General features: G+C 37.6%; 2 protein-coding genes and 1 pseudogene across 24 annotated transcripts in view; all 3 read right to left on the reverse strand.

The window, feature by feature from the left end:
* The window catches only part of DYNLT5 (dynein light chain Tctex-type family member 5), a 25,060-nt gene extending 11,670 nt beyond the window's left edge, over positions 1 to 13,390 (reverse strand). The window contains exons 1-2 of one of the 2 annotated variants that reach the window (XM_037826966.1): positions 13,068 to 13,390; positions 11,007 to 11,138 (exon numbers count right to left, since the gene is read on the reverse strand). In XM_037826966.1, coding sequence (XP_037682894.1) covers positions 11,007 to 11,119 — 113 coding nt within the window. In that variant the 5' untranslated portion in view covers positions 11,120 to 11,138; positions 13,068 to 13,390. Of the gene's footprint in view, positions 1 to 11,006; positions 11,139 to 12,705; positions 12,835 to 13,067 lie in introns of those variants that run through there. The other variant, XM_037826967.1, reaches the window with a different exon arrangement.
* An 8,374-nt stretch (positions 13,391 to 21,764) lies between these two features.
* On the reverse strand, positions 21,765 to 242,662 carry SGIP1 (SH3GL interacting endocytic adaptor 1). Of its 22 annotated transcripts, none has more exons than XM_037826970.1 (26): positions 242,551 to 242,662; positions 241,623 to 241,745; positions 135,492 to 135,555; positions 129,281 to 129,305; positions 128,180 to 128,263; positions 122,502 to 122,558; positions 118,548 to 118,602; positions 117,642 to 117,817; positions 103,583 to 103,594; positions 98,455 to 98,466; positions 95,161 to 95,185; positions 94,182 to 94,233; positions 92,781 to 92,866; positions 89,859 to 89,951; positions 86,490 to 86,564; positions 83,844 to 84,341; positions 77,165 to 77,292; positions 76,115 to 76,241; positions 69,463 to 69,522; positions 46,770 to 46,881; positions 34,043 to 34,198; positions 29,677 to 29,809; positions 26,443 to 26,645; positions 25,262 to 25,326; positions 24,509 to 24,673; positions 21,765 to 22,960 (listed from the first exon to the last, which is right to left on the reverse strand). In XM_037826970.1, exons 2-26 carry the CDS (start codon positions 241,630 to 241,632, stop codon positions 22,938 to 22,940), a joined length of 2,496 nt encoding a protein of 831 aa, XP_037682898.1. In that variant the 5' UTR covers positions 241,633 to 241,745; positions 242,551 to 242,662; the 3' UTR covers positions 21,765 to 22,937. The 22 variants fall into 22 exon arrangements, with proteins under 22 accessions (XP_037682898.1, XP_037682897.1, XP_037682899.1 ...); XM_037826969.1 differs by lacking the exon at positions 242,551 to 242,662 and adding an exon at positions 242,051 to 242,069; XM_037826971.1 differs by lacking the exon at positions 242,551 to 242,662 and adding an exon at positions 241,865 to 241,882.
* Positions 219,502 to 221,406, reverse strand: LOC119528174 (annotated as a pseudogene).
* Positions 242,663 to 243,793: the final 1,131 nt, after the last annotated feature.

Below are 243,793 nucleotides of genomic sequence, written 5' to 3' on the forward strand. Positions count from 1 at the left end.
ATTTGGCTTATGAGTCAATGAGGTAAGTGGAAGTGTTGGGTGGAAATTCTGAGAGGGCTTCCTAAAAAGAACTAATTCAACCAAGAAGAGCCAGTTTTGGTTTTTGTTGTTGTTGTTGTTATTTTTTGTTTTTTGCCCTCTTGGATACCTGGAAAATTGATATGATGGCAAGACATCAGCAGCTATCTTGGCTCTTACGATGACCCTGCGGACTGCAGATTAAAAAGACAGAAGCCTAGGTTCCTGAACTACCTCTTTCCAGACTTCTTTTACTTTAAATGTATGAGAGGAACATACATTGCTTAAGCCACTATTGTTTTTGTTTTTAAATTACTATTATTATAAGAAGCATTTGATAAAATTGATATAAATCCAATTGATACAGAGTTTGCTACTTTGAAGTGAGAAGCTGAAGTAACAGAACATGAAACATGGAGTTAGTTTTGTAGAAGAGATGGAGCTTTGGGGAGTTAAGTTTTCAGATATTCTGTGCTTTAAATCTGGTGACTCATCATGCAAAGGGAAAATATTTGGTTAGTCTGTTGCATTCTGTACCTTGGAATGCTGACCATGTATTCCGGTTTGCTCAAGCTGCTATTATGCAAAATACCAGAAATGGATTGACTTATGTAAAGGGGATTTATTAGGTTACAAGTTTACAGTTCCAAGGCCATAAAAGTGTCCAAACTAAGGCATCTACAAGAGGATACCTTAACTGAAGAAAGGCCAATGGCATCCAGAACACCTCTGTCAGCCGGAAAGGCACATAACTGGTGTGTGCTGGCCCTTTGCTCCCAGGTTCTGGTTTCAAAATGGCCTTCTCCAAAATGTCTCTGGGCTTCTGTCTCTTTTAGCTTCTCTCAGCTCTCTGCTTGGTTCTCCTGGGGCATTTCTAAGCATCTGGGAGTCCTGTCTTAGCTTCTCCAGGGCAAATTCTAGGCTTCATCTCCTAGCTTGGCATTTCCAAACGTCTTCATGTCTGAATCGCCAAGCATCTGGGTCTGTGTTGGCTCTTAGCTTCTCTCCAAAATGTCTCTCTCAGCTTCTCTGGGGTTTTTTTGTCTTCTCTGCTCTCTGTGTGAGCCCCCTTTAAAGAACTGCAGTGATCTAATTAAGACACATCCTGAATGGGTGGGTCATACCTCCATGGAAATGATTTAATCACAATGTCTTACCTACAGTTGGGAGGCTCACATCTCCATGGAAAAACCTAATCAAAAAGTCCACCCTAATCAAAAAACTAATAAGTCTGCCCTCACAAGATTGCATTCAAGAACATGGCTATTGTGGGGGACATAATATATCCAAACCAGCACACCATGTATCATCCAAGGCTGTGACTTCCTGAAAAATGGTAGGAAAATTTTACTTTTTAAAAATTTTGTTGATGGTATTTTGTTTTTTTGCAATACATTATTTTAAACTGAGATCTGATACTTCTCCCATTAGAATGTTATGGCTTGGAAAAAGGGAGAGAGAGAGAGGAGTAAAGAATATGCTGAAAAGAAAAGATAAGATATTTATTACTTGAGAAAAGACAAGAAAAAAGATGAACAATTTAGGCTAGGCTAGATTTCTTACAATCTAGACAATTAACATCAAACCACAAAATGGGCTTGGTAAACTTCTAGAAACAAAAATAGGTTCTAGATTTTAAAATTGGGAATGACAATATCTTTTCAGAATACTGGTTTAGAAAAACCTGGACCTAGTTTCTATTGATAAAAAGTTTCATACAAATTCACTGAAATCTTAAGAAAAAATAAAGATGCTCAAAAAGTACATTTATCATTTTAATTACTAGTGCTCTGTACATGGCACAATATATTTATTGGATGCATGTCACAACATTACAAGTGGATGAGCTGCAGTTTTTAGGAAAGATTTTTCCCTAGTTTACAATGATAACCCTTCTAGACATATGATCTTCTTGCAAAGTTGATGCTGTGATTGATTTTATATTTTAAATGTGAAAAATACTCTTGCTGTCTATGTGCAACATTAGCTTGTTGACATTTATGAAGAAGCAAATTTCAGTTGGCAGAATATATATGAGATTTATAAAGTTTTAGTAAGGAAGGTAGGTGTAGATTAAAAATAATGTGGGAGCGGAGGCGAGGGGAGAGGTAACAGACTGGCATAAACTGCTGGTGAAAACACTAAACAAATCAACCCATATTTTTCTAGGGAGAAAAGTAACAACTTGTAACCTGATGCACAGGTTAGTTAATACTTGAAATCACCATGTTCTATTGCTGAGGACAGATTTAGGTCAGCAAAATTCCTATGCACTGGATGCAGAAATAGCTGCATGAAATTGATCCAAAATAACAAGAACCCCCTGATATTGTATCTGGTTATCTGATAACCCAGTAGCCTATTCCCAATTATGTATAAAAGAAGCAAAAAAAAAAAAAATATGTTAGATAAGGAGTTGGGATATGTTTATTGTTTCATTAAATTCAGTTTTCCTAACAGTTTGCAAATTTGCTTGCTGAATAATACATGAATTACACAGTATTAATACAAGGCATGTTCTATTCTTATAACTGTTAGAAAACAGTAACATTAATTTCAATTAAATCTCACCAGCCACAACACCATCTAATAATTGTTGAGTACTTATTTCCAGTCATTTTGACACTCTGGTAAGAGCTAATATTTGAATGTACATCTGGCCTTGGTGACGTTAAAGTAGTAGATTAAGGAAGTCAGAATATCATCTCTTCCTTCTACTTCTAATCACGAAATGCCTGGAACTAGCCGGTATCATTTAACACAGTTTTTTTTTTTTTTGGAGGGCTGATAGTAAAGCAATGTGCTGCCTCCTAGTGGAAATAGTTCAGGAAAAAGAAGTCTTCAGGGTATAAACTGGCATATTTGTTCTTTCTTTCTTCTTTCAACAAACATTTACTGCCCTCAATATGAGAGGCAAAGTGGAAAACACTTGTAATACAGAAAAATAATAGAAAGAGCCTCGGTGCTCCAGAAACATGATGCAGCATATAAGATAAAAGAGGCACAGATACTCTCTTACTTAGGAACCTACCACCAAAGAACTTCCAAGGATATTTTTATGAATGCTTAAGAGCAAAAGCACACCAACTCTTCCCACCAGTATATGGTATTAGTTGTCTGGTAAGGTAATTTAGCTTTATGGTCATTACGTTTACAGCAGGTTTGCTGGATCTTCATGTAGTCTGAAGGTATTTTACTCATTTGGCTCTATCTTGTTAGTTAGAGGAAGGTTATAATGGAAACAGAAGTCAAGAAAATTCTCAAAAATGAAAAAGGCAAGAAAATGACAAATGATATGTGTTCTTGTGGTACATGTTTTCAAGCGTAGGTGTTTTCTGACGGATATACAATGAACCATGAAATCTGTGAAAAGTGCAGCTCTGATGTAACTGAAGATAACTGAGGAAAAGGTGACTGACAAAAAAAGAAAAGTTTTGAGTGTGTGGAATCTGAGTTAGTGTCTGATGCCTATCGAGCTAATGTTCATCCAGGAGAAGTGAGGTCATTGGTCAAGGTCAGCGCCTGGATGTTTCTCCATTGACTGCACCAAACATCAGAGGGGGAGGCTGCGAGTCAGGGTGTCACAGTTACCTCCACAAACCAGTGGAGAGCACCGAGAAGGGGCGAGACCTAGCCCAACAGATTTTCAACACAAATGAAAGTGTTCTTTTCAGAAACAGATGCACAGTAGAATGTCTCAGACAAAAAGTTCTTTGTTTTAAAAACCTGAAGAAGCACTTTTGTATTTACTGTAAACGTGTCTTAGAGTCTATAAGATGAAACGCTTTAGTCACTCTTGACTTAATGGATGCCTAGACTTGTTTGTGAAAAAAAGAACTTGGTTTGTTCAGGAATTAGCACAGGAAAATAATTATGCTTTCAATAGTTAAAACAACAACAACAACAACATTTATGATGGAGTGACTAGTATGAGCCGGAAACTCTTCTTGGTCCTTGGGATACAATAGTAAAAACAAAATAAAACAAAACTAAGGTCTCTGCTTTCATGGAACTTATATTCTAGCAAGGAGAGAGAGTCAAGAGATAATAAATTACTAAGCAAAAACTATATATTATATTAGAAGGTGATAAATGCTATGTGAAAAAGTAAAAGTAGAACTGGCTAAGGGATCTTGGAGTTGTGGGGCGGGCAGGGTGTTGTTTGCAATTTTAAATATTGTTGGTCAAGATAGGCATGAGAAAAGAATTGAAGGAGATCAAGGAGTGAGCCATGTGGATCTGAGGGAAAAACAAGCAAAGGAGAGAAGATTTGAATTAATGGAGAGATAATCCATGGATGAAACTACTTAACACAATAAGGATGTCAATGCTTCTCCAATTAATCTACAAATTCAATGCATTTTAATCAAAATCAATATGTATTTATTGAGGAACTTGACAAATTCTAAAATTTATAAAGAAGATTTCCAAGTACACTGAGCTAGCTTTGAAAATTGAGCATAGTGGTGGTACTTACTCTATAGATATTAAAATATACAGCAAATAGAAGTAAATACCTGAAACTATCAAACTCCAACCCAGTAGTCTGGACTCCTGAAGTAACAATGTAGATTACAAGGGGTGACAGTGTGATTGTGAAAACCTTGTGGATCACACTCGCTTTATCTAGTGTATGGATGAATGAGTAGAAAAATGGGGACAAAAACTAAATGAAAAATAGGGTGGGATGAGGGGGATGATTTGGGTGTTCTTTTTTACTTTTATTTTTTATTCTTATTCTGATTCTGATGTAAGGAAAATGTTCAAAAATAGATTGTGGTGACGAATGCATAACTATATGATCATACAGTGAACAGTTGATTGCACACCATCGATGATTGTATGGTATGTGAATATATTTCAATAAAACTGAATTTAATTAAAAAAACAAAAAAATATACAGCAAAGCTACAGTAAATAAAATGACAAATTTGATTTTCTGTAGCTTTGCTGTACTAACTGGCACAGGAATGGACAAATAGACCAATGGAACAGACAGAAACTTCAGAAATAGATGAACCAGTAAATGGATACATAATATATGATGAGAGTGAGCAATGAAGAAGTGAAGGATTTTTCGATAAATTGTGTTGGAGAAAACTGGCTCACTAGTTGGAGGAAAATAAAGCTAGATTCTTACCTTATACTATTTGCATAGGTAGGCTCCAGATGGGAGACTGAAATGTGGAAAGCTGTAAAGCTTATAGAAGGATATCTTTTTGTTCTAGGGGTAGGAAAAGATTTCTTAAATACAATATTGTATGTGAAATGGCTTAATAACCAATAAATACTAATACTAATACAATGTTGGTTATTATAATTTAATTTGGGAACATGACTATTTCCGTTTTCCCAAGTTTCTGTCTTTTTTTTTTTTTTGGTGGTGGTGGTTGTAGGGGTGCTCTATCTTAGCCAGATCTTGTTGGAGCTTTACTTTGCTTTAGGTGAAAGCACAGCTTACAACCTGGCTGTGAACTTCTAACCTCTTGCCTTATTGCTCAGGTAGAGAAATGATGGAACAGGCCTGGCAAAGTCATTTTTAACTGCACTTAAGTAGCTAACAATGGTACAGGTTGGAATAATAGAATAAATACATCACATTCAGAATTACTTGTTCTCTGTTTTTCTGACCAGATTAAAAATTCTGAGAGCAGGGATTGTTTCTGAGTAGTTCACCATCTTGCATAGTACCTAGAATGGAATCATTCTCAATAAATATTTTAAATGAAGCAATGAATGCAATCCTTTCAATTTTGATTACTCTTACTGAAAAGGCCTAGTTTACTCCCAGAAAAGTTACTGGGTGGTTCTTAGTTTATTTGAAAAATGAGCTTCTCCAGGTTAGAACCTGGGAGTTATTCAACTTCATATGCCTAATGTAGTACCATAATTGGCACATAGTAGAAGCTCAATAAATGCCAAATAAATGAATAAATTGAGTAAATGAATGAATGAAGTGCATACAGCATGGCATAACTATTTTGTTAGATGCCAATAGCAGGTTAAAATGGAGAACTGTGGGACCCACACTGAAAGTTCTGGCAACAGTGACACCACACTGTCATGCCAGTTTGAGGCCAAAGAGGGACTCTTCAATACCAACATTAGGCCTGACCTACTAGTTGAACTGCTGGCCTCAGAGATTATAAATCTGGATATCATGTCACATTATCCCAGGAAAGTAACTTAACCTTGCAGCTTCTGTTTCCATTTCAAAAACATAAGCATAGCACATCTGTTCAAACACCATTCAATATCTGCTAAAGGCTGAGCCTCCAGCAAGAAAGAGGTCATTGTACATTCCTGCTCTTGCCCCATGGTTGGGAGACTGAAGCTTCTGGTGAATGAACAGAGTAGTTTCATTAATGCAGTTACAAGGGGATTACCAATTTTTGTGGAATGAGAATACTTGATAATAAACAAAAGCTTGGTTTCACAACTTGTTAATTCTATAGCTTTGGGGCCTCAACCTCTCTAAGCTTCTGTTACTTTATTTGTAAAATGGGGAACAACAATAATAGTGTCTATTTTATAGAGCAGGGGTCGGTAAACTTTTTCAGAAATGGGCCAAACAGCAAATAATTTTGACTTTCTGGGACATATGATCTCAATTGCAACTGTTCAACTTTACCACTGTGAAAGCAGCCATAAATTATAAATAATGACATTTGAATTTCATATAATTATTACATGTCACAAAATATTATTCTCCTTTTGATTTTTCCCCAACTATGTAAAAACCATACTCAGCTTGCAGGCTGTACAGAAAGTTGGCCCGTGGGCCAAAGTCCTCCAGCCCCCATTATAGAGTTTCTGTTAAGATAAAATGAGGTCAATAGTAAGGGTTCAATAAATATTAGCCATTACTACTGCCCTTATTATTATAAATTATTTAAGTAAAAGAAACAAAATTCAAAATTACAGATGAAATATACTGGCTATACAGGTATAGAAACAAATATATCAACATGCTAACAGTTATGATATTAGAATAAGATCCAGCTTAAGATGTTTCTTTCTAAAACTATTTTAAAAATGTTTCTGTAATAAAACATTAAAATTACATCATGATGAAAACATAAATTAAATAAAAAGACCCAATATTGAAAACTGTTAACAATAATTAGACTGAATATAAACTTAATCTTCTTTTCACAATTCAAAAGACACTTCAGATATTCATTATGCTGGGGGGAGTCACTGTGAGACATTCATCACTACTGTAGCAATTCAGAATATAATGCAAAAGATTAGAAACAAGACTGTAGGACTGAAGCTATGCTGATGCTGGACCCCACCCAAGAAGATGCTTTTAAAGTAGATCTACCTCCTATTATCAACTTATTGACTTCTCTAAAGACAAGTAAGTTCACGATCTATTGGGAGAGACAGATTAGAAAATAGTGACATACAGTAGCAAGTAGAAAGGAAAAGCAGCCAAAGCAGAAAGGAAGAATGTCCAACCCAGGATGGAGGTAAAGATGGGAGTAATGGGGGTGGGGGTTGGGGGTAGTTCGAGCTTCCTGAGAGGTGAAGGTAGAGCTAAATTCTGGAGAAGGAAGCCAGGAGAAGAGTGTGGGAAGAGCATTCCAGGCAGGACTGGCAGCATTGGTAATGGCTGGAGGTAAGACAGAGCACTGAGGGATTATCAATGTGGCAGTTGAGTATGGCAAGAGGATAGGATGCAAGCAGGGTAGTGGGGAAGATGGTGCTATAGGCAGGGGTCTGTGGACGCTGTATGCCACATTAATGCTTTGGGACTGTATCTGAGTGATTAAATCAAGTTACTTAACCTGTGAGCCTCAATTTTCTCATAGTAAAATGATAAGAATGATGTCTACCTAGAAGGGTTCATGCTGGAAAATTAAATGAGTTCTTGTGTTAGGTTCTCAATACCTTTCATATACATGCTTTAAACTATTGAGATTTTTATCTTTTCAAAAAATTGTTTGAAATGCTTTTGAAGTGAAAGGTATACATTCTTTATCATAAAACCCTGCGATTTCAAAATAATTTCTGCATTTGATAACCACTAAGATTTCAGAATTTATTGATGAGTTTAAGATGCATTTCATGGAGAACACCTGTGCAGTCTGATTCCAGATGGTGAAGAAAACAATGGAAAGCAAGAATGAGTTAAAGTTGGGAAGGCAGCTCCCTAAATATCCTCTGCATCACAAGGGTATTGGGAATCTGGTTCATTTTTTTTATTTTTTATTTTTTATTTTTTATTTTTATATTTTATTTTCATTTTTTTATTTAAGAAAATAAAGTGCAAGCAAAGCGTTCATTCTGAATGTTTGGTTTGAGAGCCCAAATTGCTAACTTTGAAATAATATCAAAATAACTATTATATAAATGCATTTGTTAGTGAAAAATCTGTCCTAGTATATTGGTAAAAACTATTTTTGTATTTTTGTTATTTTAAATTTGTATTTATACTTCATCAATAATGGGTTGAAAAAGAGTTATCTCCTATTCTTCAAATGTGGCCAAGCTCTGATCCTATATGACTTCCTAATTTATTTTTGAAAGGGAGGAGATAAATGAAAATCATGCAAATAGTTTAGTCTTGGATGAGACCATTTGTTAAAAGAATAATAGGAAGATGATTCAGGTTCGATTCATTGTTATAAATATTTTCCTGAAAAAAGTAACTTGACTTTAAGCTAGCAATTATTTTTAAATAGTTTTAAGCAGAATTATTACTTTAACTATTGGAAACAGCAGCCGGATGGCTTAGGGTCAGAAGCAAAATTTATAGAGCTAATTATTCTCCCAGTTTTACTTGTGACATACATTGGGATTGGGAGGGAAACTCTGTAAAAGGGAGATTTTATTTGCAATCCATATACTTCAAGGTCAGAGAGGGGAATTGTTAAGTGCATTAATATACTCTGGGAGTAAAAAGAGTTTGGTTTTGGGATTCTAGTATATTTTTTATCCTAGTTCTTTTAGTTTCTGTTCCATAGGCAATGTCAGCTTCTGCTTCCCAATCATGGGAATTAAGAGGCCACATCCTTCACTCCCTTGGAAACTCTTAGGAAGTAAAATCTACCATATATGTAATTGACCTCTGCATTAGATAATTTGCTTTGTTTTCTTCCCAATGGCAGTGAAAAGAAATGCCATGAAAGTATTAAAACTTGATTATCTCTTTAGAAGAACAGATACAACATGTAGTAAGAGCCAAAAAATGTATTTATTCCCAACGACCCCTTATTTATACTTCTGGGAAGCAAACAAGTAGAGACTTACTACATAATGAAAAAGAAAAAAAATTGAAACAAATGTCCAATAATTAGAGAATGCTTAACTAGCTCATGAACTACAAGTTGACAAAATATTAGAGTTTAAAAGGATATGGGCATTCTCCAGAGAAGACTGGCTTTGGCTTTGGCTTTGGTGTGCTGAGAGTTATTTCTGCCCCCAATAATATCTACTACCTGCTCGACAGATCTTGCAGACCTACAACAGAAACATGAATTCAGACACCCTGCAAGTGTTTCAGAATGAACTCACCTGCTCCATCTGTGTGAACTATTTCATAGTCCCCTGTCACCTTAGACTGTGGTCACAGCTTTTACAGACCCTGTCTCTGCCTCTGCTGCAAGGACACCTGAGCTCCTATCCACTGCCCTGAGTGCAGGGAAACATCCCAGGAGCGAGACATCAAAACCAACATTGTCCTGAGGAAGCTGGCTGTCCTTGCCAGAAACACCAGACCTGGCCACGGTCTGAGGTGCAGATTTGTGGGCACATAAGGAGGCAAAGGAGCTTTCTGTGAGGTTGACAAGAACCTGCTCTGTGGGCTCTGTTCTGAGTTCCCAGAGCACACGGGTCACAGCCACAGACCAGAGGAATGGGCTGCTCAGGAATACAGGGAGAAACTTTTAAAGAAAACGGAATCTTTATGGAACATGAGTCAGAAGACCCAAACAAATCTAACTAAGGAAACGAGCAAAACCAAGGAAGTAGAGGATTATATGGTCTTAAAGAAGGTGATGATCAAGGCTCATCTACGGGGAGGAACACCTCCATTTGGAGAGACTGGACAGGGAAACAGGGACAATTTTTCAACACCTCAAGGATAGTGAAGCCAAAACGACCAAGCAAATAGAAAGCCTGAGAGAAATGTGCAGAGAGCTGACTCAGACCTGCAACAAGCCTGATGCGGAGCTGCTCCAGGACTTGGGAAACATACCGGAAACGGCTGAGCTAGTGCAGATAGAGGAGCCCCAGCTGGTGCAACCCAGCCTCTCTACACAGCACATCCCAGGGATCCTCGAGATGCTGATGGGCTTCAGAGTGTTTTCAGGTCAATCCCCAAACTACTGACAGGTGAGAGAACCTTGAAGAAGGCCCAGCTCTGTTAGACCCACACTTAGAGCAGGGCTGACCGACAGAGAGCCAGAACCACCAGAACTGGACTGAATCTAATATCTGAGCAGAAAATGTAAAGCCAGACTGTCGTCTCAGGAAATTTCTTAACTGCATATTTGGATTTCCCATTAATTGTTTGATGTTGAAAATGTACATAAGTCAATAAACCCTATATCATAAAAAAAGGATATGGGCAAAGGATATGAAAATACATTACAAAATTTGTATAAAATAATGTCAAATGCATTGTATGTGTAGAAATGATTACAAAAATGCAAATATTATGTGTTTATATAATATTGAGGAGAAAAATTAAGAAAAATGTAAGAAACAGCTGGTTTACATTGCATACAATGCTTCTTCTGTGTAGATTGTTTTGGGGTGGGTGTAAATTCTCTGAAATAGTAAAAATGCTACTTGGATCAACATATCACGTAAGTTTTCTCACTCTCTTTCTGCTTTAATATGGCACCATTGCCCCAAAAGATGATCTGGATTTTGTACTTGCCCATTTTCTCCCCTTTTATGTTGTTTTTTTCCACAACATATTATGAAACTGTTTCTTCAGTAATTGAATTTAAATCATCAGACATTCAGTTACTCACTCCTTGGTGCGCCCATGAGGTTCCTTTCGCTGGAATTCGTGAATACTTGGAGAAGACATACTGCCCAATTTCTTCAGTGAATGAACTGCTCTGTCTTTAGAAATGTCTGACATCGTTGTAATCTAAGGAAGACTTTGGTCAAACAGCAGAAGAAAGATATGAAAACATTTTAGTTAGCGTAACAGAGGCTCATTTCCAAATAAAGTACACAGATACTTTTCTACCATTTTTGAATGTGGAGGTTTTGATGGTTTCCTCAAGAGTAATTTATAGTATATGTTGTTACTTTAGCCAGTATAACTGAAAATACAACTCTAATAAATTTTATTTATGCAATAATATACTTAATTCACATAGGCAGATATAAAGTTGTGGCAAAAATGCCTAATTGGATGAGTGTGAAAGTCACTGAGAAAAGATAGCCATGCATAGAAGAAAGATGTTATCCCACACCAAAAACCAAGGTTTTTATCACCCCCACCCCATATTTGGGCATTATAAAAAGTTTGCTAATATCTGTTTGTTGTTGTTGCTGTTCTTTTAAAAATTAAAATTAAGTGTCTTCTTCAAAGGGTATTTACTACCCCACCTCCCCAAGCAACAGTGATTTACTTGATAAAGAGCAAATAGGACTTACTTTTTAACAAATTAATTGGAAAACCTGCCTCCTTCTCACAAATACTTATTAAAGTGTTTATAGTAGGTATGGATTTGCTAGAACTTAGACTATAACTCTAACACTCTTAATGCATATATATAAATTTAGGTATTCATATAGATTATTTTACAATCAGTGAATCTGTGATCCTTAACAAGGAAATGCTGTGCTAGACACTAAAACACAGAACTGAAACACAGAGACCCTACCCTCAAGGAACTGCCAGTTGAATATTGGCTGGGGCAGATAAGAACAGAACCTAAAAAGCCAGTGTGATCAGTGTGAGGGCAGCGATAGGCAAAGGGTACTGTAGGGCACACAAATGGGGCAGATGCTATTGTGTATTGAGGAGGGGAACAGTGTGGTATTTTTGGGTGAGTGTATGTATGTGAGTGTGCACATGTGTCTGTGTATGTGATCACTTCTGTGTGTGTGCCTGTGTGTATGAGTCAGTGTCTGTGTATGCGATTATGAATGCATGCCTATGAATGTGTGTCTGTGTGTGAGCATATCTGTGCAAGTGTGTGCTTGTATGCATGAGTATATCTGTGTACATGAGCGTGTGTGCCTGTGTGAATGTTTGTCTTTGTGTGTGCCTATATGTATGAGTGTGTGCCTGTGAATGTGTGTGTGTCTGTCTGTGTCTCTGTGTTTGAGAATGTCTGTGAATGTGAATGTGAAAGTGTACCTGAGTGCGTACCTGGGTGTGCAAGGTCTCTGTGTGAGTTTGTGCCAGTATATATGATGTGAATGTCAGTGTGTGGGAGCGCCTGTGAGAATCTGTATGAGTGTGTGCCTATGTGTGTGAATGTGTGTTTGCGTGTCTGTGTGCCTGTGTCTGTGTGCCTGCGTGATGAGGGAGGGTCTATGTGCGAGAGTGTGTTTATTTGTGTGCAGCTACCTGGTTGATCGAGGGAACGGAGAGAGACACAATAAGCCTGATTAAGTGGGTCATTCAAGTTTCACCTCCTTTGCTGGTTCCAAAGCAGTCCCACAACTCCTCCGCCCCCTGTCCTGAGTAAGAAAGGCCAAAGTTGGAACCTGGGGGGCCCAAGGGGATGCGGCCATCCCACGTCAGCCGCACGGCGGAAAGACTGCTTGGGACTCGGGCTGCTGCAGCTTCCAGAGCAGACCGGGCTGGCCAGCTCTGCGCTCGGCATCATCCTCGCAGCGCAGACGCGAAGGCTTGGGGGGTGGGGGTGGGGGGCGTGGGGGTCCAAAGGCCATGGTCCACTTCCAGTTCCCGAATTTATTGTAGGGAGAAGACCGCGGAGAGGTTCGGGTCACTACAGACCATCTCAGCGCAAGGTCGCTCCCTCCCCAGAACCCGCGAACCCAAACTTCCACGATCTCTCTCTCCTGTCTCCTCCGACCGCGACTAGCAGCGGAGAGGGCGCACTTACGGCAGGGCTTCGGTCTCGTCCCCTGCGGGGCACACGCGCAGGACGCGTCTCCCGCCTCTCCAGGCCTGTCTCTGCGCGCGGCCGCCGGCGCACGCCTTCTCGGCTCCGCGGCTTGTCTCCAGGGTGACCTCCTCAAACAGCACCCTGGGTCCGCCCGGGCCTGCCTGGTTCTCTGAGCAACCCCCAGGATGTAATTTCTTCACTACGGCCGGAGAGGCCTGTCTCTAAGCCCCGCTGCGCCCTCTTGTGCCCGTGAACTGGAGAGGAGTCGTTTCATCCGATAGCAAGGAGGACACCCGGGACTCGAGGCAGCTCCGAGGGTCCCCCATTCTGTCTCTTTTCCTGCAGATGTTGGGGACAGGAGTGAAATGCTGCGGTTTTCCAGAACGGGAAATCCGAGGCACAGAGAGGCACGAAAGCAACACCTTATCTTTTTCCGATCCCTATCGCTGCCTTCCGACGTCGCCTTCCAAGGCACAGATAACTGATAATAGGAATAACTCAGAGAACTTGCACGTGCTAAAAACAGTTTTAGTTTTTAGTCCTCCCATCAACTCACGAAATAATTGTTCTCCCTTTGCTTGTAGAAAATTGAGGTTCTATGAAGTTAAATAATATTTCAGGGTCTCGTGGCACTCCAGGTCTTAATTCCGGTGCATTACAATTGGGGTTCGCTCGCTACTTTCCTTAACAGAGACTCTTCCCAGGTCTTCAAAGTTTAGGAAGCTGCGAAGTGCAGGCAGTTGGTGGCTGGAGACCTACCTGCCTTACCTGGATAGGCCTCTCCTTCTGCATAGAAACTCTCCCCCTCCCGATTGCATAACCCTTCCCCAACCAAGTAAAACTAAACTCTGTAGGGACCTTCCTCTGTGATGGGCATTCATTGGGAGTAGAAATAGATAATGCCTCTCAGCACTTAGCCTGGTGTATGGCTCATGATGAGTGCTCAGTGAAGTTAGCATTAGCTAACAATAATACCACACTAGGATTACAGTGCAGCATGTTAGGATAGCGTCTTACCAACCCTCAGAAAGGACCATAAGTTTTGTTTTTGTTTTTGTTGTTGTTTTTTTTTTTTTTTCAGAATGAACATATAATTTATTCATTTATCAATGAGGGGGTTGATAAATTGGCAATGCATCTTGAGGAACTGGATTTTTTGATAACTAAAGAGGAATGTTAAAATAAGATTACTCAGTTAGATACAAAACTGGTTAATGTCCTACAGGGAGATGGAAATTATAACTTTTTTAAAATTAATTTTTAAGATATATTCACATACTATGCAGCCATACAAAGCGTACATTCAGTTGTTCACAGTACCATTATATACCTGTGCGTTCACCACCAAAATTAACTTTTGAACATTTTCATTACCACACACACAAAAATAATAAGAATAAAAAAGTGGAAAAGATCAAAGTAAAACAGAAAACTGGGTGCCTTTTTTTTTCTGCCACCATTTTTCTACTCATTCATCCATGCACTGGACAAAGGGGAGTGTGGTCCATATGGCTTTCCCAATCACATTGTCACCCCTCATAAGCTACATTTTTATACAATCGTCTTCAAGATTGATGGGTTCTGGGTTGTAGTTCGATAGTTTCAGGTATTTACTGCTAGCTATTCCAATTCATTAGAACCTAAAAGGGGTTTTTTGTTTTTTGTTTGTTTTTTAAGACCATAAGGTTTTCTTACAAAAACCTATTCACAGGAGCAGAAAAGGATTGTTTATTGAGTATCTACTATTGTACTAGGTAGGAATTGTTAGGTGACTGATGAATATTGCCTCATTTAATCTGTTCAGTGACCTTATGATATAGGGGACATTAACTTCATTTTTTTTTTAGATAATGAAATGGAGAATCATTGAGTAACATGCTCAGCTCTATAGTTAAATAATGGAGCTGTAATTTCTCTGACACTAAAGCCCCTGTATTGTGCCACACCTTTTTGTCCACCATCCCCACCCTAAACATGTAATTAAGTTTTTCAGAAACACACATAAAATTTTAAGAGATCAGCAATAAAAGAGGTTCACAACTCAATGTATTTTTATATATTTTTTCATTTATTTTCCAGAAAAAAAAAATCACATTTAAATAACAACTTACTTGGATATTTCATCAACAGTATAGAATATTTCATAAACAGTATAGAATTACACTGTTCTGAAACAGAAACCCTAGTTGCAGTAATGTGTCATGATAAATAATTGCATATTCAGGATTTTATGAAATGGGTCACTGGGAAAATTATGATGAAAAAAACATTTATAAAAATCATTATGTACAAAAAATTGACATCCACACCTTTTCTAAACTATAAGGCAAGTAACGTTAAAATGTTCTCATGATTATCTTCAACAAGTCAATACTACACATTCATATCACCATTGCTCAGAAGAGGGCTTTGCTGCAGTCTGTGAAGGCAACAAGCCTTTGCTTCTTTTGCTGGTTTTCTCTTGAGCACAGTAGAGAAGCAGTAAAGCTTTCACCACAGATTATGCAGTAACTGCTATCAGAATAAAGTTATACTCTGTTGAATTGCACATGTAGGAATAAAGGCCAGGCTTTGACATTTTGACTAAATTTTTAAAAATATACTTGAGTATCTTAATCCACAATTCCTTTTATAAATATTATATACCCAAGGTATTTTGTGAAATTATATAACCAGTACAAGATCATAAAGAAATCCAGACTGCTTTTTCTACACAGAACACGGAGAACTCTAAGTAAAGGCTACTACCAACTCAAACAAAAGTATACACTAATGATACTTTTCTTAAAAGACATTTGACTCCATGTCAATACCTTTAGAAACACAGCAAAATTTCTCTCAGAAATTCTTTTTCTAGCTTTTCTTATCATTAAAATACAAGTTAAAAAATCAATGCCTTACATTGCTACTTATTTGGGATGAAAATTAAAATTGGCATTTCATTCATACAGACCTTTTTCCTATACAAAGTAAAAAACAAAAAAATTCTTTTAAATTGAAACAACAATGTTCAAATAGCTTACAAAACTAGTACTATAAATTACTGCTTGGCCTGTAGTGAAGCCCTGTTCATTCATAAAATTAGCACATAACCACACCAAACTAGGCTTTTTCAAGACAAATTATTCAGCAGCAATTTTTCAACTCCCTTAGAATAACAGAGAATAGAGAGAGAGAAAGAGAAGGAGAGATATGAACAGACAGAAGTCAATCTCGTTCATGCATATCCGTTTAACAAAGCAAGAACTAAATACTGAACTGCAAATCAATACAGCTGTAAGAATTAGCCTAGAAACTCATAAGTAAAAGAAAAATCTAGCTTTGGACCTTGGGACAGTGACCCCCATGATAGTCATTTGGTATATTATTTAAAATAGTTCGAAATGATGAAGTATGAATAATAGTAAGGATTTGCTTTGCAAAAAAGTAAATGAAAGTGTCAATGGGGTTATATAAAATTTACTGAGTAAGATGAAATTAACATTTGCATGACCTCATTCAATGGAACACTTTTAAATTATAAATGGCTTGTGTCTATCAGGATGATTCAAAATTTGAATGAATTAAAAATTAAACTTTATTCAGACAAATGTAAAGTGATTCTGCTTTACTCTCTTTTAACTGATAACAGGTAATTCACCCAGGAACTTTTCAAAGAGACTTTGTCGATTTTGTGTAAAACAACTGATTTGCAAAATAAAGCAAAACCAAAAGAATTGTGAAATGCTGAGTGTAGAGTCCTGCAAAATCTGTTAAATTTTGCATTCCTCTTAGATTTAACTAAAATGTTTTTCATACAATTTCTAACAAGCTTATTTTATATTACTGTCAGCACTGCTCTAACATGATTCAGTTTCTTAAAGCTGTTTAATAAAATACTACCAAAGATTGTTCACTAGCATTAATTTTACATTGCAAAGAATTTGGAACATTTTCAACAGTTGGAGGCCTAATGTGCTGTTTGTAGGTTCAGGTTTTAAAATAATAATTAAAAGAAACTAAAAGAATTTCATAGTTTTGTTTTGAATACTTTAGGCATTTAAATCCGTTAATAGATACTAATGAATTTTAAAATAGATACCTACTCACTTGGAATGGCAGAAAGTCACATAAAGTTAAAAAAAAATCCAAAAGCATCTCTTCAAAGCATTCCTGGTTTTATCCTTTGCAGTTGTTAAAAGGTATGTTGAAAGAAAAAAGAAAGCTTTTCCCAAGTTTTTTCAAAGTGTGCTGAGGTAAAAAAAAGTTTTTCCTAATCCAATAACTTTCTCAAGTTTCTAAAACACTTGTATTTATAGTCAATATTCAAGGAGGGGGGACTATGGTGTAGGGCCATTTGTTCTCAGACCACAAGGAACATTTACCAACTAGTAAACTTGAACCCAATTTGAGAAATACTAGAATATAGGTTCATGGAGTCAAAGGATCTTTTTTTCCTTTTCTTTTAGCATTAAATGACATTTAAAAATATATTTGCCTTTTCACTGAAACATCTTTCTCTTAAAGTTGAAAGATATATTTAGGACAGGTAATGTACTAATGCTAAAGACAGAAGGGATCAATGAGAAATACTGTAAATCAAAGGAAAAATAACTTTAGAAGTTAAATTAGAGGAAAAATTATTATAACCAGAGTGTATGTAAACAAAGAGGTGCCTTTCTCTTGTAGGATTACTAATTTAAGGTGGGAATCAGATATTGAACATGAGGCACAATCAAGAGGTCTAATCATGGTCAACTCCATAGACTCTATAATTTGACATCCTTCAAGAATATTTATCTTTCAATTAGATATTAAAAATACAGCTCTAGCTTGTAGAAGATGACAGAACATCAAAGCAATGATGAGTAAGGCAACTTTTTTTTTAATAATTGGAAACTTAAGCAATGGGCTTCTATTGCATTTGTCTTCCATACATTCCATGAACAAAAAAATAATCTAATGTTAGTCAGGTTTAATTCACGAGTGGGAGAATGGCATTTTAATCTGTTTGCCAAATGAAAAAAAACTGAAAGAGCAGGAAGAATACAATAAAGCCTCAAGAGAGAAGTATACAATAAATGGGGATGATGTGGGCATCAGCACAGTCTCTTTAATCGATGCGACTTGCATTGATTTGTTCATTCATATCAACAAACAATTTAATCTGACTCATTTCAAGAAGACACCATATTTATTTATATTAACATTCTAAGGCTATATCTAGAGGTCACCCTTTCATTTTGATATTAAAAAGAAATCATGCTTCTTCCATCTTTTAAAATTGCTGATCAGGAAACCTTGAAGCAAAATGAGTACATTTGAATTGAATGGGATTTTGCTCAAATTGCATTACTCTTTCAGGAAAGGAAAAGCTTAAAAAAAAAAACAAAACCATACAAACTCATATCTTTAGTAGATATATGCATATTTTATGTGTCATTCACTTTGACAGCCATAATTATTTTGTAAAAAAATGCAAAAATAAAAGTGATTGGTGAAACTCTTTGGAATAGGGGCTAGTCCAAGCTTATAAAGCAACCAATTCAAAAGCCTACAAAATAAACACGGTCAACTCTTAAGTTAGAGGTTTAAGTGTCCCTTGCAAAGAAGAAATCATTTATTAGGACTTGTATTTGGAGTGAGCAACAACTTGCAACCTCTCTACTTGCTTCAAGTCTTTTAAGACATTGAAAAATGAAGGGAGTGTGAAAGTGAGAGTTTGCATTTCAGGCCTTTGAGACTGACTTTGAGACTGAGTGTAACAGGAGAACTCCAAAATAAGATAGGGATTTTCCTAGAAAAGCACCTGCATCTTTTTTTTCTTAAGTTTGGAGGAAGTTAAGTGGACTGTAAAACACTTAGAACAACTGACTAGAAAAATGACATTCGACTTAGAATTTAATGCTTAAATCTGATATAATGTCAGAACCGAGAAGGACCTTAGAGATCTACTAGTGCTATGATTCTCGAATTTTGGGTGCTTGTCAAAATACATATTTCCAAGCCCCATCCCCAGAGATTTATGCATTCAATAAAAATTTACTGATGCCTACTGCCTTTCTAGGTGCTGAGGATATAGTGGTGCTTAAGACAAAATCATTGCTCTCTTTTAATAAGGGATGATACAAGTGGTCCACAGTTGGGAAACACTGATTCTTTTTCAACAACTCTGTTAAAGAAATTATCCTTATTTGGATATTAATTTTTCAAAGTGCCTTTAACCCTGGTATTTAAACGGAGTATATATAGTAAAATAGAACAGTTTATTTCCCCGTAATGGACAAGGCAAAAATGGTCCAGGGGCTCCCTCTGCAGTTAAGATAACTAGGATACTTTTGATTGAGTCATTGCCATCATTTGTTAAAAAAAAAAAAAGGGAATTAAAAAGACTACCTACAACTTTTGGGTTGGTAAACAAGCTAATACCTGAAGTGACTTGTACATGATAAGCACTCAGGTAAATAACAATTTTTATTCTGTATCAATCACTGTGATCATCCAAGTTTCTTTATAAAGTCACCCAAGTGGATTTATCTGAGTGAAGTAGAAGTGGATGAAACTCTACAGATCATTTATGTGTTATGGTGTTTTTTAAGCAGAGCTCTGGGCGTCTAGATTTAAACTGCTGGAGGAACTTCTTCATTGCTTTAATTTGTTTTGCCTAATATGATTCATGTGCAATTTTATTAGAGAAAACACTGCTGTTAAGAAAAGCTCGGAAACCACTGGCAATCCCAGTGCTTCATTCTAAAGATGAGAAACTAAAGGGCAATGACTTACCCAAGGTCACACAGCAAGAGCTAGCTGTAGAGCTAATACAAAGTTATAGGCTTTTTTGAAAAGAAGGCTTAGAGATGGAAATAGTATAATCATGGCTTCAAATACTTTGCAGATTGAGATAGATAGTGCAAAAATACATAAAAACCAAAACAAAATATCTGCAGTTTGACTTTTTTAGGATTTCCTATCTGTTCACTCAAAACCATTTGAAAAATGGACATAGACATTCTTTCTTTACAGGTGAAATACCTTGTAGTGAGTTTTCTTTTTGGCTATAGGCATAAAGAAGAAAGAGCTTTAAAAATAATTAAAAATTTAATTCTTAGTAATTATAAATACCAATTATGATAAAATTCAGAGTAATTTTAAACAAGAATTTACTTTTAAAAAAACTTCATGAAAATGTGGACTTTATTTGAAAGGAAAAACACACTTCCCATGTTGCCAAAAAGAGCAATTTCATTCATATGTTCTATTTTGCTAGAGTATAACTCTTAAAAATCAAAATGCTCAGGAAATGATGTTTTGTATAACTAGAACCCTCTCTTTTGATTTTAACTCCTGATGTGAAAAATCATCTTCATATAGACTAGCCCATTTCATCATTATTTAGGAACTAACAGTGAAACTGACTTAATATTCCTTTGATAATAGACCCTTGCATTATCTAGGATCATTTTTCTGAACATGAATTCTCATTGTACAGTACTGTGGATAGAAATGTGACAGAAGATTATAATTTGGAAGTTCTAAAAAAAAACACTACAAATTCTAAATCCCTGATATGAGCTTATTGTGTCATTACCTGACTTATTTTCTGAAAGGAGAAGGAATATGTTCTCTACCGAGATTTGGGTTATTCAAGGTTTAATAGTTTGTGAAATCACTGACTCTCATTCTGTTTTTCATAAAGACCAATGAGGGGATCGTAAGATATCTTCCTAATTTCAAATTTAGTTCTCAGAAATATTTGAATAGTGTTAGGAATTACTGTGATCTATGTTTTATATTACATTTTATAATATTAGCAAAATTATTATTAAAATCACCTTTTGTTTAATGACTAATTCATTCTAGAACTATATATAATAAAACAAAACATAAAGAGCAAGACAAGAGAACCATTAATATTTACACAAATTTTAATTTGCTTTAATATTCAATTAGTTTTTTCATGAATTGATTATTTAAAAACATTCTTATAATTATTTGCTGGATAATTCTCAGTTTTCTGTTGTTCACTTTCCATTGGTTTTGATACTCTAAATTTCCCCATGTTTCATGGGATTTAAAAGTTTAGTTCTATTTTGGTTTCAAGATTGAATTGAACGTCTTTGCTAAAAATGAGTACATTAATATGTTTGTTCAATAAATTTCTACACCAGACTGCTTTGGGAAGCCAATTGAGAGTACGTTTGAATAGTAAGAATTCTTTCAAATTAAAACAGATCGCTTTGAGCATTGTATTGGTAACAAGAACTGATTGAGGAGTACAAATATTAATTTAAAAAGTTCCATTGTAAACTATTGCCAGTCATAGCCTTATTTTAAAAGACTCATAATACTGAATTTGATTTTAAAATTTAAAGGGGCTAAAGGTTCTTTTTTAAATATGAGTGAATGTAAAATATAATTTAGCAACTAATGATAGATATAACAACTTGATAATTACAATTATTTAACAGTATAACCTAGAATAGGAATTGGCTTATGTTTAAAATAAGTTCTATAATTTAGAGGAAGACTAATGTTTCCAGTGTCACAACTGGGACCCATTGAGATGTGCTTCTTCTCTCTGAACTTCTACATTGTGAGATGGGACTGAGTGAATACAATTTTTATTATGTCTTTAAACACTGAAATCATGACAATTTTTTTGATAACTCTCTTCTTGATTCCCCAAGAATGGCAAAGATTTACAGTTTTATACAATTAATCTTAATAAAGAATATTTTATTCATCCAATAGGAAATTTATTGCACAGTACATACGGAGAGAAGTTAATTTATAAAGTTTATTTGGTCCTTCCCAAATGATATAAATGATGACAATCAAAAATTCTCCTTCTGGATTTAAAGGGACTGAAATCTTTTCCCAAGACTCTCCAATCCCAACATTTTGATGCCTGTGGGGAAAGAAGGAGACAAGAGACACCATTCCTCCATGCTAGATGGGAGAGATGATTTGTTCAGAGTAATTGTGCAAAAGTTGTTCACCAATTCAACTATGGAAAGTCCTGAGACCCTAAAATCACAATTTTGGTTTTAGTCTGTCTGATTATTCACCAATCTCCACATTTGCTAAACTGTAGAGAGAGGGGGAAGTAGCTAAGACTTCTGTGTCTTCTTTACTCTTGATTATAATTTCATATACTTAAACTTTAAATATGAATTGCTTTCCCTTTTTACACAAGTTATAAAAATAAGAGGCCCTGTTTACAGAGTTTGCATTTTTATGAAATTTGCAGTTTGAAAAAAAAGCTTTTTAAAAAGTGGTAATGCTTTTCTTCGAATATGCTGTAACCTTAGAATATTTTCTGAAATAGTTTCTGAATTTAAACCCACTAAACATTTGAAGATAGATTTAGCACTAGAGTAAGACATACTAAGGACTGAAGAAAAGTAAGTTTTTTTCTGTTCTGGTTCCACTTAATTTTCTTTGTATGTGGCACCCCCTTTATGATAGCTATCAGTATTATATTTGAATTTTATATATTGACATAATGTGACCTATCTCTGTAAGCATTGTGCCATTCAATAGTACTACTATTAAATTTACATACCACAGTTTAAATTACATCCATTTCAGGAATGGTAAAATGCTAAAACTCAAGTGTCTAACTGCCTTACTGGAGTGAGTACAATTTACAAATACAATAATTACATTTTAAAACCATTAACAATAGTACACCTAGAAGTAAATACTGTAGGACTGGTCATAGTGGTATTGAATGTGGGAAATCATTGCTGAAAGTCATTGACATCTCCAGCAGATATACCCCAAGTGCTGATTTTGGTTTGTTTTCATCAAACCAAAATTAAAACCTGTTTCTCATAAAACAGTCCTCCATTATGTGAATTCTCCAAATTCTTGCATGAGATTTTATTAGTTATCCGCCAAGTATTTTCCTGCAAAACAAAGTGGCATATCAACAGGTTACCTCCTGGTTCAATAACTTGATTATTACATGAGTGGAATTTCTATTCCTCCCTTCCTATCCCTAGGATCTAAATAGCCTACTTGAGGGATACAACAGTAATATAAAATATATAAAGTTTATTAAGCTCTTCATTTTCCAGACCAGCTAGTTGCTGCCTTTTCTCATTTTCATATATGAACAATTTGCAGAGGTCTGGGTTTTTGACCAGAAGAGGCTGGGTGTGAAAATCCAACTTGTTATAGGAAGGGTAACCATATAATTTATATTCTAACCTGGGTCATTTTTGAGAGTGAAAGAGGCGTTATTAATAATCACATCAGTACAGTGGGCATAAGAACCAGGACTTAACCCAGCAAATCACCAAGTATAGTCACCCTAGTTCCAGGGAATCTGGGGGAATGTGGATTTGTTCTTGATTTTTTTCCAGAGACAGATCACTAAATGTTGGGCCCTGAATGACTCCAAATTTGGAGGTGTGCTGGAAACATACCTGATTTCCTAGAGGGGTGGTTCTCAAAAGGTGGTCCCTGGACCAGAAGCATCAGCATCACCTGGGAACTTGTTAGACATGCAGATTCTTTGGCTTCATCCCAGAACTAACTGCTGAATCAGAAACTCCACAGGTCATGTCCAGCAATCTGAGTTTTAACAAGTCCACCAGGTGACTCTGACACATTCTAAATTTTCAGCAACACTGCCCTAGGATCTCAGATGAATAAAAGCAGGTCAGGTGAGGCTTGTAGTGAAAAGGAGGTGTAAGCCTGGCTTTAATGAGGTATGTGGCTATTAAGCTAGCTAGCTTTTTCTGTCCCTTCCTTCCTTCCTTCCTTCCTTCCTTCCTTCCTTCCTTCCTTCCTTCCTTCCTTCCTACCTTCCTTCCTTCCTTCTTTCCTTCTTCCTTTCTTTCCTTCTTTCTTTCTTTTTTTTTTTTCAAAAAAAGCAAGACATTTGTTGCCAGATCTTCTGTTTTTCACTAAATGCTGGAAATCAATAAAACTTGTCTCATGGCCACACTCAGCTCATGGACCCAACAGTTCTGAGGTCTGGTCAAGACACTTTAAGGTTGCTATTAAAGTGAAAAATAGACCTTCCCAGATCTCAGCTAAGCCTGAGAAGTCTCAAATCCATGAAGCCCTGCTGGAGAACAAAGCCTTTTCAGGTGGAGAGAAATTCAAAAGCAAAACTGTTCTTGTTTGTCAATATAACAAAAGTCGGATTTACTCCAGTAACCTCAGTAAACACATCTATATAATGGGAACTATACTAGCCAGTCCCACACAAGAATGACAGCCAGGAGAGGTAGTCAGAGCCCTCCTGATTTCTGGCTTCCAGTTCACTGTCCTGTTTTACCTTACTCAACAATTGGTTGGCTTTCTAATTGGGATGAGAAATCAGGGTTGGAAGTGGGGAGGAGGAGAAGGAAGATAAGAAAATCACAACCTCTTCCTTCTTAAGGAAGGTAGCTCAGGCAACATTATTTTCACAAATGAAACTCACAGATTCCTTACCCACTTACCTGCAGCAAACCTTTTCTTGATGAGTGAAAATCGATACCCTGCTCCAACAAGTTCAATGTCACAGCCAGAAAGGGTGCTTCCTTCACTTGTGAACTGCACAACCAATGGGGAAGGTTTGCTGGGGCCTTCAGATAATTGGAATCTTGCCAATAAAGAACCCACCCCTGGAAAAGAGTATTAATACAAAATTACAGTTAATACAACATTCTGGAAAAAAAATTGGATATTGTATTTAAAAGTCAACATACAAAATCTGACTTCAAACTAAAATAGTACATACTTCAGTGACAAAAACAGTGATGAGTAAAACTTAGCATTAAATACATTTTTGCACATTGGTAAAAGTGTAAGTCAGCAAAATGCTGCTTTAAATTTGGGCATGCTACTTGGAAGACCATGTATTTTCCTACTAAAGATTAATATCAAGGGAAAGCAAAAAATTGTCTAACCTATCAGTGAGTATAGTGTTGTTACAGGATAAAAAACATGCCTCATGAAAAACTCTTCTCTGCCTATGGGATGATCTGTTTGATATGGGGTCCTGATAAGAAAGGAAGAAAATGAAGAGGGTATTTGGATTTGGAGATTCATAGAAGAATTATTTGCTTTTATTGATTGAAATAAAGAAATGCAAAAATTCAGTGAAATATTCTGGTTTTAGTGCTAAGTGTATTTTGGTTAACAGTTGGCTAACACCTAAAAGTTATTTCAGTTTTATTTATTAAATAAAAATAAGTCTGTGATAACATTACCTCCATTTTCTGACTTCTGAGAGATATCAGGAATCTTCCATAATATTCTTTGTTGTTCAGCATTCCTAAAAATAAAATAGGTAAAAGGCTTTGGTATATATGCAAGGGTTTTTGTTTAATGGGTGTCATATTTTTTCTAGATAACATTTATTTTTATAAATGGATCTTTAAAATTTTAGCTACAATTTAAAATTTATAATTATTTATATATGTATATATGTGTGTGTGTATATATGTATGTATATGCTTTTCCTTCCCTATCCTTATTGTAACTAGCCACAATACTGTCAGATAAACATGTAGAGGACAAGGCAGAATTAAAAAAATTTTGGACACATCTACTATAACAATAAATGGAAGTGTTAGTTAATAAATTAATTCAAGTAATTTAAGTTGGAGCTGTCAAAATGCTGACATTCATTTTTTAAAAATGTTCTACCTTTCGCTTTTGATAATCATGGAAAAGCTGTAGTGTTCTCTCTAGAAGAACAAGTTCTTTTAAATGGATGTTATTGGCACTAAGTATCTGTCCAGTATCTATACCCATACCTTTTCTCTAGAGTGCCTTCTTATAGTCCAGAGGCTAGAAAACTAAATACTACACTTTCCAGGATCCCTTGTAGTTAGGGTCTTAGATGCAAATTAGATTTCACGAATTACATGCACTGCTTGAGATTTGGAAGATAAATGGGAGGCAGAGGCCATTCTCCTGCTGCTGTCCCTACAACAGTGCCCTAGTCCACTCTAGAGTTTTGTGGGTATTGAGGAGCAGTTAAGGAGGTGCTGGCAGGAGTTTTCTGATCCTTGGATCACAGTTACGGTGGTGGGTTCTTGAACTCAGCAGTTCTGCTGTCAGCTTTCTAATTCTCTCCTTCTCAGTTACGGTAGAAGCAGCAGCTCCTCTGGTGGGCTAGTTCTGTAGTGTTGTGGGAAATGTTCTTGGAGATCCTGCCTACAGCCTGTTCCTCTAGCACTTCTACCATTTTGTAAGCATCGATAGCCCTGTGTTAAACCATTTTTCTGCTTAAGATAGCCACATTGTTTTCCGTTTCCTGTCCTGAACCCTGACACACAGTCCTCATATGCTCTCCTCCTGTAGGAAACACAAATGCTAAGAAGCTCTGTGATCCCTACACCGAAGGAGCCTTTGGTGAAGGCAAAGGGGACTGGTGGCTTCTTACCAGACAGCTGGTGGGAGCACAGCCTGGAGCCTGGATACCCCCCCATCTATGGGGACCAGGAACTGCACGTTGTTGAGGGCCACGGCGGTGGTCATTGCATCCGTGTTGTACTTGTAATCTATGCGCAGGTCAGTGCTGGCAGGCTCACACCGCCAATTCACTGCCAGGTTCAGAGGCGTGGACTGAATGCCCTGGGCAGAAACCTTGCCAAACGACAAGAAGAGAAGGTTTGAGTTTCAACCATTAATCTAAAACAAAACCAGAAGCTATAATTGTCTCTCACAGAAATGTTCTTAGATAACCAAATTTCATAATGTTGTTTGTGGTGCTTACAAATGAAAATCACGGTAAGGGATACCATGTGAGGGGGAGCTGGGTGCTTTAGGTAGGCTGTTAACAGATTAAAAACTTAAAATCAAAAACTAAAATCTCTAAAGCATGTTAGAGTTTGTAAAGCACTTTACGTCTCTTAGGGAGGTGGTTTTGCACACTGGTTAGGAGTTGAAGCCAAGGAGCAAGGCAGTCCTGGTTTTGAATTCTGGTTTTGTCACTTACAGGCTGAGTGATCTTGGACAAGTTACCAAACTTTGCTGAACTCAGTAATTTCCTCATCTGCCAAATGTGAAGAACAATCATATTTACCCAGAGGGTTATCAGGAAGACTGAAGGAGATGTTTTATGTAAACCACTCATTACAGTGCCTAGCACTTAGTAAGGAAGTAATGTTTTAATAGATGTTATCTACTGATATTCTTATTGCTTTTCCTCTTCATGACTAACTAGTGAGTTAGACAAAGCAGGTTATCATTGCTACTTTGCAGTTTGCCAAAGTAAGGACTTAAAACTCAGATCCTCCAACTGGAAGTGTTACAGTCTACTGCTTAATGTTGATTCTAGATAAAATTAACTAACTATAAGTTTGACCAAGGAAAAGCCAAATTTGGAGACTCAAAAATTTATCTTATATACAGACAATAATATCAGATTGAATTCTCCGATGCACAGTGAAAATTTCACAATGTTATAATTTCTCCATTGCTAACTGTGACTGTGAATAGATCTCTAGCGGAGTGTCCTTATACAAGCAAATGCACACAGCAGGGATTGTGTGGGCAGCATTTATGACCTTGCATTTTTATTCACCAGTATGAGTTTTGCTGATTTTGAAGAAAAGCAACTATCTATTGGACTAGAAATGCCTCCAAGTATGGACACAATGGGGAAGGGTCACGAAGGTGGGTTGAGCTCATAAGGCTGGGGAAGTGCTGCAAAAATAAGCCCAGAAATAAAATGTTCTTTCATGAAATATCAAAAATGGCTTTTGATGACAATTTTAGCTATTTAACTATTGTTTTTGAACTTTTCAAAATAGTTTTCAAACTTTATTTTTAGCAGCACAATCTTTTCTGCAAATTAACTTTTATTTAGAAATCTCTAATTAAAATAGGTCAAGAGCAGAGCAGACCCCTTCCCCTTTTTCCTGTCTTCTGTCTGTCCTCAGCAGTAGTTCTCAACCTGATAGTAGTTCCTCTAGCCAGGGAGGTGCTGTTTGGATCCGTGAGACTGTGTTTTTGAATGTCCCGATTCCTGGCGGATACTATTGGTGGCCAGAGACTAAACATGCTGCAATTTGAGGGCAATCCCACAAAATGCTAAGTTGTGCCTCACCAACCCAATTCCTTGCGTTGTTGAAAAACAATGACAAAAAAATCTAACAAAAAAAACACACAAAAAACAATGCAACATAACAATAACAAAAGGGATTCCTTGAAGCACAGTTTGAAAACCACAGGTCTAGGGCTATTTACATTTCACAAAGTACTTTGACATATGTTAGGCTATTAGCTCTTCTCACAAGCTATGAAATAAATATTTAGGTATGTATGATTATTATAATTATTTGCAGGTGAGAAAATAGCGGTTCAGGGAAAATAAACAAGGTGCCCAAGGTCACATAGTGTGTAGGAAGCAGAGCTAATTCCAGAATTCAGTCTCTTGCTTATACCTTAATACTTTACACCAAGCTCATATTGCAATAACAGGTGAATTATGTCTACCTTCTAGTTGACTTAATAATGAACACGGAGATTTTAAAAACCCCACATTTCAAACATTTTTTAAAATCTAAGGTTTAAAGTATTTTAAAATCTGAAGTGAAAACATAGATTCAGTGTTTGTAATCAGAGTTCATGAAGAGTAACAACTACAGTTTTATTTTCACTCTTCAGGGGACGAAAACCACTCTGAAATTCAACTTCTCATTCAGGGATAAAGTATACTGGAGTTTCCCTGTTTTTCTCATTTCTCTTGGAAATGAACAGTCACTGAGCAGGTTTAAATGTTTTGAAAAAATAAAGTTAAATAAAGTGCGTTATCTGTTAGATATTAATTATAAAAGTTGTGAATTTCTGTATCTTATATTTGTTAGTATTATCTATAATGCCCAAAGCTTAGGTGACACCACTCTCACAAGGAAAACATTATATTTGTTTGCACTTTTGTAGAAAGTATCATCATATAGATACTTCACGTTCAGTTGTTTCCTTACAGTGATTTAAATAAATGGTTTTTAACCCACAGAATGCATTACAATCACCTGTAAAGCTTAAAAAATACAGATACTTGGGTATCATACTAAACCAATTAACTCAGAATTTGGTGTCAGCCATATATATGTTTCTAGCACCAGTTCAGAACCAGCATTTGTTTACCAGTTCCCTGGTGATTGTAAAGTGGAATAAGGACTGAGATACACTGATTTTCATTAAACTATGATGGTGTTGTTTCAAATATTATTTTAACGCTACATTATTTCTTAGCACAAGTTTTATTAGAACTGTTCCATGGGACTATCACACTAGAAAAAAAATCAGATTTCTTGCACCTAATCATTACAAATGAGATTAGTACCACGAACTCCTTAACAAAGCTCAGTGATCTAGTTTATCAATGCTTACAATCTTAATTGCTGTCATTTTCTGCAACTTCATTTTTGTGGCATGTTTCTCTAATTTTTCAATAAAACATTGTACTTGTAAGTTTAAACTAATAAGGATATGCATAAATATTACCATCATTAGTCCTCAAATAGTCTTCTACAATATTTTATTTTCTTATAAATTATAGATTTTAAATAAGATTAAAAGAATTGTTAGTTTACTTTTATTTAGTATTAAGTAGTTTAGAATAATAAATTTATATGAAATTGACATATGACCATGTAAATAGGCTTACCTGATATTTGAGCATGTCCACATTATAATATGTAGCCTGGGGTTTTTGTTCTGACACTTTCTTTAGGTGAGTCATCAAATTTGGCATGTTTACCCAGAATTCCTTGGTATTGGCATCATTTTGGGTATTATCGCTATTCAATTGGGAAGAACAAATGAGTAGTACCTTATAACAAATATAAACCACCCAACAAGCATCTTAGCAAATTCTTCTCTGCTTTCTATATCCATCTTTGACAATTCTTAGAAATTATATTAACAGTGGTGCGGTTTTCATACAAATGCAGTTCTGGATGGTCATATGTTAATAGATTAATACCCATAGGGAGGAGCTATTGTAATTGCTATAAATTTCATTGAGTACCAGTAATATGAAACAACTGTGATGATAACTGGTTGTGAAGAGTGAATTATTTATTAACCCAAACTTAATAGCTTTTTCTACTTCACCATAGTTTCCTCTTAATGCAACCAAGGAGCTGAGTATATTCATTATCTTTTTAACTGAGTTGACCAGAAGTTGCTCAGAAATTACTGAGTTAAGTATTTTGATCAAATGTAAACACTATCTTTATCACCGAGGAGAAAAGGACAATATTAAAATCATCATGCTATCTTTTCAGCATTCACAATATTTCATCCAAGAGCAACTAAATAAAAAAAAATCACTTCACTTAGAAAATAATCCTGGAGTTTAAATGAGAAGAATCATGGTAGTGACAGAGTAATAGAGTGTAGTCCTGATGAACTAAGGAGTTTTATATCCCTATGAGAGTCATCAGCTTTGCTCAAAGGCCTGTCCGTAGACCATTCACCCAACCCAACTTGCAAATGCTTGTCCTTCATGACAAAAAGAATCAGCGTGAAAAGCATCTGCCTCATTTCCCTTAGCAAGGAAACTGAGGTCCCAAGTGATTAGTAAGTTGGCACACTACTCGTTTACTGATGTTTCACTTTCAGAATATCCTGTATCATACAATAGTAGTTACAATTTCTTGAGCACCGATTATGCACTAGATACTAGATGTATTATCAACTAACTCATTAAAATTTACCCTGCAAAGGAAGAATTATTATCCTCATTTTTAAAGATGAGCAAAATCATTATAGAAAGAAGATTAGCGATTGAGAAGAGAAGGGTGATAAAGTGGAAGGCAGGTTTTTTAAAAGTAAATTGCTATGACAGCCTCTGGAAGTCAAATGAATCAAGAAAGCTGAGTCAAAAAATAGCAGGGCTTGAAAACTGCTCTGGTCTGTTAGGAGGGAGTGGCTTTGGGAGTGGGCCAAGTCTTAGCAGTACCCACTTGGTTCTGCTGTGCCCTGATGTAAGGTTACTGAAGACAGAGTAAAGCTCTATGACGTTGGGTATGTAGGAAGGGGTGGGGGCAACAGACTCCTGGCTGCTGAGACTTTGCTCTTGAGTCAATCTGAGCTGCTGATAAGAGCCATCCAGGCATTTTTTTTTTTTTTTTTAACATCAAAAAACATCCAAGTTACCTCAAGCTTCCAGAGTTGTGGCTACACAAGGAGACAGGAGATAACCAAAATTAAGTAATTTGCTTAAGGTCACATAGCTAATAAGTAACAGCCCATCAGTCTTCCTTTCCCACTATACCAAAACAGAGATGCAGAATTAATATCCAGCAATGTGTCTTCAATTTATATTGACTAGGTCTAAATTATGGGGGAAATATCAATTATACTATTTTTAAAAGAAATGCATCTGCTAAGTTTAATAACAAAATAAGCTAAGTCATATGTCGGTAACTCCTCAGAGGGACCTACTTTAATAAACATTTAAGACAGCTTTGCCAATCAAATGCTTACATAGACAGGCAATTCTTAAATGTTTGAGATATCTTGAGAATTCTTTAGTCTCATAACTGGTTCAACAATTGTTCTGGAGTATCCTTTACACTGTTAAACAGACCCTTTCATAAGGAAAAGTAGAAGTAAACATGTTGGCTGCTCACAGAGTTTGCAAACTCAGTGTCTCTAGGGGACATGCTGCTAATACAAATAAAGTCTTTCAGTAAACATAAATGGGATCATTGGCTGGGTGTAAGACAATAGATGCTAAAAGGCTTTGATTGCAATGGAGAATAATGCTTTGTTACATTGCCTTTAAATACTAGGGTGGTAGTGGTGGTGGTGGAGGGGTAATGTATAACAAAATCAAGTAGGCTATATGCTAAAGGGTAACCAATCACAATCCTATCACAATAATCAAGTATTTAGCATTAACAAGGTTCAAATTAATGAAGTTTTGTCTTTTTGTTTTCATTTTTTGAAAATAATTTAAGGGTCTATATGTTTTTGTCAAGCAAACATTTCTCAGAAAGATATTTAATTCAATTCACAAAACTGACAGAAAGATGTATGTGTACAACTCTTGCATACGCCTAAGAAATAGGCAACAGAAACTGAGTGCATAAGAAACTGTAATACCAATTATATTCATAAACCAACTGATGAGATGGTGGAGCACAATTTCTGATTTGAGATGGAGGACCTTGAAAAGTATAATTAGCTGACTAAATGTGCATATCAAAAAGACTGAGGGAATCTGAAGTAAAAATTTGCTGATTTCCGATCTCTATTATTTCACATTTATTCTTCATCGTAATGGGTGGTCATTTTTATTCTTTATACTTTTGAACCTGGAATCAGGTTTGCCAATTAAGCCATGGCAAGGGCCACAGAGGAGAAGGTGAGCATCATAATTTCCTGAAAGTCCTGTGATGAGTTTTTCACCACTGCAATTAAGAAATCTCATTGAGGTAAGAATGTGAATGATCATATTGGTCTTCAAAGTCCAAATACCAACAACCTTTAGTTATTTCTACATAACCATATGGTTTGACTGAATTCTTTAAAATATGGTTGAGTTTTTCATTCATCCAACAAATATAACTGTTTATTAGATGCCAGACATGATGGAAAGCACTGAGGATATGATGGCGAACTAATAGCTGGGTTCCATTTCCTCGTGGATCTTACAGTTTAGTGGGGAAGATGGATGAATGAAGAAACTCAAATTATATATATATACATATATATACTTACTAATTGTAGTAAGTGCTACAAAGGAAGAGAATAGGGTACCTTGAGAGAACGGAAATGGCATTGGGGGGATAGGGTGGGGAGTGGGACCGTCAGGAAAGGTCCAGTGAAATTGAGATTTGAAGATCAGCAGGAGTCACGTTGAAGAAGGGCAGGAAGATTATTCTTTAGGCAGAAGGAACAGGCACAAAAAACCATGATATGGGAAACAACTGAGCCTCTTTCTGAGATTGGCAGATCTTGCGTGAGCTATAGGGCTTTAGGGCAGAATGGTGAGAGATGGGGACAAAGAGGCAGGCAAGGGTAGACAGCTCAGAACCTCAGAGGCAAGGCTAACATGTTTAGATTCCAGAGCAGGTGAAATGTGAAGCCACTGGAGAATTATGTGTGAGGATGGACTGATCTACCCTATAAGGGATAGTTCTGGCTGTTGTGTGAAGATGTAACTGAGTGCGGCAAGATTGGATGCAGGGAGGTAAGAAGGGAAGTAATTGCAGTGGTCCCACAGAGTGATAGTAGTCTCTTAGACAAGGGAGGTTGCACTAAAGGAAAAAAGTGGCCACTTTAGAGACAGATTTTTAAATGTAATATCAACACTTGATAATGGAGAGGAAAACGTCAGGAATGACTCCTTTCGTCTCATCCATTGCAAATAATTAACTTGTTATAATTAATTCTTTTTAATAGCACATGCATGTGTATGTTTGTGTGAATGTGCTCTTGTGTATGTATGATAAAGACCTCATACTCAAGTTTAATACTTAGAAAATGTGAAAAAGTATATTCATATAAAAAAATTCACATAAACTTCTTTGATGTCACACATGTAAAGTTCTACCAAAACAATTTTACAGTGGAACTACACATAGGTTACAAAAAAGTTTTTCAAGCTCATGTGAAGAATACCTCATAATTCAAACACATTGGATTTATAAAGATGCTAATACAACAAAAGGGTTTTGTTCTTGTTATTGGGCTCATTTCTCAGCATCCTCATCCATTGTCTACTGATAATAAATAAAACAATGAATAAATTGTCTTTAATGTAGATTTCATTACTCTAAATGTCTCTTAATCCACTTGAGATAGGTGGCCATTAAAATATTATAAGCAGTAACACATGCCCACACAACCACTCACAGAAACTTTGACAGCTGCTTAAAGTTGTGTTTGAATCTGCAAGCATATCTGAGCAGTGATAATTTCTCTACAATGCTACTCTATTGCCAAGGTTTATCCCTCATCTAGGTACAAAGTGCTAAGCCACATAACATCTCTAAAAATTTGTGGAAAATCATATTTACCAGCAGAGAAGTTGAGGATTTGGCAGTACGTGTTCTAACCTGCTGAAATTTATCACCCGAAAAGTTAGAGCAGCTGGGGATGGGTTGTTGGCAAAGTGTCTGGTGATGCCGGCAGGAAAGGACAAAACCATTTCTCCAGTGATCTTGACAATACACCTGGCGTATCAAAGCACATGAGAGGAAAGAAAGGGAATCCCAGGTCAAAATGCTGTGAATCAAAGTAGTTATGAGAAAGATCGGTTTTACATAACAATATTAAACAGCTGAAGAGATGAAAGGTAGGCACTTATAATTCCATCATTTCTAACTAATCTGAGGAATCAATGGTTTGTTTCAACACTTACCAAAAAAAGTAGTTATTTTATTGAATGCGTTTTGAATAATAAGAAGAAAAGTGCAGGTTCTTTCTAAAATCTATATATTCACCTCATGAATAGAATTCTCTACTCCGGTGGTTTTCTCTCACTTTGATTTCTGAATTTTTGGCAGCACATTTGAAGATATTAACTTGCATGATGTTATCACACTATTCACAGTAATATACTTCAGTTTTTGTGCCTTGAACATGTTCTCTTATGTACTTGTAAAGTTCTTGTGTCCTGCTTAACTAGTACTTCATTCCATTAACTTGTCTATTTAGTTGAAATGGTCAAATCAGTCACAGAAGTAAATGTTGGGATGACAGTTCGGAAAGATTTTTTTTTTTTAATAACTTTATTGAGGTATAATTGACATACCATAAACTGCACTTATTTATACTGTAAAGTTCCATAATTTTTTTTATCTAATATACATCTGTGGAAACATCACACAATCAAGACAATGAACATATATCTCATCCCTCAAAGTTTCCTCATGCCTTTTTATATTCCTTCTCTTCTATCTTCCTCATCCTTTGACTCCTCTGCCCCAGGCAATTGCTAGTATTCTTTTTATCATTATACATTACTTTACATTCCCTAGAATTTTATATAAATAGAATCATAAGGTATTTTTTTTTTTTGGAGGGATGGGGGAGTTCTTGCTTCTTTCACTCAGCATTAATTATTTTGAGATTCATCCATGTTGTTATGTGTCAATAGTTAATTCTTTTTTTATTGCTGAATAGTGTTCCATTGTATAGATATACCACAGTTTGTTTCTCCATGAACCTGCTGAAAAACATTTGGGTTGTTTCCAGTTTTTGAATACAATGAACAAAGCTGCAATGAAAATTTGAGTACAAATCTTTGTATGGACAGATGATTTCATTTCTCTTGGATAAGTACGTAGGAGTGAGATCATCAGATCACACTGTAAGTGAACCTTTAACTTTTTGAGAAACTGCCAACTGTTTTCCAAGTGGAAAATACAGCTGTGTCTAAGTTTTGGCTCTTCCACATCCTTATCAATACTAGGATAATCAGTCTTTTTATTTTTAAGTCAGCCTACTAGGTGTATAGTGGTATCTTATTGTTGTTCTAATTTGCATTTTCCTAGTGGCTCATGATGGTAAGCATATTTTCATGTGTTATTTGTCATCAGTTATCTCTTTTGTTGAAATGTTTGCTCAAATCCTTTGCCAAGTTTTGAAATTGGCTTTTATTTTTTTGTCCTTTTATTACTGAATTTTGAGAGCTCTTCATATAGTCTGGTCACAAGTCATTTGTAAGATATATGCTTTGCAAAGATTTTTTTTTGCCCAGTATGTGGTTTGTTTTTTCTTTCTTTTAAGAGTATCCTTTGAAGAGCAGAAGTTTTTAATTTTGGTGAAGTCCAATTCATTGATTTATTCTTTTAAGAGTTGTATCTAATCAATTATTCTTCTTGTGTCCTAAGAAATCTTCACCAAATCCAAACTCACAAATGTTTTCTTGTTTTGTTTTGTTTTTAGATTCCAACAGGTTTTCTTCTTAGACAATCATGTCGTCTCTGAATAAGGACAGTTTTACTTCATTTCCAATCTGGATGCCTTTTAGGTTCTTTTGCTTGCCTTATATTCAGTGGTTAGAATTTCCTGTACAACATTGAAAAGGAATGATGAAAATGGACATCCTTGTCTTGTTCCTAATCTTAGGGGGAAACAATTCAGTCTTTATCTATTATTTATGTTAATTTAGCTATAGGGTTTTTGAAGATGCCATTCATGAAGTTGAAGGAATTCCCTCTATATCTAGTTTTCTAATTTTTTTTTTTATAAAATCAGGAATGAATGTTGAATTTTGTCAATGCTTTCTCTATATTTCCTGAGATGATTCTATGGTTTTACTTTTTAAGTGTAATATGGTAATTACAGTGATTGACTTTTAAATATTAAGCTATTCCTGCATTTCTGTGATAAATCCCATTTTGTCACGATTTAATAACAATTTTATATATTGTTGGATTCAATTTTATCAAATTTTGTTTAAAATTTTTGTAAAAAAGTTCATGAGGGTTATTGGTTTTTAGGGTTATTGGTTTTTTTTTTTGTGATATCTTTGTCTAGTTTTGATATCAAGGTAATGCTGGCCTCAAAGAATGAGCTGGGAAGCATTCCTTTCTCTTCAATATTCTGGAAGAATTTGAATAGAATTAGTATTATTTCTTCCTTAAATGTTTAGTAGACCTTGGTAGAGCTCACCAGTGAGGGCATTTGGGTATGGCATTTTCTTTGTGAGAAGTTTTTAATTATAAATTCAAATTCTTTAATAGATAAAAGGCTATTCTGGTTATCCATATCTTCTTGAGTGAACTTCAGTAGTTTGTGTCTTTCAAGGAATTTATTCATTTTACCTAAGTTTTCAAATTCATTGGCACAAAGTTGTTCATAATATTTCCTTGTTATCTTTTTACTATCAGTAGAATGGATAGAGAGGTCACCTCCCTCATTCCTGATATTGGCACTTTGTATCTGCTCTCTTTTATTTTTCTTTATCAGTCTTGCTAGAGATTCTCCAATTTTATTGATCTTTTAAAAATAAAACAGCTTCTTGCTCCATTGATATTCTCTATTGTTTTTGTTTGTTTGTTTTCTAGTTCCTTGTTTTCTGCTTTGACTTTTATTTCCTTTCTTCTATTTACTTTGATTTAATTTGCTCTTCTTTTTAAACTTTCTTAAGGCAGAATTGAAGTCATTGATTTGAGACCCTTTTTCTTTTTCTAATATAGGCCTTGAATGCTATAAAATACTACCTAATTATTTCTTTACAACTTTCGATGTGTCCCATTTTCATTTTCATTCAGTTGAAAATACTTCCTAATTTCACCTTTGATCTTTTTGACCTGAGTACTATTCAGAAGTATGATATTTAGTTTCCAAATACTTAGGTATTTTCCAGAGATTTCTATAGTACTGATTTCTAAATTAATTCCATTGTGGTCAAAGAATGTATTTTGAATGACTTGAATGATTTTAAATTTCTTGAGACTTGTTTTATGGTCCAGAATATGTCTATTTAGTGACTATTCTATGTATAAATGAAAGGAATGTGTTTACCGCATTGTTGGATAAAAGGTTCTATAAGTATGAATTAGGTCAAGTTGGTTGATAGTGATTTTAGTTTGCTAAAGCTGATGAAATGCAATACACCATTGGCTTTTACAATGGGGATTTATTAACTTAAAAGTTTACATTTCTGAGGCCATGAACATGTGCTAATCAAGGCATCAACAAGACGGTACCTTCTTCCTGAGGACAGGCTGCTTGTGATCCAGGACTCCTCTGTCACATGGCCAGGCACATGGTGGCATCTGCCAGTGTCTCCCTTCTCTCCCGGGTTGTGTTGCTTCCAGCTTCTTGCTTCAGAGGCTCCTCTCTGTTTTCTGTGTGTCCTCTCAAGCCTCTCAGACTTTATTCTCCGAGCTTCTCTGTGACTTTTTTTCTGTCAGCTTCTCTGGGGCTTTTTTCTGTGTCTTCTCTTTGTCTTTTATCCTCTTATAAATTTCTCTAGTCCTGAATGAGGTGAGTCACATCTCAGCTTAAATTAAAATGCCACTCACCCAAAGATCCTACTTATAATTGGTTCACACCCACAGGAATGGATTAGCTTTAGGAACTTGATCTTTTCTGAGGTACATAAAACTTCAAACCATCACAGTAGTATTAAGTCTTCTATATAATTAAAGATGTATGTCTTTTGTTCTATCAATTATTGAGAAAGAGATATTGAAATTTCCAACCCTAATTATGGATATGTCTATGTCTCTTGACAATTCTACTAGTTTTCATTTCATGGATTTTAAAGCAAAACTCTGTATTAGGTGCATAAACATTTAAGATTGTTACATTGCCTTGATGAAGTCCTGTTTTATCATTATGAAATGACCTCTTCTTTATTCCTGCTAATATACTTTGCTCTGAAATGTACTTTTTCTGATATTAATATTGCCACTTTAGCTTTCTTTTGGTTAGCATTAGCAAGGTATATATTTTCATCTGTTTACTTTTAACCTATATGGTTCCTTGTATTTGAAGTGCATTTTTTCTTTGTAGGCAGCATATACTTAGCCCTAGCTTTATTATCTAGTCTGATAACTTCTGCGTTCTAATTGTTGATATTGGTATGTTAAATCTATCATCTTGCTATTTGTTTTTTATTGGTCCCATCTAGTCTCTGTTCTTCTTCATCTTTTTATGCCTTCTTTTAAATATATATATATATATATATATATTTTTTTTTTTTCTTTGTCAACAGACACAATGTTAAGAGCTTCTAGCAGAGCTTGCTGGAGAGACATAGTGTGCTTGCTAGGCAAGCTCGTGCAGTGCACCTTGTTCCTGCAGTGCAGGAGTCTTCTTCAGTGTTGGGCTCTTATAGTGCATGCGTCCTTAGTGCCTGGCTATTGCAGCATGTGTGGCTTTGCCCAGTAGCATGGGCAACTTCCCTAGCACCTGAGTCCTGTGGTGCACTTAAGCTTCCCCAGCTACTCCATGGCTTCTAGCATGCCAGCTACTAGCTACCCCTGGGAAGCTCTTCATCCAATTTTGCAGTGGAGACACCTCCCCATGAACAGCTTTCTCTGGGAAAAATAGGATGCATTTCCAGCAAGATCTGGTGAGTGGATTTCCAGCCAGTTCCCTGAGGGCATCAGCACAGAGATTTCTCTACCATCCTGTGGGACACAGCTGTGTCTCCCCCCAACAAGCTCTGGCTCTCAACCAGGAGGGGAGAGGAGGAGGTTCTTCCTTGGGCTTCTATCTCAGCCCTAGGAATAGAGGCCACTCCTTATGTCTCCTATTCATATATTCTTTAGAGTTCTCTTTAGGTCTTCTTACTTCAATCCCCTGTTATAGTTAATAGTTTTTATATTAAACTTGCCCTGTTTGAATTACTGTGGGGTTTCTCCATCCTGATGAGAATTTGACTGATTCATCTCCTGTGTTAGCTTATTAGCCATAACTCTTTGTTTTATTTTAGTGGTTGCTTTAAGGTTTATGGTAAACACCTTTAACTTATAAACAGTCTATCTTTAATACATATTATATTATTTCACATATATTATAAGAAGCTTTTCTTCCGCCAACCTTTGTGCTATCTTTGCCATACATTTTCCTTTTACATATCTTATAAAGCCTACCCTATATCATTACTACTTTTGTTTAAAGAGTCATTTACCTTTTAAAGAGATTTAAATAAGAAAAACATATATTTATTCATGTAGTTATAATTTACAGTGTTCTTCATTCCTTTATGTAGAGCCATGTTCTCATATGTTATAATTTTCCTTCTGTCTGAAGGAATTTCTGTAACTTTTTTTTGCAGTGTGGGTCTGCTGATGATGGTGATGTTGTCTTTCAGCTTTTGTATGTCTGAAAATATCTTTATTTCATCTTCCTTCTTGAAAGATATTTTCTCTGGGTATAGAATTCTAGGATGACAACTTTTTAAAGATGTTGCTTGATTTTTTTTTCTACTTGCACTGTTTCCAAGAAACCTGTCTAATTTCCTGTGTGTGTAACATATCTTTTTTTCCTCTGGCTGCTCTTTGTCATTGCTTTTGAGCAATATGCTTATGTGTGCTTTGATGTAATTTTCTTCATATTTCATTCTCTGAACTTCTTGGACAAACAGGTTTATTGTTTACATCAAATCTGGGAAAAAATTTTGACCATTAATTCTTCAAATATTTGTCTGTTCCCCTCTGCTCTTTTCCTTGGGGACTCAAAACTACACATATACTAGACTGAAGTTATCCCACAGCCCACTGATGTTATGTTCTTTTTTCACTCTTTGCTTCAACTTGGACTGTTTCTGTTTCTATGTTTTCAAGTTCATTCATCTTTCTTTCTGCAGTGTCCAATCTGCCATTGCCCTCATCTGCTGTAGTTTTCATCTCATACATTGTAGTTTCCATCTCTAGAAACTTGATAAGGGTCTTTTAAAAAATATCTTCCATGTTTCTTTTTAATATTTTGAACATATGGAATGTAGTTGTAATGATTGCTTTAATATATCTGCTAATTGTAACATCTATGTCAGTTCTGGGTCGATTTTGATGGATTATTTTTCTTCATTATGGTTCATATTTTTCTACATTTTTCAGCTCGCCTGGTAATCTTTGACTGCATGCCAGGCATTATGAATTTTACCTTTTTGGGTGCTGGATATTTTTGCATTTCTATAAATATTCTTGAGCTTTGTTTTGGGACTTAGTTAAGTATTTGGGAATAGTTTGATACTTTCAGATCTTGTTTTTAAGATTTGTTTGGCAGGACCAGCACAGCACTTAGCCTGGGGATAATTATGCCTTATTACCAAAGCAAGAACCTCCTGTGTACCCTTCCAAAAGTCCATGACTCTTGAGGCTTTCCAGTGGGGATGGTGGGAACAGGCACAATTCCTGGCCCTGTGTGAATTTTGGGGGCTACTACTTTTAATCCTTTCATGTTCTTTTCTCGGCCTTGGGTATTTTTTTCACTCACATGTACAAATCAATACTCTGCTGAATACTTCAGGGGAATCTCTACAGGTCTCCAGAGTTTTCTTTCTGTGTGTTGTCTGGTGCTCTGTCCTGAGCAGCCCAGACTCTCAGTTCTGTCTCCTCAATTCATAGTCTACAGGGTTCTGACTGGGTTACCCCATCCCATGCTGTGGCCTGGAAACTCTCTCAAGGAAGTAAGTTGGGGCAATCATATGGCACACCTCATTTATTTCCCTCCTCTCATGGATCACTGTCCTTCACCTGATGTCCAGTGTCTTGAAAATTGTTTCATAGATTTGGTCCATTTTTATATTGTTTCACATGGCAGGGTAAATCCATCCTGTCACTTCATCTTGGGCAGAAGCAGAAATCTCAAAGGATTATTCTTTGGGAAAAAGTAAATACTTAAATTGAGTATTGATAACTGATCCTTGTGCCAGTTCTGCAGTTCTAAGTTCAGGAGTGTACTTTCTAGGGAAATCTAGGTTAACAAATGAAAACTTGGCTCATATATATGGGCCCCATAGTCACCTTGTATACCATGTAACCCTGAGATTGATGAGACAAACAAGACTCAGGTGAAGTGGTCCCTGATAGGCATCCAAAATTGCTTATGTAAAGAATTACTATAGCTTTATAGGTATATGCTAGGTTTGGGGTAGAGGTGGGGGCAGATGAGCTTCCTGAAATTGTCATATGGTCCTCCCTCATGCAAATGTTATCATCTATAACTTTATACTGTTGTGGATGAGAATTTTTGGTTTTTGGAAGTTTGCCTCTCCATCTCTTCTGTACAATATTGCTGATCTCTCAGTTTAAGTGCCAATGCTGCTGTCTTCTTTTCCCATCATTTAGATCCGTAAGCTTTCCTTAATTTACCCAATTGGTGCTGAGTCTGGACTTCCCCTCAAACTGAATTTTACTCTTGACATTTGTCAATACATGGACAGTCAGAATATTACTTGGAAACTTCAGGAGAAAACAATAACTAGCCAGAGTTTTTGTTAAATTAGGTTTCAGCACCTACCATCCCTCAGTACTTTCTTGTTTGCAGTGGTGGCACAAATGTCACTCAACTGGTAAGGAATCTGCTTGGTTTCCTTTCCAGGTTGCTTGAAATAAGATCTAAGTGGTGTTTTGGTGGGGGATAAAGTTTCTGTTTTGAAAGCAAGTCAGTGGAGGGGAGGAGGCAGCACTTATTAAGTCAACAAACATTTATTGTGTCTTAACTATGTAAGTTTTTTGTGAGTAAGGTGGCATTTAAAAATAAGCAAAACAGCACCTGACATCAAAGAGCTTACAGGGTCAGGTGGAAGGTAGGAGAAAGGCAGATGCCAATACAAGAAGCACCTCAAATGCATTACATTTCAATACTGCATCTCAGTTGTCAGAGCCAGACTTTTGCTGACATTAATCCATCCAGTGTCTAAGGTGATCTGAAATTTTCCACATACAAATTAGTATTTTCCAACTATACTCACTAAAGGAAAATCCTACCAGCATGCAGTACAGCTACATTTCATGTGAGTTTGAATTAGGTAATTTTTAAATAGTGTGAAAAGTAAGTATTAATCAACTTCTACTTTATGAATAAAATTTGAAATCATTTGAATCTCCACAAATGAGATATTTATCAAAACCAGAAAAATTTCAAAGTCAGCTGGCCAAGTGACTTAAAAAATGAGTTCTCCCTATTGCTAAGGGCAGCACCATATTAGTTGGCCATTTGAATGATCTGTGTCATCAGGAGTGCAGGAGTCACAGAAAATGTGACTTTTGCTTACTGTCTTGATAACCAGTCCCATGGGTTTCTTTTCAAGCATGCTCTGTGTACATGCAGTGTTCTTTATTTGTGATCCCCTTTCACTGACTCATCTAGTAGGCAAATCCTTTCAATATTTGAAGACTCAGTTAAAAGGAAGCCTTTCTGAAGGCCTCCTTAAAAATTCTCTCCATCCAGCCTTCTGTAGTTTTTCCTTTCCCTAGGTTCCCAGAGAAACATGTATAGATCTGTTTTGGAAAATTGTTCTGTAGTTTCTTGCACAAACATTACCTACTATTGTGAAGGCAAGAATTACATCCTAGGTTCTATTTCTGGAGATGAAAGGTGCAAAACACAGAACCTAATACAGAGTGGAACTCAACAGAATGTCTTCATATAAATTCATACATTTAACAATTATAGATCGGATGCCTATACAATGTACCAGGCACTGGAACTGGCATTGGCAGTGAGAAAGAAGACAAACATGATCCTGCCCAAACTTCCAGTTTAAGTAGGAGGACAGGCACTGAATAAATAATTAAAAGGATGATGATAAGGAAAGGAAAAGATATAGCTGAAAAAGTTTTTCTCAGGGATTAAACAATTAATCCCTGACCCTTATTTATCAGGACAGGGTCATTCAAACAGCAGTTCCGTAGCTTAGAACAGGAGACGTTTCCTCACCTAGTAGCAAGGATCAAGGAGTTCTCTGCCTATGAACTACTGAGAAAGACTCATGTCAAGAATATCTGTTCAGGTACTCTGAATACTCAGGGAAAGAGTGTAACCATATCTGAATAGATTGTATATCATAGTATATAATAATCAAAGTAGTAGAATTTGGTTTCCTGTGTATGGTCTGAAAACAAATGGGGAAAGCTTTGATGCAGGATGAGAGGGAACCATTAGGCAAAAGCAAATCCAAATGCCTTTTCTACATTGTTCCTCTTTTTGTGCTGTGGTTGGCTCTTTTTCCACTTGGTAATCAAACTTGAGCTGTTCCCTTGAAAACGAATCACAAAGGAAAAGCAATTAAGATGATTCATTGCCTACAGATGAAATTGAATCTAGAAAAATGTCAGTTCATGATCTGTTCATAAATTTCAGAACACATGATTTCAATGAAATATAGTGGCTCTCCCATCTACCAATGTACAGGATATTCTACAATTATTTATGGCAATATAATTGAAAACAGACTCACTATATACAGGCATCCATAAATCAAAGGCTCACAGTTAACTTGGAAGGGCATAACAAAAGCACTAATATTAATTTGGCTCAAGTGCCCTATTGTTGGAGTGTAAAGATCATGGACACCAGGCTGACTGGTGTAGACCTCCCCACATATCTGTCTTAGTGTTTTGGGGAAATCAAAACAGAATGAGGAACTTCATGTGTATAGCAACAGGCCCAACAGACTGACAGGCTGTTACACCACTTCTTGTGATTTTTATTTTTTTGAATTATTAAGGACATTTCAACTTCCTTTTCACCATATCTACGCCTTTCCTATGGCTGATTTCAGATTATATTTATGCACATCTTACTTTCCATATCAACCATTTAAATCATTATGTCCAGCATAATGTCAGACACATAGCAGCCAGTCTGTCAAGATTAGGTGAGTAATTAAACTCAACTCATTCAGCAAATATGCACTGAATCCTCCATTCCAGATACTGTTTTAGGTGCTGAGTATACAGCAGTGGACAAAACAGACAAAATCCCAGGTCACACGGAGCTTAAATTCTGGTGGAGGAAGAGACAGACAATGGACAACTGAATAAATATGTAACATGCTAAGTAGAAAGAAAAGATACGGAGAAAGAGGAAGGAAGTGTTGATTGGGGTGGGGAAGAATGTTGCCAATTTATGTAGGGTGGGCAGGGAAGTTCTTTTCAATAAATTTCCTGAATTATCATGAAGGAAGTGAGGGGATAAGTCACTCAGATATCTGGGAGATTTCACCAAGCCAGCAGGAGCAACAAGTGAAAGGATCCTGAAGTGCAGACAGGATTAGGCTAATGGAAAATAAAGAGCCAGGAGGCCAGCGTGGCTAGAGTGGAGTGAATGAGGTATGTGATAGAGACAAGTTCAGCGATAAAGAAGGGAGTGGGGGTGATAAGATCAGTGGGGTGGCAACTGGGGGTGGGGATTGGAGGGATCATAAAGGGCCTTGTAAACCATTATAAAGCATTTGGTTTTTACTTTGAACTATACAGGAGGGTTGTGAGCAGAGGAGTGACATCATATGTTGAGAATAGACTTTAGCGGGGCAAAAGTAGAAGAAGAGAGACCAATGAGGTCTTCCTGAATAATTTGGGGAATGAATGAATGAATGAAAGTCAATGAGTAAGCAGACGAAATTCCTTCCTTCCTTCTTGTGTGTTTCCCAAGGTTTTTCACTCAGGGATATACTCTTCACATATCTGACTGTTCTTTTTTTTTTTTAAAGTGTGTTTCTGCCCACTTTTCTCAATTAAAGCCAGGCTGAATTTCTAAGTTATAGGTCAGTCAGTAATAAGTAGTGCTTAGAACTGATATGGCAGAAAGTTATGAAAATTCTTTGTTCAAATAAGATTCTATGGAACAAAAATGTCTTTATGAAGTCTACATAGAACTCATGGTGTTTACTTGCACTAACAGTTCAAATGCGTGCTCTGTATGCGGCAATTTCTCTTGATACCTGGATGAGGCAAATGGTGTTTGTGTTTTGAAGATGAAAGAGAAAGGACATGGGGAGAAACCAGACTTCACAGTGTTTGCTTCTCTACAATATCTGGGTCTGGAATAAAACCCAGATGTCGTATAGGTACATGACAGGGAGGTTGACAGATCCCAGTGGCTGGATAGGGCACTTAAAGGTAGAGTTCTTAATTATATTAGTTTCCCAGCGTAATATTATTAGATTTAGACTTTAAAAATCTAGTTGTTTCTGAAGTGTAAGATGATCTACAATTAGTTATACAGATTCTGATTTAAAATATATGTGGAAATCCAAGATCTAATTATACTTATCACTGTTCTGAAAATTAATTTTTTTTCTGTCTTTCTTATTGCCATAGGTTTTCCAAACCATTTTCCTTATAAGTAAAAAAATGAAGAGCAATTCTTCCCTCACCTATGTGTGTCCTTTGATTATCCCTCAAATTCAGACTTGGAATTGTATTGACACACTTAGAAATCAAAACCAGTTTGGTTTAGGTGTTTAGTTTTCAGTGTATACCAGTAATCACTCTTAAGATATTTTCATTTTTTTGAATCATGAACCCCTTTGTGAAATCGATGAATGCTATAGACCTTCTGAATGGAAAAATGCATATGCGCACACACATACAAGATACGTGTGCATATCTTGTGTCAGGAAAACCTAGTTTCAGGGATACAACCTAGTCCACAGACTTCCCAAATCCTGTGCCTGGAACTTCTTACAGAGAGGTAAAATATTCAATTATATCACATATGCACTCAGGTCAAGTCCAAAAGGCAAATGGGTTCAATGACTGCTACTGAATCAGGCTTATGTAAATAAAGTGTAGTGCATGTTTCCCTAGAATTTTTACTTTGTTGTGATTACAATGCTTTGTTGACAGTTTTTTTCCTTAGAGTAAAGGTAGCATATAACTTTTCTCTTGCTAACCTGGATGTTTGAGGAAAGTTTTTGTTTTTTTCCTCCCAGCTTCTCATTCCATTACACCCTTGTTCAATTTAAATGTGGGTAATTCCCATCGAGGAATAATTAAGACACTAAAAGGTATGATCTGGGCTTTCACTTTTGTGAGATAATAAGTTTTCTCATTGTTGACAAAATTGTGTTAGGGTTTTCTGTTGCTCACAGCCAAAGCTGAATTAAAGATCTCTGTACAGTAAGATACTAGATTACTGGAGATTTAGACACATTTTTAGAAATCTGAATTTATCTTCCTAATTAAATTTTCTTCTTTATTCTAGGAGTGCCACCTGTTATTGTTAACTGGGTTTTGTTTTAGTTTTAAGACAAGGAATGAAATTTTTAGTATGGCCCCCACTGGATAAGATAGAGCTTGGAGAATACTGTGGACCAAGCCCCAGGCTTACTTGCTTGGATCTGCTCCTTTGAAGTAGGCATTGACTGTTTCTGTAAATGCTGCTGCAACAGGAAGGGTGTCCTGGGCTCCCATGGTTAGGGGACTGGGTCCCCTGGAAGAACCTGTATGAAATGAAAAACTTTCATTTATTATGGGTACAGGAGTCATCTTAGTATATCTGGAACCAAAAGCCCATTAAAGGGTTAAAAGATGGAATCTATTTTTGAAAAAAAAATGTAATGTACTAAGAACAATAAGTCTTAATATTCAACATGGAGCTCAAGTATTTAAAAGGAAATATTTGGCTGGTTTACAGACACAGAGACGTGAAATTAATTCAATTATGTATTTTGTTCCAGAAAAAATCCAAGCAGAACAACATCATAGGGATTTTCAGATGTTTTTCACAAAGCACAAGGCAGTATTTGCATGACAGTTTGTACAGCAGGTGGTTTATAAAGAAAGTCATAAAGCTTTCGGTGTGGGCATTCAGCCTATGCAATCGACCATACTCAAAACTATTTGTGTTTCTTGGTTTTGAAGAGATACACTTGACTAAGTGGTTTCATGTGACGCATTGTCCTTTTCTGGGTTCTTTCAATTTCAAGAACCCCAGTTACTCTCAGATTAAGTAAACTCAAGTTTACATGTCCCAAAAGATACCCAACCAATATCTACTCCACTGACTCAGCACAAACACATAAATGTACCAATTCATAATGTTACAAATAATAGCAGCTCTCAGGTTGATTGAACACCTACATACAGGCACTGCACTAGGTGCCTTACATGAATTATCCCTCAAGCCCCACGTCAGCCCTGTGGGACAGGCATTATTATGACCATTTTACTGAAGCTTAAACAGGCAAGTGACTTGCCCAAGATCATGGGGTTAGTTAAAGGCAAAACAAAAATTCAAACCAAGATTTGCCTAATCCAAAGCTCATGTTTTTAACACTGTACTATACCATACAGCGTGTCTAAATGGACCATTTTCCTGAATTGTTTGGATATAACTTGTAGCTTCCAAAAGGAGCAAAGTTTAGAATTATTGTCTCTGTTATTAATCTCTAGGCATGTACCAAAGTAAAATTTTAGTAACTCCAAGGTATTTAATTATGCCACACTCTCATGGATTCCTTTCCTTACCAAACAAAACTCATTTACTCCTCTCCATACCAGGCATAGACTACCTACTCTGATGTGATGCTTGTTTTCTTTTGCCTTCAGTAACCTTTGTCTTCTTCTTTAACTATTAAAAATCTACCTTTGAATACCTCCACCCTCAGTGATGTTTTCCTTGAATTCTAGCCCATGCTAGTCTCTCTCCGTGTTCTCTCTTCCCTTGTCTTTTAATACCTGGGAATTGATAATTGATCATTTATTTAACAAACATGTTTGATATCTACTGTACGCCAGGCCACTGTCGTAGGTGCTGGGAATTCAAAGATAAATTGTACATGGTTCTTGTCTTCAAGGAATTACAGTTCAATGTGCTAGAATCATTGTTAACAACATCAATCATGATCATCATCGTCACCATCCACTACAAGCAATACTTCCACCCGTTTTAGTTTCCCAGTTGCCAAAACAAATACCATGCAATGAGTTGGCTTAAACAATGAGACTTTATTGGCTGATGGTTTTGAGGCTAAATGAAGTACAAAATTAAGTTGTCATCAAGGCAATGCTTTCTCTCAGAAGACTGTGGCATTGTGGGCTGTCTGCTGATGATCTGCGGTCTTTGGTTTTTCGGTTACAGGGCACTAGGTGCCTTACATGAATTATCTTTTAAGCCCCATGTCAGCCCTGTGGGACAGGCATTATTATTACCATTTTACTGAAGAAGAAACTGAAGCTTAAAGAGGCAAGTGACTTGCCCAAGATCATGGGGTTAGTAACCTGATTTATTTGGGCCACACCTTAACTGAAGTAATATCTTGAAGAAAGCTTATTTACAATGGATCCAACCCACAGGAATGGATTAAGTTTAAGAACATATGTTTCTGGGATACATAGCTCCAAGTCACCAGAATTCATATTATTTGTTACATATTTGTGATGCATTTTACATATATACATACATTTATGAAGTAAGCGTTATCTTCATTTTGTAGTTGATGCAACCAAGGCTCAAAGAGTTTGTATAACTTGCTCATTATTGCATAGCTGGTGTGCAGAGAAGTGAAGATTGGCACTGGGGTATATATCAGTTCAAAGTTGAGGCTCTGAGCATCGTATTGCTTTGCTTCCTTAGCAGAGGACAAGCTAACAATTACAGTACCATGGGTCTTATAGTGAGTCTCATGGTGACTGTTAAGAGTATCCATGTCTATGTCTTTGCTGCCCACAAGACTGTAAATTTCTAGAAGGAAGGAACCATGACATGGGCTGCTTTTTCCACAGTCCCTAAAACAGAACCAGGATTATGCTGACCTTTCATTGAAAAAATGTTAAATTATCCATTATTGTACCTAAGAAAGGTAAAGTTTATGACCAGTTAGAAATGAAGAAAGCACACTAAACAGAAGTCATTATTTTGTAGTAGTGTTGCTAGAATTAGTTGCTCAATTATTAGTTCAATTATTTATTGAGTGACTAGTAGGTACTGGAGAAGAATGGTTTCCCCAACCACTGGTTAATGTTGGGCCTGGGTGCTGAGAGAACTGGAGTCCCACCATATAAAAAGGTCATAGCCACCATATGAAGAGGTAGGTAGATCTGCAATCAAATAATGAGTGATTTAATAAATGTTTTACCATAAGAGTGGCATGAGCAAAGCTTTATGAAAGCTCACAGGAAGAAGCATTGAATGCTGCTTGGAAAGAAAGATCAGGAAAGATTTCACTGAGAAGGTGACACTGGAGCTGAGGTTTGAGGAAGACTAGGATCTCACAAGCAGGAGAAGGAAGAAGGTTCAGCATGTGAGTAGGTATGGAATTGAGCAAACACATGGAATTTTGAGAAATCACAGAAGTGTGCTATTGTTTGTGTGCTTGTGAGTATTGGGGGGTAAGACATGGAGACACGGCTTTGCTGATAGGAATTACAACATAAAGCACCTTGTATAAATATTTCAGAAAGATTATCTTTATAAGTGATTTATAGGCATTAAAATCAGTTACTTTTTGGTAATCTAATACAAATCTATGGATACTTTTCAGAGTAAAGTGTACATGTAAACAACATATTATATATAATTTGAAGTAGAGTCATAAAGTTCTTCAAGTTCTTGGGGGTCCTAGGACTAAAGTTAAGAACATCTACCATAGAAGATGGGAGGTCTCTGAAGTATTTGAAACAGGGTGCCTCCAATGGGGGTTGAATTTTAGAACACTCCAGGATGTATTAGTGAGGAAGACAATAATGTAGGTGAGGAAACTCTAAGAAAGAAAAAAGATAAAAGTGATGAGAAATGAGGCTGTTAGTAGATAAAGGGAAAGCCACGGGTATAGTATTTTTCAGTTCTCCAAAACATTTAATAAAGTCTTCCAGGACAATCTTGTGAATAAAATGGTGAAAGCTGAGTGGATAATAGTCTTGCCAAGTGAATTGATAGATGAATCACAGTATCCCATGAGCATAAGTAGGTGGTATCAGTGGTTCTATGTTGTTGGAGATTGAATTATACCCTCCACAAAAAACATGTTCAAGTCTAATCTACATTCTTGGGGGTATAAATAGGCCCTGTGAAAATGCTGTCATTAGTTAAGTTGTGGACTCATTTGTGATTAGGGTCTTCAAAGATCCTATTTAAATGAGGCCAATTTGAATCAGAGTGGGCCTTAATCCATATGACTGGACTTTTTTAAGGCACAGGAAATTTGGGTGCAGTCAGTCAACAGAAGCCAGAAGTAAGGAGAAGCCAGATAATGGAGCAGATCGCCATGTGACGGAGGTAGAGTTGCAAGTCAAGGAACCTCAAGGATTGTGCAAGCCAACACCAGAAAACTACAGACTGTGAGAAAGTTTGGCTTTGTGGAGACCTTGATTTTGGACTTCTAGCCTCTAAAACTGAGACAATAAATTCCTGTTGCTTAAGCCAACAAACGTGTGGTATGTGTCATAGAAGCCCTGACAAACTAAGACATATGTCCACTGGGAAGTCTCTAGTGGAATGCCCCAGAGATTAGTCCTTAGTCCAGTCTCTTCAGTGCCTTGGATAAAGTCAGAAAAGATGCTGAGAGATGGCACACTATAACGGACAAGAGCATGATATTTGGTATCAGACGTCGCTGTATAGTCTTGTCCCTGCCACTTGTTAACTATATGATTTTTGGCAGGGATGATGAAATAATACCTACTTCATAGACCTGTTCTGAATATGAAACATGGTAAAGAACTTAGCACAGTGTATGGTCCATGTCAGTACTCAGTAATCATTAGATAGTTTTATGTTTGTTATCACATTTTCAGATAACACAAAAGTTATCTTAAATAATGACAGACTCATTGAAAGTACTCCGTTATCTCACAGTTTAGAACACTGAGCTGAAACTGATCAGAAAAAATATCAGTAAGAACAAATGTGAGATTCTTATATATCAAGATAAAACATTAATCAAACAATTGTGTTTTGGGGGACACTGACTTGGTAGAAGAACATGTGGAAAAGTATTGGGGTTTTAGTTGGTCATCAACTTTCTATTGTTGGATTCTGGACATTTCACCTAACTTGGGCTGCATCAGTGGATGAGGAATAGACAGCTCACTAGAAATGATGGTTTTGCTGCTTTTTGTTTTTGTTTGTATACTTTGTTTTGAAGTGCATCAGATGCCAACAGAACACTTATCACAAGCTAAAGTCCAAACTCTTCAGTGTAATTATGTATAAGGCCATCTATGGCCTGATCCAGATCTATCCTTCATGACTTGCCTCATTCTACTTCCTCCAGCAACCCCATGGTCTATCTATGATCACCTCTGGGCGCTGTAATACTTCCTTTAGATTTAATCAACAATGCCAGGGAAGGCGAAACACATCAAAATAACAAAAGTTACAAAGAATATTTTTACCTTAAAGGGATCTCTATTTACAAATCCAATTCCTTTACATTCCTATGCATTGCAATTTATATTCCCTTTTGCATTTTACTTTTTTCACTTACTTCATGATTTTCCTTACTGCTAAATGGTCTACATATTTATCATTTTCAACAACTGTATTTTATTCTACAAACATTCTCCGATGTTTGGGCTATTTCTGTAATAATTTTTCTAAATCTATCTTTGTACAAATTGACATTGTTTTCCTTTTTAATTATTTCCTTATGATATAATTTCATTCCTACAAAGTGAGATGACCAAACAAAAGGGTAGATCAATTTCTGATTGCTAAGAATGTCAGATGATTTTACATAAATATTCTACTCAATTAGAATGCTACTAGAAATTAATGAAAGCTGGTTTCCCACAATATGTTAGAATCTATTTAATGGGATTATTGGAAAACAGCACTAAACCCAGACAAGTGACCAAGATGGTGAGAAATTTGAACATCATGGCTTAAGAAAACTAAGGAGGCCTGGAAATTGTTTCCAAATACATGAAATAATATTACCAGACAGTAACTCAGAAAACCAGGGTTCAAGGCCACGGATCTGTAAGTTAATAGTTCCGTGACCTTGGGCCAATCAATTAATCTTAGGCCTCTCAATCATAAAGTAAAGTAAAGGAAACAGAAAACACAATCTTTATATTTTAGGATCCCATGATTTTAAGTTTAGAGAAATAAAAACATTTTTAAACAGGAGGAACAACTTCCTAACAGGGAAATAAGCTGCCTTGAAAACAGTATCTCTTCCCTTAGGGTTTGGGGGATTGCTCCTATTACATGCAAGATAAGGGTAGGACATAAGAAAGTAAACTTTCAGGAAATAAGACAAACATCTGGAAAACCAAATAACAACGTAAAGTTATGTAAACAAGAGCTTAAGACAATAGTTCAAATGTCAGCGTTATGATGTGATTTTACTGCAAGATCAAATCCCAAATGAGTGGCTTAGGTGTTGCTGTTATATGATTTACTGAAAGGAAGCCTGGGCTCGGGGATCATATAGACTTGGGTGTGAATCCTGCCTCCTCCACTTACAAGCTGTATGATAATGGGCAAGCTATTTAATCTCTCCGTGACTTAATTTTCTCAAATTTAAAATGAGGATAATAATAGTTTCCACCTCAAAGGCTTGTGGTGAACTTCAAATAGGGATGACATTTGTAAAGTCTTCACATAATTATTGTTTTGTACTGTTAGCTGTCAGAGTGTGTTTTACTGAGGTTGTTGTGTTAGAGTTGGTTCCTTGAGACTGAATAGACTTTTAAACAGAAAACAAAGAGAGATGATACCACATATGTATTCTTCACTGAGCATGGAGATAGACTAGATTTTTCCCATCCCTTCCATCATCACTAAAATTGTGTCATCATAAGAACAATATATTCTATGCATGCATTCCTGATTTTTCAGGTTATCACATAGGTGGTTACTATATCTATTTAAATTGCTGGATACAGTACTTGGATCAATCGGAGATAAAATTTGCTTCAATACATATTTGTTTTTTGATTCACTCAAATGTGAGTTTATGGCTATGATCTGGCACTGTGTCAGGTGCTGAGGGATACACTGAATGCATGACACACATCTCTTTACAGAGCTGATAGTTCAGAAGGGAAATATAATCCTAACTACAAAGAAATATAAGACTATGTAAAGTCAGAAAAGAGTTTAAGATTATCCTTATTATAATATTCTTGTTAATAATCTTCTATAAAAACTTCAAGGTATTTGAAGAGATAGTATATATTCTTGTGGCTCTTGTTTGTCCTCCAATAATATCAAATATCAAACACTAATGTGACATTATGTTTTTCATACACTGAAGGGATAAATGGGTTCAGCATAATAATCTCTATTTCACTAGCCCAAGGTCACTCTGTTAGTAAGTGGCGATCCTAGGTCTCCTGCCTCTAAAAGCAGCAGCAGAAGCAGCAACTAAAACTTCTATAATTATTGCTACGTACTGGGAATGATTCAAGATGCTATACTTAGATTAACTCTTAATCCTGGTAATAACTCTATGTGGTAAGCACCATTATTATCTCTGTTTTACAGATGGGAAAATTGAGGTTCTGAGTCATTCATTAGCCTTGCTCACAGGCACCCACCTAATAAGGAGTAACAGAACTGGGATGCAAACCTAGGACTGCCTGACTTGTACCCCAAATTCCTACCTACCCTGCTCTAGGAGCACAAAACAAAACTGCATGAGGAATCAGGGGGCCCATTCATGGTACCCCCCAAAAAGAAGACTTGCTGCTGTTAGTTTGTGTACTTTTGACAAAAAAGCAATTCCCAAGTCCTGGAAAGCAATTGTGCACAATTTCTTATGAGGAAAAAGGCACGCACACAGAGTCATCAATGTGTGATGGTATGTTTTCTGAAAGGCAGTTTTCTGTGACTCTCATTACCAAGCAAGGTCACACAAACCCTCACACACAATCTGAGGCTAAAAATTTAAAACCTTACTAACAGTATGACATCTTTAAAAGTAAAGATCCTTAATTCATGGAAGCACTTCATAAGCAGTCAACTAAAATACAAATGTGGGCAGGGAGTACGGACCATTTGTATATGTAAAAATTGTCCAAAGGAGAAAGAGAGAGAGAGGGGTGTTTTAGAAGAAAAGAAAAGGAAGAAATGGAAAAAAAAAAAAAAAAAAAAAAAAGAGGTAGGATATTAAAAAAAAAGTAAAATACTCAGGTACAGAGATTGAATAAGAGAAAAGGAAGTTGACTTAACCAATAAATGAATGTTTGTATCCTGAGTTCAACAGAGATGCCTCATCTCACACCATTGCTACTCAGATCTGTGCATGTAATCAGGATGTGCCTGAAGGAAGCTGGGGACTGGGTAAGGCCTGGCCTCCAGCCTAGGACTGCATCAGAGGGTATGGTCTTCATTTGGTCTTGACTCTGCTTAATCAATACATGACCTTGGACAAGTCAGTCAGTCTAGTTGCACCTGCATTAAGTTTGAACAAAAATATCAGTGATACCAATCTTATCAGACTGTATGGAGGATCTGTACTTAACTAATGAAAGGTGTCAAAGAGCTGCATTTTTTGCCTCTTTTCATCTGAGTTTGGAAACAGTCACCCTGAAAGCACAACCTGGAGTATGAAAGCAGGAGACAGAGGTCTTGTATTTTAAAGGACCATTCCCACTCTTGCAGACTATCACCCAAACAGCTGCCCCATCCACCAAGGCAAACAGCCAGGCCTGCTATAGGCAAGAAGCAAATGGCTCTCATGTCTAGGGATAAGAATGTTCCATCTGGAGTTGAGCCAGCCATAGAATGGTATCATGAAGAATACAAATAATGATATAAAGAGCTAATTTTATGTAGAACACTTAGATGTGGCTGCCACTGTACTGAAGAGTTTAAATGTATAATCTGTTCTATTCTCAAAACATTTCTTTGAAGCACATGCCATTATTATTTACATTTCACCATTGAGGAAATTGAGGTTTAGTGAAATTAAATAACTTGCTTATGGTAACATGCTCTACAGAAATCAGAGGGGCTGGGCCAATTGTCCTCTTAAACCCTACTCTGTATTTCTGAAGTTTGCCCCATTTGCATTAGTAAGCTTTGTTCTGAGGTTAAACTAGATCTATGGCATGCCTTCTCAACGGAAGGCAGTACTGCTGCAAAGGGAGGGAAATTGTTTCTTGGTGGGGGTGAAAAAAATCTTAATTTTTCTATAGACAAAGCACTGCAATACCTTATAGTACATAAACAAATTTACAGTATATATGTGATATAAAAATTGTATTGGGTGGGTGATTATGAGGAAAAAAAGTATAAAAAGCCTCTCTGGGTGGATTGGGGGTCGATGAGTGGAGAATGAAAAAAGGTTGAGAAGCACTGAATTACAGATTTACAATGGCCAAAGATGTGACTGTTCCAGCACAACTCATCAACTCTCTTGGAAAAGACTTTGAGACACTTTTTTTGAAGGTTGATAGTTTCCTTCTTTCTTTAAACTTACACTGAGTGAATAATATCTATGGTGCCATAATTGTCTGTGGTCTTATCAAGGTCCCTGAAAAAAAATCGAGTGAGGATCACACAAAGGGACAGTGTACAGGAAATGGAGGCTTGAGGACTTGGTGAAGCCAGGAGAGGTCTTCTGTCATGAGCAGTTTTGGGGGTCCCCGAGCCCAGACAGGAAATATAGTCAGGAAATTAAAAAGTGAGAAGCTGGAGAGAACCTGGGTCAGGCTTCAAACCAACAGGAGCAAGGCCAGAATACAGTGGTCAGTAGACAGTGACATGAGCCCAGGAGCACCAAGAGAAGGGGCGAGGAGGCAGTTACTGAAGAGGGAGGATTAGATGTTCTAGAAACCACGTCCAAGAATGTTGGGTGGGAGGAGTGTGTTCTTTCGTGGAGAGTCTGGTATGCATTTTCAGACAATGGTGGCTACTCCTCGGGGTTGGCAACACTAGCACATTATCAGCTCATTAGTGTCTTTCTCAAATAAAAGTGAGAAACATGAAGATTAAAAAAAGGGATGAAAATATTCACTAAAGAACCATAAATGGTCTTTAGATTCACCAATAATCAAAGATATGTTAAGGGAAAAAATATTTTATTTATCTTTTTCAGATTAGAAAAGATCTGGAAAAACTAATAATCCATGCTTGTGACAGAAAAATGTACTTTCATATAATGTTGGTGGGAGCAAAATTGGTATTACCTTTCTAGAAAACTGTTTTGCAATGTGTACCATGAACCTTTAAATGTTCATAATTTTAGCCCACAATTCCAATTTTATAATATATACTAAGGAAATATCTCAAGGCCAAAGAATTATATGCAAAGATGTTCATTTCATTGGAAAACAATTTAAATGCCTAATAATCAAAGTGTGTTAAATAAATCATGATATGATTACAGAATGGAATATTATGCAGATATTTAAGTTTTTAGTAATTAAAGAAACACAGCTTTAAATGCACTTTTTACCTATTAGATTGGGAAGGGTGAAAAATACTGACATAACCCAGTGCTGGTGAGGGCATAGAAAAATTGTTAATTATAATGCTGGGATGAACCTTTTGGAGGAATGTTTGGCAATATGTGGTAATATCTAAAATGTGCATATCCTTTAAAACAGAAATTCCATTTTTAGGAATTTTTCTTTAGGACATAGCCAGACAAGTAGAGAAGAATGTAGTTTCAAGGCTGCTTATTGAACATTTTGCAAATAGCAGAGAAAGAAAAAGGAAAAAACCCCACTAAATATCCATTAATAAAGGATAGATATATACATATAATACTATGGAACCATTAAAATTATTATATAGATCTGTATGTATATATATCTACACACAACACATACATATAAACATATATACATGTATATACATATGCACATACAAAAGCCCTCTACACAGTAAATGTAAATGACTACTATTGAGTGAAGGTTACAGAGCAGATTGTATATTCTATTTATATAAAATTGTACATAACATATTTCCTTGATTCTAAGAAACATGTTTTTGAAAACATTTTAACATTTTTGAAATTGAGATGCATCTTGCCATTGATGTCAAAGAAACCTGGCAGCTGCTAACAGAGCAGGCCCCACAGTTACCTTAGCTATATTTGTGGGAATGTAACCATAAATAGACGTTATCAGCTCATCTCCTAAATTTTTCATTTGAGTCGTTACTTGAACTGATAGCACCTCATATGATTGAACTTTTGCTACATTTGGATTCCTAATTTCCCTTAATTTATTCTTTCTTGAGATTCCTCTCTGAAGCATCCATAGAGTGGTAAGTTATTTGTATACAGAAGATTAACAGACATATATCAAGCTATGGAACTGCAGACAGGAGAAACTGCCAATTTCTTGAAATCTATGCCATAGAATTTTGAAAGATGAGACAATTAAGCCACAACTAACTCATGCATCATGAAAGAATATATAACTCAGGTGCTGAAAGGAGGTCAAAAACTTCCATCTGACTTTGAAGAAAGTTTTCAACTTTGTGGCAATATAGAAATAAGTTCAGGAAAATAAATGCAGATAAAATCCTGGAATTGTTTGTGTGTCTCAAAATTAAACTATCCATGCAAAAGGGGATAGAGAGGTCGATATTATGAACATAGGGGAAAAAAAGCATTAAGTCAATGTAATAGGAAACAACCACTGATGGCAAGAAGTGATTTACATATACCTATAGATTCTGAATATGAAATAGGTTTAGACTCAAATTCTGGTTGTTATACTGATGATAATGGCTTGCATTTTGTCTGTTACTGTTTGTTAAAGAAAAAAAAAGTTTTTCTACTTTTTATTTAGTTTATTTTGCACCTGAAAAGTTATAAAGTGAATGGAGCATATCCCAATGGGTTGCTTCTTGGTATCAAATAAATATAATACATGTGTGTGTGTGTGTATAGATACATACGGAGAGAGTTTTATTTAAGAATTTTCACTAAAACATTAATAATGTTATCTCTAATAATCCCCGAAGAGTGTGATTTTGGGATGACATTTACTTTTTTATTTATTCTTTTTCATAGCATTTGAATTTTAAAAAGTAATGTGCTTAAATCAGTATCATGACAAGATAAAGCAAACTCTGAGCGATTTTCAAATCCTTTAAATGGCATGGGAACAGTATCGTAAATTCTCTATGATAATACAAATTACACACATGAATATACAGACACATAGCCATGAGAAACTCAGAACTGAAATACACCCAAATGGTAGCAGTGGTTAGCTCCAGTTATTGGACTTTCAACTATTTTATTTTCTTTATACTCTTCTGTTTTCCCAAATGAAATATATATTATTTTTATATTGTGGCAAAAATTATCATAGGAATTGAGAATTATATTGGGATTTTAAAAAACATTGAGTTTTCTAAGTTTCTCCTTTACTTATTTCTTGAAAAGTTCTTGTTCTTATAGTTAAAAGGTGGATGCTGACAATTTTGAATACAACTGTACACTATTCCCCTCACCTAGGGGGCTGATGTTTATGAAAGGAGAAGCATGGTCTGACTACCTGAAAGCCTGCAATTTGGGCTACCAGTTTCATGGAATTTGGACTGTGAGCAGTCTTAAAAAGGCAAAAATCTTCCTGGCCTCACCCTCCACAATGATGACTGGAACTCTTTGAGAGTCACCAAAACAACCTTGAAAAAGAAACATCTCCCCTGCTCCCTAATGAAACTTCTCCAGAAATATGTTTCCTCAGAGGCATAGTCCATGTCTTTAAATAAGACCTTGCGGGAAGCCATTCTGTAATTACTCTGAATATAAGACAAAGAAACACAATTGCAACTAGCACACAGTGCCTGCGTCAGTTGGTGTCAACAGAAAAAGGAAATTCCAAGGCCATATTTACTCGCACCCTGGGGACTTAGTATGGTAGAGCCAGTAGAGGAGAGGAACAAGCCCATGAAAACTCCTGTCTGCCAAAGGTCGATGCTCCAGCAGAAACACACAGGCTGCAAAATAGTTGAAGATATAAACGGGTTAAAACCTTAAGAAGGGCAATGACTTATCTTAAAGCCCCCAAGTCAACCTTTGATTTAATAAATGAAGCAAAATGCAAAGTTCTTTGCACATGCTTAACATACATTAAGCATTCATTCAATGTTAATTATAATTTTAAGAAATGATGACGCTGTATGTTGTTTTACAGTTTACAAAGGACTTTCACAAGCAACTTTCTAAATTTTGTTAGGGATACATGCGATGTTAATATATACTCATTTGAGACAAAGGGGATTAGAAATGGGAGTGTCCCAGTCTTGGCATCACCTCTTTGAATTATTATTAGACCTTCTTCATTCATTTATGGCAGCTCTCCCCCCTGGGGGTAGTCAGAAGTTCATAAATAAAAGAGTGCAATGGGGTGGTCGGCCTAAATCTGTGGATAGCTTTTCTTGGAAGGCACATACTAGAAACAAAATTGATAGAGGTCATCAGCCAGTTACTGCTTGATGGAGGCTCACCATCATCCAAAGGCAAAGCAGTTCCCCTTGAGGATTCTCAGCTTCTCCATCCTTTTCTCAGCGAGTTTGAAATTGCTTGTCATATTTGCTGAAATTCCATGATTTACAAATCGTTTCATAAAAGAGATGGTAACAGATTTCCTTCCATGTCTCCTATTAGCATTAACACAGAACCCTGAGGACTGAACCACCAGGCAGATCATCAGTCTCAACAGTCAGCTTTAATGATGGATTCTGGTGGAGGCAGGGGTTTACAGCAGGGAGGCAGCTTTATGCTTCCAAATCATTCTCTTGTTCCACAAGCAGCAGAAAAAAGATTGCTCCTTGTTCCCGCTGACAAGGAGGTAGGCAATGTAGCAACTCAGAGCAGATCAAGTTGCCAGATGTTTGTATGGGGGAAAAGACTAGAATGTTACAACTCAAACTGCTCCAAAGCAAGGAGGAACCAAATCAAACACAGCCGAGGTATAAGCAAAGGATGTGTGAAATTGGACAATAAAGTAACAGCTAATATTTACTGAGCATTTCACAAGCAATCCACTCAGTACTTGATTATTTAATTTGACAATGACTCTATGAAATAGGTGCTATTGCTACAGAGGAGGAAACTAAGACTTAGAGAGGTTAAGTGATTCATCTGAAGTCACACATTTAGTGCCAAGACCATAATTTAAACACACACACACACACGCACACAACACACGTTTCTCTCTATATATTCCACATCTTTTTTCCTTTTATATCTATATTAGCCAGAGTAAGCTGATATAAATTAATTAGGGATCCTTTTTCTATTTATCATGCTAGGATAATACCCACTACACCTTTAAGTTGGTACATTCTCTGCAAGATTTTATATAACTCTAACTCAGCAACATTTTCATGTTTACTCAAAGCAAAGACTCTTGTGTAGACTCTTAAATTGTCACTCCCATCCTTTCCTCTGGAATCTCTTCCTAACTTCTAGGCCAAGTTAAGTCCCTCAGTTGGGACTCAATAGGTCCAAAGCACCCTATTCTTAATTATAACATTCTTTACACATTATCATAACTGCTTATTTAATGTTTGGCTTCTATGCTCCATGAAGGCAGGGACACATCTTTCTTGTTAACTGCTATAACCCCATACCTAACATAGAACAATGCACATAGTATGTACTCAATAAATACTTGCTCATTGAATGAATACAGTCATAACAGTATCTGTCCCTATAGCAATATTATCAAAGGCCTAACTTCATAAATTGGTTCACCATTTTCCCAATTGCAGAATTAGTGAACATGGAAAATCTTAGCATTCTGCTGTGTATCCATCACAATCAATTTTGTACACCTACATATAAACATACAACAACAATCCTGGCTCTCACTAAAGAATATTAAACATGAGCCTGCATAGGCATAACTAGGCCACCATGAGGAATATTTCAAGTAAAACTCCATAATATCTTAACAGAAAAACTAATCCCCTTCTTTTGAATGTGATATATTCCCTACTGCACAGGTATTAACTTAAAAATTTTTTCTCAAGACCTCCTATTACATGGAAAAATAAAAATGAAGTGTCATTAAAAAAGCAATTTTCCTGCTATTCATAACAAAAGAAATATATAATTCATGACTCAGTTATTTTGAAAGTTTATATGTCATACTTTTTATTTGAAGCAGAGAGCAAATATTAAAAATTCCCTAAGTCTTATATCATGTTCAATTTTGAGTGTGCATTTTGTCTTTGTGTTAGGTGGAAGGAAAAGGAGAAAGAGAACAAAGACTGCAAGACAGAGGGACACAAACACACACACACCCCCAAGAGAGGACAAAGCCTTTGATGGGTAGCAGGCAGGGAAAACAGCATATCATCTTTATGTTAACTTCATTTGCAATACTAGCCATCTAGAAGCTGGTACTTTTTCCTGTAGCCATGATGTCTGCAATCAGGTTAACCGTCAGACTCAGAGTGCAAACAGTTCAACAGTTCATTACAGCAGGAATAGCTGAGAGACCACAGTCAGCAAAATATCTGGGCAATTAGTATACTTCACACAACTAAAACCACAAAAATTCCATGCATTCAAAATTAATGACTAATATTTCAATGCCTATTTAAAGAAAAGACACAAAGGAGCAAGTTCCAAGTTACAATGAGCTCTTTTTCCAATATGGTTCCTGAATACATTCATTCCCCAAGGTTAAATCCTCATCTCCATGGATTCAACCCTTATCTATAAGCAGATGATTCCCAAATTTACACAGACTGTTGACTCCTGGACTCATTCTATATGGATGCTGTGCATGAACGTCAAACCTGAAAGGTCTCAAATGAAACTCATTATCTTCCTGACCAAATCCACTACTCTTGGACCTCCTTTCTCCTGGTTAACAACAGCACTCTTTTCCCTGTGTTCAGGATGGAAACTTTGGAGTCAGCTTTAACTCCTTCCTACATCCTATTAGCGTCAATTGTTTCTACCTCAGCGGTGTTTTTCAAATATCTTGGTGACAACAGTCTTTTATTACTGCTTCAGTGTATGCCCCAATTTTTCCCTGCCTTTAAGCCTAAAAATCAAAGGAAGATCATACCACTTCCTTTCCAAAAAAATTCTCAAGATTCCACATTGCACAGGGCTTTAAAGCCCTTTAGAATATGGTCTCTACTTACCTTTCAGGAACATCTCTTTAGTGTTCGCCTCTCCCAGTGTTTACCATCCTTGAATATATTCTAGACACTACTGACAATGCTTTTGCTCAAGTTATACCTTCCAACTGGATCACTCTTAGCTGTCTGAAGTCTTCCCTGTCATTTCATGCCAGCCAGTTCATGTCCCTTTTCCTCCAAGAAGTTATCCCCAATTCTCCCAGTTAAAAATCTATCATTCATACTTTCCCAGCACATTTTTACAATTCTATTCTGGCATTTAGCACTGTATGCCTTTTATAGAAATTACCTATCTAGTTTGCTTTTGTGAGTTCCTAGAAGGCATAAGACATATCATTTTACCTCCATAATTCCTACCCAAGGGCTTGCAGAGAGGAAGGGATCAAGGAATATTTGTGAACCATGGAAAGAAGGAATATTCCTTAACTTTTGTAGTCTATCAATCACTGATTCTAATTTCCTTTCCCTGCTCTAGAGAACTATCTAACTTATGCTTCAGGTTTCAAAAACCTACGCTTAGCAACCCTTCTCTTCAGGGCTTAAGGCTTTATGCTGTTCTTGGTAGTTCCCATTTGATAACTACAATCAGACAGAGAAATGCTGCTTTATAAAATCTACTTATGGGCCCAGGCAAGTGTGACTCAGGATGCATTTCCTCCTCTTCTGGCAAATGAAAGCCTTCAATCTTAAGCAAAGCAAAGATTGCCCAATCCTTATATATTTTAAAGCTATTGAATTGTGTCCCTTTTCTTTAGAGGGGGTGTATTCAGAAACAACTGTGTACTTTGTACAGTCGAGGACATAAGAGGAAGAGAATACACAGTCAGTGAGTCTGGTGGAGAGATAAGAAGCTCCAGGACTTAGTCAACACAAGAGACTTAAGGGGCCGTTTTATAGACCAGGAAAATACCAGAAATAAGAAAAACACATGGGTTGGGCACAGTACCATCTTGGTCCCTTTGCTTAGTTCTCCTCATTCAGTTTGAATGCAACCTCAAAGTATGAATAATAAAAACCTTTCACACTGTCTAGACATTAATAAAAAATCTATCTTACATGATTTTCCTAATTGTTCTGCCAGGTTGGAATTATACTTTTCCGTTTAAAGATGATAAAAGAGGACTCAGAGACAATAACCATTCAAAATAGCATAGCTATTGACTGGCACTGTTTGAGTATTTAAATATTGTTCAGGTTAGGAACATGGGTTTTAGGACTTAATACTAACTCCTCCCACTGATTTACCTACTGACTAGCTGTGTTATCTTTGGAAAGTTGCCTAAACTCTCAGAGCCTCTATTTAGTTATCTGTAAAATGTGAATAATACCAGTGCCTGCTTCATATGTTGGTTGTGTGGATAACCTGAGCTTGTGGACAGGAAACGATTAGCAAAGCATGTGGTCCATGGTACATGCTCATCGATGGTCACACAGCAAGAGCAGCTCCTCTGATATTCTGAATCCAAATAAGATGATCTTTTTACTAACCAGGGAACCTTTGCATGATGAAGTGATGAGGATAGAAACTGCCACCTTACTATTAAGCTTTCCCACAAGTATTTAATTGGATAGAATTTTGATATGAATTCTGTACATCCATGTCCTCCCTGGCATCCTATTCACACAATTTGGCCCAGACATCAGGCTAGGAACAGGGGGACTCTTTGCTGGCTTTCTATCTTATCACCAGCACTACTGTTATCGCACACTAAACATGAGTGAGGCAGGGTAACTGCCTCAGACAGCAGGAAACCATATGAAACATTAGCATGTAGGTTAATCCCAGAGATTTTCAAAACTGGGCAACTAATTTATTATAGAGAGGCAAAGGGAAAGTGGAAACCCTGATCTCCCTGGCATACCATTTTGCAGGTTCAGCTCTACCTCAATCTTCCTATCAGGTTTAGGATATATTACAAACTCTCTATGACCTTCAGTCATTTTAATAGAAAGGATTTTACATCTCATGTTTACAATACAGTTGACATGTAAAAAGTCAGAATAGCTACGGAGCGTGATTTCAGTGATTTTAATGAAGACAATATGGTCCTGTATCACTACTTTTTGTGTTTCTGTCTTGTTTTCCCAATCTGGTTGTACTCCATGCTGTGATTGGCAGAGTTGGTATCAATAATTTTATCGTATTATTGACAATAAAAGGCCTGCAGCGAGATAGGTATAATCCGTGGACACCTCCCATTGGAAGACTATTGAGAATTCAGCAAAATATTTGCTTCCAAGATAACTGGTCACACCTTCCAATTTTCCTCCTCTAGTGACTCAGGTGAAAAAGTTAGTATACCTCTGGCCACATGTGAAGAATTTTATCTGTTTTCCTTTTATAGGATGTATTACTGTATCATGGTAAGGAAAGTCAGATGGTCCACCACCATGACAGTGACTTACCAATTACTAAGTCATGATATTTAATAACCTGCTTAAGGAGGTCAGAAATTCAGTATACTCAAATGTTTATTTTTTTCACATAGGCAACATAATTCCGAAAAGGAAAATGTAGCTCCTGTTATATGGATCATTTAGGGAGCTTATGGAAGCATATTTTTCCTCTCTGGAGTCTACTCTGGATAGAGAAAAGAAATTGAATATAATGCTAGGTTGAGGGATTGAGTGAGAACAGAATGGCCATGAGACCAGAGGCCTCAGAGAAGTCAAAGGTAACTACAGAGCTGAAAGGTTAGGGGAGTAGTGTAGAGTGGACACCGTGCCAGTCTCGAGCCAGGCAGCTAGGTTTTAATGCCTATTCTGCCTCTTCCTGGCTGCAAAGTTACTTATGTTCCCTGAATCTCAATTTCTTTATCAGTACGTTATGCAGATGAAAGGAGACAACAGATGGAAAGGACTTTGCACATGGTATATGCTCAGCTATTAGTTATTATTATTTTTATTACCCTTATTTAAAATTGCAACCCTAACAAACTCCATTCTCCTTCCCTATTTTATTTTATTTTTTTAAGGCTTATTATCATGTACATGTTATATACTTTACTTATTTATCTTTTTATATTTGACCCTCCACTTTGGAATGTAAGCTCCTTGAGGACAGGAATTTTTTCAGTTTTGTTCAGTACTATACCCTAGTTTCTAGGACAGTGCTAGCACATAGTAGGCACTCAATAAATATTTATTGAATGAAAGTATCATTGCTTAATATAGTCCCTCATGTACAGGAAGGGTGACAAGTTGTTAGTGATGAAATTACCAAAACAACACTTGCCACATGGAAGATGTCCAAGGTTTGGCCATAGGTGTGGGTTGCTAAGTGGAGTAGAAGGAAAGTTTGTCGGAATTGAAGAAGTCAGACACCCTGGAGCCAATGCACTGGATGAGTCATCCACATAGAATTTATGTCAGCATGATGACAGGAAGTGAGATAAAGAGTTTGAAAAGGAAGCTGCCAGCATCTCTAGGCGTACAGATAAATGTAGAGGAATTCTCTGCAGGTCAGGAGTTGAGAGCAATGCAAAGTGGTAGAGAGTGGAATGATCAGTTAGCTGCTCTTCAGAATGGGGGAGGTTTTGGAAATGTTAATGGGAAGCTGGGAGAATTCAAAACACTGTCTCCTAGTCTCACACCATATGGACCACAGAAGACTGAAGACTTTTCCCTGGAAGGTGCTACAGGAGAAGTGATGGTTCCTGGAGAGAACTGGGCTTCAGTTAAGGAAGTGGGTGAGCTCAGCAGAGACTGAGAATACAGTGAAAGGTGTTGCTAAGGGTGGAACATTGCTTAAGACATGTTGGGAGAAAGAAGAGTGAACAGGAGCCTAGAACAGTCTAAGAGAGTAAGTAAGAGGCTGCACGAACAGATGATATAGATGATATTCAGACACAAGGGCACTCAAGAACAACTTATGGCTTTTTTTTTTTCACATATGAGATGATTTTATAGTTAAATAAAGATGAAATATAAATAAGCTACCTGAGGAGAGGGACTACACATTTCTGGAAACATTTTGATGTTAAAATGCTCTAGGGAATTGTTCAAATCTCTAATAGTCATATCTTTTACTTGTCATGGAAATACCTTTCCTTCTCTTGATAGCTTCAATAAGATATATATTCTTGGTATTCTTGGATGAATTTAAAATGTCATTATCATTATCATTTGTCACCTTTTTCTTTTTTTATCCCAACTTAAAATAAACAGGTTAAGAGAATCAGTGAGGCTATTTATAAAAGTAAAACACTTAAGAAAAGCTTTAGAACTCTTGTGAGTTAGAATCACTCCTAGTACTTTTCTATGTCTCTTGTTAAATTAAATTTGGAAGTTTGAAGCACCTCACGTCATCTCCAAATAAACTAATAAGCCAAATGTTTATTAGACAGGTGATTAGATGGTCAGGGACTCAAACATTTACTGAAGGACTACAATGTCTAAATCACTGGGAGAACAAAATAATGAATAATACAGGCTAAAATTTGATAACTATAAAATATTATTTTGAAGTTAATAAATAATAATTTAAAAGCTATTTAAACAGGTGAATATTTGGACATAGGAATCTTTCTTCCTCTTTTACCTTCCCTGCGCAAAGAAATGCAGATAGTAAAAACTAATATTAATAATAATAAATGTGGGTAAAACCTGTGTGCCCTAGAAGAATATGCTAGAAGTGCTATTCAACAAACATGTTGAATAACAGTCTTTTTGAAGTATAAAAATTTGGGTGGGAGGGCACTATTCTCAAGGTAATTTGAAACATTACCACTTCTATATTATTTTATCATCACCACAGAAAATAAAAACCCTTCCAGGTTGCATTGGCTAAAAATTTCAGAAATTAATGCAAACAAACTTGAAGCCAATTTTCTCCATTCTTAAGACGTAGCCATTTTCACCCAGGTGGTGTGGCATGGTGTCATTTTTAGTTTTTCTTACAGCTGCCCCTGAAGTTTATTTTAATGCACTTTCATCGGCTTAAACATGTTCTTGTTGAGACCAGCTGGGACAGAATTGTGATACGGCTGCTCCTGTAGCCCTAGGGATGACTGATCTATGCTTCCCAAACCGGAGCCAAGTCCAAGGTGAAGATAAAACACCACTAGCATTTCCGATGAATTTCTATTAAAACTTTTTGAATGAACTTCTCTTGGCTCAAATTGAGATGCTTATAGGTATTCAGATCTTACTATCAGAATGGCAATGTTACCAACTTTAAGTACCCCCCAAATATACTAACAAATAAATAATTTATTAAATTAAAATTTTGATTTACATGATATGTTATTCAACACATTTATTAAACACTTATATTTGATAGATAACATATATTTAAAAAACAAGCCAACAACCCAAATTGTCTTTAGGTTGTTTTCTTCAAAAAAAGGTCTAGCTCTTTCTGGAAAAAGGGATCCATCCTAAAACACAAATAAATGAACAAACACTCCAGATCTAAAACAAACAGTAATAACAAAAATGTCCAGAATTGCTTTTTTGGAGCCTCAGACAATTACTTGAGGGTTTCCTGAGTGTGTTGATTAATTACCTGGTTAGAACAGAGTAAACTACTGCTTCTGCTGTGGCCAGAATGAATCAGGCCTTTACATACACAACTGTTTGCTTTACTTCAGGATTACCAACCTATTCAACTGTGGCTTCTCCTTTTGAGATATGCTGATCAGTAAAAAGACACCAGGGTACTTTATAATTCCATCTGATACACTGAGAAAGTTTAGTGGAGTTTGTGGAGTTTACATCTTGGTTATTACAAAATTAATATCCTGAGGCAATGCAATGGCGAGTTCGACATCATGTTGATAACATATATCCTCGCCTGAGGACTGCCTATCCACTTGTCCTACTCAAGTCAGGTGAAGACCTCAAAAGATTTGGAATGTTTTAAATCAGATCATCTTTCCTGCTGCTATTCAAGCCACCCCAAGCTAAGGGCTTCCATCTCTGGGATCATCTTATAAACAAAATTCACTGTTGAGATTAAAAAACCAAACTTGTACAGACTACTTAAATATATATATATAAATATATATATACATATACATTTGATATATATATATAAATCAATCATTCTGCTATTTTTTTAAATTGCATTAAAATATATACCCAAGATATATATTTCATCACGAAATACAAAGTTCAATATTTAAATTCAATTATAGGGTAGAATCTTTTTTGTCCAACATTTGATTTCAAAATCAGTTTAGCTATTTAAAATCTTGGAAAGTAGAGGTTTAAGTGACAAATCATTATCTGTAAGATGGCTCATTAATTAAGTTAAATTACATAATTTTCCCTGTAGCATTACTTTAAATGGGCCATTTTATCATATACTTATTTAAATGATTCAGAATTTAAACATAAAACAGAAGAATGCTAATCCTTAAGGCAGAATATAACATTATTAAACACTGAGTTTAGATATTTAACAATATATTTATGTATATTTTCTTTAATCTTCTAGAATGGCAAGTCCAGCAATAGTTGTCCATTTTACTGCAGTCATTTGCAATCCAGTTTCAGGGGTTTACTAAAATACTATCTTTTTGTTTTCCATTTTTTCTCTGGTCTCCTATGCAGTATTTCTTGTTATGAGAATATATATACATAGATATATTTTACAATAATGGATGCTGTATGTGAAAGATTAATTATCCAAAACAAAGTCAAATGGCAATACCAACCACAAATGTCTTTATATTTGTTGCATCACATTTGCAGAAGAATTAGGAAAGAGCCCTGGTTGACAGAGTTAAGTTCCTTGGCCAAAAAAAGATGTTTTTTTTAATTAACCAGAGTTAATTAAGTAACCAATGTTAACTGCAAATTAGCTTTATTTTTTTAAGATGAAAAATTGAAGATCACATACATGTTTAATATTTTCTAAGTAGCCATAGCATTTTTTTTTTTTTTTTTAATAAAAAGTGAGACTAAGTCTTTTGAAGAAAACTGGGATTTCAAAATGCAGATGGAGAAAAAAGGATGAGGGGAGTAAAAGTTAGAATCTGGTATGCTATGTACTACTTACCTTCAAAAGTCAAATAGAACTTTCCTCTGTCAAACCAAACGAGGGAAGGCTGTTCATTCTCTGTATGGCCAGGAGTTGAAGCGGGATGGGAAGGGTTAAGGAGAGGGAGAGAGAAGGACACAGTATGAGTTACAAAGCAGGTCATTAATCTCACTATGGGGTAGGGTGGAAGCACTGCATGCCATTAACGTGCAGGAGACAGGGAAGGTTGGCAATCTATGTTTTGTTTTAGTTCAGGAAACAAAAAGCAAAAGCAAAGCTATGGAGGCCTAAAGGAATGGGCACATGTTGTTGGCGGCTTGATAGCTGGTGCTTGTATGCAAGGAGCAGAAGACGTCCTGGCCATGCAGGGGCGCCAGCATATTTTAACTGCACTTGTTTGGGCCAACTGTCATTCAGCAATTGCTGTATCCATTTCATCTTCAACATCATCCCCTTCTAAGTTTTCATGAAAAGATAAACTTGGAGTTTAAACTTGGGCTGTGTGTAACAACAGCTTAAGTTTTAAATGACAACAACATTGCATATCAATTTAAAGCTCGTGGAAGATGCTACGTATCTTCAATCCCCTCCCCTGGAATCACCTTAGGCATCCAGTCACAATACACCCTTTACCTACATACCAAGAAGAAAACAAGATTACTAACGGTGCTCTGTCATGTTTTAAATTAAAAAGTGGTCACTGGACATGAAATTCTGAGCAGTTAAACTATTTCTTCCTTTGTAAATTCACAAAGCTATAGCATCTCACCTTTTTCGAACCTTCTCACTGAGAAACTGTCATGCAACCTGCTGCTTTGTAAAATGTTTATTTTCAAAAAATTTCACTGGCAATGAGTTCCACAATGAACAATGAATACACAGGTGTGTCTGAGAGGCACTGGACACTCATGGAGCAGGTCCATGAAGTCTGTAGCATTCAGATGGCATAATGGCTTGGGTTTTTGAAGTCTCCATATCTAAACATCACTCGGCTAGCACCATACCTGCAGGCGTTTCACAGCGCCTTTCAAACGAGGGCAGTTTGTCATAAAAAACACCATCTTCTGACACTATGAACCAAAGAAACATAAAGGAATGGAAAACAAAAACACAAATACAAATCTTAAATGAAATCCAGCAGCACACTTTACTAATTAAAACACAAGGAATGGTTTTAATGAAGAAAAGAAACAGATGGAGTCACTCAGATGAAGATTAGGATACAGAAAAAAAAAATGACATGCTTATTTTATGATGATTCTATGAGAAGAAATTAAAATTTAAAAAAGCCAGGTTTTAGTATCTGTGAATTTGGCTGAAGTCAGCCCCATGGCAGAAGTCATGTTCCACCTATTCTGGGAGTTGTTAAAGGCACTATCATTAATAACTGACTTGTGCAAGTACGTTTCACTCGGACACAATTCTCAAGTGGCCAGACAGACGTCCATTAACAAGAACCTCCTGACAGAACACAGACAAGTCAACAGATCACCCAGCATGCACCTTTTCCCCATGGAGAAAGAGAAGCTTTTACCTTAACTATAAAAAAAACCAATAGTATAAATTTGAGGTCCCTGCATAAGCTCTTCCATTTCAGCCCCATCAATATCCAAATATAATTTGCCTTGCACCTGCTGTTGGTAGTTATGGCCTGTTAATTTTGAACAGCATTATTGTAATTCCCTCTTTAGCTATGGAATCCACGTGGCCAAATGTCTTTGTAAATTGGTCACAACAGCAAAAATAGATGCTCTGGACCTCAGCCTTTCCAGTTCTTTGCCTACTGTCTCTCTCATTACCAACTAACAAACATAGACAATTGGGGTCTGTCTTCTACATTATTAAAAAAAAAAAGTACTCAGTGCCACAGGTTCTAAGGGTGTTATTACAAATATAATAGAAAATTGAATAAAATCCGGACAAAAGCAGTAAGAGAAAATCCTATCTACAACGTAGAGAAGTAAGAGAAGGAAATAGAGGAAGATAGTAAAATCATTCCATAAACAATAATGTTCCTTGTAAAATATTCTAATGGCTTGCTTTCTAGACTCGCTTGCTTCCCAGACTTAGGGAGTAAGGCAGGAAACTACTTCATTGTCAGTTCTTAAGATCTCATGATATCACTTGTCAATTAAAGTTTTTATTGTACACATGACTTTCTTGGTAGCTAGAACAAGTGCAACTCCTATAATATCTACAGCAGAGGAACAGGACATAAAGAACTGGCACTAAGGACATGTGACAATGTCTTCAGAAAAGAGGAAGCGAAACAGTTATATTGGTGGTAGCTAAATATAAAAGTGCCTCTTCCTACCTAATAGTGGATGTCTTTTGAAGAACTGATTTCCTATTTAAAATCTTAAAATGAGGACCCTCCACACTGTCATTTGTTCTTTGAGCTGAAATTACAATAGAATAGTTTCAAAAAGGGTTGAACAGCATGTTTATGATTTTTTATGATGGTTAGGGACATAGAAGGATTAGAAGAAAATATCCTAAATAAATGAGAAAACTTTAAAAAAATGAGTCATTGTGCTCGGATTAAATAAAGGCAACACCCAAATTAAATGCAGAGGAAAAGGTTTCCTTAAAAACTAACCATAGAAATTGCCTCAAATCAGTCTGGGATGGCAAAACCAGCCCTGGAGACAAGCTTTTCCAAAAGAATAGCTAAGGGGCAAAAAAAAGCTAAAAGCACATGTGGGAATTTTTGATTGGGACCAGGAATATCCACCTCCAGAGACCTTTCATTTTGTGCAGGATAATTGGCAGTTAATAAAGGTATTTGTTTAGAAAGCACATTCAATTCAGAATTGCTACCCAGCTTGTAGAAATAAAGGCTTGGAGGAAATATTTCAAGTTTTAGATGCTGTAGATAATATTCCATTACTGAACAGAATTCACTTCTGTTCAAAGTCCATCTGACGTTTCCTTTGGTGCCCATAAATGATCACTTTGCATTCATTAAAAATTCCTGGGATGTAAAGATGCAATTTGAAATTCATAATTAATAGTGAAATGAATTTAACAGTGAAGAAAAATTGCCTTTATGGTGGTCTTTTTGCAGTGGGGTCCTGAAAAGAGATGTTGCAAACATCTGGAAAAAACTATTTACTTCACCCAAAGAAATAAGAAATAAGAAACGAAAGTGGATCTTTACAAGTTAACTCCTTATTAAGAACAGGGAGTTAAATGTTCAGGAGTTTGCTTCTCATCACAGAATAGTTTGAAGTATTTTTTCTCTTCCCACAAGGTTAATTGAATTTTTCTCAAAAGCAAATAGCACAAGCCCTGTGAGCTTTTTAAGAGAGCAAAAGGAGTTTACTGTACCTTGTTGAACTTCAGATGTGCATTTTTTTTCACATTAAAACCTCCCAGAAGTTGTGATGGATTTTGTAATCAATGTGATAAACAAGCACTGCATTTTAGCTCAATTGGGAGTTTTTTTCTTTCTTAATCCTATATAAGGTAATGGTACATCTTCTAATTGATAATTGAGGGTGTCTTAAATTCAATAAAATACAGTTGCAAAGGAGCTCTTCATTATTTGAGTGTGACTTTTTGCAAAAAATCCTGTTTTCAGATTTACTGCTTCATAATCACAGCTCTCATGAAAGATTTTATGCCAGAAGTCCTTTAGAGGCATTTTCTTACATGAAGTGTTGCGTAGGAAGGCTGATTAGACTTGCTCTTAAAATTTTAGTCCTTTAATTTCATTAAGCTTTGGTTCCCAACACCATCTGCCCCGATTTTGGCTCAAGTGTCATAGGATAAGTCAGAAAAGAATTGTGATGGTGGAAGGGAAATGTTGAGCTATCAACTTGAGGGAATTTCCTGCTGAAATTCTCTACCTTACCCAAGCCACCTGACTACATTAAATAGTCATTCCAAGTCAGTCGTGAATAGGCCTCTTGGTGCTGAACAGCCAAAGCACATCCTCTCCAGAAAGAAACCGCAATACACAAGAAGCTGTTGGGCAGGTAGTCATTTGACTATGTATTTACTTCAGAGAGAAGTGGCTGTAGGTGACCCGCAGCGGGAGGAAATAAAGAACAGGAGGGTGAGGAATGCAGTGGGAAGAAGAAAACCAAATAAAAATAACAGAACCAAATAGATCAAATCAGAATGCTCCTCAGAAATGAAATAATGTGACCATCCTCTCATGTGGTTATTTTTTTCAATCCCTCTGAGGTTCATCTTGAAAGAAAATATATTAGATGTGTTAAGAATCAAAGTAACTGGTCGAGATTTGAGATTGCTGCAGAAGGGAGTATAGAAACACATTGCACAAAACATTGACAAAGTTCAAATTTCCTGCATGTGCAATTTTCTCCAAGAATCTTAAGGAGTTGAAAGAACATATTAGATGGTTCATCTGAGGTCACTTGGGGCCAGCTTTCTGAACCACATTTCATTCTTCTTTCTTTCTTCTCTGACCAATAAGGCAAATTATGTGGAATGGGCAGAAAAAATAATCTTGGGAGAAAAGAAACAGATCCGGAGTAGGGGAAATGGCTGTAGTAATCATGAGTATTAAAGAGATAGAGTTAAAAAAATAAGGCTGGCTATAAAAAAAGGAATGAAGTTCTGATACATGCTGTAAAATGGATGAACCTAGAAGACATTATGTTGAGTGAAATAAGCCAGACACAAAAGGACAAATATTTTATGATTTTACTTACATGAAATAATTAGAATATGCAAATTCATAGCGTTAGAAACTGTACGACCATTTAGCAAGGATGGTGGTTAGGGTATGGGATGTTAATGCTTAAATGGAATAGAGTTTCTGCTTGAGGTGATAGAAAAATTCTGGCAATGGATGATAGCACAGTATTGTGAATGTACTTAACACCACTGAATTGTTATTTGAAAGTGGTTAAAATGGGAAATTTTAAGTTGTATATATGTTACCATAAAAATAAAAAACAAACATAGAACCGTTCAACACAAAGAGTAAATGCTAATGTAAACTACAGACTATAGTTAATGGTATAATTATAATAATAGTTTCATCAACTGTAACAAAGGTACCATACCAATGCAAAATAATGATGAGGAAAACAGTGTGTGCGAGGGGTGGGGATGTGGAAACTGTGTATTTCCTGCATGTTCTTTCTGTAACTTATAACTACTCTAATTGCAAAAAAAAGGAGGAAAAAAAAGAAACCAGGGTTTCTTAGAGCAAGGGTTGGCAAACCATGGCCCACTGTCTGTTGTTGTTTGCTCCTGTAAGCTAGCATTGGTTTTTACATTTTTAAATGATTGAAAAAATTAAAATAATATTTCATGACACATGAAAATTACATGATATTCAATTTCAGTGACCATAAATCAAGTTTTATAGGAACACATATATGCAAAAATAAGGCTGAGATGTCAAAGGAAAACAAAACATAACAAAAAAGAGATAAGCTAATAGGCATCTAAAAATAGGAAACTCAAGTTGCCTCAATTGATAATGCCAACAAAGAACAGACATGGCTATACAAATCATGTTAAATATCTGCAGTTAATGAACCATACAAATCTGGATAGATGGTATTTTCAGCAAATTTGAAGGGTATTTTTGGAATGATCTGATTCAAAATGCAGAACTTCCAACAGAGTTGAAATTCTCCTTGGGGACCCTAAAAGTCACACATTAAAGAGAGAGGCAGTTCTTCAGAAGAAGAACTCAGGTTGTGATCAAGCTACACCCCACACAGGCAGCTCTGCGGTGTACTCTTTGTAAGTAGCAGCAGGAATTTATTTAACTTTGGTTAACGATTCTCCCAAGCAATGCTGGGTAAGTATGCTGGCTTATGATGCAGAAGTCGGGAGGGTTGTTACAGACAGCAAAGAAAGACAATGGGGAATGGAGGGCATTTGGGAAAGATGGAATGGGAAATCCCATTATCAGACAAGAGAAACACCATGCAAAAACGAGAGGCAGCAGGAGTCTATGGAGGGTGGTGAAATGGTGTCGAGAGAGCCCTCGGGAAGAAGGAAGATGCTCCAGGCTAAATCAGTCATTTAAACCTGGGAAAATCATTCAGCTGAGCAGCCAATCTCAACTCTTCACTTTTATCACACCATAAGGAAAGAGGCATAAAGTCATTTACTGAAAATGCCAACAAAGACATTTCTCTGGGAAAACTGATTGCACACCACTGAAAAGCACTGGAAAAATGTCAAAAAGTTTGCTCAATTCCCACAATGCCAATGTTTATACCATTTGTCAACATAAGGACAACCAAAAATGAGGACATGAAAGATTTCAGGAAAATAAAAGTTCTAAATTTTGTGATTTCTGATGTGGTATACTGTTAGACTTGAACCCAACGTCCCCCCTCGAAGAAGATTCCTTTTATTTATTAGACACAACATCTAAAGTACAAGACCTGATTTGGATGATTTCTTCTTTGCTTTTATGAATAACTCCATAGGTAATAGCATAAGAAAATTCCCGCAAAACACAGGTGTTAATGTTCCTTTATTTCTTTACTTTGTTAAAGCACATTGCCTCCTTTGCTGAGAAGGTGCTTTTAAAAGAAGAGTCAGGTGATAGTATAGCAAAACACACAGCAAAACAATCTTGACCAGAAACATAGGGCCTGGGACATTTCAGATCATATAAAATAGCCAGTCAAAACCACAAACGGATTAAAAGAGAGGAGATCATTTTTACCAACTGTGGGAGTGGTGGCTGCACTCAGGGAATTGGTGGACGATATTGAAGAAGTGCTTTCAGCCCGGGCTAGGGGTGCTATCGGAGGAGGGCTGGAAGAGTGAATGGGAGGACTAAAAGGTCTGGACTGCAGGGAGAAGAAAAGAGAGGAAAAGTTAGATACACAAGTCAATGCACTTTCATTCCATGTTTTTAATGTCTCTTAGCCCCAGATATGACAACTTGGGGTCTTAAAGGAGTAAAGTGAGACCCTTTTTATACGGAAATTAACTATATAGAAGAGCCTGTGGAATGCAGTTAGAGGAACCATAAACCAAAAACATGCCCAACTCAATAGGTACAGGTAGGCTGAGAGAAACTGGAGTATGAGATGTGGTCAGAGGTTTGTTTCAGGACTATGAACTCACACATCCTTAGGGACTAGGCAGTTAATATAATGTAAGGGTTCACACTCATCTAAAGGTATGCAAATACAAAATGCTGTTCTGGGCTAACCAACCTCAACACTAGGAATATCATCAATTTGTGACACCTGTGTGGAGATGCAAAAGAAATTTGTCTCTTATTGTTCAAACAGAATGTTTTCCCATCCTCAGCTTTAAAATACAAAGCAAGAAACCTCTAGAACAAACACATCAGGCCAGTGTTCTCCTCTTTCTGTTCACATAGTGTGCCTACCACCAATAACTTTCCTGTTGTCTGGGATCAGAAATCATGCCTGGCCCTCTCTTCAAGTCTTCCAAAATCAGATAAATATTCTGAAAGGAAAAACCTCCCTTTCTAAAGGATTTAGCACAATTGCGCATCACTATCTTAATTTGCATCAAACCCCACTGTAGCAGTGTCCTATTCTTACCATTTTAGATCTTGGCTTGAAAGTCTGAGAGATGGTTGAGAATTGAGAAGGGTTGAAATGTACACCCCTATGCAACAAACGACTTTAAGGGCCATTATCTCAAAGGGCCTCTTTGCTTAGACCTGAAGTTGTGAGTTTCTGTTTGCTGTTCTCACCGTTTGTTTCTGAGCAAGCCAGGGCAGAGAGGAACATACCACATCTCCCACTCCAGGCTTTCCGGGAGGTAGCTTTGGCCGAGATGGAGGTCGGGGAGGAGGTGGAGGGGGGGTGGTGCTGCTGCTTGGAGCCAAGGGGGTGGCTGGTCGGGCAGGTGAGGATGCACCTGGAAAACAAAGCTGATATTAAAAAACGGCTAGAAACACCAGGGGACGGCCAAAGCACTGTCCTCACTTATCTTGATCCCACCTTTTCCTTTCCTATGGCAGCGACCTTGGTCCTGCTTTTCTTCAAGTCAGCAGTTACTACACAACCACTGTAGCATGAAGTTTTTTTGTTTTAAGGAAAAAAAAATCACTTGGTTGAACTATGGTTGATGGCAGAAGCTGAAGCTCATTGTTTTGTCATGTGACACCAGTGAAAGGTAAATCCTTTTATTGCTTTATCTGTGACAGAAACTGAATTCTTAAGACCTTTTTGGCCGGGTGGTGGGAAACTTTTATTTTGACCACACATACGCCAAACATGATAAAATTTCTTGTTTTTTTAAAATATACATTTAGAATTTATTTATGCCGAAGATGAAGGAAGTCAGAACTTGACAGAAGGTGAATGATTTGTCCACATTCGTTTTTTTTTTTTCCTTTTTAAACATGTGTAAGAGAATAATCCATTTTACTGTGCTTCAAAACAGATCTAACCTGGTAAATTTACCCAAGCACTTGATGGTAAGCAAATGACAAGATATCAAAAAGCAAATTAGATGTTGCATGAGTACTTTGTGTCTAAAATCTTAATAATACAAAGAGATTGGATTTAGAATTTTTTTTATTTTTGAGGGAGGTTGCTTAGGAATCTATGTAGACTTGGCCCATGATGATTTTAGTGATGGTTTTCCTAAAAGCCTCTTGGATTTATCTTTCTGGCTGTCAATGACAAGCATACGAAACAAAGGGACACGCAGAAGCTAGCATGCACACCGACCAGCACGCCTGTTGCATCTTTGGACTCAGGCCTGCCTACATGCAGACACACGTCTGAGATACCTGGAACTCTACTTGGCTTAAAACCTTAAGAAAATCAAATCAATATTCAAACGGTTCTTGTTCAGAAAAGTTCCAACTACCCCTGAGGTTTTGTCACTTTGGTTAGAAACACAAGCATCAAATCATACCAAGAAAATTCTAAGAAATCGTGCCCCAGGAAAATAACTCTCCAGCTCCCCAAAGATACACACAAAACTGCTCTCTGGAGAGTCTTAGTCCAACAACTCAAGCTCTAGGTTTTCAGACTTTCAAAGAGCTTTGAAGGTGAGCATCAAAACCCATCATCACAGAATCTACTTTCTTCTTAGGAGAGTCCCTGGGGGCGGGATTGTGGGTGGGGGAGTGTTAAACCTTGCTCCTCTTATTTAAACAATCTGAAATCTTGGGTGTGTTTCTCTGATATTTATTCCAAGTGTAACCACATTAACGTGAAACCCTACTAATTATCACCGCCACACATCTCCACCGCCATCTCCTCTCCGTGATCATCAACTTCTTACTGCATTCTTACTTTTCATTTTATTGGGCCATGATCTATGCTAGGAACTTTTTTAAAAAAAATCTTATTTAATCTCCACAATAAGCTTCTGAGGTAGGTACTGTTTTATCTCAATGTTAGGCAAGAAAATTGAAGCTCAACGATCTTCAGTAATTTGTGCAAGGTCACACAGCTCAAACTCCAAAGCTCAAGTTCTCAAATGCAATTTCCTATAGCTCTAGATGGACTGTGGTGTCCCACATTTTGCATGAAGCCTATTCTTATTTTTGCATGATCTGCTTGCACATCTGTCTTAATAGAAATATTTACTTAGTCTTCAGCTAGTCATCTTCTAAGAAAATAAATAAGATATATTTTCCCAGGTGCCACTACTAAATTTTCTTTTGAAAATATATGTTAGTAGCTTTATAGCCAGATGTTTTTGGAAGACAGAAGTGACAAAATAGATATGGGAAATGAACATTTAAATAGCAAAGTCTTTGTGAGGAAGTTTCGGAAGGGTTTTGGGAGGTTCTATTTTGCTTTAGGAGAATCATGTCATAGGAATGGTCCAAGATTTCTAGCCATGGGTCTATTTCCAAGAAATAACCTCAGAAATAGGTCAGTTGCTTATCATTTTCGTAACTGTTCTAGGAGGGCAGGAGGAGAGAGAAATTTACACTAACACGTGGGAAAGCACAAAGCATCAAAGCAATGTGGAATATTGGAGAAACACTGGATGAAGAATCAGATGATCTGAATCTTAGCCCTGCCCACCTCTCATTAGCTGTGAGATCTGAAGAAGGTCAAATAACCTCTCTGAACCACAGCTCATTTGTTTTAAAAAATGAGACATCATTTTTGCCTTACAAGGTAGTTGTAACAATCAAAATTTAGAATGCTTATGAAGCATTTACTAAATTAAAAAGTTCTAAACAAACGTAAGGAAAAAATGATGATGGTAAAGATTTTCTGTCTTTTGATACAGATACAATTACAAGTAAAAACAAAATATGTGGTTGGTTAATTGTTTTCCTTTTCCTTTATGGAAACCTTATTAGGCTCATTTTTTCTTCACTGAATTGGTTTAATTGATTTGTTGTGCAGTCGAGAGCATACTAAGATTATATTTAAGAAGCAAAAGGACACTCCAGTTAACATCCTGCTTGACAGAACCCTAAAGTTCGGTAGAGGATATTCAAGTCCCGAGGGGATATTTCAAAACTGAACCAAGGCTTCAGATGCTTTTGTGAGATTACTCAACTGCCTCATATTTTAAGAGTGTAGATGGTTATAATTTGTACATCTTAGCCTAACTCTTCTATCTTCAATTTGGCTTTCATTTCCCCCCTCAGGCAGTGTTTATTCCCAAGGACAATGCTGGAAGATAAATTGGACAACATCACTTTTTAAGTTCAACTTGAAAAAAATAAAATCAAACATTCATTATTTGAGTTACATGAGTTCAAAAAAGTTGGCACCCAGTGATATGCTCTCAATTCATCAGTCTGAGGTTCCAACATAGTTTCTTTGGCAACCCCTGAGAGCCACATAGCTATAGTTTTAACTTTCACCTCTCACTTTTTACATATGTGTGTGTGTGGCAGGGCTGTTAGAGTGCAGTGGAGACTGCAGAGGAGAAATGGTAAAGACACAGGCTTTAAAACTCAACAGATCTGAGGGGGCAGAGCCTGGCTCTGCTACTTATTAGCTTTGTGACTATGGCTCAAGTTTCCTTATCTCCAAAATGAGGTTAATATGCCACAAGGTTGTTGGGAGAATCAAGTGAATTGAAATACATTTACTTCAAACTATGTAAAGAACTAAAATGCCTCTCCCAAACTGTGTGCCTTAGAACACAATCACACTGTTTCTTTGAAAAAAGTATCAAACATGCTATATCCCTTTCTGGTGATCACAGCAATAAAAACTCTAAAATAGCACTGTCCTTTAGAGCTTTCTGCAATGGAAACATTCTAGAACTGCACTGTCCCTTAAGATAGTCACTAGCCACACGTGGTCACTGAATACTTAATTGTGGCAACTCTGAATGAAGAAGTTAATTTTTACTTTTGTTTAATTTTAATTAATTACGATTACTATTAAAATAGTCCCATGTGCTAGTGGCTACCATTTTGGGCAGAGCAGCTTTAAAAGGACTTGTAGATAGAAAATATATTTGTTTAATTCAACCTCAGATAGCTTCAACTTATCTCTTTATGGATTATGTGTGTGTTTGTGTATAACATCTATTAATATTGCTTTAGTTTCCCAAATTGGAAAATGTTGCACTGAACATTCTCTCTCTATTAATACCTCTCTTTTCCTGGCCCCCAAACTTGTTGCAGGCCAATAAAATTCTCCTTCCCACCTCTAGCACATAACCCACAAGGGAGAAGTGGCAGCTTTTGCCAAGAATCAGCATCTGCATTCCAGTAAAGCAATGTTCTGGCCAAAGTAGGTATTTATAACTTTTGCCATAAGGCAATTAAAGTTCTTGGGGGGCAAATTCATAACTTCCCACCATCTTTGAGCAACAGCTACCTTTCCTGATTCACAGTGCTGCAGGTACTGTCTATATTTGGTCAGAAATGATCACCTTGCTGTGAATGAAATTTTAAAAATAAGCAAATCAGTATCCAATTAAATACATTTGAAAAGCCCAGGAAATTTGGTCCCATCAAGCTAAGTGTTATAAAAAAGCAGGTAGTGAAAGGCATTGCCAATGTTTAAAACATGAAGCCATATCTCAGTATTTTAATCCTAAATTTACATTTCTGCCAGTCTGTGTATGTTCCACCAATAAAAGATTAAGCAGTAAATAAAATGGGACTTAATTAAGGAGATAATGGTGCAAAGTTTTATTTATTCATGGGCTTCATTCAATATTTCACTTAGAAATTCAATCCGTTAATACCAGCAAAATATAACTTTCCCTAGCTCAATTATTAAGAATCAGTGGTCCTCAATGAAAACATTTAAAAATATTTTCATATAAGAATATGCAAGCTAAATATTTAACAAGAAAACAAAATTTTCAAAGATTCCACCAAGAAAGCCAAAACTCTTTTCTTTACTTAATAGATCAGGGGTCACTTCAGTTAAACAAACATCTGCTAGAGCAGGAGGAGGAGGAGGATATGGAAGAACCAAAGAACAGCAAAGCTGCCCTGTCCTCTTGCCCCGACTGAAGAGGTTCACTCTGAGGACAGCACAGTGACCAACGCTGGAGGAGGCTGGGTATTCCTAGGAAAGTCCTTCCAGAAAACCGAGGGTCTTGGCCCCAGAGGAAACATAAGAATATATTTCTCTTGATTAACCCGGAAACTAGCTTCTTTCGATTTCTTTTCTAAAGTAGGGTAGAAAACCTGAGGTCTGAAGGCTTCAAATAGGATCCTTTATTATCTTTACAGGTCATTAAGTACCCTTGTGTCCCCCTCCAAAATACCTAAAATAACAACAGGCACTAGACATGGGTGCTCTAACCTCTAGAATTACAGTCAGCATCACAGAGGAGTACATTTTAAGAGAAGAATTTTGGTGGCTCTTGTGGATGACACTTAGGCAGTGTATGTGGGCATTAGTGGTCTAATAAGTTTGGGACAATCTGTAACTAAACCTTACAAAGGTGCCTGGAGAGGTGGAGATAGACCGGAGTGTGAATCTCAAATCTGTCACCTTCTAGCTGTGGAAACATGGATAAATACTTGACATCTCTGAGCCTCGATTTTCCCAGCTATAAAATGGGGACAATAAGAGTATCAACTACATGGGGTTGTTGTGAGGATGAAATCATGTGTTTAAAGCACTTAGCACAATGCCCAGGAAAAGACACTATAGCTGTTGTTATTACTGACAAAATAAAGACTCTGTGAGGTCTTATGGTAAAGAAACTTAATGATTTTGTTTAACTTAATAATACCCAAACTTACTTGAATATTCAATAGCTTTGGGGGAGGAAAGGGAACATGACATAGGGGACACATCTAATGATATAAAACACTGGTTTTGCCTGTGGTACAGGTGAATCCCCATCCCTCTCCTTGATCAGCTTGGATGCTCTGACGTTAAAGCACAGAGGAATTTGCAAACACAGAGCAAACACAGAAAGACACATTGAAAGAGGCAGCAGCGATGACTGAATATCAGATGAGGGGCAAATGTCTTTCCTTTCTGTCTCTTATTGGATCAAAATAACTTGAACCTGTTTGTCTCTTTCAAAGCAAATGAAAAATAAATAGCACATGGAACCTCCTGGAAGGAAGCATTTTAACAGAATGAACCTTATTGAATCCACATGCACAGAAGGAAAGGGGCTGTAGGAGCTAGCCAGACAAACTTGAGCAACAGTGGAATAAATGATATGGAAAAAGATGCGCTAGGAAAACTCTTGCTATTTCTATGGCATGCATGGCAAGTGTTCCCATTCTTTCATAATTAGAAAACACACAAAAAAAGCTTAAATTAAATAAGGAAAACCAAAAACTCAAATCCAATGTTAAATTTTCATATGGAATCCCAAAGAGTACATTTGTGATAGCCTTTTCCATCATGTGTCACTGTATTTAGAGTTGACATCACATACTGATGAACATGTCAAATGGTGAAATCAGAGAACAGTTTTGTCTTCAGTGACAGCTTGATTAGGTTGGGCATCAATAAGGCATCCTCTTTTTTTGCTGTTTCCTAAAGTCCCCTTTTCAAACTCTGCTTTCTTTCTGGAAAAAGTACAGGGGTCAACATGATCCGCCCCTCACCAAAAGCAAAAATAACCAAAAAACTTAAGAGCATTGACCTACAGAGAGCTAAGGTCCCTGTGAAGGCATCTGACAAAGAAATCAGACATTTAACACGAGACCCATTAATCATGAAATCCAGCTTTCTGGAATGTTCTTGAGTTTCAGACAATAGCATCACAGCTTTCTTTAAAAATATATGCTTCCTAATTGCAGGGTGGAAAGCAGGGGGCACTCCTAAGGACTGGGAGTGAGGCAGAAGACATCCACACACTTGGACTATGACGGTGAGCATTCGATGGACGAGAACATGCCACGGGGCCACAGGACACCCAAACCAAAGGAGGAATAGCTGAAGCTCTAAAGCCATCTGCAAGGCACGAGAAAGTGTTGCTCACACCGCATCAGCCATGGCCATTCCCTGTCACACGAAGCACACTCAAACAGTAAGACGTACCACTGGCGGTCCCCGTACTGCCGGAGCCAGGTCCGGGGGACGAGACCACAGTCCTGTAGGTGGGTGGTGGCGGGGGAGGCGGAGTTGCTCTCTGTCCCAACCCAAAATCTTTAGGAGATGAGATTGTTTCTAAGTAATCGTCTTTAATGAAGGTCTGCTCAGCAACTTTCTTCTGGACTTCTTCTAAATTGAGTGGCGATGGCACATGGCGAGGAGGACCAGGAGGACCTGAGGGGCCTGGGAGGGGTGGGGGGCCAGCAGGGCCTGGAGCAGGGGAATCTGCTGGGCTGTCGGATGCAGCGGGTGGGGATACCACCTTTTCCCTTGGAGTCAACTCTGGAGTAGGATGTTCCGGGGATGTGTCAGAAAAATGGACCCACTTTTCTTCAGCATTAACAGCAACAGATTTGGGGGACAAGACTGGGCCAAAAATGCTGTCCAAGTCATTGATTGATGGTAGTTTTTCAATTTTGGCCTCTGTGGCTGACTGGTCACTTCCTGTGGTTAAAGTAGTTGATTTTAAATTTTACTGACTTCGTCAATAGTGTTTGTATTATGGGTGTGTGATAGCTACAAGCATGAGGCAAAGACTAGTAAATATATTGCCCTGCAAGGTGCCTTAGTGGGTATATTTTATGATGTAAAAATATCTGCAGGGATTAAGAGCTGAAGATAGGTGGAAAGTTCCCTGCCTCCATCATGGGAGCATCATCTTTCTATACTATTATATATTCTTTGCAAGACGCCCACAGTTAGATACCTTTACCAGCATTTAGAGTGCAAAGCATGATATAGCTCTCACGGGCACTCACAAGTGTAAAAGTGTGATCATTTTGGGAAGGCAGTGTTAGGTTCATAGCTCTGGAACTGCAAATTCCAGAAAGGAGATTGCTTTTGAAAATCTGGCCTACTGAAATACATACAACACTATAAAAATAATTGATAACTGAAAATTACCTGTACATTTTATTAAGATTGTCTTCTCTAGTATACTAAATGAAAAATGTTTGATGAAACTAAGTATAGTATCTGTCAATTTTAAAAAAAATTATCACATCATAATGAGTTGTGTAACTTAAATATACCAGAAACACAGTACAAAGATCATTTAAACAGAATGTCATACATACATTTACAAACACATACCTACACAAACCACACACAACACACATATAAGTTATTGAGAAGGCATTTGATACGTATTAGAACTGTTTAACTGGAAGAAAATTATAAAAACATTTTTAGAAATTCTTTTCTCATCAAGTCGAACCTGTTAAGATTATAGGTCTGGCTGTAATGTGTATCTATCTGAAGTCAATGAAACAGAAAAGTCTCTGTTTTGCATAAACATTAGGGTCAGGTATTATTTTATAATTCATCTCAGTAATAAGAGAAAAAAATTAGAACTATTTTCTACAGCTTGGCATGAAATATTTGATAACTGTAATGTGAGGAACTGTACTTTATTTTTAAACTGGGGTTATTCAAATTACAAATGGTTCCCCAAATATCTGGAAGGCATGGGCAGCTGTTTTAAGGAATGGAAGCTACTTTACCACGAAATAAACTTTGGGCTATAAGAACTGGCTTATTACTTTCATATTTCCAGTTTGAGAAGAATTAACGTTCAAGGTTCCAAGCCTGCAGATAAATTGGGTAGCATTTTGCATGACCCATACCATTTACAATTTTGTCACTAGAAGATTTATTTATATCTAACATAGTTTATGAGACTACAAGGGCTGAAAAGGCTTGAACTTGCAAACACCATCCTTATCTGACTGCAATGCTTCTCTATTGGGCTTGATTTGTTATAAATTTCTTAAATGACTATGTCTTGCATTGCTCTTGTAGCTAAATACCCCACTTGGTAAGCTATCAAACTCACCAGGCTGCTTAAATTGCAAAGGATGAGGCTGCAATAGAATTCCAAAGGTGATAAAGAACCACATTCTTAAGAGTCCAGTCACATAAAATTACTACTACTACTTTTGACTTGCTAGTCCAATAAGACTAGGTAGATTATAAATTGTATGAATACATGGTATTGATTTTAATAGAAGTTAAAGATGTGCCCTAGACAGAAATTCTCTGTCTAACAGCATGCAGCAATTCTTGGCCATATTTAATAACCTTTACCCAACCTCTTTGCCATGAGATAATAAATACTTTAATGATTACTGGGAAAAAATTCCCCACCACACAAAGCTTACCAGGATGCTGCATATCCTGAGAACCATTTTACGTTCTCTATACACCAGACAGTATTAATTCTAGCAAAACTTTTATTGGAAACATTCAACTTGTGCCTTGAAATTTCATTAGTCTGTAAACCATTAAAATGAGATCCAACAAGGTAAGAAGGATCTTACTTCATATTGAAATTTTTTTCTTTCATTTTACAAGTAAATGTGGTCCTTATTCAAAAAACTAAGAGGAAAATTAATTGAGAAAGTGACCCTTTTGTGAAATGTGGGAGTGGTGCTTTAAAACCCTGCACAGTGAATTTTAATGGAAGTAAAACTAAATTCAACCATTTGAATGTTTAGTCCAGCCTACAGTTTCTGAGGCATCAGGAACAGATTGAGGTCTGGGACCTGTGTTCTGATTACCACACAACACCAGAGCAGAAAACACTAAACTTACCTGGTCCAACTGTTAACGGGGAGCCCGTTCGGGGTGGGGTAGCTGGTACATTTTTAGGAGGCAGTGGTGGAGGTGCTGCAAAGAGATGACAAATCAAGTATTATCGCTTATATGCTTATACTATTACAAAACACACTTTAGATGAGCAAGATTTGGGTTTTCATTTGTCTGCCTGTTAAATGGAATAGCCAGTAATGGCCTAAATGTCTTAAGTTCAAAGGCAAGGGACTGAAACAAGACACATTTGAATTCTGCTTCATGGCATGAGAATTTGTCAAAAGAATGTCAGGTAATAACAATAATAATATCACTATTTTATTCATTCATTCATTTATTCATTTATCCATTTATTTTACAAACCTCAAGTACCAGCTAAATCCCATGTTCTATACTAGGAACAAGGGACATAGGGTTGAATAAAAAGAGTCTCTGCCCTCAAGGAACTTATTATTGGCTGAATGAACATCATGTAAAAAGATAAATACAATCTAGGATGCGGCAAAGGAAAAGACAATAGTTTGGGTGGGAGCTCATGTGAAGGTTTTTATTGCTGGGATTGACTCTGGAAGGATTTCTCAAAGTTTTATTTCTTAAATTTTACTATATATTTGTGAGTCTGAAGCAAAATGATTTGAGTCAAGGAAGAGCTTCCTCTGGTAAAAACTACAGCCAAAACAAAATTCTGAGATGGAAAAATTATTGCATTATGGTCCCCACCAAAACATTCACGCTTGTCACTTTGTAGGCAAAGTTTGCAATTTACTGGGTCAACAGGTACATTTTTTTTTTTCTTATTCTTTCTTTAAATCTATGATTTCTTGTCACTAGATATATTTGGTAGATTCAAAAAATTCACACTGATCTCATAAGGCACCCCAAAGTTCAGGTGTGAACCCAATGTGGCTCAATCTTTCATAACCTAAAAGCAGAGTGAGTCAGGTGGGCAGATAGCTGGAGAATTATTTCCAGTACCCTCTACCTGCATGCAAAGAAGATCCCTTTTCTGTCATCCTCCCTCACGTCTTCTTTTTTTTTTTTAGGCTTCCAAAGAGGCCTTTATTTATCTAGTGCAAAGTATACACTATCACAATCTTCTTACTCCTTTTACTAAATAGTTCAAATCAATGTTTATACCACACTATCAGTAAGTTCTGTTTCTTTTTCTCTCCCCAAATCAAAGTGATTCAAAAGAAGGTAGAAATGGGCATAAGAGGCTAAGGGGCCACAGGCTGCTACAGAGCCTGGGGTGGGGGTAGGATTAGCTCCAGTTTTCAACTCAGTCACATTCTACAGAAAATAGAGCACAGCCACCAGGGCCCGGGACAGCGGCCGGCCTGGCCAGCCCATACCCAGGAAGCAGCACAAATACTTCTCCCCACATTATGAAAAACATACAACCCTACTGCTCTGCAGTCATGCATTTAGTTTGCTTCTTAAAAAAAAAAAATGGTATGTATTCTGTTTCCTATCAAATTTCAAGAAAAAAAATGAAAGGTCACTTTTTCCTCTTTGAACACTGATGTATAGCTAAGAATTTTTGTATCAAAGTGTGCCACCCTAAAATATGTGCATAGCAGATTCTGATTCCAGGATGGATGTGGCCACCTGGGGTGGGGCTGGAAGGGTGACACACATCACAGTGAGAACTGAAGACAAAGGATGACGTCCCTCCCTTCATTTCTATTTATTTATTTATTGAAAGCACCCTGTCCATCCACACAACAGACACGACAAATGGCTTTCATCCTAAAATACAGAAAAACATGGCTCCTAATCTTAGTTGTGAACTTCTGATAACTACAACTTAAAATGGATCACATTTTCCCAAGGAAGTTAAGAGTCAATTAGGGGCTCTGTCTCAATTAAGGATCTTTGCAAAAAATTAATCAAGATCGTTGTCAACAAAATAACACAAAAGTGCATCAAAAGCTATAAAAGTCTAATAGTTTAAAATAGTAAAGTTATCCTATCCTGCTTCAAGTGTGCAGTGAGTAAAATTATATAATGCACATCAGTTATACACCAGCCTCTGCTGTACTAGGTGTAACTGCAGCACTAAGTGTAAAACTCTAAGATACCAATAGCTGTATTTAAAACCAATACATTGTCTATATAAACATTTCATTTGTTCACTTTTTTGGCATTTAGGAAGATTTTTTTTTTTTTTTAGGAATTATTTGGATAGCCCGGATCTCTAAAAAAAGCTTTTCAAGGAAATTAGACCTGTTGATTTCTTTTTCGCTGGCTTTGTTTCCCAGTAACAATGAGACCCATTCAAAATCACACCAACTGGGTTACAAGTCCCTTCAAAACTCTCACTTGAAAGGTCAGAACTTTAAAAAGATTGTTGTTGGTGCTGTTTCTCCTAGCCTGCTTTCTGAGGGAAATACTCCTGGAAATGCTAGATCACATGGTTTTATAGAAATAATATTCCCAACAAATAACCTCTTGGTCTTTGGTTATGAATCCCCTTGGCTAATTCCTATGATCATTTTCAGGTACCAAAGGGCAGAGACCGGGGCTGATGACTTGGAGAGAGTATTAACTGGTCTGTATGTGGGCCTCACTGAGTGAAAATATTCTCTGCCCCCAAGCACCTTTCTCCAAGATCCAGATGCTTCCATGGGCATTTTAGGGAGTGTCTTCCTTGTGCAAATCTGCTTCAGCTGGTTTACTGGAATAGGAATTTAATAAATCCAGCTAACAGGTGGTTTGATTGAATGCAACAATTCATTCAGTCCAAATAGTCCAACCCACTGCACGTGAAGGATTATAAAAATCTTCAGGACCTCTTTCCCCAGCCCCCTGGAGGGTGAACAGCCCTGCATGGAGATAGATGGCCATGCTCTCCTGTCTGTGCTTCTCTCCATCATAAAGCTTTGTTTCTCTTGCTCTCAAATTATCCCTTTTTCATCTCAATGTATCCTTTCTAGCCTACATGACCTCAGTCATTCTGCAGAACTGGCAGTCGTCGTATACGACTTGCCCACTTCTGTGTTGTGTGATAGACTAGTCCTTTGAACCGAGTAGGTTCTTTAGTTCACTTGCTTCTCACTCTCAACCTATACATATAGAATGAATGAATGAATGAATGAATGACCTATCAGATATGGGGCATATGGGATGTCAGAAGAGGCCATGATTCAAAGTGAAGAATTTTATTTTACATTATATTTTTATTCTTGACTCAATAACCTGTCCTGAGCCCCTTTAACTCTAAAGCATGTTAGAATAATAACATATCTTCTTAATATTATACAATTCAAATGCTGCTTATGTAGACTTTCTAAGAGTTGCCTAATCCCACCATGCAGACAGACAGTAAAATGAGTCACTTGTTTTTCCAGACAGAACAGACACATAACTTACTTCCAGTGGGAAAAGGCCTTGTTAACTTTGGCGACTCGATGCTTGGATTAATTGGTTGGCCTGAACCCCATATCTCAGGCTGATCTAAAAGAACTGGAAACATAAAAAGAAAATTTCCCAGGATGAGTTAAACAACACAAAACAAAACAACAAAAACAACAAAGCCCTGGGTTTTGGAATTTAAAATTTTAAGTGTGTGTGTGTGTGTATGTGTGTGGCGGGGTGGGGTGGAGGGTTCTTCTCTGTGGTGTACATATAGCTAAATAAAAACTTTTCAGAGTTTTTGCATTTTCTTCCTGATTGTTGAGTTTAGGACATTCTGAATGTCAGTACCTAGCTGAATGTCAGAGCTAGGTGAGTTCTGGCACCCATCTGGAAATCCAGGTATTAATCCCATTGCATTTGTTTTGTTGTAAATTGGTTTATTTAAAGTTTGCATTGAATATGCAGCAAAAATGAAAGTGACTGGATTTTGAATCCTTAAAGAGTCTTACAGGCTCTTTAAATAAGTCTTTTCAGCACCATAAAGAGAAATAAAATTATTCTAAAAATGCTTGGCTCTTAAGAGAATCAGAAAAATTAACAAGTGCTTAGACATTTAAAATAAATCAGGGTATGCATAAAGGTAATTAGGTATTGGCCTAGAGAGGTTGAATTTAACTTTCTCCTCTTTCTTTTCTCTCCTTGTTCTGATTTATTTATTGCTGTGGTAACAATGTAAACAACCAGTTATTCTCAGCATCTACTCCATACCAGATACTAAGCAAGTCTTCTTTTTAATTAATTATGGTGTAGAGCACACGCTGGAAAGTCTGTTGGATGTGGATTTGAATCCAGACTCTACCCTTACTACAGGAACTTGGGGAAGTTATTTAACCTCTCTCAGTTTTTGTTCCTTCAGGTGTAAAATGGAGATAACACGAGCAAATCTCACAGTTACTGGGAGGAATAAAGGAGGCAATGTATGTAAATAGAATGCAAAAATATATATACATATATGTACAAATATATATACATATATACAAATATATACATATATACAAATATATATATACAGTCTAATCCTCACTATGCCACCATGTGATTAATATTAGTACAGTTTTCTGGAGAGGATACAGAGGATTAGAGTGGTTAACAAACTTGTCCATGGCAGTACCTGGTGAAAGCAGAGGGGCTAAGAGCTGATTTCCAGGTATACCTGATTCCAGAATACATAAGCCCTTCCCCCAGGGCTTTTAAACTAGTAGTAAAAGAATCAGTCAAAGGAAGTAACAATAGGTTGTTAAGAAAGGGAAGCGTGGATAATGGAAGAGCTAGTGTGGTTGTTGCAAATATTGGAACTCAGAACTTCAGGAGCTGAAACCACAGAAAAACCAATCAAGCCAAGCTCACTAATAAGTCTAGGTGTGTATCTCCTCTCTCTCACAAACCTCAAAGACGGAACTAGCTCTATTTTGTTTTAACATGAAATCAAATACTTTCCAAAGAGGAGGAGCAGCAATTTTTTTTCATGGATTTGATGTGGGATACTGCCTTGACTTTTAGGATTTGCTTACTATTTTGTATGTTAGGTATTTGTAAAATTATGGAATGCCTTAAATGGGCAGATTCACATGCAACAAACCAAACCCCACCTCCAGTCTCTGCACAAGTATGTCAGTAAAAGCGTGATCACAGTTGAGCTTATAAGGCAGGTAAAGGCCTCGCAAGCAAGGACACCTTTACATAGGGGTTCCAACTTGTAGACCTTTAAACCCCTGAAGGAGTATTTAGAGATGTTTATTTTCCTAACTAAACATTCAAAATATTTCAGTTGTAGCTGACTTCTAGCTTTTCCCCTGAATCCATTCTCCAATTCTTCTATAATAAAAGTGTTTTAGTTGATCATATGACTCTAAATTATCTTCAGTGGGCTCTGATTGGAACTGATGTGGATCTCTTCCAGATTTTGCCCTTTATAGGAAATGACAGTGAGCTCCATTAGTCCTTTTTCCTCTTTCTTCTCTCCAGGAGATGATGAGAGCGTGAGCACCAAATTGAACCCAGAGATGAAGACCATGTGTTAAGGATCACAGAGCCACCCTACCAGTCCTATATTGCTTACTTCTAGACCAGTTACATGAAGCAGAAATAAAATTCTATCCTGTTTAATTCACTCTACTTTGGGTCTCTTTGTTACTGTGGCTTAACCTACTCACTATGCTTCTTACATAATGACTCATTAAGTATTGTTGCTGTAATACTTAAATATAATTTTCTTCACCAAGGGTCCTGGAAAAATAACATTTTATTACACATATACTATAGTGCTCTTCAGTCAAATGATATTATAGAAACATTCTCTATTACAAAACACAGCGATAAGAGACATGTGCATTGGACATAAACACATTGTAGGAATAGATTAGATCCCTTTTAAAGCAAGTTTTTTTTTTTTTTTTTTAGATTAGGAAGGTATACATCATGCACAGTCATTTAAAAAAGATGAAATTTAACCCTGTAAGTGAATATTTGATAGGTAAGCACAACAATCATGGCAGAAATGAAGGTATTTCTCCCACAATATTTTACTTTTAAGTTGCTAAATGAGTCAAGGTCTTGGGCCTGCAAACAATATCTGTTTTGAGCAGTCCAACTGACACTGCCGTTGATGAGCTGGAGGAATGGAGAGTAAATGTGATAATTCTTACTGACCTCTTTATTAGCTATTAGATATTTCTAGAAGTCAAGTTTCAAATCCTAAAGTACTAGATGTTTGCAAACTAAACCCCTGTGCTTGATAGCACACGTAAATCAGAACTTTTCTTTCACCTGAGGATCTGATGATACATTAAAAATATGCCTAAAAACACATATATTTACTCTAAGTTACACGCCAATGAAAAGAAAAACAAATCCTTTGATATATAGGGTTTTTCCTACCTTCTGTCTTCTGTTCTTCAAAAGCTGATTCTAGTGGTGGGCCAAAGAGAGGAGCAAGGGCCATAGTGTCATCTGGTGGTTTTTTGCTAAATCATACACATTAAACCAAAGCACAGAGAAAGGGAATATTAATGATAAGATATACACGTTTTCAATTATATCTATTGGCGAGACATGTGTGTGTGTGAACTTGCATGTGTATGCACGCATGCAGGCAGGCATGTGTATACATAGCTAGAAAGTGTCATATAAAGATGTCAAATACATTATGGGACAAAAGAAGTGGTCGGAGGTAAGATTCCTGTTTCTCAATGATGGTCCAGGGTACTGTTCAAAAGAAATAAGTTGCAAGGAAAGAAACTCTTCCAAAGCATGACAACTTTCGATACCTAGAAGAGATAACACTAGGGATAACTATTTATTGCAAAGCACCTTTCTTCTGCAAGATCTTAAAAACCATTCACATATGACTTCACTACATCTCTGTGTTGTAGTTAATGCAGCTTATGATTGATAAAAATTAGGCATAGGAACATTAAGTGACAAGCCACCCAGGAAGTCAGTATATGTGTTTGAATAAGAAACTGGGTCTCCCAGTTTTAATTCCATCCCCTACCACCAACCCATCCAATAGACTAGTTATAACTTCCTGGTACTCTAAAATAGAACATCTCAGAAAGGGAGGCAAAATATTGAGAAATTAAGGGGAACAGGAGGATAATATTTTTAAACTCTCGTTATTTCTCCTAATTATTACTCTAGATTGATTATTAACAAAGGTCTGCATAATCTCCACAACCTCTCCAGACCTGATTTATTGATCCTAGTAAGTTCTATATATGCGTGTGTGGTGAGAGTTGATGAGGTGAAGAGGCGGGGAAAGGTTAGGTAAGGAGGGAAAAGGATTAAAAATGTCTGGCTTTTAAAAAGGAATAACAGTCTTTTGGAAGACAATGCCCATTTGCACTATACTTACCTAGTGCAAAGAATGCACATTGTAAAATACAATGTTTTACCAAAAACCAAACCAAAATCTAAGAAGATTTCTTCGGTGTGTGGCAGGTGGAATGTATCATAAAACTGTATACAACTAAATAGGCTTCTTTCCACAACGCAATATATTTCAAATCAGCATTCCAGATACCAAAAGACTTCTTCATACAGACCTTTAGCTTTTCATTAGTGAGTGGGATACACATTTTGATGGAAGGTTACTTTAGATAACTGTCCCCCCTGGAGCTGCCCTTGTAAGAAATAAAATACTTGGATCATGCTATGGAATTGCACATATGGGCAGGCCCTTTTTTAACAGGCAGATGAGAATTGAGCCCTGAGATTTGCTTAATTGCTGACAGTGCATGATGCCTTGCCAAGACCACAGCTAATGTCTTTCATACTCACCTTACAAGTTCTGGAGTTGGTGTGGAACGTCTAGGTCGTGCCACTTCTTCACCTGATGCATAGGACAAAGGAATTTTTAGGCCTATTTTTTCCCATTCCCCTATGAAATCTGTTATGAGCTATGTTTGGAAACTCTTAGAGATTTAAATCTCATCAATAAGCAACTCAATATAAAAACTTTGCAAAATAAACCCAGAAAACAAACCCTCTCTCCTGGCAAAGCAACAGCTGTATGTTAAGCATATGTAGTGGCTTTGTCTCTAGCACTTGTAAAACCTCGTTAACCAAGGAACTACCCTGATAAGCCATCAACTAGATCTGTATACAGCAGAACTTAGTGGAATATCATACTGTTCTTTGAATGTCTGCTGTGTTGATCAGTTGAGCTTCACAAGTACCATAAGAGACTAGTAATCTGGCCATATGGACACAGTACATGAATCCAGCATTCTTCACCCATTCTTTTCTTGAAATGCCAAGAAAATGTCATACTTTTAAGTATGCACCATGAATTTAGAATTTCTGGGAATGTGTTTATGTAGCAGAGGAAAATTGTGTCCTACGGATATTATGACCTGTATCACGTCACTTTTCGAATCAAAATACACAAGAACAGGTAATTTGCATCTACCTTCAGTTCCTTCTGCCCTCCTCCTCTCCCTACCCCCATCAACAGACACACATTTGATTACATTCATTTCTAAAGTTAAATGATACAGCAAAAGTTGACAAATACAGGAAGGAAACAGCAATGTTTTTCCAAACACATGTTCATTTTCAGAATTTAAACAGAAATCACTGAAAACACACAGGGTCCCTCTGTCATTACAAGATTTCTTAGCTGTAAAAGTAAAAAAATTGTACACCTTAAAAATTAAGCCCAAGAGTGTATAATTCAAATGTATATATCCTCCAAGATCCAAGAAACTATTCCTCCTTTTCAATTGTATTCTATTTCTGATAGCTAAGTTATACTTACTGGATAAGTTCCTTTTAATTGCACCCTAGAATTAGAAATAGACACTATAAGGTTTAAGACCACATATATGTTATATACAATATGTATATCTCTGTCATTGAAATTAAACTGAACTCAAAGAAATGCAGATGGGGGTAAATGGAATTTTTCTCAAAACCACATTCAAATTGGGAATTGTAAGCACACATATGTAAATCAGTTTTTCATTTGATTCAAAGATTAGAAAGAGCAAGGGAAGATTAATCATAAGTCTTCTAATCAAGAAAACCCCTTACCTAGGTGGATTTGATAAGTTAAAGACAAATAACAAATGGTCAATTTCAAACAAAAAATAAATGAAAAAAACATCCGGGAATCTAGCAGCCAAGAAAGTAAATCCAAGGTCAACATAATCCATTAGGCAGTTTGATATTTGAAAATTACGGAATGTATTAGGAGTACTGTCTGCTCTTAGTCAGGTGGGGTCCACAAGTTGCTAATAGAAAGACCCATTAGTTTACTAATGAAATTTTTAAAGATATAAGTGGCAAGTGTTAAAGGCAAGGGAAATGGAGGCATTGCTGAGCGGTTTGCTTTATTTAGGGAGCTGGGGAATTCCAGCCTGCCTTCCTTCCCCAATTTTTTCCCAACTGCCTGGGAAAGTGTCCACCAATCCACAAATTAGCTCAGCGCACTGTGATCCCACTGGAATACAAGTAATTGTGGCCAGGATTATCTGAGAAAGTCATTTCTTTTTCTAGGTTTTATAACACCTTAGCATAAATTCATTTAGATAATAGAAGTATTGGTCAGATAAAAAGTTTTGATTCCAAACCAGAAACAGTAAAATCTGCAAGCATTGAGCAAGGCGTGGTATGGCTGGCTTTGGGAGAAGGACAAGGGTGGTTTTGGGGGGCTGGTGGTAGGAGTGGAGGTATCAGAAAGTATTCCAAGGAATAAGACCACAAATGACTGTTTGGCAGGTGGCCACCAAAGAGACTACGTTCTAACGCTGGTGAAGGTTCAACCTGGTGGTCACAGTTATGTTTTCTTCTAATCATAACATAAACTACTCAGCACAAGGTTTAACATTCTGTAACAGACCTGTAAGAAGCTTCTTTCACTCTTCCCTATCCCATTTTCCATCCCATTTTGAACTCAGTTAGGATAGAGAAACAGTTTGAATATGAACAAGGGTCCATTACATGTTATTCTTTAGTTGAGAAGTATTATTCCTTCTCCTAAAGCAGATGGCTCAATCTTTCAAACTTTATTTTCTGGCCTGTCTTGCCTAATAATGCAATGTTTCCCTCTACTATGGGAGCCACATAGAGAATTATTATAATATTAGCAGAAACCTTAAAATAAATTTGGTCATTTAAATCTGTTGTCATGGGGGTTTGGATAAAGGTTTGCTTATGGGAAAATAAGTCTCTGTGGATGGAAATAATCAGACAAACAAACTTTAAATGGAGTTAAAAAGTTTTTCTGGGTTATGAAGCCAGAGAGAGTCATATTTTATTAATAAGATCTGAAAGAAAAGATAGAGGGGTTTAATTCCTAAAAACCAGCCACAAGGCTCATAAGCTGGCTTGAGGGAACAGGGTGCACTCAGCTCTGTTAAACCTGAAATCCAAAAATTAGGGCCCTCAGGGTCTGTAATGAAGACCTGTCCTACTTATTTTATTAAAAATATAATAATTTATTAAATTTATTAAAAATAAATAAAATTTATAAATAAATAAAAATAGATGGATAAAATATATAAAATTTATTTATGAATAAAAATTTAATTCATAAATAAATTAAATAAATAAAATTTATTAAAAATTTAATACCCATGAAACCAAGAAAGGTACAAAACTTCTTTTGTACTCATTAGTTACCAAGTGTATCAACTAATTCAGCAGGTATTTATTGTTGAGAGTCACTAAAGGAGAAAACCCTGTAACATTGTTATTACATAGTCCACTAGGAATAGCAATCACCAGTTAAGTGCAAGCAAGACATGGCAGAAATATGCAAGAAAACCCTGTTGTTTAGAAATTAGGAGGAATAAAAACAAGATCAATTTAGAAAGGAGCAGATATTCACATGATCAGCAGTGAGCTGGAAGCAACAGAAAAGACTCGTACTCAGTGGATCAGGCACACGTATCTTTGGTGGCCTTGATGTCGCTGGCATGACAAAGTTAGAACGAGGTTGAGGCCATGTCCATCACACACACTGCATTCAGGAAAAAAGCCCACTGAATACAAAGACCTTCTCCTCTTCACAGTGCGACCATATTTTCCTCTTTTCAACGTTTGTGTTACATGTAATCTGAGGTATTCACCTAACCACTGGGTTGGAATCTTCCACCACTTGAACAGCAACCCCTGTGAACATTAGCTTTGAATACCAGCTATGTAGTTTAAACAGAGAACCACCAACTTGTGAGCTGGGGCACACTTGCTTCGAATAATAACTGATTAATCAAATTGACACAGGCCTAAGGATATTCCAGAGGGTGTTTGCAGTTCCCGTTCCTCTTTCAAGCGACTGATCAGGTAGATGGGGGTCGTTTCAAACATGGCAAGGATGCTTCTTTTTGTTGCTTTAAATTCATAACACTCTTTAACCTGTAGAAAATTACTGAGATTTTGCTTTGGACAAATGTAAACTGACACTGATTTACCCTCTCAAAGTCTGTCTTCGGGGATGAAATTTAGAATCAAGTGACAGCTTAGGTATATTGCCTTGAAAACATGCCTCTTCCTCCCAAGTCAGAAATTATGATTATATAACAGTGTATAGCAACCCATGTAAGTTATGGTCCATGGACATACTTTGAATTTACGCTTAAAAACGTGGCTTAAAAATTGCTTCTTTACTTTTTTAACTACAGTTTTTTATTCTTTATGATCACTTAGCATCAACTTCTATGGTGCTTTCTGGCCAGTCTCCAGGCCCTGCATGTGTACACACACACACACACACACACACACACACACAGGGGCCAATCTGTCTTCAGGCCCTGCAGGTATACATACACACACACATACATACACATACAACTCAACTCATTTTTTAGATTTAGCTCTGGGAGTTGGGATTCCTGAGTATTAATTTAGTTTATTATGGAAAAGTGCTCTGACAATCCTAAAATCTGCCCCAGACTTTCACAGGACCAGAGGATTCCAACCAGTAAACCTAATTCATCTGCCTCATTCACATTGTGTTATCATAAATTTATTGGAAAATCAACCCGGCCACCTTGCCTTGGCAACGATTTTCTCTACATATGTTTAAGGTAAAAATGTTGAGAGTTCTTACCGGGCTGCGCCTCTGTGATCAGCAAAAAGGAAGAGAGAACAGACACCTAGTCAGAGAATGATGGATCAGTCAATAGGCTTGGGCAACAGAAGACGTCATAAACAGCTAACCAAATGGGCACTCCAAACAATCAGACTGAAGGAAGACAGGCAGTCTTTGTGTCGGGGGCTTATTTAAACCATAAGGAAGCTCTGGAGATCATTAAAGAAAGACTATCCATCATATAACATAGCTTTGTAAATGAAGGTATACTGTTTTAAGTAACAAAAACACAAGAACAAGAAAACTTAACTGACAGTTTTTAATGTTTTGTTATAAGGAGTTTCTCTCCAGATTATTTGGGGCAGGAAGAAATGTTAGAGAACAGGAAATATAAGGCAAGATGTTTTTCCAAAGCAACAAGGTGTTAAATATCATAGACATAATGTGCTTTCCCTGTGATTAGGAGCTAAAGGGAACCCTAAGAAAATCAGAGAGCAGGATTTAAAGAAACTTATTTGGCTCTTCTTTTGAGCATTCCGTGGTCATTTTTTGAAGATACTTTTTCTTGGTCTGGTGATTTGCGTAGCCTCTACCAATGGGTAGGAATGTGTAGGGAAGATGAGTAACCACAGGCAAACACAGTGGGGAATAATGGAAACTGATGGGCAACAATAGAATATGGTAGACCAGATGTTGCCTGGAAAAATAAAACAAGCTAACATTCTACTTTTCTTTCTTTCACTCCTCAAACCTTGATTACGGTTGCTATCAATTGGCCCCAACAATCTCTGATTGCTCTCCCTTTTTAGGATCCTTCTGCTATAACAAGAGTGACTAGGATGTGAGTGAGGAAAAAGATGCTAGCCAGAATTTAACTTTCAGGATATGGGCTAACCCATGAACTCACCAGAGACTACTTGGGACCCAGTATTGGCCAAATCCCAAAACTCTGGCCAGGAGCACAAACACAAAAATTGCTAGGAGGTTGCTCAAATGAGGAGGATGTTTCCACTCTCCAGAAGAGAGACAGGAAACAAAAACCTATAGCCTTTTATAACTGGGAGTGACCTCTATGGCTATCTAGTCCAACAACCTTTATGACAGACGAAAAGTGAGGCTTTGGCACGCAGCTAGTAATTGGGCAGAAACAAGACAGAATTTAGATCCATCTAAAGCAGACAGCATGACTTTGTTGGAGGAATCCCAAAGCAGAGAGAGATTGCGGCTAAAGTTCAGGAATTGTGAAATAGACTAGTTTTAAAAGTAGTTAGGACTCTAGACATATTTACTCTAGTCAATTTTATTTGTAATATTTTAGACATTATTATTCATCGTATTTTTCAGTCACTGCACCATTTGGATCTCAACTTTCTCAAAAATCTGTTTATATGCATTCATGCAATTTAAATAAAATCAGAAATAAAGGGCATTTTATAAGTGTATTTATAAATACTTTATAAGTATTTACAACATTTATAAATATGTGTTTCTAGGCTTAAATCCTTTTATTTACTAATCCATACTGTGTTGTGAGAGAAATTCAGACACTTTCATGTGACTATTTAGACTCTACTTTTCTTTAATGCCCAGTCTAAAGTTACTCTCCAAAGAAGAATTCATGGGAAATTATGGCTTCTGATGCAATTTCATGGGAAACAATTCCTTTTTAAAAGAAGCATAAAACACAGCAAAAAGGTGATTAAAAGTGAAATACTAAGATGAAAGTTTGAAAAAATAATACAAAATAAATGCAGACTGCATCTATTTAGAGGCAGAATTTTAAAATCAAAATAATTTATTAATTTAAGATTATAGACTAAAAACACTTTTCAAAATAATTTCAATTATGTTAATTCCCATATTAAGTCATATATTAATTTCCAGTTAATTGAAAACCTAGGTTTTTAAAATCAATAGTTCATGTTTGTACTTTTCTAATAAAAGACATCCTTATAGAAGAACATTTTGGAAATTGCATTTGCAAAATGCCATCATTACTACAATCTTTTGAGGGAACAGCTGTTCAAATTCATGTAGTCATAGCTTGATTAACCAGAATCCCTAAGACCCAGCTAGGAACTGTGCAAAGTGCAGCCCCAGAAGACCTCAAGTCTATAATTAAAACCTATCTGAAACATTAAAAAGAAAAAGAACTCTTGAAGTCAATTTGAAGGGCTTTATATATGTTAATTACCTCCATTAAGGAGTCCAAAGCAGCTGTAGGCACTGCTGGACAAGGACAGCAAAATCATTATTGAAGCGTCTTTGCCTGTTAAAAGTTTTATTTAATCCTTTTCCCTGTCATTTCCCAAGACCTTCGAAGCCTTTAGCATTCTATTTTTGTTTTGCCAGTATATAGAATTTGCTTCAAAGGTGGAAGGAAATTGATTCGGTGTCTGGTCTTGATACAGTCTATAAGCTAAAGATACAAACCCAAATGCTTATAAGTGTAAGGGGCAGGGGGTGCTGCGTGTAAGGGCAGGTGCGAGTAGCTCAGGCCCTCCCCAAGACTGCTGTGCAGGAATATGGACCTCGTACTGCCAGTTCTTCAGAGTTGTTGAGAGAAGATGCACATCCAGATTTTTAAATTTGAAATCTGGTTTTAAAATGTGGGTTAAAATAAAATTGTTTTTAACGGCACAACCAAACAAAACACCTGTGCAGTTGTTCAAAATCTGCAGGTGGCCAATTTGTCTCTGATTGCAAGCATTTGTATTGCACATAATAAGCTCTCAGTAAATTTTACCTGCTGTTATTATTACTCTATTTCTAAACCCGCTTACTCTAACAGTAGTTTCCAATTAGTCTACTCGTTTTCTGAACAAACTTCTCACATCCCTAATTAAACATTAATTGTTCAATTCCTAATTTCTTTTGGTCTTCTGATGCATCCTGGAGAAGCTTTTGGAAAACATTTTATTTTCCTCCTCTACTTTTATTTTGGTGTTCAACTTAAGAGATAGATTATCCTTACTTTGTATTTTCAAGCAATTTTCAAAGTAGGTGAACACTGCTAATTTATGATTTGGTCACCAGAATGAAGATTTTGGTAAGAACATGTTATATATCCATAATTTAAATAACTTGCAATATGGATATGTCTCCCTGAAATACTGCAACCTAATGTTCTTATAGTCTCGACAGTGTCCTTATGCTACACCACAGTTTTGTCTTGCTGTGTTATGTTTTGCATAAAAGGATTAACTTAAATTCACTAGGATACCTTAGTTTTAGACAATGTGGGTCAGGTGTTTTAAGATATTTATAAAAGAAAGTAATCAACCTTTACCTCTCTTACGTGTCAAATTTGCTAAACAACCAGCCTTAGCTTTTAAAGTTTTACATTCTCATTGGCTAATTCCAGTGCTTTGGGGGAAGGTGAAGAAAATGCTTGATAAGCTTCAAAACACTAAACAAATATTATTTTTATATAGTCTATTCATGACAAATTCAGTGATTCAGTTTAGAAATTTTCCAGGAAAGAATTAGAATGAATATATGATTATTATGTTAATTATTATGATCTAACCCAATATTCCCATTTGTTTTTAAATGCTTTAGGATGAAGACAGATAAACTATGTGGCAAGCATCTGTGTCCCATTATAGTAGGTGTTGGTCTATATTCAAACTTGTTCCTGTATGACTTACAAGTCAGATTACAGCAAATACCCATCATTTCCAATAGGACATGGTTGAGATGATCTTTCAAAATTCCATTTGGGAAGAGAAACAAAGAACCAGTCACTGACCATGCTGTCATTAGAAGTTGACCAGGGTGAGGAAATCAACAAGGTGGACAAAGGAAAATGAAGCAAGGAAGAAGGGGGAAGACATCCTTAAAGGCACAACAACTAAAAATAAAAAGGTGTAATTGTAATTAAAGTTGCTGTAAGGAGGACAAGAAAAAAAGCAATGAGGAACAGAGAATTTTGAAGGCACCACAGCCAAACTTCAGGTCACGCTGTCCTGCCAATATTTAAAATGACCAAATTGGCCAAATTTGGATAATTCAGTGAAAGGAGAACAAACAAAATTGGTAAAATTAAGGAATAGCTACTAAAGTGAACCAACAATATTTACTGCCACCTGGAATGCAATACACAGACAACTCTCAATTACTTAGAAGTGGGCCATTTAGTTTAAGAGCAATAATAGTAATAAATTCTTGTTTTATTTTTGCAGTAAAAAGACCTGGGACCCACATTTTGATAAACTGTAATATTTTGATTCCACTTTTTTTTTTTCCTTCTGTGCCTGCTGCTCCTTCTTCCTTCTGTCATATAGCTTTTCTTTGTGTCCAGTGTCTGGCATGTGGTACAGAGACTGCCAGATTTGGGTCAATAGGTGCAGGGTAAGAGATTATAGCAGTTATTGCAGCATCCACTTAGATGAGTTATGCAGAACCAACCAACCACTTCCCAGTCCTGTTAACACAGAAGCACAATATTTTCATATTTTCCATGGAGAGGTCACCTGTGTCAGGCCATGCATCAGCATCCTAGGAACATGCTCCAAATAAACTAGGCTGAGAAGGGAACACTAATCTTTAATAGATCTGTTTCAGTGTTGCTCAAAAGTAAAAAAAAAAAAAGATGTAGGTACATCATACCAGGTTTTTGCTGCCACTAAAAATCACCCACTAATACTAAAAAGTAATGTGCAGGAGGTGATTTACAGTTGATAAAGATCTTCTTGTTCAGTTCTGACAATGCCAGGATGGAATATCTCAAAAATCAGCAAAGCCAACAAACAAAACACCCCTCTCTTAGGGCATTCACTTAAAAATTTTTGGCCTAGCTCATGGTATGCATATGTAGCTTGACTAATTCAAATGGAAGCTGCAATAAATGAAATTTAGTACCTAAAATATTTGATCATTTGCCTGTGATTGAGGCAGAGGTGAATCTTTACAAAATTGCCTCATGGTCCTTAATAACAGGGTTGGAAAATCACTTAGCAACCTACTTCCTTTTTTTCCCCATGCGGCATAATTAGACCTTGCCCTGGTTCACAAAGGTTTGTTTTTAAAATTCAAAATCTTGTTTAGGTGTTAAACACAGTCAGTCATTAGATACACAGATGGTGAAAATGAACAGAATAAATAATGCTTGGCCAAAACGCGGAAAGAACTTATTACTTCTTACCGGACTTTTCCTCTAAGAGCGTAGGCATGGGGAGGAAAAATAAAGAAAAAATAGATGAAATATGTTCTCAAGAAGAATCAGCTCAAAGCTCAGAATAATTTTAAGACAACTCTCTAAGGCACTGCTATTCTAAAGGTTTCTTATCAGTGTCTCATACAGTCATTTCAAGCTATATAGGGTATGGGTGTGGCCTCCATCCGAGCACATTCTGAGCTTCCTTTTGAATGGTTTACATTTGTCAAATGGATTTCTGCCTTGAAAGCAGAAAATTAGGCCTCGTGATATTGAAAGAGTTGGACACTGCCATTAGCACATTGCAGCCAGGATGGTCAAGAAACCAAAGCATGAGATTTTACAGCAAGTCCATTCTCACTAGGACCTTGTACCTGTCTTCTTCTTTCAAGACTCCTTGGCTAGAACCATCAGCTCTTCTTTGAGCCTACTCTTTCATTTCCCCCCAAACCCCATAAGCAATTAGTTGACAAATTCTTTCCCTGATGATGGGTCTTGGGTTCCTCAGAATGTTCTTTGTTTTCTTCAGCAACTGTCTTAGTGAAGGCTTCATCATCTCTTGCTGACAGTACTCCACAAGCCTCCTAGGTTCAGGTCGATAGTCCTATTTCCAGTTTAATTTCCTAAATCCATCCATGCACTATGCCTGGAATTATTTTCCAAACATGGTGATGTGAATATATTACTGTGTCCTCCAAAAACTCCCTATTATTCAGAAAATAGAATTCAAACTTCATTCTATGGTATTTAATGCCTTCTTGATGGACTCCAGCTTACCTTCATGCCCTCATCTTCCACTCTTGTCTTTCTATGAAACCTGCTCCTAGCTGCAGACCCTCCTTGATATTCCCTGAATATGAAGTGCACTCATGCTTCTCTGCCTTCTGCTCAAGCTGCTTCTTCAGCCTTTGCTTCCTTCTCCCTCTCTCCCAAAATCCTATTCATTTTTCAAGGACAATAACATTGCTTCTAAAAGGCCTTCTACAAGCTCCCCAGTCAGAATAAATTGTTTCCTTCTCTTGTTTGATCACAGCACATTCCTTTTGTTCAAAATAATAAACAAATACTGAAGACCTTCTATTTGCCTAGCATTTATTGGCCTCAGGGAAAATAAAGGAACACATTGCTAGTATATTTATTGCAGTCCTTATTGTGTTCTGTATTATTTAGATACTTGTCTCCAGTTGATTATTAGTTTATAATAATGGTTATGTATGGACTCCCTCTAGCCCCAAACATAGAGCTAGGCACAGAGTGGGCATTCAAAACATGTTCATGAATTCCTTTTTCAGGGGTCATTAAAGCATTATACAAATGTTTGAAGCACAATATCTTTTGAAATATGGAAATTCATTTCCTCTCTGAAATAATGCTGAATTGTATATGGCCCAATGGATGTGGCCTTCAACCAGTTCCTACTTATAGCTTAACTCCTACTTAACTGTTGATCTCTGCCCATTAGTGACTTCAAGTGCTAACACAGGTTACAAAGACTCCAAGGAAGTGGCACAGCTTTGCACACACATTAGTTTAGATTTGTCTGATCAGATCTTTAGGATGGAATTTTCTCCTACTGCAAGAAACTAATGCTTCAGATTCACTGAGGAAGATGATAGTGGCCATATCCTTGGTACTACTTTCAGATCCAGACCCTTGAGTAAGTAGCACAGAGAAGTTGAAAATTATTAACAAGGTTCTGGTTCTCAGTCTACAGACAAAAAAAAAAAAAAAAAAAAAAATATTTTCAGGTTAAAATCAAGAAGTTTTAAAAGGGTGGAAGGAAGAGCATGGGTTTTTTACATGTTCAAATTGGCTCAACTTCTTATTTTCTGTTTGACTTTGGACAAGTTACACTGTGTCTCAATTCCATAATTTGTAAAGCAGGGATAATCACTACCTGGTAGGACTGTTGTATAAGTATTAAAAGCCTAAGATTTATTGAACACTTATTTTACCTTATGAGGTTGGGGTCATTATTATCTCTAATTTACTCAAGAGGAAATGGAGGCTCAGATCAGTTCCAAGTTTACATGGTTACTAAGGAACAAAGCCAGGACTGGATCCCAGCTTGTCTAACTCCAGAAACCCTGGGCAGCGGTGGGCTCCTGGCAGACCCCAAGTTCCCTAAACAGAGTGAACCCACTTTCAGGACCTTGTCAGCATTGGAATCTAGAAACCAAGGAGATAAATGTACACAGATCACAGAACCTGGAAAATAATCTTGGATCTTTCCAGTGGAAAGAGTTAAATAGATCATGTCTGTCTACCATAGCAGTCTAGAGACTGAGCTTCTCAGAGTGAGTGAGTGTTTCTAGACATGCTTGAGTCCTTGGAATTAAACTCTGATAACAAGGCAAATTTCTTAAACTTTTTCTAGAATCAAATGCATTTTATTTAATTAAAATCAGAAGGATAAAGTTGAACACACAAATGATAAGGTTTACTCTTTTCTTCCTCCCTACATTTTCCCACCCCAGGGTATATGATTATTACAAAACCATCCTTATTAAATATGCTGCTCTGCTTTAATTGTTCGCAGCTATCAATACCTAGACAATGGCATCTTGGCTTAAGAGTTGCTTCAGATGTTAAAAACAAAAGAAAACAAAACACTACCACAAACAAGGCAACTCTCTTGAGGGGAAAAAACAAAGATATTTCTTGATTTAAAATGAGCTAATAGCTTCCTTGTTGATTTTTAATTACGGAAAAGAGAAACAAAAGGATTGGAAAAGAGATATAAGGCATACCTCAGGGCTTACTTGTAAATAGAAATAGAATGAGTGAATTTGTGGATTGGGCAGAACATACACCTAAAATATAACCACTGTATGCCCCCTAAGTATTGGAATTTTTATGTTCCATGGCCTGAGAAAACTCATTTCTCTAACTTAAAGCCTCTCTGAAAGGCAGCTCATCTTATTATCAATAGCTTTCAAGGAACCCACAGACCCCTGCCCCCTGCAAATGGAGAATCTCTCTGGCTGTTATTAGCCCAAATCACTTTGGAATGCAAGTGACCATTCAAGTCAGGCCTTGCTGAAGCCTGCATTTCCGCACGAGGGGCTGGAAATCAGTAACACTTGAAATCAAATTCTGTTTAAGACCCTGAGCCAAAGCTAACAGAGGTGAATGGAGAAAATAAACACCAGAGTTTCAGTTATCCTTAGATGGAAGTTTTGTGCTCTGAAAACACCCCTGCCTACTTAATAAGGAACTGTTAATTTCTGGCATCAAGCTTCATGTGGTAGAATCAAGAAACAAAAGTCAGGTCTAATTTTTAAGTCTTTTAAGAGTTTAAATTGCTTGACCTTAAATATAGTATGGCTGTACTCTGAATCTTTATATTTTAACCAATGGAGTTCTCTTATAAACACAACCACTTCCTATCAGTTAGTTACTACTCAGATATTCATAAGGAGCGAAAGGATTATTTATTTATTTATTCAAATCTCAACATTTTGAACATCTAAATAAATACCAGATTATTCTAGGCATTTGGGATACATTAGCAAACAAAACAATGAAAACAACAGACCAGAAAAAGCTCCACAGAGCTTATATTTTTTTTAGGGGAGGGGATAGACAATAAATAATAAATATAATAAGCAAAATATGTATTATTTTAGAAGGGAATAAATGCAGTTTTTTTTTAAAAAAGCAAAGGGGCTCAGGAACACTGGGGAAGAGTGTTTTGTGATTTTAAATAAGGTGATAAGGGAGGCCTCATTGAGAAGGCGACCTGAGGGAGCTCACCATGCAGCTATTTGGGGGAAGAGGGTGCCAGGGAGGAGAAGAAAGGGAAAGACGAGTGGTAGGTGTTAGTCTGAGGATGGTGAAGGGCTGACTATGAAAGCCTTAAAGGCCACTGTAAGACTTTGGCTTCACTCTGTTCCAGTGCAGCTTACTCTTGTTACATACCAGGGATTCTTAGATGTGGATGTTTGGTAATTGGTTCCTGAGATGAGGCATAGATGAAACAGATGAAACAATGGCAGAGAAAGCCTGGGTGTGACATAGGCTTTCCACTTCTATCTGGAAACTCAGTTTGATTCCCCCCGTGCCATGTTAAAAAAAAAAAAAATGTGGTGGTGGGGAGTAGGCGGTTGTTCCACTTAGGTTAGGAAGTGGAAAGGGAGTTTCAATTAGGCAAAACAGAGTGCGGTCAGTCCATTTTGCCGTCCCTCTCTATTGCTCACATCAAGACAAGCTGCTCAGGCTGGCGTGCACAGTTACCCACCCCTGCTGCATCGGTAGCTGCCTCACAGCGATAGGTCCTAAGTCCATGGGCAGTTCGTGGCCAACCTCTCAACATACATATGAGAGAGAAAGAAATCTCATCTTCATTTTCTTTAGAAATGAGATTTCTCCACGTTTCTGGAGAAACAGTTTCTGAAATACTTGATCATTACGTGGGTGATTCATATAAGATTTTTTTCTAAAACAATTAAAAATTTACATTCATTGCTGTAGATTATTTATGGCACAGAAATCATCTTCAGGAGTTTTTGTAAGCATATGAATAATAGTATTAAAATAAGTATAATAGTATAAGAAAGATAATAAAATCTATTCCTTTGCCCTCTGGGTCCAAGGGCCACTAAATGATTGAAACCTGAAGCTTTAGATGAGGAAACAGATAAATGACTGGCATGTGAGGATTAGGGGAGGAAAATTATGGCAAAGAGCCAGTACCCACAGAAAAGAACTCATTAATGGATTTTTAAAAAGAATCTATAAATTGTAAGGGAAGAAACAAGAATTATTGCTCATATTGGCTCTTCTATCCAGTAATGAGTTGAAGGGGAAAAGATCAGAAGAAACTGAGAACCATAGGTTTGCTTCCCTCATAAAATAATACGGGGGAATATAAACTGCATTGTATCACAGCTAAATCTCAAATTCCAGATAATTTCCCATAGTGAAGAACATCCATCTATCCACACACCCATCCATCCATCATTTATGAGAGCCTACTGTGTGTCATGCAATGTTGTAGGCTCTGAAGCAAATGCCCACTGGGTGGAATGCAAGATAAGCCCAAAACTCAGTGAACTGCTCACAACTTATGCTTAGCTGGAAAATATATTTCCTAAATTGATTGCTTCTTTAGAGAGCACATTTTACCCTAATTATAGCTATTAGTTAATAAAAACACCATAAACCAATTCTAAACTCTATTCCAGTAGGACTAACTTACAACCAAGGCAGAAGACCTTAAAGATATAAAAATTAGCTTTTTTGGTTTACAATTAGCATTGTAACCCAAATAATATAATTCAAGATCTGCTACCTCTGGTAAGCCCATTTTAACATGTTTTTATGTGTCAGTATTGTGAATATATTGTCTCATTCAATCAGATTAAGTTGGTGACAGAAATTGAGTGTTTCTGTTCTCTAATCACAGTGATCATGTTTCCAGAACCCCAAATCAGGTCACGTTGCCTGAGACAAAAGAACATGATTTAAGAATTTGGAATAATGCAAAGAAATGCTAATGCTTATACCTCACAAAGGGAAGCAAAAAACCATGTATTCAAAGGGTACAAACCAACATTTATTTGAGAAATAATGACAAAGGTGCTCCAGATTCAATTCATTTTCTGCCCATTTTCTTTCTTTCTTTATTTTTTTTTTTTTACATACTGCATGATTTCATTTATTCAAAACTTTAGAGAAGTCTGCCCATTTTCAAGGAGTTCAAAACACATGACAACTCAGGGATTTCTTCTTATCAAAGTAAGGGGGAATAAAAGGTTCAGAAAATGATATCTTTGTTTTAAAGATCAGGAAATGGAAGCAATGGTGAATTCCCTAAGAAGAAATTTAGTAATGAAGGAAAGAACACACACATATCAGATACAAAACTAATGTTTGTATTTACTAAAATGCAGGGAAGAGAACATATGTTAGAAAAGAAAGAGGCCCAACCATATTCTCCATCTTTCTCAATAAGGCCTAGAAAATAAGTTTCATTCCATGTGCCAATTCTGGCTGGGTTTGGTGGGGTTGTCTGCAGCTCTATACACAGGGAGGTTCTCAGACTATATCTGGAATCTAGTTGCACTGTTCTGCTAAGGGGTTGGAAGAGAGGATTGGTGGTTTATATATTCCAGGCTTGATATTCCTGGTCTAGGCCCAACTCAAATCATGTTTATCCTATGAAGATCTCCTTGATGAGGAGATGCCAAGCTGAGCCTCTTCCCTCTGATTCCCTGCACTTGAGTCTGGGCCGTGCACTTAGCCAGAGTGCTTGCAGTCCTGCACCCTGCACCCTGCAGCATTTCCACCGGGGAGAAAATAAATGCCAGCGTGTAGGAGGCTGGAGCTCTTCTCCCCCACTGATGACTCTTTGTTTTTGCTGAACTCAATGGGGTGCTGGACCTTCTGCCAAAGTGAGGGCAGGAAAGGGGGTGTGTTACCAAGCAGCAGCAAATTCGTGGATTTTGCTCTCTGGCAGGCTAATTTGGGGTGAGAGGGTGGGTGGGACACCTGGAACAGGCAAAAAGCACCAGAATGTCTCCAGTTCAAAACTGTCTCCCTTTTCCCACCTTTTTTTTTTTGATTACATAGCTCCTTTATGGGTTGCAAATCTCCAGGAACAAGATTCAGCTAAATGCTCCTTCATAGCTCAATGTCAAATTCTTTAATTCCTCACATCACTGACTTTTATTGGGGAAGGGGAAGAGGCACTAACACACATGTCAGAATAGGTTGACTCCTACTCACTTCATTTCTATCAGCCTTCGCCTTGACTCTGCTCAAGTCCTCCCTTGCTATTTTTATCTTCTTTATGCCTCCCACAAAGCTCTGAACTCAAGGAAAAGGAGAGCAGAGCTGGAAAGGGAACCAATAGTCATTGAGCCCCTCCTGGGTGGCAGGCACAGGATCAGGTGTTTTTACAACATTATCTCCTATAATCTTTATGACAATACTAAGAAGTTAGATATTAGTGTTCCCATTTTACAGAAGCAGGGATCTGAGATTCAGAGTTAAGGTACTTGCCCAAGGACATAGATAATAAGATACAGATCCTAAAGCCTCTGGTCTACCTATTTAACCAATGGGCTTCAAGGACATGTTCTCTTACCTGGTCTCCTGGCCACACCTGTCCCCTAAAATGTAGAGCCGCCCACAGAGAATTATTAGGCCAGAATACAAGCAGCGTGTTAGAGCTGAGAGGGATTATAAAGATAACTGAATCTCAGACCTTTACTCTGTAGATGAGAAAACATTTCATGTTTTTAACTAGGCAGAAAGGAGGCAGAATGCTGGAGCTTGAGTCCTGGCCCTCTAACCTTCAGCAGCCCCCTGATTTTTCTGCCTGCTTAACAGTGTTGCTACTAACTGCTTCTCTCCCCATCATGACTGGGCATGTATAAAATGCAAATATAGATACAATAAAAACTTGCTGGTTGATTGATTAGGGGAACTGAAGTAAATGAGTCATATAAAAATGAGGTATTTTATTACATTTAAAACAAAGGTAGCTGCATTCATGAAGTCTTAATATAAAATGAATTTTAATAAATTAGAAATCACATTTGACATAGCAGCAATTGAGGCTGTTGGCTTAACCTTGCTCTCCTTTCACATGGGACAGCATATGAAGCACCTTAGGAAAGGGGTGTCTGTAGGTTGCCTTAACTGGGAAGAAAGCCTCAATGTGGGCTTTTGAGCCTGAGACATGGATCCTGCCTGCATCTATATATAGCCTCTAAAGGGCTGGTGAGTATTCAAAAATTGTATGTAAAATGTTCTAATGAGCTAATGACTTTTTTTTTCCTGGAACTAGAGCTGATAGTTTTCCTCAGAGGCAGTATAATTTAGTGATTAAAAATTTTGAATTAGAAACCAGAATTTCTGGGTTTAAATCCCAGGAACTTCACTTACGGCTCTGAAACCTTGTGTGAGTCCATTAATCCCTCAATACCTCAATGTTCTCACCTGTAAAATGGGGGTAATAATAGTACCTATCTCAGAGGGCTATTGCTAGCATAAATGAATTAGTGCATGTGAAGTACCTGACCCACAGTCAGCAACCAACAAGTTTTGGCAGCCGCCATCACTACCCCCACCGTGATCATCTTAAGTTCTCAAAGTGGTCTGTGACCTAAATGGACAATTAAGAGTAGTCACTACGAGATATTCTAATGTTGCTCTAATTAATAATAGCTATTATTACTTCTATTGGGCCTTACTTACATAAACTTACAAAGTACTAAGTACTTTCATGTGTTGCCTCCTTAATTCTTGCAATGGTCTTATGAGGTGGGGAGAATCATTAACTTCATTTTACACTTGATTAAACTCAGGCTTAAAGAGTTAAGTAACTTCTCCAGGGTCTTACGGCTAATGAGTGGCAGAGCTAGAATGCAAACTTAGTTCTGACTTACACCAGAACAAAAATTCTTACTCAGGATGGGACTGCATAGCTGTAGTTAAGGACAGCTTCTCAAGGCAAGCCAGCAGTGATTCTTCACTTGCCAAAAAACAAAAAGGAAAGGAATCAAGCACAGCACACGAAGAAAGGAAAAAATGATATTGCACCAGAAAGTAAACCATAGCATTCGTCTCCTCATTTCCAATAGAGCTGTGGTAACCACAGGTTTCAAAGTACTTGGCAGGCAAAGCACATGGCTATAGCTGTGTCAGAGACAGTGCTCCGGTGGGTTGTGGGAGAAATGGAGGAGATGCCCACTTGTGAGACTCTGGGTACTGTGAGGAAACCAGGAGATCCTAAAATGGAGGCTAGAGAAGAAGCTGACCATAGAAGACCAGATCTTCAATCACAGGATGAAGTGAAGACAGGTTGGGATTTGGACCTTAAGGTGAATTTCAACTTCCATGTGCTGCTAACAACATGTTTTCTTATAAAGTTATAATTATGAGTATTAGCAAGAAGGTTGGGTGAGCTAAGTGTGTTCAATATTTATGATATTAGCACAATGCCCTTTATATGGAGAGTGCTCAACAAATACTTGGCGATTTGAAGGAGGGTGGGAAACCAAGTAAATACTCCATGAAACAAGGTGGGGGACTCAAAACACGCATATTAAAATGGCTGTTGCACATGTGGGCACATCAATGTCATATTTTAATACAGTCTTCTAAAGAAGTACTATACTTTTTCAGGGGATGCTGCCATTTCTCAAAGCAACTTAGGAATGCTTTTGGAATTACTTCGAAGCCAGTTCATAGGCCTACAGGAAAAGTGCTTTCATTGACACTTTTTCCCAGCTTGATTGCTTAGGATAATTCTTGGTCTTGGCTATAAATGACTTTTGGCTATTTGGATTTCCTGATTTATCACTATTAATAAAAAATGTGCCCCAGGCTCTGCAGGAAATTCTAACAACAACAAAACAACAACAACGATGATGATAACAATCTCTGAATATAGTATCTGTTATGAGTACTTTATATGTATTAACTCATCCAGTCCTCACAATAGCCCTGTAAAGGAGGAGTGGGAATTATACTTATTTACAGATGAAGAAACCAAGGAACAAGCTTTATAAACTGCCCACCTAAGAACAGACAGAGCCCAATATGACATCACTGGAATGAGTGTATACTCCCCTCTCCCTGAAATTACCTTAAAGGAAACAATATATCAATTTTATGATTCAATTCTGACTTTGTTTTTTTTTTCCCCTAAATGCCTATTTTCTTACAGTCCAATCTTGCCCTTATTATTTTATCTAGTTCCTTTCAGAAACTAGTTTTACAGAACAAAGCCATTTCTTGAATGATGTGATGAAGGGTAGTATAAAGTGAAGCAAACAGAACTATTCAGCTTCTATCTCTGTTACTAATTTCTCCTTTAGGAAGAATGATCTTTACATTGTACCTGCAGAACCTTTAAAATAGGCATTTGTTATTTCCATTTTGGACATGAAACTGAGATTCAAATATGTAGGTTTAAGTAACTTGTCTGAGCTGTTACTGCTAGCAGAAGGTTGAGTTCAGATGTTTCAGAACCCAACACCTTTTCCACTATACCTCAGTTCCTTCTGGGGATAAGGACAAAGTTTCCATTTGTGTTTAAAGAAAGACCATTTGCAAATGTCCAGTATGGAGAAAAACTGACTTAAAAATAGCTCCTGTAACAGGTGGACCAGATTTGGTTCAGAATTCAAATCCAAGATCAACAAGAGGGCCCCAAGCCCCTTAAATGGAATTCAAGCCTCCAGATAAAGATAAATTAAAGTCCAGGACTTGAAAACACAGAATGCTCACTCTTAGGGACTTTTTAGGAAATGTTAAGAACAGCACTGAGGACTGGAAATGGGGAAGCAGAGCCATGACTCTCAAAAAAGGTAGAGTTTTTAAAAAATACATAGACTAGTGATGAAGAAATGGACATTTGCAGAGCAAGAATTACATATCAGGTACTGTTGCTAGGATCTTGTGTGTGCTTCATTCATAAATTTATTCAGTAATTACCTGAGTCCTAATGTGTACCTTGCAAGAGACCAACAATAATCAGCACAAAAACTCTATGAAGACCAATTCTTACCCTCACTTTACAGATGAGGAAACAGAGACTCAGAACAATTATGGGGCTTGTCTGAAGTTACACTGGCAGAATGCAGCAGATCTGGGCCTGGAGCTCAGGCTGTCTGAATTTACATAGTATGCTCTTTCTGTAAGTACACAGCTGCCTCCTAGTAACTCAAAATTCTAAAACAATTATTTAAACAGACAGTCAGAAAGGACTTGAAAGAGAAGGTGGGAACCCTAGTTGCAAAACTAAACCCATCACTCTCTCTGATAGGTTTTCTGGTTTGGGTCAATCCAGACAAAGCTGTAGACATCCCACACCTCTCAAAATCAGCATTGTATTTGATGACCTTTTTTCACCACTTGTTTGAACAAAATGGAAATATGGGCCAGGATGAGGGCACAACTAGGTAAAGCATTGTATGGTGAAGCTGAAGTGTGTTATTAATGGGCGGAAGTAGGACTAGAAGGTGGTGACATGCCGCAGTGCTCTCACCCTGGTCTGGTACCATTTACATATTTGTCACTCACTCACAAGCATCTGTTGAATGCCAATGATATCTAAGGCCTTATGACAGGTACAGGGGGTTTGTGTGAACACCACACTGTGCCATGCAGAAATCCCCTTCACAGGCTGCCATGAGTGCTATTGGCAGACAGCCTTCAACTGTCAATGCCTTGGGGTCTGCCTCAGCTGCAGAGAGCCATCACACCCCTTCCAAGTGTGGTCCTCCTGTAATGACTAATTGATACAGCGTATAAAGGCCCGTCCAACCTGACCCAACTCAGGACAACTTGGAATCAGTTATTCTAGCTCTAAAGCTCCAGGGGTTGCCTGAATGGGGTGGGCTAGCACTGTTTTGGGGCACGCAAAACAGCTCAATGTCTCCCTCTGCCCATGCCACCACACAGTTGTCAATCCAAAGGTCACTCCTTAATAAACATCTTGCACATAAACTTTGTTTTGGCGTCTGCTTCCTAGAGAACACAGCCTGTGACAGGATTCAGACATAAGATAGAACCTATCCCTAGGGATTTCAAATGTGTTGGGGGAGGCACATATATACATACATTTATATTTATATTTATATTTATATTTATATTTATATAGAGATATATCATCTCTCTGTGTATGTGTGTGTATATATATCTGCTAGCTTGAAAGCCTATGATATTCTTTAGGGTAAATGCAATCACAGAGATAAGCACATGATAGAGATAAGCATAAAGTTATGGTAGACCAGATCCTTCCTACCAAAATAAATTGTGGTAGGGGAGAAGGGATGCAGTTATGGCATAAGAAGCAGAGTCCATATGAAATATCCTGATCTATCATTAATTGGTGTAGGTTTTATTTCTCTTTTAGCACCTGAAGAGAAGAATGTAGATGTACAGACGACTTGATCATTTGGCTGGGAACATTTAAAGTTGTACAAATCATTTGTCATTTTTATCATGGCACCAACTGAATTTCAGAGAGCTATTTCTACTGAATGGTTTCATTTATGAAACATATACACAAGAGTTATTCTAGAAGAGGGCAAGAATAAGTTCTTAGTTACAACCTCTCTTTACACTTACATAATCCAGAAAGGAGCCCACCTTTCCCAAAAGTAGTAAAAACAACTCACTCTCCTAATCAAAATATTAAAAATCACAAATATTTGGGAATCACAGTAATGGTAGAGCCAAGTTCTCCTATCAGAGGGAAAAGCTGAGGGTGTGGGGTGGAATGGGAAAGGAGGGTCCCTTGGTTTCTGCTGTTGCTGGTACACAGGAAAGGCCCAACTTCATGACCAGTTTCTCTGGGTGTCTCCGTGTCTCCATCTAGTTTTCACATTGCTTCCCCCTAACATCCTTCCATCAGAGTCTTAACACATCATACCAAAGTATTACCCTAAAAATAGGTGTTAGGAAAGCTTAGGGTAAACAACCACTCTTCTTGCTGCACCCTTAGCAGTATATCTGGTTGGAGGATTCCCTATCAGATTACTTAAGAATACATATTCTTTTTGATAGAGGGGAGCTCTCTTTACCCAGATTTAGCTAACTTTTTGCAAAGATCTACAGTGTGCCTGGAACTGTCCTAGTAAGTTTGTTTACATGTAAATCATTCATTGAATCCCATAAACTTGCCTTTATTCCACTTACCCCAGGTAGCTTCTGAATACCCACTAAGCTTATTACACTCTACAGAGAAGTGGATACAAACTGATTTCAGGCATTTAAATAGAGTTTTACAATTAATAAGGAAACAAGTAAGAGAAAGATGATTTGAAGGATGTGAACTTAAAAATGAAAGTGCGTGCATTTACTAGAAATCATTGGTATCATAGACCAATATGGGAGTTTAAAATCTTTACCTTCCACTGCAAAAGGGGCAAAAGGGGAAGACAATTACATATTTCATGCCCCCAATTTTCAGAAAAAGTCTTAAGATAGCAGGTTAGTATATAATTAAAAAGTACCTGCAATATCATTTGCTATAGTTGATTACTATTAGCAATCATTTTCCTTGTTACCAACAATAGTAATATAGGCCATTATAAGCCCTAAACACCAAAGAAGGCATTATAATAGAATTTATACGTCCCAGCCAGGCAAAATTATTCTCAAAGGATTGATGCCTTCAGGCAACTTCTGAGATATTATCAGCTATTATCAGAAACATCTCTAAAACTGTTCAATATTCATTAACTACTTTGTCTAGGGACCCCACTCAGGAGGAACACTGTAGAGAGATTATATCTCTCTAAAGAAGATACCAAGAACATCTTAGCAGCTAGTTTAGAGCCTTCCTCTGCTCTTCACAGCTATATTTAGAAAATGTTGGAACTCAGAATTCAGCAACTAAAGAAATTTATTAGATGGGAAATGGGGGAAGAAAGCACAACTTGTGGAAAAACACACATTTGAATAACACCAGTAGGGGATACCTGTATGGTGTCTTAAAGATGAGAATATTTAAGACAATTTAATAATAAATATTATGAAGATTATGAGTTCTAATATCTAATTTAGAGAAGATTGATATTTCCTTTTGGAGAAGAGCAATGAAAAGTGTTTCTTTCTTTCTTTTTTTTTTTTTTTTTTAAAGAAAAGCAATTTCCTTGGTTTTCCTTCCATACATTTTTATGTGGTGTAACATAAAAAGGTAAATAGGATATGTTTTTTAAAAAATCACTGTTAGTAAATGTGTGAACTTCATATTGTTTTAAATTGTAAAGTCTACTTTAGAACTAAGTCTGGATAATCTTTTTGTTATTTTTTTCTTCTTTTAAAATGCTTGCACAAAAATAAGTCATAAGGAAATGTAGTCCCATTGTATTTTTTTTTACCATTTTGAAAAGCACAAGAACTGTAGTATAAAATGAGAATAATTTCCTAAAGCTAGAATGAGCTATTAAAGGTTTATAGAGCTCATAAAAGGGTGACCATATACAGCCTTCAGTGTAAGGAATTTCTGATCTACTTAATGTGCATGGGCAAAACATAGCTCTATGCCCAGCCTCACCAAAGCTTGACATAAGAGATCACTCACCACTGGTGATGGGGAAAGTGCAATGTTGCCTATTGATGCCTTCAGTTCATCTACTGTTGCAGCATTCTTAAGAATGTCTTTAGATTGCAATGGCTTAATCTTGATATTAAATTTCTTGTGGGATTCCTCTTCCTCTTCCGATTCACTTGAAGAATAAAAGTGCTTTCCTTTGGTAGGTAGAACACAGTTAAAGATATGTAACTCTCTCTTCTGCTGGGAGGCAATGATGACTGTAAGATGAGAATAACTGCACATAGAGACAGCAAACATATCCTTAGATGGCAGACAATTAAAATAAAACAAACAAAGACGAAGAAGTAAAGGAGGAAAGGTTTAAGATTTATTCACCTTTCCTCAGAACAGGATTGATTTAAGGATGGTGAATTTTAAGGAGCAACGGTTACAACATCCTACATTTTTGCCGCAGTTGGCCATCTGTTGTGTCATACTCAGTATACCCAGATAGGCACACATGAGCTTATTCGTCTGCAAAGAGAGGAAGGCCACTTCATAGGCAATCTGTGATGAGTTTTAAGTGTTTTAGAGTGTGACATGCTCTGCCAGGGATGAACTATAGGGAGAGGACAAGTAGAGAGCTATTTTCCAGTCACTATACAGGATATAGACATATCAGCTTTTAGCAGACAACCCAGTACCCACAATTTGTACAATTGTTTTTCAGCACATTTTTCTTTTTCTCTGCGCTCTCCTTTCTATGAATAGATCAAGGCAGAATGCCTGCTTGTTAACGATCAGGCTGTTCTTTGTGCTGTTTATTCATCTCTAATATTAAGGAGAACAGGGCTTGAGAAGCATGAATTATTTCAGTACTTTTGCAAAACCTGTATTAATCTTACTGTTTGCTGAAAGAGAATAGAAATTAAAGTAAAAAAAAACAAAGGATATAGCCAGGTTCCTCGGGTCTGATGCTGTACCCTTCTTCATCCAGTTCAGGTGAGTTCTATAAAATCAAAACACACATTAAAACAATTATTATCCTGACAATGATCAAAGAATCATAACTATTCCTTCTAGAGCCTCTACTTAAGGATGTAGTCACATCTCTCATTTTAGAAGGCTAGGACTTTAACTTTCCAAAGGGAATGCTGAGCAGTATATGCTTCCATATTTACTCAAGGATGGTTGGTATTGGGGATTGAATCATGTGCCCCACAAAAGACATGCTCAACCCTTAATCTGCATTCCTGAGGGTGTGAACCCATTTGTAAATAGGACCTTTCAATATGTTATTAGCTGAGGTGTGGACGTGTTTGTAACAGGATCTTTGAAGAGATCCTACTTAGATGAGATCAAATTGAGTCAGGGCAACCTTAATCCATGCTGCAGTCCTTAAAAGCAAAGGACACTGGATATGTGAGTAGAAGCCAGAAGCCCACAAAAATCGGAAGAGCAGACACTAAAAGAGAAAGATCGCTATGTGACAGAGGCTTGCTGGAACACTGCTAGTCCGGCCAACAGCTTGATGTTGGGACTTAAGGTCTTCAAATCAGTGCGACAATAAATTCCTGTTGTTTAAGTCAACCCATTGTGTGGTATCTGTTATAGCGGCCCTGGAAAACTAAGAGAGTTGAAGAGTCTTCCTATTGAAAGAATAAGCTAGTAATTGACTATAAATGAAACAAAGCATTCAAAGACACTTTATCCTGTATTTCTTATAAGCCAAGGACTGTGCTAAGCAACATGTGGGATACAAAATACAAATTATCTGTCCTCAGGGAAACTGAAATGCATTTGGGTAGATAGAAAATTAATAAAATAGATTACAAAACAGAAAACACCAGTTTTGGATAAGAGTTCAAAGGAAGAGGAAATTAGTGAAGTTTAGGGGAATCAGGGAAGTCTGCACGGGCCTTTCAGGATGGACAGGAGAGGGTCCTTTCTAGATGGTGGGGAAGACCCTGTGCTGAGACACCAAGGCAAGCAGGAACACCATATGAGTCAGATGGAGAAAGGGAGAGGCAACGAGGGTGGCATAACTGGAAAAAGCTGCATGGTGGGGGACTGTGGGAAATAAGACTGGAGAGGTCTAGGGTGGGGGCAACACCATGGGTGGCCAACAAGCCAGGGGAAGAGCTGGGAGTTGATATAGCTACTGCTGCTTCTCAACTAGGGTATGACATGCTCAAAGCAGAGTCTTAAGGTGTTCTGGAAGTACATTTCAGGACAGACTGGGGGCAGAAGAAACTGGAGAAAGGAAAACTAGTTCAAAATGCTTGCTCCGATTCAGGAAAGATGTGCTAAGAATATGGACCAAGTTGGTGGTGGTGGAAAGGGATGAATCAGAGACATATGGAAGGACCAAGTTGTTAGTTCTTGGTTACAGATCAGGCATAGGAGAAAAAGGAGAGGGAATGTTCAAGAAAACTCCAAGGTATCTACCTTCAAATCCTGGGAGACAGCAGGCATTTGTGACTGAACTAATTTTAACAGCAGATAACTAGCTTTTTTAGGAAAAAGGTAGGAATTGAAAAAGGCAATGTGTGTGGCTGGGATTACTATTATCATATAGTACTATACATCATATTATATAGTTAAGTATGGTGATTTACACTTTATTTCATGGGGTAAGAATTATCCCATTTACTAAGAAGGAAACTAATAAATCAGATCAGATTACTCAAGGAAGCACAGGCAGCAAATGGCTGACCTAGGCCCTGACTCCAAGAAGCTATACTCTTGCTCTAAAGGGAGGAAGATAAAGAGCTCAAAGGTGGCTCTGCTGACATTGAGGTTCTGGGTCTGGAAGTGAGAAAGGACAGAGCTGGAGACATGGGTTTGGGGATAATGGGAGCAATAAAAGTGCCATGACCATGAGAGAGAACAGGGCATGAGTGCTGTGGAAAAGCCACCTTTGATTGAGCATTGCATTTATTGAGCATTTATTGTGGTCTCCTTTTTGTCTTTCTTCAGAACTCAGAATTACTTTTTTAAAAATCCAAGTGTACTGTGGTCACTGCTTTGCTAAAAATCTGTCCCCAGCTTCTCAGCAGGCTTAGAATAAAAGTCCAGTTCTTTTGTTTAGCCCAAAAGACCCTGCCTGATTTGGCTTCTGCCCTTCTCTCTAGCTGTATCTCTGCAATTCTCTTCTCTGACTCCCCTCAGCCCCAAGACCTTCCTATCAACTTTTCCGATTTCAATGCTGCGAGTTTCCCATCTTGGAGTCCTCATAAATCATTCTCCTTGCCTGGAATTCCCTTCTCTCAAATGTTCAGCCAGATAACCCCTACTTAAACTTTATTCCTTTGTGTAAAGTTTGCATCCTCAGGGACGCCTTCCCTACTCTTACCCCTTCTATGATACCAAATCATGATGGTAGAATCTATTAGGAATAAAACTCTTCTTATTACTTGTAGAAACTTGTTTAATGCCTAATGACAACAGAAATTCCTACGTGATCGGATTAGCTTTTAGGACTAAGCAACTTTGAGGGAAGGTATGTTTCATTTAAACATTCACATATCAACTAAGGGCAGCATCAGAGTTAGGGTTTGTGTGTTAGATGGTGGGGGTGGGGAGGAAGGGGATAGTACACTATCTGATGAGTAATTTTGGTATTTTAATTATCATATTTTTTGTGGATAACAGAATGTTACAAAATATAACAAAAAGTTTTCTAGGTTAAAAAAGAACTTTGGTAAAGAAATCACCCTTAATCAGTAGCTTATTACTGTGAGACAGGAGCTATAATGGATTTGAGGGAATTTAACCACTAAAAACCCCTAAAGGATCTAAAATCCTGGGAAGCAGACATGAGAGGACTGGTTAGTGAGGTTGGCAGAATGACACAATAGGTGTAGCATTAACATTGGAGTCTACGGGTGGGAAACATGAAGAATTTAACGTCTCTAAGTTTTCTTTCCTCTAAAATGCAGATAATTTAGTACTTAACTTTTAGGGTTGGAAGGATTTAATAGTGTTTAATGTTATGCTATCATACCTAATATTCTTACATTATAATACTATTAATATATGATTAACTTAATATCTTGATTGCCAAGTAGTGAGCATTCAATAAATGGTAGTATTACTTATTATAAAAATAAAGTTATCATTTTAAATATATATGCAAAAGCTTTAACATTAAGCTTAACCTTTATGAATGGGCAGATTGGGCCAGGACAGTTACTTACATGACAAGTGCAAAGGCATTTTGCAGGAATTGAATTTGGACACTTAATACAGAATAGAAATGATCTTTGATGAGAATATGGTCTGCTTGACACGATTAGAAATTCAAGAATTACTGTGGTTAGTTGAAGTGTGTGGTGATGCTATTAATTGGTTTCTAGGGAATGATGAGGAAAGCGTAGGTCTCAGCTGGGATTCACCCTCTTTCCTCAAGAAGCAAAAAGTGATTGCCATTTGACCTGGGAAAAATCTGTAACATGAGGCAAAGGTAATTGTTATGAAACTAGGCATGAGATGTTAATTGACTTGCTTCGATACTGAAAGCTACTCAGAAGTAGAACCAGGGCTGAAACACTCAGAGCTAATATTAAAAACACCGTTTACTGAACACATACTACAGGCAAGGCAGGCTGCTGAAAAGTTCTGCAAATAATTAACTCGTTGATCCTTGCAACAATGCTATAAGCTAGCCACCGACTTCATCTTGTAGGTGAGCAAGTAACTATCCCAAGGCTACACACAGCTGATGCGTGGAGGCACTAGGTCTTGAACCCTCGTCTGACAGACTCTAGTGTTCTTAACCTCTAATCCACCCTAAACTTCCTAATGAAATGGAGAGTATTTCACTTATCTCTAAGCCCTATTGTAAGTATAAGACACTCAGTTTTAAGTTGCAAAATACTTAAAGAAAAAAAATCTTCTAATACTCACATATCTTTCCCAGTCAATTTCTGCATAAAATCCATTTGGTGCTCCATTGCTTTTCTTCTGTAATAAATTTGAAAATAAATTTAGACGAGAAATATTTGAATGAAAAATGGCAACGACGAACAATTAACTCATCTGTATTTGGCAACAGCTATCAAAATCCAGTACTTGAAAGACCAATTAGAACAGCCTAATAAGGAAGCCCATTGGTGTAACTGAATGGTAAATTTAGCTACCATGATTCTGCGAGAAAGAACTCACATACTTATGTCACAAAAGACCATAGGATACCAAAGGATACGGATATTAATAACTATCTGTTCAAATTTAATTCAACCACTGAAGAATTAGCAGCACCTACATTATAATTTAATGTTCTATACTTCACGGGCTATAATCAGATATATACTTTAAAGAATGGAAACATTTTGACTTCCATATTGCTTTTCTATACAATTAGTTTTGAAATATTCAGAAAGTATTAATTCATGTCATTAGCTAATCTTTTTCTAGCTTTTCTAACACTGACTCAACTTTTTCCAAACTCCTCCTTTTGGTAACACAAAAAGGAAATCAGGTTTGTACTAGATAATGCAGCTACTAGCTATTAAAAATAGTGTTGACATTCTTTATAAGTTGCTTTTCTTATGAAATTATTAAAATAGGATCTAAGATTACACATGGATTTCAGTTATCCATGTGTTCTATGCCTCCACGAGCAAACATTATTGTGAGATGACTGGCTATCAGTGTTACTCTCTCTGAATTATCTTAAATTTCAATTTTGGCATCTAGTACAACTACAACATATGGCCACAAGCACTTGAGCAAGGATGCAACATCACCCAAACAGAAATGCTAATATTCTCTACTTTTGTTGAGCAGAGGACAAAAACACAGCTCAGGTTGGTAAATGAGCCCATCCAACAACATTCCTATATTTAGCACATGGAGCATGGTATGTCATGGAGCAAGAGCAGACCTCAGAGCAGCACATATCAAATGGTGAGGCATGGGTTTGGAAGATAGGACCTCTAATTTTGCAATCACAAATGAAGGCCATTTGAACTATAGTGTGAATGGCTAATACTCATGTTGACAAATAGTTGGGAAAAGTAACCTTTTTCATGAAGGCATATAGGATCACTAGATAACTAAATTGGAGGGAACTCAGAATGATCATCATCATTGACTAACACTGAATGTTGCCTGGCCAATAGAAATGATAGTGGTTTGGCAAAAGTAAATATTTCACAAGGGATAGATAATGTGTTCATGCCTTCTCTTTTCTTCTACACTACCTTTGAACTAGTATTTAAAAATATAATAACTTTGCCACGACTCCACAGACCAGCACCAGGGACATAGGATCCATTTCCATCCCCCAATTCCCTGCCCCCACCAACTTTGTCCTGCTCCTGACAAAGATTATATATTAAGACTACATTATTTTGACCTTCCCATAGAATTGCCCTCATTGAATTAGGATGTCAGTGTTATTCTTTCTACTTTGACCAAAGGCTGTTTTAAAAACCAGCCGCATCAACTCAATAAAGCTAATGCTGAAGACATGGTCCATTAAATAATGTGTCACCTAATGATAAAAAAATCTTCTTTCCCCGGGGGAATGGACATGTTTCCTATTTTCTTTTAGTCACATTTGGTTTCTTTTTTTATTTCTACTTTACCAATTTATTTGTAAATATCTTCTTTGCAAAGTTCCAAATCCTTTTTAGAAAGCATATATAATAAAGAAATTCAAAATTTAATTTATATTGTATAATAATTGGAAATCAAATGGACTAAATTGGTTCCAAAGTACTGAGCTCATGAATTTTGTCATCAGTATAGTACTGGTATTTATGTATTTATTAGTTCTTAAATAATCCCTCACTACAAATGTTTGCTATCTAAAAACCAAAGAGATTAGGTAAACTACTGAGATAAAATATTTTCAAAGTTCCATAGTTTGCTTCCAGGATATTTTATCTCTGTAAGAAAAGCCCTTCAAAACCAAGACAGTTTATATGTTTAGCTGAACAAATTTATATTTATCTTTATTTTTTCCTCCTGACAATATATATCCAATATTGTGGATAGGAAAGTTTTTGGATTTTCTAAATCTAGGCTGAGTGAAAATTTCCCAGTTTCCATGGAAACCAACAGAAGACTGATATGTAGAAAAAGCAAAAGTTATAAAAAGGAACTTTCTGTTAAAAAAAAAAAAGGAACATTTTAAAAACAAATACCAAGAACAAACAACAAATAGTAACAATACATTCTTCTGGGCAGATATTCAACACACACACACACACACACACACACGACTTTATTAGAGAAACTGGCAATTTGGCTTCATTAGTGCTAGTAGATTCTTACAAGTAGATTTGCACAAGTAAAAATTATTAAGTTAAAGCTAAGCCAGGGCCTAGCTGGAATTCTTCTGCTCAAACTCCAAGAAAAAAAACAATTATCTTGGTTTAACCACTTAAGCAAGGTGGTAAGAGTGAAGAGAATGGCCTTACTGATTAACAAATTGATATACAAATTGAAAACTTTGAAGAAGCAGCAAGGGAGAACATAAGTTAAAGTGCGGAAACACTTAAATAACTAGGCTAAATAGTAAAGGCATTAGTGGCTATTCACTAACATATAAATGGTGTTTTTTTCTCTTGGAGTCAAGGTTATGCATTTAAAAAATTTTTCCCTTTCTTATATTTTCTAAAATTTCTACACTTAGCATAAGTAACTTTCATAACTTGAATACATGGTTGTTATTTAAAGATAATTTAGGTTTACAGAGATGTCACTCTGTTTTAATAGGTATTTTAGTTTGGTCAGGCTTACTTCTGCCCTCAGATAATGTGATGGGTCAAGTCAATAAATCTAGTGGCAATTAGGTTCAATTACACTTTCATGGAAGTTCTCATAATACTCCTTTTTACCAAGGTCAGATCAAGACCACATAGTTGTCCTTGGTTGACAACTGTTAAAAACACACAATGTTCTGCCTAAATGTTTTCTTTTTGCCACGGAGATAGAGTTCACTCACTTTGTAAAAATCCTGCATAAAAGCAGTTTCTAATAGAACTTTTATGAAGCTGAAATTTTTCTATAAGCACACTCTCCAATATGGTGGCTCTTTGCCACAGGTGGCTAATGAGCACTTGAAATGTGGCCAGTATGATTGAAGAACTGAATTTTAATGAAATGTAAACAGCCACATGTGGCTACTGTATTGAGCAACATAGGTATAGATGTTGCATAGGGCTGATCTGGGATTAGCATCCTTGACTCATCATCCTTTGGTCAAGTACATTGGTTCCCAAAGACCAAGGTCCTGTCAAATTCCTAATGTTATTCTAACAGGGATATTCAATTTGTGTGGTTAGGTTTATATTATAGTCAAAATCTTCTTCAGAGATAGCAAATTCCTTTTAAAATTTGAATCACTGTTCTCTATCTAAGACAAAGGAAACATATCTTTTATGCTGGATAATTCTTTAAAAGTATACTCAGATGTCAATATATAGAGTCTATCTTTTATGCTGTATAACTCTTTAAAATTATACTGGGATGTCAATATATAGAATCTATATGGTTGGTTTAAAAATTGGCCCAAGTATCCAATAAGTAATTTGAGAACATCTGAGAAAGAACCTTCTTAAACAGAATACATTAAAGCTTCTTTTTTTTACCCCAAATTTCAAACTGGGATTTTACTCACTGTTTCTAAAACCCCTTGGAAATTTAAACTAAAATCCGTTTCCTTACCGAAACTTTTTTTCCTCCTTCACGCGCACACTCTGCTTTGTTATTGTAGGGTGGTTCATGTGGGCTGGGCTGCTGGAATTGATTGTTTTAATGTAGAAAAAAGTTGTTAAAGGATCTGTTTGTTCTTCAAGACACATATAAAGAATCACATGGAGTCAGCAAATATACCATAGAAAAAACAATTTCTAGGCCAAATTGTGGGCCTACCAATTTTGGCAGGGTTAGGCAAAGAGTGGACTTTGGGGCCCATAATGAGGCTCTATTCAGCAGGCCAGTGTGGCTAGGCCAGGAGAAGAAGGGAGAAGGAGGGAGATGGATTCCGGGCATTTGGGACTCCCTGGATCTAGTCCTCATTCATCCAGCACTTAATTTACAAGTAGAGAACAGACACCAGGACATCCAGAAAAGACTGAATAAAATAGCTATCTTTCCAATTCAAGTGTGAAAGTCTAGCATCACCAGATTTTCTCCTGGAGCAAAGCCTTCCTGAGGGCTACCAAAACAGAGAGCACACACAGCTGAAAGCTCTCTGCACCCTTTCCTGCACACCTGTTCGGGATGAGCAGAGTAGATACCCTCACAGCAAAGGCTGCCACCCCGGATGTCTCTAGTCTTGTATGCGGATGGAAATCTGAGCTCAGAAAAAATTAAAGTTTGATCCTGCACAAATTGGAGTTTGTCTCTGGGTTGGAATGCATTGTTGCACACAGCAGACTGAAGACTCAGACATCATGACAGACAGGTCTGCTGGTGACAGGTACACTCAGCCAATGGTGAGCAGGGTAATGCCACCTGCATACATGCAACGCTGCTGAGAAGCGTCTATAGATCAAATTCCAAAAACACAGTCCCCAGAGACGGTCTTCACTGCATTTTGAGAAACTGAAATTAAATAAAACACCCATACATTAAGGCTATTGTCCAGTCCCTGCTTTTATAAAGTAGTTTATAAACATTAGTTGGGTGCACACTGCCTGTAGTTTGTGGAACCATATTAGTGAAACCATAAATTTGAACTTTAGATATTCAAAAGGCAATAATTTAGGTGCTAAATCAGTCAACCTGAGTCCAGAGACACAGGGTCCAAAGAACCAGTCTGAGTTTAAAAAAAAATCAAGTTGAGATCTTTAAGGACTGAATGTAAACAAAAACTGGGACCCATGTAGCACTGGTGTGATAAGGAGTTCTCAAAAATTGGTGATAACAGTAAGGTGGTGGTGGTGAGGGAACTGGGACAATTTTCCAAATGGTAAAACTAGCAGCTGGCTAATAATTTCCAATTATCTATGAAGCTGTACACTCTGTTTCTGAGAAAATGCATTTATTTCGAATGCAGTCTGCTTCAGAACAGGTCTGTGCTATTTCCTGAGAAAGCAAAGTTAAATAATTTTTCTTCACTAATAATCATGAACAACTACATTTATGGCATTTCCAATTAAGTAATGAGATGGCACAACTGTTAACAAATAAATTTACATGACTTTGAATGGTAAAGGTAAAGGTGGACTCCGGGAACTCAAGCATGCAGCTCTGACCTAGGGTGGAGGAGCCCCCAGAATCAGTGCTGGTTCATTCATGTAGCAAATGCTCATGGTTGCCCATGATAGGTTAGCTGCTATCCCAGGCACCATGGTTCATGTTCTAGCCAGAGATTTCAACTGGTGGTCCCCAGAAGAGCATAGAACAGTGAGGTAGCTTCAGGGCCTCAGAGACAATGAGAGAAAGGAGAAAAGGACAAGACTGAGGGTGGCACAGAGAGAGAAGCAAGAAATAGCAATTCAGCCTAGGAGCAGCAGGGATTAAAAGCAGAGGATAGCTAATAGAGCCTTGCAAAGGTCAGAATGAAGGGGACAAAGAGAACCGGAACCAAGACAGAAGCAAAGAGAAGACACAGAAGCAGAGAGTACCTGAAACAGAGTTAAGGAGAGGGCTCTGAGCCAGAAGCAAGAGGTGAGGAGAAGCTGGGTCTTCTGGGTCTTTTTTTTCCCCTGCTGAATAGAGCCTTGATTATAGCGTTACCCAATGTCTGATAAATTTCAGTCTATTTCCTTAACATTTCATGGAGAGAACTACATGAATGCAAAAGGCATCCCAAAGCTAAGAACCTTGAGTCAAGTACGGGGAGGGGGGGGGACGACTCATTCTAGCTGTAATTTACACCCCAATTTAGGTATAATATTATAAAGGGTGATGCTTTAAATATATATATATATATATATGTATATTTAACCTCCAGGTTTATTTTAGTTCCTGCTGCAGCCCAATGAGCCTAATGTGAGTCCAATTTTTTTCTTTTCAGTAACAGCTGTTCTTTTGAACCTTCTGAATAGGCATCTGATTTAGATTAGAAGGAAGTCATTTTAGAAGTTGGTGCAGACTTCCATAAGCATAACTTGGATAAATCCAAGCCTGTGCTCCACAGACAGCTTTAAAAAGCAAGCAATTCAGGCATCTAATAAGGAGTCAGAGATACGGTGAAATCTAAACCCAGTGGACATATTTCCCTCCTTCAGGCTGTAAATTCAGGCATAAATGGTTTCGAGACTATTCCCTCCTTTTGAATTTAATATAGAAGATGTATCTGCTGCTCAACTGCTAAAGGGCAAAAGCTTCTTTAGATTTTATTGGATCTCAGCTCCATTAAGACTCTGTGGCCTCAATTGGTGAAGAACATTCTCACATAATGAGCTTCTGCATCATTAAATTGGAAATGAAATAACAGCTGATGGTAGCAACCCCTGCACGAACTGCCTGGCTTTTGACCCACCATACTGATGATCGCTTTGCTTGCCTGCTCTGGGGCAAGGTTTTAGGTGAATGCAATAAATGAATCTACTTTGACCAAGACTGCATTTATTTCCCATGCAAATAGAAAATTACAGCACCGAGGGTCTAAAAAGCCATCCAAGCTATTTTTTCTCCCTACAGAGAAAATGGAGCTTTAAAAAATGTGAACATAGCATACATCCAAGAGCAAATCTACTAAAAATGGTTATTTAAATACTTACAATTCCATCTCTATCTGGTGAACCTCTGTAACAAAAAGAAATTGGTAACTATTAGGAAAATGAATCATTCTTGCTACATTTGACCAAAGTACAACAGTAAGGATCATTAACCATTCCCTTCACAGTACTTTCCCAATAAACCTGGCCAATGAAAACTAAATTTAAAAAAAAATTGGTTGAATGATATTTGAGGGTGTGCACGTGTGTGTGTGTGTGGGGGGGGTGGAGTATGGTCATCAAAAGCTCAAAGTCCAAAGGTACAAGTAGCTGGTGAAATGCGTTGGTCCACATTGCAGGAGAGTGTTTAATAAAGAGACTGCCCCAGTCTACTAGCCCCATTTAAACTACCACAAGAGAAGAAACTGATTTGGTCTCATTTATCTTTTCCTTTATGAGTGGTCTTGAAATTCCTCCTGCAAGAAACTTCTAGGGTATTTTTGAACTTATTTTGAGTATCTGTACATTCTTCACTATTTCTATATTTAACATCTCCTTCATGGATAGGAGGAGCACAGGAAATGGAAGGCAATGTTTTGCTAACAGGCTTAGTCTGATGAATAAAGTCCAGGAAGCTATTCCATGGTGGCACAATGCCACAGGAGTTAGGAGAAATGGCTTCAGAGTGAGATGAAGCTGGGTAACCAGATTTTATCACTTATTAGCTTTTTGACCCTGGAGAAGTTATGTTGCCTCTCTAAGCCAGTTTCCTCATCAATACATTAGGGGATAATAATGGTATCTATCTAAGAAAATGTTGTGATCTTTAAAAAAGATAATGTATATAAAAGACTTACAATAGTGCCTGACACATAGCAAATATTTAAACATGTCAGTTTATTACAGTTTTTTTTCTTTTATCATGGTATTTTTTCACTCAGAACACAAAACTCTCCACTAGCAGCCACACTGGAATTTACAGCAGTATAGAAGAGCTATTATCTTTGTTATTTTGGGAAATTGGACTGGAGGAATCAGGGGAACAGAGAGGCAAGATGGTATTTACTGTGACTTTATAACTTCCTATTTTCATTCACTCTGTAAGGAGTGAGAAAAATGTTCGTGATGGTTAATTTCATGTAACAACTTGGAGTTTATGGGGTCCAGTTGTTTGGTCAAGCATTGGCCTGCCTGTTAATGTGAGGATATTTCATAGTTGGGATTTTGCATCTCTAATCAATTGACTACATCTACTAACAAGAAATTGCTCAGTTGCCCTTAGCAATGTAGGGAATCTCTTCACTCAATCAGATGAAGGTCTTAAGAGCCAGAACTGAAGATTTCAGAGGTCAAAAGAATTTCTGCCTCAATTTCAGCATTGGCTCATGCTGGAATTTCCAGCCCACCAGCTTCCTCTGGGGGATGTCAGGCCAAGATCTTCATCATGACCTTTACTGGAGTTTCCAGCTTGTGGCCTGCCCTATGGAGTTTAAATTTGCCAACCTTCATGGTCATGTGAGCTAAATCCTTATAATAAATCTTTTAATTCTGTTTCTCTGGAATATCCTTACTAATACAGGAAGTGGTATATGCGAGATTCGGCTCAAGCTAGCCCTGAAGACATATGTAGGTTTCAGGAGATGAGACTCAGATACTTAAAAAGAGACCTGCGTTGTTTGGAGGAGAACCTTAAGTGCTTGGGGTGTAGTACCATGAAATACTGAGGAGTTTATTCCTTAAGAGGTGGGACAAGGTAAGGGAATTCTTTATTGCATCATGGGTTGGGGCAAATGAGAGGAGAGAGAGAAATGGGGAATGCAGAGTTGATGGGACATCGCCTGGCTCCAAGATGTAATTCCCCCTCTGCAATGGCACTCTCTCCCAAATCAGCAGAAAATTCTATTGAATTACAAAATACTCAATGGAAGTGCATTTCTTATGATACTCAGTGACGGGACTGAATTTTGTGTCCATGTCGATAGATGCAATGGCTAGAATGGAAGAAGATTCTGAACTTGAAAGACTATGAAAGTTGACAGAAATATTGGGGTCTTTGGAAATTGGGCCATGGGATTTAGGTGGTTCAAAGAAATTTCACCAAAAATAGAAGGATGGGAAGACTCTCAGCTGACAGAATTGTCACAATTCATTCAACAAATACTGAGTTCTCATCATTGGCTAGGCACTGGGCCAAGACCAGGAGATAAAAATCGTGAACAAGATCTGCTCCTCATAGAGAGAGACAGGCAAGTTAACCTAAACCCAGTGGGTTTCCATGGTCTAAATAAACTCACACTGGTAGGAAAGCAGAGAGGACAGGTACAAACCTACGCTCATCAAATCCACCTTTACTTTTCATATCTGTACACTGCAAAAATAATAATAATAATGAGGATTTCTTACAGGATTTCAACCCCTGTAAGACGTGGGGATGAAAGTTAATTCTATTACCTTTGGGTATGTTCAAAGGCACAGAACCTTGTGGGTTGCTCTCAGGGACACAATAATGTGGAAAAGAGAAGGCTCTGGAGATTGGCCTGGCCGATATGTTGCCCACCATTAGTTTAGGTAAAAGGGTATATCCACAAGGGATCCTAAATGGAAGGCCATTTGATCTCATGTTTATTGCAGACATTTGAATGACATTTCAAAAATTTTAAGCAGAAAACCTGTAGTTAGTTGCACATAGCAGCACTGATGTGCTATCCCTATCCCTTCCATTGATGGAAATGGAGCTAGGGCCTCTTCACAGGCAGGCAGTAAGCATGGTGGTTAAGAGGATCAGACTGCTCGAGAGTTCAATCAACTTTGATTTCCTTCACCCCTTTGTCCCTCAGTTTCCCCATCTATAAAATAGTGACGACAATAACATATATCCCATAGGGCTGCTGGAAGAACACCAGCCAGCACATAGTAAATATTCATTAATGTTATCTAGAATAATTACTATATAATTTGATCTAATAGAGGAGTGTGGAGATATTTTATCAGCTTCAGACACTTGAGCATGTGTTATAAATTTATTTCCTAGCCTCCTCTCTGGTAGTTTTATATTTCATTTTAATAGTTTTTTCTTTTTAATAGCAGACCCCATAGTATTTATTGACTTCTATTTTAAAATTAGTCATCTACAATGAAAACTTCGCCACTATTTTTAAAAGTTTCAGCTACTTCTTGCAACCATTGCCTTTTTTTTTTTTTTTTTTTTTTTTTTTTACTCTTTTACTTGTCTGGATCATAATTTTGCCCATCTATACTTTTTTTGTTTTTTTCTGGGTGATAAAAGCACAGGCATTAAATCTGGATGAGAACACTGGCTCCAAGTCTTACTTTCTGGGTAGTCTTTTAGCAAGTTACTTATCCCCTTTTGGTACTGATTTCTCATCTTTGAAATTCAGATATTACTACTAATCTTATTGAGTTACTGTGAAGATTAAAAAGATTATCAGTGCATACAAAATACACTGCACAGTGTCTGTGACTTAGCACAAGCTCTCTCCCTTCCTCTCTATCAGCCACTATAATATGACTAAATGTGGTCCTAACTCCACTCTTTATTGAAGGAGGTTCAATCAGCTGAAGTTGGTGCTGGCATCTACCACAGCAGGTTGCTTAGCAACCCAAAGGGAGTTGAAACAGCCCTGAAAAGAGTTTGCATCAACAAGCTTCAATGACTTCGGTTTAACAGAAGCATGATCTAAAGCTGAAGGGACAGTATTTGGGTTTATGACCCCTTTTGCAAGGATGACATATGACCCAATTAGAGAGGAGGATTTCATGAAAAGCAAAGGTTTATACCAAACTGCTTGTTCTTTGTCCACTGATGGTAGTCTGGAGCTAATCTGCTATTGCATAAGTAATTTGGGGGCACTCAAACGGTAAGAAGTTAAGGAAAGAGTTGGAATTCTTGCATGCAAATGTCTCATTAACAAATACTCAGAGAACTATTGGGACACTACCCAAAGCCTGACGACTTACCTTTTTCATACCCTTAGAAATGGGGATGGAGAGCAGTGCTTTGGCAACAGGCAAATTAGCCAAGCCTGCTCTGGGGACGTTGATTAGCTCCATTTCCCTTTCTAGAGAGTTTTTTTCCCTTTCTCACTTTCTTCACACACTAGGGATTATGTGCAGTCAGTTACAGATATTGTCTTCTTAGAAAAATGGATTTAGCTTTCGCTAGTATGTTCTCCTGAGACGTATCTAACAGTGTCACACAAAACACCTGGCACATTGTTGAGATACCTGGCATCAACAGATGCTCACCGACATACTGATGAGTATGGTGTCCAGCTCTTAAGGGAAATTTGATGTCATCTAATATAAACCTTCATTTTATAGGTGAAAAAACTTAGATAAAGCAAAAGAAGTGTAATTCCCAAGGCCATGGAGCTATTGGCAGTGCTGGTACCAGAGCCCAGGTCTCCTGACTCCACTGAAAGAACCACTACTTGTTCATGGTGGTTTATGTCTAGAGAGTGGCAATTTCTTAAGAAGTAATGTAAATTAATCAATCCTCAGAAAATATTCCCAATTCAATCATTTAGAAAAATTTGCAGGGCTACAATAAATGTGATTTCCATGAGAAAAGGATTTACCAAAAAAAAAAAAAAAAAAAAAAATGTAAGAACAGGTCACTTAATATTTAGTATCTAGATGAAAAATTATTTTTTTCCCCAATCCTTATACTTTCTGACTCAAAAGCCTTTAAGGTTTCAAGGCTACCCATTACCTAAGGAAGACCCACAACTCAGTCTGACAATAAAGACCCTTCCCATCTGTCTCTGATCTCCTTCTCAGCCTTGCCTCCCACTATCATGTTTATGCAGAGCCAACAGGCAGACAAATTTCCCTGTTTATCCTGTCTCGAAAGCCTACTGACTTCCCTGTCTCTCTGCTTTTGCTTTCATTGTCCCCTTTGCATGAAATGTGTGTCCTCTTCTTCTTGAAGGCCAAACTCAAGATTCCTCCCTCCATGAAGCTTCACTGATACTGTCCAAATATGACCTTTCTCACCCTCAAACTCCCACAAAATTGATTTTTAATTCCTCATAGGGAACTTACCACATATTAATCTGTATTAGTAATAATGATAATAGTAGTAGCTACCACTGAGAATTTACTAAGTACTAGGTACCATACGAAGCATTTTAAATATGTTATCTTATATAATTGTTTAAAAGATATTTTAATTTGTATGGCAGTTATTTTATTCCATGAATTGTAAATTCTTGGAGGACAAGGAGCCACAGGGCAATGCTCAGCACCATGCGATAAGATGTATGAACAATAAAAATGTACAGAATGAAAAACTAAAGGTGAAAAGAAATGTAGACCCTTTTATCTTCATCTGTGCCCCAACAACTACTGATTTTCCTATTTTCTGACGTTCTTTCAGGCAGCCAAGCCAAATGAGAGGTTTAATCAGCTTACTTCTGATACACAGCAGACCACACCAGATCTGCATTTCCACATGGTTACAAGCAGTGCTCTCTTCACACTGGCTTTGGGCTAGATTCCAGGGTTCCTGGCCGACTTCTGCTGTTACTTGCCTGGCTTGACAAAGCACCTGGGCTTTTGGCTGAGAGCTAAATAATTTTGAAGGAGAATTCAAGATGGACAAATAAGTGGAATGAAATAAATAAAATGAAATTATCATATCATTGGACATTTTCAAAATGGGTCAGTCTGCAGTATCTGTGGGCAATTGATTCTCTCAGGTAGGAATCATTTAAACCTGTAAAAATATACATACTCTTGTTTCTATCATTGGTTGTTTAATGGCAGTCAAATATCCCATCATTCCTGTGAATTCTGGTTGATTTATAATTCTTTTTCTACAAAATAAGGGACTTAGGAATGCTATCTAGTCTATCTTTCCGTTTCTGGTTAGGTCTAATCTACCTAAACAGGTGTTTATTTCAACAGTTCAGTTACTTGGGGCAAACCAAGCAGTGGAAATGAATGCTTTTAGACCCCCACAAAATTAATAGACACTTTCCCACTTCCCAAGACTGCTGGGAATTTTGGTTATCAGGTTGTAAAGAAATAACACATGATGAAAAATTAAACCCATGATGAAACATCTTCATCTTTATGGCACAAAACTTAGCTGCTTATGCCCAGCAACTACCTTTTACCCAGAAATGGGGAGAGAAGAATAGAATGGTACAGGAGATAAAGGAAAATTCTGTGGCAATCTTAAAGTGACAGTGACAACAGCATCTCTTATACAAATAGCTTCTTTGGAGAGGTGGACTTTAAAAGCACATACGTTGAATCAGTATCCTTTTCTTTCTTCCGTATTCCAAAGGCCTTCCTTGTACGTTTTTTCAGTCCTGGAAGAAAACAGGAAATGCTCAAAGAAATATATCAGCAACATTCAATTAAACATATTTTTAAAGTTGCAACACACCAGTTAAACTTAAATTATCAAAAAAGCATTTAAAGTGTTTTCAATTGTATGTGTGTATATGTCTATGTGCTTGTGCACATGATCCATTATTACATAGTTCAACAAATGTTTACCAGGGATTTAGCGCTGTATGTTCTTAGCATTTTAAGCACCTAAAGATGTATGCGTATAGAGAAGATTGCAAACTCTTCATCACCTAAATTAGGGCTCTGCCAAGAAACAGAATCACAGATTTAGAAGAATAGCAATTTACAAGTTAGACATATTCTTGAGACCCAGATAATACCAAAATACAGTATATAAACCATACCAAAAGAGCTACACTGTTCTGACACCCCTTTTGGTCTGTTATCCCCATCTCATCTTTTTCTATTTCCTCAACTCCATGGTCAGATTATTAACTCTTCTTTGAACAAACCCCACACTTGCACTTCACTATTTCTTTCCTCCATATATGGTTCTTACTGCTGATTGAAAGGCTTTTCATATTTTGTCAACATTTAGAATTTCAATTCATCCTTCATGGCCCAGGCCAAATGAACTCTGAGGGCCTCTCAATTGCAGTGGTGTAAGACACTGACTATTCTATGCTATCTTCAAAATGTTGTTCTTATGTGTATTATAATATATCAAGCCTTACCAAACGTTTACTTCCCAAGCCAAGGCTGTGAGCCTTTCCGGAAGAAGCCTAGACTCCCTCATTCTTATGACTGGTACATCTAATAAACGTACCAGGTAAGATTTGTTGATTTAAAATATCTTAAAGGAAGCATCATTCAGGCAGCATTGGAATAAGAAGACTTCTTTCTTACATCCTGGATCAACCAGGCTTGGTCTTGGTTCTTCAATTCTTACCTTGTCAAGATTCTGTCTGGGCTGCCCATTTCTTGCATCCATAGCTGCACACTCAGCTTGTATCTTATCTTAGTAAGTATTTTTCACACATACTAAATGCCTATATATGCAAAACCTTTGACTTGTTACTGGTGGTTTGGAAAATACTCTTGAAATGTTGGAGCTGAAAAAGTCACTGGCATTTCAAGATTTGTGTTTGGCATTACCAGGTAGAACAAAAGGAAAATCACTGACAGTGTCAGTCATTTGACAACACCTTTCTCCAAAGTATATGAGTCAACCCAAACTGTCAGATTATCTGAGTCATTCATTATCTCGTTCTTAGGATACTACTCAAAAATAATCTCCAAAATGCCTCTGTTCAGTGTAATTTTGCATTTTAATAGTCATTTCATTTAAGATGCTAGGTCTTTAAAATTTCAGTGTTTGTTTTAAAAAAAAATCTCCTCCCACATAAAGGTACTTTCCACTATTCTCCACATAACATTTATGAACATCTTCCCCATTTTCATTTTTAATTTTGATTGTTGAAAACCTTCTTCTCACCAATATTTTTCTAGTCCCTTTATAAGGACAAACTATTATAATTATATAATCATCATTTCCTTTCTACAATTTTCCTTGGGTCTCAGGTGTCTTAATTGGCTTCTCCATTCTTCTAATTTAGCCTTTGGGTTCATGAAGAATGCTATGCTCACCAATCACTACTGGTTTTTAACAGGACTATAAATCAATGTATTACTGTCTTATGTTTTCAAAGCATTTTATTTCCTACAACTTGACCATGAGATAGAGATAGCATGTCCTACCAAAGAGATCAGGAAATAAACAAAAATTCTAGTAATTCTTGTATTAAATTAGTAACAGAGCAGGCAATAGAAGTTTTCCATTGACCCGGTCCTGTTTTTGACCATCAAATTTGGACAACAGTCAATATGAACTAGGTCGCAGAAGTCACGAGTTGTCCAGTTTGAAAAGTGCAGTGGATCCAGAGTCAGGAGACAATTTCATTTTTACTTGTGTATCTCAGTACAAGTTACATTCTCTTTATGTTTCTATCCCTCAGTCTAGAACAAATCAGTCAATAGTAAGGGTTGAAAGAATTTGCACACCTTCACAAAATGCTATGCCAATCTATAGCTTTGGTTTCATTGAAAGTCACGCTTCCTTTGAACCAACCATGTATTCCATGAACCAGGAATACACTACAAGATGTGAAATTCCTGAAAAAAAAAATCAAATTGTTGAATCAAAACATTGGAAATTTCTTTTCCATGAAAAGTGAAAAGATCTGAGAAGTTTACGACAGTATGAAGAAAACTAAAAGACTTAAAGCAAACAAAGTTATAAAATGTAAAAGCTATCATAAATTAACTGCTCTTTGAGAAGATCCAAGAACAAAACAATTCCACCAAATGTATTAAAAGTTAGTGGAGAGGTGTGGTCATGTCCTTTGAGAGCTCATAAGAATTATTTTCAAAGAAACCCTTACACAGACAGCAAGGATGGTTGCAAATCTTGTAGGAATTACATGCATGAAACACTATATCCAACAACATGATAAATTTAAATACTATATTGGATGATTTTTCTACTTCTGACTCCAGAACTCCATGAAAATTTTAAAGTCAATTTCTATTGGGTAACTGTCTTTGGCTGGGTCATGAATTTTTGTCAACTATTCTTTATCAAAAATGAAAGGGCGAAAATCAGGTGTTCTAGAGAAACTAAGTGAAATTTCCCTTGCTAACATAAAAGTAAGGAGACCTAAAGGGAAATAATTTCAATACTCTGATGATGAAGGGCTGGCACAGCTCATGAGAATCACCTGCCTGTGTGGATCCGGTACTGGATTCCAAGACTGGATCAGCCACACGCAGAGCCCTGTGCCCCAGCTTCTCTCCACCTATTTCATATTCTTTTAACCTCGTTTGGTAATGTGAGAGAAGCTAGTCATGTTTGGGAAGAATAAAAACACTTACAAATAGACTGATTTTTAAAAGGGTAGGAAAGCTTATTTCAATCTAGGCCATCAGGAAAATTAAACAAAGGAACAGATGTGGAAACTGATGATAGTGATGACACAAAAAAATACCCTGAGTAAGAAGATGTTTCACCACTGCAATATTATTAGCTACATTATTGAGTCCAACTCATGTGCCAGGAACCAGATGCTTTGCATATAATGTCTCAATTAATCTTTTTTTTCAATATAGTGAAAAGATAGGCAATGTTTTCTCCTGAAAGTGATGAAACTGAGGGTTTGCCTGTTAGATTTTTTTTGTTTTATTTTTATTAGAGAAGTTGTAGGTTTACAGAGAAGTCATGCATAAAATATATAAAACACAGGGTAACCATATACTACCCTATTATTAACTCCATGCATTAGTGTAGTATATTTGTTATAATTCAGGAACATTCTTATAATTGTACTATTAACTATAGTCCATTGTTTAGAATAAGGTTCAACATTTATGTTGTACAGTCCTATGTTTTTTTTTTTAATTTTTATTCTAGCAACATATATGCAACCTAAAATTTCCCATATTCACATATATAATTTGGTGCTGCTACTTACATTCACAATGTTGTGCTACCTTCACCGCCATCCATTACCAAAACTTTACAATCAACCCAAATAGAAACTCTGTACAACTCAAGCATTAACTCTCAATTCCTTATCACCAAACCATTCTCTGGTAACATATACTCCAGATTCTGACTCTATGAGGTACTTATTACAATTATTTCATATTAGTGAGATCATACAATATTTGTCTTTTAGTGTCTGGTTTATTTCACTCAACAAGATGTCTTCAAGGTTTATCCATGCTGTCACATGTATGAGAACTTCATTCCTTTTTATGGCTGAATACCATTCCATTGTATGTATAAATCACATTTTAAAAAAATCTTTCATTGGTTGATTGACACTTGCTTCCATCTTTTGGCATTTGTCAATAACGCCACTAAGTTTTGTGTACAGATATATGTTCAAACCCCTGCTTTCAATTCTTTTGGATATATACCTAGAAGAGGGATTGTCAGGTCATATGGTAATTCTATACTTAACCTTCTGAGAAAGTGCCAAACTGTCCTCCACAGTGGCTATACCATTTTACATTCCTACCAGCAACGAAAGAGCATGCCTATTTCTCCACATCCTCTCGAACACTTGTAATTTTCTGTTTTTTTTTTAATAGTAGCCATTTTACTGGATGTGAAATGGTATCTCATTGTGGTTTTGATTTGCATTTCCCTAATAGCTAATAATGTTAAGCATCTTTTCATGGGCTTTTTGGCCATTTGTATATCCTATATGGAGAAATGTCTATTAAGTCTTTTGCCCATTATTTTAATTGGGTTGTCTTTTTATTTTGGATTGTAGAATTTCTTTATATATTCTGGATATTAAACCCTTACTGGATATGTGGTTTCCAAATATTTTCTCACATTGAGTAGGTTCTATTTCACTTCTGTGATAAAGCCTTTTGAGGCTCAAAAGGTTTTAATTTTGATGAGGGCCCATTTATCTATTTTTCCTTTTGTTGCTTATGCTTAGGGTGTGAAGTCTAAGAGACCATTGCCTAACATAAGATTCTGAAGATGCTTTTGTACATTTTCTTCTAGGACTTTTATAGTCTTGGTTCTTATATTTAGGCCTTTGATCCAATATGAGTTAACTTTGTATATGGTGTGAATTGGGGGTCCCCTTCATTCTTTTGCATATAAATGTCCAGTGCTCTCAGCACTATTTGTTGAAGAGACTATTCTTTCCCAATTTAGTGAATTTAGCAGCTTTGTCAAAAATCAATTGGCAGTAGATGTGTGGGTCTATTTATGAATTCTCAATCCAATTCCATTGGTTTATATTCTTGTGCCAGTACCATGCTGTTTTGACCACTGTAGCTTTGTAATAAGGTTTTATTTTTATTTTTATTCATTTTTTTATAGACAAATTAGGAGCTTTTATTTACATGATCGGGAAAGCAAGGGAAATACAAAAGCCTCTTGGTCAAACATGTAAAGGAAAAGCTCTAGAGCCCGATTCTCAGTAGGGTGTGGGTCCTGAAATTAATTTTAAAAAAAAGTTAAAAAGAAAAGGCAATTGGCAGAATAATGGCTAGAGTTCAAATTCGTTAACTCAATGAACTGAGTAAAAGAAAAACATCAGCGTCTCAATGCTCCGTGGTTGGGGAAATGGCTGCTCGGGCTGTACCACAGTTTGGAGAAGTTAATCTTCTGTACACATGAACCTGACTCCCAGGACAATCCCTGGGAGGTTTTGATTTTTGAAGTTTCTGCGTTAATTCTTAACCATATTTCAAGAACTTTAGGGCCAATTCTGCTTGGCCTTAGTTTCTCCACTTTGTGGGGGGAGGGAAAAAAGTCTTCCTTGAACAGACTCCTAGGCAAGGAAATCCCTCAGCAGAACTCCCTTCCCTGGGCACCACTCACATTTCCCAAGAAGACGTTATGGGCTTCTTTGGTGCTCAACAGCATCACTGGTTAGCTGGTGTCGTCCAAATATACTACAGACTCTTTCTTCTGGTACTTATATGCTGTGACCAGCAAGCTTCACAAATCCTGATCTTTTTCAATGTTGGGGATTGAAACATGGCCCCCAAAAAAGGCATGTTCAGGTCCCAACCCCTGGTCCTCTGGGTGAGAACTCATTTGCAAATAGGATGCCGATGATGTCATCAGTTAAGGTGTGCCCAAACTGAATGGGGGAGGGCCCTAATCCAATGTGGCTGAAGTACTTATAAGCAAGGGAAATTGGGCATAGAAAGAGAGTACAGGAAGAAGCCAGAATTAATGGAACCAGAGGAGAAAGGAAAAGACGTTTTCATGTGCCTTACCATTTGACAGAATAGCCAAGGAATGCCAAAATTTGCTGGCCAGCCAGAAGATACTGAACCCAGGAGGAAGCAAGACTTCTGAAACAGTGAGCCAATAAATTCTTGTTAAGCTAACCCATTGTATGTTATTTGTTTTGGCATACAGGAAACTCAGTAACTATGCTTTGCACTTTCTGCCATTTACAACTTTTCATCTCCCTGACTCCCAGTTTTGCCATTTTCTTAGATGTGTGAAAATGAGCCATAATCAAGTTTCATCATTTGGGCTAAAACAAGATCATTGGTTTTCTCTTTTCCTCACAAATATTAATGTTGCAGGAATTGGGTCCAAGTTCATTTTCAACAAGAGCGTCCAGAAAATGAAGCTGAGTCTAGCTTCACAGCTACAACTTTCTCCTCTACCCCATTCCTTTCTCTGCCTGTCTCTCTGTCTATCAGTCAGTCAGTCTTCCATCATTCTCCACTTCCACCTGGTTGGACTTGATCTGTAAAGCATAAGAATTGAGGTCTCCTTTGCACACTCCTGCACCTGCAGACCAGTCAGCAACAACCACTTAGGACTTCTGGATATTTTGGAATCAAACTCAGAATAGTTGCCTTATTGTGTGGGTTGATAGAACAACTTTCTCTTTCTTTCACTTCCCTGATTAATGGTTCAGTGGCAGTCCATGAGTCATCCTTGTGGGTGTCAGGCCCAAGACCTACTTCCATCCTAGCCTTTAAATACAGGTTAAATGAGGTTAAACTGGCAGTGCAGAAGATGAAAGGATGCTCCAAAGGCAGCTAATGTGAACTCATCCAGCCTCTTTTGGCCCCTGTCTAGAGCTGAAGGCCCTGTCCTCTTAAGATTCCCCAACACTGATAATCCAGAGTTGACTCTTACACTTCCACTTCTCTCCAATGTCCTTCTCACCTGTCTTCTACTTCCTGGTTCCTTCTCTAAATCACATATTTTCATTTCCAGGTGTTGTGTCTCTCGGTCTCTATCTTGGCTCCTCTGTCACAACACAAACCACCCTTTGTCAGCTTGATCCAGAGGAGGAGTTGAGCAGCAGTCAGGGGTGCACTGATGCTGCTAGGCAGGTTGGGTCAAGAGGCCCATGACCCTGTAGCTGCTGCAGAGGAGTCTGGCCAGTCACAAACATGTGGCTAGGTCTACCTGGGCTGGACTTGGGCACAAAAAAACAGTCAACCAGCCTGCATCTGAACTTGCTGTTGCTCCCTCCCTCATTGTCAGCTTCATGTCAGAGATGGGTAAAAATGGCAAGCTCTTATCTGCTTTAAACAGTCATGACACATTTGTCAACACAGTGTCAAAGCATCGGAGCCTTCAAAGAGAATTTTTCTTCCTTCCTTCTTTTCAAGCCTGTAATTAAGATCCTGGTGAAAAAGGGCTAGGGATGGGAGGGGTGCAAGAAGGAGATGAGGGAGAATGACTTCAGAAATAAACAACTCCTTTCTGCCCTCAGAACCAAGGCAGCCAAGGTCTGTGAGAAACCTTTCAACCTCTTTCCCAGGAGAACATAACAGATCACCTGACTAGGTCAAAATCATTGATTTCCCTTCATAATCACTGTACCCACCCACACTGCTCTCATTTGTCAAGTGTCCTCCTCCACCCGTCTCTCTTCCACCTTCATATGAAAGCTTGGTTTCGGTAAACTGACTCTAACAGCAAACCTAACCTTGGCCTAATCCTTGTGGGACTGTCCATCAGATCCCCCTGTGTCCAGGAGGCATGAAAAGTTCAGCAGATGGGGTAGGATGACTCATTCATAACACTTATTCAATTTGCTAAGGACTTATTTTTTTCATCCAACGATTCTGTGGGTTCAAGTCTGCAATGTTCTTGGATTCACCTTGTTTCCAGAGCAGAGACTTCCGGTTCTCTCATGTGTCTTCTGCCCCAGCAGCTCCCACTAGCGGCCAAAGGAAACGGCCCTGGTGGCTACTCCAAAGGGGACTGAGTAGGCTGCTGCGAATCCCTGCAGACCAATGACTATGCAGCGGCATCCCTTGGTAATGACCTTCCCAACATTCTTGCCCCACTTCTTCAGCTTCTGCCATACTTCCTCTTGGGCTTCTCCCCGGGTGCCGGCTCCTCCAGCTGCTTGTAGGGCTTGGGGAGGAGGGTGAAGTGTACCCTCAGAGCTCCGGGATGCTGGGCACCGCCCATCTGCCTCGCTCCCCGCCATTTCAATGTCCTTGTTACCGCAGTGCAGGTGCTCCAGGATGACGGTCGCCTCCTCGTTCCCCTCCGTCCGCCCTTGCTCTCGGGGCCCACGGCGCGGGAGGCTGCTTGCCGCCTTGCTTCCGAGCTTGGCTCCTAAAGTCACGATGCCAAGACGCTAACCTTTGCTCCCCACCTGCTCTTTCACCTGGGCCTCTGGCCCAGTCAGGTGTAATAAATTTTAAACTTGCCAAGCGTGAGTCCTCCAACTTCATTCTTCTTTTTCAAGATGTTTTTGGCTATTTGGGACCCCTTACCCTTCCAAATAAATATGATGATCGGCTTTTCCATTTCTACAAAGAAAGTTGCTGGAATTTTGATAGAGATTGTGCTGAACCTGTAAGCTGTTTTGGGTAGAACTGACATCTTAACAATATTTAGTCTTCCAAAACATGAGCATGGAATGTCCTTCCATTTATTTAGATCTTCTTTGATTTCTTTTAGCAAGGTTTTTTAGTTTTCTGTGCATACATCATTTACATCCTAGATATTTGATTCTCTTAGTTGCTATTATAAACAGAATTTTTTTTTCTTTATATCTTCCTCAGATTGCTTAATACTAGTGTACAGAAACACTACTGATTTTGGGGTGTGGTTCTTGTACCCTTACTTTGCTGAATTCATTTAATAGCTCTAGCAGCTCTGTTGTAGGTTTTTGGGGACATTCTATATATGGGATCATGTCATCAGCAAATAATGAAAGTTTTACTACTTCCTTTCCAATTTGGATGCTTTTATTTCTTTTTCTTACCTAACTGCTCTGGCTAGAACTTCCAGGACAATGTTGAATAACAGTGGTGTGCTGATTTGCATATATTATGTCCCCCAGAAAAAGCCATATTCTTTAATGCAACACCCCAAGAGCAACATTTTGGAGAATGTCATTTTGAAACACAACCAGGGAGCAAGCAGATGCAAGCCACAAATTTGGAATTTACCTATGCAGCCATCTGGTCCTGGGCTTTTCTATGTTGGGAGATTTTTGATGACTTGATTCAATTTCTTTACTTATAATTGGTTTGTTGAGATCTTCTATTTCTTCTAGAGTCAATGTAGGTTATTTGTGTGTTTTTAGGAATTTGTCCATTTCATCTAGGTTGTCTAATTTGTTGGCATATAGTTGTTTATAGTATCCTCTTATGATCCTCTTTATTTCTGTGGGGTCAGTAGTAACGTCCCCTTCTCATTTCCGATTTTATTTATTTGCATCCTCTTTTTTCTTTGTCAGTCTAGCTAAAGATTGTCAATTTTATTGATCTTGTTGAAGAATCAACTTTTGATTTTGTTAGTTCTATTGTTTTCTATTCTTTTATTTATTTCTGTTCTCATCTTTGTTATTTCCTTTTGCTTGCTTTTGGTTTAGTTTGCCGTTCATTTTCTAGTTCTTCCCAGTTAGGTCTTTGATTTTATTCCTTTCTTCTTTATTAATCTGAGATTTAGGGCTATAAATTTCCCTCTAAGCACCGCTTTCGCTGCATCTCATAAGTTTTGATATCTTGTGTTCTCATTTTCACTTATCTGAAAATATTTACTGAACATCCTTTGTAATTTCTTGTTTGACCCACTGATTGTTTAAGACTGTGTTAAGTTCCATATATTTGTGGATTTTCCAGTTCTCTGCCTGTTACTGATTCCCAGTTTCATTCCATTGTGGTCAGTGAAAATGCTTTGTATAATTTCCATCTTTTTAAATTTATTGATACTGATTTTGTGACCTAACATGTAGTCTATCATGGAGAATGATCTATGTGTCTTGAGAAGAATGTGTATCCTGCTGTTTTGGGGAACTATGTTCTGTATATGTCTGTTAGAGCTAGTTCATTTATCATATTATTCAAGGTCTCTGTTTCCTTATTGATCTTCCATCTAGATGTTCTACCTATTGATGAAAGTGGTGCATTGAAGTCTCCAGGTATTATTGTAGAGGTGTCTATTTCTCCCTTTTGTTTTGCCAGTGTTTGCCTCATGCATTTTGAGACATCATGGTTAGGTGCTTAAATATTTGTAATTGTATTTTCTTCTTGGTGGATTGACTTTTTTTTATTAATAGACAGTGTCCTTCCTTGTCTCTTTTAACAGCTTTTGAGTTAAAGTCTCTTTTGTCTGATATTAGTATAGCTACCCCAACTCTCTTTTAGTTACTATTTGCATGGATTATCTTTTTCCACACTTTCACTTTCAACCTATTTGTGCCATTGGGTCAAAGGTGAATCTCTTATAAACAATATATAGTTGGATCATGATTTTTAATCCATTCTGCCAATCTGTGTCTTTTGATTTGGGGAGTTTAATCCATTAATATTCACTGTTATTACTGGAAAAGCAGTACTTACTTCAACCGGTTTGTCTTTGGTTTCTACATGTAAGTTAGGTTTTATTTTCATGATCTTTAGTGGGGAAATCAGCTGTTGTTCTCCCTTCACTGCTCCCCCACATGTTAGTGTTTTTAAGGGCTTTATCCTTGGTTCCTCTGCATCCTCTCCCTGGGGCAATTTTATCCACTCACATGGTTTCATTTACCATTTGAATACAGATAAATCCTGAATCTTTAGGTCAGGCCCAGCACTAGCTTGTGAGCTTCTGAAACATGAAGTCCTTACTTCCATACTCCAGTCTTCTAAAAAAAGACATCAGATTTTTTCAAAGCCTTTACACTCCACTTGTATATATATGAAATCAAACCTGTGAAAGTATGTTCAATCACTTAGTTTAAAATAATTTTCTGAATAAACTCCACCTTAAAACAGAAGAGTCTTCATCTACTGACGAATAAATAAACAAAATGTGGTATATCTATACAATGGAATATAATTCAGCCATAAAAAGGAATGATGTACTGATACACATTACAATATGGATGAACCTTGGAAACATTCTATGAAGTGAAGAAGCCAGGCACAGGGGCCACATACTGTATGATTCCATCTATATGAAATATTTCATTTATACAAAATACGCAGCGTTGGTAAATTCTTAGACAAAGAAGGCAGATTAGTGGTTGTCATGAGCTGGGGGAAGAGGTGAATGAAGTTTGACTACTTAGTGGGTACAGGGTTTCCTTTTGGGAGTGATGAAAATGTTCTGGAACTAGATAATGGTGACGATTGCATTACATTGTCAGTGTATTAAATGCCACTGAACTGAACACTTTAAAATGGTTAAAATGGTCAATTTTATGTTATTTATATTTTACCACACACAAAAAAGGAAATGGAATAGTTCAGGCCAGATTATTCTGTGACTAGGGGGTAAAAAAGATGGGAGGGGATAGAGGAGGAAAGAAACAAGGCACAAGGCAGGCTGGCTTAAAACTTTGGGGTCCATATATTTTTTGCTGATGTTCTCAAATATTTAAAGAAATATGAATAATATAGTTATAAATCTATGTTCATAGTAAAACAATTTTGAGAAAGTAATATTTCCATGAGAATTTAGGACAGAGCATCCAGCTTTTCTTTCTCACATACCAGATGTATAAAACAAGATTTTCATAAAAATGTATTATGTTGCCGTCCCTTTGATCCCTTCTCATAAGATCACAAGGTTACATTAATCCTCCCATGAAGCTAGCCACTCTATCTAGGGGCATGTCCTGTTCACTTTGGGGCCCCATAGTGTCTGATAGAATATTTTTTGAAATTATTTACTGAATTGTATTAAAAGCGAGGCATTATTTCTTAGCCCATTTTCAAACTTGAAGACATGTCCCATTGGTAGGTTATGAAATCAATTTGGTGGGATGAAACTTCCATTTATAAAATGAAATGGAAGAGAAAAAGGAAGTGTGCATTGCCTATACAAGGATAAATACTGTTTCATGATTCTCTTGCCTCAGCTATGTGTGTGGTGAATGTCTGCAAACCAGATGGTGATGTAAAATGTATTTCTTATGATAGGTTACAGGCCAAAAACAGGTGAAAGCCTCTGATCTAAACTATTGTGCTTACTAGCATTTTTCTCTGAAATTTCTCTGAAATAATTAACCAAAAAGAACAACAAGAAGATACTTCAAAACTTCCCGCCTTTAAGATTGTACAGCATTGCAGGTAAAGAAGAAAGAGTACAGCAGAAAAAATGACATTTTTAACCATCTTTTTTTTTCTCTCAGGTGGAACTGTTCTGTAGGGATTCATTAAGTAAACACCAAATTCCGAATTTGAGACTTTAAATGTTACACTGCAAATAGGACTGTTCATGGGGAATTTCCAAACAGACAATTTGGACTTTACGCTATATACTAATTTTAGGCAAGGAACCAACATATGATACTCTACAGAGCCTAAAGGGTTTTGTTTGTTTGGGTTTATTTCTTCTTTTTTTTAATAACACATCTGAAATATCCTTCTCCCTAAAATGAACACTGGTTCCATAGATGGACAGGTTGAGCTAACACTATTGGAGCTGAATTCCTAACAGGAGAAATTGAGGTGTTAGCACCCTATTGGCAGGAGCTGGGACCAGCTACAAAGAAGACACTGCTGGCCTTCTTCCAGAGACTTTGCCCTGTCACCTAGGAGTGCAAGTGAAGAGTTCTGCCAATAACACCTCCTTTCTCTCCCTGCCCTAGAATTCCTGCCATTCCAGTGAGGGGAGGCCAAACAGAATGGTAGCCTCCCTAACAGCATCTTGGCCACATCTGGCTTATCACCTGAGCTAGCTTTAAAGGTCTGAGATGGCAAGAGCTGTGGGGTAGGTACAACTCAGAGGAGCTGATCCAGGGCTGGTAGACAAAGCCAGGTTCGAACACTGAGGGCAGAGGCAGGAGAGGGAGGGAGAATGAGCCTGGGGGGCAGGAGCATTCTGTGTCTTTGTTGGGAGAAAGAGCCCCCTTGAAAGCACTGCATTTTGATTATTTTCTTTATTCAATTTACAGACTTGCTGACGCATTCCTTTCTCTAATAGTTCTTTATGCTGGTGTTAAAATTCCCATATAAACATACTGTCTTTGAAACTGTTGACAAGACGACTCCCCTGGAGACATGTCCCTAGGTTGTGCTTGACTTCCCTCCCCTCCCCCCTCCACTCACATCATGCTTCTGGGCAAGGCTTAGTACCAAGTCAGCCCTAGGAGTGACCTAGAACTCTAGGAGGAGCAGAGGAATGAGCGGCGGTGGTGGTGGTAGTCACAGCTGTTTAGGGTCAGTGTGAAAAAAGTTAATAGAGGAGTGCAAACCATCCTCTCATGTATCTTCCCCAGAAGCATGCAAATGCTCCCTCCTGGAAACTGAAATAGGGAAACAGGATGGAAGACAGCAGAATCTGTGGCCTTCTTTGGCATCCAAAGACCTGGGTTCAAATCCCAATTCTACCACCTGCTGATTGTCATTCACAGCAACATTTATAGTCTAAGATGTACTACGCCTCTCTTTGTAAAAGATTCATGTCCTCATAAGGCATGACATTTTCTCTCGGTAATCACTGGGAATGAGGGGATGGCAGCTCTTGCTCATTGAGTACCATATATATGTCAGGCACTGTGCAAAGCACTTTACACAGATTAATCATCCCAACAACTCCAGAAGGTGTTACTAGTACCCTATTATATGAATTAATAAACAGACACAAAGTGATGAGATTACTCTTCCACAGTCACTGGGCAAACAAATAACAAGACCGAGATTTTGATCCGGGTCTGTCTGACTCCAAACCCAAGCAACTTCTCACAGGTGATGGTGGTCACCATCAATGTTTGCTCAACAATTTTTCTTAAAGTCACTCAATCAATGTGTTTATAACAACAAAGAAACAACTAATAACTTTTCTTGGTGTTTGCAGTCCACTTCCCGTTGATGTTCAGCTTTCTGATATTCGTTTGCATATATGCAAGTGTTAGGTAAGAAGGAGCCTCATACTCTGCATGGGATGGACCTATCTGAACACAAAAGCATTAGGCCAGAGAGCAGAGACTGAGGGTGAGGGTTGTGCCAGGATCCTGTCATGTTTTGGGGTGGACAATGTGCACACCGAAAAATTCAACTCAGCTCAAAACATGTCATTAATAATAAATAGCCATAATTTGTTGAGTACTTATGATGTTTAAGGAAATTTGTCAGGAACTTCCTTTTCTTAGCTCAACACAACCTTAGGAGGTGGGAGCTATTATCATATTGATTATGCACTTCGGGCAAGAGAGAAATACTCGATGCCAGATCGTACAGGTGATAAATGGCAGATCACATCTCAAAACTCCTGCTCGATCCCACAAGTTATGCTCTTCATATCTTTGGAATACCTTTCTGTTAATCACTACAATCCATTTTGCCCTCTTATTTAAAAAAAAATTGATTTATTTTTTAAAAATGGAAAGATTTTTTTAAACAAATTAGGTAGCACATTTCTTAAAAACAAAGAGTATATTGTGCATACTTACATCCTTGTATTCTGCCCAGGGAACATAAGAAGGCCCAATAAATGTTTGCTAAATGAATTATTTCTGTAATAAATGTAAATTTCCAGCTTGAGTCTTCATCAGCTTGGAGGGTTACTCAAAGGTGACTCACATGTAATGGAATTACTTATTTTCTGCAGGAACCCAGGCCAAACATTTGGCCTCTGTAATACAAAACAGGCACATTTAATTGCCCTGGGCATAATGCTCCATATTGACAGCAACTCTAGACTGGCAATATCTATTCATTATGATGTTCATTGTATTCCTGTCAGAAAAGATTAAGATGCTTTGCATATCAGCTCTTCCTCTAAATTATAAATACAGGTTCTATAATCCAATTTGGATTCTTTGTCATAAGAAGGCCTTGCAGAAAGACATAAGATCAGGTAACATGGAGGCCAGTCCCTCCATAATTTTTTTATGATATTTACGATTTCCAGAGCCTGGCCACTGCCTAGCCTAAAGGAGATGCTTAATAAAGAACAAGTGCCAGGAAATAAGAAAAGTCAAGTTCAGTGTCAATGCAATGCCTGGCACATGCTAGTCACTCAATAAATGTTCTTAGTTGCTCCATGTATTTGCAATTATAACCAAAACGAATTTTTCATAGTTGATGGGCATCTGCTCTTTGGTCTAAATGCTTTATCTTCATTTTTATGCTATTCAAGGGAAATCCAGGGATGTCTGTACCTGTAAAGATTTGTCTTTACAAGACGGTACTCCATCATTCTGAGCTAAGTCTGCTGGGGGAAATCTTAATGACATACTCCATTAGCACTGAATTGAAAAAGGGTCTGATATGGATGGCACCTTGAAATTCACATTTGACAGAGAAATTCATGTTGGGGCAAGATGATGGCTTGAAACTATATGTACCCCAGAAAATCATGTTCTTAAAGCTTATCCATTCCTTTGGGTGTGGATCCATTATATGTAGGGTCTTTGGGCAAGTAGATCCTTAAATTAAGATATGACCCATCTCATTCAGGGTGGGTCTTAATCCTCATACTGGAGTCCTTTATAAATGGGATGAATTTGGAGAGACAGACAGAGAAAGACACAGAAGCTGAAAGAGAAAGCTACAGAAGCTCAGAGAGATAGCCATGGAAGAAACTAGAAGCAAGGAAACCCAGAAGAGAAGGGAGAGATCTGTAGACACTACCATGTGCCTTGCCATGGGACAGAGTCCAGGATCACGGGCAGCCAGTCTTCAGGAAGAAAGCATTGTCTTGATGGTGCCTTGATTTGGACATTTTCATGCCCTCAGAAGTGTACACTTGTAAACTAATATATTTCCATTGTTAAAAGCCAACTCATTTTATGGTATCTGTCTTCTGGCAGCCTAGCAGACCAACACTGAAATGGCACTGAAATGGAAATTTCTAAGTGGAATTAAGAACTTCAAGAAGCTAAAAATGGTAATGAATTTAAAAAAGAAAAAGAAATATTTGGTGTTTTGGTTACATGGAAGATGGTCATGGGATGGGTTTGCCTTAAAGGACTTGGCGTTCACTACACCAGTTTTAGGTAATGTTGGCACTGAGTAGAATTAGAAGAGTTTCAATCAGGTAAACAGCTTTCATAAAGCTGTAAGTCCAATTCTGGGATCCATGGGAAGCAGTATGTCATTGTAAAGAAAGTATGAGCTTTGAGTGCCAACAGATTTGCATTCAAATCTCATCTTTATTATCTTCTGGAGATGTTATTTAAACTCTCTAACTCTCAGTTTTTTTTTCATTTATCCATCATAAAAGGTTTTTATCAGGTTTAAATAAAGGCAAAATGGTTGTATAATACCTAAAATACATTGTGCATCACTTTACGCAGATTTCTCTTGCTTTTCTTAGAGTTTTGATATTTATAAAACAACTAGAAATCAGCTATTTTAGTTGATTACAAGGAGCAATTAAATGCCTAATTGCAGCATGTATAACAGCTCCATAGCTCTATTCATTTAGAAATAAAAACATGCAAAATTTAAAAAAATGTAATTTTCAAAATCGCAAGCTTTCTTTGGTTACAACAATAATAACAAAATAAAAGTCTCTCTCAAGAAACGTAACCAACTAACATCTAGCATTAAAGATAAGTGGGGATTAAAAGACTCACAGCAAGAAATACAACTGTCTTGTGCAGCAGGAAAACACAGCACTGATGAACCCTTTTCTATGTCCAAGTCTATTCCAAACTTTAATTAAACAGCTGGTCTTCCCAATGTGATCTGAAAGTAAGCCAGTGCTAATTCTACTTTGGTTAGTGGTTTCTCAAGTTTGAGGTTTCCTGCTCCAAGCTCTGGAGTATTTGTGACATTAATAGAAGAACTCTTCATCTTCTCCTTCGGTGGTTGATCAATAGGAATCTATTGAACATCTACCATGTGCCAAGGACTCTTCCAGTTTAGAGAAACAGCAGCAAGTATTGCGCTTGAATCATGTAAGATCAGAGAGCTGTTACTAAAACATCCCTTCAATTAAGCATCTGTCATTCACTTTAGCTCCTCCCAATATCTACTCATCAAAGGGACACATATGCCTAAACATGTGATATTTGAGTGAAGAGTGACATGAAATGAGGTTGTCAGGGGCCAGCTCGTGAAAGTTTTTGAGGATCAAATTAAGGACTTTAGATTTTATTGTAAGTGCAATGAACAGTCATTTAAAGTATTGGAGAAGGGAGGTAAAATCATCCAAATTTTATTTTTCCACCAGCAATCTCTATTACCTAGTACCAAAAAACTACTCAGGGCGATAGTAATTAATTTGCATAACGGCCTCTATTATGGGCTAACTAATTAGCTAGGATGCCTTCTGGATCACCAAAAGATAAATTGCATCGAGTGGGTGATAACTCTGATTGGATAATTTCTATGGAGGTGTGGCCCCGCCCATTCAGCATGGGCCTTGATTAGTTTACTAGAGCACTATATAAGCTAAGCTCAGACAGAAGGAGTGAGCTTGCTACAGCCAAGAGGGACACTTTGAAGACTGCACAGAAGCTGAGAGAGTAGCTGCAGATGAGAGACAGTCTGAAGACAGCTGTTGAAAGCAGACTTTTGCTCCAGAGGAGCCAAGAGAGGAAAAATGCCCCAAGAGCAACTAAGAGTGACATTTTTGAATAACTGCAGCCTAGAGAGGAATGTCCTGGGAGAAAGCCATTTTGAAACCAGAACTCTGGAGCAGACGCCAGCCACATGCCTTCCCAGCTAACAGAGGTTTTCCAGACACCACTGGCCATCTTCCAGTGAAGGTATCCAATTGTTGATGACTTACCTTGGACACTTTATGGCCCTAAGACTGCAACTTTGTAACCAAATAAATCCACTTTATAAAAGCCCCCCATCCAAAAAAAAATTACATTGAGTATTGTTCTAGTATTGTATAGTGTCAAAAATGCTGTGCTGAACTCATTATTTAAAAACTAGCTCTCAAGTTATGATCTGTATAGAAACTGTCTATAATCAGAATATTTAATTTATCAGAATATCTGAATACCCAAGCATTTTTCCACTTAAGAGCTTACTAGTTTCAATAGCATACAAATATACCAATTGTGACAATCTCAAAGTAATTTAGAGTCATGTATTTAAACCCCCATAATTGTTGAATCCAAACCCCTTTAGATTCTAGCTTCACCACTAACCAGCTCCATCACAGAGAAAATAATTTAATCTCTCAGAAATTCAGTTTCTTGAATTGTACAGTACCTGCTTTACATGGTAATTACCAGTATTAAATGGGAAAATGGATTTGGATATGTAAATAAAGTATTACCCAACCAAAAAGTAATATCATTATTTATTCATATAATTATTAATATTTTAATTGAGGATTAAAAATAGTAAACTGTAATAGCATTCATCATATAAAAACAAACTATTCAAATCAGTAAAACTAGTAAGAGCTCTCTCTTCTCTTGTTAATATGAAAAGGGGAGGAAAATCCATTTTCCCTCACAAACCATGTTTTCCAATTCCTTCTGTTGGATGGCACTAATTCCAAGATCCTATCACATCTTGTTTGATTTTCAACAACCCAGCAAGAAAACACTACATGTTCACATGAGGTGTGTATATTCTAAAACTGAACTCATCAGCTTCCTCCCAAGCCAGTTCCTTTGCCGGCATTCCCTCGCAAAGTAAAATGGTGCCCTCATCCCCCCAGGTGCTCCATCCAGAAATTAAAAAGAACAGTTGACTCCTGCTTTCCCTCCCTTTCTTTCAGGGAGTGCGAAGATACATCTAATCTGTTCACCCAGAATCATACCACCTAAAAAATCTGCCACCCTTAGCACATGGCCTCTAAGATCACCATGGAAGGGGAAGAGAGTATAAAGTTCCCTCACATATGCTATCAGCTCGTCCAGGAAGAGATACAGTTCTGCTTATATACCATTGGCCAGAAAGAGTCATATGGCCTCACCTAGATGTAAGGGATGCCGGGAAATGAAGTCCCTGGCTGTGGAGCTACTCCCCAGTAACAGCTCTGCATTGTGGAAGGGGAACATGGATCTTTGGAGGTCAACTGTCTCTTAAACCCCTCCATGGATGAACCATAGCTTCCATTATCACTTCTCTGCAGTTCTGAGCTCTAATCCCACATAATAAACCAGTTCCACTACTCATTGCTTGTGTGTGAATAAATTTATACCTCTCTCTGTCTCCAATTTTACATCCATGAAATAGATTTCATCTCATAGGATGGCTATGGAGACTAAATAATTATGCATGCAACATGCTTAGTGCAATCAATGACTTACTCAGTGGAATCAAAAAATTTTTAGAAGTTGAGTCTGAATATAAAACTGATTCCAGGATAAATCCTTCAAATTGTTGGAATCAAAAAAATTTACGTCTATACTATGGTTTACTGAATTACTTTTTTCCTGTAAAGGTTGTGGTTGAGGAAGATTTTGGAGGTTTTTGTCTCCTTTTTCCTCCAAAATCAGAATTTAAACACAAAAGTTCTTGTTCACAGGAGGGACTTTTAATCAGTTTCAATTAAAGGAACAAAAAGGGGAACATAATATGGTACAACTGACAGTAGTTAATTCACAGAATATCAGAGTAGAGATCTGCATCTGTTTTAGCCTCCATACCTAATGGAAGATCAAAACTGAAATCCAGGGATATTAAAGCAACCAGCCCACAGTCACATGAAATTATAGAGGAGCCTAGATGCAAATTTTTACCCCTTTACTTTACTCCAGAACACTTTAAACACTGATTTATTAGATATGAATGGGCATATTTGTGTGCACATATAAAAATGGATATATACATATTGACAGACAGAATACAAACCAAGTATCTATCTCCCATAGTACTTTAGCATACTGAGTAGTTTTAGGTTTTTGGAATAGTGGTGCCCCAATAATCTGAATCACATTTCCAATGATGCCAATACCTTTTTTAGCTGAAATCTGGCTTAGCATTTTGATTAAATTATCTAAGTACCCTAGAAAGACTTTTCTGTTTATGAGCCCTAACCTCAAAGACAGAAAGAAAGTAAAAGGTGACTTTAATCATGATAAAAACAAAATAAAACAGAAAAAACATGATTATATGTGGGCTCTGTAGAAATGCTGGGATCCAAATACTAAATCTGAATTAAGCTCATTATGTGGTACTTTGCACAAATGTATTTTGTTCTTCCTGGAACAGTCACATTTACAAGAGCAATTGTAGACTTAATCCAAAATTTTCTTAGGAGCCTAGTCAGGCTGTCCCAGATATTTCTTCTCTGAAACTCCTCTGAAATACTGACATGTACTTCATGCACATTATCTCAAAACTCACAGCACCATATGGTGATGTGGGTATAATCATCTCAATGAAACTATTGCAGAGATTTGCTAATACGGCATGGGCAGTAAGTGATGGTGCCAGGGGTCACATTTGGGCTCGTTGGGACCCAAGGCCGCTTTTGACCTCTTTGCACATGAGGGAATGTGAGTGGTGTTCACATCTGGACAGTGTGCTCACATTGAACTTGCTCACGGGATCCCTGGACATTCTCCTTGAGCTTCCCTATTTTCCTCTCCCAACACTCCTGGGAATATCTGCTCTATATGGTCTGCTCCATTCTCTTGCCAGCATTGTTAGAAAAAAAGATGCTTGAGAAGGATAAAAAGGAAATAGCAAGGACTAAGCCAGTAGCTGGCACGTGGGAACTAAAAATTCTCTTTGCCACCAAGTCCCAGCCTTCTGAGTAAGCATCACCTCCCAAGAAACTGATGAGGTCAGACATCCATTGACTGGGTGCCCCTGGTGGGAGGCATTCCCTGGTGGGGTCAGCAACCTAGGACTTTCGAGACTCTTACTGTAGAATAAATTCAGCCACGTAATCAATGGGCGAGGGGGAAATAACGTACTGTTTCTATCTCTGAGCTGTCAGTTTTTAGTTAAGCAATAGAGACAGTGACTAGCTTCTTCCTTTTAAATACTCTCAGCCATCAGTCACCAGCAAAACCCTCCCACCACCATTGCATACCCAGTGTCACTAAACTAATGCCAAAGGTAAGTCATGTCTGAAACAGTCATCTTGTTGTTTCATGGCTGCTTCAGGGTACTCTCCAGTATTTAGCAGATTTTATTTATAAGCACATGCTTATATAATGTACTGGGGATGCTGCTCTACCTGGACACTGTGAGAGATAAAACTCCAAGTCTTGGTCCCTCATCCTCAAAGAATGTGTCATTTCAGATAACCAAACAGTTAATATTTTGTTTTCAAAATATTAGAAAGTGATGGGGGAGTTCATGGTTAGGAGAAGAGTATTATAAATTCAAATATGTTTCATCAACAATTAAAAAGGGCCTTGGATGTGAATTCTCTTATTAAGAAACAAATTTATAAAAACCCTATTAATAGTCCTGGTTCAAAAAAAATTGTATGTCTCTAACACTTTTTTCATCAGGGTAAAGTTTTGTGATTCTGGGAAAAATAAATTTATGGAAATGGTCTCTCTAGCTATAACAAATAAGGTTTTTCACTACGAAGCAGTGGATCTTAACCTCTTTATGGTCACAGACTCTGTTGAGAATCTGTTAAAACTATGGAACCTCTCCCCTAAAATACAAGCAAAAGAATATATGCCAAACTGCAAATACAATTCTAGGGAATTTATGGACTGCCTAAATCTATCAAAGGGTCCTAAGTTAAGCTCCTTATTCTGTAAGAACTCAATATATTTTTTGCATTAATTTATAACAATGGTGCATTATAAGTGATATTGATTGAGAAAACCCAGCTAACTCAAAGCATTATGATGAACCTTCATCAGACATTAAATGAGTTCCTTATCACCCCAGAGGGAATGAGAGTCTGAGACAAGCTTAGAATTCACAATATTTGTCCCTGGGCCCATGACGATGGATGCTCTGAATTACAGTCAATCGGCCAGACCCTCTGTCATGTCTCGCTCATGGAGCCACTTTATTTTTCCTCTGGCTGGTCCAGTCATCCATCTACTTCTATTAGAAGTAACCACAGTGCTTTTAAAGGGCCTGCAGCTTTCAAAGCTGAGTAGGAGGGAAAAAAAAAGAAGTTTTTCAGAAGCAGAAATATAAACTGAAGAGCTTTGTCATTAGCAATGATTATGAAGGGAAAAAAAACGTAATTCCTACTGTGTGCTACTTACAATGTTACACCCACTTACATATCTTATCTCATTTATTCCTTAATTAAATCCTGCCAGGTAGATGTCATCCATCCATGTTTTACATATGGGTAGCCAGAGGCTCTGAGAGATAATGTGACTCATGTAAGAGCCTACAGTTATAAATTGCAGTAAGACTGAGATATATTTGTGTCTGACTCTAGTTCTAATATTTCTCCTACTGTATAATGCTTTTAAAGTACCTATTATTTTTTAAAACTTTGAGGTCTAACTCCATGCTTCCTGTCTGTCTGTATCTTGAAATTATCAATGTCTGAAAGACCTCCTCAAAGTTTAGAGATTCCCCAGATGAAAAGGTTTGCATGGAGGAATAAAAGGTGACCTCCATCTCCTAGAATATGCAGGTGAATTCCAAAAGTGAGGTCACGTGGTCTTGGCTGAGCCACAAAGCAAGTGAAACTTTACCTGGAGAACTGAGTTTCCATCCAGGAACATTTAGACTCATGCTGCCTTTTCTCTCACGACATGGCTAATGCAACCACAAAGAAAGTCAACAGTATCAGGCAGTTATGATGAAACCTCATATCCTCTTTCTATACATCCTCACACACCAAACTAGCCTTCACCTGTATTTCATTCTGGATCAAAAGTAAAAGCCTTTATGAACTGTCATGACTAGAATATCAGCTTGTTTCGGGCTAGAAAGAGTCATGAGTCATAGTTGGGGCTATATTTGCTAACGGCTTTGGGGAGCAGCAGGTGAGAGTAGTTCTGCGATACCCAAACTGACTGCCTCCCCCACAACTTCTTAAGACACAGTGTGGTGTAATGACCACAGCACCATTTTCCTTACTCTCATTTCAAGTATTCAAGTTGAGAATAAAACCACATTGCAATGCTCTAGGGAGACGCCTACAATTCTTTTGGAGTTGCCACATCTTTTCAGCCTTCTTTGACATCTTCTTCCATTTCTTTACCTCTTGGGTGACATAATGGATGTTTGGTAAATAGAAAGTCTGTAGTCCTGTGTGTCCAGAGAACCCTGCCCTGCGGCTCTACCTGGGGAACTACTGACACAGAGCAATTGCCTGGCCGGGTAAGAAAGCCTTTAATGTCTGCCCAGATGATGTCTTCCAAAGTCATGCTCAGAATTGACTCTGGTTTCTCCCTTGGTACATGCCTCCTGCAACCCACCTGAAAACTCATTTTGGGAAATGCTTATTGAGCACCTACTATATGCCTTATTAATATTTGCCCATTTTGACCACTTTGGAAATTTCATATGGTTTGACTAATGCTACACAATGTGGAATTTCATCAACATTCTATGATGGAAATGTCAGCTTTGTCTTCGTTCATTATTTTAGAATCTCTCTACTTCTGTTTTCTCACTATTTTCTTGCATAGTATATTCCACTACATTATGGGATAAAATTCAGAACTCTGGAATTAAATCCAGATTGAGCTTTATAGCCCCACTAACTTCTTTGATTAGTAAAAAAGTGGCCTCTTTTTCTCCAGCACTTTCCCTTTTCGGGCATCTCATCATATTTTGATAACATAGAGGTATTTTTCCAGGGATAGATCCTACCTACCTCACCAGGTTATTATAACATGTGTTATCATAAACAAGATGATATCCATGAAGGGAATTCATAAACTCTAAAGTATAGCCAACACATGTTATTATGCTGTTATTCTCTGATTAGTAATGGAAAGAAATAGGGAGAACAGTGAAAAACTTTAGTACAATATCCTCCAAAAGTCCTTTCTGATTCTTAGTATATTCCCCCACATCAGCATATTCTAATTTTCATCTGAGGTTGACAAGGCAGCTAGATGTTGGTTTTATCTAGCTATGGAAAATGAAATAAAAAAACTCCATAGCAACTCTCTTATTACATTATTGGAGGAGAGTTGGAAAGCAATTGTTTAGTCATAGGTCAGAGATAATAATCTTAACCCTCTTTGATATTGCTGTCTTCTTATATTTCATTTTTCCATCATTTGTAGACCTTACCTTAAATACTTTGCTTAGCAAGATTACATTTTCCCAACTGAAAATTTATATCCAACGTTTAATAAAAAGTCTTTCAATTTGTTTTGCAGATCAGTACAGAGTGGTCTGAACGGTTGGTTCTTCTATTCTTTTTTATACATACTTTTATACTTCAGATACTCTATCAGAAGCCATAAAAAAGAATATTCTAATTCCACCTTTTATTTATAGTTTTTAGAATTTCCTTCTTACATCTTAATCCACTGAGATAGCAAATATGTGCTCATTTTAAAATGGAAATTTAACTCTTGTGGACCACTAAGCATAGACAATGTCCAAATTCATTTGTCCAGCCATGATGAAAGTATGGGATTTGATATATAAACCTTATATAGGATGACACTTGATATATAAATCCTGTAATACATCCAATATTGTTAGATAAATATCTTTATTTGAGAAGAATTATGAATGGACTGAAAAAAAGGTTTTCTTAAAGAGACTAACAAACCTTTAATACCTTCTGTTCAATGACTGAACACTCTATTCCCTTCTCTATTTTCAAGACAAACTCTTGTCAAATGGTATTAGCTCAACATTTATCATCTATTTTAGGACTGAGTCATTTAGACCTCACCTGTGCAAAAGATACAAGAAGAACTTTCTCAGATTTTTCTCGTGATATTCATTTGTAAAAGAAGAGTAAACAAGCACATGAACAAACAAATCCCACCGTTTCCCACAGGAAACGACCATAACATATCAGGTAATTTTATTTCAGAGAGGCCCAACTGTTTTTTATTTTTTAAATCGAGAGCTAAATTTTGTAAAACTTTTTTTTGCTTGAAAATTATTTATATTAATATATATATTTATATATGATACATATACAAAACAGAGGTTTTTAAAAAGAATGCTGTGGATATGTGTGTGCTGATGTGGAAAGATGTATATCCAAGATGTACCTAAGTGAAAAAAGCTAGGTATTAAAACAATGTAGTGTGATCCCCACTGCCATAGGAAACAAGATCAGGAAGAAGATAAAATACATAAACACAAGAGTATATGCACCCATCCTGATCAAGATGGTGTGTAAAATGTTTAAAAGCTTTTATGTAACACTTTTCAAGTTCTAGAAAACTTCTGGTGCTACCACGAGGAAAATGTTCAAACTTATTCCAAGAAAAGGATCTTTATACACATTCGGTTATTATTAATAATTTTCAGAGTGAGGAAGGAGAAAGCATGAAAACTGAAAGATAATCTCATAGAACTTCCTGTTCTATCCTGTGACAATTTGGGTTTGTCAGTTATGCTCAGCCTAAACAGTGCAGTTGACTTTGGAATTTCAAAACTCAGAAAATTTGCCCTGATAGGCAAGAAAAACTAGAGGGCCTTCATACTGGTATCTTGCATCTGTAGAGGTTGTTTTCAGGCTTTTACCTATTATTTCATATGTTCCCCATGATAACCATGGCAGGGAGCATACCTGATGAGTGTTTTCTAAGAATCCAGGGCTCTTAAAGACCCAACCAGAGGTTTCTAGTTCTGACCACACATGTAGATCACCCAGGGAGTTTTTAAAAAGTTCACATTCCCAGGCCTCATTCCAGCACCGACAATCTCCGTAGCTGAGGCCCAGGAAATCATATATTAAAAGGCTCCCCAGGTGATTCTGATGTTACTCATCCTTGCTCAACATCTGGGAACCTTCAGGTTGCGTAAACAAAATCTAAAGTCTCTCAAATTCTATGGCAAGTTTCTTTTTACTACCCCAGCTTTGAAGCCTTTGGATCTATTTGGACTTTCAAGTCCCTCTGGTAGGAAATCCCTGTGGTCTGAGATGCTGAGATTCTGGTCTCTCCAGACTACTGATTCTGAGCTCAGTGAAATCTCCTCTATGTTCACCTGAGTCCAGGAGCTCCTTGGTCTATACAAAAGAAATTATACAGCTTTGTTTAGGACAATGCATTAGGAAGGTGGGTTTACAGAGGAAGGGATCTGTGCACTCATTTAAGACTGTTGCTTTATTAATTTGATCATTATTAGGAAAGGACTTTTGCACCAGGACAGAGGTTGAATTATATCAGGATTTTTCAAACTGCAGTTCATCACTCATTAGAGGGTCAGGAAATCAGTTTACTGGGTTTTAACAAGTATTAATAGACTAAAGTAGAAAATAGATTGTCTTTCATGTAGGAAGAGTAGTTTTTTGCTTTTTGTAAAATACTTCACTTTTAATCACTTTTAATACATGTTTATGTGTGTGCCTAGGTCCCATATAACATGTCCTTACTTCTGTAGGTCAGGATAAAAAGTTTTTTTGAAAACATTGGACTGGATCATTTAGGTTCCTTCCAACTACATATTTTAGGATTCTATTTTCATTCACACACACATACACACACAACCACAAACAAAAACCCTGACAAAAATGGGAGCAAGGACTGTATAAGTTATATTAAAGAAGTATAAAATTTGCTTTTAGCAGAATCTTTTTCTTTTAAGTAGAACCAATGTTCATGTTCTTGAAGACCAAGCACTCCCTTTGTGTTCATGCTGAGGGGCACCTTCCACTAGTAATGAAAATTTGGAGCATGAAATCACCACAAATTTTCAATAATGAGACTCTAAATGAATGAATAATTTATCATGCAAATAGTGCTTATCAAACACTGTCCCAGGAGATTAGTTAATATGGAAGAGCTTTAGAAAGTCATACCCCTTAAATAACTCCTGCTTCAAAAAGCAATTAAAAATATCAAGAATATGTCAGTGGCATTGACAATTATCAAAATGACAGTCTAAATTCAGGAAGCATTTAGTAAGGACCAATCACTGTTGCCAGGACTTGGAAGGCAAAGAATCTGGGAAGAGAGCTACAAGTAGATTCTGACACTTACTCACATTATACTGTATTTAGAGGTGTCGCTCCAGCATCTCAGTCAGTGGCTACCTACCATTGCCAGAGTGCTGGTGCTGGTAGTGGTAAACTTAGTAGACGTTAATAAGGAGAAGGAGATCTGGGAGGTGGCTTAACAGACAGAGGGGATGGCACGAACAAGGACATGGAGGTGAGAAATGTCATGATGTGAGTAGGAACCTAAAAGCAATATAGAGGGGCTAGAAAGTACAGAAAACTGGGAAAATAAGGCTTAAGTTAAACAGCCTAAGGTCATAGCAATTTTTATATCATTCGTGAGCTAGTTTGGCCTTTATCCTGAAGGAAATGAGGAACCACTGGAGTTTTAAACAGGGACTGACATCAGCAGATGTGCTGTTTAGACAAAAAACTCTGATGAGCATGTGGAGGATGGATTTGAGGAAGGCAAGACTGGAGGCCTGAAGAGTACTGAAAAGACTATAATGGTTCAAGTGGGAGATGATGATGCCAATGACAGCTGGAATGGAGATGAGTGGATAGAACCAAAAAGAAGATTAGGAGCTAAAATTGGCAGGATCTTATAATTGAATGGGGCCAGGGAAAGGACTTTACTATTTCTGTCTTAAGTAATTAGGATAAATAATGGTATCATTTATTGAACTGGTGAATATGGAAATACAGGGGAATAAATAAGTTTCAGGTGACATGAGTACATAAATATGTTAACTGTGAGATGATAGAGGGATCTGCAAATGAAAATATCCAGTCAGCATTTGGCTTTACCACTGTGAGGTTCGGGGAGAAAAACTTGGGAATCACCAGCTTAAAGGTATGCTTCACCCATCTTGGTGGATGAGATCCAATCACTGTAATGAGTACTTGTTAGTCCTCACAACAACCACATGGTTAAGTGGTATGACCTGACCCCTCCATTTAAGAGATAAAAAAAGCTGAGGCCCAGAGAAGTTAAGATCCCACAGTAAGGCATAATGTAGGCTCCTACACCTAAACTCTTTCCTCCCTGCTATGCTGCTGAATGAGAAGAGAATCAGGGGAAGATCTGAACCTTGTCAGACTCTGACATTTGAAGGGTGGACACACAGGAAGAAGAGCTAATTGCTCTGTCACACTGAAAGATTATTCATGTTCCTGAAGCCATACAAAGGAGAATGCTGCAAACAGTATGCTGCAAATGTAGCAATGGCACTCGGATTTCTTAATAAAAATCTGAAACATCTTTTGAAGTAAAGTGTAAGGGAATCAGCTCTTACTGAGCACTACTGGATGCCCAGCATTGTGCTCTAGGCAAGATTAAGAAACCTCAGGTAATTCTTGCCATTCTTTGAAATATGATTTAGTATCGATCTTTTACAGATGAGAAAACCACAGGTTAAAGGAGTTAAAAACTTGCCCAAGAAAACACAGATAGATGGTATTTGAGCTCATGACTTTGAGACTCTACTGCCCATCCCATGAGGCCTTCCAGAGGAAGCTTTGTAGAGCATCTAGCATCAGTCATGAAGAAAGTGGCCACAGAGGTCTCTACAAGACAGAGTCTTAAACAATGTTGGTCTATAATACCCTTTAAAAAATTACTTTTAATAACATTTAAATTCTTCTCACAGATTTACTCTAAAATGCAGTTTCCAGCAAGGCCTAGTATAAACCAACCCAGTTATTCCTGGCCTTTGCTCAGGACCATCCAGTGACAACTAATAGTCATAGTTACCTCCCTGAGGGCAGCAAGGGCCTGGAATAGTTTTCCTTGCTTTCAGTTTCTTACCTAATCCAAGCTATTCTCCACACTGTTGAGTGATCTTTCAAACCTGCAAATCGGATCATATTATGGCCCTGGGTAAAAACCGTCAGTTCTTTTCCTTATAAGATCCATATCCTTTCATGGCCTACAGATCCATTCAACCATTGCAACCTAATCTACTCATTGGCCTCACTGCCCGCTGTTTCCCCTGTGACATTCCACAGTCCAGTAACGCTCAACTACTTGCATGCCCCCTAACAACATGCTGGTTCAGTCTCTGACCTCTGAGCACACTCTTCTTCCTGATTTGAATTCCCTCTCTCAACATGTTCATCAGCAAAACTCTTACTTGAGCTTCAGGAAAAAATGTAACCATCATCTCTTCCATAAAGGTCACCCTGGTGGCATCATTTAGAGAGAATTGGTTACTCCTTCCTTGCTGCAACCATCAGAACTTGTAAATGCCTTGTTATTTCAACTATCACATGAGTGAAATTTTTCATTTACATGACCTCCATTAAAGGAGGAGGCCGCTGTGCTTGCTCACCTTTGAATCTCCAGTTCTACCAGAATTATTGATAAATGAGAAGTCCTCAGTAAATATTTGAACAATGAAAGATTTAAGCTTAAATACAATTGTTTTTTTTCAAAATGTGAGCCATAACGACATAGCTTTGTGATGAATATCTTTTTAAAATTAAATTTCCATAAGCTTATTGAAATGAGCCTGAAGGCACAAGGACTGACTGTTTAGTATGTTATTTCATAAGGCTGCATGTTAAATGCCACTGAAAGGAAGCAAAGCAAAAACTCATTGAAGCTGGGGAAAGCCATGTTTTAAAAATACCCATTACAATAGAGGCCAACATGCTAATTCTTGTAAAGGTTCTATAAGCACTCATTGGATCTTGGGTTTTAATATTGCCGGTCTCTCTTCACTAAAAAGATATCAGCAACAGCTACTGTGCTGGCTGAAGGGAAAATCCAGACTCTCTCTTCAGTGTTAAATTGGAGCTCACCAGGTTGAAAATACATCCCAAGTTTCCAATTCCCTGAAAGATAGGATCAGCAATTTAGCTACAGGAAACCTGAGGAGAGGACAATGTCCCCTGAAAGAATTCAGGGTCTCCTTGGTTACTGTCCTTTATTCAAGGAATACATATTCCTATATTTAAATAAGATACACACAATGGAAGTCTACCTCTTGATATTGTAAATTTAGACTTGGAAGAAAGAAGACAAATGAGGATTGGAGAGAAAACATGGCATGGTGAAGGGAGTCCTGGAGGGGAATCAGGACACCAGAACAATATTTTAGTTCTGCTTCTGATTTGCTATGTACTCTTAAGTATGTCACTTAGCTTCTACATCCTCAGTTACTCACTGGTGGTGTAGACTTGGACAAGTCACTTAAATTCCCTAAGCTTCAGTTTCTTTAGGTGTATAATTAGGTTGATCATACCTGATATTTTATGAGGAGTAAATGAAATAACATGAATGAAGTATGTGCCAGTGCCCTAGGGAAGAGCTTCCTGTGCTGGTTTGGATGTATTATGTCCCCTAAAATGCCATTATCTTTGATGCAGTCTTGTGTGGGCAGGAAACACATAGGTGTTGATTGGGTTGGAGACTTTTGATTGGATGATTCCGTGGAGATGTGATCACTCAACTGTGGGTGAGATCTTTCATTGGATAATTTCCATGGAGGTGTGGCCCTGTTCATTCAGTGTGGGCCTTGATTAATTTACTGGAGCACTATACAAGCTCAGACAGAAGGAGCGAGCATGCTATAGCCAAGAGGGACACTTTGAAAAACACACAGGAGCTGAGAGAGGAGCTTCAGCTTACAGAGACATTTTGGAGACGGCCCTTGAAAGCAAGTCTTGCTCCAGAGAAGCTAAGAGAGGACAAACACCCCAAAAGCAACTGAGAGTGACACTTTGAAGAGGAGCTGAGGCCTAGAGAGGAACATCCTGGGAGAAAGCCATTTTGAAACCAGAACTTGGAGCAGACACCAGCCACGTGCCTTCCCAGCTAACAGGTCTTCCAGATGCCACTGGCCATCTTCCAGTGAAGGTACCCAATTGTTGATGCATTACCTTGGACACTTTATGGCCTTAAGACTGTAACTGTGTAACCAAATAAACCCCCTTTATAAAAGCTAATCCATTTCTGGTATTTTGCTTAACAGCAGCATTAGCAAACCAGAACAGTTCCCAAACTCACTTGGTATCTAAGTAATATCTTTACGATGCCCCTAGGCTCACAGAAATACATACAGTTCCATTCATTAAGTATTTAGGTCCAAATAACTTAATGAGCATTTATGTCTGTTAACAACTAGGCTCACAGAAATACCTACAGTTCCATTCATTAAGTATTTAGGTCCAAATAACTTAATGAGCATTTATGTCTGTTAACAACTAAGTAATTGTTGAAAAAAATGACATGCATAGATTGAAAGAAAAAAATAATATTTTTCTATTATTCTTAATCATAATTACTTACTAATTAGTATGCATATGCTTGTTAGGCACAGCACAGAACACCCCTCACTTCATTTCCTGTTCCACATTGATTTTTACTCCATATTGCTTTATGTCACAGTAAGTATCTAAAACGCAGTTCTGCATAGATATGAAGTCATCTACAGGAATGTAGCAGAATCTAAGGTTGAAACTATGAAGTACCTTAAGCTCATTCAGTGTTTGATAGATATCACTGTGCTTCCCTCAAAAATTTAAAATATCCCATGGTTCCTCTGTACCCTGGGGGTGCCTTGGTGCACCATTCGGGAATGATAGTTGGGATCTGAACTAGATGATTTACATCCTTAAGATAAATGATTCTGTGATTAGTTAGTTTTCATTGCTTTTCTGACAGTAGACTGGTTAGAGGACATGTAAAAAAAAATCAATTAAAATCAACTGTCTTTCCCTTTCTTCTGGATGAAAGGCATCTTTATCACCCAAACACATCTAGATATAATATTTGATGCTTAAGGTATGCATGTATTGATTATTGCAAAAAGTCATCTAAAGGAATGTAGCAGAATCTATACTATCTAAAAAAAATTCACATGCCTAAGTGAACTTACTTTCCTACACACTAGCCATTGTGCTCTCTATCTGCTTGAATTATAAAGGAATTTAAAATCTGTTAATTTACCAGCTACATATGGCAGTATTTTTAAAAAAGAATATTGTATTTAAGTGCAAAAGCACTCAATTTGGGGAATTTTATTTATGAAAGACAAAAACATCTCAGCAAGCCTGAGTATCATGTTCAGATGAAGTAAAGCTGGGGAGAGGAAACAAAATGTTAATGCATAGAACCCTTTTTATTTGGCACGGATAGGGGATACAGTATGCTAGAAAATTGCACACTCTGGGCAATGCAAATTAACACTTATTTTTTTTGGTACTGAGATACTCATTCTTCAAAAACTTCAAATATAATAGGTGAGTTGACATTTAAACCATGGTGAGGAAAACTGTGTAATCTGCCTTTGATGGATGAGAACATAGTTCAAATGTATCCAGTACAACAGGGTTGTGATTATGGGCCCTGATACGGGTCCATAGTGTGTAGTGGTTGCCTCAGAGTGGCAGCATAATAAATGATGACTCTAGGTCTCCATCTTGTGTTAATGGCAATTTACTGTTAATGGCTGCCTAATGTGTTGTGTTAAGAAGGATTCTGAGGAAACACTCAGGCTCCTCAGAAAAATAAGAGCCATGGTCGATTACTGATGCCTGTCAGACTCAGGTGTGGAGGCTGGCAGCATACAGACCTTATGCTTACCATCCCTGATTAGGATATAAAGTACTCCAGAACACCTCTTCCATTCCCCATTTTTTAACGAAAAAAAAATAGATCTCATTTTTGCTTATTTTATGGTTTCAGATTAAACACAGAAAATAAAACATGTAACTACAAACCAATATGTTCCCAAGTTTTCAGTATGATTCTCAGGCTGATAGAATGTTGGATAAACTAGCTTTCTGCTATATGATACAGATGACTCAGGCCAGATGAAGGAGCAAATGCATCTTCAAGAACATTCTTCCAAGTAGAAATATTAAAAAATATTGAGAACACAGCCACTTTAATTTGAAAACACCTAAGCAGCAATCCCTCATACCCTTCTGAAGGAATAAGTCATTTTGTTTGATACTTAACTGCTACAAGGTACAATCACAATTCCCCAAATCTCCTGGGATTGCAGATCTTTTAAACACTTTTTTTTTTAGTTTGAGATACTTGTAGTTTCACATGCAATTGTAACAAATCATAAAGAGAGATCCCACATACCCTTCACTCAGTTTCCCCCACTAGAAACATCTTGCCTTGCTATAGCGCAATACCAGGAAATCGACAATGATATAATCCATCCACATATTCAGATTTCACCAGTTTTACATGCATTTGTGTGTGTATGTATTCACATTTCATTTTATGCAATTATATTCTATATGTAGATTCTTGTGGCCACCACAGTCAAGATACAGGAATATTCCCTTACGAGGATGACACAGCCACCTCCCTCCCTCCCCTTTCTCTAACCTCTGGTAACCACTAATTTCTTTGCCATCTCTATAATTTTGTCATTTCACAAATATTATATAAATGAAATCATACAGTATGTAAACTTTTGTGACTGCCTTTTTTTCACAGCAAAATTCCCTCAAGATCCATTCAGGTTGTTGTATGCATTAGTGGTTCCTTCCTTTTTATCACTGAGTAGTATTCCATAGCATGAATTCCATGGTTTAATGATTCACTCTTATTGTAAATGTTACGAAGAGATTAGGAAAGCCAGTAAATGGAAATGCCAACAGGTCACACTCCTTTATATGCACAAAACATGGCAGTGGAATGCTGGAGCAGCAATATAACTTTTACCTTTGTCCTCTTATATTTTGTGAGGTTGCAGAAGGTGTTGGGAGGTATCCTAAGATCCCTTAGCATTGTGAAAACTTGATAAATGGAAGCAGCACAGAGCGAAGAGAAAAATATCTTTTAAGCTAAAACCAGAAATAGTGACTTCACTGGGTCTATTCCCAAGAGGCCAGATACATTTTTGCTTCCAGTAAAAACTGGGAGCCATTGCTAGCGACTGCCTGGAGGGCAGTGATAAGAAGAATTCAGAGGATAAGTCCAAGCTCAGCAGGAAAGAGCACCTAGTTGGAGTCACAATTTCTGCCACAGACACTGGAGGAGAAAATGCCGCACCTATGTCAGGTTTCATAACCAGCAGTGTTAAAACTAAAGAAAGACTACGGCAACTGAGAGGTCAATGACCAGCATGAAGCACGCATATAAAATCAATGTTCAGAAAAACAAGCTTGGTAAGTGTGTCTCTAGCACTGTGCAGGCAGGGATCTCCTGATAAATAGGGGGCCACTGGAAAAGCTATCTCTGTAGCAGGAAAGGATGCCTCAAGCCAGGAGCTCCTTCATGACTCCTTATTTTCCTAATGCAATTTTATTGAGATATAGTCACATACCAGCATAATCATCCAAAGTGTACAATCAGTGGCTCACAGCATCATCATATAGTTGTGCATTCATCACCACAATTTTTGAACATTTTTGTTACTCCAAAAAAAATTAGAATAAAAATAAAAAAAGAACACCCAAAACATCCCATATCCCTTATCCTTCCATATTATTTATTTATTTTTTCTTTGTTTTCTTACTCATCTGTCCATACACTGGATGAAGGGCGTGTCAGTCACAAGGTTTTTGCAATTACACAGTCACACCTTAAGAGCTATATAGTTATATATATATAGCTTCATCTTCAAGACTCAAGGCTACTGGATTACAGTTCAACAGTTTCAGGTATTTCCTTCTAGCTATTCCAATACACCAAAAATTAAAAAGGGATATCTATATAATGCATAAGAATAACCTCCAGAATGACCTCTCAATTCTATTTGAAATCTCTTAGCCACTGAAACTCTATTATGTTTCATTTCTCTTCTGCCTTTTGGTCTAAGAAGGCTTTCTCAATACCATGATGCCAGGGCCAAGCTCATTGCCATGAGTCACGTCCCACATTGCTAGGGAGATTTACACCTCTGGGAGTCATGTCCCATATAGGGGGGAGGGCAGTGAGTTTACCTGCAGAGTTGGCTTAGAGAGGCAGGCCACATTTGAGCAACAAAAGAGGTTCTCTGGGGGTAACTCTTAGGCATAATTATAAGTAGTCTTATCTTCTCTTTTGCAGGAATATGTTTCATAAGGGCAAGCCCCAAGATTTAGGGCTTGGCCTATTAAACTGATAGTCCCCAAATGCTTGCAAGAATATCAGGAATTCCCCAGGTGGGGAGGTTTAATATTTCCACATTTTTCCCCAGTCCCTCAAGGGGGCTGTGCAAATTCTTCTTTTATTCTCTGACCAAATTACTCTGGGATGTATGAAGGCATTACATAACCTATACAAACCAACAAGGTCTCACTCCCTATTCACAGTTCCATGTAATTATGGTGTTCAAATAAACTGACCATACAAGTTAAATAACGTGCTACAGAAAACATAAATTTTGCACCAAATAAACATCTCTTCCTTTGGTCTCACACAGTTGAAGTTTTAAAACATTGTCATCATCCTTTACCCCTTAGTCTGCTTTGCCTTAGTACTAATCAGATCAGCATCATTCATATCTCTAATTGAAGTCTGATCTCTTTTTCAGCTTAACAGTTACTGTATGGGGTAATACTTATTTTCATAGCTGCAGAAGTCTAGCTCAGAGACTCAGGTGTCACACAGATACCCAAAGTTCTAGGGAATGACCAGGTTATGTACAAAGAGCCCAGCATCTCAGAATTTAGGAATAACCATAACTCAGGAATATATGTGACTACTGTAAGAGCTTATAATCTAGGAATCTTTACAGTAAGCCTTCCCCTGACTACCTATGCTCTCAAATTCAATTCTCAGATTTTGCACATTATGGTCAGTCCATATTAGTGAAGTATTATATTATTAATCTTTTTGTTTCTGGCTTATTTCACCAACATACTGTCCTCAAGATTCATCCATCTAGTTGCATGCCTCACAACTTCATTCCTTCTTGCAGCTGCTCATTGTATGCTGAGCTGGTTTGGATATATTATGTCCCCCAAAAGCCATGTTATTTAATGCAAGCTTGTGGGGCCAGACCTATTAGTCTTGATTTAGGTGTGATTTTTGATTGTTTCCATGGAGATGTGACTCACCCAACTGTGGGTGATACCTTTGATTAGGTTATTTCCACAGAGGTGTGGCCCCACCCATTCAGGGTTGGTCTTGATTGGTTCACTATAGTATTTAAGAGAGAAGCTAAGAGCCAACATGATGCTTGCTGATGCTTGGAGATGCTTAAAGCTGTGGACAGAAGGGCATTTGGAGATGCTAAGGAAGCCCAGAGACATTTTGGAGAAAGCTACTTTGAAACACAACCCAGAAACAAAGGACCAGCAGACACCAGCCACGTGCCTCTCCAGCTGACAGAGATATTCCGGATGCCATCGGCCTTCCTTCAATGAAAGTATCCTCTTGCTGATGCCTTAGTTTGGACACTTTTATGGCCTTAGGACTGTAAATTTGTAACTTAATAAATCCCCTTTATAAAAGCCAATCCATTTCTGATATTTTGCATAATAGCAGCATTAGCAAACTGGAACATATGCATACACCACAATTCACCATTCCATTCATCAGTCTATGTACCCTTAGACCACCTCCATCCATTGCAAATCGTGGATACTGCCACCATAAGTACCAGTGTGCAAATGTCCGTTCGTGTCCCTGTTTTTAGTTCTTCCAAGTATATACCTAATAATGAAGTTGCAGGATCATACAGCAACCCTATACTTGGCCTCCTGTGGAACTACTACAGTGCCCTCCAGATGGGCTGTACCATTCTATATCCCTACCAACAGTGAATAGGTACATCTTTCTCTATATTTTCTTCAGCACTTGTATCGTTCTGTTTATTTTTTAAACATTTTTATTCATACACCATATAATCCATCCTAAGTAATCAATCAATGGTTCCTGGTATAATCACATAGTTATGCATTCAACCCAAAAATCTATGAAGATATTTTCATTTCTTCTGCAAAGAAAGAAGAAGAGGGAAAAAATGAAGAATAAAAAATAAATAAAATAAAATAAAAAGGAAAAACAACAACATTAACACCAAGAATCCTATACTCCTCCTCATATCTTACTCCTATTGGCATACAGCTTTTGTATATTGCCTTTGTTACATTTCATGGAAGTATATTACAATGTTACTGTTAACTATAGACTCTAATTTGCATTGATTGTATTTTTCCATGTAGCATCCCATTTTTAACACCTTGCAGTGTTGACATTCATTTGTCCTCCTTCATGTAAAAACATTCTTATATTTGTACACTTAATCACCATCACTGTCCACTCTAGGTTTTGCTAAGTTATATAGTCCCAGTCCTTATCTTCTATCTTTCCTTCTGGTGTCATACATGTCTCTAGCCTTCCTCTTCCAAACCTACTCATACTCAGCTTTGTTCAGTGTAATTACAATATTGTGCTACCTCTACCATTTTGTCTTTTGGATTTTATATATCCTATCTTATTTTATTTTTATTTTTTCTCTCTCTTTTTACCCTTACTTATAGTCTTCAGTTCCATACTCTTTTCCAAACCTCTCTCTCCTGTCTTTTCTTATCTGCCTGCAGTACTCCATTTAGTATTTTCTGTAGAGCAGGTCTCTTGGTCACAGACTCTCTCAGTGTCCATTTGTCTGAAAATATTTTAAACTCTCCCACATTTCCAAAGGACAGTTTTGCTGGATATAGAATTCTTGGTTGACAGATTTTCTCTCTCTGTATGATACCAATGTATCAATCAGTACATTGTAATATACTTCCATGAAATGTAACAAAGGCAATATACAAAAGCTGTATGCCAATAGGAGTAAGATATGAGGAGGAGTATAGGATTCTTGGTGTTAATGTTGTTGTTTTTCCTTTTTATTTTATTTTATTTATTTTTTATTCTTCATTTTTTCCCTCTTCTTCTTTCTTTGCAGAAGAAATGAAAATATCTTCATAGATTTTTGGGTTGAATGCATAACTATGTGATTATACCAGGAACCATTGATTGATTACTTAGGATGGATTATATGGTGTATGAATAAAAATGTTTAAAAAATAAACAGAACGATACAAGTGCTGAAGAAAATATAGGGAAAGATGTACCTATTCACTGTTGGTAGGTCTTCTTACCTGTGTGGTTTCTGCTGAGAAATCCACACATAGTCTTATCAAGCTTTCCTTGTATGTGATGAATTGCTTTTCTCTTGCTACTTTCAGAATTCTCCCTTTGTCTTTGACATTTGACAACCTGATTAGGAAGTGTCTTGGAGTAGGTCTCTTTGGATCTATTTTATCACTTTTTGGATCTGTAATTTTATGTCTTTCATTAGAGATGTGAAATTTTCAGTATTTATTTCCTCCATTATTGTCTCTGCTCTATTTCCTTTCTCTTCTCCTTCTGGGACAACCATGACATGTATATTCATGTGCCTCATTTTGTCATTCATTTCCCTGAGTCCCTGCTCATATTTTTCCATTCTTTTCCCTATTTGTTCTACGTGTAGGATTTCAGATGTCCTGTCCTCTAGCTCACTAGTCCTTTCTTCTGCCTCTTCAAATCTTCTGTTGTAAGTCTCCATTGTGTTTTTCATTTCTTCTATTGTGCTTCTCACTTCCATAAGTTCTGCCAATTGTTTGTTCAAACTTTCAAATTCTTCCTTATGTTTGCCCAATGTTTTCTTTAAATACATAACCATTTTTGCCATATCTTCCCTCAACTCACTGATTTGATTTTTAATTGATTCAGCATGTTTGTTTGAACATCTTTAATTAGTTGTTTCAATTCCTGTATCTCATTTGAAGTGTTAGTTTGTTCCTTTGACTGGGCCATATCTTCCTTTTTCTTATTGTAACTCACAATTTTTTGTTATCTAGGCATCTTGTTTCCTTGATTAGTTTATTCTAGAGGTCATTTTCACTCTTTTACCAAGGGTTTTCTTGTTGGTTGAATTTGTTCTCTATCTGTTCTTTGGTGTTCATTTCAACTTATTCTAGACCTTTAGCATAGCTTCTGTTTAATTGATCAGAATTTTTCAGTTCTTGTTATTCTGGTTCTTGTCCTTCCTCTATGGAACTTTTTATTTTTTAAGGAGTGTCTACCCATATATGATTGAACCCAAACAATTTTCCCAGACCAGACAGGCCCAGGTCTCAGGAGGAGGGTATAATAAGTATCCAGTTTCCCTGAGCAGGAGACCCAGAAGGTTATCAAACTTTCCTGTGAGGCCTCCAGACTCTGCTTTTCCTATCCCACACAGCAAGTGGTGCTTATCAGCCCACAGCTCTCCACTGGCATAAGATATACAGTGCCTTTAATTCTCAGCAGACACCATCCCTGCCAGGGGTGTGGTTTAGACCAAGGGTGAGTCAGAAGCCAAACATAAGCTGTTTCTGTTTTTTATTTTTCCTCCAGCCCCTGGGGTCTGAATTCTCTGAAGCAGGGCTACCACTCGAGCTGGGTCCCACCCCACCTTTTCTTGGGGAAGATACACCCTTTAGAGAATTATCTTTGTCTTCTAGACCTATCTTAACTCCACCCTTGCCTGGGTCAGTGCAGACAATTGAAAATGCCTGAAGCTTTCTCTAATGAGCCGCTTAGAATAGTTTAAAAAAAATAGAGAGGAAAAAAAAAAGAAATCCCCTTTTTAGAGCCAGTCCCTAGCCCCCAAGAGCCTGAGTTGGTGCCCAGCTCTATGTGCCCCTTTCTTGGGGCACATCCCTTTTCCAATATTCTGAGCTCAGCTGACTCCAAAAGCCTGTTTTTATTATTTATTTATTTATTTATTTATTTATTTATTTATTTATTTCCATCAGCCCACTTCCTCTCTGCCAGGAAACACCTCAAGGTTCCTTTCCTGCTTGCTCCAGGTTTATCTGTACTCATAGCTTTTATTCAGTAGACCAAATTTATTAATTAAAACCACAGTTGGAGCTTTGTTGAGCTACCTTCCCTTGCTCCTGGTAGAGACTGCTTCTTTTTCCCATAGAGGAGTGTTCAAAATCAGTCTGCTGTGCCAGTGGTAGGGGCACAGCCTCTGCCATTTGGGAGGCTTTACTAATAGTTCTACGCTGTGGTCTCAGTTCTTTTACCCATTCCAGACTGGTGTATGATGTATGCCTGGTCATGCATGTCCCCCAAACAGTTGTTTCAGACTATTTACTAGCTGCTCTTGCCTGTTCACTAGCTTCTCTAGAGGACTAACTAAATTCCACACATCCCTATGCCACCATTTTGCCCCACCTCTCTGATTCCTTTTTATTCTCATTTTGCACACATCAATAAAATATCCCATTCTAACAGAGAAAGCACGGAACAAAGGACTAAATGCTTTTGTTCCCTAACATTTGTGTGTGTGTATTAAGTGACAAACCACATGCTAATGTACCTTATATACATTATCTCACTAATTCTCACACAATCCTGTGAAGTCGTGTCCTATTATTATCCCATTTATAAGTGAGGACTGGAGCTTAGAGAAATTCAGTAACCCATCCAAGGTGGTGAAGTGAAGCCCCAGGAGTCTGTCTACACTACCTCTCTTTCCTCTTGGCTGTTTCTCTCTCCTTTTAACTTAATAAATTGGTGTTACACATTTATATGATTCTCTGGTGAGTCTGGGCAGTGAGATCATTCCCACCTGTCCAGATCCTGTTCCTCTCTGGGCACTGAGAAACCCAAGTGTCTGGACCCCTAAGGGGTCTGGCCTCAAAAGTAGAGATTCAAGTGAGTTTTTTGAAGACACTTCTCTTAGTGGTGAACCAACTCTCTTAAGTCACACCCTTCCTCATCACACTACCAAACCACAAAATAGGTCTCATCACAAATGCTAGAACTACTGAAAAAACATTGCTGTGATTATCTTTTTAGCATCTACAGGTGAGAAGTTAATAATAACAGGGTTATATGTGAAACAAGTTTTTAAGGAGACCTACAATGGAGTAGAAAGAAATAATTTTAAGGACAAAGTAAGTGTTAGGAGTTTTAGGTACATATACAAACCTTTACATTTAAGCAAAAAATAATGTTTCTATTTTTTCCTTTCACATATGTTGTTTATTCCCATCAGATCATCCTACAAATAAGCTTCATTCTCACTTCTAGATTTGATATATTTCAAAGTATATAAAAATTTCCAAAATTATACTTACATTGCACTTGACGAATTTAAGTTGTGAAAAAGGAAAAACACACTCATTAGTAGGCAACCATGAATAAGATTCTTTTATTTCACCTCTCATAATGTTATTCTTCAAGCAGCTTGCAAAGCTGATCAGAATATTTGTTCTATTTTTTTAAATTTAATAATATTATCAGACAAATCTTCTCTAAAATATGTTGGTATCTTTTACCCTTATTTGAAAGAAGGAAAAACCAAAGCATGTAAGACATTAAAAAAAAGAAAAACTTGACAAGTTACTTAAAAATAAGGAACAGAACCGGGTCTTAACTGGGTCTGATTTTGACCTCTAAGTGAATTTCGCTATTCCTTTTAGCTCACACCAGCATTCCGTTTTCCTAAATGACTAGAAGAAACTCTTACAAGGGAACAGGTGCCTAATCAGACACATGCAGTAGTGAGTGCTATGAGCCATGTTAAAAGTGAACTGAAGATATCAAAGGAAGAACTTTATCAAAATAGGGGTCAGGGAAAATACGTATCCATCACCTAGGTATAATATTTGCCACAGCCTTATGGTGAGAAACTAAGAATCACATCCTTGGCCTAATTGAGTTATAAATATTTGAGAACACTTAATTGTATTCCTTAAAAGGTGGAATCTGGCACTGTTGTGAAATGGTTTGATATGATACTTCAGAACTTTGGTATCAAACCCAGAAAGTGGAAAGAGACTGTAGGATATAGAAAAGGGTCACAGACCTCTTCCCCCTCCCTTAAGTAGTTTGGTCAATGCTCAACTTTAGAGAAAATCAATGAACATTGAAAATTTCATGTTTACTGTGGGTGCATGATATAAAAATGTCTCTATAGTCTCTAGAAATTATTTAGCAAATTTTACATTAGTCACTAATGCAGAAGCATTAATAAGAGTGAATTTTGGGGGTAGAGGTAGTTCGAAAAGGAGGAGAGTGGCAGTTAATATATGGGTTACAGAAATACACAAGTATTCTTCTGATATACAGAATCCATTCTTAGAAAATCAATAATAGAGATGATTATTTTCAAAAGTGTCCTCCAATTTATAGAGATTCACTATTGGATCCTGTTAATCAATCAAAACAGATCTTGGCAGAATACAGATCGAGTTATTCCAAGGAACCCACTTGAGGATAATGCTTCCTTTATTTCCTTCATACAAGTCAGGATTACCCACTAGGCCATCTATACATTTCTTTGGGGCACTGAAATTGGGAAGAACTACTAAAGGGAATAGTTTGAGCCAAAAGGAACAACAAATGATATTTCCAAAAACAAGTATGGCAATTTTAAAAACTTACTGGACTTTCTTACACTTATTTACTGAATAACATCATTTTTATTTTGAATTGGATGTAGCAGATGTGGGATACCCAAATCCTTCAGTATGTAGCATCTCTTGAGGTCTTAATCTAACCCATCTCCATGGAATTTAAAAACTTGAAAGGCAGGCAAAACTTATGCATAGAAAACAGAAAAAGGATAAAAAAACATTCTATCATCATTGGCAAATTGTGTGTTCCTGACTAATAAATACAATAGAAGTTTTAAGAGACAATGGACAATAGTTTCGTAGAAGAAAGGAGGCTTAAACTGAGCCTAAAAGACTGTGTAGGACCTTGAAATTCAGAGAAGTAACAGAATTTCATAGGCATGGGGGGTTTAAATAGCCAGCATTTCTATGGCACCCAAATAAGATTCCTTATAAAAAGTCTTCACTCACAGATACTCTTTTAGGAATATGTTGTGAAACACCCTCACTTCTTCAGCCTTCAGATGGGGTCATTAGATATACAGAGGTACAGCATCAGGCAGGAGAGTGTTTTTCATGGGCATTTAGGTTTTCACTGCACTTTATGGTGGGGAGGCATAAAGTCCCATTACAAGCTCAAGAGCCCCTGGAAAAACCCATCTTCAAGGAATTTATGGCCTAGAAAGGCCAATAGCATGAATCTGCTTTACAGACTTTTGCCTTCTAGTTTAGTGTTTAGGGAATTTGTTTTGTTTGGGTTCACAAAAAAAAAAAAGAGAAAGTGGGGTTAATGACAGAGGAAATTTTTGTGCCCAAATGATTTAAGGAAACAAAGTCTAAGATAGGCATCTCTTAGAAGAAAGATGGGGCTTATTTTGAGGTGTAAGTAATGCAGTTAAGCATACAGGATGATTGTTTTACTCTCAGAAGGCTGATTCCCAGGAATTTGTTAAATGCATCAACTGAAATTAGGAGTAGTCTGGAATCCCCATTTTAACACCAGGAGTCTGGGGACCCAACTACTCCAGATAAGCAATGAGCCTATCCTAATCTGTCATGGACAGAGGATTCCAACACACTAAGACCATAAAGAAAGAGATACAAACAAGGTTACGATTGAGTGGAAAGCTGATTTATCCTATCTCATAAAAATGTCCCTTCATCTCCAATACTGTGCTTGGAAAGGGGTTAAAATTGGAAGATGTCTTTGAAACATGACTACTGGAAAGAGAATTCCATGTCTTTTTAGATTTGTTTCAAAGGTACATTTTGCAGATAGCATTGAGGAGTGCCTCTCCCATTTGGCTACTTGGACTAACCAGGAAAATAAAATCTCCATCTATTACAAGTCAAATGGTGTCTACCTCATTTTATTGTATCTCAGGACTAAAAACAACCAAGAAAAGGGATCACAACATGATTAACAATATTGACTACTGAGTACTGAGTACTGAGCATGTACTGTGAAGAACAGGGTGTATGTTTTTTATAATAATTAAAAAACAAAACAGAGACTTCCACTTCCAGGAAGATAAAATAGATGCACTTTTCCCTTTTCTTTCCACTAAGTACAAGTAAAAATCCTGGATATTTTATATTTATAACAAATACAAGATGACTCTGAAAGGTGGAGAGAGGAAGGCAGACAAGTTAGGGACTTTGGAACCCAAAGAATGATACAGCAATGAGTTCCCTGTTTTTATTTATTTATTTCATATGTTGTCATATATCCCAGCCTTGGAGCTGAAGAAGTCAGCAATCTGAAAAGGCCAATAAGCAAAGACCAAAAAAGACCCCCCAAAGTCTGCTCTCTCTAGCCAAAGCATCAAAAAAGGAGTAGCCTAGTAAGGCATAAAACTTGTAGGCATTAACTGTTCTCCTTTAGCTAAATAGCACAGAAAAAACTGTGACCCCAGCCTTACACATGCCTACAAAGGCTGAGTGATGGCTCTAAACTTCCACCCTCAAGGGTACATAACAAGGTCCCCATTGTCCCCACTGGAGTGATGTCATAGAAGGCCAAGTAAGGAGCCAGGACTTTTACTTTGGAGGTTTATAACTAGGTGCTGCTACCCCTGTGGTGTCAGTGGAGACCATGGGTGGTTGGAAGCCCCACACTGCCCGTTAGTAAAAAAGAGCCCCATCCCTCATGGATGTCAACAGAAGCCTAATGGATGATCTGGACTTCTGCCTCTACCTGGAGGCAGCAAGACAATAGCCCTCATTCCTCTACCAGAGCAGTAGCAGAGAAGGCCAGTTAATGTAGACAGTTTAAGTAACATTTAATTTTTCATAACACAATATTAAAATGTCCAGGTTTCAACTGAAAACCATTCATACAAGAACCAGAAAAATCTCAAACTGAATGAAAAAAGACAATAGATGCCAACACCAAGATGACAGAAATGTCAGAATAATCTGACAAAGATTTTGAAGGAGCTATTATAAAAGTTCTTCAACAACCAAATACAAATTCACTGACAAAAATGAAAAATAGAAAATCTTAACAAAGAATAAAAGTTTCAGCAAAACAAACAAACAAACAAAAAAAACTAGAAGATATAAAGAAGAACCAAATGGAAATTTAGAACTGAAAAATACAGTAACAGAAACAAATTCAGTTGGCGGGCTCAATAGCAAGAAAGAATCTATGAACGAGAAGACAGAAAAATAGAAATTATCCATTCTTAAAACAGAAAATAGACTAAAAATAATTAACAGAATGTTAGGGATATAACATTTGTGTCATTTCTCAGGAGAAGACAGAGAGTGGTGGATGAAAAAGAACTCAAAGAAATAATGGTTGAAAATTTACCAAATTTGTCAAGAGACATAAACTTTCAGATTCAAGAAGCTACATGAGCCCCAAAGAGGATAAACACAAAGAAATCCACACCAAGACACATCATCAATAAATTTCTGAAAGCTAAATACAAAGAAAATATCTTGAAAGCAGTCAGAGAAAAACAAGATTTACGGAGGAAACAATCTGAATGACAGCAAACTGGTTATCAGAAACCATGGAGGCCAGAAGAAAGTGGGACAATATTTTTTTTTTTTTTGTGAATCGGCGTATCGGGGGAGGGTGGTCAGGGTATGCTGAAGTTCTGTGTATGGGCTTTGTATTTTTTTTAATATATCTTCATTTTATTGAGATATATTCACATACCATGCAGTCATACAAAACAAATCGTACATTCGATTGTTCACAGTACCATTACATAGTTGTACATTCATCACCTAAATCAATCCCTGACACATTCATTAGCACACATACAAAAATAACAAGAATAATAATTAAAGTGAAAAAGAGCAATTAAAGTAAAAAAGAACACTGGGTGCCTTTGTCTGTTTGTTTGTTTGTTTCCTTCCCCTATTTTTCTCCTCATCCATCCATAAACTAGACAAAGGGGAGTGTGGTCCTTATGGCTTTCCCAATCCCATTGTCACCCCTCATAAGCTACATTTTTATACAATTGTCTTCGAGATTCATGGGTTCTGGGTTGTAGTTTGATAGTTTCAGGTATCTACCACCAGCTACCCCAATTGTTTAGAACCTAAAAAGAGTTGTCTAAATTGTGCATAAGAGTGCCCACCAGAGTGAACTCTCGGCTCCTTTTGGAATCTCTCTGCCTCTGAAGTTTATTTCATTTCCTTTCACATCCCCCTTTTGGTCAAGAAGATGTTCTCCATCCCACGATGCCGGGTCTACATTCCTCCCTGGGAGTCATATTCCACATTGCCAGGGAGATTTACTACCATGGGTATCTGATCCCACGTAGGGGGGAGGGCAGTGATTTCACCTTTCAAGTTGGCTTAAGTAGAGAGAGAGGGCCACATCTGAGCAGCAAAGAGGCATTCGGGAGGAGGCTCTTAGGCACAATTATAGGGAGGCCTAGCCTCTCCTTTGCACCAACAGTCTTCCCAAGGGTAAATCCTGTGGTAGACGGCTCAACCCATCAAACCACCAGTCCCCTATGTCCGTGGTCATGTTAGCAACCATCAAGGTGGGGTAGGCCAATAACCCTGAATTCTCCACAGGCTCCTCAAGGGGGATCTACATATTTTTTCCTTGTTTTTTTTTTTAACTTTTTTTTTTTTAAATCAACTGTATGAAAAATAAAAAAATAAACATAATAAAAATAATAATTAAAAAAAAAACACAATAAAAGAACATTTCAAAGAGACCATAACAAGGGAGTAAGAAAAAGACAATTAACCTAAGATAACTACTTTACTTCCAACATGTTCCTACTCTACCCCAACAAAGTTAACTAATATAGCAACATTTCTGTGAACTTGTTCCTACTATATCCATCAGAAATTAACAGACCATAGTCATTTCTGGGCATCCCCAGAACGTTAAATAGCTTATATGTTCTTCTTGGATTATTGTTCCCCCTTCCATAATTGCTCTCTATTGCTAGTTCCCCTACATTCTACATTATAAACCATTTGTTTTACATTTTTCAAAGCTCATATCAGTGAAAACATATACTACTTCTCTTTTTGTGCCTGGCTTATTTCACTCAGCATTATGTCTTCAAGGTTCATCTATGTTGTCATATGTTTCACAAGATCGTTCCTTCTTACTGCCGTGTAGTATTCCATCGTGTGTATATACCACATTTATTTATCCACTCATCTGTTGAAGGACATTTGGGTTGTTTCCATCTCTTGGCAATTGTGAATAATGCTGCTATGAACATTGGAGTGCAGATACATATATTTGTGTCACTGCTGTCCGATCTTCTGGGTATATACCGAGAAGTGCAATCGCTGGATCGAATGGTAACTCTGTATCTAGTTTTCTAAGGAACTGCCAGACTGACTTCCAGAGTGGCTGAACCATTATACAGTCCCACCAATAATGAATAAGAGTTCCAATTTCTCCACATCCCCTCCAGCATTTATAGTTTCCTGTTTGTTTAATGGCAGCCATTCTAATTGATGTGAGATGGTATCTCATTGTGGTCTCTGAATTTGCATCTCTCTAATAGCTAGTGAAGCTGAACATTTTTTTCATGTTTTTCTTGGCCATTTGTATTTCCTCTTCAGAGAACTGTCTTTTCATATCTTTTGCCCATTTTATAATTGGGCTGTCTGTACTACTGTCATCGAGTTGTAGGATTTCTTTATATATGCAAGATATCAGTTTTTTTGTCAGATACATGGTTTCCAAAAATTTTTTCCCATTGAGTTGGCTGCCTCTTTACCTTTTTGAGAAATTCCTTTGAGGTACAGAAACTTCTAAGCTTGAGGAGTTCCCATTTATCTATTTTTTCTTTTGTTGCTTGTGCTTTGGGTGTAAAGTCTAGGAAGTGGCCACCTAATACAAGGTCTTGAAGATGTTTCCCTACATTATCTTCTAGGAGTTTTATGGTACTTTCTTTTATATTGAGATCCTTGTTCCATTTTGAGTTAATTTCTGTGTAGGGTATCAGGTAGGGGTCCTCTTTCATTCTTTTGGATATGGATATCCAACTCTCCCAGCCCCATTTGTTGCAAAGACCATTATGACCCAGTTCAATGACTTTGGGGGCCTTATCAAAGATCAGTCAGCCATAGATCTGGGAGTCTATCTCTGAGTTTTAATCTGATTCCATTGATCTATATGTCTATCTTTGTGACAGTACCATGCTGTTTTGAAAACTGTGGCTTTATAATAAGCTTCAAAGTCAGGGAGTGTAAGTCCTCCCACTTGGTTTTTCTTTTTTAGAGTGTCTTTAGCAGTTTGAGGCATCTTCCCTTTCCAAATAAATTTGATAACTAGATTTTCCAAGTCTGCAAAGTAGGTTGTTGGAATTTTGATTGGGATTGCATTGAATCTGTAGATGAGTTTGGGTAGAATTGACATCTTAATGACATTTAGCCTTCCTATCCATGAACATGGAATATTTTTCCATCTTTTAAGGTCCCCTTCTATTTCTTTTAGTAGAGTTATGTAGTTTTCTTTGTATAGGTCTTTTAGATCTTTGGTTAATTTTATCCCTAGGTACTTGATTTTTTTAGTTGCTATTGAAAATGGTATCTTTTTCTTCAGTGTCTCTTCAGTTTGTTCATTTCTAGCATATGGAAACATTACTGACTTATGTGCATTAATCTTGTATCCCACTACTTTGCCAAATTTGTTTACTAGCTCTAGTAGCTGTATTGTCGATTTCTCAGGGTTTTCCAGATATAAGATCATATCGTTTGCAAACAATGACAGTTTTACTTCTTCTTTTCCAATTTGGATGCCTTTTATTTCTTTGTCTTGCCGGATTGCCCTGGCTAGCACTTCCAGCACAATGTTGAATAACAGTGGTGACAGCGGGCATCCTTGTCTTGTTCCTGATCTTAGAGGGAAGGCTTTCAGTCTCTCACCATTGAGTACTATGCTGGCTGTGGGTTTTTCATATATGCTCTTTATCATGTTGAGGAAGTTTCCTTCAATTCCTACCTATTGAAGTGTTTTTATCAAAAAGGGATGTTGGATTTTGTCAAATGCTTTTTCAGCATCTATTGAGATGATCAATTGATTTTTCCCTTTCGAGTTTTTAATGTGTTGTAATACATCGATTGTTTTTCTTATGTTGAACCATCCTTGCATGCCTGGAATGAACCCCACTTGGTCATGGTGTATGATATTTTTAATGTGTCTTTGGATTCGATTTGCAAGTATTTTGTTGAGGATTTTTGCATCTATATTCATTAGGGAGATTGGCCGGTAGTTTTCCTTTTTTGTAGCATCTTTGCCTGGTTTTGGTATTAGATTGATGTTAGCTTCATAAAATGAGTTAGGTAGTGTTCCATTTTCTTCAATGTTTTGAAAGAGTTTAAGTAAGATTGGTGTCAGTTCTTTCTGGAAATTTGGTAGAATTCCCCTGTGAAGCCATCTGGCCCTGGGCATTTATTTGTGGGAAGATTTTTGATGACTGATTGGATCTCTTTGCTTGTGATGGTTTGGTTGAGGTCTTCTTTTTCTTCTCTGGTCAGTCTAGGTTGTTCATATGTTTCCAGGAAATTGTCCATTTCCTCTACATTATCCAGTTTGTTGGCATACAGTTGTTCATAGTATCCTCTTATAATTCTTTTAATTTCTTTGGGATCTGCAGTTATGTCACCCTTTTCATTCATTATTTTGTTTATATGGGTCTTCTCCCTTTTTGATTTTGTCAGTCTAGCTAGGGGCTTGTCAATCTAGTTGATCTTCTCAAAGAACCAACTTTTGGTGATATTTATCCTCTGTATTGTTTTTTTGTTCTCTGTGTCATTTATTTCTGCTTTAATCCTTGTTATTTCTTTTCCTCTACTTGGTTTAGGATTGGTTTGCTGTTCATTTTCTAGTGTCTTTAGTTGATCCATTAGTTCTTTGATTTTGGCTCTTTCTTCCTTTTTAATATATGTGTTTAGTGCTATAAGTTTCCCCCTCAGTACTGCTTTTGCTGCATCCCATAGGTTTTGGTATGTTGTGTTCTCATTTTCATTCGTCTCTATATATTTAGCAATTTCTCTTGCTATTTCTTCTTTAACCCACTGATTGTTTGGGAGTGTGTTGTTTAACCTCCAGGTATTTGTCGATTTTCTAAGTCTCTGATGGTTATTGACTTCTAATTGTATTCCATTGTGGTCAGAGAATGTGCTTTGAATAACTTCAATCTTTTTACATTTATTGAGCCTTGTTTTATGTCCCAGCATATAATCTATTCTGGAGAAAGTTCCGTGAGCACTAGAGAAGTATGTGTATCCTGGTGATTTGGGATGTAATGTTCTATATATGTCTGTTAAATCTAATTCATTTATCAGATTGTTTAAGTTTTCAATTTCCTTATTGGTCTTCTGTCTGGTTGATCCATCTATAGGAGAGAGTGATGTGTTGAAGTCTCCCAAAATTATTGTGGAAACATCAATTGCTTCCTTTAGTTTTGCCAGAGTTTCTCTCATGCATTTTGTGGCACCTTGATTGGGTGCATAAACATTTATGATTCTTATTTCTTCTTGTTGAATTGCCCCTTTTATTAGTATGTAGTGGCCTTCTTTGTCTCTCAAAACATCCCTGCATTTAAAGTCTATTTTATCTGAGATTAATATTGCTACACCTGCTTTCTTTTGGCTGTAGCTTGCATGAAATATTTTTTTCCATCCTTTCACTTTCAATTTCTTTGGGGACAATATTTTTTAAGTGCCAACAGAAAAGAACTGTTGGTCTAGAATCTTGTACCCAGTGAAAATATCCTAGAGGAATGAAGGGGAAAATCAAGACATTCTTTGATGAAGGAAGGATAAACAGATTTGTCACCAACAGACTTACCCCCAAAAAATAACTAAAGAACGTTATCTAAACAGTAAAAAAAAAAAAAAAAAAGTCATATCCTTGGCCTAAATGATAAAATAAGTAACTTGAGACATCAAGAAGAACAGAAGACAGTAAGCAAAAATATGGATAAATACAGTAGGTGTTCTTTCTCCTCTTGAGTTTTCTAAATAATTTTTGATAATTGAAGCACAAATTATAACACTGTGGTTCTAAACTTATGTAGAGAAACATATTTAAAACAATTATATTATGAATGGGGGAAGGTTAAAGGATATAAAGAGAAATAAGGTTTCTAAACTCTACCCAATCTGGTAAAATGACAGCACCAATAGACTTTGATAAATTATGCATATATAACATAACATCTAGAGCAACCACTAGAAAAATTATACAAGAAGATACACTCAAAAACACTAGAATTCTAAAAAAAATGTTCAAGTAACATATTTTGCTGATAGAAACTCTGCAATTTCAAAAATTTAGCTGAAAGGATTTTGCCAGATTCATACACTTAGTGTTGTCTTAATGGTGTTCAATGTTAACTAAACTTAGTAATATAATGTGTTAAAAATTATTTCCATATTTCATATGGTATATGGAAATATGGTAATAACCTCTGAAAATAACAGAAAGAAAATTCACACAGTACTGGATTGACTTGGATGGTTCTCGTTCATGAAGAAAACATGAACAATTAGAACAGTTTAAATGGACTTATTTGCTTTGGGTGTCATTGAGTTTCCTGGAACTAGAGATATTTTAATAGGAGCTGGATAACCATCTTGCAAAAGAAATCTTTGCATGGTCAGAAGCTGGAACTAATGACCTAAAATGTCCCTTCCTACACAAAGATTCTGAGATTTGCTACTCTTTAAGGGACTTAAATTACTTTACCTAGAGAATCCAAACAGCATTTATTATCTCCAAGGGCTAGGCAATCAGCTTAATTCAGACTGTTTTCTTTTTAGCGTAGATACTAGGTACTAGGTATTGAAGATACAGAGATTATTGAGATCTAATTCATTCTGTCAAGAAGCCTACAGTGTAATTAGAAGCAGACACCAAACAACAAGTTCACTTTTATCTGACAAACCTCTAGTACCTGTCAAAGACACACACATACAAATAAAAACTCCAACAAAAGAGGATTCCAGGGATTCTGCTTACTAATTAATCTCAAATGCACTTGTTGGGATCACTGGTTCCTCCATGCAGCGCATAGACTCCTCTACTGCACAAAAGCCTGTCCCAAGTCTAACAAAGCAAAACTTTTAGTTCACTATTTCTTCCCAATATTAACCTTTATTAGACACAGCTTGTTCCGGTTTCCTAATATTGCCATTATGCAAAATAGCAGAAATGGATGGGTTTATTTGGTTACACAGTTACAGTCGTAAGGCCATAAAGTGTCCAAGGCAAGGCATCAACATGCAGGTACTGTTCTAGTTTGCTAATGCTGCCGGAATGCAAAACACCAGAAATGGATTGGCTTTTATAAAGGGGGTTTATTTGGTTACAAAGTTACAGTCTTAAGGCCATAAAGTGCCCAAGGTAAGTCATCAACAATCAGGTACCTTCACTGGAGGATGGCCAATGGCGTCCGGAAAACCTCTGTTAGCTGGGAAGGCACGTTGCTGGCATCTGCTCCAAAGTTCTGGTTTCAAAATAGCTTTCTCCCAGGACATTCCTCTCTAGGCTACAGTTCCTCAAAAATGTCACTCTTAGTTGCTTTTCGGTTGTCTGTCCTCTCTTAGCTTCTCTGGAGCAAGAGTCTGCTTTCAATGGCAGTCTTCAAAATGTCTCTGTAAACTACAGTTCCTCTCTCAGCTCCTGTGCATTCTTCAAAGTGTCCCTCTGGGCTGTAGCAAAGCTCCCCTTCAAAACGTCACTCTCAGCTGCACTGAGTTCCTTCTGTTTATCAGCTCATTTATATGGCTCCAGTGATTTAATTTAGACCCACCCTGAATGGGCAGGGTAACACCTCCATGAAAATTATCCAGTCAGAGTCATTACTCACAGCTGGGTGGGGTGCATCTCCACAGAAGCACTCGAAGAATTACAATCTAATCAACACTGTTATGTCTGCCCACACAAGATTACATCAAAGATAATGGCATTTTGGGGGACATAACACATTTACACCAGCACAGGTACCTTCACTGGAGGATGGCCAATGGCATCCGAAAAACCTTTGTTTTGCTGGGAAGGCACATGGCTGGCATCTTCTCTGGAGTTCTGGTTTCAAAAATGACTTTCTCCCACGATGTCCCTCTCTATGCTACAACTCTCGTCAAAATGTCACTCTTAGCTGCTCTCAGGTCCTTCAGTCTGTGAACTCCTTTATAGGATCCAGTGATCCAATTAACATCCACCCTGAATGGGCGGATTAACACCTCCATCAAACATTTCACTCACAGTTGATTGAGTCACATATCCATGGAAGCACTCAATAAGAATTCCAATCTAATCAACACTAATACATCTGCCCCCACAAGACTGCATCAAAGAACATGGTGTTTTCTGGGGGGCATAATACAGCCAAACCGACACATGGCTAAAGCCATGCAGCCAATATTTATTGAGTATCTATTATGAACTATTGTACTAGGAATTTAGAAGTCAAAGAGGAATAGTTTTCCTTCCTTCATGGGACTCACAGTCAGTGGGATAAACAGGAGTCAGCCACGAAACCAAAAGTGATAACATCTGACAAAGGGATATACAAGAGAAAGATGGCATGAATTTCCATTTGGTAGGAAACAAGAAGTCTTAATCAAAGAGGTAAAATGCAGCTGAGATAGCATAAAAGTTTCCTCTTTGGTTCTCCTAATGAAAGGGTATCTAGACCCAGGGAATTATGAACTGAAGTATGTGGCTTTTTATTTACTAAAATAAAAGTCAAGACTATTGAGTTCTGCCATTGTAAAACTCAGACTCTAAGTGAATAGTTAATCCCAGTGGTTTACAAACTTCAGGGTGCATAAGAAAAAATAAAGGAGCTCATTACAATGAGTTATTGGAACCCATTCCATGAGATTTGTTAGGATGAGGTGATTCTTAATCTATAATAAGCACTTCAGGAGATTCTGATATAAGTAGTTCACCGACTGCATTTTGAGAAATTTTTTGACTATACCTCAATTTTCCTACTAATAGAAAATGAGCTAATGGCTCATCTCTTACATGAAGCCATCTTCCAGTCTCATCAAGCCCACTTCTGGTATAACAGTATACCAGAGATTTCTGGTATACTATTATAGCTGGGTATTTTATTTGAGAAGCTAAATATAATTTGAAGTACTTAAAAGTATATCTATTGCACTTAATTCTTGATATATAATTTCTAAGCAGTCAAAGGCTATATGTAACCCAAATGTTTATGAATCAATTGATGTCAAATACATTAGAGACTTGATATGTTAAAGAATTTTATAAATATTTACAAAATAAAAACCACTCCCTAATATATATTTTTTCACAAATCTGTGTTTAAGATGGGTTTGCTTTAAAGCAACATGTATCTGTAGACTATGTTCTTTTTCTAGCTTGATAAAATTGTTTGCCACTTTGTTAAAGTAAACAAAGTCCTAAGGATTTAAGAATGAGATTTTGGAGTTAATGGGTTTTACCATAATCTGAGATTATGCAAGACGGATCTATTTTTAGCTTATTTCATTCACTGAATAACTCCAATTCCTTCCTACATCTATGACTGGAAAGAGTTAACTGCTTTTCCACTGACATATATTGCAAAGCCTTTTGCAAAAAATAAAAAAAATTGTGTTCAGCCTGTGAAGTGTTTTCTCTCACTTAATCAAAAACCTAGAGGCAAATGTCTTTTCCCAGATTGCCCAGAAAACAATAACTCTTAATTGTATTTGTAGGCTGGGACTCAGCCCATTTTCATACAAAGTATCCTTGGAAGCAGTGCTGCACAGTCAAGTCCTTTTACCTTCACTCACCAGCTCATCTGGCCACTTTCACTGGGAAAACAATACCTCAGAGAAAAGCCATTTATTTCAAAGGCACCATTACACAACAAGTGAAGCTTTACATTATCCACTTGCTTGCTATTCTAGTCTTATTCTCCTTCAGAATTTATGAACTCTTAAAATCAAGATGACCCTTTTCCAGATTTCTACATAAATGGTAACCTCTTTTACCAGCTCCAAGAGCATTGCTGAGTGGAAAGAGCATCTGTAAAACCTGGATCCTGAACCTGTCTCCATGAATAAAAAGGCAGTCACCTCTTTCCGTGAGGGGAGGGATTTAGAATCCATCTCCTTCCTCTCGGAGTTACCAGTCAATGCTTCTACTTTCCTTTTTTGTCTGATTTCCCTGATGCCAAACTTTCTGGTTACCTAGCTTTGTTTCTACCAAGACATTGACTGTGAGCAGTTCTTCACTTCTCATGGAACACACTGTTCACTGGGTCCCATCTAATGTTACAAACATGCCACCCACAGAATGAGAGAGGCTGTCTCTTGTGAGTTCATGGGGACAGTCAGATGGTTTGCAGGCTACTGATACTTCGTAAGGGAAGTTAAATTACAAGCATCAAAAGATTAGCTGAATTATAATCTATTTGCTCTTTCCCATGTTTGTCTACTTAACGTCCTATGTTTTTCTTCATTTGCTGAAATGAAATTGGGGAAAGTCTGCACTCTTCTTTTTAATGGTGAAAGGTTAATTTTGTCGGGACCAAAATTACCTTTGCTGCCGTGTATTACTAAGTCAATCATTCTTCAGTCTTCAGCAGGAAACACAAAAACAAAACTCTACTAATTTAGAGTCTTCTAATGAAGACTGTAGTAAAAAAAAAAAAACTCCACTTGGGCTGGGCTGAGGATGTGCCAGGCAAAGCATTTTCAACTTAAGAAAACATATGGATCCCAATAGATGAATTATTTTTATAGAAATGGATGCTAATCATAAATAGTTTTTATTTATTCTTTGAGACAAGACTGGCAGGACCTAGTAGGAAATACCTTGCTGAACAGTTATAATGTGCAAATAAAAGAAGAAAAACCATATTTTATATAATAACAACAAAGAGCTCTAACTATCTGGAAGTCATTCTTCTTAGTGTTTTGTAGATATATACCACTAAGCTCTTTCCATAACACTATAAGGGAAGTACTAATATTATCCCCATTTATTTGCAAGGAACAAAGAGGTTAAGGACTTGCCCAAGGTCACAGAACTAAGAACTTATCCAAGGTCGTACAGTTAATAACTGCTGGAGCTGGAGTGTAAACATACACAATCTGACTCTAGAACCTGTACTATACTGCCTTAAAAATGAATTCATTGGTAACTTAAATAGACTGGACCTTATTAGTCTATAGTAGTGAGATTTCATTATTTACTCTTGTGTCTCAGAGTGTTTCAGTACACTGTAAAGATCTTGGGTTTTTAACCACTATTAAAACATATAAAAGGGGCAAGACAAAAGTTATAGAATAAAATTTCTAATTTTTTCCCATATATTGTCTTAAGTCTTTTGCGTCTATAATGGCTTCTCTACAAGTCAGACTGGCAGATCACAACAAAGGAAGAAGTAAATATGTTTTAACACAAAATGCAGAAACAGCTTTTTACTGGTTATAAAACTTCATTTATTTCATAGATGCATGTTTGTTGTGATTTTATGCTGTATGTAGGCAGCAGTTATATATTCTGCTAGAGAATTCCAAAATCAATGTTTCATAAGGAGTACTATGTAGTCATCCATCCATCCATCCATCTATCCATCCATCCATTCATCCATCTTTCCATCTATCCAGCCAGTAAAATATTTGCTGAATACCTACCATGTGCCAGGAACTAGGGATAGAAAAATGATTAGGAAAGGATTCCTACTCTTTCCCTGTTTAATTAAGAAAAAACAAATATATAACAGAATAAACTAAATAAATTGCTGCACTGGATGTTTTTATTCAGTCATTATGCACACACATGCACACAATGTACCAGGCACTATACCGAATGTTAGAGATATAGTAACAAACAAGACAAAATATGTGCAGTAGGAAAAAATAGGTGATGAAAAAATAAATAATACATATATTGTGTCAGGTGAAAAGAAGTATTATGGGTAAGAAAAAGCAGATTCAAATGGATAGAAGTATTGAGATAGTGGTTGCTATTTTATGTGTGATCAGAAAAGCCTCTCTGGTTAAGTGCTACCTGAACACAGGCCTAGTGGAAGTAAGGGAATGTACCATGTTGCTTTCAGGTAAGAGAGTTCCAGGCAGGGAGGAGAGCAAATGCAAATACTGTGAGGCAGTAGCATGCTTGGAATATACAAGAAACAGCAAGGACCCTAACGTATTGGAGAGAGGTAGAAGAGGAGGTCAGAGAGATAGTGGGTACTAGGTTATGTAAGGCCTTGTAAGCAATTGTTAGGAGTCTGGCTAATTTTATGAGTGAGATGGGAAGTCATTCAAGGGTATTAAATGACCTATGTTATAGTTTAAAAGAATCACCTTGACTACCAATTAGAAAATAGAAGTGGGGAAATGATGGACGCAGAGAAGATAACTAGGAGGCTTTAGAGGTATACCATCTGAGAGAATTGTGGCTTGGACCATGTTGAAAGCTTTGGAGGAGGTGAGGAGTGATTGTATTGGAGATATATTCTGATAGTATAAACAACTGGATGTGCTGGTTTGTGGTGTGTGAGAAACAGAGAGGAGATAAAGTTGATTCAAAAAATTTTGGTCACAGCAACTGAAAGAACAGACTCAGTATTTACTAAGAAGGGGAAGAGAAGAAAACGATCAGTAGGATTTGGGTGGGAGTGTTGCCAAAAAAAGACACATGAAAAATAATGCTTAAATGGTGTTTTAAACTGAGTCTTGAATAGGTATTCTAAAATGGGGAAGGCTATCCAGGGAGCAGGAACAAGGATGGCTATTTCCATCAGAATGGGCAGCATGAGCCCAGGCAAGAGTGGATAAAAGAGTAAGAATGTTGTGAGAACCACCCACAGAGGACTGGAACAGAAGGTGTGTGATTGGAGAGCTCAGCAGGGTCCAAATAATGTAAGAGCCTCTCAAGTGCACTAATGAGTTTAGAATTTATTCTACAGGTGCCCTGCCACATGCACAGAATTTGAGAAGTAGGGTCTAAGCAAACAGTTTTAAAGTTCTCATATGAACGCTGCTTTCTGCTATAGTCCCACATAAATCTATTTGTCTAACACCATTTAGTTACTCTGATCCCATATAGGCCTCTTTTTTTAAAAATTCTGTGAAATATCTATATCTATCATCTTACATTTACAAAAATTTCTGATAATGGGTGTCCCCGTGTCCATCATCATATATACCTATTATACCTTAAAGAGTGTCCCCAGAGACACTTATATAAAGGTTTGGGTTACTGAAAAATGGGTGAGGTGGAGCACATGTAGCCTTGAAAAGGAGTATTTTGGGTGCTGACAGTAGGTGGGAAGGAAGGGCAGTTACTGTCCCTCTTCACTTTTGCTCCTTAAGAGAAATTAAAACCAAACACCACCACCACCACTTGGTTAATTCTATCATTAAACATATACATATTTTCAGGCAAAATGAACAAAAGCAAAATCACACTTCCTAGCATTCTTAACGAGGAGGAGAAAAAAGTCCTGCTATTTTTCATTCATCCCATTTTCATCCAGATAACCTGGAAAACACATGGTATGGATGTATCTTTGGATCATAAGTCTCATATGACTTGTAGATGTGTCCCAAATTCTCTCTTCTTTCCATTCTAAGTATTTGTTTCACAATGAAAAAATTCCTTGGACAACTGAGTCAGATCGTAGGGTAACAGGCATGGGATCTACAGAGTTTGAATCTGAGATCAGTCAGGACTTTAGGTCTCTAGGCAAGTTGGTTAATGTTTCTGCCTCAATACCCAATTGAAAATTTAGAAAAAAAACTCAGGATAAAAATAATTGTTTCACCTACCTCATAGGAGGGATCAAGTATGTGAAAGCACTTTATGAAATGCTTTACAAGTAGCAAAGCATTTTAAACATGTAAGGTAGGATACTTACAATATAATTAAAGCTTGTGAGTTATTTTTTCTTATGTTTGATCTTCCTGAGCAGATTATAAACTCCTAAAGGGCAAGACCCAGTCTTTTTACCCCAGTGGTTTCCACATCATTTATTCTTAGCCCCATTTGGGGAGCTACTTATACATTCCCAGCACCTGACCCATCCCAAATATCCCAACTCAGACTACCCAGGGATGGGCCAAAGGACTGGAGCTCCAATGTGATGCTAGCAATAACCCAGATTGGGAAACTATTATTACACAACACCCCAAATAATGCCCAGTACCAGTAGATAATAGGAGCTTGTATCTGATAATGAAGAAGACTAAAATATAATGTCTCTGCAAGAGGTAAACCTTGGAAAGTCACACTAATTTATAAAGGACAATGTGATATTTTGGTTAGAATAGCTCTTAATAGGAGAATGATTCATAGAAACAGATCTGGACCCTAAAATTGATCATCTAGTCTTGAATTCTGCTTTCATATAGTATGTGAAAGTGCACAAGAAGTAAAGAAAGGAAAACTTCACATATTGTAGCCTCAGTTTGAGCCTGCTGCCATTGTGCCCTTCCTAATCCTCTGTTCCACTCTGGGTATGCAATGCATGCACATAAACACACACACAAACATAGACACAGAGGAATGAATCAGTATCACTTTTCTAGATTGCTAATTAAATTAGCTCATCAAATTCAAATCATTAATCATTTGAGCACCTGTGATATTCAAAAGCCTCATTTTATGTAGAAAAATATTTTGCTTAGGGGAGGGAAATTAGTGTATCTGTCACTATAATGCAAATACCTGAGGAGGCTGAAAAGGATAAGGGTTCCAGAGAGAGACCAAGAAAACCCTTAATGGAGGAATTGATATTTGAAATGGACCCTGAAGAATGGGCAAAAGTTTTAATGAGCAGAAATGGGAGGAGGGCAGTCTCAGAGGCAGTTTGAGCTTAATCTGGGTGAAAACTTACTCTACCAGCATAAAACAGCTCAGTAGTTATTCAGGACCCTTGAGTCATCCCGACCCACTGGCAGTTGGTTGCCCTTCTGAAAAATTAAAATGAAGCCCCCTTAGTTCTGATGGCTGCAGCTGCACTCAAGCACAAGGCATGACCCAGTGGATGCTGCAGGCCAGAGCAGGCAGCAGCTCTGCCTGTGAGGAGGAGGTGGGAAGTAAAATAAGAAATAACTATCCGTGTTTATTTTCTAATTATCAAAGAGTAATCCCCAGATCCCAAATTCCAAATGACACATGGCTAATGTGAAGGCATATCATTTCAAGAACAGCTTGGCATATGTCTACTACCTGTTTCTACCTACTCTGAGAAAAGGGATGAGAAAAAGGAGAAGGAAGAGAGGTGAAGGAGAACAAAATAAAAATAAAATAAAACCACAAGTTTTAAGCAAACGGATTTTCAGAGCAAAATGGGCAAGACAGAAGAGGTTGGTCCAGGAGATCCTGGAATGTGTGTTAAAGGTTTGTGTTGGGGATTGAATCATGTCCTCCACAAAAGACAAGTTCGAGTCTAATCCACATTCCAGTGCATGTGAACCCATTTGTAAATAGGACCTTTAAAGATGTTAAACTCAATCAGGATGGACCTTAATCCATATCACTGGAGGCTTTATAAAGAGAGGAAATTTGGATGCAGTCAGTAGAAGCAAGAAATAAGAAAAAGCCAGAGAGGAGAGGAAGCACCATGCATCACAGGACTGCCATCACCAGAAAGCTACTGAGTCTGGCACAAAGCATGGACTTGCTGACATCTTGATTTTGGACTTCTAACCTCCAAACTGTGAGCTAACAAATTCTTTCTATATAAACCAACACATTATGTGGTATTTGTCATAACAACTCTGGAAAACTAAGACCATTGATGTAGTAATAAAAATAGTCATCGATTCCTTAAGTGCATTGGGTTCATTATTGCTGCAAATCATTACCATGACCCTATCCTATCATCTCCATTGTGTAAATGAGGACACTGAAGCTTGCAAAGGTAAATAACTTATACAGGGTCATAAAGCTTTTAGTGGCTGAGCCTGAGTTTGATCTAAGGTTGCAGAATCCAGAAGCCTGAGTTTCTAAACCCACATGATAATGAGGTTAGCTATCTGCATTCGGCAATGGAATGCTACTTGGTTATAAGTATTTCAGTTCATTCAACAGAGAAAGGTTTTCCCATTCTTCCTCATCTTCAGTAATGCCAAATTGATAAATATTACATTATCATCTTTTCAAGGAGGGAAAATGTTAACACTAATACAGTAACTCATTTTTTTAACAACTTTAGAACAATATTTGTATTTATAACTCCAAGTGGCACCAATACTGGGCCCTATGTCCATATTGCCTGGTGAATTTTCATTTTTTGGCTTCTTGCTGCAGTATATAAATAAACACTGACCTACTTGAGATCTCTGCACTATTGTTCCCAGCTCCACTGCCCATATGTTCCTCAGGAGAAAGGGCCTGGAAACCAAACAAGTTGCATATTGCTCATCATGTAATGATAAACTGCTATAGTCAGAAGAAGACAGGATCTGTTTGGAGTATGAGTCACTAATAAAGGCAAACTCTGTCTTTAGCTGTCTTTACAAGACACCCAAATGACAGTTGGTTTAAGCTTTAAACCCACATAAACACACACAAACACACACATGCATGTGCTAAAAGATTTTATTTACTTTGAAGTTTGTCAGATTCTAACCACGGGTAGAAAATAAAGCCCTTGCTATGATGTTACCACAAAGCACATATGAATCATTTAGTGTATACAATACAATATTAGAAATAGAAAGGATATTAGAAATCAGACTGGTCTATGCTTTTGTTTCTTAAGTAGTGAAAACTGAGCCCCAGTACTCTGGCATGACTTACATGAGGACCCACGCTTAGCCGTGAGAAGATGCACGTTTGATAGAAATTTACTAAATTTTAATTTGTGCTATGTATACTTGGGTCCAATTTTGAGTCTTTGTTTTCATTTTTAAAATACATCATTTCTAAAACAATAGCAAGTAGAGACAATTTTGGAATGCATCTACAAGCAAATGTAAGGCCTAGTTGGATTTAAGAGTGTAAAGTTGGCCAAAGGAAGAAGGATTCTGCAAACACATATCATGGACTGTCGTTAGGTAATAGGCTTTCTTTCCATCACTTACAATTTTGTGGGAAATTCACACATGACCTGGAACAAGCCCTCCCATCCTCTCTACTCCAAACTCACCCTTCCTTCATCCATGCCACTGCCATCCAGCTTATTTTCTTCTTTAGAGCATTGGAATAATCTGACTTTCTCACATGGCTTCTCTATTTATGCAATGGTATTATTCTCACTATCTTTGATATCTTAGAAAATAAATCACTAAGTTTATTGTTCTTAAGATTTTACTAATCATCCAATAGTAAATATTCAGGGACAACAAATTTGACATTTTGGAAAATTATATGGTTCCAGGAATCTCCCAGTTTCTCAAATTGGTAATTCCTGGTCTATATTCAGGCTCCCTTTCAAAGGTAGGGCAGCAAATGCAAAGATGACCTCTTGATCTCTTTTTTCTTTTGGATAACATGTATAGTCATAGTATGCTGAAAATTTCTTTTTCCAGAATGACCTTGAGAACTATCTACTCAGTTAATCTTGCCCACTGAACTGACTCCCTATATGGATCCAACAATTACATACAGTACATTGGTTCCAGATTCATAACCTCTCCATTGAAAGTACAAAAGTGTCTTCTATGCTCTGCTAAAAGGTCCTGGGGAATGGTAATCTTTTCTTTCCATGGCTATTCATAACAACATTCATTGACCTACTGTATCAGAACAGGACATGCTATATTTTACCATGGCAGCAAACAACTCCATATCCAGGTGGTTTAATACAATCAAGGCTTCTTTCTTGCTCATGCTACATGTCCATGATTTGAATGTACTCATTAGGGGCCCAGGCTGACAGCAGTTCCATAGCAGATGAAAAAGAGAGCTCAGGACAAATGTCACTTCTGCTTACAAATCACTGGCTAGATGAATCATAAGACCCAACAGCCACAGGGGGCCAAGAAATACAAACCCTCCACATGCCTGGATAGTGAAAGCCAGAACGATTTGATGAAGAGCATAATGACTACTTGGCTATAGCTGTCATTCTAACCCTGTGCTTGTGCCAGAATAACCTAGTCCTTGAGAAGGGGAAAAGGCACAGGACAAAGAAGCAGCTCTGTGGACCTTTTTAAGTTCATCAAATTATGTATCTATATCTTTTAATCCAGAAGGATATCACTACTTTTTGCATTTTTATTTTCAGAAAAATTCTTCTTTTACATTCTCTTTCCAACCACTGAGTCTTTGCACATGCTGTTCTCTCTTTCTGGTAAACTGTCTATCATTACATTTTCACAACATCACTCAGAGTTAACTCCTAAACAAGTTTCCGAGGGCAGCTTCACAGTTTTGTTTCCTCAGGAAAGTCTCATATGACCCCTAACTGCATTCTTTGTTGTATGTTCTTGTAGCTTCTGGTTCCATTTTCTTTTCTCAGAGCCCTTAATTCAGTTTTAAACATTTGTTTATATGATTATGTTATTGATATCTATCCCTCCCACTAGAACAGTGGTTTCAAAGTGTGGATTCTGAAATCAATGCAGAAGACAGCCTGTAGAAGTAATACAAAACAAAGTATAACAAAAAACAAAACAAAACAAAACATGTAAATAGAATACCATAGAAAATCAGAATGCATCACATGTAGTAGTGTAATTGTTGCTTCAGTTTTAAACATGCATGTTTATGTGTGCATGTGTGTGTGCTGTGCTGCTGTACAAAATACAAAAATATGTTTTCATCTTCTCAATTTAGAGAATATCATTAGAATTGGTCCCCTTCATATTTCATTTATTTTCTTTTTGTTCTTATTCCCCTTTTTACCAACCATAGCCGTTCTATTCTCATTAATGTAGATCTTTTTGTTTCCATTATTCCTGAAAAACAGGCATTGCTTTTGTCCAAATATTTTTAACTTATGTTAATTGGTATTCTAATTCTGCTTTTTACTTGTTTCACCAGGTACTGTTTTCAAAGATTCCTCCATTTGGCTATAACTTCAGACCTTACTTCAACATGCTGCTTAATACTCCATGATATCTACTTAAACTCACTTCTTACCACGAGTTGTGGTAAAATTGTTTGAAACCCATGCAAAGGACTGTAGGTTTTCATAGGAGGAGGAGCCACATCTCTTTTGGCCCAAGTATGTCTTTAATGTCTAGCACAGAGCCTAAAACACGGTGAGTGCTCAATAAATATTTATTTCATGAAAGAATGTTAACATCTTTAAACCCAAATTTAAATTTTTTCCTCTTTAAAGCCATTCAGCCTTTTCCATTTGACTTTGCATAGCTCCATTTTATATGGCTTATTTTGAGGATTTTCTGTATGCCGCTGGGTGGCCCCTGTAGTACAAGTTTTATATACATCATCTCATTTAGTCCTTACAAGAACTCTACGAAGTAGAAATTTGTATATCCATTATAGAGATGTAAAAAGTAAGTTACAGAGAATAATTTCCCCAAGGTCACCAAGCTAGGAAGCGATAAACCCAGAATTAGAACGCAGATGACACTTCTGACTTCAAACTCTAGGGCTTTTACCTCTGTGCTGTAGTTGCCATATGTTAGGTCCCACTATATGATTTTTCCTATCTTAATTCTACATGAAGACTTTCCGCCTTACTGCTAAATTCCTAGACGATCCTTACTCTTATCCCCATGAATCACATATAGACACAAGTCTTCTAATCAAAAGGTCACAAGTATACCCCATGTGATCGGAACATGGGAGACTGTGTACCTCACAAGTGTTCACGAGTGGCAATTCCATACTGTTCTTTCAAAAGACATTTTCTTAAAAGCTTTGTGGCTCTCAGGCACATGTTTGACCACAAGTTGACAAAGTATAAAGTTCAACCTACTTTGGAATGGCAGGACATTAAAAAACAAATAACTGATATTATCATGGTTTCATGAAAAAATTATATTTTAACACCCTTAGAGATAAGGAGGACATAATCTCCAAATAAATGACAGTATTTCCTGAGCAAGAGCAGTTGGCAACCCACATCAAATACACACACACACATACACACACACTATTATTGCCCTAATTTTGATCATTTCTCTATGCATTAGTGGCTACAGAACACCATTTGGAAACCACAGTCATGAGCAATGAGGAATCACTGAATATTCTAGGAAGGGGAGTAACAAGAATAGATTTTTTAAACATGAAGTGATAACAAGGGCAATTGATTAAGGAGAATGAAGGGGTGAGTTGATAACTTCCCATGTGCAGCAAATAAAAGCATGTTTCAACTCGGACAGGTAATGGTGTCCAGTTGGTTGGTCAAGCAAGTACTGGCTTGCTTGCCACTGAGAGGACATTTTATGGACTTAAATCATCAGTAAATTGATGGCATCTATGGATGATTACATCTACAATCAACTGAGGAGGCTGCCTTCAATAATGAGAGATGTTTCATCCGATCAGTTGAGGGATTTAAAAGGAGCAGTGATGATTGCAGCAGTCAGAAGAGAGAATTTCCATCTCTACTTCAGCCAGCCAGCTTCTCCTGGAGAATTCACTTGCAGCCTGCCCTACAGAATTTGGACTTGTACATCCCCACAGTCGCATGAGACTATGCTTATAAAAACCTCATAATATTTGCAGATATCTCCTATTGGTTCTGTTTCCCTAGAGAAACATGACTAACACACCATCCTTCCCCTTAAAGGACTAACAAAAATCTAATTGGTGTCATAGTTGTATGCTACATGTGCCTAATTAGAGAGTTAGAATGTATATGATTACATTAGGTGATGAGTAACAAATGAGTAACATTTGAGTAACAAAATGAGTAACAAAATGACAAACAATTGGAGATAAGCACAAATAAATTGGAGAGGTGGGGGAAAGAAGGGGGGATGGAGGGGACTGGGGAGGGTGGGAACATCACAGTGGTCTAGCTAGCCATTTGGCAAACCAGTTTCATCACCTTCCTGGGCACACTGCTAAGTCTTATTTCCAAGCCTCCCTTGCAATTAGGTGTGCCATGCCACGCAACAGAATTTGAATGAAAGTGATATGGGGCACTGCCAAGCTGAGAGAAGACAGAAATAGATGTGCATCTTTCCACCCTGTTTTCCCATCTTTCGCCATCTGCCAGCTGAATGCAGAGGACTCTGAGGCCCTAGAGACAGCAGAGCCTGTGTCTCTGAATGACTTCACAGGAGACCTCCCCACCCCTTTTCCCTGCCCCAAACACCAGACATGCCTGCATTGGACTGCCTGTAAATGAGAAAGCACATTTGCTTGTGTTAAGCCACTAAAATGCTCGGGCATGTTTGTTACACCAGCCAACATTACTCTGAAAAGCCATATCCAATTCTTATCCTAAGCATTTTAAAAAAATTATATATAGATAGATAGATAGAGGTTTTATTGAGCTATAATTCACATATCATACAATTCACCCATTTAAAGTGTGCAATTCAATGGTTTTTAGCATATTCACCAAGTTTTGCAACTATCACCACTATCAAATTCCAGAACATTTTAATCACCTGGCAAAGAAACATCATTAGCAGGCACTCTCTATTTCCCCCAATCACTCTCACTGCCCTACTCCCCCCAACCCCCCGCCCCCACCCAGCCCTAGACAACCACTAATTCACTTTCTGTTTCTACAATTTGTCTATTCTGGACATTTTACATAAATGGAATCATATGATATGTGGGATTTTGTGTCTGTCTCCTTTTGCTTACCACAATGTTTTCAATGTTTATCAATGTTGTAACATGTTTCAGAACTTTTTCTTGCCAAATAATAATCCATTGTATGGATATTCCACATTTTATTCATCCATCACCAGTTGATGACGATGTCTGAGCTTGTATCATCTTCGCTATAGGGTCTTTAAACTACCCTATCGCCACAGTGAAAAGGAGACATTCATCTAAGAGGATGCACACACCCCTTCAATGTCTCCTGCATTACAATTATCTAAACTGTAAAACACAGTGGTTTAGTTGACTTAAAACAGCTCAGAAAAATTGAAACTTGAGGCTACTGTCAAGGTGTTAATGTACACAGCACCTGAGAGTGAACAAAACAAGAGGAAAGCATATGGCTTCACACCTCTTAAACCAAGAATTAAAGAAACAATAATGTATTTCAATCAAACAGCCTAGCAGAAGCCTCCATGAGGATATATTTTAGGGAGGAACCCAAGGAACTAAACCTAATGTCAACACAAAGCTATTAAGTAGAAATTAGGTATTGCTGGGTCAGGGAAAAAAGTTCATTAAAAGAATTGAGTCTCAGTGTTTCTCTAACAATAAAACCCAGCTCTTCTAAAAATCATTAACTCTTAATGACAGAGTCAATTTGTTGGTGGTGTTTACAAGTGAAATATTAGCATATTCTGTAGCCTTGGACATTTATAATGTGATCGCCCTTCCATTTTAGAGAAGTCAAATCTCTGACGAGTTTTATAAGACAGGAGAAAAACACTGCAAGATAGAAAAAGGCTGTTTTTGTATTCATGCTCTTTAGGTCATTAGGAGGACATTCACAATGAAAGAATTGACTCTGCAGGCATTCATTTGATAGACACTTATCAATCACTCCTTGTTTCCTGAGTACTGTGGTGGTGCTGGGAACAGACATACAGCAGCACTGGCTTGGTAATTACAATGGAATGTAGGAGACCTGTAAGACAGTCATGGGACATGGGGAAACTTGGTAAGAATGATTAATTCTGCTCTGCAGCTTGTCCCAACAGAAAATATTTTGTGCTAGGTCATGAGTACATTTGCTATGTGAGGCAGGCAAGGAAATTATGGACAGTAGAAATGGGATGCACAAAGAGTCATGAAAGGGCATGGCAGGTTTAGAAAAAAAGGGAGTTAGTTATACAGGATAGGATCATGCGGAATGCAGAAGTACACTGAAAATTACTTTGGGACCAGTTTATAAAGACTTATGTATGCCAAGTTCATGAGTTTAGATTCTGTTCTCCAGTCAGAAAAGAATTAGCAGACTTTTTGTAAAATAAGGAATTAAAAGATCGGATTATTTAAAAACTGTTACTATGAAAACATACACAGAAAAAAGAGAATAGTATAAAAATTACCATACACATATCAACCATTCAACAATTGACAAGGGTTTGCCACTTTTACTACATATTTTCTTAATGAAGGATTTTAAAGCAAATCTCATTTCACACCTACATCCTACATTAATGGATATGTTCTTATGTAACCACAATCCATTTTCATAGCTACCTACAGTAATAATATTTTATTGGCATCATTTAACCAAGTCCACACTCATCCTCAATTATCTCATAAATATCCTTTTACAGTAGGTTTGCTCAAATTAGTACCCCAGTTAGTTTCTAACATTGCATTAAGTTGTAATGTCTCTTAAAAACTTTAATTTAGAGCAATTTCCTCTTGGCCCCACCCTCTTTCATCTCCATGCCATTGATATTGAAGGTCCTGGATTTCTGCATTTTTCTGTTTGCTTCCTTGTTGGTATTAACTTTTTCCACTGCCTCTCCTGTTTCCTATAACTGTTAGTTGACTCTAAAAGGCCTAATCAGATTCAGGTTCAGTTTTTTTAGGCAAGAATTCTTCACAGGTGGTACTGTATACTTTATATTGCATTCCACTGGGAAGTACTTCAAATCTGGTTTCCCCACTCACAGAACTAAGACTGATGATTGTGTTGCTATCAAGAAGATGATTTTAGTGGCACTGTGTAGAAGATGGACTATGGTGAAGTTACACTGCTAGCAAGGAGGCCAAGCATCACAGTCTTCCAGGGGAGTTGGAGTGGATGTGACCTAAGACAGGAACAGTAGAAATAATTCTGGAGTAGAATCACTGGAATGTTGGAAATTTGCTACAAGTTTGAATGGGGGAAGGAAATCAGTGTGGGTGAGCTAGCAGTGAGGACAAAAGACAATAAGCTCCACGACAAGCGGGGGATCTATATGTGATTTGCTCAAACCTGAATCCCTAGTGCTTAACGAAATGATTGGCATTAAATGGATACTCAACAAATACTTGTTAAAATGCGTATGTAGATGAATAGATGGGCGATGGCACAGACGTTTCTAAATAGAAAATTATTTGGATGTTCATACCATTGCAAGAGATCAAATAGCTAGGAGAGAGTATGGAACTTCCTTTGGACCTTACAAATTTGATTTGCCTGCAGAATCAAATATCTATCAATCATTAGTACCTCAAGGAAATGCTTACCATTCTAAAGTGTTTTCAATATTGTACAGCCTATGGGCATGCAGAAAGACCCAAATGAATCTAACTCTAATTTTTGGAATGCCTATATAGATCATAGGAGTGTAGGAATCAACTTTGCCGGTTTTTTAGTTGTTTTGTTTTTTTGTTTTTTTTTTTTTGGTTTCAAATCACACAGGAGAAGTTTCAGAAAGTTCCTCAGATGATGATATTGGAAGAATTTAAGTGTAGGCATTGGTGGCATTTTACATGGTGAAGTCAAGAACACAAAAATAGATAATGAACATGATGATGTTTATAAAAAGAAAATTTAGACTTCTAGGTCATTAAGGCAAAACCTTTGGTCTCTAATAATGGAGGTTTGTGCTGCACACTAGGATAAATATTCATCGCTACAGAATTGAATAAAGGAACTCTTCCAAGTTTGCTAGCCACTAAAGCAAAAAGGGAGACACCCAAGTTATATGTCAGATAACATACAGTTTCACAGAAACATTTCCTCCAGAAAAGTGCATTTCTTTTTTCTTGCTGGAAAAAATAAAAGATTTTGGAGGCAAATATAAAAGTTCCCTTTTTCCAAATTATCAGTCATCATTCCAAATGTCTCTGAAATCAAAATGATGGATGAAATGAGAATCAACTCCTAAGAAAATTGATGGCCCTAAGGGATGGCAATTACTCATCATTCACATTGATTTTAAAAAGAAACCTTGATTTAAATAGCAAATTGGCTAGCAGACTGCTGAAGTGAGTTGCTTACCACTAGAGGAATCACCCTGGTGCCCTTCTAAAAAGATTTACACAGTTTCTGGTTAGTATCCCAACACATTCTAGATGAACGATTAACTTTTCCCCAATAAAGGGAAGACATTAAAATAAATACATCTTTCATTCAGTATAACGAGTTTTGGTTGAACCTAACTGCAGTCCTAAGAACCTAGAGTAATTTACTTGAAATAAAATTTGCGTTTAATACAATGGGCTGGCAAATGGGAATAAGATAACTGCTTACAATTAAGAATAGACTATTCCATTTCAGGGCCTGCTTTCTCCTAGAAGTAAAGCACGGTAAAATTAGTAATAATTTTCTTGACAAACTAGACTTTAAATTCTACAAGGTCAAAGACCATGTCTATTGGGCTTACCACCTGGTACCTACACAGAGCTTGGCTCGGAGAGTGTTTTAGTCTGCTAACCTGCCGGAATACAATATAAAGAAATGGGCTGGCTTTTAAAAATGGGAATTTATTAGTTTACAAGCTTACAGTTCTGAGGCCATGAAAATGTCCAAATCAAGGCATCATCAAGATGATACCTTCTTCCTGAAGACAGGCTGCCAATGACCCCTGACTCCTCTGTCAGATAGTAAGGCACACAGTGGCATCTGCTGGTCTCTCCCTTCTCTCCTGGGTTTCATGGCTTCCAGCTTCTGGCTTCAGTGGTTTCCTCTCTCAGTTTCTGTGTCTTTCTCTGTGTTCATCCAGTTTATAAAGGACTCCAGTAAGAGGATTAAGACCCACCCTGAATGAGGTGGGTCACATCTTAAGTTAAGGTCCTACTCACCAAAAGATCCACACCCACAAGAATGGATTAACTCTAAGAACATGCTTTTCTGAGGTTCATTCAGTTTCAAACTACCAAAAAGAGGTAAACAAAAGGGTACTATAAAGAGTAAGCAAATGATTTACTTAACTTTCTTAGGGGAGCAAGAGTCTTCTAGCTCTTTTATTCTACCATGTGGCACACTGTGCATTCTGGAATTCTAAGCCCAAAATTCAGAAAGTCCTTCTCATATAACCCTCACTTTCAGAAATCTCTCCCCGACTTTGGAGCTATCTTGCACTTTGTCCATATTCCTCTCAGTTGGAATTTATTTACTGCCTCATCATTTCCATGTACAGATCTTATTTTCCTCACTTAAACTGTAAGTTTCTTGATGCCAGAGACCTAGTTTTATCCTTTCACTACCCACCCCCAACATAATACAGCCCTCAAACACTTGAAAAAAGCATGAATTTTCACTTGTTTCATGATAATCTGGACAGTTTTCAGATGACAAACCCAAGAATACTACTGTAAGATGTTGAAAACATAAAGTAAATAAAAACCAGGCCACAGAAAATAAGAATCTATGTAAATGGAAGTAAAGGGATACATTCTTTCAGAGTTAATTAGATAATTATACTTGGGCAATAAATTTGGTTCCAAGTTTTCTAGTCACTAAAACAAAAAGGGATACATACAAATTATGCATATCAGATGACAATACATCAGCAGAAACATTTTCCTCCTCAAATTAAACCCAAGTAGAAATTTACCAGGGGTTATTATAGCAGAAAGCAAATGGGCACTGGAGTCAGAAGGCCCTGGTTTTAAACCCCAGTTTTTGTCCCTTTCTAAATTGTGTATGTGACTTTGGGAAAGAAACTTAAAATCTCAGCTTCAACATTTGGAAAATAAGGATGTTGATAACTAGAAACCCCCAGGGTTATTGTATGGAGTGTGTTACAATGCTATGCAACAAAAATTGCATGCTTACTATACCCAGGCACTGTGCTGAGGATTCTATGAATAATATCTCATTTCTCTCACAACAGCCTCATGAGGGAGGAGACTGAAGCTCAGTGGGATGAAGTAATTTGCCCAAGGTCCCACAGCTAGCAGTGTGTGGTCCTTAATGAGTACTGGGTCAAAATTAATTCCCTTACCCTTTCCCTGAACTAGTGAATATCTCCCCACACCACATTTTTACAAAAAGGACTAGGGGTGTTCTTGGACTGTATTTAGACCAATTTAAAGTAGAAATGATAGATGATACTGAAATCTCAAAGAATTACAGTAACTTTTTTTGATGGCTGCCTTGCATGTTCATACATGTTAGTTTAGATCAGTCAGATCAAACCTTAGCTTCCTCTGACTCAACCTCACTCCATTCTCCATATTGCCTGTCCAGCCTCATCCCATCACTCTCTGCTTCCAAAGAGACCTTAGACTCAGATGAGGCATAAATCACAGAGCATTTCACCACTTGTTATAGCAGAGAACTGGGATGAGACTTAGGAGACCTGGGGTCAAGTCCAGATATGCCCCTGGTTAGCCATGGGACTTCAGGAAGGTCACTTTGAAACTTTAGTGCCATCAATGATTGTATGAATAAGTTGGACTAATTTAGTAGTTTCCACGTTGCTTTTAGGGTCCTGTCTCAGGGACTGCTATACCAGGTAAGGAGGAGATAAAGGAGGTTCTCAACCTCTGACTTCAACCAGAGTGTCTCCAGTTTTATTATTTTTTATTTATTAGATGTTGACTTAAAATTTGGTTTGGAAAAAGGCCTCTGACCCATAGAACTAGATAACTGCTAATCGCCCTTGTAGCTCCAACACTCTGCATGCACATCTGTTCCTGGCAGTACCAGCTATCCTAGATGGGACCTGTGGGTTACAACTTGTCTCTAGTAGTAGGCACAGCAGGTTTACTAAGAAGAGAGTTAATTAAGGAAGAGCTATTTCTCCTTTTGATGGTTAATTTTATGTGTCATTTTGACTAAGTTATGGCATCCAGTTGTTTGGTCAAACACCGGCCTAGTTGTTCCTAAGGAGGTATTTCATAGATGGTATTAGCATCTACAGTCAGTTGACCTTAAGATTACCCTCCATAACGTGGGTGGGCCTGATCCAATTCACTGGAGATTTTAACAGCAAGAACTAAGGTTTCCAGGGATCAGAAGGAATTCTGCCTCAACTACATGCACTACTCTTTCCTGAATTTCCAGCTTAAGGAGTAAATTCAACATCCCTTTTACTGGAATTTCCAGCATCTGGCCTGCCCTACAGATTCAGATTTGCCAGTTCCACAACTGTGTGAGCCAATTCTTTATAATAAATCCCTGTTGGTTCTGTTTCTCTGGATGACCCTGACACATATACAACTTTGCTAGTTTCTGAAAAGAAGTCAAGTATTTCAAACGATATTCTTTCTCTGAAACTAGCAAATAGATGGCCACAGGAAGACATTGGTTGCAAGTGAAACTAGATGCTTGCTGCTTCCAGCAAATTAGTTGGGATGGAGGGGGGTGGGGATACCCTCTCTCCCCTTTAGCTCTGTGGGGAGGAAGTAAACAAAACATTCCATTAGAAGTGATTCAGAATTTTCCAGATGCTAAGCCAGGCAGCCCACTAGAGAGCTTTAAATCATTAGAACTTTCCCAAAGCCATCCTCAAAGCACAGAAACATCCCTCGTGAAAGGAGAAAGGCAGGATGAACTGACCACCAGATCTGCAGTCAGGAGACCTGGTCATAGTCTTTCCTCTGTCTCTCCTTTGAAATTGGGCAAGTCACTTTCTTCTCTGGTCTTGGTTTCCAGATCTGTTAAAGGAAGGCTCTGGATTAGATATGTGTTACCAAAGGCCCTTCTTGCTCCAACATACTGTGCTCCTCCAAGTAACCCAGGAGTCAGCCAGCTGGACAGCCCTGAGTCCTCTGGCCTTATGTGACACTTATCCTTAATACTGAAGTAGACATGCCTCAAGTCCCAAACCCCGAGGATCAGGATACACCGATGACCCCCCCCTCATACTCCAAGGTTTACTGGGTGGATGCTCCTTAGGTATATCTTTGTTCAGATTGTCTATGTACATCAAATTCTTGATCTCACTTGAGTTTTTCCTCTTATAGCTGTTTCATGTCGCTCTATACTCCAAGCTGATGATTCAGGACAACGTCCCCCCTTTTATTTTTTCCCAATTTTCCCTAAATCCCACATATAAAAGAGTTGTGGGTAATAGATTTTAACAAAAATAAATAGAAGATAACAAAGGAAGGGTTACATTACAGCAAGACAGATAACTTAAAACTAAATTTCAAATATTTCTATTCTTAAAAATCCCTGATCCTTGTTATCACAGGAAACCCTTCACCTGTCAACTTTCTTGATTGCCCCTCAGCCCCTCACCCTGTCGCAGATCCTTGCTTACTTCTCTACTTTCCCAATTCCCTTCAGGGCAAGCCCAGATACAGACAATTTTTCTAACTTCATTCTGTACAACAGTTCAGCTTGCTGCCCTGCACTGCCATTCTTCTCGGCCATGTCCTGGGGCTAGTTTTCCTCAACTAAAAAGGCCCACATAAAAAGATTTTGCCAAAAGAAAAGACAAATAAGCAAACCAACTAACAAATTTTGGTCCAAAGAATATTCTGCTGTTGGCCATAACATGTCTACCACCACTCCTTGGCGAATGGACAGGAACCTACCTACTTCTCATTGCCCAGGGTGTCTCTTCCCAGTTCCTTCTCCCACTAACTTCTAACCCAGTCTTCACTGCTCATATACTCCCTCTATCTCATCAGCCAGGACTCCTCCCTTCCACTGTTTTAATCCTGAGTAAAAGTCTACCAAATGCAGATTTTTTTTTTTTCCTTTAATGAGAGGATTCCCATCTCCTTGAAACTCTTGCCTAGCAAATGTTCTTCTTTTTAAAATTTCCTCTAAAGTCTACTGCATTTGGAAAAATGAGAAGAAAAATTAAAACTAACTTACTGTGCAATGAGTCCAGAATTGAACTTGCCACCCTCCAAGACTCCATGAAGGCAGGAACCATGTCTATTTTCTCATCAACACACTCTGGGCATGTTGCTGACGGCTTAGCACATAAGACATGCTTGCTAACATGTATCAATCAATGAAAGAGACTGTTTTTGGCTAAAAGAAATCCCCAAGCCTATTCAAACTGGCATAAAAATAGTCTCTGGTAACTGAGAAGTCCAGAGCTGTTACCATTTGTAACTACTGCTCCATATGAATCAAGATTTTCTCAGGACTGTGCAACCACAAGGAGAAAAATGGTGAACACTGGAAGCAACATTTAAGCCTAATCTATTTAAAAAGTTGTGTTCATATCTTCTTGACTAAAAGGGGGATGCGAAATGAAACGAAATAAAGCTACAGTGGCTGAGAGATTTCAAATGGAGTTGAGAGGTCACTCTGGTGGACATTCTTACACACTATATAGATAACACTTTTTAGGTTTTAATGTATTGGAATAGCTAGAAGTAAATACCTGAAACTATCAAACTCCAACCCAGTAGCCTTGACTCTTGAAGACAACTGTATAACAATGTAGATTACAAGGGGTGACAGTGTGATTGTGAAAACCTTGTGGATTGCACTCCCTTTATCCAGTGTATGGATGGTCATGAGTAGAAAAATGGGGACAAAAACTAAATGAAAAATAGGGTGGGATGGGGGGGATGATTTGGGTGCTCTTTTTTACTTTCATTTTTTATTCTTATTCTCATTCTTTCTGGTGTAAGGAAAATGTTCAAAAATAGATTGGAGTGATGAATGCACAACTATATGATGGTACTGTGAACAGTTGATTGTACACCATGGATGACTGTACGGTATGTGAATACATCTCAATAAAACTGAATTTTTTAAAAAAATTGTGTTCATAAAAAGAACTGCTCTTGTCTTGTTGATGGACTTTATTGTAACTTTACAATAAAGCTAAATGTAAAAATGAATACTAACAAAAACTTTTATCTATATTTATCTGATACATTTATCTGGGCTCTCTGTATAACATTTCATTTGAGTAAAAAAAGCTCTGCTATCAAAAATTAAAAATCTAAGATAGTGACAAGGTCTATTTGAGGGGCAAGAGGCTAGCATTTGTGGAACCAAACGTATCTTCCTCGCTTAGCTGTGAATGTAGTACCTGGCATTCTACCAGCAGAACCACTTCTTAGCAAGCTTCTACAAAGCAGGCAATACTCATAAGACCATGTGCCTTAATTTAGTTTAGCTAAATATAAAATTGCTTTATAGACTCTAAATTCTATTGAATTGTTACTTGTATTATTAGTACCCTTTTAAACATCTCTTCATTTTCTCTAATTCCACCGTGTTTTGATCTTTTATCACCAGCTCCCTGCACCTTTTCTGACATAGTGGATTCTTACACTATGTTTGTTGACCAAGCTAAGGAAATGGAGCATGGTGTAGTGGAAAGATTTTGAACAAGTCATTTATCATCCAAGTCTCCATTTACTCATATATAAGGTAGAGTAAAGTTAAGAGTGTGAGATGCAAAATGCCTTCCAGTCTCAGCATCACCAGTGACAAGCTGAATGTTGTTGTGCAGGTTAATTGATTTCTCGGTGCTTCAGTTTCCTCAACTGTAAAATGGGGAAAATGATCTTTCTGAGGGTTATTGTGAGACGATACCTGTTTAGTACCCAATACAGTGCCTGCTACATGGAAAACACTCAATTAATGTTAGCAGTGATCAGTTATTGCTGCTTATAATAGGTAATTTTTCAGGACTGTATCAAGGATTAAAGAAAAGGTGTGCAAATGCAGGGACTGCCTCATTGAGGTTTATATAAAAACACGTAAACATGTTGATACTTACAAGCACTCTTCTATTTATATGCACATTTAACATTCACAACAGCCTCGAGGGGTAGGTATCATTCTCATTTCACAGATGAGGAAACTGATGCATAAAGAGGTCAAATAACTCGTCTAACGTTACACAGCTAGTTAGTAGCGTAATTGAAATTTAAACCCAGGCAGCTGGGCTTCAGAGTCTGTGTTTTTAACCACCAAGTTGTCCTGCTCACTTTTTTCCTTGAAGTAACACTCATAAATAAATGAATCCAGGAGGTTTGTTTAGTGAATGTTCTAACTATAGGAATTCATAGCAAGAAACAAATTCTTTTTATAAACTTTGTAAGTAGTTTTCATCTTTCAATAAGTCTTCCAGGAATGCTATCAAGAAGTATGGTTGTTTTATAACTGCTTACTGTTAAATTCATCTAGCCTCTAAGCAGAGGGAGCATGCTGCACGATGCTGGCAAAAACCATGAGATTTCAACAACTGGAACAAGAAACTGCTGGACTTCAGAATTCCCTCTATTTGTTGAGGTGTATGAGCACAGGGATGACTTTACTAATGGAACTGACCAATTATGAGGGTGGACCTCATGGGTATTATTTCAGTCAAACAAAGCCAATAACAAAATCAACCTGGTAACTTATTTCATAGTTACACAATTGTTCTGGTCCTGCATTGTAATTAAACTTCCATGATCAGTCACCCCATAAAAAGCTTCAACTTGGATTTTTTTTCAAAGTCAAAACAAGCATTTTAGGGGTCAAATTCAGGGAGGGTCAACACAGTAAAGGAAAAAGGAGGGTTTAGGGCTCCTAGCTCCCTGTTGCATATCTGCAATGAGATGCTCTACTGCCATTTTTTAAGTGAAGGCCTTCTTTTGGAAAGAGCATGTCTGAAGAGCAGTACACATGTTTGGTTGGTTGCTAACCCAGTACTATCATCCCAATCCCTAGGCATAACACATTTCCTCCTTCCAACATCACCTGATTTTTTTTCCAGTTATCCACCATTCTCTATACATTCATGTATTTCAAGGGAAGCTGACTCCCTCCTTCCTGACTTCAGCAAGTAGGCCCTGATTATCCCAATTAAACTAAGCTGGTTAAAGTCATCCCATTCCCATTGTTAAATGACTGGGACAAGAATAGACTTGTGAACTGAAATGGAAGCCAATGAAACATGAGATGTTTGCTTGGGGTTTCTGGGAAATGAATCTGTTTCTAAACAGAAACAACAGAGACAGCCTCTTTCTACCTCTGGACACTGTTTTCTCTGGAGGTCTAGATTTACGGCGGAGGCTACAGAAATAGGAAAGAACAATACAGGCATTTTGAATTTGGTGTAAATAGACAATCTGAACAAAGACAGACCAAAGAAGAATATACCTACCCAGTAATTCTCGGAGGTATTGAGGAGACTGTCAGTCATTTTACAAGGTTGACAATGGCAGAGTAGAGAGAAGAAAGGAGCCTGGTCCCCAGTGATCAAGCTTGTTTTTGACTCCCTATGCACTTTTCAGTTACGTAAGATCAAAACTCTCCTCTGCTTAAGGCAATCTGAGTCAGACTCTTCTCTTAGTTGAAGCCATAGCATCCTAAGTCACAGCGTGCATACAACATACTTGGCCGTCATCCTTGTTTAGACTCTGTGGAGCATCTTTTCTTCTTAAGAAATTGTCTTAACTTGTGGATTAAGACCACATACGTGCATACAACATATTTGTACGGTAAGCCAGACTGCTTTTAGAGAAAGGTGGTAGTTCCATCATAAGCTAGGATGAAATAGGAATTCAGGGTCTGCCCCAACACCTTAAAAATGGCAAACCTTTCAGCTTGCTACCCAAAGTTTGGTCCACTAACTGGAAGCATCAGCATCATCTAGGAGTTCATTAGAAATGCAGAATCTCAAGCTCCACCCCTGATCTACTGCATCAGCAGATGCATTTTAACAAGACTGATAAGTGCTTCCTTTGCACACTAAAGTTTGAGAAGCATTGTCTTAGGCCACTTGAGCCCTGGAAGAGAAGCAGCGTGAACGGCCCAGCAACAAGGCTGCATGTAATTAGTTTCCTAAAGTTGCCAGGACAAAGAACCACAAACAGAGTGGCTTAAAACAACAGAAACTCATTGCCTATGGTTCTGGATACCAAAAGTCTGAAATCAAGGTGTTGGCAAGGCCATGGCTCCTTCTGAAACCTGTAGGGGAGCGTGCAATCCTTGTGTTCCTTCGCTTGTAGATGTGTCACTCCAATCGCTACCTCTGTCTTCACACGGCCTTTTTCTCTAATGTCTATCTGTGCGTTTTCTCTCCTTCTTATAAGGACACCAGACATATTGGACCAAGGTACCACCCTATTCCAGGATAACCACATTTTTAACTTAACTAATTCCATTTGTAATGATGCTATTTCTAAATTACATTGACCGGTAGGGGGTGGGGGTAGGGTTTAGGACTTCAACTTATCTCTTTGGGGGTCAAAATTCAACCCATAACAGTTCCCAAAGGATCTCTTGAGGCGCCTCCAAATTTCAGCTTCCTTCTCCTTTCCCTTCTCTCCAGGGGGAGGGAGGACTCTGAAAATCATCAGTGTGAGCTCTCCCCTCTCCTGGCTCCCTCCTCTAGAGATTCTTCTGCTTGGATGCTTTGAAACCAAATCACATCCCTTGCATGAGAGGATTCTAGGACTAGTCTTCTGAAGCCCAAGGGATACCTCTCCCTGAACACATGGCTGCTGTAGGGGGCTTTTATTAAACAAAGGGAACCACATACCCACAAACCCAGCCATTGCCTGTGAATTCAACATGGGTTGAGAAAAGCCACACTGGAAGGATAAGATAATCCACAGCTGCCAGTCTAACACAGTGTGTATATTCAGCTGTCAGACAGGAATGGGAAAATAATTTGTGGGACTTAGTGCAAAATGAAAATGCAGATCCCCTTGTTAAAAATTATTAATAATTTTAAGACGGCAACAAGAAGAGCAGAAACCAAAATGAGGGATGCTTTTAAGCATGGGGCTCTATACAACTACATAGACCACACAGCCCTTTCTCTGAGAAAAAGGAATGCAGTTGTCTGCACTTTCAGAAAACTTTCATTAAAGAGAAATTATCACTGGAACAGGTCTATGACTGATTCATGGTGAATAAGATTCTGCAATAAACTATTATTTATTCATTTGTTCATTCAAACTTAACACATGCAAAAGCACATTACCAGTCTCTGGGACACAAATTAAAAAAAATAAATTAAAAAGACACTGCCCGTTTTCACTGAGCTCACACTCCAGTGGGCAAACTAAAATGCAAATAGGCCTATAATATGAGGCAGCCGAAAGTTATAATAATGGAAGAACCCAAAAATTATTAAATATTTAAAACTGAATCACAAATCCACAAAAATCCAAGTGTCTTCTATAGCTTAGCAAAGTTCTCAATTCACAGTTTCAGGTGTGGCAAACTTCATAAATGAGACCGCAAATTAGGCTGGTCTAGGATTCCATAAGATGAGTTTATGATTGAAAGATGAGACTCATCATTTTGCCTATATGGAAATTTTTTCTATAATGTGCCTGTGACGGTTAGGTTCATGTGTCAATTTGGCCAGGTGATGGTGCCCAGGTGTGTGGCCAAGCAAGCATTGGCCTAACTTTTACTGCAAGGACATTTGTGGCTGGTTAATAAACTAGAAGGCTGGTTTACTAAATCGTCAGTCAATTGGCTGCGGCTGTGACTGATCACATCAATGAAAGGCGTGTCTTCCACAATGAGAGAATTCAATCAGCTGAATTTAATCCAATCCGTTGAAGACTTCTAAGTGAGACAGACAGAGGACCTTCACTTCTTCTTCGGCTAGCCAGTGAAGTGTTTCTTGAGGAGATCATCAGAGTTGCTAGTTTGCTGCCTGCCATACAGAACTTGGACTCATGCAACCCCACAGTTGCGTGAAACACTTTTATAAAATCTTTTATTTACATATCTCGTGCTGATTCTATTTCTGTAGAGAACACTAACTAATACAGTGCCAAACTATTTTTCCTCAAGAGATCTTGCCCCCACTCTTCCTTTTCCTTCACCTTCTACTTTCTAATCTATCTCAAACCCATTGCAAGAGGTGGGAAGACCGAATGAAGTAATTCATTTTCAAGATGCGATCAGAGAATGCTTGGCAAGGTCTGGCTAAGAGACCCAAATATGTGTGTAAAAGAAAATGGAGAAATCTGTATGAATGTCAAACTCAAATTAAAAATAATAGAAAGAGAGGCAGCTTATTTTTTCTTTTTATCCAAAAGCCCAGCAATAATGGGCAGTTTTCACATCTTCGAGCATCAAATCCAATTAACCTTTCAAGGAGGATCTTGCAGGATTGCTTAAAAATGTCTGCCATAAGGAATGGAGAAATTCCAAAAGGCTATGTCACAACCATTTGTACAAAAGTCTAAAGCTATTTCACTGTTTCAGATGTAGAGTTTACTCTTGACATTTGGGTGAGAATGCCCAAATTATAATCACCACTCAAGAGAAACAGCAGAATATATTGAGGTGTAAATGCTGAACATTCAGCTAGTTTATTCTCAAATTAACCCCAATCTAGACTCCTGCTTTCTTAAGTGGGTGATTCATATTCCCACCTCAGGAAACCTATTGTGGAACTGTAGGACACTGTATTAACACTGGAAACTTGAATGTTAACCTGGTAAATATCAAGCTACTACTGTCATTGGTCAAGCATGAACTTAGAAAGCATATTTCAACCAGGTTGGTATTTTCTTAAATAACTGGCATTCACATGACTAAGCCCAACATTCTTCTGAGGAAAATCTTTCCAGTAGAGCAAAAATCTTAAGCTTGAATTACCAATAGGGGGAAAGTTTGAAACATACTGTTTTACAGATCATTTTATCCCTAATGGATGCATTCACTCTTAAAAAAAAAAAAAAGCACATTCTGATCCACACGTTCATTTGAATGGGGTCCAGCTGGCATGAGAAGTAGGGCATCTTGCACAAATCATCCCATGACTTGTGGGTGGGGGAGGGTGGTTTGGAGCCTTGGTTTTAAAGGGTAGCGGTGACACATATCCAATGCCATGCTGTGCAAGGAAGCTGGGCACGCAGCCTGCCTCCCTCCATCTCCATTGCAGGCCTGGAAGCAAGCCTGTCTATGCTTTTGTGAATCTGAACCTACGGCAGGTTGAGCCAACTCAATCAGTGGGGAAATACAAATGCCCACTTCATTTTTATTCAACTGACCCAAGGCTCGCAGTGAAGAGCTTCCTAGGACAGCCTGCCAGAGAAGCTCCAGGAAGCAGGGCTTCCTTAAAAAAGGCACATCCTGCCGTTGGCCATGTGGAATTTCAGAGGCCAGGGGAATACCCTTCAAAGGAAAAAGAGGAGCTCTAGCAAAAACAAGGTTGTTTTCATTTATCGTCCAAACACAAGAGCAGATCTATTTAAACACAGAGAGGAGAGCATCTTGCAAGGTATTACGAATAAACAAGAGCTAAATCTAAAGGTCTGTTCATTCCTAATAAGATGATATTGTATCCCATTGACATTATGGGCTGACTTAGGAGTTATTTATTTGCTTTTAGTCTTGGGGTTAGTCTGGTGAGATAGTATTTTTCTATGTTTTGCAGTGATATGAAGGGTAACATAGTGGAAGGCTGAAGACTGCACACTGCAGCCACAATCCCTGGATTTGAAACCTGGTTTAATCATTTTCCAGCTTTCGGATCTTGGGCAAATTATTTAATCTCTCTGGACCTCTGTTTTCATATCAATAAAATGGGATAATATAGCACCTACCTCACAAATTTGTTGTAATGGCCCAATGAGTAAAATATTGCTAAAGCCCTTAGAACAGAGCCTGACACATGTAAAGAGCTTCTACCCCCTCCAATCTATAAAATAAATGGTTGGGGTTTGATTTAGCCTATGGATGGGTATAACAAACAATTCAAAATCTTACTTTGGTTTCATTGATTTTAAGTGTTTTTAAGTGGATGAAAACAAAACAACTTTCTGATGCTACAAGACCATAAAGCTGTTAAATTGGTGCCATTGGGATTTAGAGAATCCTGATATGAATGCAGGCTGAAGTAGTCAAGGGAACCTTTATAGAAGGGAGTCATTCATTCATGCAACAATATTTACCAAGCACCCATTATGGCACCTGGCACTGTGCTTGTGCTTAGGGTAAACTGAAGAGAAAGAAGGGCAGGGTGCCTTTCTGTACTTGGGTTTGGCCTTGAAGAATTTGGAAGAATTCAATGAAAAGAGTTGTAGAAAATGGCCTTCGCAACCTGTCAGAGATACAATAAGGATGGTGGACATGAGAGAATGGTAAGTTTCTTTGGATGGTTTCTGCTTATAGAAGGCCAGAGAACTTGAAACCATAAGCAACAGAGAAGGAACAATTGAGGTTTCTGAGAGCAGGAAGTAAACAAGTATATGTAAGAAAGACACAAGAAGGACTGAAAGGGCGATAGGGTGGACCTTGTGACTGTGGACAGTTTAGAACGATGTTCAGGAGTCCAGGCATGAAATAAGGTCCAGATTTACGGTGGTGGCTACAGAAATAGGAAAGAATAATACAGACAGGCATTTTGAAGAGAAAACTGGGATGATGCTCAGCAAATGATTGAACCTTTGGGATTAAGAAAGAACAATCAAAGATATTCCGTGTCTCCTTGTCAGCTGAGATGATTAAAGCATTAACTTTGTTCAAAATGTAGAATCTCTAAAATAAGCAGTTTAAAGAAAATAAACTGATCCCCTCCCCCTCAATCCCACTCTTCAGAGTGTCTTAAAGCCATACATTGAAACCTAGTAGCAAAGCTGGAATGAAACTTCCAGTCTAGTGTTTTTTGTTTTTGTTTTTTTTTTACTATGTAACTCACTTTTTATTTGAAGTATCTTGCATTTGTCATGGATGCTTTCTGGGTTTTGCCACACATTTTAATGTTAAAGGTTAAATTATTTTTTACATGCATGTAGTGTGAATAGTTTTCCCCACATGGGAATAACGTTTATAAAATGATGACACACCGCGTGGGTTAAGAGTCTTTTTCAAGTGAAAAACTACTAACTGCCTAGTTACATTTCTCCCCACAAAATACAAACTGGTTAGTGACTGAATTTCTAGCCCAAACAGTCAAAACTGAGAGGATTAAAAATACAAACACAAGTCCTCAGATCCAATTAGGGGAGTCCTTTTTACAGACTAATCAATACCGGTAATACTCCTTGACTCTAGGGAGCTGGAAGCCATCCTAATAATCCCACTCAGAACAATTACCTTAAATAACTTTTTTCCAGTTCTCAGCTCATGAATAAAGGTAATATTTTGTTAATTCTATCTCAGAAAACTTCTTCCAAGTTGTTTTTATTTACAATGCCAACTTTTAAAAGGTCAATAAACTGAAGTTAACTGAACAGTAAACCAGGCAGAAATTACTTTACAAAAAGTTTTATTCAGAGCAAAGAAAAAAGAAATTTTTTTGATCATACTAGAAGAAACTTAGCCACAGGTTTGGAATCTGTACTCAAACTACACCTACACATGCAATGAGGAAAATATTCTGCTAATACAATTAATTTGCTGCTGTGTTTGTCTACTATTTGTCTAATGGTAACAATTATAAACAGAGCAGTGCAACTAGTATTTGGAACAATCCTTACAGTGTTACAGTGTCAGGCACAATGCTTCACTTCTCTTCACACCACTGGTTCTCTTTGAGTACCTGAGCTTTCTCCTCTTCAGTAAAGTCGTTTTTGATATTGGTCTTGCAAATCTCCTCAGGAGTTTTCCCCTTGATCATATTGGCAACAGTCTTGCATGTAACATCAAGCAAACCCTTGATATCTAAGTAGTCCGCAGCCAGAATAAGTTCAAAAAGTGTTCCCTTTCAGGATTTCTTGGTCCCAACAGGGTATAATCTGTTTGCTTTTCTTTCTCATCATCCTCAGGAGGAAGAGGATCATCTTTGTGGTGGGTGCACCAGTGAATGACCTTTTTTAATATGGCTGCATTAACATTTCGTAGAGGAACCGGGTCATCATCTCCATAATCCATTTCCAACTCTTCTAACATGGTCTTCATAGTCACAGATTGTTTGAAAATTTCCACAACAATCTCAAATATCTCTCCATCGGACCTCTGCAACTTAATTGAAGGCGTGGTGTTTGGTCTCAAGGAGACTGTGGGCCAGAGGCTGACCTAGTGCTTCTTTTTATCAACAAACCAAGGAAAAAGTTTCAGTATTGTGGAAAAAATAGTCAAACTCAGGTTTGACTTCTCTGCACAACTATAGGATCTCATTCAGTCTGAGCCTTGGATATAATACGTAATCTCCCAAGACTGTGAAAAAGCAGCACAAAAGATATTTAACACAGTAGAACTCATGGTTGTTGGGTTCCATCTCATCTAAATTGGCTCTCATCCTTGTTTAGACTCTATGGAGCATCTTTTCTTCTTAAGAAATTGTATTAACTTGTGGATTAAGACAACACACGTGAAGCAACTACCAGAAGAGAATTCTTGGCACCCTATTTAATTCCTTAGAGGATTTGCTCAGTAGAAACAGAACAAACTATGTTTGGTCTGTACAGGCAACATGACAATATAGCTGTAATGTGATTCAGAGGCAGAGTTACAAACAGCCACAACAGAAAGCAAGTAGCAATGAGTAAATGAGACCTGTCTGTGCACATCAGGATGGACATTCAGAAAGTGATCAGTTGCAAAGTGCTTCCAAACTGCAATGCAACCCCAGAGTGCCAGAATGTCAGAGCTGCAAGGGAACTCTTTAAATCATCTTGCTGTACCCTACTGTTTTACAGATGAGGAAACTGAGGCCAAGAGAGGGTAGAATAATAAGGACGATGTAGAGGAAAAAGAAGGGAGCAGGACTGTGAGGCTTATGAGCACAGGAGTTAGAACCAAGTAGATCTTAGTCAAATTACTTAACTTCTTTCTGTCTCATTTTTTATGACTTTATTTTTTAAATGAAGTAATAATGCCTTCTTTAAATGAGACTGTGAGCATCAAATGAAATACTTCATGAAAAGTGCTTGGCAGAGTTTGGCTTTGAAAGTCATTTTGAATTCTCCACACTCTCCCCTTCCCAACCACACACAAAGCTATCATATATGCACTGATGAAAACTGTTGTGGTGCCAGTGAACAAATAGCGATGATTTCCTCAACTTTTTGCCTAGCCCCTAAGACCTTAAGACCCAAGTCAACCATGCCCCAGACACAGAGCTACTGCTAGCATCTTCCTGCACTGCGAATACATACAGTGACAAGCTGGAGAGACAGGAATTGCAAGAGTTAAAAGGAAAACAGAACTTGGCTGATGTATTGGTTTCTGAGATCCCGGTGGCAGTCAGCCAACTTGCCTTATTGTGGCCAAGGAGAACTTGAAAATAAAGAAATGGGAAGCACCTTAAAGGGAGAACTTGTTTTGTTGTCTTCCTGGGGACAAGGTTTTCCTTTTAGTGGATGAATTCATTTCTCTCAACAAAATGATGGAATTTCCTGATATAAATTACCTGTCATTGTGCAAAAAAAAAAGAAAGAAAGCAAAACAAGATTGATAGATTGATTACGTGAGCATTTACTATGTGTCAGGCACTGAGCTAAACACTTTGTGTGTGTTAACTCATTAGTCCTCACAATAACTCTGCGAGGTAGGTATTAGTACTGACTTTAAAGCTGAGAAACTGAAGCACAGAGAAAAGAAGTAAATTGCCCAAGATTGCACTACTAGGAGAAAAGGAGGTCATAATTTGAAGCCAAGCTTGCTCTACTGCTACCTAAACCTGACAGACTGAGGGAAGCAGGAAGGGCAGAGACCACAGAACAGAACACAGAAAGCAGCAGCAGAATGCAAAGCAGGAAAGAGAACATGAGGAGAGAAGAGGAAAGGAGAGGGAAGGGAAGGGGAACAGTGTCACAGTGGCGAACAACCGCCAATGTAGAAAGGAAGGGTGAGTTGGACGAACCAGTAGGTAGCAAAGTCCTGGAAACTGTTACTGAACACATCTGCATAAGTAGTTTGTAAAGACTCTTTAAAATACACAGCCAACATATCACAAATCAGACACACTCAAGAGCTCAGCTGGGGTGATGAAGTCTTTGCTCACGACAATGGACAAAAGCCTCACCAACCCAGCTTTGTCAGACCAGCATGCAACAGCAGTTGGTAGCAGTTAAACACGATGGTCCAGAGAACACAGGTGTGGGGACTAGGTGGTCCATTCCAGTTGTGTGAACTTGTGCCTCAGTTTCCTCATTTATCAAATAAATGAAGAATAGCCCTCAGAGGGTTATGGTGAGAAATAGGTGATCCACCATTTAAACAGCCTCTCACTCAGGGCCTAGCACACTGATAGATTACAAATATTAATAGTAACATCAAAACTATCAACTTCAGGTGACTGTGGCCCATCTTTTTATGACTCCATTTCACCCTCAGAGAATATAGAGTCTTGAAGTTTTGCACACCTTTGGGGCATGTGCCTCACATACAGAGTTCATCTATTAGTTGTTTTTCCTGATCTGACTAAAGAATTTGTGATGAGAACAAGAAACACAGTGCACAGATAAAAAAGACAACACCTAAGGGCTGTATTTGTTTTTACGGAGGAGTAAATAGCATAAATGCTCTCTTTCGAGTCTATAAATAAACTTGCAGAGAATCTGCACATTTGATGACTTTCTAAAATGTGCATTTTATTATAGTTATTGAGAACTGAGCATCTGTGAAGAATATTAAAATCAAAAGCAGTGTGAAGCCTTAACTACAATGAAGCTATTAATACAAAATTGCAAACTATAACCCTTTCCAAACCACAGTCAGAACGACTTTATTTTTCATATTAAACAAAAGCCAACTGATGATTGAATTGCCTTTGAAATATTATAAAATAAAAATCCTATTATAAGCAAAATGAGAAGATGTGCCCAACAGATTGATAAACAAAAGGAGAAATAGATTTTCCTTTCCATCATAAGAGAATTGCATTAAGATTCAAAGAAGGCATTGCAAATCTCTCTGAAACATCCAACATAGCTTATTAAATTTTGCTTTGATGTACAATTCCATAGAAACCTATAAATTGTGAAAAACTGTAAACCAATTTGATTAAAAACAGTCAGAACAAAGAGATCCTGGATAATAGTTTTGCTACCTCTATAATCACGTATTCATTTTTTTATTAGCCAGTAATTTTTATATGAAGAATTATAGAAATGTTTCATAATATTACAGGAACTAGACATGACTCTACTGAAATTTACCATCTATCTGCTAAGCAGGCTACAGTAATATTACTTATTGTTACCTATCAATTGTTGTGGTACAGATGATGCCACATTTTGCCCTTATATGGAATTTTTAAAATATAATTTCTCAAAGGTAAAAACTGAGAGCCAGTATTACTTGGTGGTTAGCAACATAAGTTTGAGGGTCAGTTAGCTCATGGTTCAAGTCCTAAACTTTATCACTTATATGGGCAATCATTAAATGCTCAGAGCCTCAGCTTCCTCATCTACATAATGGGGATGAAGATCATAGTATCAACCCTATCGAACTGTTGTGAGGATTAAATGAGATTGATAATCATAGAGAATTTAAGAACAGTTTCTGGTACACGGGAAAAGCTCAAGAGCTATTGTTGCATTAATAAATCTGAACCATACTAGAATATTCTTTCCTTGTGGGGAGGGGTGGTAGTTAAAGCTATATCTGCTTGTTAAAAGAAATTATGGACAATTTCAGGGGTAATGTTTATTCACAGTCTTCCTTATGCAATATGCAGTGATTAAGGGTTGTTCTGGCTCTCCTATCTTTTTTTAAGTTATAGGGCAGCTATTTTTTTTTTTTTTTTTCAGTAAGGTCTAATTAGGGAAGGCAGGAAAAGGAAGGAAGAACTTAAGTAACTTATGAGCAACTTCAGTTGAAGAGGTGATTCAGAGCTAATGCTCTGAGTGTAAAAAGCTATCCCTTCCCTCTCACCAATCAGCCAGGAAAATCAAGGGCTAACCATGCGTGGATGAGATGTAGATATCACATATGTACTGACAATATAGAAATAAAATAACAGTTTCACAGGCATTGGTATGGATAAATCATGAAGTCTTAGGATTAGATTTATGACCTAGGCTCTAGGTCGGTGGTGAACAAGGAAGTCTTCCTGAAAAATAATGGAAAGAAATATCTGTCAGGTCCATAATTCAGCCAGAATAAGGGTTTATCATGCAGAGTGGGTGTAGTGATGGACTCTTCAAAAAGCCTTAAACAGAGAGGTACGTGCTCTCCTTTTCTTTTAGAAAATTTCCTGGAATGCTCTGCTACAGCACAGCAACAAAGCAGTTGGCATGTTGGGATTTGGGTGACATTCATTTAGGAGAGAAAGTTAATAAGCTTGGTAGCTTGCTAAGGAATCTGGGAGAGGCAAGGCATGGATGGAACCCAAAATATGGATGGCTGGCCCCAGAAACTGCTCAGATATCAGGTCAGAAGCTAAGTAACCTGGCAGGAGTCAGAGAGTACAGATGCACCAGGAATCTGGGCAAGTAACCAAGGATACAGTCAATAGACAGTAATGTATAAATGTAGCAAGACCCATTTAATTAAATGCAAAAAAAAAAAAAAAAAAAAAAAAAAACAGGAAATGTGTTTGGCTCTACACATGCAATGTGTCATTTAATGCTTACAACAACATTGACTCACCTCCACCTTATCAGGTTTGGTCCCTGTATTAAAAAGTTCTTGAAGACTCCAATTCCATGCTTTTTTCAAAGCACTTTGCTCACTTTCAATCACTTACTTATCTGTATGTCTCTGCATTAACATCATTGTCACTAAGCTGTAAGCTCCACAATGCCCGTGTTCATGATGTTGGCTCACCACTATACACCTAGTGCTTAGCACAACATCTGGAACCCCAATAAATGCTTGCTGACAATCTTGTGAAGTTGTGATTCAAAAAACAAACAAACAAAAACCTGAAGCTCAGGCTTGGCCAAAGATACCCAGCAAAAAATGTCAGAGCCAGGATTTGAATGCAGGTCTGTTTTGACTTTCAAGACTCTGCATTTACCCATTATATTATATAAACAATCAGAAGAAAAATCACACAAACACAACAACAACAAACCCAGAAACTTCAGGTGGGAGACAACTCCCACCTGAGAGGATGCTTCATACATTTCCCTGTAGGATACAAGTACATTTTAGAGCATAGGAAGTTTAGCATTTGCAGGTGGGAAGAGAGGACTTATAAAGTTACAAGAGTACACAGGTGAACCTACTTAAGATGGGATCAGTTAAGATAGGACAGTAGGGATCCCCCATCAGTGAAATTCAGAGGGTACAAGTTCTAATGGAAACATTTGTGGAGAAAAATGGACTATGGAAAGGTCTACCTCTGTCAACAGCAAGACCTCTTAAGAGCTTGACTTGATCGGGCCTAGAGAGAAAGAGCTTCAGTGATGACAACAAGCCTAATAAACTAACTGATTCAGTATCAAAATACGTATCAAAGAACCGAAGTGCTTCAAAGCCATTTAAAAACAAGTACATGAAAAAAGTACATGATATACTTGGATATCTAATATCACGATTCTTTCTTCCACTTGTCAACATGCCTCTGAAAAATACTGATGCCAGAAAATGTGGGTTAGAAAAAGAATATTCAAAAGCTAAATTAAACCTTTACTTTGAGCCATAAGACCTCATTGGTGGTGCCAATGAATGGAGAGCTTGAGGGAGGGACACCAAAATCCCTTCCAATTTTCATTAGTTGTCCCATAACTAACATTAAATGTAAATAAAATCTGGGTATTTATCACCCAAACATCGCTTCAAGACAACCCTCCCCCAAATAACAAGAATGTTGCTTGTAGCTACTAAAGCCCATTCCTATTCAACATTCAAAGTAAGTGTTTTAAATTACCCAGAAATAGACATTTATTAAGAGACTTACAAAGTCCAAAATAAACGGAGAGTCATACCATGTTGATGAATGGAAAAATTTAATACCATAAAGATATTGATTCTTAACCAACTGGTTTACAGATTCAATTCAATTACAATAAAATTCTCAACACATTTTTAAAAAGACCTTGACGAAATGATTCTAAATATTTTTGTTAGGGCAAATGTCCAAGAATATGAAGATATTTCTGAAAAGTAGAGTAATATGGGGCATTTGAACAATAAGAATTTAATAACATTATGAAGTTATAGTAATAGGACAACTTAACACAGGGATAGACAAATGACCAAAAGAATAGGATAGAACATATGGAAATTTTATGTATAACAGATTTCACATTGCAGATAACTGGTGAAAGACTGGAATAGTGCTAATTCAAATTAAGATTTTTTATTGTGTCTGTAGGCAAAGAAAAAAGCACCAATCATTATCTTTTGATTTGATAAAGCAGTCTTGTGAGGTTAAAAATTCTAGGTCAATCACAACACCATTATGAGGGTAAAAAAAAGTATCAAGAAAGGCAACCAATCAGAAACACCATGATCTTTTTCAGATCTTGGCAACATTTTCTAAAGTCTTTGGAGTCTTAGAAGACTCAAAGTAATTGTTTCAAAGACACAAATGCAAACATGTCCTTTTTCTTCTTCAATTCTTCCAGTAGTTTCTGTCACTCCAGAATAAATTCCAGATACTTCACCACTGCTCATAAAGCCCTGCCTGATCTGAATCTTACCTTCTCTTTCCCCCTCCTCCACTAGACTTTAGCCACATCTTTTGTTCCCTGAGTTTAATGTCCCTGGACTTTTACACCCACCTGAAATGCCCTGTTCCCAGATCTTCACCTGTCATAATGTGAAGTCTCAGCTCAAACGCACCTTCTCAAAAAGACCTTCTCTGCCCATTTAAAGTGGCATTCACTACCATCCCCCATTCTTTGCCACATGATTCTTTTTTTTTTTCATTGAATTTAACACCATCTGAAATTATATTCTTTATTCATTGGGTTTATTAGTCCATCTCCTATACTAGAATGTAAGCCCCATGAGAGCAAGGACTGTGTGTCTTGCTTGCCTGTTTTCCACATCTAGAAATGTGATTAGTTCATACAATTTCATTGTCACTAAAAGACTTCCTCCGCATCTTAGTCAAAATTTGGTCAAGAGTATAACGAACTCTCTTCTTCAAGGTGCCAATTCGAAGTAGGTTACTATGAAGACAGAGTACAGCAGAAAACTCAAGAGAAGAAAATCCAGATTATTTAATTTGATCTGGCATTTATATTGAGCAGATTATACTTTGTTGCAATTATATACAGAACTATATTTGGTTTTGTAACTAGGTCAAAATAGACTTCAGCTGAACACACTTCAAAATGTACACTAAATTGCCCCACTATATAGCCATTACTGGAAACAACTTGTCCCAGTTTAACAAAATTACATAAGCTTTCTCTGTTCAAATTGATAATTCATTGAATCAGGAAAGGTGCTCATCTCTTTGCATCAAGAAATGAAGAGAATCATTTGTATTCATGAAAGGCAGAGCATATTGGGAAAGGAGTTGAGGGCAGACGGGATTCATCCTGAAACTCTAGTACTAGATAACAGAATCTTAAAACAAATTAGCACCTTAAGATCATCTAACCTAACCCTTCACTTGAAAACAGACTTTGAAAGATACAACAGATAATAATTATTGCCCTCATACTATATTAAATTTATATAAAAAATTGTAGTTTACACAATACTTTCACATATATTCTGTGCTTTGATATTTACAACTTGGTGAGAAAGGCAGGAAAGCTCACAACATTTACCGTTCTACAGATGGGAAAATAAAGATACACAGCCAGGAGCTGCAAAGAGGACACTGAAAATTTATGCCTACCTACCTAGCAAATTCTTGACTTCATTCTATTAGCTAATAAAGAATAGCACCAGGAGATATTAGAATTTTCTGAATTAAATAATTTTTTCTTTCTACAACTTTACTTTCTCTCCCTAATATTAAATGGCTTGTCCAAAGTCACTCAGCCAACTGGGGCAGTGCCAGGATTAGAACCCAATACAGAACTCTCAACCACCTCACCAAGCTATCTTATTAAACAAAAGCCAAAAATTCCTGCCATACCATGCGACTCATTGATATGAGCTATTCTAGCTCTATGAACAAATCAAGTTTCAGCTCACAGTCTGAATATTTGACAACAGTAAAATAAATCATGACACAATGGAATATTTTACAACCAGTAAAAATAATGCACTTGAGGACTATTTCATGACGATGACAATGATAGCTAGTATTTCTTGCCCGAGCATTTACTCTGAGTTTTAGTTTCCTTGGCTGCTCAAGCAAATACCATGTAATGGGTTGGCTTACACAATGGGAATTTATTAGCTCACAGTTTTGAGACTAGGAAAAAGTCCAAATCAAGGCGTCATCAAGGCAATGCTTTCTTCCCAAAGAATGGCTTCAAGTTCTAGGGTTGGCTACTAGTGATCCTTAGTCCTGGGCTCCTCTGTCACATGGCAATGCACATGGTGACCTCTCCTAGCCTCTCCCTTCTCCTCCGGGTTCTTCTGACCTTTAGCTTCTTGCCTCCTGTGGCTTTCTCTCTCTGTGTTTGAATTTCATTCTGCTTATAAGGAACTGCAGTAACAGGATTAAGACCCATCCTGATTGAATAGGACCGTACCTTAACTGAAGTAACCTCATCAAAAGGTCCTACTTACAATGAGTTCACACCCACAGGAATGGATTAAGTTAAAGACTATGTTTTTCTGAGGTACACACCTCCAAACTACCATACTCTCTAATACTGTTTTTTATATATACATATATACACATAAAACATATGTTAAACTTATTTAATCTGCATAAAACTTATTGGGTAGGGATTATCCACATTTTACACTGGAAGAAGCTGAGGCACAGAGAGGTTAAATAACTTGCCTAAGGTCACACAGTTGGAAGGTAGAGAGGTTGGGATTTTAGCTAGGCAGTTTGTCTCTAGATCTATGCTTTTAACAAATACACACACTGCTTAAGATAATGGTTACAACCTAACATAAATATATAAATATATATAAATGTACTTGTGTGTATACATATAAAATTGAGTTCTTTGATATAAAAATATATTTTGACCATAAAGCTATTAAGACCTACCATTTATTGAGTGCTTACTTAATATGTCAGGAATGTGCTAAGTGCAGTTCATACATTATCTTGCTTAATCCTCCCAACAATCTTATGTGTTAGGTGTTATTTCATCCACTTTACAGATGAGATTGCTGAGGCTTAAAGAGTCTCAGATTTGTCTGTCTCCAAAGCCCATGTTGTACACTCAATAAATTGTAGAAGTCGTTATTTCATAAACATGAAATTATTGGTGATTTCAGTGTATTCTTTGTATTGTCCTGTTTTCCAATTTTAATATAGTGAAACCTGGTCTCTCCTAAAATCAGAGAAAGATAATTAAGGGAGTCAGGCCAACATGTGGGCGATACAAGATTAGCTGCATGCTCCTGGAAACAGAGTGAGGCTCTCAGCCAGCATGATCCCACACAGCAGATGGGTACTTTGGGGAGAGCAGAGAGAACACAATCCAGGGTACTTCTTAGCTTCAAGGAACTGTACTGGTGCCTTTGATGTGCCCAGAAGAGTAACATTTCACAAGCACTTACTATGGACCAAATACTACTCCAAATGTTTGTATATAGTAATTCATTTAACCCTCCTGGTAGGCAAATACTGGGTGGCTTGAGTATCCCCAAAAGGACTGTGATTCTTAGTATATGATTCATTCATTCACTGGCTATTTATTGAGCACTTAAGCATGCCAGGGATTGCGGAAAGGAAAAATGCAGGAGACACGGTACCTACTCTGGTAGAGTCTTTGTCCAGTGGGGGAGGAACAGACCAAAAAGGTATGATTGTGATGTGCCTAACAGAAAAAAACTGCAGCCAAGATTTACTGAGCACTTAACTCTGTGCTGAGCCGAGTTGAGAGCTACAAGTAGATTTTCTAATTTATTCCCATGAGAGAGGGACTATTAATTCATCCCCACTTTCCATATGAGGAAAGAGAGGGGTTCACCAGCTTCCCAAGATCACATACATGGTGCTCAACCTGAGTCAGTAGGACTCCAAAGCCAGTGCCCTCAAACATTCTGCTAGGTGACCTTGGAGGGCAGGAACTGAGATCTAAACAAGCACAGGGAAGGGAGCACCTCACTCTCAACCTGGGGAAGGTGGGAAGGCTTTGTGGATGAGGAGCACTTTTGTTTGACCTGGAATGATCAGAACAAGCTGATACCATCCAGGGAAGGGAAGGAATAGCCTATGTAATGAAAAGAGAATGGCAAGGAGCTCTGGGGCACTGGGAGATGAGGGTAGAAGGCAGCCAGTGTGTGAAAGGCCTTGCACACTACATGAAGGCATTTGGACTTCATCTCATCAGCATGGGGAGCATTCAAAAGCTTTTCTATAGGTGAGGAAATTCATCCCTTTGGGGGCTGTGAGGAGGGTGATTGGAAAGTGGAAGCAGAGAAAGCAGTTAGGAAGGTTTGATCAGGTGTGGTAGCAGGGGATGAAACAGAGAGAACAGAGTCAAGAGATATTTGAGAAGGATAATCTACAGCTCTTGGGGACTAATTGATGCAGGGAAGGCAGGAAGGAAGAATCGAGAATGAACCTAAGGACTGACTCTAGCTCAGCTACCAGTTTTTTGAATTGGGAACACAAGAAGGCTAAGAGAACCTTGAAGGTTAGAGCCAAAGCACAGATGTAGGGGTCTACTTGCTACAGGGCTTAAAGATCAGCTCCTACCATGGCTACCAAAGCTAGTATTGTGGGTAATTTTTCATGTGACATTTTCAGTGATTCACTAACGGCATTGGCAGAGGCTGGCCCTACAATCTATATTCCAGTTTTATTCACCATATGTAGACTTTGAGAAACTGCCCGTGGTAGGGAAAGCAAAGTAATATCATCTCATGTCAATCCAGTCAATTGGCAGAGATAGTCCAGAACACAAGATTAAGAAAGCAGCTGAGACCAAACAGAAAGATGGCTTTGATTGACTAGTAGTAACTTCCACTATCAAGAAAAGAATCATGCAGCACACGAACATTGAGAATAGAGGGTGATAGAATATACTAGTCAATTAATGGTATGGTGAAGAGAAGAAAGGAATCTGTAAAGGCCTATCTGCAGAAGAGGTACAGCAATAATTTACTTGAAAAACAAAATAGCATACAGTGATGCTTAGCCACAGAAGGCTAAGAAACCCATATGTAATAACCAAACTGAGGGAGAACCATCTGAGAAAATAACTGGCATTCACATCACACTTTTTCTGATATTCTTCCTAGTTATTATCTCATTTGATCTCTATAATGAGGTAGGAAGAGCTAGCAAAATTCTTATATTACAATTGGGGAAGCTGAGGCTGCAAGCAGTTCCAGAATTCATTCAAAGTCACATAGCTAGTAAGGGGGTGGAGTCCCTCCGAGTCCTGGTTCTTCCCACCGCACTGCACTGACTCACTGAAAGCAGATGCAAGAGCCATGGAAGCAGAGGAGAGAGCTATAAATGGCCACATTGTATGTGTGCTCAGTAGAGTGGGGTCCCTGGGGACACATTCATTTGTGTGTCTTTGGGCAGGCACCCAACCAGCCTCAGCACCTTTGAACGTGAAAGACACTATGGGTTCCAAGTCTTTCTATTCACAGTTTTGGAATTGTTACTAAAATAAACTTTGACTTGTCTTCTTACAGAGAGAAAAAAAATCCTTGGGTAAGTTGTTTCATTTGGCCTTGGTTTCCTCAACTGTAAGATGAGGTTGAACTAGATTGGTTAATCTACCAATAGTGGCACAGACTATCATGTTTTCATGATAATGAACAAGGCATTCACAGAATGTCAGTGAACACCGAGCTGTCCTTCTCAGGGGGAAAAAAAAGCTTTTGTTCATAGTGGGACCCAGCTTTTCTGATAAAATGTTTTTTAGAATGTAAGCTGAGAAATTCAGAGTCCCCTGGACTAGTGACATTACAGGGCCCTTCTCATCATAAAATCCTAGGAAAACAGTGAGTGCCACTGAAAGGGGACCACTGGGACAGAACATTTCTGTGTAAGACGGCCTTATTTAAGTTGATGCTTGGTCTGAGGATAATGACCTGATAATAAAAGTTACTTGCTTAGTTCTGAAGAAAGCTTTTGAAACACCATGTCATATTTAGAAGATGTAATGTTTGCTTGTCAGCCGGCAACCCAGGTCAAACAATTTCAGGTATTTTTCATTCAAACAAAGAGCACCTGACTTGGAGTAGGGTATGGTTAATAAGTGCTGGCTCTGTCACTTAATAAGGTAGTCCCTTTGAGCAAGTCATTTAACCACATTGGGGCCACATTTCCTCCTGTTTAAAATAAGGGTAGTAACATCTTTCCTTTCTATTGCAGAGAGATGACATTGGAATAAAATATGTGCACAAGCATGTGATATATACTAGACAGTAAGCTTCTGAGGATCGGTGCCAAACCTTCCTTCCTTTGCTACCATAGACTCAGGGCATGGAGCAGAGCCTGAGTCTCCATATATAACTGGTGAGTGAACGAAGCATTTTGGAAACTGTGGAGTATGCACAAATGTCACACAGACTAATGACCGTGTCCCAAGTGAGCACATATTTTCCTCCTTATACAATTTGTTACTCATTTAGTAATTCTGCACAGCTTTTCTAAACATCCTAAAATACTAATCCTGATACATAACAGAAGTGGATATGAATTGAAAGTAAAATGAAGGTATTTGGTATATGGGTGAAAAATGTATGAGTTGGTGTGTAATTCTTACTCTGAAGTAATCCATATCACACAGCGACATCTCTTCTGTGGCAATGTACAAGCCTGGAGTTGTAGCTGAGCTCTCAGCTCTAACTTTGGGCTTGGAACCATGTGCTAAGTAAGGCAAGGGCAAGATCTTCACCCACTTATTTAAACATGTGGGAAGAACATGTCAGAAAGGCACCATCATAAGACACTCACAGAACCAATACCAGAAGCCTAAGTTTCTGAATGCCAACCTAATTTCTGACACATGGATCATGCTGATTGACTTCTGCAAAAGGAAACTGAGTCTCCTATGGCTGCAAAGGACTCACAGGTGCCTATTTGTATATTACCTCTCTGACTCCTTCTTCTGTATCCCGCCCCCCACCTCCCATTACCTGCTCCAGCTACACCTGCCTCCTTGCTATTCTGCCAAATGGTGGGCACACTCCCATTCAGGGGCCCTGCGTTTTGCATTTGCTCTTCCCCCTGCCTCTTTGGATTCTTCCTGCTCTCTCCGTCTCCTCCCTCAGGTCTTTGCTCAAAGGTCTCCTTCTAGCGCAACCTTCCATTTTCATCCTATTTACAACTGCAACCTCATCCGCCACCCCCACCCCATCCCTTCCATTAGTCCCTCTCTCCCTTTCTCTCTTTCTCTGCTCTGTTTTTCTTCATAGTACCCATCCCCATCTAATGCACTCTATATTTTACTTTTGTTATTATCTCATCTGCACCAGACAGGAACCTCCACAGAGAAAGGATGTTTTTTATCTGTTTTGTTCACTATCTAGAACACTGCCTGGCATCTAGTATAGACACAATACATAATTTTTGATGAATAAACAGTTCTATGCTAGGAGATATAGAGGAAGGGTTACATAGATGTGTTTTTCTGTCTTGCAATACAGCAAAGATGCAAGACTAACTCATGGCATGCAAAACAACAATACAAGAAAATCAAAACAATACAAGGCAGATAATTAACGTGAATTATCTGTAGGTCAGGGACAAGCATATTTGGAGGTGGCAGGAAGAGGAGTCAACCATTAGAATTCAATCCCTGGGGGAAGTAGACATGAGGAATATAAATCATTTAGTAAATGCCATAGACTCTTAGAGGTGGAAGTTCTAGAGATATGACAGATCATTTTTCTCATTTTGTTCATGAAGAAACAGAGCCCCAGGAAGACAAAATGACTTCCTCAAGGCAAAGAGCTAAGCAGTAGCAATGTTTAGGTTCAAACCCAAATCTGACTCAAGTCCAAGCTCTTTCTATCAAAAACCCAACTTCACATACTCAGTGAAAACATTGAGCTTTTAAGATTAACAAATTCTCCAATTAAGAGTAATTTGGCTACTGAAAAGCCTCACATAACAATATTTCTGCTGCACAAATACATTATAAAACATTGTACTCATTTATTCTTAGAAATACAAATTGAAAATACTTTCCCAAATTACTAGCCATACTCTTTAGCTCTATCCAGAGACAACTATTTTCAGGCTTGGTCATAAACCAGAGAAAAGGAAAAAAACAGAAAAAGGAAAGGTGGGATGGAAGACTGGAAAAATGGGGAAGGTAAAGGCAGAAACACAAGAAAGGCAGAAAAGAGAGAGAAAAGAAAAAAGCATATGAGATATTAACAAACCAGTTCCTGGGAATTCCTTTGCATAGCTGTGCTGTAACTTTTTGCTTTCCATTACAAAATCATTTCCTTGGAGCTAATCACCAACATTTTCATGTATATCTCAGTACATATTTTCAAATAGACTATTTCTTCTCTTTTGCTTCTTAGAATGTATTAACTGTACCTCACAATTTAACACTTGATATTACACTGTCTTGTTCCCTAATTGTTTCATGTTTATAGATCTTGTTTCTTCAATGAGAATATAAATTTGAGCACTTATTTTTCTTGTTTCTACCATAATGCCACAAAAATACCTAACAATGTGTAGAAAGTGCCCATCTGGATCATTTATATCTGGTTCCATTTACTTATTCAGTAAATCAACTTGCTATGCATCCACGGTGTGCAGGAGCTAAGGATTCAGAGGTGAATATGATAGGGCAGACCCTGATACTCATGCAGCTTATCACTGAGTGAGAGATTTGACTCATAGACCATTAAAACAACCACAAAACACAAATACAGCTCTGAGGAAAGAGAGGGGGGACTGAGATAGACTCAGTGGCCTGGGGTGTGTGTTTGGGAGCTAGGGATGGAAGGATGATAGAGAAGGCCTCTCTGAGGATGTGGCTGCTTTGCTGGTACCACAAGAGAGTCAGCAACTCAGTGAGCTGGGAAAAGACTGTTCTAGGCATGGTGGCAGTAAAGTACTTGTTCTAAAACAGGAAATAAGGCTATCAATCAGTGTAGAGGAGGCATCTGACGAGCTGGGAGAGGAACAGTGGATCCGAGCCTCCAGGCTCTTGTAGGCTATGGATTTGGGGACAAATGGGAAGATACAGAAGTTTTTAAAACAGGGATGTGATATGACATGAAGTATTTAAACATAAACACAAAATATCTCTCTACCATTCTGTAGATGTATTTAATTGATGATACATGACTCCAGGAATGAAGACTCACTCTTGCCCAAAAGTGAGTCCTTCCCCAATAGCTCTCCCACTAGTAGGTAAACTGTCCTGTGCCCACAGCGATACCTGGTAGTCAGTGCACAAGCAGGTCAGTGCACAAAACCTCTGCCTCATACCCTACTTCCTCCTCAGGGTATCCTGCACTTACCCCGCACCCCAATTCTGCTCTATATGGACTCTTCCTTATTCAGTTATTTCCTCCTCAGGGACTTTTCAGACACACAAACTAAATCCATTATAACCTCTTACCCTTGCTCTCTCTTCCAACTCCTTCACAGTCATCTCAGCAAATTCTCTATCCCTCTTTTAATTCTATTTGTGAGTTTATGTAATGTCCTTAATCACAGTTTAACAGCAGAACTCGTATGACAGAATTGAATGGAGAAAAAGTAAAGTCAAAAGTATGGAAGTAAAGTTTAAAATAATTGAAAAATTCAGCATCATGAGTCTCTAAAACTTCTGGAAATACCTAGAAGTCATCTTCAAATTTTCTCTCCACTTCCTCATTTTCCTCTAACTAAACCTCCCTTTCCTTAAACACCAACATTCTAAATTAAAAATGCTGAATGCCATCGTTCTCTTCTGGCTAATTACTATGGCAACAGTACTGTTTTTTACATACTTCATGGCAAATATTTAGTATTTCAGCTAGATAATGGGTTACAGCCTTTGATGGACTAGTGTGAGAATCTAACCATCATTTATATCAGTATTCCTATGGGAAAACATGTTTCAAGTAACCAACTCACACACAAACTTTCAGGAACATAAAAGCTGTGCTGGTAACTTCCTGTGACTTGTTTATACGAAACATGGATAGTGTATGTGCCAAATCCAACAGGAAGACTTATCCAGATTCTTCTAGCATGATTTATCTAATTTTTTTTAAAGACTATAAATTCTTTCTGGAGATTTGAAATTGACCCCTGGACTGGATGGGAACTTATGCAGAGCGCTGAGGATGGAGAGAAATTATATAAGTGATGGAACATATATTAGAATCTCATATGCATGCTTAGATTTTCCAAAATAATTTTGTCATTCCTGGGAGGGAAATCAATAGAGAGTTAGAAGCATTCCATTTAAACTACTTAATTAACTACAACATGAACATTTCCACCTTTAAAATGCATTGTTCTTATGTGATCACACCAGAGCATTTTCCAAATATTGTAAAACTCCATTTCTAGATAGCAAAAAGAGAGAGCCTTTACTGTTTATAAGGTCCATTGCAACAACAGAAGTTCAGTTAATCTAGAATTGTTCAAAATTATCTAAATAATAATTATGAAGATAAAAGGCATTAACAAGGAATTAAATATCAAATTGTACTACAAAGCAACAGTAATCAAAGAGTGTGGTACTGACACAAAGACAGACAAATAGATCTGGAACAGAATTCAAAGTCCAGAAATAGAGCCACACATCTATGGCCAACTGATTGTTGACAAGGGTGCTAAGTACATACAGTGAGGAAAGAATAGTTTCTTCAACAAATGGTGTTAGGAAAACTGGATATTTACAAGCAGAAGAATGTAGACCCCTACCTCACACCATATACAAAAATAAAAAGATCAACTCAAAATGGATCAAAGACCTAAATATAAGAGCTAAAACTATAAGTCTCTTAGAGGATAACATAGGGGCAAATCTTCATGACCTAGGATTTGACAATGGATTCTTAGATGTGACACAAAAAGCATGAGCAACAAAAGAAACAACAGATAAATTTGATTTCATCAAAATTAAAACTTGTGTGCATTGAAGGAAATTATCAAGAAAGGTAAAAGCCACAGAACAAGAAAAAATAGTTTTAAGCCATGTATTGAATAAGAGTTTAATATCCAGAAAATATAAAGAATTCTACAATGCAACAAAAAAAAGACAAACATCCCAATTTTAAAAATGGGCAAATGACATGAAAAGCCATTTCTCCAAAGAACATACACAAACGGCCAATAAACATGAAACAATGCTCAACAACATCAGACATTTGAGAAGTGGAAATCAAAACCACAGTGAGATACCGCTTTACACCAACAAGGATGGCTATTATTTTTTAAAAAAAGAAAATAACAGCTGTTGGAGAGGATGTGGAGAAATTGGAACTCTAGTGCATTGTTGCTGGTAATGTAAAATGGTGGAGCCATTTGGGAAAGCAATATAGCGGTTCCTCAAAACTATAAAATTACCATATGACCTAACAATCCCACTTCAAGGGATGTAACCAAGAACAGTTAAAACAGGGTCACAACAGATACTTATACATCAATATTTATAGCAGCATTATTCACAATAACCCAAAGCTGGAAACAACTCAGGTGTCCATCAACAAATGAATGGGAAAACAAAACGTGGTACATACACACAATGGAATATTATTTGGTCATTAGAACATTTTTTGGCCATTATATGAGACATGCTGCAACATGAAAGAACCTTGAAAACATTATGCTCAGTGAAACAAGCAAGGCACATAAGCACAAATATTGTATGATATCACTTACAGCAAATAGCAAATACACAGAGATAGAAAGCAAACTAGAAATTACCAGGAGAATGGGGAGAGGGGGAAAGGGGGAATGTTGTTTGTTTTAAAAAAAGGATAAAAAACTTGAGCAATGCCATAGAGCTGCTTGTAAGCAAGTGTCCCTTGACACCCAGAAAAAAATATTTTGTTGTCTTTTCCCCAATAACAGAATAGAAATGCTATCAATATCTTCAATTTATCTCAACTCCAAGGGGGTAGCATAGTGAATGAGGGCATGGATTCTGGAGCCAGGCTGCCTGGATTGAATTCTGGTTCTTCCACTTGCTAACTTTTAGCATGAGAAAATTACTTAATCCTCACTATCCTGAAATGTAACATAAATGCAATAGTGTCTACCAAATAGGACTGTTATGAAGATTAAATGAGGTAAGCCTTAGAAGAATGCCCATATAGAGTAAGCACTCTGTAAATCTTAGCTCTTATTATTTTCTGTTAGTAACATTAAAAAATAATGTTTTTTTTTTTTTTTTTTTTTACTTACTATATAGGATGAATCCACTGGCACCCAGAAGCTTTTCTTTCCAGTACAGGGCACCTAAGAGCTTGAATATGGAACTAAAAACACAAAGAACCTTCAGTCCAGTTCTGCATGGACAAGGGAAAGTGCTTCCCAGACAACCTCACAAATAAATAGATGTCTTTAGGAACTCTGACTTAATTTCCCTTATCTTAGAAGGGGTAGCTATAGTGCCATTTTTAATATAATAATAATAATATATGAAAAAATACAGTCCTTGAATAGAGGCCCTAACCATATAGATTGCATTGTAAGCTTAGCCAATACATATACCCCTTAGCAAAATAATTTCCTTTGCTCAGCACCTTTCCCATCACGTTCATACTACTTAAGGCTCCATGTGATATGGCATTCTTTACAAAAGAAATGACTCAATACCAACCACTGCCAAAAAATAAAGAATGCATGGATCAAGGAATTGATACCTTGAAATATTTGTTTTTAATAAAAATATTTGAAATGAACCATGGAGCAACAAACTGCGAATAACCTGCTTGAAGTCCCTGTGGAATTATTTCACTGCCTCCCATGATATTAGAATCACTGGGGAGGCAGTAACATCCCTCATCCATAACCAGGACTTTCAGTAGGCATTGAATGAATGGAATCTATATCTCTGTCCCAAAAAATGAGAGCACAAAACTAAATTATGAGCTATTCTAAGGAATATTTGTTTACTTTTGTTTCACATAAAGTAGATAAGTGGCTTTGAAAAGTTGCCTTTGCCATGCTTTTCCTGAACACTGGACAACAGACTTTAGAAGTACAGAAATTTATACACACATGTATGCAAACATATGCTCCCTCCCTCTCCAGAAATGTATGGATGATTGTATGTGCATGTAAGTGTGTGAGTGTGTGTGTGACACATGCTAGTTGAGTACAGACACCACTTTAACTATCATGATGTTTGGTGATACACTCTCAAAGTCCACTGATGTTTCATCAGTGAGCTATCATAACAAGATTTTAGGGGGCCTTTTAGGTGGTTCTTATCTTTCCAAGATTATTGTGATAGATGTTAACAGCTTGGCTTCCTTTAAGGATGACTTAATGGAAATAATGATAACTGCTGTACCACACCTTCAGAATAAGAGCAATTCAGATATAAAACTCTGGGATCTGATATCAAAAACATAAACACAAAAAACTGCAAACAAAGTTGGAAGGTCATGAGTAGGCAAAGATCTCTGGTTAAGGTTCTCACCTGCTTTTCTAAGGTCAATGAAGTATTTAAGGTAATAAGATTTGAAAACCTTTCAAATAGGAATTATGGATAGACAAAAAATATTAGTTTCATTTTAATTCTGAGGTCAGTGGGAACACCTGTCCAATTTCTATTGCAAGGATATGACAGAAGGCAACTGTATCCGTAGTGTCACCTCTAATTCATACCAGTGCTGTGATAACATCCTTCATTATATAAATTTGGCAAACCTAGAGCAGTAGTGCCAATTCAGCTCCCATACAAGTCTTTGTTACAATTCTCATTTCAGTTTAGGCAGCTCAGATAAGCTTATCACAGGGCTTTGAACTGACATTCTGGGATGGCACAATAGATTACATTACCAGGAGAATCATTAATGAGCATCATTAAATTTTACTACATTCAAAGACACTTCAGCTCCCTAGTTTGCAAGGCAAAAAAGTCAAACAAAAGATCTACTTCCCCATGTAATATTAAAATCTAGTCAGAATGTGTGTAGACACAATGTTAAGAAATGCTACATGAAATTTAGCTGGAGAAATATAGTTCTATAGAAAAGATTTTTTTTTCTGGGAAGGGTAATCCACATGAGCTTTTAATTGAAAAGTAAATCAGTAACACTTTTTCTGTTTGTCTTGCTTCTTATTCAAAGATTAAATCCATTTTGAATTAATGAAAATGATTTAATCTCAGAGAGGTAGTAATCTCAATTTATTTAGGCCTGAATTTAAAGAAACAGCTTCAGAGCCCTTTGCAAACAAGACCAGGCTCCACAGCAAAATGATACCCAATCTCTCTTAGAAAGCTATTTTCTAAAATCTGTGGGCTGTGACTCTAGAATTCTTCACTCTTCCAAATCACATTAACAATGTTTGACATGATGACAGAAAGAGCAAATGAATTCATTTCAGTCAGATAAGTACAGGCTACACTTTCTTTTTTCAACCATCCTCCTCTTAATCCATTTTGGTAAATTTCTAAGGAACATTTAAAATCCATAGGACAAACCTTGGCTTAAGAGGTGCCTCTCTGCCATTTTCATGGCTGATTTGAGACCCATTATGCATTTGATTCTGCATTGTGAAATCCAGGCTGGGGGCAAATTTCTGCCTGTCATCTTAGGAAAGGCCAGGAGTTTTGCACCATCCTGTAGTGTGAGAGCAGAAAATCAAAGCCAAGGTAGAGCTGTCTGCTTCTTTCCTGATCAGCTTGCTGCTTTTTTGAGCCAATCTGGGCTGTCACTATCTCAGGCTTCCAAGGACAATTTGGTAGAATAAAATATATTTTAAAAGGCATCTCCCCAGGAAAAGTACCTCTTTAAACCTAATATTAAGTGCAAAAAGGCAATCAGCAAGTAATCATTTGATACTTGGCTAAGAACCGTTGCATGGGGGAAAGAATTTAGGAAGCACAAATTTCTTTTTTAAACCGATAAGACCCTGGATCCGGAGCCAGAGGCCCAGATATTTTTCTTACATTTTCTTACATTTCTTACATTGCAATGACATCCTCATAAAACTATAGCTTATGGACCAAATCTGCTGCACTCCTCTCCCCAACAATAAGCTGTAAATTGCAGAGATAAAAAAAAAAAAAACTCACATCAATTTTTTAAATTTTAAAACAATTCACCATAAGTAACAGTATGGATAACTCTGCCAATGACCTCTCTGGTCTAATGTCAATTTCAGAAAACAAGTTTCCATTGTAAATGTTTAATCAGTGTAGTACCAGGAACCCAGCACAGAAAACCATTTCTCTCCCAACTTATTTGCTCTGCAAGCTCTTTCTTAGCTCTATCTCAGCTCCCACCAAACACTTCAGATTTCTCCCTCTCAAAAGAGGGGAGAGCTCTGGAGGTTCTGAGCCAAGCAGAAGCCCTGTGGTTTGATTCCATTAGTCTGAGCCCTAGTCTGCTGCAAGCAAACTGCAGCATTTCTGCTTGCAAAATCCTGGCAACCAGGTTCTAGACCAGCCACACACAGGCTGCACACATTCTTCAAAGCTGTTCTGCCCAAACCTTGCCTGAAGCCAGTCAACTACAGCAGAGAGCATCCTACCTTCCATCATGGTGGCAGAATTGCATTCCTCAATTTCCAAGGAGTCTGAAAAAACATAGGAGGATATGATTCCACTTTCCAGCTAAATCCTCACAGCGCTGCTTCGGAGGTTTGCTCTGTCCGCTGCCAAAGCCAAAGGAGACGAGTGTTAACCCCCAAAACTGGCCATGGATGTTGCTGGTGCTGCTTCACCTACAGGCTCCCAGGAAGATGCTGTGAGAGAAAGGAGAGGAACAGCGAACCGGCGAAGCTGCACCGCCTGCGCTGCCTTGGCCAATCCCTTCAGCTCTGGACCGCGTCACATGGTAGCCAGCCTGCATCTCCTGACACAATACCCCCGGAGAGCGCACAGAACCTATTTCCCGTCCCCATTCCCTTCCACCCCCATTCCCTCCCTCTTGTCACCAAATACACAACCGCTTCCCCACCTGGTGACGCACTTCCCCCGACCCTCCTCGCCGTCTTCCTTAGCCTATTTATTGCAGCGGCTGGGTACCCGAGATTAATTATCAGGCGCTGCCACCTTAACAGGAGGCTCCCGCTTGAAAGGAGCACCTAAGTGGTTTGCCGCGGAAGGCTTCTTTTTTTAAGAGAAACTTCTTAATAAATCCGTGCAGCCCGAAGTCTTAGCAATACCCTTTTAAACTCCCGTTGCCATCTCTTTTTGCCCTGAAGGAATTCCAGATGTCTGTCTGTGCCCTCCGCACACATCTGTAGTCTCGCTCTCTCTTTTTGTCTCTTTCTCTCTCTCATTCAAGAGAGAAAAAAATCAATCCGGCTGGCGTCACATCATAAACAATCATCCCCAAAAGGATGATGCAGAAGAAATTTCACCCCAGCTGCCTTCTTAAGCGCCAGGGATTTAATCGCGCATGACATGCCGAAGGGCTGGGAACTGATATTAAAACAAAGAAACAAAAGAACCCACCCGAGTGGGGCTCCGAAATCAAACTGGGAACGCTTCAGATAATTTCGGGAGTGAGAGGCGGGAGACGGGGGAGCAAGCAGGGAGGGGAGGCCTTAGCCTAACTGAAGCGAGCTGTGCACGCGGCTCGCCCCGGCTCCAACCTTGGCCAGCGCAGAAAGCTGGAGACTGGACTCTGGGGGCGCTCGTCTACTCACAGGTTCGAGTCCCGCCGCTAGTGCGTCTTCCGCGGCGCAGCGCGCACGTGAGTGGCCTTGCTTCCCCAGGTGGGGAGGGTAGAGCCTTTCTCCTAAGCGAATGTGGCTGCAGCTGTGAACTCAGGGCTTTGCAGCTTCAAGGAATGGGGTCTGAATACCCTGCAGCTGCCACAGTGAGAAGGGCTATGGAACCCCAGGTTGAGAGTCTGTCACCTAACTCTGCTCTCCAGGAACCCTAGAAGACTTTCAGAAGGAGGAGGCACCGCGCGTCCTTCTGGCGATCCTAGGTTTCCCTCAAGCACTAAGGAAGAAGGAGGAGTGGCACAATGGACCAGAGAGGGAGAAGGGGGAGAAGGAAGAATGATGAGGGAAAGGGCTTATTAAGAACCCCGTGGAGGCAACATCAGAAAACTGGCATGTTTTCCTCTAGCAACTTGACTAAGACGGAAGCTGTGATAACACAGGGCAATTGTGAACATCAAATGAAAACACCTTCAAATTAATTTTAGGAAGTAAGATACATTACATGATCAGATTTGAGTCTCTATTATTATTAATAATTTATATTATAAATGTACCCATGAACTTTCATTATTGCTCAGCCTTTGACAGGATCTAGTTCTTTTCCACCAGAGCAAATGCGAGGTATTGGTGGCCAAGAACTACTAAAAAAAATACCACTAAAAAGGCTGATTGGATGTCCATATTAATAGTAAAAAAAGAAAAAAGAAAAAACAAAAAACAAAAACTCAGTTCCTTAGCAACTTGGGAGTTTTAAGAAACTCATTGTGCTCCCTGAAGACACATATTTCAGTGGACTCTAAATTTCAAAATAAGACTCTCCAAGGAGATACAAATCTTTGTGCTTTCCCCCCTTATGTCTATGAGATAGTTAAATTTTAAAAGAGAAAAGAATTACAAAGTAAAACTTACCTTGAGTACAACTTAGACTGCTCTTAAAACTGGAGGGTATTATTGCAAGCAGGATTGGTGTGTGTGTGTGTGTGTGTGTGTGTGTGTGTGTGTGTGTGTGTGTGTGTGGTGTATAT

Source organism: Choloepus didactylus, chromosome 2 (assembly GCF_015220235.1).
Source record: "Choloepus didactylus isolate mChoDid1 chromosome 2, mChoDid1.pri, whole genome shotgun sequence".
Classification (NCBI taxonomy): Eukaryota; Metazoa; Chordata; class Mammalia; order Pilosa; family Megalonychidae; genus Choloepus; species Choloepus didactylus.

Coding starts and splice junctions, on each gene's coding strand:
- SGIP1 (XM_037826970.1), bottom strand. Junction 92,867..94,181: donor CCAACTCCAGAACTTGTAAG/GTGAGTATGAAA, acceptor TGTATGATTTAG/CAAAAAACCACCAGATGACA. Junction 24,674..25,261: donor TCAGAAGTCAGAAAATGGAG/GTAATGTTATCA, acceptor ACTCTTTTCCAG/GGGTGGGTTCTTTATTGGCA.